The sequence below is a fragment of the Leptodactylus fuscus genome, chromosome 1 (genome assembly GCF_031893055.1).
Source record: "Leptodactylus fuscus isolate aLepFus1 chromosome 1, aLepFus1.hap2, whole genome shotgun sequence".
Classification (NCBI taxonomy): Eukaryota; Metazoa; Chordata; class Amphibia; order Anura; family Leptodactylidae; genus Leptodactylus; species Leptodactylus fuscus.
Window position 1 is genome coordinate 220,079,532 of NC_134265.1, and position 246,017 is coordinate 220,325,548.

Here is a 246,017-nt window from a genome sequence, read left to right on the forward strand (position 1 = left end):
GAAGTGAAGCCAGCCAAAGAAAGCGGGCCCTAGAAGAATGAACAAAAAGGTTATCCAAATCCATTATAGGTAGAGATGAGTGAACGGCGTTCGATCGAATTGATATTCGATCGAATATCAGGCCATTTCCAATCGAACACCAGGTGGCAAACTCACTAAAAATTTGATTCCCCTCCCACCTTCCCTGGCGCGTTTTTTGCACCAATAACTGCGCAGGGGAGGTGAGACAGGAACTACGACAATGTAGGCAGTGAAAAAAAATCGGAAAAAGGAATTGGCGGCCGGAAACAGATAACCTCCAATTTAGACGAATGGTGGATTTACCATTCGACTAATTTGGGACTGTGAACTGTATGAATGTGAGACAGGGACAGATCTACAGACAGGGTTAGCTAGGGATAACCTTTATTTAGGGGGGAATGTCACTCATCTAGCTCTTTGGGGCTCTATATTGTCGGGATCCTTGTCAGCTTGCGATATGCGTGAGCTGACTTTTTCCCATAGGAATGCATTGGCCAGCATTGATTGGCCGAATGCCCGTACACTGGCCAATCAACTCTGGTCAATGCATTTCTATAGTGAGATATAGCAGAGCCCGTGCGGTTAGACTGGCTACTCCAGACACCAGAGATGAAAGAGCTATGCTCTACACCCAACCGTCCCTCCAGCTACTCCTCCTGTACTAACACGACTAGCTCAGTTTGGCAATTCCTTAGTACTACTAACACGCTCAGCTCGGCTATTCCTTAGTGTAATAGCCCAGCTGAGCATGTTAGTAGTGCTAAGGTATAGCCAAGCTGAGCGTGTTAGTCTGCTGCATATCTGCCAGCTCTCCTACATCTCCTACACACTCAGCTGGGCTATTCCTTAGTACTACTAATACGCTCAGCTCGGCTATTCCTTAGTGTAATAGCCCAGCTGAGTGTGTTAGTAGTACTAAGGAATAGCCCAGCTGAGCGTGTTAGTACTCAACCCCCCCAACCACCCCAACCCCAAACCCCCCCGATGTCCGCTTACCTGCAGCTCCCTGTTCCTGGTCCACTTCAGTCCATGGTCCGGGTTTCAGAGCGCCCTGCCCCCTCTCCCCGACTAGTATTATAGAGAAGGTGGGGCTTATGAGACTGTGGGCGGGTAATGGGCAGGGAGACTACCCACCCACACTCTCCTAAACCCCACCCCTCTCCCGACTAGTATTATAGAGAAGGTGGGGCTTAGGAGAGTGTGGGCGGAAGTCCTCCCGCCCATTACCCGCCCACACTCTCCTAAGCCCCGCCTTCTCTATAATACTAGTCGGGGAGAGGGGGGCAGGGCGCTCTAAAACCCGGACGATGGACCGAAGTGGACTAAGAACAGGGAGCTGCAGGTAAGCGGACACCGGGGGGGGGTTGGGGTTGGGGGGGTTGGGGTTTGTAGTACTAACACGCTCAGCTGGGCTATTCCTTAGTACTACTAACACACTCAGCTGGGCTATTACACTAAGGAATAGCCGAGCCGAGTGTGTCAGGTCAACTTGGCTATTCCTTAGTACTACTAACACGCTCAGATCGGCTATTACACTAAGGAATAGCCAAGCTGAACGTGTTAGTAGTACTAAGGAATAGTCAAGCTGAGCTAGTCGTGTTTGTACAGGAGGAGTAGCTGGAGGGATGGTTGGGTGTAGTGCAGAGCTCTTTCATCTGTCCGGAGTAGCCGGGCTAACCGCACGGCCAGCGCTGCTATATCTCACTATAGAAATGCATTGACCAGCGTTGATTGGCCAGTCTACGGGATTTGGCCAATCAACACTGGTTCTGCCTGAGGAGGCGGAGTCTAAAATCAGACCAGAATGGAAACTGCTGTGGACCGATTTTACACTCCGCCTCCTCAGGCAGAACCAGCGTTGATTGGCTGAATCCCGTAGACTGGCCAATCAACGCTGGTCAATGCATTCCTGACAGGGGATCCCCACATAATAAAGGTACTTGATGCCCCCAGACATGCTTCCCCTGCTGTCCCAGTTGCTTTCCAGGGTGTTGGCATCATTTTCTGGGGTGTGATAGTGGACTTGGTGACCCTCCTGAGTCGAATGGTAGGATCCCCTGTAGCATTTTCTCCCATAGACTATAATGGGGTTTGATATTCGATCGAATAGTCGAATATTGAGCGGCTAATCAAAACGAATATCGAATCTCGAACATTTTACTGTTCGCTCATCTCTAGTTATAGGCAATGGGGCTAACTCCTTAAGACATCACAAATTAGTTGCAAACAGAATAAGCACCTGGTCCAGACAGAATAGTGAAAAGGGTGCTCCAAGCTGCTGCCACCCAACTGAATGGGATCCTCAATGTTCTGTTCAACAGAAATCTGAGCTAGGTAATTGTGCCATACTTTGGAAAACATCATGTATAGTCTCGGTGCCAAAAAAAATCAAAAACTAGAGAACTAATGCATTTTTCGCCTGATCGCACTTACTTCATCAGTGATGAAGTTATTGGAACAGCTCATACTCTGGCGGTTACTGCAAGCTAATGACTCCTTGGACCCACTACAAATTGGATATCAGCCCAAAATTGGTGCAGAATATGCGGTGATGTACCTGCTGCACAGAATATACTTCTTAGGAGCACTGGCAATGATTAGGATGACCTTCTTTGACTTTTCAATTACATTCAACTTGGAGGTGATGAAGCAGAAACCAATAAAAATGTGGGTGGCCCATGTTTTGAGAGAGTGCTCTATGGACTATCTAGTAGACAGGCCACAGTTCATTAATATGGAAAATGTCACATCTGACTTAGTGACAAGCTGCATATGAACACCACAAGTGACTATACTGTCCTGATTCCTGTTTGCAATCTACATGTCGAACTTTAGGCACAACACAGGAATCTGTCATCTACAGAAGCTCTTGGACTACTCACTATTGGTAGGATGGAAGTATGATGATAAGTAGTATCCAAGTTTGTTGAATTGAGTGAGAATAATGGGTTCTTACTGGAGATAGGTATTTGATCGAATATCAGGCCATTCAAGTTATTAGTTTCCATTTGAATACCACGCAGCATACGCAGTAAAAATTCATATCCCCTCCCACCTTCCCTGGCGTGTTTTTTGCACCAATAACTGTGCAGGGGAGGTGGGACAGGAACTACAACAACGGAGGCATTGAAAAAAATTTAAAAAACTCATTGGCTGCCGAAAACATGTGACCTCCCATTTATAAGAATAGCCAGCGCCATCTTCGTGACATTTGCGGTGAGAGATAGGGAGAGAGACACATCTGCTGAGGGCTAGAGAAGATTAGCTTCTAGTAGGCAGGGAAAAACTGAAGAAAAACTACAGCTCTTTTCAGAGCTATATACTGCAGGGAGAGGAGTCGAGCTTTCCATGGGGGGTCCCCCCAAAACAGGAATACAGAGTCCAGTTCTATACGCTCAACCCAGCTTTGCAGGTGGTGTCCCCCTAAAACAGGAAAACAGAGCAATTCCGTCCAGTTCTATACACTCAACCCAGCTTTCCACGGGGTGTCCCCCGAAACGCCTAACAGGGATACAGAGTAATTCAGTCCAGTTCTATACACTCAACCCAGCTTTCCATGGAGTGTCCCCCCAAAACACGAATACAGAGCAATTCAGTCCAGTTCTATATGCTCAACCCAGCTTTCCACGGGGTGTCCCCCCAAAACAGGAATACAGAGCAATTCAGTCCAGTTCTATATGCTCAACCCAGTTTTCCACGGAGTGTCCCCCCAAACACCTAACAGGGATACAGAGCAATTCAGTCCAGTTCTATACGCTCAACCCAGCTTTCCAGGTGGTGTCCCCCCAAAACAGGAATACAGAACAATTCAGTCCAGTTCTATACGCTCAACCCAGCTTTCCACGGGGTGTCCCCTCAAAACAGGAATACAGAGCAATTCAGTCCAGTTCTATACGCTCAACCCAGCTCTCCACGGGGTGTCCCCCCAAACATCTACAGGGATACAGAAAAATTCAGTCCAGTTCTATACGCTCAACCCAGTTTTCCACGGAGTGTCCCCCCAAACACCTAAAAGGGATACAGAGCAATTCAGTCCAGTTCTATACGCTCAACTCAGCTTTCCACGGGGTGTCCCCTCAAAATAGGAATACAGAGCAATTCAGTCCAGTTCTATACGCTCAACCCAGCTCTCCACGGGGTGTCCCCCCACATAATCTACAGGGATACAGAAAAATTCAGTCCAGTTCTATACGCTCAACCCAGTTTTCCACGGAGTGTCCCCCCAAACACCTAAAAGGGATACAGAGCAAGTCAGTCCAGTTCTATACGCTCAACCCAGCTTTCCACAGGGAGTCCCCCCAAAACAGGAATACAGAGCAATTCAGTCCAATTCTATATGCTCAACCCAGCTTTCCTCGGTGTATAGACCATTAAAATGCATAAGGCTAGCGCAAATGGATGGGAACGAGGACAGGGACAAGGATGGGGGCGTGGAAATGCAGATGGGGAGCAAGGTTGCGCTAAACCAACAGCATCTACCGTGCATTGCGCTTGCCCACAGTCCCCGGCTTGATGGCCACATTAAGTAGGGTGCAGGGTACAAGACTAACCAGGCACGAGCACCAGGAACAGGTGTTACAATGGCTGGCGGATAATGCTTCCAGCACATTCTCCACCAGCCAGTCAGCCTCTCCCTCAACTCCTCCTCCTACCCAACAGTCTGGTCCTCCTTCCTCACAACATGCCCTATCTTCCCACCAAAAGTAATCCCACCTTTCCCACCTCCCAGGAGCTGTTTTCGGGTCCATTCACTGTCCCTCTCTCTGTCTCACCACGTCCCGAATCACTGGAGGTAACAGATGAGTTTCTGTGTCCTGATGCCCAAACACTGGAGCATCCACCATCTCCTGTTGTTGTTGTTGACCAGCAATTGGCCCTTAGTGAGGGCGATGATGAGACTCAGTTGCCATCAGGGCAGCCTGTTGCCATGGTCGGTGTGCAGGAGGAGGAGGAGCATAAAGAGGAATTGGAAGAGGAGGTGGGCACTGACCCGACCTAGATAGGGGGGATGTCAAGCGGGGAAAGCAGTGTAGATGTGGAGGGTAGTGCAGCACCAAAGAGGGTGGTTAGAGGCAGAGGCATGTCCAGAGGCAGAGGACAGCTGCTTCCCCGAAGACAGGCCACAGCCAGCAGGGCCCAAAACGTTCCCTTTTCTAGCCAGCCTAGAAAAACTCCCACATCGAGGCCACGGTCTTCAGTGGTGTGGAAAGTTTTTTAATGTATGTGTGGAGGACAAATATAGTGCGGTTTGCACACTTTGCAATGCAAAACTGAGTAGGGGCTCTGAAAAGAGCAACCTTACGACCACTGCCATGCGCCGTCATTTGGACAATAGTCATCCGGCGTTGCCACCACTGCCGCTCCCACTGTTGCCAGTGCTGGCGCTGCAGTCCAGACCAGCAGCCAGGACACCTCCACAACTGTCTCTGCGAATTTGGAGACTTCTCCCTCATCCTCCCCTTTTCCTGCCTCAGCTACTTCTGCTGCCTCAGCTCCTTCTCCTGCATCATCATACACCTCTTCCCACCAACCCACCATCTCCCAGACGTTTGAGCGCAGGCAAAAATACAGCACTACCCACCCACATGCACATGCACGGCAGATGTTGCCATTCCGGCTAGTGGAAACTCAGGCCTTCCGTGACCTGATGGCAAGTGCGGCACTTCGCTATGCCGTCCCTAGCCATCACTACTTCTCCCACTGTGCCGTCCCTGCCTTGCACCAGAATGTGTCACGCAAGATCAGGCGGGCCCTTAGGTCCGCGCTTTGCACAAAAGGTCCACTTGACCACCGACGCGTGGACAAGTGCATGCGGACAGGGACGCTACATTTCACTGACGGCACACTGGGTGAATGTAGTTGAGGCTGGGACCCGATCACAAACTGGGGCAGTGTACCTCATTTCCCTGCTCAACATTCCTGGCAGGGGCTCTGAACCACCACCTTCCTCCTCCTCCTCCTCCGCCTCCACCATCACATCGACCCCAGCTACCTGCTGGAAACGCTGCAGCACTGGCGTGGGGAGACGTCAGCAGGCCGTGCTGAAGCTCATCAACTTGGGGGACAGACAGCACACTGCCTCCGAGGTGAGGGATGCCCTCCTCGATGAGACGTCAACATGGTTTTCGCCGCTGCACCTGGGCCCAGGCATGGTCGTGTGTGATAACGGCCAAAACCTGGTAGCTTGCCAACCTCCAACACGTTCCATGCCTGTATACAACCAACGTGACATCAAAGGAACCTGAAAAGTACCAGAACATAGCATATTCCCTCTGTATGGGTCACATCGTGAATAGGGGCGGATCCAGGGCCGGGCGAGCCGAGCCCCCACCAACAGGGGGCCCCGATCATTATACTCGGGGGTCCGAAAAGACCTCCGAGAATAATGATAGCAGCAATAGCAGCTGTCACTGGGCCCCTAATGTCCCGGGCCCTGTGGCAGCTGCCTCTGCTGCTATGGAGGTAGTTACGCCACTGCCCCCAAACACTGCTGGTTAGAGTCTCAATCCACCCTGATTCCCCAAACTCTGCTGGTTAGAATCTCAATCCACCCTGATTCCCCCAAACTCTGCTGGTTAGATACTCAATACACCCGGATTCCCCCAAACTCTGCTGGTTAGAGGCTCAACTCACTCCAAGGGCCAAAAACACTGCTGCTGCAAGGCTCAAATAACCTCAAGGGCCAAAAACACTGCTGGTGCAAGGCTCAACTAACGACAAGGGCCAAAAACACTGCTGGTGCAAGGCTGAACTAAGTTAAAGGGCCTAAAACTCTGCTGATAAGAGGCTGAAGTCACCTAAAGGGTCTCAATCTTTGCTGGTAGCTCAGCTTAAGGGCCTCTAACTTAATTTGGAAGGGCTCACGTTAAGGGCCAGAAAAGTGAATTTTGGAAGGTCTTAGCACATCACACACACATACACACACACATCCACAATGACAGTTAAGGGTGGGTACTGTTGGATTTCTCATTGCCTATTCCATCTGTGGTTGTCATGGGCAACGTGATTTAAAGGGGTGCTTGTTAAGTTTTCATTAGAGTAAAATTTGGGTTTCTGTCCATACAATTGGGGAGGAAAGAAGGTTTCCAGGTATTTTTCCTTTTTCCATAGAGGTTTTTTTGAGTGTGGAAAGTGTGTAGTTGATAGGCTGTGATAGTGGGATAAAACAGTGACTTGGGCTTGTTAGATGCCCCCAGACATGCTTCCCCTGCTGTCCCAGTTGCATTCCAGAGGTGTTGGCATCATTTGCTGAGGTGTGATAGTGGACTAGGTGACCCTCCTGAGTCGAATGGTAGGATCCCCTGAAACAAAGCATTTTTCCCCATAGACTATAATGGGGTTCGATATTCGTTCGAATAGTCGAATATTGAGCGGCTATTCGAAACAAATAACGAATATCTAATATTTTACTGTTCGTTCATCTCTAGTTCTTATGAAAAACTACTAAAACAAAGGGGGCGATCATAAGATTCAACAGAAGGCACCTGGACACACAGCCACTGCCAATTGAAGGTCAGGTGGTTAAGATAGTTACCTAGGGATTCATATTGAACAAGTTAGATTGGCAGATGCAAGTGGACATGTGTAAATGGCTATCTGTACTTTCCTGAGGAAGTTGCACTCCTTTAATATATGCATCAAAATGCTAGAGGTCTTCTACCATATTGTGCTACCATGTAACAACAAGTACAATCTTGTTTGCTGTCACTATCTGGGAATGTGCAATAAAGGAAAGGGACAGAAATAGAAAAATTGGTAAAAAAGAGCTGGCTCTGTAACTGGCACCTCCACTAACTCACTTCTTGCAAATTATAGAGAAAATAATTTGGGAGAGCTGGATTCTATGTTACATCCACTACACAACACAATAATGTCACAGTAGAAATATTGGCAGCCTAATTAAACTATGGTGTAGCTCCAAGAGGTTTTGCAGATCGTTCATTCCATCTGCCATAAGGATATTCAATACTGTGTCCAGCAGGAAAAATAGGGGGATGGGTAAAACATCAAGGAGTGATTTCACCTTCAGAGGGTGGAGGGAAAGATTGCTACAAGGCAAGCAAAGTGGGTATTGCGCAGCAATCTACAGCCTGCTGTGTTTTCTTTCTGAACTCTCTGTATTGTACTGTTCCCTTTCTGCTGCATTGTGTGTACTATACTATAGCAATGTTTTTATATTGTACTGTATTGTATTGTACTCTGCTGCTATTACAGCATACCAATTTCTCCCTTGAGTACAATTAAATAATCTCTTCTACTCTAAAAATATGTCAGGTCAAAAGTCGTATGTAGACATCATTAAAGGTTTATTCACATGTCAGCCAGTCATGCCTGAGATGGGAATCTGAGACTTGATATCCTGACCACCAGTTCTGGATCTTAAGAAACAAACTCGATGTTTTTGCAATCCCCATAGAGGTAAACAGGAGTTATGGAAATAGCTTAGCACACCAAGCCCCTTTAACATAATATTTAATTATATGGTGGACACTTTTTTTGAAGTCAGCACATTATAGACATTGGCAGAACCTCAAAATTATTCAAGTAAGGCTTTAGACTGAAATGTTGATATTTTACTGTTCGGAATATCAGCCAACTATATATACAGTAATTTGCCATACATAAGGGAGTAACAAACAGAGCTGTTATTATGGATGTAAACCTAACATGGTAAGTGCATATGGAAACTTATGTGGATCCCCAAGAGCTGCTGAAATTATCTTATATCTTAAAGGAAAACTGTCACTGAAAATACTGCCCAAACTGGAAACTAAATTTTATAGGACAGGAGTACCTTTCTTCTGGACTCCTTCCCACCTCTTTCAAACATGCTGTCATAACTCCACTGCTGAACAAAAATCCTCCTTTGACCCATCCCGTGCTGCCAACTATCAACCTGTCTGTAATCTCCCCTTCTTTTCTAAACTCCTGGAATGCTTGGTTTATACTTCCCTAATCTGTCATCTCTATGCCATATTCTGGACCCATTACTATCTGGTTTTCACACTCTGTAGTCCTCTGGAACAACTCTTACATAAGTCTCCAATGACCTCCTAACACCTAAACCTAATGGTATCTATTCTGTTATTATTCTTCTGGGGCCCTTACAGGTATTTGACACCCTTACCAGTTATATGTCATCGGTTTGCAGATTTCCCTTGTTATATCCCCCCCTCACTGTTCAAACCCTTGCCTTGTTTTAGCTCTGACCAATCACAAGCCATTGGGCGGGGTTGTAGGAGACTCTAGTCTCCACAGCGACCATTGGTCTTCAGTCTAGAGTTTAGCGTCAGTTCAATACAGTGTTCAGAGGTTTTTCTACAGCCAGATTTTGGACTAAGACCCAACGGCCAGCCTTACAGCCTCTTCTGCCCCAGGCTCAAAAAGAGACAGCCCTGAGAAGAGAGTTGCTGCTGTCTGAAGTATTGGACTTTATATGTGCCATGCCAGGAGGAAGAGGAAAGGATCCTGACAGGAGGCAGTTCAGGCCTAGTATACAGGTAACCGGATCCCTGTCAGGTCTCTCTGAACCACTACTCCCAGCATCAGGGAGAGGCATGAGAAGAGGAGTAGTGGTGGACTACATCATAGAGCCTGTAACATCCCCGGGCACCCTCCTATAACAAAGGCTGGGAGATTGGACAGCGTACTACTATCCCCATTTGGAAGCTGCCGTTTACTTCTGTTCCAGTTGTATAATAAACTGTTACCTGTTTCACAGCATTTCTTGACTCCTGAGTCATATCGGCTCAGAGAGGGGAGGTCCCCTCTCCAGCAGGAAGCAACCCAGGGGAAAATACCACCAACATGTAGTGTTGCAGGACCCACCTTTATGGTGTCCGGCCCAGGAGTGGGTCTGGAGTGCTTGGTGGAGTGTACTCGACCTAGCAGGTGGCATCCACCGCAACAACTCCCATCCTCCAGTCTCCTCCATATGGGTTGCGGTAGATGGATAACTCCTCAGCATTCCCAACTCTATTGGCGCAAAGAACGCTGCATTCTTTTGGTTCTCCTCTTATCTCTCTAACCATATTTTGATTGTGTCATTTGCAGGCTCTGTTTCTTTTTCTTGCTGTTAGGGTTTGTTGGGCCTCAGTTCTAGGTTGCCTCCTCTTCCAATAATTTGGAATAGGCAGTTCAAACCTGGCTCAGTACAAGTTGGTTCACCCATCTCTGTCCAAGACTTCTCTCAAGTGGCACCCACCAGTTCTCTGGAATGTGCTATGCAGACAGATTGACAGTAAACTTCCACATTTTATGGTGCATCCTAAAAATATGCTTATGTAGGCAGGCTGATAACGTTTCCTAATCTACCACTTCTGCAGATGAGCTCCCCAAACTATACCCACCAGTCACCCTTGCCCCCCATTAGACTCGATGCTTTTAAAGTATTACCCTGTATGCCCATGCACTTTAAATCTGAACATAAAAGAATACAGGCTGGTCACTGGCCTTATTAGAAAAAAAAACTTATTACACAGCCTTCTGTGTGTAACTGTGCATGGCCATATTCAGACAACCGAGTTTTGTCTGGAAATTTTGTTCCTGTTTGGACTGTATTTGAACAAAGCTGTGTGAATGGAACTTACTGCATCATACTGAGTTATAATGCAATGAACTCCCAAATGTCTGGATTATTACTGTACTGAACTGACATCAAGCTATCCACTATCATGCAGTGAGTTCGATTTATTACACAGCTATGTTCAGTCCAGGAAATATGGCCCACATACAGACAATGTTAGGATGCATCTTTTCCCAGTAAACTGCATTTTTACCTAAATGAGGTCCAATTCATGTGACAGAGTAGTGTAGGAACTGATCTGATAAAAGTCACAGTAAAACAGAAATTAGAGAGTGATGAGAGAATCGAAGCTAATGAAGTGAAATTCGCTCCAAATTTCAGGAAATACTTGAGAGGTATCAAATCCAGATTTCCTCATACTACTTGGTAACGAATTGTACTTTTTCCTAAAATGGCTGCTGCACGTGTTAGGACATGGGGCAAGGAACTCTGGGAACTTGGGATCAACCACAGGGCTTTAGTCTTTTGAAACTGTTTTTTTGGAAAACAAACCAAAAAAAAAAGGCATACACATAGTGTCAGAATTGTTGCCAATCACTGTTATATAAGTAGTGTGCAGCAAAATGACTGGAAAAAAAAAACTGAGTAAAGCTAAGCGTAGTGTCCTGCAGCAAAAAAGCGCTGCAGGAAAAACAATGGCGGCAACATATCAGTTTTTCCCATGTCGCTTTTCACCAAAAGTCTGCAAGGTTTCCTGAAATTATTCTGTGATGATTTTCACACACCTCTTGTTGATGCTATCAAATAGATCTGCCACTGTCTCCATGTATCATTTATTGTGCTGCCTGCTCCCGTGTCCATACTGTGCTGTCACTCATGTTGCCAAAGCTACCACCACTGCCATCACTCACCCAGACATGTCCGGTGGCTTGGTCTATCACATTATACTATACCACACTGTGCACACTGGTTTCCCAGTGTTGGCAAAAATATATAGCATCATCATATGCCACAGTCCTTTACAATCACGGTCTCATATAGGCTCACAATCTACATTCACTATCAGTATATCTTTGGAAATATATGAAACTTTTTGCAGTATTGCAGCATTTCTATTCCAAAAGGAACCGAATCCCAGCTGTGGACAGCACTGTTTCGATCTGTTGGATCTCATCAGCACAACGTAGGGATACTAGTTTGGCTGGGTGAGAGACTATAGACCATAGTCAGGGGGTAAATAATAATAATAATATAATAACAAATGTTATTTATACAGCGCCAATATATTCCACAGCACTGTACAATTTGTAGGGTTCAAATACAGACAGAAAGATACATTACAAAGAAAGTCATTTCACAGAATGGGACTAAGGGTCCTGCTCGCAAGAGCTTACAATCAATGAGGTAGAGGGGGTGACACAAGAGGTAGCAGGGGCGGCATTGCTTATACAGTGATCAGACTATTTTGTAATAGAGGTTACTGACATTACACAAACATAAAACTTTATGAGCCATCACTAGTCATGTCCTTTAACATGTGGATGGTGCTTGGACATATAGAGTTAGCCTGAAATGGCATCATATCATGTGGGGTAATGTGGGAACTGGAACACAGGAGGGTTAGATTTTGGGGATTCTAATGACGGTACGGAAGGGTTTACATTAGGAATTGGGATAGGCCTGTCTGAAAAGATGTGTCTTTAGTTTGTGCTTGAAGCTGTAGAAATTGGGAGTTAATCTGATTGTCCGGGTTAGAGAATTCCAGAGAAATGGTGCAACTCGGGAGAAGTCTTGTATACGAGCGTGGGAGGTTCTGATAATAGAGGATGTAAGGGTTAGGTCATTGAGTGAACACGGGTTGGGCGGTAAACAGAGATGAGGGAGGAAATGTAGGGAGGTGCAGCATTATGGAGAGACTTGTGGATGAGGGTGATAACTTTATATTTTATTCTATAATGAATAGGCAGCCAGTGTAGTGACTGGCACAGACCAGAGGCATCGCTGTAATGTCTAGCCTGATAGATGAGCCTGGCTGCTGTGTTCATAATAGATTGTAGAGGGGAGAGTTTAGTAAGGGGAAGACCGATTAGTAAGGAGTTACAGTAGTCAAGGCGAGAATGAATCAGAGCGACAATAAGTGTCTTTAATGTATCTCTGGTAAGGAAAGGGTGTATTCTGGAGATGTTTTTGAGGTGGAGGTGACATGAGCGTGCAAGTGATTTAATATGAAGGGTGACGGAAAGGTCTGCGTCAAACATGACCCAGAGGCAGCGGGCATGCTGCCTAGGAGTTATAGTAAGGCCTGAGACTGCAATGGATATATCAGGGACTGATCGATTAGATAGTGGAAACAGTAGTAGTTCAGTCTTAGAGAGATTTAGTTTCAGATAGAGCGAAGACATGATATTTGAGACAGCAGAAAGACAGTCGCTGGTGTTCTGTATTAGTGCAGGGGTAACGTCACGGGAAGATGTGTATAATTGGGTGTCATCAGCATAAAGATGGTACCGGAAGCCAAATCTGATGATAGTTTGTCCAATGGGGGCTGTGTAGAGAGAAAAGAGCAGAGGGCCTAGGACCAAGCCCTGAGGAACCCCAACAGGAATGAAAAGAGGGGAAGAAACAGAGCCTGCAAATGATACGCTGAAAGTGCGGTCTGAGAGATAAGAGGAGAACCAGGAGAGCGCAGTGTCCTTGAGGCCGACTGAGCTGAGCATAATGAGGAAGAGTTGATAGTCAACAGTGTCAAAAGCTGCAGAGAGGTCCAGAAGAATAAGAAAAGAGAAGTCACCATTAGATTTAGCCATAAGGAGATCATTGGAGACTTTTGTGAGGGCCGTTTCAGTAGAGTGCAGAGCGCGGAAACCAGATTGTAAGTGGTCAAGCAAAGAGTTAGCAGAGAGATAGCGGATTAAACGAGAATAAACCAGGCGTTCCAAGATTTTAGAGATGAAGGGGAGGTTAGAGACGGGTCGATAGTTAGCAGCACAGGACGGGTCCAGGGTTTTTTTTTTTCAATAGCGGGGTTATAACAGCATGCTTGAAAGAGGATGGGAAAATTCCAGAAGAGAGAGAGAGGTTAAATATTTTAGTAAGGTAAGTCATGACAGCAGGTGACAGAGATTGGAGAAGGTGTGAGGGGAAGGGGTCATTACTACAGGTTGTAGGGTGAGATGAAGAAAGTAGCTGGGATACTTCCTCTTCTGTAACAGGTTGAAAAGATAATAACACTCCTTAGGGAGTGGACACCTTTGCAGGTGTATGGAGACTTACAAGCCATTTTCGCTCTACTGGGGGATTATGGGAAATATATGCAAATCTGATTTCCATGATGTAATAAGGAAAACAGTGCCTCTGTGTGCTGCCTGTTAGGACAGCCCCCTTAGCATCATGCATCTTTGGAGTGTAGGAGGAAACCCATACAAACACAGAGACAACATACAAATTCCTTGCAGTTGTTGACTTTGGACAGATTTGAATCCAGGACTTCAGCCCTGCAAGGATTCAGTGCTAACCACTGAGCTATCTTGCCACCCATAGTAGTAAAGGTCCCCATGTCGTTGCATCTTTCAATGCCATTTTAATTTCTCATGAAGGGATAATTTTAGACAAACTTTTGTTTTGGAAAGACACTTCTTCATTAGAGATGAGCGAACACTATTTGAAACAGCCGTTACGAATCGCATGCTCCCATAGAAATTAATGGACGTAGCCGGCATGCGGGGGTTAAGTGGCCAGCCGCCGGGAAAGTGCCGGCCGCTACCATTCATTTCTATGGGAGCATACTATTCGAAACGGCTGTTTTGAATAGCGTTCTCTCATCTCTATTCTTCATCTCTTTCCAATGAGGGACACTGCCACAACTATTTCTCCAAAATAAGAATCCTGCAGCACTTGCAAGTTTTCAAAATGGACTAATTTTTATATAAAGTCCATTTCTTTTTGCAATATGATTCCCATGAGTTAAATGTGGCAAGAGGCAGTGCAGTTTGCTTCTACTACTTACCATCTGTTTTTACATAGACATACATGTCACTTTCACTTGACATAACTTCGGCTGTGTTTCCCTTAGAGAATTAGAAATAGGCTAGACAGAGTCCCAGGAGCCCTGACAGTGACATATACTGCTTTAAACCAATTTAAACTATGGTTTGTACTAAACGTTATTAGATCTGAAACTAATCTTTGGACCATATCTTCAGACTCACCCATCAAATTACCCCACAGTTACTAAACTATTTACATTATATTGATGGCCTGGGAAGATCTATGCTGATATTATTTAATACCATACTTTTTTTTTTTTTTTTTCATTCTGTACAACTCTAATATATCAGCTTGGGGGTAAACTTCTCTTAGGTTGCCATTAATAGTTATAGTTTTCCCTGCAACAGCATGAGGTAATGTCTTTGGACGTATACAAAGGAACATTGTTTATTGAGACTGGATACACATATGTTAACCCTTTTCATACAACTTTGTGACCAGAAGCATTTAACTGTTTGTTTCTACAGATGTAAATCCTTTTAAATACTCAGGAAATTGAAGTTTGCTTACTTTGCACAATGCATTTTCCTTCCTGTATAGTGTACTTTGTAACATGAAAGCTAGAGAGTGTTGTAAATGGATTTTGAGATTTTTGTTGAATTCAAGTCAACTCAATAAAATGACAGGTCATTTCATAACTAGAGATTAGCGATCCAGTTTGCAATCAGTCCTGAAATTTCCAAAAGTTTATGGTTTTGTGTTTTTGTTTTTTTTTTAAACTTTTGCGATTTATTTCAGATAAACTAAAATGGTCACCAGCATAGGAAACTAAAAATTGTACCTCATGAGAATCACAAACTTCACAAACCAGAACTACTATTATTATACACTAAGGTAATAAGTGGAGGGCAAGGGGTGGTAAGTAAAAGTAATACATTTTCATCACCTCTCCTGAGTATCCTTGAGGAATCTGGTGATCCTCTTTGCTTGGTCACAGTGTCAACAGTTCACCATGCCTTACATGTCCGAGGCACGTGACATCAAACAGATGCTAGAAGAGAACTTAAGAGCACACTAGAGCACCATCAGATTCCAAAAGGATGCCCTAGAGAGGTGATGCAAGGAGAGTATAAGGGAGGGTTCACACGATGTCTTTTGGCTTGTAATCTGGCACGTCTACGCCAAAATCACGGCCGCAAAATAGCGCCGTGTATACGATCCCGGCTCCCATTGAAATCAATGGGAGCGTATACGGCCCGCAAAAGCTCCTGCGGCATAGACGTGCCAGATTACGAGCCAAAAGACATCGTGTGAACCCTCCCTAATTGTTATTTTTACTCCCTTATTATACTCTTGGGTCTGAGGAGACCTCAGAATATAATATTGTGTTTTGTGGGTGTCGAACCCCAAATGTTTCAGGTTTAGGTCGCACCCAAAACTTTTGGAAAACTCACAATGAATCTGGTTCTATTGAAACAATTTCCTCATCCCTAAATATAACGCAAGGTAGAAGAGCAGAACAGATTAATCTAATTTGAAGGGGTTTTTTTGCAGTAGAGTTATTTTTTTAAATACAGTGTCAGATGTACCATTATTGTTGCACTTTAATTTATGACTGTCCTCAAAGATATTAACTGACTAATTCACACTTTCAGAGCAAAATCTCATTTTGTTAGAGGTTTTTTTGCAATTGATTTTTTTTAACAAAATATATTAACACTCTAAATATAAAGAGAAGCTCCAATTTTCACTCCAAAAATCCAAGGTTACTGTCACACAATATGTCCTACTTTATTAGTTACTGGCCAGGTCAGTGCTAAATCTTATTTTTTGTAAAAAAAAAAATAAGAAACCAAAGAAAACCAACCCGATGAACTACAATGACTACCGACCTGTAGCACTGACATCCTACCTGATGAAGGTCCTAGAGAGACTGGTCCTGACACACCTACGCACCCTAGTGAGCTCCGCTCTGCACCCCCTCCAGTTTGCCTATCGGCCGGGCATTGGGGTAGATGACGCCATCATCCACCTTCTTCATAGAGCTCTCTCTCTCACCTAGAGAAACCCGGGACCACTGTGAGAATAATGTTCTTCGACTTCTCCAGTGCTTTCAACACCATTCAGCCAAGGCTACTGAGGGAGAAGCTGAACCTTGGTGGTGTGGACCATCACCTGTCCAACTGGATCCTAGACTACCTGACAAACCGTCCTCAGAATGTGAGAGCCCAGGACTGTGTGTCTCACACTTTGATCTGTAGTATGGGGACACCACAAGGCACAGTTCTTGCCCCATTTCTCTTCACACTGTACACTGCTGACTTTAGGCACAACTCATCCAGCTGTTACTTACAGAAGTACTCCGATGACTCTGCTATAGTAGGCCTTATCACTGATGGCGACAATAGGGAATACAGAGACTTAAACCAGGATTTTGTTGAATGGTGCCAGCAGAACCACCTCAGGATTAATGCTGGGAAGACCGAGGAGATGTTGGTGGACTTTAGTAAACGGAGAAGTGCTCCGACCCCGGTGGAGATCCAAGGGACATGTATTGAGATATTCAGGACTTATAAGTATCTGGGTGTGCTCCTCAACAATAAACTAGACTGGGCTGATCACCTGGAGGCGCTACACAGAAAGGGCCACAGCAGGCTCTACCTGCTCAGGAGGCTGAGGGCCTTCAGAGTCCAGGGGACACTTCTTAGGGCCTTCTTCAACTCTGTGGTTGCTTCAGCCATCTTTTTTGGTGTGGCCTGCTGGGGGAGCAGTATATCAACCAGGGACAGAAATAGACTTGACAGGCTGATCAGAAGGGCCAGCTCTGTCCTGGGGAGCCCCCTGGACCCAGTACAGGTGGTGGGTGACAGAAGGATACTGTCCATGGTGACCTCCATGTGGGAGAACAAATCCCACCCCATGTATGGGACCTTGATGGGACTTGGCAGCACTGTAAGTGACCGTCTGCTTCACCCCAAATGTGAGAAGGAGCGCTATTGCAGGTCTTTCCTTCCAACCGCGACCAAGCTGTATAATCTACATCAGTCCAAGCGAAGAACACTCCACACAGAAAACTAATGATTATGATTATGAAGTCTTCCTTCTCTCTTCTGTTCCTTAGCTGCTATGGACTCCTAGTATATCTTCTCTTCTCAGCATATGTGTGTCTACTTCTGTAATATATTACTGTGTATTATCCTGTATCTGTATTACTACACTGCTGTAACATGCTGAAATTTCCCCACTGTGGGACTATTAAATGATTATCTTATTTTATCTTAATAGTTTTGTAAAAAAAAAAAAAAAAAAAAAAAACAATATTGAAAAACTACCCTTGTAACAAAACCACAAAAATACAAGCTGACTGGTTCTTCAAATAAAGTTTTTGAGCAAAAAAATAAATAATAATACAAAAAGTGTTGTATCTGCTGTTGATCAATATTATATAAGCGGTGCAGTAAAATCACTAAAACAACTGGGCAGGGGACAGGCTAAATTAGGAGAAGGAGGAAACACTAATACCACTTCTACGCTGTCTACTACTGCAAGTACTAACAATACAAATATAGGTGGCAATAACAACCATTACTTCTGTCCTTGGCAACACCTCCAATACTACCTGAGCATAAAGATGACATTTTTGATTATTTTTCTCACTCATCCCAGTCACAGGATATAACATCTGACAGTGAAACACAAATGCTCAATCAGAGTTCTCTTCTACTGCTAAGTAATTTAGTGCAAAGACTTATAGTGCTGTCAACAATATCTTCATTATCTTCACTGACAAATATCCCATTCCTTAGTAATGATGTTGCATCTACTGAGAGATATTCTTCCTAGCCCAAGTCGTCCTCTTTTTCCTCGTCCTGTTGAGTTCGATGAGAAGAGGGAGCAGTTTTTTATGTATAAGAGTGAGAGGTAGAAGACATGAATGTTGGTAGTAGTGGAGGTAGTAGTGGAAAGGGGTGTGATACTGTAAGTAGTGTCAGGGTCTGGGGTTGCTAGGTGGGGTGGCATAGACACACAAGTCCAGTTTCTTTAGTCCAAAACAAAGGTAGAGTTTTCTTTTCACTCAAAAAGGTAGTGCAGCAACAATAGGCAACAACACAAAATAAATACCTGCCCGACTAGGCCAAGTCCATACCAATCCTTTCAAAAGGAACTTCAATGATGGGCAGGGGAACCAAGGGACTACAGAAATGTGGGGCTGGGACATGTACCTGACACGTAGGACAGGACGCACAGTAGTCCTTCACTTCTCTGTACACGCCTGGCCAATAAAATTTTTGGAGAATCCTCTCCTGTGTTTTATTATTCATAGCAAAATGTGGGAATTGGTGGTCAGCATCAGGTTCCTGAGGCACATTGTTAACAACTGTCACATTATCACAAGCATTAGCAAGAGTGGGATCTTTCAGTTGTGCAGTACCAAAATTATCCCGTGAGACCTCTAATTCAGGTATACTAGGTTCAGGGGCTGGGGAAGAGGCATCATCTTCCTCTCCAGCTAGGAACTGTAACGGAAAGGTGTCACCCTCCTCATGCACTTTGGGCATAGGCGGGGTTTCCACCTTTGGCTGTGCGGTTGTACCTTTTCCCCATAAATCCCAGAAGAAAGGGAAATCACATCCCAAAATCACATTATGTATAAGGTTTTTTATAACACCCACTTCATAATAAACAGATCCTACTATAGTCTCTATTGTGACCTTGGACATGGGGTAGTCCTTGACATCCCCATGGATGCAACAAATACTCATATGTTTGTCTGGGATAAAGTCCCCATCTATCAAGCTGGCATGCACCAGAGTGACCAGGCTACCAGAGTCCAACAATGCCTGGACAGAATGACCATTCACCACAATTTGGCAGACCTGAGGCCCAGTCTCTAGTCCCGGTGCCACAGCACACACAGGTCTGGCAAATAATGATCGACACCCACCAGCATCACAGTCCATTGGCTCATAGATGAATGGGCACTGGGCAGCAATATGTCCACGCTCATGGCATCTCCAACACTGTACCAATCCTGGTTTCTCCAGCAGAGAGTCCCTTATTGGGCTGGTGGACTGCCTAGAAAACACATCTCGAGCTCTTTTCCCTCCGCTCTCAAATAACGGAATAGTCTTACTGGAAGGTGCCCTCCTCCGGGTGTTCCTGGGTGATGGTCGCGCTGTAGGGTCATCACGGAGTTCCGCCTCAGTCGCCAGGTACCTCTTCAGAAGGCTGAGGAGCTGGTTGGCATTTTTGGGGTCGCCATGTCCAACCCAGTGCTGCAACGCAGGAGGAAGAGCTCTGGTGAACCGGTCTAGGACCACCATCTCCACCATCTTTGCAGGTGTACAGGTGTCTGGTTCCAGCCACTTTTTCACCAGGTGAATCAGGTCATATATCTGGGATCTGGCAGGCTTGTCCATTTGGTAGTTCCAGGTATTTACCCGCCGGGCATGTCTGCCCAGTCAGCAGCTGGCAGTTTCTCCCGTTTGGCCACTCTCTAAAACACAGTCAGTAAGGCCTCCACGTCATCATCTGGGGTCATCTTTTGCAAAACTCTTTGCACAGCCCGCTTCTCATCTCTGTGCTCCACAGGTCTCTGCAGGCCACTGACACCAGTCTCTTTAAGGAGAGTAATCTGCTCCAACATCAAACGGTTGGTCTCCTGTTGCTGCACATTGGACTGCACGAGATGCTTCAGTATCTCCTCCATAGTCCAGGTTTGTATAGCGGCAGCAGCCTTTCCCCAAGACATAAAAATTTATTTCTCCAGCTAGGAGTCGACGTGTCGTTGCCCCTAGCAACCGCTGTATGCCCGCATCCTCCACCAATTGTCAGGGTCTAGGGTTGCTAGGTGGGGTAGCATAGACACACAAGTCCAGTTTCTTTAGTCCAAAACATAGGTAGAGTTTATTTATTTTCACTCAAAAAGGTAGTGCAACAACAAAAGGAAACAATACAAAAATAAATCCCTGCCCAGTTAGGCTCTAACTAAACATAAGAATAGGTTACCTCACCTAGAATCACAGAAATCTAAAGCCAGTAGAACACTCAGGACACAGCTCCAAAAATATGACCTCTCTGTTCTTCAGCCAAGCTCTGCCAGTGTTGCTGCTACAGAAACGTCTTAAGCCTCCTTGACGAGGAGACTCTCTACAGCTGAGTCGCTACCGGAACATCCCCAAAGTGTGGACTGGAGGGCGGTGGAATGATCCAGCCCAGTAACTGAACTTTGAAATAACCCTCAGCAGACAATAGTTATCTGGTGTGAAATGTTCTTTCTGGAGTTTTCTCATCTCACCCACCTTAGTCGTCTGAGTGAGATGTACACCCCCTCCATTACCTGACCAGCCATCGGCTTACAGTAGTAATAGTAGCTAGTAGTGGCACTACAGGCAAATCCAGAAGTTGGAATTATAAGGGTATTCAACAATCCCAACTGGGTAAGGATACATTCCCACGACTAGTTTCAGTCATGAAATTCAGTCCGTCTGTTTTTAGGATTTATAGGACAGCACTTTATGTTGGAAGAGGGACTCCTAGTAGTTATCTATTCTACTAGGAGTCCCAGTCTCCCAGTGACATACTGTTCCATACTATAATCAGTAAACCTACCAGGGTAGGTCTTAGGTAAGCTCAAGTGGTGGTGGTGGTGATGGTGGCACTGATAGAACTGGCAGACATTGCTGGTGTTGGCGAGAGTAGCTACATACGGTCAACTCCTATTTGGGAATTTTTTTTTACATTATCAAACAACAAATCCATGGAACTGGCCAAAATCTGCAAGCTAAAAATAAACCATGACATGAAATGTACAAATGTTGAAACTGGATGTCTCCGTACTTACATGAAATGGCATCACCAGCTCATTTTGAGAAATATAATTAGCAGTGGCACTGGCAGGCAAAGTGGGCATGACCATCTTTCTCTTTATCCCCATGATCTTCTTTGCAGGCAGGCCACAGCAACACCTAGCACAAAATCATTATTATTATCATCATCATTTTTGTCTGTTTCTCCTCCTCTATGCCAGCGTCCGTCATCCATAAGAAAGTGTGAGTCCAACTTGCACCTGTACAAACTGCTGGTGGTACAGTTGAGGCCACTGCATTTTATCTACTGATCACTTGCACTCAGCCTAAAACAAGGATACCTAGTGACTATTATTTCTCTAGGTCAGGTATCCTGGTGTTGACAGGGAAGGGGGGCAACTGGGCAATTGCCCAGGGCCCTTTTCCCTAAAGATCCAGAGTCAGGATGGCCATATTGATATAGAAAGGGACTCAGCATCATATGCTGTAGGGTCCCTTTCCAGGGTCAGTAAAATGATCAAATATTTTTACTCACCTCTTCTAGTCGTCATCTTCTGGCCTTAGGGTGACAATCACAGGCCTCAGCGGTGACATCCAGAACGCATGACATCAGCCACAGAAAAGATGAAGCTGTCAGGAAGAGCGGAGCAGTGCGAGGAGGCCCAGGAAAAGGAAGGGAAGGGAAGCATAACCGTTTATTTCCCCTTACCTCCCCTGGGCCTCCGATTATTATACTCTGGGATCTGCAGTTTGTATACAATCCCTACTATATGTTTTCCCATATCATACATGTCACTGTCACTGTGACATAATTTTGGCTATGTTTACCTAGACTTAGCTAGAACTGGGTTAGGCAGAGTCCTTGGAGCCATGTTGGTGTCAAACACTATGTTTTAAGCCAATTTAAACTCTGTTTCATGGTGAATTTATTCAACCAGAAACAAATCTTTGGATCTATTTTGATTGCCCAAAATGTTAAGTGCCAAAAAAAAGAGTATATCTTACATGACACTACTATAATGCTACTGTAAGCATGTAATACATAAATGTATATCCTACTAATATTATAAATGTGAAAGTTTGTGTGTTTGGATGTTTGTGAGTTTGGATGTTTGTTCCTCAATCACGCTAAAACGCCTGGACGGATTTGCGTGCAATTTTCCACAAACATAGTTTTCCCTTAGGCTTGAGTCACAGGCTACTTTTGGTGCCACTAAACAACATGGCTTCCTAGCAGGAGACTCACAAAAGCAGGACTCCTAGCCCTAGCTATAGACTCACACACACTGCCTGGCATTTCCTGCCTCAACCTGCCTGCACACTCCTTACTGTCACCTCAGGAGTAGCCCTCACTCTACTCACTCACATTTACATATAGCTTTCCACTATATAACACATTACATTGTCTGTATCACTACAACAACAATACAACACATCACATTGTCTGTATCACTACATACACAATACAACACATCACATTGTCTGTATCACGACATACACAATACAACACATCACATTGTCTGTATCAAGACATACACAATACAACACATCACATTGTCTGACACAATACAACACATCACATTGTCTGACACAATACAACACATCACATTGTCTGACACAATACAACACATCACATTGTCTGACACAATACAACACATCACATTGTCTGACACAATACAACACATCACATTGTCTGACACAATACAACACATCACATTGTCTGACACAATACAACACATCACATTGTCTGTATCACGACATACACAATACAACACAACACTGTCTGTATCACGACATACACAATACAACACATCACATTGTCTGTATCACGACATACACAATACAACACATCACATTGTCTGTATCATGACATACACAATACAACACATCACATTGTATCACGACATACACAATACAACACATCACATTGTCTGACACAATACAACACATCACATTGTCAGTATCACGACATACACAATACAACACATCACATTGTCTGTATCACGACATACACAATACAACACATCACATCACATTTGCTAGGCCACCAAACTTTTTACAGCACTTTTACAGTTTCACACATCTGTGTCCGCCCAATTCTCAAATCACCGCAGACAAAGTCGCAGGTAAAAGCTAGTACATATATATGACTGGCTGCAGCTTCCCTGATAGTGACAGCTGGCTTCAATCTGGAATGTATTCCACGAGATAACCTCATAAGTGTACATGCATCTGTTTCAGGAAATTCTGTAGATTTCTTAGAAAATAATATTAGTAGGTGAATATAATTTTAAAAATGTAGAAATTTACTGTTTTAGTGTAGATTCCTCTTTACAAGCAGATTTAATTATTGTCTTAAGTTGTCAGGCTCTCTCTAGTAGAAGCATGGACATAGTTTTGCTGAGAATGCACTCATACATTTCAGATACCAGACCAAAGCAAACATCTATAAACTGAACACATACTCGGCTTTTTAAACATTTGCTTCTATGAATAATGATATAGTATAGTCTGTAAAATATAAACTTGAAGTGTTATGAAATCAACTTGGTGAATCAGAGGGATGGAATTAATGATACTGAAATTTCCTAGAAAGTAATCCCTTATATATATACAAGGTGTTTCACATTCTGAAGCCCAGTTGTGACTTCCTCCTTATGTAATAAATTAGATCAGTATGGAGGCAAACCGATTATATTTCGCCAAAAAGAGTTGTGTGAGATCTCCATAGATGTCTCTATAGATGTCTGGCAATTGATCAATTATATAATGATCTACTGTAAATCTAAATAACCAATATATTGCATCTAGAATACATATGTAAAGTTCAGGGGATATCGTCACTCCATAGGGAGAGACCACCATATAGGTGTGTGGAGTCTTATTAAGCCATGAGCGCTCCACTACAAAGGAACATGGGAAGAATATGCAAATCTGACTTCCATGATGTAATTAGGATGCCAGTGCCTCAAGTATGCACACCAATAGAGGGCACTGACTGACAATGTGCAAGTCTATCTTCTATGATGTAATTAGGAAGACAGAGTCTCAGTCAAGCAAAACTATAGAGGGCGCTCCCTTTAACATCATGCCGACCTTCTCTAGTCCTCTCTGCGCCAAGCTGATGAGATGCAAGTACATCGAAACAGCTGTCCTTGGCTGAGAAGACTGTATCTGGTCAAATCCCAACATCATTGCAAACAAAGGCCTCTGAGAAGGTCAGCATGATGTTAAAGGGAGCGCCCTCTATAGGTTTTGCTTGACTGAGACTCTGTCTTCTAATTACATCATGGAAGATAGACTTGTCAGTGCCCTCTATTGGTGTGCATACTTGAGGCACTGACATCCTAATTACATCACTAAGAAACTTTCTATGGTCTGGGACTTGTCAGGAACCCAGCTATGATTTTCTTATTGTTTCTGGGTTATCAGACAGGGACACTACATGTCTCAGAAGATATCCCGGCCACAATAAATTATGGCGGATATTCTGACCTTAGAAAGTTTCTGCATTAGTGGTCGTATCCATGGCAACCAATCAAGATCACAGACTGTCACCACTAAGAAAGTTAGAGAAAATTTTTAAAACTCTGCAGAATTTTTAATTACTTATATTTGCAAAAATGTTTAACTTTTAATTATCTACAAATTTAAAAATAATTATGTAGATGGGAATACCCCTTTAACCCCTTCAGAGGCCAAGACACACCAAGCACCGATCCACAAGGCTACTCACCACGTGATCCACGCCTGAGTGCCACAGCAGAAACAGCATGCCCAGTGTGAACATTCCCCTGCCGTGCATCAGATGATTCACGTGCCGAATGCCGTCCAGACACTCTGCACCTGAACCCAACAGGTTCAGGGTTCATCCCATGTAGGCATTCCCTTTGTGAATGCTGATGATCTATGAAAGCTGATCTGGACACCTGAAGCTGGAAGGATTATACAAAATGACGCTAGGATTTAAGTGAATAAGGTTTCATTTGTTGGAGAAATTTTTGCAGCTGAGAATATATTCCATACAACTACATAGAGTGGTAAAAACTAAGTATTTGATACACTGGAAATTTTGCTAATTTTCCCATCTACAAAAATTGAGAGGTCTGTAATTTTTATCATACATACACTTCAAATGTGAGAGACAGAATCTAAAAAAAAAAATACAGAAAATCACAAGGAGGTTGAACAAAATCTCGCAATACATGGTCCCATTCATTCTCTCTTCAGTATAGTGCAGTCATCTTGTCACTTTTTTAGAAACTCACCCCCAAAATATGATGTTTTCACTCCCATGCTTCAGGCTTGGGATGGTTTTCTTAGGGTTGTACTTATCCTTCTTCTTTCTCCAAACACAGTGAATGGATTTGATACCAAAAAGTTCTATTTTGGTCTCATCTGATTACATGATGTTCTCCCATGCCTCCTCTTGATCATCCTAATGGTCATTGATGAACAAATGGGCCTGGATATGTGCGGGCTTGAGCAGGGGGACTTGCAGCATTTTAATCCATGACGGCCTAGAATGTTACTAACAGTAATCTAGGAGACTGTGGTTTCAGCTCTATCCAGGTCATTGATCAGGTCTTCCCATGTAGTTCTGGGTTGATTCCTGACCTTTCTCAGAATCATTCTTACCACACGAGGCGTGATCTTGCATGGAGCCCAAAACTGAGGAAGATTGAAAGTCATCTTGTGTTTCTTGCATTTTCTAATAATTGCACCAACAGTTGTTGCTTTCTAATCAAGCGGCTTGTCTATTGTCCTGTAGCCCATCCCAGCCTTATCCCTGGTGTCCCTAGACAGCTCTCTGGTCTTGGCCATGGTGGAAAGGTTGGAATGTGATTCAGTGAGTGGACAGGTGTCTTTAGATAGGTAATGAGTGCAAACACTAAGGCTGAGTTCACACAGAGTTTTCTGACCAAAAAGATGGTCAGGTCTTTTTTCTGTGAGCCGTTTGTTGCAGCTCCCAGAAAAAAAGAACGTACATTCTCATTCTTCAGGCTGATTCGCCTCGTGAATCCACCTGAAGACATTCCCTCCTCCCGACTAGGCCCATTCATTGGGCCTAATCTGGAGGTGAGTGTGCGACTGGATGGCACTGCACCGGCATCCAGTCGTGGCTACCCATGTTTTGGTCACCTCAATTTCCGGCCCAAAAAACCCTGTGTGCACTCAGCCTAAGGGTCAGTGCACACAGTGTTTTTTGGAGCTGATTTTGACGCTAAATCTGCCTTAAAATCAGCCTCCAAAAAAAGCCACCCAATAGAACTCTGAGGCTGATTTTGAGGTGGATTCAGCGCCAAAAAACTCAGTGTGCATGGACCCTTACAGGTCTGAGACAGACAGAATTCTTACTGCTAGGTGGGTGATGCAATACTTATTTCATGCAATAAAATGCAAATAAATTGTTCAAGAATTATATAGAAAATTACAGACATCTCCAGTCTTTGTAGGTGGGAAAACTTCGCCAGTGTATCAAACCCTTATTCTCCCCACTGTAGGGTTGCTTTTGCACCACATGCAAGGATGGACCCAAGAACATGTCCTTATACATTACCTTATGCAAAATTTATTTATTTCCTTTAATTACTTTTTTTAAAATCCCTTAATTCTATGTATCTATGCTCATTTCTAAATATTAGATTCTTTTCATTTCTATTGTACTTTGGAAGAAGTATAACATGTACCTTACTTTCAATCCCATTTCCAGACAGATTAAATGAAATGCAATCCTGTTTCTGATACAAGATGTCTTTGACAGGATTAATACTTGGTTTCATCATCTTATTATACTTTTCCACAGGAATTTATATGACATTGATTTTTGCAGCATGTGTCTTAATTCATTAAAAATGATGTTTTGTCCTTACTATTTTGCATTTTAAAATTATTTTAGCATTTTAAGTCACTATTTGTCTGAAGTATAAGGGGAAGACATTTGTAGCATAGTCAGCTAAGTGTATATTTATGTGGTAGATCAAAAACTGTTTTGTATGTACAAAATATTTGGGATGCAAAGGAAAACATTAGTGGATTTTCCATTTTTTTTAAAATCTAGAAAAGTATTGTGAATGTACCATGAGATATGGGTAAGATTTCTGGAAAAATAAATACTATATTAGGGTCCATTCACACGGAGTGACGTGCCGTGTGAAGCTGGCACGTATACGGCGTGTGAGATTTTGAGAGCCGTAAAAGCTCCCATTGATTTCAATGGGAGCTTGGATCGTATACGCCGCGTTATTTTGCGGCCGTGATTTTGCGGTTGCAAAATAACGCAGCATATACGATCCAAGCTCCCATTGAAATCAATGGAAGCTTTTACGGTGCTCAAAATCTCACATGCCATATATGTGCCAGGTCACGCGGCACGTTACTCCATGTGAATGGACCCTTAACTAACATAGTTGTCTATAGACAGCCCCTTGTTATATTTGGTGTAAGCTCTTATAAGGCACTCAATGCAGGTTATTTATAAATTGCTGAATTTTTTTCACTTTTTTTCACTTTCACTTTTTTTTTTATACACTTGCATCATAAATCTTGCACATTATTCAGTGCCTGGAATTGTGATTCCAAGGCCGTCTGAAATGACAGACCTTTTTATACTAGTCATATACTGGATAACATTTGTGCCTATTTTACGCTTTTTTAACATAGGTGCACTTTGTAAATGTGTTGAAAAAAGTGACTCCATATAGACCATATATATAGATATATATACATATATATATATATATATATATATATATATACAGAGGGATACAGCTGTTGCTCCAAGTGGTGGAGTTAGGGTCCCAACCCGTCTTAGAATATAAAGATGAACTCCACGCTGTTTAAGTGTTTAATCAGTCACCATGTATTTGTAAAGCCAAGTGAACGTTTTCGGTCTCTACCCTGTTTCCCCGAAAATAAGACCCCCCCCCCCCTTCACCTTCTGGATCACATACAACCGGCAGTCATGCCGGCACTCCGCTAATTGTTCCCCGCTTTGTTTGCCGATTGTTCCCCGCTCCAGCCGCTGCATAAAACATCCCCCAAAAATAAGAAAGGTCATATATTTCGTTAGATAATTAATTATAAGAACATGTCTTATTTTTGGGGAAACAGGGTAAGACCTTCATCAGACATACAAAAATCGTAGTGTAAAACAAAAAGTCACAAAATAACAATATTATCATGCGTGCGATGGACCATTCATAGCGGTCCGTCGCCATTCTATACTGCAGCCGGACACCGTATTTTCGTGCTATTCATTTGCCATAGGCATTTCACTACGCGAATACGGACATTCTCATACTCCTATTTTGCTTCATCCATTTGCGGGCTTGGTCGAGTCTCCGGTAGGTAAGTTCCCTTAGGCAACAAGCTGTACTGTCATTGTCTGTGAGCATACACACTCACGTCTATTTAATTTTATGATGTTAACTGTGGCAATCCATTGATTTTAGGCTGACCAGAGCTTATTCAGCTAGAGCCATTGACTGGCTTAACTTACCTTCTGTATACCAAGTGATGCATTCTCTCTATTTGTTTATGATTTTGTCAGCTTCCATCTGATACTTACCTTAACTATGCCACAGTTATCCTTACAATTATTCAGAAGACCTTTTCCTTGTCACGTCCATTGTTAAACATGTTTGGAACTCCAGTATTTGTACCTACTGCAGACCCTAGTTTATATCATGGCTATATTGTATTATATGTATATAATTAATCACCACCCACGTGTATTGGAACATTATTTGCACTATTATGTCACTCTTCACATGCATGCATAATGATATTGTTATTTTGTGACTTTTTGTTTTACACTACGATTTTTGTATCTCATATGTAGAGTCTGATGAAGGTCATAAAGGGTGCGTTCACATGTAGTAAAGTGGAGCGCAATACACGTATACATGTGTCAGCAGATTGCGCGCTCAAAAAGATTTGCGCCCGTGATTTTGCTGCCGCGTATATGCCACTTTTCTTATAGGAAGAAAATGGCCTGTGTTGCAGCGGTTTACAATTGGAACTGAGACCTCCAATATAATCATTGACCACAAAATGAAAAGACCATGAGGTATGGCAGGTCACTGTTCTCCTTCTTGACTAAAGCTTTTGCCTGTTTTTGAATTTTGCAGAAATTCTTGCAAATATAATAAAAACTTTTGGGATCATGCAGAATCAAGTGATAAGATAATTGAATAAAGCTTTAGGCCTGTGATTCGCCTACATTTCCCCCTCCCTTGTTTTATTCATTGCTCCATGTACTTTTATTAGAATGATGGTGTGGTGCAAGAGTGTAATGTATATTGTAAAATCTGTGCCTTTACTGTATGTTGTGTTTCTGTACTACTTACCATATACATGCAATATTTATTGTGTTACAATGCAGTTTTTACTGGTCAATTTCCCATATACTATATATTTGCAATTTGATAACTGACTGTAAATAAAACTATTCAACCGTCCCAAAACAGCTGCAAATGGGCCTCTCTTACTTTTGGAGTAAATATTCTGATTTGGCTTTCTGCCCAGACCATGTCATCTAGATTTCTTGGAAACCAGGCATTGATCTATGGGGACCCACCTTGAAAAGATGGCACTATAGCAAGTTTTGTTTTTTGTTTTTTTTGTTTTTTTAATCAAGAAGAATTTATTTCCATATTCTTTCTCTATATAACCTACACATAACATGATATAAAGCAGGAGAAGTCAAGCAGATTAATATATAGATTTTTTTTTTTTTTTTAGAAAATATTCAATTGAAATCTCTGTTCATTCTTATCCTAGTAGTCATAGGGGCAGTCATAATCCGTAATTGACAGCTACGAGGTATTTCTGTATATGTACAATGTTTATACAGGGAAGGCAGTCATTGAGTTGGACTGTTCATCAGACTACTAAGCCCAGAATGAGACAAGATCTAAATTAATAAAAGACAAGTTAAACTGAATCTTTTCTAACAAATATATGGTGGTGTGCAGAAGTTTTAGGCATGAGTGAAAAAATGCTGTGAAGTAAAAATGCTGTCAGAAATCGAATTTTTAATAGTTTATTTCTGCCAGTTAACAGAATGAAATAATGAAGTGAATGAACAGAAAAGAAATGTAAAGAAAATCAATAATTGATCCCAAACCACGAACATCAATTTGCTGATCAATTTGATGCAATCCAAGTGTGAAATCTAAGTGTGGTTATCAGAATTAGGCCAGAATTGGAACAGAAGGGAACAGAAGGGAACAAAAACTAACTGCTACAAACTGATCACTTGTCACTGCAATGCTTCTCACTTTAATCACTGTTGTTCTCCCAATCCTTGTAAAAAACCACTTTTCCACCCCAAACCAGCCTTGTCAGTAAATAAATCCTCATCTCTCCCTCTCTCCTACCCCACCATATAACTTTCTCTGCACAGCTACTCACAAACCTACAGGCTTTCTGCCCCAGACACATACAAACCCCCTGCACCCTCTCCTACCTACACCTGCTGTCCCTTTCCCTGCTCCTCCTTACTTCTGGTGACATATCTCCTAATCCTGGACCTCCCCAGCAAATCTCCACTGTTGGCCTTTTCCCCACATATGGCACTCCCCCTCCCCCTGTCCTCTCCGGTGCACTATGGAATGCCCGCTCCATACGTAATAAACTTGCCTACATCCACGACCTTTTCATTCTTAATGAATTTTCATTTCTTGGTCTCACAGAAACATGGCTGACACCCTCAGACACTGCCTCCCCCGCCGCCCTCTCCTATGGAGGTCTACAATTCTCACATACTCCCCACCCCAACAATAAACCTGGTGGAAGTGTAGGCATCCCCATGTCAGACAATTGCTCATTCGCCCCTATCCAAGCGCTACCTGCCCTCACCCCCCCCCATCCTTTGAAGTGCACCCTGTTCATATCTACTCACCCTCCAACCTCCAACTGGCCGTCATATAGCAACTTACTGCTGCCTTCATCGACCACTTCACCACCTGGCTCACACACTTCCTATCCACAGACACCCCCACTATCATCATGGGTCATTTCAACATCCTCATTAACGCAGACCCCCCCCCCGCTTCCAGTCTCCTGTCCCTCACTGCCTCCTTTGGCCTCTCCCAATGGTCCTCCTCTGCCACCCATATAAAGGCCTCATATTCACCCGCCTCTGCTCCATACGCAGCCTCTCTAACTCTCCATCCACGCTATCTGACCACAACCTGCTGACATTCTCTGCCATCTCCTCTCCAATAGACACCCCAACCTCTAAACCAACATGCCCCCGCAGGAACCTCAACTGCCATGACACCTGCACCCTCTCTGACTCTCTCCTACCACTCGCCGACATATCCTCACTCTAGGACACAGATGCCGCTGCTGCCTTCTATAACACCACCATTACCTCAGCCCTTGACTTTGTAGCCCACTACACAAATACCAGAGCCCGACCAATCAATAGGCAACCCTGGCACACCGACTTGACTAAAAAACTGAGATGTGCCTCGCGGGATACAGAATGCCTCTGGAAGAAAATCCACTCCCAGGAAGACTTCCTCAGTTACAAAGAGGCAGTTCTCACATTTAAGAACACACTCACCTCTGCGAAGCAGGTCTACTTCACCACACTCATATCTGCGCTCTCTCGCAATCCCAAACAGCTATTCACAACCTCTAACTCCCTCCTCCGTCCTCCTGCTCTCCCTCCGACATCACTTATCTCAGCTGACGACTTTGCCTCTTACTTCAAAACTAAAATTGACACCATCAGAGACAGTCTCACCCTACTCCCCCAACAACCCCTCCACCCAACTGCTCATTGCTCATCATCCTTGACCTGTTTCTCCACCATCACTGATAAAAAAAAAAACTTTCCTCCCTAATCTCCAAATCCCACCTCACCTCCTGCACGCTTGACCCGATCCAGTAACATCTCTTTCCCAAACTCACTGAAGTCATTACTCTGGCCCTAACCCATCTCTTCAACCTATCTCTAGCCAATGGATCCTTCTCCTCTGCCTTCAAACATGCCACAGTCACACCTACTGTATACTTAAGAAACTGTCCCTTGACCCGTCATCTCCAGCCAACTATCGCCCCATCTCACTGCTCCCGTACGCCTCAAAACTGCTTGAGCAACACGTCCACTCAGAACTCTCCTCCTATCTCTCGTCCAACCTGCTCTTTGACAGACTTCAGTCAGGCTTCAGACCCCGTCACTCCACTGAAACTGCCCTAATAAAAGTCACCAATGACCTTCTAACCACCAAAGCCAAGCGCCATTACTCTGTCCTCCTCCTCCTTGACCTCTCCTCTGCCTTTGACACAGTTTACCACTCCCTCCTGTTAGAAATTCTTTCATCACTTGTTATCTCAGACCTTTCCTGGATCTCCTCATACCTCACTAACCGCACATTCAGCATCTCCCACTCGCACACCACCCTCCTCACTACGCCCTCTCTCTGTAGGTGTCCCCCAAGGCTCCGTCCTAGGACCCCTCCTGTTCTCCATCTACACCCTTGGCCTGGGTCAACTCATAGAATCTCATGGTTTTCAATACCATTGTTATGCTGATGACACCCAAATATACATCTCTGGACCAGACATTACCTCCTGCTGGCCAGAGTTCCAGATTGTTTAGAAGCTGTAGCCTCCTTCCTCTCCTCTCAACATGGAGAAAACGGAGTTCATAATCTTCACCCCACCCCGTATGGCCCCTCAACCTGACCCATCTATCAAAGTTAATGGAACCACACTTACCCCTGTCCCACAGGCTCGATGCCTTGGGGTAACTTTGGACTCCGATCTATACTTAAAGCCACATGTTCAAACCCTCAACACTTCCTGCCGCCTCCAACTCAAGAACATCCACCAAATCCACTCCTTCCTCACCCCTGAAACCACTAAGATGCTCGTCCAGGCCCTCATAATCTCCTGGATTTAAAAGAATTGCTTCTCTTCAAGAGGGATTCCAACAAACATAACCATTTTTATATATGTAGATAATTAAAAGTTAAACATTTTTGTAAATTAAACATTTTGCAGAATTTTAAAGAGGTTTTCATAATATCTTGTGGTCACTGTCTGTTGTCTTGACAGTTTGCCAGTGAATCATGAATGCAGGAACTTTCTAAGGTCAGAAAATCAACCATCAACCTTTCCTTATTGTGGCTGGGATATCTTCTGATACATGTAATATATTACATGATAACTCAGTTACAATAAGAAAATCTTAGCTGGGTTCCTGACAAGTCTCAGACCATAGAAAGTTTCTGAATTTGTGGTCGTAACCATTGGCAACCGATCAAGACAACAGACTGTCACCACTAATATGGTTAGAGGAAATCTTTAAAACTTTGTGGAATTTTTAATTACTTATATTTGCAAAAATGTTTAGATTTTAATTATCTAGAAATATAGATATGATTATGTACATGGGAATGCATTAATGCAGCTGACAAATGCACTTCACTTATCTATTGTTATGTTTGTATAGTTTGCTTGGTAAATGATGGAGTTAGATTTTGCCTAGTTGGGGGGGGGGGGGGGAATTCTGCCTGTAGATTTTATTGTGAAAAGCTGTCACTGTGTCTCTCACCTTACTCATTGCCTTAAAAAGAAGTTGTCACTATGACAGACCTCTTTAAGTTAGCGCATTAGTGTGATTTATCACAAAACAGCCTCCCATAGTGTCAAACAGCAGGCATTGCAAAGTATACACTTGTTTCTGTATGTTTCCGTGGTTTATTACATGATCCTATCCAGTGTCCTACTTTCTTATGTTCCCATGTATTATTACCATTTGCCATTTTGACATTATGTACATTAGTATAACTGAATCAGAATCTAATACCAATGTATTTATTTTAGTAGCTATCTCACAAATAAGGGGCACATGTCTTGTATAACGGGAACCCCAAAACACATTGTATGTTTGACCACTGATGCATTAAAGCTTACATCCACTTTTTGCTATATGTACTTTAATAGGCTTGTCATTCAGACAAGTTCCTTTATAACTTTGCCTACTATGCCAGAATGCAAAGAAGAGTCTTGGAAAAAAGGGTAGATCTATTAGACTATCTATAGGTCTTAACATCCAAACCACTGCTGCTAATAAAGTTTTGTGCATCCACATCTATACAACATGATATGGGTTTTCTTCTGCTTTAGCTTTATCAAACATATCAAAAATACATATTGTATGACACCATTTGTAGATCATAGTCCAGGTCAAAGGTATCCTTTTAGTTGGTAGTGAATCTATGCCATGCCTCTCCATATTCACATAAAAAAAAATCCCCAACAGTATATTATCCCCTTTAGTGACCCTCCTCACAGTATAACACCGCCTTTACTGGCTGTAGTGTTGTAGTGAGGATGCAGGTCTTCTGGAATAACTCCACTATGAGATGGTTACTCTTGTAGATCAGAACACTTTATTCCATGCTCCATCATGGCTCCCTGTCTAACAATTCCTCCCCCTAAGCTCAGCTCCTCCTCCATTACTACCTCACTGTTGCTAGGCAGACAAAGCAGAATAAGTAAGCAGAACAGAACATACAGAACATACTTATAACAACATCACACTGGCCCCACACAGTATAACACCCCCTTTACTGGCCCCACACACAGCGCCGCACCTCAGGTGGCCCTCCAGAGAGGGGCAGCAGCACGGGTGATTTTTTTTTTTTATTTTTTTTTTTTACTTTTTTTTCACTAAACTAACGCTACCGCTCTCCCACGTTGGTTCAGCTGTCTGAGTCTCAGCACAGGTGGCGTCATCACGACACCTACGCTAAGACACAGACATCTTACTTTGCCGGCTGAACAGAAAGCGGCGGCAACAGGAGTGGGAGCAGCAGCAGCGCTCAGATCGTGAGTAAAATAACTTTTTTTTTTGTTTTACAATAGGCTGCTACCTGCTGGAGTATCCCCAGCAGCTAGCGGCCTATTTACCAACTTCCCCAGACCTGTTCACTACCGCCCCCGCTTGGCCTTGTACTATAGGCCGTGGTGGGCAGTAGTGAATAGGCCCGGGCCAGGCTGCGATCCCACTATCGCTATTATTATACTCGGGGGTCTTTTCAGACCCTCTAGTATAATAATCGGGGCCCCAGGGGAGATGAGGGAACATAATATACAATGTTAATTACCTCTCCAGGATCCAATGTTAATCCTAGCGGGCTTCGGGCCTATATGGTAATGTCCCAGACGTCACATGGTCTGGGATATTACCATATAGGCCCGAAGCCTGTGCTAGTAGTAATAGCCTGTTACTGCTAGCACAGGCTTTGGGCCTATATGGTAATATCCCAGACCATGTGACGTCTGACACATTGCCATACAGGCCCAAAGCCTGCTATGATTAACATCGGATCCCGGAGAGGTGAGTAACAGTGTTCATTATGTTCCCTCATCTCCCCTGGGGCTCCGTTTATTATACTAGGGGGTCTGAAAAGACCCCAAGTATAATAATAGCGGTAGTGAGATCGCGGCCTGGCCCGGGCCTATTCACTACCGCCCGCCGCGGCCCATAGTACAAGGGCAACTTTGCAACTGGGTCCCCTGTAACCTATGTTATGCCCCACAGCGGCCCCCCTGCAACCTCTATTATGTCCCACAGTCTATTGTGCCACTGTGGGGCATAATATAAGCTGCAGGGGCCACTGGGTGCGTAAGGAGTCAAAGATGTCTGTTTCAAACTTTACAGAGTCAAGTCACAGCTGGAAGAAGTGGTCATGGCGGCTCAAAGGGAAGAGACGGGAAATGTGGGAAGACGTCTCCTGTGAGTATTACTGCACAAAATATTACTGCATTGTATTTATAGTTATGTTACCGACAGCATCCTCAAGCCCCTCTCTGTCTGAGGCAGACAATCAAAAGATGAACAACACCCCCCCTCTCCCAGACTCAATACTGAGGGGGTCTTTTTGATCGTCCACCTCAGGCAGCGGAGAGGCTAGGTTCACCACTGCCCACACAGTATAACACCCTCTTTACTGGCCCCCACAGTATATTATCCCCTTTGTTTAGTAGCATAACTACCGGGGTAGCAGGGGTAGCGGCTGCCACAGGGCCCGGGACATTAGGAGCCCGGCGACAGCCGCTATCGCTGCATTTTTTTTTCTTAATAGGCTGTTACCGGCTGGAGTAACTCCAGCCGGTAACAGGCCCTATTTACTGATTGATCCTGGCAGGGGCTGGGATTGGTAACTGACGCCACGGGCCCCACAAACCCTATTATTATGCTTGCTAGGGGGTCTTTTGAGATCCCCGAGTATGATATTCGGAGGCCCGGGAGAGATAAGGGAACATAAAAAACACAGTTACTTACCTCTCCGCGCTCCGGGCAGGCATCAGGCCTTGTTGTGTGACGTCCCTGATGTCACTTAACCGGAACCTGCTTCCCGGGTCATTTGACTTCCTGACATCATTGAAGATGGCCGATACCACCGAGGACTTCAGCGGAGATTGGGATAGGTAAGTGACAGTATTTTTTATGTTTGTCTCAGCCCTCAGTCTCCGATTAATACACTCTGGGGTCAGAGTATAATTGTTCATGGGTATGCAACTGTGGGACATAATAGTTGTGTGGGCAACTGTGGGGCATAATAGAGCTTGAAGGGTCCGCTGTGGCCCCTGTAACCTCTTTAATTCCCCACAGTGGCCCCCCTGCAACCTCTATTATGCCCCAGTCTATTGTGAGGCATAATAGAGGCTGCAGGGGCCGCTGTGGGATATATATATATATATATATACTAGAGGGAGGACCCGGCTTGGCACGGGTATATTACATTTTATGTTTGTGTAGTGGCCCCATAAGAAATGTCCAATTTTGCACTGGTGTATTTTGTATGTGGTTTGTGTGTATGTCCATAAGCGTCATGTGATTATGTGTATCTCATTTTGGATACCAGTGAAAAACGTGTGATCAGTTGTTATGGATACCTGCAGTAAAGCTGTATCTAATCCTTCCCCGTGTAGTACTGTGTTTAGATGCAAGTATCTAATTCTTGTTGATGTGGTACTGTGTGCAGATGCACATATCTAATCCTCCGGCGTGTGGTACTGTGTGCAGATGTGTGTATCTAATCCTCCCCCGTGTGGCATTGTGTGAAGAGGCACGTATCTAATCCTCCGGTAAGTGAAACTGTGTGCAGATGTGCATATCTAATCTTACGGCATGTGGTACTATGTGCAGACGCGCGTATCTAATCCTCTGGTGTGTGGTACTGTGTGCAGACAGGTGTATCTAATCCTCTGGCGTGAGGTACTGTGTGCAGATGCGCGTATCTAATCCTCCCCCGTGTGGTACTGTGTGCAGAGACGCGTATCTAATTATATGGCATGTGGTACTGTGTGCAGAGGCATGTATCTAATCCTCCAAAGTGTGGTACTGTGTTCAGACGCACGTATCTAATCCTCCCCTGTGTGGTATTGTGTGATGAGGCGTGTATCTAATCCTATGGCGTGTGGAACTGTGCGTAGACGCACATATCTAATCCTACAGCATGTGGTACTGTATGCAGACGCATGTATCTAATCCTATGGCGTGTACAACTGTGTGCAGATGTGTGTATCTAATCGTCTGGCATGTGGAACTGTAAGCAGATGCGCGTATCTAATCCTACGGCATGTGGTACTGTGTGCAGACGTGCTTATCTAATCCTCCAAAGTGTGGAACTGTGTGCAGATGCGCGTATCTAATCCTCTGGCGTGTGGTACTGTGTGCAGACAGGTGTATCTAATCCTCTGGCGTGAGGTACTGTGTGCATATGCGCGTATCTAATCCTCCCTCGTGTGGTACTGTGTGCTGAGACGCGTATCTAATTATCTGGCATGTGGTACTGTGTGCAGAGGCATGTATCTAATCCTCCAAAGTGTGGTACTGTGTTCAGACGCACGTATCTAATCCTCCCCTGTGTGGTATTGTGTGATGAGGCGCGTATCTAATCCTACGGCGTGTGGAGCTGTGTGTAGACGCGCGTATCTAATCCTACGGCATGTGGTACTGTGTACAGATACGCGTATCTAATCCTCTGGCGTGTGGTACTGTGTGCTGAGACACGTATCTAATTCTCTGGATTGTGGTACTGTGTATAGAGGCATGTATCTAATCCTCCAAAGTGTGGTACTGTGTGCAGAGACACGTATCTAATCCTCCCCTGTGTGGTATTATGTGAAGAGGCGTGTATCTAATCCTACGGCATGTGGAACTGTGTGTAGACGTGCGTATCTAATTCTCTGGTGTGTTGTACTGTGTGCAGATGCGCATATCTAATTCTCCCCTGTGTGGTACTGTGTGCTGAGACGCATATCTAATTCTCTGGCTTGTGGTACTGTGTGCAGAGGCATGTATCTAATCCTCCATGGTGTGGTACTGTATGCAGACACACGTATCTAATCTTCCCTTGTGTGGTATTGTGTGAAGAGGTGCATATCTAATCCTACGGCATGTGGTACTGTGTGCAGACACATGTATCTAATCCTCCAGCGTGTGGTACTGTGTGCAGACGCACGTATCTAATCCTCCCTGTGTGGTACTGTGTGCTGAGACACGTATCTAATTCTCTGGCTTGTGGTACTGTGTGCAGAGGCATGTATCTAATCCTCCAAAGTGTGGTACTGTATGCAGACACACGAATCTAATCCTCCCCTGTGTGGTATTGTGTGAAGAGGCACGTATCTAATCCTATGGCGTGTGGAACTGTGGATAGACGCGTGTATCTAATCCTACGGCATGTGGTACTGTGTGCAGACGCGCATATCTAATCCTCTGGTGTGTGGTACTGTGTGCAGATGCGCGTATCTAATCCTCTGGCATGTGGTACTGTGTGCAGATGCGAGTATCTAATCCTCCCCTGTGTGGTACTATGTGCAGATGCACATATCTAATCCTCTGGTATTTGGTACTGTGTGCAGATGTGCGTATCTAATCCTCCCCTGTGTGGTACTGTGTGCTGAGACGCGTATCTAATTCTCTGGCTTGTGGTACTGTGTGCAGAGGCATGTATCTAATCCTCCAAAGTGTGGTACTGTGTGCCGACACACGTATCTAATCCTCCCCTGTGTGGTATTGTGTGAAGAGGTGCGTATCTAATCCTACGGCATGTGGAACTGTGTGTAGATGCACGTATCTAATCCTACGGCATGTGGTACTGTGTGCAGATGTGCATATCTTATGCTCTGATGTGTGGAACTGTCTGCAGATATGTGTATCCAATCCCTTGGCATGTGGTACTGTGTGCAGACGCATGTATCCAATCCCCTGGCGTGTGGTACTTTGTGCAGATGTGTGTATCTAATCCTCTGGCGTGTGATACTGTGTGCTGATCTGTGTATCTAATCCTCTGATGCGTGTATCTCAGTTTAGATATCAGTGTTGGTATGTTTTTGTATGTGGAGTGACCGTGTGTATTGGAGTTGGAATATGAGTGAAAGACTTGCAGGTTTGTATTGGCTAAGGGGGGGCATTGTGTTTGGAATGCTGTATCTCAGCAACGGTACATCCGAGCGAGTTGGAGTCTTGTCTTAAACCTTCCCGGATACCTGAAGTATCTCTGTACCAAATTTGGTGAAGATCGTTACAGTCGTTTGGTTCGCTTTAGAGAACAGACAGACAGACAGAAATTAATTTTTATAATATAGAGATATATATATATGCTAGAGGGAGGACCCAGCTTCGCATGGGTATATTACATTTTACGTTTGTGTAGTGGCCCCATAAGAATTGTCCAATTTTGCACTGGTGTATTTTGTATGTGGTTTGTGTGTGTGTCCATAAGCGTTATGTGATTATGTGTATCTCATTTTGAATGTCAGTGAAAAACGTGTGATCAGTTGTTATGGATACCTGGAGTAAAGCTGTATCTAATCCTTCCCCGTGTAGTACTGTGTTTAGATGCAAGTATCCAATCCTTGTTGGTGTGGTACTTTGTGCAGATGCACATATCTAATCCTCCCCGTGTGGTATTGTGGGAAGAGGCGCGTATCTAATCCTCCAGTAAGTGAAACTGTATGCAGACGCGCGTATCTAATGACTCTGACGTGTGGTACTGTGTGCAGATGCGCGTATCTAATCCTCCCCCATGTGGAACGGTGTGCTGAGACGCGTATCTAATTCTCTGGCATGTGGTACTGTGTGCAGAGGCCTGTATCTAATCCTCCAAAGTGTGGTACTGTGTTCAGATGTGCGTATCTAATCCTCCCCTGTGTGGTATTGTGTGAAGAGGAGTGCATCTAATCCTATGGCGTGTGGAACTGTGTGTAGACGCGTGTATCTAATCCTACAGCATGTGGATCTGTAAGCAGACGCACGTATCTAATCCTACGGCATGTGGTACTGTGTGCAGACCTGCTTATCTAATCCTCTGGTGTGTGGAACTGTGTGCAGATGCACATATCCAATCCTCTGGCATGTGGTATTGTGTGCAGACGCATGTATCCAATTCCCCGGCGTATGGTACTGTGTGCAGACGCGCGGATCTAATCCTCCGGCATGTGAAACTGTGTGAAGACGCACGTATCTAATACTATGGCATGTGGTACAGTGTGCAGACATGCGTTTCTAATCCTCCGGCGTATGGAACTGTGTGCAGATGTGCATATCCAATCCTCTGGCTTGTGGTACTGTGTGCAGATGCGCATATCTAATCCTTCCCCGTATGATACTGTGTGTAGAAACGCGTATCTAATCCTCTGGCGGTGGTACTATGTGAAGACATGCGTATCTAATCCTCCAGCGTGTTGAACTGTGTGTTTATGTGCGTATCTAATCCTCCCCCGTGTGGTACTTAAAGCAGACACACGTATCTAATCCTTCAGCGTGTGTAACTGTGTGCAGACGCGCACATCTAACCCTCGGTCGTGTGGTACTGTGTGCAGATGCACGTATCTAATTATCTAATCCTCCCCTGTGTGGTATTGTGTGAGGAGGCGCGTATCTAATCCTACGGCATGTGGAACTGTGTGTAGACGCGTGTATCTAATCTTACGGCATGTGGTACTCTGTGCAGACGTGTGTATCTAATCCTATGGCATGTACAAATGTGTGCAGACGCGCGTATCTAATCCTCTGGAGTGTGGAACTGTGTGTAGACGCGTGTATCTAATCCTACGGCATGTGGTACTGTGTGCAGACACGTGTATCTAATCCTACGGCATGTGGTACTGTGTGTAGACGTGCGTATCTAACCCTACGGCATGTGGTACTGTGTGCAGACACGCGTATCTAATCCTACGGCATGTGGTACTGTGTGTAGACGCGCATATCTAATCCTCCAAAGTGTGGTACTGTGTGCAGACGCGCGTATCTAATCCTCCCCCGTGTGATACTGTGTGCAGAGACGTGTATCTAATTCTCTGGCTTGTGGTACTGTGTGCAGAGGCATGTATCTAATCCTCCAAAGTGTGGTACTGTGTGCACACACATGTATCTAATCCTCCCCTGTGTGGTATTGTGTGAAGAGGCGCGTATCTAATCCTTCGGCGTGTGGAACTATGTGTAGACGTGCATATCTAATCCTACTGCATGTGGTACTGTATGCAGACACGTGTATCTAATCCTATGGCGTGTACAACTGTGTGCAGATGCGCGTATCTAATCCTCTGATGTGTGTATCTCAGTTTGGATATCAGTGTTGTATTGTGCATGTGGAGTGACCATGTGTATTGCAGTTGGAATATGAGTGAAACTCTTGCAGGTTTGTATTGGCTAAGGGGGGGGGACACTGTGTTTGGAATGCTGTATCTCAGCAACGGTACGTCCCAGCGAGTTGGAGTCTCATCTTAAACCTTCCCGGATATCTGAAGTATCTCTGTACCAAATTTAGTGAAGATCGGTCCAGATGTTTGGTTCGCATTAGAGAACAGACAGACAGACAGACAGACAGACAGACGGACAGACAGACAGACAGACAAGAATTCATTTTTATAATATAGAGAGATATATATTGTAAGCCAATGGCTGGTCAGGTAATGGAGGGGGTGTACATCTCACCCAGACTACTCAGGTGGGTGAGATGAGAATACTCCAGAAATGTTTGTTCTCAGCAGACAACTTTCGTCTGCTGAGCATTTTGGTAAATGCTCAGTATTGGGCTGGATTTTTAGGAATGGCAGGTAGGTTGGTGTTGGGACCTGTTATTCCACCCCCCTCCTGTCCACACTTTGGGGATGTTCCAGCAGCGACTCAGCTGCAGAGAGTCTCCTCGTCAAGGAGGCTTAAGAAGTTGCTCCAGCAGCAACACTTTAGCAGAGCTTGGCTGGAGTGCCAAATAGAGAGGTTGTTTTTTGGAGCTGTGTCCTGAATTGTTCAACTGGTTTTGGATTTCTGTTATTATGTTTAGTTAGCGCCTAGCCGGGCAGGCATTTATTTTTGTATTGTTTCCTTTTGTTGCTGCACTACCTTTTTTTGAGTGAAAATAAAACTCTACTATTGTTTTGGTCTAAAGAAACTGGACTTCGCTATGGGGCCCCACCATTCGTAGTTACGCCACTGACTTTATTGACAGCCTACATAGTAACATCCCCTTTATTGGCCCACACACAGTACAACACCCCCTTTACTGACCCTCATACAGTATATCGTCCCCTTTACAGGTTACCATCCAGTATATTGGACACTTTAGTGGCTCCCGCACGGTATATAGTTCCTATTAGGCCTCCAGATAATATTGTTCTCTTCTTATTGGCTCTCACACAGTATACAGGCCATTTTGGTCCCCACACAATGTTATGTTAGTATTGGATTCGACCCAAATTTTCCACAAGTTTCAGGTATGTCAAAAACTTTTTGGGGTCTCCTCATACACAAAAGTATAATAAGGTGAGGCCCGGGGAATGAGGAGAAATAGGAAACAGTTATACTCACCTTGCCTCGCCTCTCTTGGTCATATTTACAGCATCCCCCAGCATCTCATGGCCTCTTCAGGCTTGTCTGATGTTCGGTGCTCCCCCATATAACCACTGATGCGAAATCACAAGCCTCAGCAGTGACCTTGGGGCGCATGATGTCAGACACAGGTCAAAAGTTTGCTGTTTACTCACCTTCTCTGGTGCTGCATAAGTTCAGCCACTACTTATTCGATTATTCCAACAGGTAGCAGCCCATAATTTACTTACAATCCCCATGTATGGCCTTTGCTTCTGCCTCTAGAGTGCAGAAGCTGAAGAACATTGAAGCACCCTTTGAAGAAAGAAGCGTAGGGGAGACTAAATTAACAGGTAGTGGCTTAAAAAATGCTGCCTCTCAGTTTGTGCCAGGTGACGCCACCAGAACCTGTTGCCTTAAGGTGCCTCATGGGAGAATCAGCCCCATATATGGCAGCATAGAGGTTCCATCAGTTCTTACTATGCAATTTTTCTTATGAAAATAAGTTGAAAAGGGCTCTAAGGACGTTTCTTCTTTTACTGGGGCTTCACTCTCCACTGTACATGACTGCCCCAACTCTACAGCTCTTCCGCACCCGAAAGAGTAAGAGGCCAGCTTCAGAGGCAGCTGCAGACAAAGTGGGAGATGTCACTCAAGCATTGGGGGGTGGGGGGGGGCTACCTGGGTGGCCATTAGGTGCATTTATCTAAAGAAGTAAAAATCCCTTATGCCCTTTTTTAGGTTATTTGCATAAGAATAAAATGCAGCTTATTATGAAAATTAAGCTGTAATGGAGAATAACAAGGGCATCTTTGGAAAGCGTAGAAGCCGCCTCACAAGGTACTGTCAGTAGTCTGAAAAATCGGTATTTTCCCTTTAATCATAGCTAATAACATTTCCGGGAACTAACAATTAGCGTAAACATCAATGTTACACATTACATATTGTTAAATCCATGCAAAACAATAATAATATAGCAAGTATTGTGTGGGTATAACCTTCATGTATATCGCTGAAATAACTTGAAGAGATGATTCAGTTTAAAGTACTTTCTAAAGCTATAGCAGCAGTTCAGAAATATCTCCCTATCTTATAAAAATGAATTCTTGTCTGTCTGTCTGTCTGTCTGTCCGTCTGTCTGTCTGTACTCTAATGCGAACCAAACGACTGGACCGATCTTCACCAAATTTGGTACAGAGATACTTCAGGTATCCGGGAAGGTTTAAGATGAGACTCCAACTCGCTCGGACGTACCGTTGCTGAGATACAGCATTCCAAACACAGTGCCCCCCCCCCCCCTCCTTAGCCAATACAAACCTGCAAGTTTTTCACTCATATTCCAACTGCAATACACACGGTCACTCCACATGCACAACAAAACACTGATATCCAAACTGAGATACACGCATCAGAGGATTAGATACACAGATCAGCACACAGTATCACATGCCAGAGGATTAGATACACGGGTCTGCACACAGTCCCACACACCAGAGGATTAAATACACATTTCTGCACACAGTTCCACACACTGAAGGATTTGATACGTGCATTTGCACACGGTTTCACATGCCGAAGGATTAGATACAGGCGTCTACACACAGTTCCACACTCCAGAGGATTAGATACGTGCGTCTGCACACATTTGTACACGCCATAGGATTAGATACACGCGTCTGCACACAGTTCCACATTCCAGAGGATTAGATATGCGCGTCTGCACACAGTTCCACATTCCAGAGGATTAGATACGCGCATCTGCACACAGTTGTACATGCCATAGGATTAGATACACGCGTCTGCACACAGTACCACATGCAGTAGGATTAGATACGCACGTCTACACATAGTTCCACACGCCAAAGGATTAGATATGCACGTCTGCACACAGTACCACATGGGGGAGGATTAGATACGCGCATCTACACACAGTACCACATGCCATAGGATTAGATACGCGCATCTGCACACAGTACCACATGCCGGGGGATTGGATACACTCGTCTACACACAGTTCCACACGCCGTAGGATTAGATACGCGCCTCTTCACACAATACCAAACAGGGGAGGATTAGATACACGTGTCTTCACACAGTTGTACACGCCATAGGATTAGATACACGGGTCTGCACACAGTCCCACACACCAGAGGATTAAATACGCACTTCTGCACACAGTACCACATGCCATAGGATTAGATACGTGCGCCTGCACACGGTTCCACATGCCGAAGCATTAGATACAGGCGTCTACACACAGTTCCACACTCCAGAGGATTAGATACACAGATCAGCACACAGTATCACACGCCAGAGGATTAGATACTCGGGTCTCCACACAGTCCCACACACCAGAGGATTAAATACGCATTTTTGCACACAGTTCCACAGACTGAAGGATTTGATACACGCGTCTGCACACGGTTCCACATGCCGAAGGATTAGATACAGGCGTCTACACACAGTTCCACACTCCAGAGCATTAGATACGTGCGTCTGCACACATTTGTACACGCCATAGGATTAGATACACGCGTCTGCACAGAGTACCACATGCCGTAGGATTAGATACACGCGTCTACACACAGTTCCACATTCCAGAGGATTAGATATGCGCGTCTGCACACAGTTGTACACGCCATAGGATTAGATACACGTGTCTGCAGACAGTACCACATGCAGTAGGATTAGATACGCACGTCTACACATAGTTCCACACGCCAAAGGATTAGATACGCGCCTCTTCACACAATACCACAAGCCAGAGAATTAGATACGCGTCTCAGCACACAGTATCACACAGGGGAGGATTAGATACGCGTGTTTACACACAGTACCACACGGGGGAGGATTAGATACGCGCATCTACACACAGTACCACATGCCATAGGATTAGATATGCGCATCTGCACACAGTACCACATGCCAGGGGATTGGATACACGCCTCTACACACAGTTCCACACGCCGTAGGATTACATACGCGCCTCTTCACACAATACCACACGGGAGGATTCGATACACGTGTCTTCACACAGTTGTACACGCCATAGGATTAGATACATGCGTCTGCACACAGTACCACATGCCGTAGGATTAGATACGTGCGTCTACACACAGTACCACATGCCTTAGGATTAGATACACGCGTCTGCACGCAGTACCACATGCCGTAGGATTAGATACGTGCGTCTACACACAATACCACATGCCGTAGGATTAGATACACGTGTCTACACACAGTTCCAGACGCCGTAGGATTAGATACGCGCCTCTTCAGACAATAACACACAGGGGAGGATGAAATACGTGCATCTGCACACAGTACCACACGCCAGAGGATAAGATAAGTGCGTCTGCACACAGTACCAAATTCCGTAGGATTAGATACGCACATCTGCACACAGTACCACATGCCGTAGGATTAGATACCCACATCTACACACAGTTCCACATGCCGTAGGATTAGATACGCGCCTCTTCACACAATACCACACAGAGGAGGATTAGATACGTGCATCTGCACACAGTACCACATGCCAGAGTATTAGATACGCGCATCTGCACACAGTACCGCACGCCAGAGTCATTAGATATGCGCGTCTGTACACAGTTTCACTTACTGGAGGATTAGATACGCGCCTCTTCACACAATACCGCACGGGGAGGATTAGATATGTGCATCTGCACACAGTACCACACCAACAAGGATTGGATACTTGCATCTAAACACAGTACTACACGGGGAAGGATTAGATACAGCTTTACTCCAGGTATCCATAACAACTGATCACAGGTTTTTCACTGACATCCAAAATGAGATACACATAATCACATGACGCTTATGGACATACACACAAACAGCATACAAAATACACCAGTGCAAAATTGGACAATTCTTATGGGGCCACTACACAAACATAAAATGTAATATACCCGTGCCAAGCCGGGTCCTCCCTCTAGTACTTTATATTTTCAACTTGCATGTGGGACACCCAATATAGTGTTCATCATGGTATAAGCAAGATGTCATGTATGTAACGCTAGGTTCACACTAACGTTCGGGTTTCCATTCTTCTGGTCCGCTTGGGGACTCGAAAAATGGAAACCCTGTCTGCTTCAAAAGAGGTTACCCGCAGAAACCTGCGGACCTCATAGACTATAATGGGGCCCGCTTTCTGCCGAAAATCGGCTGAGAGAAACGTCCTGCTTACATATTTTAAGCAGAATGAGGGATGGAATCCCTGAACAGTCACACAACGCTAGTGTGACTGTAGCCTAATGTGTGTAGAGTTACATTTACTATAGGGCCTAATAGGGTATTTGGTTTTTTTCTTGCTGTTGTAAAATGCAGCCCATCGTACCCTGTTCTGTGCTTTCAAAAAACTCACACTTCTGCAGGTCTGTGTTATCACCAATATTTTACTGACTTTACTGAGGTATACTAGGTTAACAGTAGCGTTGTGTTTTCATTCCTCAGGTCTGTTTGCCAGACCCAAACAAATGAGAGGCGGACTTTTAAAATAGCGCTTACATACAGAGAACCCAGCGGACCCCATTGACTGTAATGGGGTCTGTCGTTTGTCTGTCTTCTTTCATCTGAAATTTGTGTCAGAGTCATTCATGCTGATGTGAACATAGCCTTAGTTACTAGTTTTTTCAAAGGTGGTTAACAATAGTTGCTCAGTCACAGCAGACACATGTTAAGGTTAACTACACTAACTTTCTGGCAAAGTGAGAGCTCCTATCCCAAACTGACAGGGAAATACAGAGCACTGACAGGTGGATCCAGACGGCATGGGAAACCCCTCTTTTAATAGAAATACTTTGCTGCCTACAAGAAAGCATTAGGTCATAGCATGCAAAGGCTACACAGAGCACAGCCAAATGGTACAACTAGCTTCCGTCTGTTCAGGACAATCAGGAGATATATTCACTTCATATTCACATTATACAATAAAGAACATGTACAGAACAGAGCAGAAAACGTACACAGTCCATCATGGGGCAGATTCAGCATAAGTCACTTACATAAGACTATATCTATGGAAATGGGCGGCTTATAACCATACAATTCTCATCTGGGCATGCTATATCTACTGTATAACATTCACATTCTTGTGCAATTTAGGAAGTTCATAGATGGGTCTGAGTTAAGGTTTGCTGTCAGTATTTTTTAAGGAGTTTAGCCTTGGGTCTATGTCTATTTGCTTTAGGATCTAGTTGAGGGGTCCTGTTCTGGGGCCTCTATTTGTTCAAGGTGTCTGCTCTGAAGTCAGTTCAGTCTGTGGTCTGTACTCATTTACATGCAGTAACTTTTTGGTAAGGTTTTAATTATTAATTATTATTAATTTTTAGTCATGGGAATCCATGTATTTGTTCTCATCATAACTGTTTTGAATTCATTTTAATGTCCTGTAAAAAAAAAAAATGAGGAATTCTTTAGGTCATTCTTTTTTGATCCAGCCCACTGATCCATTTTTAATAAACATAACTCGGATATCAACATGTTTTACACATTCGTTAAAAACGGATCCATTGATATCTATTGGACTTGTGTGTCTGTCAAAATAGACCTATATACAGTAGATTGCAATGGACATGTGAAAACACCCGTTTACTCTCATTGTTTTTAAAATGGCCATCACACTGTTGTGTCGATAAGACCTTAGCCTTATGTCTTGTGTGGTTGTCACATAATGAAAACCCAAGTTTAGGTTATGATGTTTCCATGTTCAGTTTTTTTTCATACAGTTTTTTAGCCAAAAATCAGGTGTGGATCATAAAGGGAAAAAAGTGTAATAAATTTATTTGTTTGTTAGTCTTGCTCCAGAATCTCTGTGGTAATGTCCATCTCCAACAGTCCAGAACAATGGACAGGCAATGGTAGTGTGAACCTAACATTAATGATGACATATAAGCAATGTAGAGTGATAACTGGTTGTCCTTACCTAAAGTAGTTGTATCTAATATAAGGATTTATGTACAGACACCAGATTCTGTCACAGAGATTCAAATGGAGTAAAAATTTGTGCAACAAAATCCCATACTTTAGTCATTATATAAGTGGTCTCCTAATCTACCCAGGGAGGATTAGAGCAGCAGATACAGTATGTAACAACAGTAGCCATTATGGCAAGACAATACAGCTGTTACTATATCCTTAAGTGATGTTTATAAAGGGAAATGTGTCAACACTGATAACCGCAGGTATCAATCAGGCGCATACATAAACTGTTAACTCTCACATAGACATGGCACATTCAGGGGAAAACAGTAGCCAAACACTAAATCAACAAGCAAATTCCTAGCCTCAAACTGCTGCATCCAAACAATTCATAAATGAATACACATACTTTAACTATTGAACTATTTATTGCCCACCACCAACACATATTAAACAATATTTTGCCTTCAGATTACCACTGAACATTTTTTATGCATTGGGTCATAGACCATTAACCAAGTGTTAAGCTCACCTTACTCGAAGGAGACTGGGATGGTTACTCATAGTCATCCATTATGTACAGTTTAGATGTGAGGGTGGAGGAAATGGGCCCTTTGTCAGATGTTTTCTTTAATGTGTGCAAATTGGGGATTTTATTGGTCCTCTGGAAAGTAATATGTTGTGTTGTTCAGGATTCCTGCTTGAAAGGATATTCAGGGATTTTTTCTTCATATTCAAAGCTGGGAACTGATCACGTTTTCAATGAACTAGCTAGGCGAAATGTTGAACATCACAAGCATACCTCACTTGGGGAAGTTCGTGGGTAAGGATAAAGATGTGTCAAGGCTAGGTGACACTCAGTACAGGCCAAACAGTCAAAACGCTGCATTTTTGCAATGTGGGGCTCCGACCTCAAGCTTAGGTCCCACATTGCAGAAAAGCTACTTTTTTTGTTGCAGATTTTGCTGCGTTTTTTTTTTTTTTTTGAGCCAAAGTCAGGAGTGTGTTGAGCCAAGGGTAGAAGTGTAAGAACTTCCTATATATTTCCCATTCCTTTTGTAGTCACTCCTTGGTTTTGCTCAAAAAATGCAGCAAAATCTGCAACAAAAAAGCAGCTTTTCCGCAATGTGGGGCTTCAGCCTAAAGCCTATGTCTGGCTTTGTGTATACTTAACACATTGTTACATTTTTCCAAATGTTGTCTCACCTCTTTAAACACATATTTTTGCTTTTTCAATAAACAAAAAAAATAACATTAAATGAGCTGATGAATCCTGGCCAAAATATGATTTATAAGGTTTATGTTGGAATGGATTAAGTGGAAAGCATTCTGGAATGATCTGAAACGAACATAGACTGGATCTTTTAGGTGATAATGTCTACAACTCAGTATCCCTACCCCCTCCCTTCCCTCTCTGCCTCCCCCCACTCTCTACTTCAAGTTAGAAACTTTTGGATGAAGAATGTGGGAGGTTTGTACTTCTTTCTGCACCCACCAGAAGACACTCCCCCTGCCCAATTTGGGTGAAGCTCTACCTTTTTCTCGCTCTTGTCCCAGGGAACACAACTTTACTCCTTTCTTTTCTGTCCAGTCTCCACTAAACAAAAGAACCTCTGGACACTTTACCACTCTCCAGGACCTGAAGGTATATACATACATATGTGTGTCTCTGCTTCTGGCTCTGTCTGTCTGATGGGAAGAGAACATCAGTCTTCTATCATTTAAGGCATCTTGGTGTTACAATCTGAGGATGCTTTTTTCTTAGGTTAACTGATATGAAGACACATTTTAGAATAGTATGCTTCTGCTGATTGAGGTTTGGGACTTAAGCTATTATTGAGATTTCAAGAGTAACTTTATCATATCTAAAAAGAGCTGTTGTTCATACCCAGATGTGAGAAGTTAGCTGCAGAAAGAAGGGGAAAGATGGTTGCTATCTGTAGCATGCTTAGAATTTGTCACACTTCATCTATCTGCATATCTGAAACATCTGGCTTTGCTCTATCTCCAATATTCGATTGCTGGGCTAACTTGTGACATATAGTGTCCTGAGCCTGCAGACTTCCACGAGTAGCTCTTAGTGATACTATTGACCAGGGCACAATTCTAATATACGCTAAGGACGCTTTGTTAGTAAGTCTAGATTTCTTCCAAGCAGCTTTTGTAAGATCCTGTCTTGCCGGCATATGTATACTGCCAAGGGGAGACAGAGGTTTTGAATTATATTTCTGCATTTTTTACTTTCTCTGATGTCTCTTTTACATTTGTCACTTTTTGAGCTTTAGATGATTTATATTGATACTTCTAAGATATTTAATCAGATATAATGTTGTCAGTCAAGTAAATGAGCAAATATTTGGCCATCAATATACGTTGTTGTTTTATAGTAAAACGTATAGACGAGTAGTTTAATACCTTTTTTTTAAATCTGTGTAAATGGATGTATCTATGCTCCTTTGTAATATCTGGTTTCTTGCCTAAGTACTGATGACTTCTTGTATGTTCCTATATAGTATAATACTTACCATTATACAGTTTATCATTCTTTAGTTTCACAGGGGGATAACATTATTGTTCACCCTGCTATCTCCACCACCTCAAGCTGTTTTCTATTCTTAGAGGAATAGTTTCATGTTTTTACTGCAGTCGATGCAGTTGACATTGATGCAGTGTAGCCAATACTCTATGGGTTGTTACATTACTAAAAACCCATCTAACAATGCCAAACCATGCTAATAACCCGTGTTTCATTCCAGGCAAGAATTCATATTATCTTTGCCAGTTTGAATGAGAGGATTTTTCTTTTCAAAAAGGGCGCGTTGCGTGTGATGGTAGTAAAGTTGAGATATTGTTGCCGTTAGCAAGTGGAAAACAGAGCTGTCCTGCATCTGGGAATTGTCTGAGAGCCATCCGGTTGGCTTCAAATGAATTTTGGCTGGGAGCAGATAGATATTCAGATATGAAAATTACATTTTAAGTGAATTATTTGATATTAGATTAGATTTTCGCATAGAATTGCTATGCAATATCACACCATTTCTGAGGTTGTATTCTGCCATTTTATAGCAATGTTTGCACATTCAGCCCCTTCGCGAATTGAAATACGTACTGTAGGATTAATAACTCAAGCTTCTATACACAGATGAGTACGTTATCTATCCTGTGTAATACATGTTGTAAATGAGATTTATACCAGTGTATGATATGCATGTTCTGTTCCCTACTGTGAGATTTTTCTAGTCTGTAGGAGTTAATGTGGAACATATTTGCCTTCCATGGTATTACAGTTACAGGGGATAGAGTTGGAGCTTTGTCTATCTTTGTAACTGTGCAACTATGGCTTTGTATTCAGAACAATACAAAATATTCAAAGCAACACATTTCTGGATGGGAGGATTTTTTAGTTGAGCAACATATTAATTGTAGTTTGACTACAATCTAGAATTGGAGCATTTTTCAGTGGACCACTTGCCATGTCATTGGTTTACAAGATAATCTACTCCTAATACTATGGGTGGGGACTGTCCTGTGGATTACACAGAAATTGCAGACTGATGGATGGCGGAAAATAGTCATTATGTATGTCTAGAAAAATTGCACTTCTCTATACAGTGCAAGCTTGGGCAGTGTCCTAAATAGTCTGCTCAATATTCAAGATGGCATGCAAGTGAATAGTATTCACTAAAATCCACAATGAAGAACTCCCATACTATAAAGAATATATACAGTATGAATATGTATATTTATATATAGCCAAATTCTGTTCACACTATTGTCATAATGCTTACTCTACACATTTATATAAGGTTTCTTCAGCAAGTCATAGCCTGCTCTATGGAGTCCATTCACAGACTATAGACTGCCATTAACAGCAGATTGCGGTTTACCAACTAATTCATTTAGGAGCCTATTCTTACAGCCTTACAAGTTGGATTGCTTGTGCTAAGTATTATTTTGTACACAACGCATTTGTGTTTGTTGCATTTTTCATGTGGTTTTGTAGCTTTTTTAATAGTAATAGGGTCTGGGTGTGGCGCTTTTCTTCCATAGCCCCCCTTCTTTTCATGCATTTGCAAGACTGGCTTCTTTCATAGTATTTTTGTAGGTATGGTTTATTCTAGTTTTTATAGTACGGTTTAGAAATTCCCAAAAAGCTTGCAGTTAAGAATAGAAGCAGAAAAAATAGAGATCATACAATGTCAAAAAAGGTTACTACAACAGTTTAAAGGACTAGAAGGACAATTCAGTGGTATAAAATGTATTCTAGGTCAATTACAAATATCAGTCGCCACTTAATGAAATCCTTTTTCTTGAGGTGGAGAAAGAACAGCAGAATGAATGACCTTGCCATAGTGCAATTCCTTTTAGGGAAATACGCCTCCTCTTTGTATAAGCAAACAGACATCAATCAATCTAAATGTGTACAGAAAAACAGGACCACTTGTCACACATCATTCTCACTGGATGAACAAAGGTCCCCTTTCCTCTGTGTAGTCAACACTTTGTGTACCATGGAAAACATTACAAGGACTTGAAATGGCTTCTTAAATGTTTTCTAAGAACTTTAGGGTTTTCTACATGTATGGGAAAAGTCACAAAATTACACGTCCTAAGGACTCAAGTAATATAAGGGACATTACATTAAGACAGGGCACATAACCCACTCATACTGGGATTTCTAAGTGCCATTGTGCTCCATTTAAAGGATTTATCTGGGATTTGAAAAACATGGCTTCTTTTTTGTATCAAAAATAGTGCCACTACTATCCATAGGCTGTGTTTGGTATTGCAACACGCAACGTATGAAAGCAGCCATGTTCTTCTAATCCTATAATACTTCCGCACTCCCTTTTGATTTAATGGGAGCACTGGAAATAGTCGTAGTACAGCTCTCAGTTATCTCTGGCACTCCCATTGAAGTGAATGGGAGGGCAAATGCGGCCTACATGTAGCATGGCTGTGGTCAGGCTGAATTAACAATGAGAAGAAAACAACCTCCATTCTCAGGATCAGTGGTCTCTCAACAGTCAGACCAATACTGATCAACTATTTATCCTTTAAATTGTGAAATAATATATATATATATATATATATATATATATATATATATATGTACACACACTGTTGAACTCCTTACCAAGACACATAAGACTGACCCCCACAATTACAGGCTTCAAGAAGGCCCTATTCAGTCTCTCCACTCACCTTCTGTCTCTATCCCTCTTCCCTCATAGATTGTAAACTCTTGCGGGCAGGGCCCTCCACCCTCTATCCCACTGTGCCAGTTGGCCACTGTTAGTATTATAATTGTTTTGTATCCTTTGTGTACCATATGTAAACCCTCAAATGTAAAGCACCATAGAGTTAATAGTGCTATACACATAAATAATAATAATAACCCAAATACTTATCTCCTACTAATTCTAAGTTATATGTCCTACTAGTCCAGAGTTGTATTCACAATTCTATTCACAAACTTATTGTCAGCCTTGTCCCTTATTTGAGGCCCTAAAATGCAGTCTTATTGTATATTAGCCAACTATACTACATAGTTTTAACATGACAATTGCCTCTGTATAGATACCAAAGGGGTAACTTGAAAATCATGGGCCCCTATGCAAAATATTTAACAGGGCCACCACTTGTCATGTGTTATCTATAAAAAGGGAGTTTTCTTAGGCTGCAGGAGGCCTTTGAGCTCCTTGAGGGGCGGTTGCTAGTATTATCAGACCGAGCACTGTGACTGGCATTGTAGCAGGAGTGGTTAAAAGAAGCATATTGAAGCGTGGATCATATGAAAAAACATTTCCTTAAGATTATACTATGGAAAATATATATGCATGGTTGGACATAATTATTTTTGCAAATGTTCTTCACATACAAATTGGTTATAACTATGCTTAGTTGCACCATTTCACATATGCCTAACATACCCACAATGGGAATTGCAAATATTACAATTTCATACCCTTCAATTTCATAATTGTACAGGTTCATATCATAACTCATGATGTATAGATGTCAATGTATCATAAGCCACAACCTCAGACTCTTTGATCCCTAGGGTACTGTACACATCAGACTCAATCCATTCACACACAACCAAGATGGATACAATACATATATCACATCAAACAGATGCATGTTACATATATCATACAAAATGCACAGTAAACAACTCAGTTCATGTCTCTGATATATTCAATCATGCTGCTATGACCACATCCTTGTGCTGTTTTGAAGGAAACCATATCTCAAAAATTGGACTCCCAACAGCATCAGTTAAATCAGTTTTATTGTCTAAAAATATTAACTACCTATCCTAAAGATAATTCACTAATTTCAGACCCGCATTAGATGTTCTCAGCAGCTGAAACTCAGAGAATAGAGCAGGAAGCAGACAGCTCTGTTCTCTATGTAGTGGCAGAACTGAGACACTGCAGCTTACCTGGTATAAATTACATGTTAAATATGATCATTTGTCCAAAGCTAGATAGGGTGTAGTCAAAATAGGCAAGTTTGTGCTGAAAAAGTGGGTCAGCCAAGATGCTGAAAAAGTGGTCAGATGTATTGCATAATCTATAATGGCATGTGTAGGTTGCTGTTGGGATGTCCAGTCATTGGTTATCTAGTTCATCCAGTAATGTTTGTCAGAAAGTGTAGTAGTAATGGCCCAAGCCGGCTTCTGGGCATATTTTTGGTGCCAATCATTTTTTCAAACAAATTGTATTAGATTACATCAGTCTGTTCCATGTGGCGTGAATATCTTATTGAGGTAAAACCTTGTCTTTTTGCACCCTCAAATTAATGACCATGCCTCTTAAAATCAATGTGTCCAACATATTGATTGGTTTCTGGAGGTTTTTAAAAATAATACTCATGTTAACTACTATGTACACTCTTATGGTGTGCTTGGGCTTTGAACAGTTATACAATGGGGAATATTCCTGAATACGTCACAGACATGATTCAAACAGAGCCTAAGGCAATTTTTTTTATTAATACAATGCTGCTAGTTTTTGTTATTTAAATATTATCTGTATTAAGATTTAGGTCCATCTTTGCATCATTGTGATCTTAATAAAACCATTAAATGTAATTTTCTATTGCAGCCTCTGCAGGAGTGCATCAGGACTGGAGATCTCTATGCTCAGGAACACAGTCAAACCTCTTTCACCTAAATAACGGCAACAAGATATCAAGACAAGTAATTAGGGAGATTGGACAACATCTTCAACCCCTATCATCATGGGGGTAATATGGCTGGCCAAATTTATGCTGGGATGTACAGCACTGTGGTATGTGGAGCAAGCTCAGGGCCAGCTGGAACTTGGCGACCAGCAAGTGGACAGGTTTGCTGGCTATGAAGACAGGCAAGCACTCAGGGTGAGAAGAAGAGGACAAGACACTTTAAGAGGGTATGTATTTTATATTTAAGCCATTTGAATTACAATAATAAATTATTGGTTATATAACAATTCAACCAAATAGTTACTGCTGTTGTCCTTATTGAGATATTACATTATTATTTGCTCATTCTGTGTGAATTCAATTTCTGATTTAAATTTCCCAAACTCATTAGACTACTATTTTCCATATAGTCAGTTGTGAACCCTGGGGTCCATTTGAAGATCCCTAGGGGTGGTTGCGTGCTAATCATTGGCCTCAGTGCTCACAGGCATTGACCTAGCAGGTTACATATTCATTAATTTTACACCTACATGTAACACAATAAAAATGCATTGCCAGAGGTTATGTGATAGACTAATGGAGACAAAGTATAAGAAGCCTAAGCAGGGGTAGATAAGATAAGATAGATTGGGGTAGATAAAATAAGTTTTGTCTTTGGGTATTCAAGATCATTGGTTCTTCTGAAAACTTTAATCATGTTGTTACTGAATAAACTCATGGATCCCATGTGAATAAACCAGGAACTGGACAATTGTTTTACACATTGACTCACATTCCCCAATTTGTCTATAGTTCACATTTTTAGAGAATTTACATTTGATTACAGGTTTACTGAGCACTGTGTCCAAAAGATTGTTAATAAAATATGTTACAATCTCAATTTTATCCTTCAAAAGCATGAAATCTCAATAAATCCCACAAGGACTTGGGCTTCTATGACATCAGAGACCAAAGAAAGCAGTCGGGTTACACCTTTCTGAAGCCATGTCTGTTCTATGCAGACTACTAACCTAAAATCTTAAAAATGCATCAAACTTTTCCAGCAAGGGTGCCAAAAGATTTCTACTGCATAAGCATGGCGATCCCCAGCGAGGCTGTTAAAACAGAACTGGTGTATGCAGTCATTACACCTGGAAACATTTACATGTGTAGAAAATGTATCTGCTAAACATCAGGCAAGGGTGGAGCAGAGGGATAAAATCATCGATTTCTTTCAGTTCTTTGTAACATAAAGCAGTTTTTTTTGGATTGTTTTGCGGTTTCAAAGATTAATTTGTACTTAGTGAAAATGTTGTCTCCATCAGTCTCACTCTACAGGATGCCTGTCTGCATTGCAGTTACAAAGAAGGTATTGTTGAATATACAATGTCACTCCCATAAGTATAATATCAATGCTTTTATTGTACTTGAGCTTAGCATTGGTCTGGCCACTCTCTTTCCAGAGGCATCCGTTGAACATGGCATCACTCTGGTACCTGACATAAGATAGCACATTAGTAGACTATGTGGAATGAAAGATCACATATTATCAATACAAAGATTTAACAACTGCTACAAAAACTACATTTGATCATATTTTTACAGAGAGGCATAGACTAGAGATGAGCAAACACTATTCGAAACTGCCGTTTCGAATAGCACACTCCCATAGGAGTGAATAGAAGCGGCCATTCATTGCTATGGGTGCGTGCTATTTGAAATGGCAGTTTCGAATAGTGTTCGCTCATCTCTAGTACAGACATTATAAAAAAATGTAAATTTTTTGAACAAGACCCAAGTCTATTTAGCCTAGACCACATTTATCTCTTTGATATGTAAATCCCCAAAAAGCACTCAGTAAGTCTTTGTTGTCTACCAATATGTTTTGTCTGCTTCTATAATACAAAATTTAATTTATATAGCGCCAATATATTCCGCAGCGCTGTATAATTTGTGGGGTTCAACTACAGACAAAAAGATACATTACAAAGAAGTAGTCACTTCACACAATGGGACTGAGGGCCCTGCTCGCAAGAGCTTACAATATATTGGGTAGAGGGTTGACACAAGAGGTAACAGGGGCGGTATCAGAGGTAGCATTGGTTGTACAGAGGTCAGACAATTTTTTAATAGAGGTTACTGTCATTACACAGACATAAAGCTGTATGAGCCATCACCAGTCATGTCCTTTAATGTGTAGATGGTGCCTGGACATATAAAGTTAGCCCGAAAAGGCATCATATCGCGTGGGGTAATGTGGGAGCGGGAATAGAGGAGGGTTTGTTTTAGGGATTCTAATTATGGTACAGAAGGTTTTACATTAGGAATTGTGATAGGCCTGTCTGAAAAGATGCGTCTTTAGTTTGCGCTTGAAGCTGTAGAAATTGGAAGTTAATCTAATTCTCCAGGATATAGCATTCCAGAGAAGTGGTGCAACTCAGGAGAAGTCTTGTATACAACCGTCTTTAGTGAGATATTCTAGTAGGCCTTGTCATAGATCACAGAACTAAAGACACATTATTTACACATAATCATTTTCACTGATGCTTTCCAAAAATCTAATATGTTCAACTTGAAAAGGTGTCTCTAGATACAATCTGTGTAAAATCTAAATTAGGTATAAGCACAATACATAGTACTTGGCTATACATATCCTGTATCGATCCCGAGTAGTAGCATGTTTTATAACCTTTTTTCATTCACAACACCATTTCTGCAGTTAGTGTGAAGGATTGGCACTTGTGGTTTGTATCCTTGAAAGTACAGTATTGTCTTTACACTAGACAGTTATCGTGTTTGAGATATACACTGAAAGCTAAAATTTTGAGGGACCATAGAGATGAAGCATACATCACTTAATCCCTGCTCTGTCTATACACCATAAATGTAACAAAGTGTGACCAAAAGCAAGGACCTCCAGACTGCTAATATTTTTCTACTTGAGGTTTCTGCTGGTGCTGTGAGGCATGACCAGATGATCCTATCTCTGATCTCGTGAAATACCTGAGGGCTTTCAAATTCCTGCCCCTATAATGTGAGAGTATAATTGTGTCTTGCCAATAGTCTTTCTTCTTAGAATGTTTAGTTTTGACTAAATTAAATGTGTTCAGACTGATCTTATGGGTTCAAGAATCCTAGATATGAAAAGATTATTTACATTCCGATCATGTAATTATGACAGTTCAATACAAGGTGCTGTAAAAGGAATTACCAATATTTGGGGGGAAAAAGTTTCAAAACTGAATTTATTCTGAGTGTCCAAAAAAAAATAAATCAGGGGGTGATGCAGTAGAGAGGTTATGCATATAAGGCAAGGAGGCAATGAAAGTTTTGTGCCTAGTGGCGCTTTTTCAAGCCTCACATTTGAGGCGTTGAAGCTTCTATCTTGCTTTGGCATTTATTCCTTGATTGTCATCTAGGCAATCTTATTTGTGAAGGCCCTTTTCTAGTATAGACCATTCATGCTCAGACCTTAATAAAATTGAATCCTGAGGTAAGAACAGTAAAGGGGGTCCTTATAGTGCATTCAGGGTATTAGCCTTAGAACATCTCATTAGTAAGCCCCTTACATGTAGTGTAGTCTAAAAGACACTACTATTGTAAGTAGCAATGTTAACCCTGTAACTGTGTAGCTATATATAGTATACAGTGGGGGCTAGGATCTACTCATGTTCAACCAGTCATATGTAATCAAATAATATTTTCTTAAGACGAAAAAAAATTGTATGTGTCTGTGTATTCCCACTATTCCATTGAGTATTGCTACCATTTTGTAACAACCAGAGTTGAAGTTTGTGGACGCTAAAGCAAAATTTGTAAAGGAGCCTCTATCTACCTTGTGCCATTTAGAATACTGCTATATTTTATGTTACATGGGGACCATTAGGCCCATTCAGGGTCCAGTGCCTGGTAGCAACTGCTACCAATGCTCCCCTTGTAGCTACTCTCCTGGTAGCAACAGAATAATCTCAATGGCTGTTCCATGAAGATATTTTGTATTTTTTGAGTACTTTGACAAAGTTGTTATAGAATGTTCACCATATACATATATATCTTTGAATTTCATTTTTCTGCAGTCACTTTACAAAGAAACCATCTCTCCAATTGTGCCTTGAAGAATGAACAAAATTTCTAAGTAAATGTAATTTATAAAACAACTTGATGTTAAATGAGATGTCCAATTATATGAAAAATTGTATGATGAAAAATCGTGCAATTTATTTTGTGTATCAATTCCTCACAGTTTCTAGATCTCTGCTTGCTGTCATTCATTCTGCTTACCTCTAGTGGATAAAAATCAGTCCACAGTCATGTGATATAAAGTCCACGATCATGTGATATACAGTCCACGGTCATGTGATATACAGTCCACGGTCATGTGATGAGCACACAGGTGCACAACTCGTTACCAGGCAGTTGTCTAATTATTGTGGCTATAACGAGCTTTGCACCTGTGTATCGATCACATGACCATGGACTGTATATCACATGACCATGGACTGATTTTTATCCACTGAGAATAAGAAGAATGAATGACAGCAAGCAGAGATCTAGAAAATTGTAATTGGTACAGAAAGTATATTGGAAAATTGTAGAACTTTTCATTATACAAACAGACATTTATGCCTCAATATTAATCTGACCCTGGACTACCCCTTTCATTGAGATTTGATTCCATTCAGCAATAGCTATAAAAGTATTGAAAGTAACGTTGGGCACTCTATAATTATAGACTGTCTACAAAGGTTGTTATATTCGACCCTGACACAAGTGTAGCAAATTAGGTATTTTCATGATACAATAATGTTCTCCCAAGCAATGACCAAGTAACTCAATGGAATGTGACCCTTTCACGTAAGACTCAAGCGGAGGCACAAAGCAAATATCTGGGAATATTACAACACTACTGATCAGCCCTGTACAACATATACTGTATAATAATAGTGAGATAATAATTGAAGTGATAATTTCAACCAAAAATTCCATATATTGTATTGTTGTGTTATTATCGATATCAATTCTGACTTCAACTGTAATTCCTAAAGGTTTTGTCAAATATAATGTATATTTTTCCCTAAAAATAAAATCACTTTCTCAGCGCTTTCAAATTCAGCTGACAATGTGTATATTATTCCACAAAGCTTCTAAAAATTTCCAAAACACATCCTTTCTGCACATAAATGGTTTACAAGCGTCACACAGCCATAGTATGGAGGCCATTTATCTTTATGTGACCTAACTGTACACCATATACAGATAGAGGACACTGGAATATATATTTTATGCTCTTGGTATCAAAATCATTCACAACTTTAATACCAATATTTTGTTCCCATGATGGAACTGAAAAACGGAATTCACAATTGATATGTAAACTTAGCCTTACTTCGTACGATTACTGTCAGTGTTTGACTGTCCCACCAAAGATGTACGTTCTAGATGTTGATGGAAGGTGGTCTTCAAGAATCATCTTTTCTGTAGGACTGAGGAACTCCTGCCCAATATTGATTAATGTACACTAAAATTATTTCATATTAATGTCAATTACTGTTTCCAATGAAAGTTTTAATTGATTGACTTTGATGTAGATATTGGCTGTCTGATCAAAGCAGGGTATAAAATATTGCATAACCACCATACTACAGATAGTTTTGGCTACAATGAAGGACTCAAGTCTACGATTCAGTGACCATTAACTATGAAATTTTTTTACTCCATGAGAAAAATAGGCATAGTTTAGCATGTTACTCATTAAAGCCATAGGAAAATTAGACTGCAATCTGCAATAGGACGCTGACTCATGCAATAGACGCTCAGCTCTATATACATAATATTAAGAGTAGCCAAGATAAAGCATTTTAGCAATGTATGAAAAGTGAGGACAATGTAGACTAGCGTCTAGTTCTCACATTCACAACCTCAAACTGTTTCCAAGACTTCCTTGTCAGGTTTTATTTTATTAAATGTGCCATTGGACAGTGTTTACATTGTACTGCTCCCAGGCCTGTTCTTACTAGAATCTGCACATTCAGTAAATTATCAGAAATACCTTGTTTTACTTGGGTGTAGAGATCAAAAGCTTCCAAGGAATAGTGCAAAGAGCTGGAGAAGTTTTCTTGAATTTATGTATTTATTTTAAGTTCCAACCTACTACATGAAACCCTTTCTGTCTGAATTGTCTTTCTGATGTGGTTGATCCTTCTGGTGCATTTTAGTGTTCCTGGCATTTTAGTCTGACCAATCCTTATGGTATTAGTCCAGATACATTTGTAATAAAGCCTTGAAGTTTTAAAGTATGAGTTTCTAAAAGCAATATATCATAGAAAAATACACAGATTTACATTACTTCCTAAAAGACAGCCAATCATTTTTTCTATGAAAAAAACTGCGTTAGTCTATGGCCCCACATAGCAAAATGCAGCTAAAAACAATTGAAAAAAACACAAACTGTTTTTTTTCTGCAGCCTTTTTCATTGAGGTTTTGCTGCGTTTTTCAGCCTCTATTAAAGTTAAGGCCCCACGTTGCGGAAACGCAGCTTTTTTTTGTTGCAGATTTTGTTGCGCTTTTTTGAGCCAAAGCCAAGAATGGCTACAAAAAGAATGGGAAATATATAGGAAGTATTTACTTCCTATATACTTCTCCCTTCTACTTAATTTACTCCTGGCTTTGCCTCAAAAAACGCAGCAGAATTTGCAACAAAAACGTCTGCTTTTCTGCATTGTAGGGCCTTAGCCTGAATCTACAGGAGAAACCCCATCAATAATGTAAAAATACACCTCATTGTTACTGTATGTGATGAAAATATGAGCCAATGGCAAAACTGAAAATTTGAAATATAGTCAAGGCTATAAGTGTTGGCACCCCTGAAAATGAAGTATTTCTCCCAGAAAATTATTGCAGTTACACACGGTTTGTTATCCTCATGTTTATTTCCTTTGTGTGTATTGGAACAACACAAAAATCTGATATAATTTCATGCAAAACTCATGCACATGTGGATTTTCACTGTGCTGTGTATGGGGTTATGAGCCATTGGCAGAATTCAGGACAGATCCTAGTCCTGCTTGGTTTGCGGCTCATGGTCACTGACCTCAGTAAATGAGCCTGTGGAGGCATGGGTGGACACGGATGTCATCCATGTGCCGTCTGTGCCTTTTAATCACACAAGTCTACATGTACACAGTTGTGCGCATGTCGCCTAAAGGAATGATTAAAAATAATACAAGAAGCTATAACTTACTGTCCTCTTGGCCATCTCTTCTAGTAATGGGCTCCGGTTCTCAGTGTCATTATTTGTTTCCATTCCTGTATTATGGTGTGGCTGTATAATCAGATCATCAACAATCACTGGCCTCAATGAGGCCGGAGTTTGGTTGCACTGGTATACAGTAGATCCCTGCTGCAGCCATGTAAACCCATCCCAGCACTGAAGACTGTAGGTCACACTTGGAAGCAGGGGGCAGGAAGAAGTGTAAGAATACCTTTTATTGTTATTTATGCCATTCCTTGTACTTTCCCTCAGACTGATCTAACTTTAACCAGCTGGATATACATAATGGAAGACAAAAGTTGAAGAACTGAAGTGAAAGATGTAGCCAGTCAACGTCTAAGCCTTTTCCTGTCTGCCCATTATTTGCTCTGTTCACTCTGTTCTCCATTTTACTGCGAATGTTGTGCAAACATAAGAGCAGCCATTTGGAGCTTAGATCCCTTTAGCACACCACAATCCCACAAACAATTGTGGTTATTGAGAAGCAGCCCCATAAAGATTACGCACATATCATTTCTAGCAATTGGCAATTCTTTTGTGACTAAGGACTTTCCGAGCAGATATGAATATCAGCACACGTACAGTCCTGAAAATGGAAATTACAGGTCTGTCTAAAACAGCTGTGTCTGGCTCTCTTCTCCGATAGCTTGTGGGCATGGATGTCAAGCTCGTCCAGGCTTGCTCACTAACTTCAAAGCACATGGAAGCTTTCAGGACATGATTAACAAAACATTTCTGAGAACAATGGATGTCAATATCATACTTCTATGCTGGCTTTACCCAGTTACTTTACCTTCTAACTATTTGAGAATTCAGAAAATTATGGAATATTTTCAATGACATCTTAATTATCCTGAATATTCTGTACTATCATTTTCTACAGTTGTCACTGGTTTAATTAGGTTGTGTGAATGGCAGTGAATATGTGAATACCCATCATTTAAATAGCTAGATACATTAGATGCATGTCAAAATTATATGTTACTAGCTGGTACCCGCGACTTCGTCTGCAGTGATTGTAGCAGTGGGTATATACAGGCATGGGTAAGGTTTTCGTACTGTGTATAAGGTATGGGATATGAAATGTAACTTTGTATCTTGTTTTTGCTGTAATTCAGAGAATCCGTGAGACTTTTGTGTTGAAGTTACTTTGTATTTGAGCTGCTATATATACGGTGTTGTGAGAAACTTTACATAGTGACTTTAAGACAGAGGGATTTGAAGTTAACCCTTTCCCGCCAATGGCATTTTTTGATTTTCGTTTTTCATTCTTGACTCCTCTCTTTTTAAACCCCATAACTTTTTTATTTCTCCGCTCCCAGAGCCATATGAGGTCTTAATTTTTGTGGGACAAATTTTTCTTCATGATGCTTCCATTATTTAGTCTATATAATGTACTGGGAAGCAGGGAAAAAATTCAGAATGGGGTGGATTTGAAGAAAAAATGCATTTCTGCGACATTCTTACGGGCTTTGGTTTTACGGCGTTCACTGTGCAACCAAAATGACATGTCTCCTGTATTCTGTGTTTCGTTACGATGCTGGGGATACCAAATTTATATGGTTTTATTTACATTTTGACCCCTTTAAAAAAATCCAAAACTGTGTTAAAATTTTTTTTTTTTTTTTTGAAAAGTCGCCATATTCCGACAGCCGTAACTTTTTTATACGTGCGTGTACGGGGATGTATAGGGCGTCTTTTTTTTGCGGGGCCGGGTGTACTTTGTAGTTCTACCATTTTTGGGAAATGTTATTGCTTTGATCACTTTTTTATTCAAATTTTTATCAGAATCAAAACAGTGAAAAAACGGCGGTTTGGCACTTTTGACCATTTTTCCCGCTACGGCGTTTACCGAACAGGAAAAATATTTGTATAGCTTTGTAGAGCGGGCGATTTCGGACGCGGGGATACCTAACATGTATGTGTTTCACAGTTTTTAACTACTTTTATATGTGTTCTAGGGAAAGGGGGGTGATTTGAATTTTTAATCCTTTTTGTTTTTATATATTTTTTTACTTTTTTTAAACTTTTTTTTTTGCATTTATTAGACCGCCTAGGGGTATTGACATGGGTGGGCGGTGTCGCGGATTGTCAGATCGGTGGGGGTCGGCAAACATGGCTGCTCCGGAGCGTTAAAGAGAGCCTCCTGGAGTATCGTTAAGGTGAGGGGCAAAGTGGTAAAGTCTATGTATATGAGATTGTGTGGGGTTAGGGGTGAGGCTGCAGAGGGCAATATGAATTTTGGGGCTTGCTATGGTCCAAATTGTGTGAGATTGCAGAGATGGTGGTGTGAGTTTGGGTTTTGTGGGGGTCCTGGCACAAACGTATGTGCGCTATTGTGACGAAAAGTAGCCTATTGCGCAATCGGGTGTAGTGACTATGTTTGTGGAAAATTTCAGCCAAATCTGTCGAGCGGGTTTTGCGTGATTGAGGAACAAACATCCGAACATCCAAACTCACAAACCCACAAACATTCACATTTATAATATTAATAGGATTTTTGGTGCTACAATTGTAAGCCTATATTTTGCTTACTTGTATAGCACCATTATAATCCACAGTGCATTACAGAGCTATAGAATAGAAATGCAAAACGGCTGTGAAAGACGTCCATCTTTCAAGGCTGTTTTGCATCCGGGGAGGGGGGGGGGGGCATTTTCATGGATCCACAGGATGTCAATTTCTGTTACAGATTTTCACTGTGCTTTTTCACACTGTGCAAAGTATAATACATGTGGATGTACTCTAAGGATGGGGCCCAACGTTGCGCAAATGCCACGGTTTACCCCTGGCGTTTTACAGTCACATTAAAATGAGCCCCAGTCACACTTTGTGGTAAAATATGAGCAGTGGACACGCTGCAATTTTCAAATTTTTAGTAGTTTTGGAAATTACAGCATGTCAATTATACCTACCGAACTGCCAGTGGTTTCCCTATAGGTATGATTGAAGCAGAAAGTCCACAGAGGAAACTTCTGCAACTTTCTGTGCAAAGCACTGAGGGAAGAACCATGATGCATTGCCGCTGTGTTTTTAACCTCAGAGCTTTTATGCTGCGGGACGCCACATGGGGCCTTAGCCTAAAGACATTTTATATGAGAAGGGGCCTATGCTGCTGTGAGTTCAGTTTGGCCAGACTTGTAAGTTCCTGCAAAATCCCAGATGTTTTAGCCTCACCGACATACCCCTAGTAACTCTCCATTTGGAACCAAAAAACAGTGTACACACTTTTGGGTATATTTGCTGAAACCCCATCCCTTTCTGCCCACGCTAAAACTGTTGGCAACTACAGAGAGACCATACATGGACGTATCATAGTTTAATACAATACAGAGTGTAAATTGTGCACCCATAGACTTTTATGAGGCCCTAATGCACTTTAGACAAGGTTTTTTTTTGTTTTTTGTTTTTTAAAAAAACATGCTATGGTCTATGAGTTAATATCTTCAAAAAGCAAGGCTATACAATTTGGCAGCAAATTACGCAGGGCCTCCATATGGCACCATACAGATTCCTGCCATGAATTTGCCTTAAGTCAAACTTTATTTGTAAACACTAGCAAAGACAAACTGTGTGTACATTCTACTGTGGGCAGAGTTAAAGGGGGTGGCCCAAGTTTTAACATTATCCTCTATACTAATGTTGATCAGTGGATGGATCCATTGAAACCCACACTGATTATGAGAACAGGGTCCAATTTTCCCATCTGAATGGACAAACAAATACATTGCCTCTATTCACTGTCTACACAAGTGCCAGAGAAAGCCAAGTACAGAGCTCCACTATCTCTGTCAGGGCGCAGAGAATAAATAGGGCTAATGTGCACATGCTCATCCTGTCTCTCCATTCAGAGTAAGAATGAAACCCCAGTCTCATAAGTGGTAGGAAGTCCTAGTGTTTAGACCCCCACTGATCAGCATGTGATCCCATAACCTGTAAATAGGGAATAATATCAAAATTTTGGCCATTTAAGTGTATACATTAGGGCTACTAATCCCTTTCAGATTATCCATTTATTAGCCTATCCTTTCTTCCATCAACCACTATATGTAAAGTAAATTATTTCATCGTCAGATGTGGAAGAGAAACCTATGGATACCATCAATGAGACAAATGGCTAATTTGAGCAGCAGGATGTTTGCAATGAAAATACGTAAACTTCACAGAAGTCAGAGGGTGGTTTATCTTCAGTGTGGGTTGTATGGATGTTGGTACACAGATGTGCGGCTTAGTCTGTGATATTATCAGTGTTACAAAAGAGATGTGGGTGAGAGATCAGCACCCTGTGAGTCTTTGAAGCCCAGTGTTATGTCCTCTTCCCTGCATCTAGAATGTTTAGCCATAATTACTTCAAAGTGGAAAGACGCAGCAAATATTTTTCATAGAACGACTTCTAAATAGTCAGTAAATACATCCATTGTTAAGAAAATAGAAAAAAAGTTAGATCTGTATAAAATTAAAGTAACGTCATTGTAATGACCACACACCGAGTCAACAGATAGCATTTAAAGCTTCTATTTTAAAGTTCGTAATATAGTTGTCACTGTTTTTGAAGCATAAACATTATTCTTCTTGGGTACTTTAGTGCATGTTAGTAAATCATATCCTTTATTATTTAACATATGTGCCATCATTAGTAATAACCACTTGGAAGTGAATAAGTCTAAAGCATTGGTTTGTGTCTCAATGAGTCTAAGGGTTAGTACTGCAATGAGAGCTCTTACCAGTCAGATTCATTGTAGATTTGTGTAATGTAACATTCAACCAATCAGCTACTAAATCATGTATTGTGTTTAAAGAGGGCAGAAAAGGGGATGCATATAATAGATACTTCAATGTTAAGTAAAAAAAAAAAAACCACCATCTAGGTGCCACACTTTTTAACAACTTGCAATCTTAGGGCTCGTTCACACGTGAATAAAGGGGCGGATTTTGACAGCGGATTTCGCTTCAAAATCCGCCCCTTTACAATGGTGGTCTATGCAGACCGCCGGGCTTCATTTTTCCGCTAGCGGCGGGCTGCTGCTAGCGGAGAAAAGAAGCAACATGTCCTATCTTCAGGCGGAAACCGCGGTGCGCTGGACTGCGGCTTCCGCCTAGTGGCAGCACCCTCCTATGTCGGCTCATTCATTTGAGCCGACATAGGAGGGGAAAGCCGCGACAGTGATGGTCGCGGCAGGCGGGTTTTGACCAGAGAGAGACGCGGCTTGCCGCGGCTCTCTCTGCGTCAAAACCCGCGCGGACCTCACAACTTGTGAACTAGCCCTTATTGCCATCCATTGTCACTTCTAAAAGCACAGTTTAAAAATAGCTCTAGTGCCATCTATTGGAGGTAGTATTCTCTAGGTCAATGACTCTCCAAGCCTTGGAAAATGGCTCAGTATAGTAGCAAGTCACAGATCCAATGTGTCTCATCAGTGCATAGTAGGATTTGACTGGCTGAGTGAGATGCCTTTGATACGTGAACCTAGCAATATAGTTCCCTCTCCTTGTGAGAGAGCTACTTGTATACACTTTGTTGTCCCTATACCAACTGGTCTTCTCAAGCACGTCTCTAAAACAGAGCAGAAAAAAAACTACTTAATACTGCGATTTGCAACGCCGTTGTGATTTTGGAAATTACAGTATGGCAATTATACTTACAGAAATGTTGGTGGCTTCCCTGGTGAAGCTAAAAAACTAAGAGGAAAACTCTGCAGACTTTCTGTGCAAAGCGTTTCTGCCACGTTTTTTTCCTGCAACACTTTTTTGATGTGGCACGCTATGTGGGGTCTTAGCCTTAATGTTGTAGATAATTTGAGGTAACGTTTAAGAAATTTGGCATAGACTACTACCAGTGGTGAAGCTTTTAGTAGAAAACTACGGTAAGTTATGACTGCTAAGGCCCCAATAGGAAAACTTTAGGATGCTGTGAAGGCATCATATATAAAGATATGCGCCTGTCAGCTGGAGAAAACCTCTGAGGAGTGTACAAAACTTGACAATCTTATGAAAAGGGTACACGTCCAAGGGTGGGATATTTTAGCTGTCAGTTCCTAAAGCTTGATGTGTGTTGGCAGCAGGAAAAACTGGCAAGTTTCAATGTGATAGCTAGATGACTAGAGCAGAGGTTGGACTGGGTGCATAAATACATTCATATGCAGTTTTCAAAGTGGCACCATTTTTACAGCCCCCTTTAAAATACATTTTTTTAGGCATGTTTACCTTATAGAGAGGCCCCTTTCCCAGGAAAACGCTGATGTTCATCAATCACAATTGGTGCCTTTGTATAGTTTTCTTCAGTGGTTTCCAGGAAAAATAAGAGTAGCCAATCCCCTTTACAAACATTGATCAGGAGATTCCCAAATTTCCAGGAAAACACATGTAAAATGTAATTTCCCCTTTATCAAACCCTATATTCACACAACAGTGAACGCTGACTGTGGTGGCAGTTTTTTTTTGTTGTTTTTTTTTTCTAAAACAGTTGTCACATATCTCTAAATAGGGATTAGCCGCATGATTAATATTTGATTATTAATATAAGTCATGCTTTATTTTTATCTGTTTTCACAGATCCTTCCATACACTGCAATATATGAGGGATCTGTGAAAACAGATACCCCTCAGGAAAATCCAGTTATAAGCTTTTAAACCTTTAGTCATGGAAGGGGGGGGGGCAGGAAGTAGCATCATCTAATCATATAGTCATCACACCCTGCGAACAGCAGTTAGGTAGGGTATCAGACTGATGTCAGACAGTGAGGGATGACTGCAGGACTAGATGAAGCTGCTCTGCCCCCATGACTAGGTAAAGGGAGCACTGCATTACAGAGCACATTACTGTGTTAAACAATATACCAATGTTATGTATGCCACTTTAGTAGATTTGGAAAGAAAAAAACAACTTTGAAGTCTTATGTAAATTAGGTAATTGGTGCACTGGGACAGGCTTTCCGTCCGGGGAGCACTGTTCTTGATAATCAAGTTGAATGCATGATGTCATAGCAAAGGACCAACTCTTGCTGTGTTGGCACAGGCAGGAGATAATAGTAGCCTGTGGGCAGGTTCACATCTGCGCCTCGGTCTCTGCTTTGAGGTTTCCGTCTTCTGCCTAAGAAACTGGACAGAAGACAGAAACTGGCAGTCACTTTTCAAACCCATTCATTTGAATGGGTTTGTAAAGTGTCCGCCCGTGAGCGTTTTGTGGTGTCCACGGCGAAACCGGACTTTGGGTCTGGTTAAAAAAAAAAAAAAAGGTTTTGCCACTGAGACCACAAGGCGCTCACGGGCAGATGCTGTCTGCCGGGCTTCCAGCTCCTGTCGCCAGACCTGAAGGCGGAGACCGGGGCGCAGATATGAACCCACCCTGAGCACTACTAGCAGTGCTCAAGGGAGCTGAAGGCACGTCTCCAGTGCACCAAACGCCTAATTTGTATAAGACTTCAAAGTTGTTTTTCTGCAAATTCACAAAAGTGACATATATGTGTATGCTTCGTGGAGGTGGTAGAATCTCTTTAAGATAAATTTGCATATGCCAACCTAAGGTTTTAAAAGTCTATAACATGACTTTTAAGCAACAGAAACCTTAAGGTGCAGCAAAGAAGAGGTCATTACTTAATTCTGGGGTGAGTTTCGGGTAAAAAAAAATTACCTGACAGATTGATTCCATTTAACAAACGTTACTTTACAAATATACAGGAAGCCCTACAGGTCAAAGGTAAGTATGAAAACAGTGACATTTGCAGGTCAGAAGTCTACAAGGATATTCTGTGCCCTCTGCCATAGCACTGTAACAGGTTATGACTTTTATTAGCCCCTGTATGGCCCTAATGGTGCCATATTACAGAGATATTACATCAGATGGAGATTGTACGCGATGCGACTCATATACAATCTGACTGTGTGTGTGTGTGGATACGGTAGGGCCTTATGGAAACACAAATCAGAATATATATTCAGCTTTACAGAGATCTACTTGTTTTTTGTCATGTAAAATTTTATTCACCCTATTCTGTTTTAAACAAGATCACGTTCAGCAGAGGAATACTTCTACTCTTTACTTGACCCTATTATGCTTATGTGATTTCATGTTAATGGATTTCAGTTCTACATTCACCTCATAGATTGGACACCTTCAAAGCAAAAAAAATAAAATCACTAAGCTCTTCATTTCCATAATAGCTTCCAGATGTGACATTATCCAGCTAATATTAAAAATAGATCTATTAAAAGCTATACAACTATTTGTGTAACCCCATAGTCCATTCTGCAGTTTTGTGGTAATGAAAGCCGCTTACTTCCAATTTTCAACAGAAAATGTTAAAATTCTGGTTGAATTGATTTTTTTTATACTGTATAGGAATTAACGATGTATATCAATGTAAATATGACTATTGTATAGAAATGTACGAGACTAGGAAATTTTGCATCTTGCCTGTATCTTAGTGTTAATTATGTTGCTCAGAAAAGTAACAATTGTTTCAAATATCATTGTGTAAGTAAAGGAAATCAAAATTAAAGGAAAAGCACAGGAAACAAATTAAGCTTAGGCACTAGAACTGAGCGAGTAGTATTCGATCGAGTAGGTATTCGATCGAATACTACGGTATTCGAAATTCTCGTACTCGATCGAGTACTACTAGCTGTTCGTAGTTAAGATTCGATGCAGAACCAGTGTTGATTAGCAGAATGCTATACATTTCCAATCAACGCTAGTTCTTCTCTTACCTTTAGAAGTCTTCTCCCTGCGCAGCGCTCCCGCGTCCTCTTCTGGCTCTGCATTCACTCTGCTTAGGCATCGGGCCTGGGTAGAGCCGACTGCGCATGTCCGCGCTGCAAGAAAATGGCCGCTTACACTGTAAGCGGCCATTTTCTTGTAGCGCGGGCATGCGCAGTCGGCTCTGCCTAGGCCCGATGCCTAGCAGAGTGAATTCAAGGCCGGAAGAGGATGCGGAGACGCTGTGCAGGGAGAAGAATCCACCCCGACCCTCACTCATGCACTTAGTAAGTAGAATTTGATCGAATGTTGCGTACCCCTGAAACGAGCATTTCCCCCCATAGACTATAATGGGGTTCGAAACCCGTTCGAAAAGTCGAACAGTGTGCGGCTGTTCAAATCGGATTTCGAACCTCGAACATTTTAGTGTTCGCTCATCTCTATTAGGCACCATGTAGCGGGTCGCAAGCAAAAAGAGGTGCAGAAAACACGCGTCAGAAAAGCATAACAGTTTTTCCCGCAGGACTTTTCACAGTAAGTTTGCAGAGTTTTCCTCAGCTGACTTTCTACTTCTGTTATATCTGCAGGGAAACTGCAAACATTACCGTAGGTATAATTGACATGCTGCAATTTCCAAAAATTTTTGGAAAGGTTTTGGAAATCACCGCATTTCTGCTGAGGGTATTTTCCTGCAGTGTGTGGATGATATTGGCCATGTGGGTCTCCAGCCTTAAAGTGTTTAATGGGTACGCATATGTCCTATCTAAATACTTCCAGCTTACATAAAGGAGGACTTCACCCTAAAGTTATGCTCTGGAACGTCAATGACACATTTAGAATATTTAGTGAGAAGATTAAACTTGTGTAAATTATGAGTTATCAGAGTTATCAGACATCTACCATAGACATGTTGGCTAGACAATTTTGCCGTTTAAGATAAAAAGAAAAAAAAAGGATAACATGGATTATTTGAAAAAGAAAAAAATGGTTTTAAAATAGCGCAGAAATAATTTGTCATGGAAGACTAAAATTTATAGACAAATTGGGAAAACAAAATTATTCATGAAGATTATTCCTCTAGCGCCAACATATTCCACAGTGTTTTTACAAACATTCTCAGGCACTGCTCCATATAGGGATCACAATCTGCATTCCCTATCAGTGTGTCTTTGGAGTTTGGGACGAAACCCACGCAACACAGGGAGAACATACAAACACCTTGCAGACGTTATTCTTGGTCATATTCACACCTATAACTCTAGTGCTGCATGTTCTCTTATTAATGAGTCACACAAGACAGTATTTGATGCATTTTTGTAACCCTAAACAAGGGGTAGATACAAAAAAGAGCACAGTCTACAATATAACAATGTCCTGTGTGACCCTAGTCTTACAGAGTGCAAACTTCAGTTATACGTTTTAATACAATATTAAACAAATATTTAATAATTATAGTAAAACCCATGCACAACTTTTATTTGTCATAAACTCTGGTAGACTTCAAGTTATAGACAGTAGTTGAGTGGACATACCTAGAACTATTAGAATACATTTCTGCAACATATGTGACATGTATGAATTCAGTCTGAAGCCTGGTTCACATCTGCGATCGGTAATATGTTCGGGGAGTCAACATGGGGACCGAATGTATTGACAAGCGGTGAACAGTGAAAGCACATGGTTCCCATAGACTATAATGGGGTCTGTGTGCTTTCTGCGTGGTGTCCGCATGGAATATGCGGACAGAAAAGTACTTCATGAACTACTTTCCTGTCCGCATAACTTGTGCAGAGACTGCGTGGAAAGCACACGGACCCCATTACAGACTATAGAGTCTCTGCGCTTTCACTGCTCGCCACTTGTCAATGCGTTCGGTATTCCGTTTGGGGGGTCCCCATGCGGACTCCCCGAATGGACTACCAAATGCAGATGTGAACCAAGCTTTAAATAAACACTGAGAAATGATAGAGACACCTGGAGGTTGGCAGCAGAATGATGATACCCTGTGGGATAAAACATTACATAGCTGCTGCTTTTTTGTTCGTATTATGAGACAAATGTGTTTTTGTATTGATAACCTTATCTAGTGAAGAATGTGCATTTTGTGTACAAAATTCCACTTTCTGCCAGTTAGTCTAGCCTAAATGGACCATGAACAAGCGTCATATGTTGACTTTAATCTTATGAAGTCATTACACTGGCAGGATCTTTGCTTCACCCTTTAAGCACTGCACAACATTGAAATAATATAACACCCAAGAACATTATTTTATTCCTGGCATGGAGAGTTCTGTGGCAGAATACCAATAACACTAAGTTGTAAGAGTCTTTGTATTAGCACTTCTTTTGGAGTATACAAAGAGTTAAATGTATTTTTCGTTAAACTCTACTGATTTATTTATTTTTTTTATTTTTTTTTTGTTTATAGACCAAATGTTTGTGGATCTCGGTTTCACTCATATTGTTGCCCAGGCTGGAAAACACTACCAGGCGGAAACCAGTGTATTGTTCGTAAGTATGGATTTCCTACCCTCTCATTATTATGGAACCTGTTGCAAAGATCCTAAAACTGGCAATAAATATTAGGAAACACTAACATGTGTATCATTCTATTTAGAATTGGTAGCCAACATTCCACTGCAGTGGATCTTGAGCAGGGGACCAAATAATACTGACCAAAAACAAAATTATAGTCCAACATCCAAAGAAAGACATAAGCGACATTTTTTTTTTATAGATTCTCATTATTATGTTTTACCTAATAAAGTCCTTTTCTTTGGATGCTGGACTACATTTTGGTTTTTGTCAATGAATATTAGGACTATAAGTCATTTTAGTCAGTGTTGTATTTAAGTCTAGTTTTCATACCACCAACCCAGCTTTATATTTAAAATGTACTTACTAGACCAATCCAGACTTCACACCCACACACCTCTTCTTCACAAACTTGATGTACTGTCCAGATTTCACAGGTTCACTCTTATTTACATAGGAAGGCAGCGCTTACTTGACTGTTGTTCTTAATTGTAATAAGTTGGGCCAGCTGATTTTTGTGTAATGACCTCACTCAGACGATGGTTCCTAATCCTAGGGTAGTGTAGTCACTACTTTGAAAAGCATGGTGGTCCTTCAAAGATTTTTATTAGTATAGTAGAAATTTCACTAATTTGCTGTTTGTGCTGTAAAAGACAAAGGTTGCACTGTTGATTCATGTAATACTGTGGTTTCTGAGGTCAGCAACACTGAAGACTTCCCTATGTTTTCCCCCAGAGGTGTTACAAATATGCCATATGTACGTATTTATCTAGACAAAGGCCTTATATGGGAATTTTTCAGCTCTGGGCCTTGAAGATGATTTCCTGTTCTTTGCTTTTGCAGGTGGTAAGATACTTCTTTCACAGGAGGTTAGATCAACATATGTATCCACTTTAGAGATACATCCACTTCAAGCAGAATGATTAGATTGCAGACTCACCAAAGACACCCCCTGTCTGACCTGTCTGTTCCTTAATGTACATCCAAGAATTGCATTCTTAAAGTTCTAAATTGGCCATATTTTTTTTAAAACAACCTTCAGCGATATGCAAAGTATGACAATATGCTAGTAAAACCTTTTTAAACCTAACTTAGAATCCAAAATGTATTTAGAATGAGTATGTATAAACTTATTCTGTAAAGATGAAAAGGAAAGACTTTACAACCGATATAAACGATAGAAAGCAGTCTACAGTTAAAAAAACAACACAAGTATGACATATATAAAAGTAGCAATCACAAATAAGTGACACAATACAACTGTTTTAATAGAACATTAATGAGTAAAACAACATAATGACAAACTTCTCCACACATTTCTTAAAAGCCATTATATCTAACTTTTTACAGCTCCTCCATTCCGATCAACAATGCTGCCTTTGCTTGACATCACGGTAGAAAGGATGATGGCCAACAATCAAACTCATCCATTAAAATCAAAAAAGCATATTACAATAAAAACAGGGGATGCTGTACGTGCATACAAAATATCTGGCTGACGCGTTTCGGAGAAACTCGTCTCCATAGTCATAGCCTGGCTTGTGACTTCCCGATTCCACTCCAGTCATTGCTGTAGGCAATCATGAGCCTGAACAAAAATAGGATATTAAACAGGCCGAGGCTAAAGAGCCAGTAATGGATAACAAGTCATGAAGAGGACCAGAGTACTTGAGGCTGTTTGCTGGTAAATCTGCTTAGGAGCTTTTTTGGTCCTGACAGACCCATTTTAAAACTGCATGACACAATCTTTAAATGCAAAAAAAGTGAATTGCTAAAGTCAAAGACTGAAGCTATGTAAATGCATGAACTTCAAGAGAAATGATATCTCTATATCAAACATGGTCTCTAGTTGAGATGTGATGTGTGCTTTACTTACTATATACTTACTATATGATAATAACTAGATAAAAAACCAGGTGACATTATAATCGTAAATTTACAATCAGCCAAATCTTTTTTTTTTAAATGCATTGGAAGTGACTGCTGACAAGTTCTCTACTAACTTATATCCCAATCACTAGTAAATAGCCAAAACTAAAATAGAAATCATATAAAAATCTGTATAATACAGGACCCCTGTAACATTATAGCTCTCTGTGCACTGCATGCATATTAATGTGTAACCCGTTTTTATTAAAAAAAAATTTGTATAGTTACAAACAGTATACGAAGCAGACACGTCTTCACAATAGCACTGCATACATTATTGAAAATGGTCATTCAGGGTTTCCTACAGGGGCCTTTCTCATAAGGTATAGAAGTGTGACATGCAATCTCCTGTACCCAACCAGTTATTTTAATATTTCTTTAATATTGCATGCCTTAAGGAGGACCTATCACCACTTCCACCAATTCCAGTTCTTACAAGTTCTTAATGGCCCCACTGATTCCAGTGCAGTTGTATTTTTTTCTCTAGCCCCCGGGATTCCCAAACAATCACTGCTGTTCATTTTGGTTCCTGATATGATAATTCATCTCTGTTATGTCAGATGGGTGCTGAAGGAGGGCTGACCTGTCTGCCTCTGATTGGTCAATACACGATGAACAAAAGGGTAATAATGTTTCGAACCTTTGAATTTCATGCTCCATATCTCACCATCCACAACAACTTCGAATGAGAGACTACCATCATTTTATCGATATTCATCTTGGCTATCTCATACATACATTTAACTTGTAACTATTTAGCATATGATTAGTTATGCAGATTCTTGTCATGTAACTGCAGTGTTATTGTTTTGCTCCTAAAAATAAAATAAAAAACATATTTAGTATTTTGTAAATCCACCTTTGGCTTTCAACACATCAGGAATCCTTATGGTCATGCCCAAAAGTATTCAATTGAGTTGAGGTCTGGTGATTTTGGGGGCCAATCCAGCACCTCTACTTCATTGTTATTCAACTGTTACTTTGCTAATCTCAACATATGCTTCAAGCCATTGTCCTGATGGAACGCTATGTTGTTCTTTTCATAACCATAGTACTTGATTGTATGAAGTAACTCATCTTGTAGGATACTCACATACAGTATAGCTCAGCAAAAACTCCATATCATCAGTCTTCCTCCCCCAAACTTGACAGTACCTTTAATTTTTTGATCCGTTAGCCTCCTTTTTCCTTGTTTCTCCAGACCCATTTGCACCCATTAGAGTCCGATCTATTGACTTTCATCTCATCGCTCCAAATCACCCATTTCCAATCCTCTACTGTCGTCTACTTTTTGTGCTTTTTTGTGAATTTGAGCCAACGCTTCTTATGACAATATTACAGTCAAGGTTTCTTGACATTTTTTTGGGCCACCATTCCAGACTTGTGTAACGCACAGTACTTGCATAGACATCTGTGATCTCACTATTGCAAAACATGTGAGCCACTTCCTCTTCCATGTTTGTCACGCCAGAACTGATAGACCTTGTGATGAGTTGACTCCATTATGCCTGAACGTTCACCTCTTGACTTTTGAAGTCAAGGATGGATGGACTTCATTTCATATTTTGGCACTGACTTTTGGCAATTTTCTTGAACGAGAACTCTCTATCAAAGAGCTGGTTGATGTTATTTCTCTTTTATGAGAAATCCTCTTCATGGCTGATCCTCGATCTGAACCAGTGACTTTCTAGCTTGGCAATCAACCTAATAACACACTGAGCTGTTACAGAATGTGAGGACAGGATTTCATTTGTAGTATACAAGAAGAAAAAGATTTTTCCACCACCAGAAGCAAAACAGTAACAATGCAGTTACATGACAAGAATCTACATAACGAATCATATGCTAAACAGGTGTAAGTAAAATTTATATATGAGATAGCCAAGATGATTGTCTATAAAATGATGGTAGTCTCACATTTGAAGCTGTAGTGGATGGTGAGATATGGAGACTGAAAGTCAAAAGTTTAAAACATTGTTACCCTTTTGTTTTTCAGTGTATGAGAACACAGAATCACACCCTTCACCTAATCCTGCCTGACAACACCCAACTGACAATACAGAGTCTAAATAGTGTAGCAGGCACCAAAACTAAAAACACCTATTGCTCAAGAATGGTGGGGGTTATGCAGCATTATTTTTTTTCATGAAGCCTTTAAGAATTCACAAAAGAATATGATTAGCATAAAAATGGAATAGTAGGTTTTGTCTGTGCTATTAACATACAGTTGCTAATCTAAACTGTATCCTCCAAAGAGCTCCATAACTATAAGAAGTACACAAAGTCTTGGAAGATGTCTTGGAATATATAAATGGCTAAATGTAATTTAAAAATTAGCAGATGAAAGTCATTAAATGCTAATGAAGTGCTGAAAACTTTGTGAGTTGTACAAACACATGCCCACAATACAAATATCGCCCATAAGTCTATTAGTCTACACAGTCCCATACACAACAGATCATGGTAGACAGATAGCAGAAAATAGCAACACAACAAATTTTGGTTCTGATCAACTTTACTTGATGGTTGTATGGTGTGAACTATCGTAGGTGTATGTATGACCAACCCACAGCAGACAGCTATTCAACTATTCATTTTCAGCTGTGTTTCATTATGTGGAGAACCCTTTCAACATTAAGACATATTTTTTGTAGTATATATTAGTTTACTTTACTCAGTATCCCATTATTTTAATATCCCAGAATTTATAAAGAGGCTAGATTTTAATTCAGGCCCATTGTGGAAAACCCCTTTGCCAGAAGTGAACCCTATGCCAGTTGGGGACTAGTGTAGGTTTCATTGATAACTCACAACCATTTCCTGGCTTAGGTTAATACATTTACTTTCATCAGGGCAGTAAAGTGAACAAAAGTTGCAATTTTTCAGCAGAAACCATTGCGTGCGAAGGAAGGAAACCTATTGTTGACCCCTTCACATCACAAGAACAACATAAGCAGTAACTCTTGAGGATCTTGAAAACAAAGCATCATGTCTGGGCTTCTTAAATTCCTGTGTGTCTGACATGAAGAGTAGTGATACTGAGTTATCTGCAGTGACATAGTCAAAGATATTCCTGTAGCCTTAGTGTATGAAATGAAAATGAAGTGATAACATTTATATAACAGCATATCTGCTACAACGTGAGGCCATATGCTTTAGGTCTCTACAATGCTGGCGGTCTAGAGAGATAGGCGATGTACAGGGGCATCAAGTATTAAGGGTGACCGCCAAGGTTTTGATGTTCTTCCTATAAGAAAACTTAGGTCCCACTCTGAAGTTACTGTAGTGCCCTCCCACTTATATCTACACCCTTTCATAAGTTATAACAAAAGCAACTAAGAAATTCAAGATTGGAAAGATTCATTGTCCTTTGTTTCTGTTCAGCAATTTGCCGGAACTCATGTGGAGATGGATTTTGCTCACGGCCAAACATGTGTACATGCTCTAATGGACAACTTTCTCCAACATGCGGAGCTGGTGCAGGTGAGTGAAATAAGAATATACTGTTGTAGAATTGTTTATACTGTATATAGACTTATGTAAGTCATTTTCTTTTATTTGAAATGTTTTTACTTCATTCCAAACATATATGCAAAGCTAGCATGCATAATTTATTACTCTAAATATTTCAGCCATAATGTTAGGGAAATACCTTTTGAGCAGTTCCCCAGTGGCTGCTGCTGAGACCTGATAGGAAGGGAATGAGAGAGACAGTGAGTTCTAAACTCGACCCAGCCCCTGCCCCTACCTACTTGCCTCAGCTACCCTAGGCGGTAGAAGACAACTGGGCTAGAGTCCCTTTTCTGTCTTACACAAAACAGGACAAGACAAAACAACACAGAAGAGGAGTCAGCAAACCAAGGTCAAACCAGAGACTCAAACAGTACCAAATTGTAATCCAAAAGAGAAGTCAAAAGCCAAATAGCAGAGGTCAGTAATACAAAACAAGAGCAAGAACAAACATTTAGCAAGGTCAGGGACACAATAGGCAGCAACCAAGTGTGGTCTGATGGCTAGTTTAAGGAAGTCCAGCATCTGCCCCAGACTTGATAAGCTGTCAATCACAGTGCACAAAAGTTAACCCTAACAGTGCCAATAAGAATGACAATTGTCTGGTGGCGTACAATGCGGCCAGAGGCTTGTACACAGGGGTTCTGAAACCATCACTGCCACTATAAATATGAGGCTATTATGACATTCATCAGCATTCATAGGAAGCTTTAGCTTAATAAATTGTAGAGTGCATGGCAAGGTCAGAACGCCTGATCAATGTTCCTTGAGACAATCTTAATAAGGAAATGTACATAATATTCAATGATTATTCAATGATTAGTAAGTTTATTGCAGAAAATTATCATCATATATTGCTTCATATGTTTATTTTCTTCTAAAAGGATACAGATGATCTAAGCATTTACATTAATTGCATTTCAATGAAGAAAATAAGAAGTTTCCTCTGTTCTTTAATGGTTCCAATTAATAATGTAGTAACCAGATACCTCACTGATTAGAAGCAATTACATGAATTGACACTGAATTACTTGTTATATTATATGACGCCTAATGCCAGAATCTTCTTTAGCACTTAGAACTTCTTAGAGGATAAACAAACTACACACATTAGTAAACCGCACTTTACCATAGCTTTTACATAATCCTCCCGAAATACAAAGTACAGTACAACTAAGAAAATGAATGAATGTCTACTATGTTAAGAGAATCATTCTTTTCTATCATATCTATTCTAATGTCCAGAACTGTTGCTAGACACAGCCATATACTGTATTTATTTGACTCTGCTTATCAAACTTAAGCTATATTCACACAATAGTGAATAATATCTGTTTCTTTTATCTACATCACATGACAGCATTAAATTCAAGTGAATGGGGGCTATGGAGGTTATTTCGACAGTGCATTGTAATGAACCGTCAAAATACAGATCATGTTGCATTTTACAGTTCCTGTGAAGTAAATGGGATTCTAGCGAATCCCATCCACACATTTCCAAAACCATCACTGTAGTCCTGCCTGTGATAATAATGAGTTAACCACTTAGGGCCGGGGCCCAACAAGGTGTAATGCTGCAGTTTGGCCGTGTCATAAACACAGCAGCAAAAACCATTGCATTCACAGTCACTGTAAAGTAGATGGGATTCTAGCAAAACTGTTACGTTTTTTTGTCCATCATCCTGCACTGTCATGTGCATGTAGCCTCAGGCCTACAGTAAAAAAATGTCTGTGACAGCTCTTTTTGGAGCAGCAGTTACACTGTTGTCTTTAACACTGTGACTGTCTGTCAGTCTACTCATGTGTCTATCTTAAGTCTAGAGGCAAAAAAATGCCGAAAAATTGCTGTGGTTTAGGAAATCACACGTCAATTAAATGTACAGTAAGGCTGACAGTTTCCCTATAGTTATAAAGGAAGTAGAAAGTCTGCAGAGGAGACCTCTGTGGACGTTCTGTAAAACTGTGGGGAAAACTGATGCGTTGCTGGTGCAGCTTTTCCTGCAGTGATTTTTTGCTGCTGCCCTCTACGTGGGGCTATAGCCTTAACCAGTCCTGTGAGGGCTGGCCTTACATGGTCATCAGTCACTGTCACGTAAATAAGTCCCTTCAACAGGCTTCAAAGAACCCAGCACATGTGAATAAGGCTTTTAGAATTTATCCATTAAGGAGACTGAAGGCTCACTATTGAATAATTTCATTGAGTAACCTGGTTTTATGTAAAATGGCACGTGTATTGGGGTTTCCCTTTAAAAGAGTCTAGCTTTCAACTGCAGGCAAAAATGGTTTATCAGTGTGTATACGATGTGAAACAGGAAACTGCTCTACTTTACACCCTGCAGAAAAAAAGATTATTATAAACAGATGACAGATTTCACTTAAATAGTCAAATAATTCAGTCATTTTCATAAATGCCATTGCTGTCCTCTGCAATAACTTCATTTTCAGATATTTTCTTCCCTTGAGAACAAAATGCTTTTTTTAACAGTATCTCAAGGCTGAAAATTGAATCTTGTTTATTGAAACCTGCCTTTAGTCTGGGAGTCTCAGGCCAATCTCCAGGCTGCACTAATTAAATGAATGTTTCTTTTGGCATATGGCAATAGAAGCCTCCAGGAAACAGAAAGCGTGCCTTTAGGCAGAATTCAGAGAAAACGCTCCCCCATGTACTATCAGGAATGTTAGAAAGCAAAGCAGGAGGGATTTAGCTAATTTGTATTTCTTGGATATCGGTAGAAATCACTAACTTCTTAGTCTGGAAGAACTTACTCTACACAAAGGCTAAATAGTTAGTCCTTCATCTTGAAACTGCATTTTTCAATCTTTGGACATCTATTTAGGAGGATACTTGTATAAAACTAGTGAAGGATTGACCAGACTGGACTAGAAACCCTTGGTGTACTGGAATTAGCTGTAAAAGTTGTTTTGGTATTTCTTGTTACATTATAACACATGGTTATAGTCTTATCAGTAGCTGAAAGTAACAGCACTATTATTGCTACATTGGGGAAGATACCAACAAATCTGCAGTAATGTAATGGTATAAAACATGCCCTATTTTATAGGACATGTAAGGCCCTCTTTAAGAAAAATATAAAATATTACAAAATGCTTGCAGTTTTGACAGTGGAGTTCTTGTTCTCCTAATTAACTTAAATGGAGGAATATTTCTCCACACCAAAAAACGCAGCTAGAATGGGTGAAATAATGTGATGTACAAGGAGAACTTACAGAATATCTGGCTGATGGATCAAGGTGAGAAGGCATGGCACCACATATGACCACTACTACTTTATTCTCCCAGGGATCTCAGAGATTATCATTTTTGTGATTGTTGGAGGTTCCACCAGTTGCACCTCTAGAAATCAGACATGTATCCCCTCTTCTAGTGATTCTAGTGGGAAAGTCCGGCATGGCCCGCCTTTTGAAGAATTGTTCTCTCCAATATGCAAGCTTTAATATATGGTGTCTACTATTCTAACCTAAAGTTAAGCAGGCTCTTGTTAAATGGTATAAGAAAAATAATAGTTATGACTTGAGTAAAAAAGAGTGGGCAGTAACAATCTGTACCCTAGCATTCAATAATTTCAGTAGGTGTTCCAGAGAGTTTTGCCACGTACAGCCATAGTAACTCAGTATTTATGTAAGAACATAGCAACCTGGTATTGGGTTACTAACATTGTTTAGAGAATGAAAAGGACTCAGAGGTAGGGTTATAGTAATAACCTTGTTTCTGCATATGAAATAAATTAGCCACAAAGGAATATATGTCAACTTTTATTAGTTTTCTGCATCGCTTCAATCTAAAAGCATCATCTAGCTTCCAGTGTTTGGGCAAAGATCTGTGGCCTGGAGAAGGGAATATTTTATGTATAATAATTGTTGACACTTCAAAGAGATATACTGGATTGACAGCTAGCTAGATTTTACTGTTCTCACCCCTAATTTAATTATGAGGGGCATTGTGTTTAGTATATGGCTAGGTTCACATCTTTAGGTTTCTGTTTGGGGGTACTGTTTGGGGACCCTCCGAATGGAAACCTAATCCGCATAAAAAAAAAGCAATTACCTTAGGAAACCTATGGACCCCATAGACTCTAATGAGTCTGTGTGGCTTCCGCTCAGCTCCGCCCAAAAAGGGCGAAAAAGGCGGAGAGAAAATCACTGCTTGCAGTGCTTTTCTCTCCACATTTTTCATGCGGAGAGGGGAACGGAATCTCTGAAAGTAGTGCAAGCGCTGGTGTGAACTCAATGTAAGACATACATTTTCCAATTGGTAATATGTATGATATTTATATATGGTTGTATATGTGTTATTCTGTGATAGTCTTTATGCATGCTTGTATAAGATGATGTGTAATTATCTGTGCATTATGTTATTAACGGTACCTACGAGTATATGCAGCATTTTGTACAGCCTTCATCTGAAGGTCTAACAGTAGGAAACCAAACTGAATGTGATGCAGCCATTTGTCCCTCAGGCTGTTCTTTTCAATCTTTGCAGTCTCAGCAGCTCCCTTTGTGCCATCATTGAGCAGCTGTTTATCATATAATGGCCATCTAGGATTTGGGAAGATCTTTATCAGACATATATGTGGTTTTAGCAATAGAGCATTTTCCATAGTCAGGCAGTTATTTTACTCAAGGGTATAAAGTAAAACTTCTGGAACCATTGCAAAATCTGTAGCAAGAGCCCCTTTCATTTATAAAATTGGTGCCTGGTGCCTATCTATGTAATGGAGAGGTCTTGAAAGGCTCCAGAACCTAGGCACAGGCATTACTTGTTATACTGTTCACAAGGAGGCCTGATCAAGATCACAACTACAGTCATAGTGATCTTCTTGCCTTTGTTTGCACTATAAGGAGGACAATGTTCCTATAGATGCATTTGGGATCTCTGTCTATTTTTGGACATCTCTGCCAAACCAGTTTTTACTACGCTGTGCTGATGAGATCTAACAGATCGAAACAGCGCTGTCCAGAGCTGGGATTCTGTTCCTTTTGTAATAGATTTACTAAATTTGGCTAAACCTTGCATCATAGCATAAGGCTTGTTGAAAAAGTCATGCATATGTTTAAGGGGGCTACCCCTAGAGGGCTGCAAACAGAGGCATTGTTTTCCTAATTACATCCTGGAAAACAGATTTGCATATTTCCCATATTTTTGGCCAAGAAGAGAAAAAGGAATGCTTTGAATAAGCACACATTATTGTAGTGAAAATGTCAAATGAAATGATCCTAACAATAATAAAGTGTACCAAAATGTATTACTCTCCAGCTCTATGTATAGAATAAAGTATACAGTAAAAAGTATTTTGTGCTAAACCTTATTGAAAGAAAGTCTCCGTTATCAATTTGTTCTTCAGATGTGCGCCAACATACCAAAATCATGTGACTAATTTAGTCTATATTTAGAAGCCAACCACTACAATTCCACTTAAATTATAACTTAAATATATAAATTAATCATTAGAGATGAGCGAACAGTGTTCTATCGAACACATGTTCGATCGGATATCAGGGTGTTCGCCATGTTCGAATCGAATCGAACACCGCGTGGTAAAGTGCGCCAAAATTCGATTCCCCTCCCACCTTCCCTGGCGCCTTTTTTGCACCAATAACAGCGCAGGGGAGGTGGGACAGGAACTACGACACCGGGGGCATTGAAAAAAATTGGAAAAAGTCATTGGCTGCCGAAATCAGGTGACCTCCATTTTAAACGAATAGTGGATTTCAAATCCGGGTCATATGAGAATGTGAACTTTGTGACTATGAGACAGGGATAGCTGTACAGGCAGGGATAGCTAGGGAGAACCTTTATTTATGTGGGAATGTTATTAAAAATAACTTTTTGGGGCTCTATCGGGTGTGTAATTGTGATTTTTGTGAGATAAACTTTTTCCCATGGTGCATGCTTAGCACACACATTCAGCTCTACTTCATCGGGCTAATAGAATGCATTGGCCAATCAGCGCTGGCCAATGCATTCTATTAGCGTGAACTGAGTTTGCACAGTGGTCCTAGTGCACCCTCGGCTCTGCTACATCAGATGTGTAGTTGAGCAGAACTGGCTCAGCACTGCTAAGTCTCTGCATTCGCATAGGAATGCATTGGCCAGCCTTCGGCCAATCAGCGCTGGCTCTGCCGGAGGAAGCGGAGTCTAAGGTCGGACCTGAATGGAGACTGGTGTGAAGCGATCTTAGACTCCGCCTCCTCCAACAGAGCCAGCGCTGATTGGTCGAGTTCCTTACTCTGGCCAATCAGCACTGGCCAATGCATTTCTATGGGGAAAAGTTAGCTTGCGAAAATCGCAAACTGACAGGGATTTCCATGAAATAAAGTGACTTTTATGCCCCCAGACATGCTTCCCCTGCTGTCCCAGTGTCATTCCAGGGTGTTGGTATCATTTCCTGGGGTGTCATAGTGGACTTGGTGACCCTCCAGACACGGATTTGGGTTTCCCCCTTAACGAGTATATGTTCCCCATAGACTATAATGGGGTTCGAAACCCGTTCAAACACTCAAACAGTGAGCGGCTGTTCGAATCGAATTTCGAACCTCGAACATTTTAGTGTTCGCTCATCTCTATTAAAAATCAGAAATCGATCTGACACATCTCAATGTTAGAAAATAGAGATTAAACATACTACATAAACCTATATTTGTCAAAGGCCCTTATTTATCAAAAGTCTTGTCACTTTTTGATCAGTTTTTGCCAAATTAAAGGTTGACTACTTTATTGATATATGTTGTAACACATTTATGACCAGTTCCCTTTTTTGACAAATACACACAACATACATCACACTTTTAGGCCAGGGCATAAACCACGGAGTTTTACAGTCCCTGCAAAGTAGATGCGATTCTAGAGATTCCACATATTGCAGAAAAAAATAGCAGCATGTCAATTATACCTGCGGAAATGTTGGCGGTTTCCCTGTAGGTATAATGTAAGCAGAAAGTTTCACTTTCTATAAAAAGCGCTTCAGGAAGAAGAATGCATTTCCATCGCAGTCTTTCCTGTATTGCCTTTTCACAACGTGAGGCCTTATTCTTACGATGTCACTTTTCTTTACACCATTATCTATGTACTAATGTAACTTGTTAAAGAGGACCTTTCACCATTTTTCCCAAAGGCAGTGTTATATACTGCCGGAAAGCTGACAGTGCGCTGAATTCAGCGCACTGTCGGCTTTCCCGATCTGTGCCCGGTGTGAAGAGCTTACGGTCCCGGTACCGTAGCTCTTCTATGGTCAGAAGGGCGTTTCTGACTGTTAGCCAGAGACGTCCTTCTGCCTCGCGGCGCCTATCGCGCTGTAGAGTGTGAGCGGGGAGGAACGCCCCCTCCCTCCCTGATAATACTCGTCTATGGACGAGCTGTGTGAGCAGAGGGAGAGGGGAGTTCCTCCCCGCTCACACTCTACAGCGCGATAGGCGCCGCGAGACAGAAGGACGTCTCTGGCTAACAGTCAGAAACGCCCTTCTGACCATAGAAGAGCTACGGTACCGGGACCGTAAGCTGTTCACACCGGGCACAGATCGGGAAAGCCGACAGTGCGCTGAATTCAGCACACTGTCAGCTTTCCGGCAGTATATAACACTGCCTTTGGGAAAAATGGTGAAAGGTCCTCTTTAATGATGTGTGTATTTTTTCATAGATCTGTCCAAATCCTAGCCAAATATCAAGCGACACTGCTTTTTTATTCACTTTTACTTACATGCATAGAGAACATTTCTTCCGCAAATAGTTAAAACGGTTATTACGGGAAGAATGAAGAGTAACAATGCATTGCCAACAGTGGATATGCTTACTAATATGTAGTCATCCATCACCCCACTTCATAGTTTGCAGAGTACAGTGGGGGGGATCCTGTGCCCAACCCCTCCCTGCTGTTGCTTTGGCTCTCTGTGACATCACCAACTTAACTCTACTCTTGGTGTATGTACACAGGATAGAGTGGAGTTGGTCATGTGACTAAGAGTTGGACTATCAGGAGGTAGGCAAAAAGAATAAGACTTCTAGCCGGTCGCTCTGCAAATCTAATCATCAGGGCTCCAGGAGCCCTCTATATATATCTTAGTGAGACAGCTTATCTGGTGCAGGGTATGCACTGGCAAGCTTTATTTCTCCTTAATAAATGTGTCCAACAGCAGATAATACACTGGGGCAGATTTACTTAGATTGGTGTTTTATGCCCCAGTCTACATCAAAGAGAGTGAGATTGATGAGTGTGCACCTCAATCTAAATTTGGCACAACCTCTAGCAGTCTATGACCAGAAAATCATATCTACTATAGCTGTCAGCTGTCTCGCTGGCATAAATGATAGGAAATCTACCAGATTGTGGTTGGCCCTAAGCAACAACCACATTTTTTTTTTTCTAAAACTGGTGTAAGTGGTGTAAAATAGGAACAATTTACAATTTGTTCTTCAAAATACAACTTGCACAAAAATGATAAAGAGCTAGATAAATTTCATTCAGAACTTTATAAATTGTCACAAAATGCACCATAAAAAAATGTGCAAATCAATTGATAAATGTGGGCAGATTTATTCCCTCTGCAGTAGTCGATAAATAATACCATAGGTGTAAGTGAACAAAAGAGTTTAAAGACTTACAACAGAAAAATCTAAATCCATTCAATTTACTTATAGTAACTTTCAGCTCTTTCTACTATTGTATTTATCTGCGGTTGGCATGAGATGGGTTAAAGCAGCGCATTGCCTGGATTTATTCACAATGATTCAAGAAATGTTTGTCTCAGAATGTTTCCACCTACACCATCCAACTTTTTTTAATATATATGTATTTTTTGGAACATATAAAAAGAAAGAGATTATTTTAGTCCTAGAGAAAGTATTGAGCTGCAGCTGAAGCAACAACCTGTTCTGAAACCCCAGGGATCTTTTTTTTTTATCCTTACAGACCTTCTGTGCTTTTTCCACTGACAATTGACCCTGGGAGTTCCTAGTTGTGAAGTTCTCCACTTCTTCACATTTTGTCCTCATCTATTATAAACCGAGGGTCCAAACAAGATGTTTTGGGTATTATGGTGCTGGGACTCTACCTCCAATATAAGATTCTGTCTGTTTCATATGTTATAGATTTCTTTTCACCAGGTTGCCTCTTCTCCGTCCCAAAAATTAATTGTAAGGCTCCATTCAGATCAGGTTTTTTACATCTATTTAGCACACCGAATTAATGCAGATGGAACACATGGATGCTAAGGATGAGTATACCATACTTTTGTGTCTGTCCTAAAAAAGGGACAGAAAGGGATCCATATTCTTTTAACCATTGATGTCTATGTAAATGGATGGCCATCAGATTGCATTCAATCACCCTCATTTCATAAGACATAACACTATATTGTCAGAATATCCCTCTATCTATGAATTTACCCATATAGGATGGGTTTACACTGCACTTTTTGCTGAAGAACTGCAAGCAGTTACATAGTTACATAGTAGATGAGGTTGGATAAAGACATCAGTCCATCAAGTCCAACCTATAACCCTACAATCCCTACAGTGTTGATCCAGAAAAAGGCAAAAAAAAAACAAAAAACCATGAGGCTTATGCCAATTGCCCCATTTCAGTGGGAAATAATTCCTTCCCGACTCCAATGTGGCAGTCAGTATAAAACCCTGGCTCAACGTGTCCTTAGCAATTGCAATGTTATTATACATTTCATTTGTATAAATTATCATTAAAGGGATTCTATCATTAAAATCACATTTTAGCTCAATCACACATAGGAATAGCCTTAAGAAAGGCTATCCTTCTCCTATCTTTAGATGTCTTCTCCACGCTGCCGTTCGGTAGAAATCCCATTTTTTGTCTGTATGCATATTAGTTCTCTCGCAACACTGAGGGCGTCCCCAATGCTGCGAGAGAAATCTCCAGGGCTGACTCCATCTTCTTCAGGAACGGCCTCTCTGTGCGTCTTCTTTCGCAGCTGGATTCAAACTTCTACGCATGCGCAGTCAGCTCTGCCGTTGAGTCTCAGGCAGAGCCGACTGCGCATGCGTAGAAGTTTGAATCCAGCTCCAGAAGAAGACGCGCAGAGAGGCCATTCCTGAAGAAGAAAGAGGCGTCGCTGGAGATTTCTCTCGCAGCATTGCGGACGCCCTTAGAGCTGTTTGAGCACTGGCAACTGCCCCAGTGCTGCGAGAGAACTCATTTGCATACAGACAAAAACCGGGCTTTCTACCGAACGGCAGCGTGGAGAAGACATCTAAAGGTAGGAGAAGGATAGCCTTTCTTAAGGCTATTCCTATGTGTGATTGAGAAAAAAATGTGATTTTAATAATAAAATCCCTTTAAATTGTAAACCATTACATTGGTATACTGGCTGTTAACATTCAGGTGACATGTATAGTAACATATGCTAGGCATTAATGAAATTAATACCCAGTTCTTTTGTGCCCTGGTGTTCTTATAAGAGGTCCAGTATAGAAAGGTTTTAGAAAAGGACAATACAGAGTAGAGAAAACAGGAACTAGTGACAAGAAAAATAATACAATAATGGAGTTAGACATAGGTCTAACAGAACAAGAAACCCTGAAATTTACAATTTATTATCTGTGAAGAGACATGCATATGTGAAGCATCTGTGCACCCAGGTAGTCATATGGCAGATACTGCTGGGAGACACATGTGTCCTTTAACTGCTCCTCTTATTGGCATGGCATCTTGAATTCCCTGGACTCTTTGGGGTAAAGCTTCAGGAATGGCAAATACACAGCCTGTGAATAGAAGCATTATGTGCACCCAAGAGCATATCCTCTGCTGGGGGCCACAAAAAATCTTTACAGCTCTCCCAGAGAATTTCTGGGATTGTGGATTAATGGTATAGCTTCTTAGGTAACTGACACGATAATGGAAATCAGATGTCTTTACCCCGTGTGCTGCCTCTCTGGCCCTCAGAAAACTAACATGTCCATCTAAAATCAGCAGTTTACATCAAGTGGACTGACATATGCCTTATGTAAGATAGTATATTGTGACAAAAATAGCAATAAAAATACAATAATAAATCATTTATAACATGTTACAAAGTGGAAACAGAGCATTACAATGTCATCCCTAAAATTCATGAGCTACCTGTGTAATGCATGGATGTGCTGGGCTCTCCAGAGAAAAGAAAACCTTTTAGGGCTACTATAACATAAGGTCTAATAAAACATTTGAATTTTAGGTTGCGAAAACACATCGTTTTTTTGCCGTGGTGGAAAAGCCACTGAAAAAAACATTGCATTTTACAGTACCTGCAAAGTGGATGGGATTCTAATTAATCCGATCCATATACTGCAAAAAAAAAAAATCTGCAGCGGAAAAGCTGCTTTTTTTCGAACAATTGCAACATGCCAATTATACCTACAGAAATGTTGGCGTTTTCTCTATACTGTAGGTATATTAGGGGCAGAAAGTCCACAGAGGAAGACTGTAAAGTCGCAATGAAAAATGCTGCGGAAAAGAAAACGTGTATATTATTATTATTATTGCTTATTTATATAGCACCATTAATTCCATGGTGCTTTACATTTGAGGGTTTACATACCGTACACAAAATATACAAACACATATAAGTATAACATTTCTCCCCCACAGTACATCCAAGCACCCCATATCTCTTCCCCCCACAGAAAACCCATGCACCCCACATCTCTCCCCCCTGTACACCCATGCACCCCACATTTCCTCCCATACACACAGTTCACCCTACACCCCATGTCTCCCCTCCACAGTCCACCCTGCACCCCACATCTCCCCCAACACAGTCCACCCTGCACCTCACCACTCCCTCCCCCCACACACACAGTCCACCCTGCACTACCATCTCCCCATCACAATCCATCCTGCATCCCACTTCTCTCCCCTACACATTACACCCAATGCACCCCACATCTTCCCCTCCCCCACACACAGTCCACCCTGCAGTCCACATCTCTCCCCCCTAGTATCTTACATCCCACCTCTCTCCCTCCCCAGTATCTTCCATCCCACATCTCTCCCCACCATAGTACCTTACACCATCTTCCTCCATTGCATGGGATACAACTTTTCTTCTTGCAAGCAAAGGCACACCTACTCAGTCACGTGATGTCAGACAGGTCCTTCTGAGTACAGTATTTAGTTTTTTAACTGGGATAAGAACCAGTGGTGATTGGGGAAAAGTTTTTTAACAAGCAAAACATTTCAGGGTCATTGCGGGACAAGTGGTAAGCCATCTGGGACTTCAAATCCCAGATATTATACCCACTCATTTTTATTTCATGACCTCTCCTAAGGAAAGGTGGGATAGCAGCACCTTCTCTGAAGAGGTGTCCACGGTTATTATTACAAATCTGTGGCAAAACAATGTTGCCCAGATGTGAGCAATGAAGTTGAAGTATGAAGTTCCTGATGGAGATGAACATCTCTTTTACCTAAGAATGTTCTGATAGGGTTTCCTAAACCAGACAACCTCATAAATCTTTTTTACTGTCCGGCTATAATTTTCATAGAGTAGAAAGAGATCCTACCAGCATAATGTTTACAGTTATGTCTTCATGTTACATGTAAATGTAAAAGACACTGACATTTGTTGCTTGTTCACTCCTAACCTATTCCACTAATGCCACTATATAATACTGTTCTTATTTTACCTAGTTATGAACTGCAATGTGCGCTGCATGAATGGCGGAACCTGCAATGAGGACTCATGCGCCTGTCAGAAGGGATATACTGGGACCCACTGCGGACAACGTATGTATTATTTACATTGGTTTCAGTCTTCTCTTCAAAAGCTCTATATTCATAGAGTCCACAGTTTTCCTTATTATCTACTATTATACTTTATAACATAGATTCAAGTGAAAAGTTTCTAGTGCTAGGTTCTTTGTATATTCATTCATGTTTTACGCATTGTTATACTACCCATACATATTAGGTTACATAGTTACATAAGTAATATGGTTGAAAAATGACATATGTCCATCAAGTATAACTAAGGGATGGGAAAGGGCATGACATGAAGGGTCAAATGAAGGAAATAATCATTGTAAATATTTCCACAAGCATCAATAGGATTTTGATATAAAATGACATCTAATCCTTTTTTGTAGCAGTCGGCTGTGACCAGCTCCAAGGGTAGGCTATTCCACAGATTCAGTCCTTATAGTAAAGATTCTCCAGATGAAAGGAGTGCCTCCTTGTCTTATGAGTGAATTTTAAATTCACCATATTTCTTGTATGGTCAATTTATGTTTTTATAAAAGTTTATCACGTCTCTCCTTAAACGGCTCTTCCCAAGACTAAACAAATTTAACTCTGTTAATCTCTCTAAGCTATTCCATGCTCCTTATCGGTTTTTTGACCTTACATTGGACCTTTTTCAACTCTAGGACATTTCTAACCTTTCTATGAACTGGTACGCAGAACTGAACTGCATATTTCAGATATTCCAGGCTACACCAATGACTTATAAAGTGGAAATATTACATCCCTGTCCCGTGAGTCCATACTCCTTTTAATACATGACAGGATCCTGCTGATTGACATTGGATACTGTAATTTAACTTAGGATCTACAAGTACTCCCTGGTCCTTCTCTACCAGTGACTCTCCCAGTACATAAATTACCTTCAGATTATTTCTACCCACATGCATAACTTGACATTTATCCACATTAAGGGTCCACTCACACGGAGGAAAATTGGTTTGGAATTTCAGCACTGAAAAAAAGTCTCCCTTTAACTTCAATGGGTTCCTTTTTCTGGAGCATGCTAGCAGAAAAAGGAACCCATTGAAGTCAATGGGAGGCTTTATTTTCAGTGCTGAAATTCCAAACCAAATTCCTCACCATTTTCCTCCATGTGAATGGACCCGTAACCTAATTTTTACATTTATCCACATTGAACCTCATTTGCCATGTGGGTGCTAAAATATTTAGTCTGTTTATGTCTGCTTGTAACCTATCTACATCCTCCATAGACTGTACAGTACTACATAGCTTGGTTTCATCTGCAAAAATAGAGACAGTGCTATTAATCCCATCTTCTATATTCATTCATTAATAAATAAGTTAAATAACAGTGGACACAGCACTGAGCCTTGGGGTACACCATGTTTTATTTATAGATATTAAAAGTTATGTTTTACGGTAGCCCAATATAGTGCTTTCATTGTGGGTACCAGATGAGCGCCTTGAAGTGGCATGATATTTTTGTGGCTGATGACACCTCCGTTTTTCCCACAAAAGGTTAAACCTGGGAAAAATGTATTATTTTGCTGCTAATCTAATAGGTATGAGGTAACCTGTGAGTCCCCCAAAGTCTCTCAAGCAGAAAGAAGTTTTGGGTATATTGGATTTCAACATGCCTGATACTTTGTCTTCACAAGAGTTAAGCCACTGTCAGAGTTGTTTGGCAACAGCATATAAGAGGGTCAGTTCTGCATGTGGCCCTTCACCCTAATACAGGACCCCACTTAAGCACTGCACAGTGTGGAGGCAGATATGTAAACTTGAAAGAAACTTTATTTCAACAGGGAGCAATGTCTGACTGTTCCAGTACAAGTTATGTCTTGTCATGATGACAGTCACAAATAGGTACAAGTCCCTTAGGCATAGAACCTACCCAGTGGCGTAACTACTGCCATAGCAGCGGAGGCAGCTGCCACAGGGCCCGGGACATTAGGGGCCTGGTGACAGCCACTACCGCTGCTATCATTATACTCGGTGGTCTTTTCAGACCCTCAAGTATAATGATTGGCGGACCGGGAGAGGTAAGAAACATAAAAAACACTGTTACTTACCTCTCCACGATCCGTACAGGCTTTGACCTAGTCGTCCGACGTCACATGAACCGGGCCTGCGTCCCAGGTCATGTGACGTCTGACGTCATTGAAGAGCAACTACTTTGGAGGCCGACAGCGTAGGAGACGGGAGATAGGTGAGTAACAGATTTTTTTTTATGTTTTTCTCCCCCTGGTTCTCCGATTATTATACTCTGGGGCCTGAAAAGACCCCAGAGTATAATAATTGTTTATGGGTGTTCATTATGGGGCATAATGCTGTGGGTAGGCTACTATGGGGGATAATACTGTGTGCAGGAGCCACTATGGGGCATAATACTGTGTGCAGGGGCCACTATGGGGGATAATACTGTGTGTAGGGGCTACTATGGGGGATAATACTGTGTGCAGGGGCCACTATTGGGGATAATACTGTGTGCAGGGGCCACTATGGGGATAATACCAGCTTGCAAAATAAGACATGTAATGCAAACAAATAGTTAACTGGCAAGGGCCCCCTTTTTCCTCATTGCTGGGGGGTTCATGTGGATAAGAAATAAGCGAGAGAACACAACAAAACATGTTGCTTGCATAACAACTTTCCTCAGTTAACCTCAGTGAAACCACAATGGTCCATTGCACAGTAATGTAGTTCAGTTCACACACAGTTCAGGGATGTTTTCCTGAAAGGCAAATATCTAAATGTATTCATTATTAATGAAGTATTGTGCAGAATGTAAGCACCTGGCAATATAACTATATGTGGTAAGAAATGTCTACCTCATGTGCACCTGTCCTAGCCCCTTGTATCACTGCACATTCCACACAACTATTATGTATAGCTCACATTTCCATAGCACAAGAGCTTCAATAAATGACATTTTTGTGTAGCATAATTAAATGAGCGTTCATGCCTAAATAATTTTACAGCCTGCCCTTGGCTAGACATATGAGTCTGTGGGGGACTGAACCTGGTCCTAGTGGCTCTGGATGCCAGCCAGTTTCATCCAACATCCAATTAGTCTACATCCTCATGCGACCATGCTATCCAAGTCTGTCTCTTTCACAGCACTTTGCTAGGTTCATCTTGGCATTTATCTGGGGTGTTGTCAAGCCTGGAATCCTTATAGAAAGGAAACCATTTGTTAAAAACTACCACAAAATAATAGGAAAGACTGTAGATTCTCATGACCAGAGACGGGAAGGGCTGGGAACATTTCCATACCAATTTCCCATGGCCAGAAACTCTCAAAATGTTTCATTTCCCACATTTAGAGAGATCAGTACAATTCCTAGTGTTGTTTGACATGGTGGCTATGTGATAAGTCTTACACATGTGTAGTTGTAATGCTGATTTCACAGAGCACTTTATAAATCATCAGTGAACTCTATTTTATCATATAATTATATTTTATTTTAGCTGCTTTGTTGATTTGATTAATATTGTATTATTCTGTATTACTTTAGAGAGATATCAAGCATTTTAATATACTATATTTTTGCATATGTCTTATGATGTAACAATTTTCTGCAGAGCTTTTTTGTGCTTCACATGTTTCAAATATTTTTAGAGAAATTTTCCAATAATGTATACACAGAAATTTACTACAGTAACAGCATTACAATAATAGTGGGTGTAAATTGTTAGAAACTGGACTTTTACCTTTATCTGGAGGGCAATTTCGGTTATGGATTGTATCATTCCAAAAATCATTGACCTTTAGTTTGACTCAATAATTTTCCATGTCTTTGTCTATATTTGAAATTCCTGAAGTTTATGCATTGGGCGGGAACCTGCACTTAATTTCCTGTTCACTTTAAGGCTAAGGCCCCACGTAGCGTACCGCAGCAAAAAAAAAAAAACGCTGCAAGAAAATCCGTAGCAGAAATGCTGACATTTCTGCAGGTATAATTGACATGCTGCAATTTCCAAAAAGGCAACGGTTTTTCTAGAATCACATCCACTTTGCAGGGACTGTAAAATGTCATGGTTTTTGCTGCTGTGTTTCTGATGCAATCAAAAGCATAAGTGGTTAATTTGTTACTGTCACAGGCCAGATTACAATAAAAGATGACTCCTCTATTATGGGATCCAAGTTCCCTCCCCTCCCCCCAACCTTCATAATGATTTCTGTAAAGGTCACAGAGTATGAGAACTCTCCCATAGACATCAATAACTCATGCTGCCTATGCATACTATATTACAATCTAGTTTATGCATGTGAAACTTCTATTTCACTAATTCACTAGCCGCTGTATTCATCTAATGTGTCTAACCTGGCACTGATTCCAAGACTGCCCAGTGCCAAAAGGGTAACATCTGTTTTTAGAAGTGATGGAAAATGATAAATATATATTCTACGTTAGGCACTTTTAACCACTTAGGTACTGCCATACTGTATATAACCTAATGATTAGACAAGCCTCTCAGGATTTGTTTCATTTTAGGTCCAAAGGACTCAGGTCTAAGTCACTTCAAAGCCATCTTAAGGTTGAAGCCCCACATTACAGAATTGCTGAATTTTTTTATTGCAGATTTTGCTGCAATTTTTTGAGCCAAAGTCAGGAGTGTCGCTGAAAGGAGGCATAAAAGAACTTTCATTATATTTACCATCATTTTTATTCACTCCTGGGTTTGGCTTAAAAGAACACAGCAAAATCTGGGGGGGGAAAAGCTGTGTTTCCGTAATGTGATGCCTCAGCCTAAAATGGCTTAAAGAGGACCTTTCACCATTTTGCCCACAGGCAGTTCTATATACTGCCAGAAAGCAGACAGTACGCTGAGTTCAGCGCACTGTCGGCTTTCCCGATCTGTGCCCAGTGTGAAGAGCTTACGGTCCGGTACCGTAGCTCTTCTATGGTCAGAAAGGCGTTTCTAACAGCCAGAGACGTCCTTCTTCACAGCACAGCCAATCGCGCTGTGCTGTAAGAGCCGGGAGGAACTCCCCCCTCCCTCCCTGATAATGCTCGTCTATGGACGAGTACTGCGAGCAGAGGGAGGGGGCGTTCCTCCCGGCTCTCACAGCACATAGCGCGATTGGCTGTGCTGTGAAGAAGGACGTCTCTGGCTAACTGTCAGAAACGCCGTTCTGACCATAGAAGAGCTACGGTACCGGACCGTAAGCTCTTCACACCGGGCCCAGATCGGGGAAGCCGACTGTGCGCTGAACTCAGCGCACTGTCTGCTTTCCGGCAGTATATAGAACTGCCTGTGGGCAAAATGGTGAAACGTCCTCTTTAAAACATAGTGTAGAACACTCTTAGGGCTCCTAGAAACCTATCTATCTATCTATCTATCTATCTATCTATCTATCTATCTCCTATCTATCTATCTATCTCCTATCTATCTAGTTATGTCGAAGTGAAAGTAATATTATTATACTCTGGGGTCTCTTCAGACCTCAAAGTATAATAGGTGAAGGCCCAGGGGAGGTGTAAAAAAATGAAAAAAACATTCATACTGACCTTCCATTTCCTCTTTTGGGGCTCTTTCTGGCTCTCTGTCTCCTCTTTCTCAATGTCTGAAACTCTCCTATGATTCCATGGGCCCAGGGTCACTGATGAGGCCTGTGATGGTGGAGGCCCAAAAGAGGTAAAAGGAGGTGAGTATGAATGGGCCTTCAACTATTATACTCTCGGGTCTGATGAGACCCCAGAGTATAATGCAGCTGCCATTGAGTTCGCCCAAGAGAAATCTCCATTTGTTCGGTTTCATTTAAAAAAAAAAAGAAAGAACAATTTAGAATATGTTGGTTGAATCTGGCTTGGTATGAGTCAGTTCGCCATCTCTAATAATCTGTTGGCCAGACTGTTCACAACATACCAAGTCAAGATGATGAATATTTGACCAAGACCGTAATATAAAGTGATGAGTGATAAGTTTTGCCCCATCATTATTATGCTTACATACTGTATATAACTCCATCGTTTTCCACAGTACTTTACAGACATTGTCAATCACTGTCCCATATAAGGACTCACAATCTACATTCCAGAATATCTTTGGAGTGGGAGAGGAAACCAGGAAGAACATACAAACTCCTTGCAGATGTTGTCTATGGTCAGATTCAAGCTAGGACTTGAGCACTGCAATGCTGTAATGCTAACCACTGAGCCACCATGCTACCCGTGTTGTAGGACTGCAGCCACAACCAACACCAATATTTAAATTTTTTAGACTGATGGTAGAAAGGCTAGACGTTCACCGGATAGCAGTAAAGTGATGTAACAAGTATATCTAGAATACTTGAAATGTCCATAGATGTAACAATAATGTAAAATTTCTTTCTTTCTTATTCTTCTTATTATTACGTTCTAAATTTTGTTCATACTCAGACTTAAAATTTTCCTTTAGGCCAGGACACCACTTTGAGAATACATAGTGTTACAAAATACTGAAGATACAGTACCTGCTAAGTGGATGGCATTCTTGTTAATCCCATCCACACATTGCTGAAAATTTGCCGTGAAATGCTTCCATTTGGGCTTTAGTAAATCGCAGCAAGTCAATTGTACCCACGGAACACTGGCGTCTTTCATATGCGTATAAACTCTCTGGACTTTCTGTGAAAACGGCTCAGAAAAAAAACGCAATGCATTTCTACCGCAGTCTTCTCCGCAGCGTTTTTCGGCTGTGGTTTGCTACTTGGGGCCTTTGCCTTAGAAAGTAATTTTTGCAGAATTCGACTTTCCCTAACAGCATCTGTTGAATGCTTTGTTTATTGCAAATGTCATTGTGCAAAATGAATCACACATTGTTTTCCTTTTTTTTTTTTTTCTCTTAAAGCTGTATGTGAAAACGGTTGTCAGAATGGAGGACGTTGTATCGGGCCCAACAGATGTGCTTGTGTTTATGGATTCACTGGACCTCAGTGTGAAAGAGGTACATATGTCATTTTCTACATACAGTTATATCATACATGTCAGGGCTCGTTCACATCTGCATTGCCCTCTCCGTACTTGAGGTTTCCGTTTCCTGCCTAAAACAGAGGCAGGAGACGGAAACCTGCAGGAGTCTCTCTCACCCATTCATTTGAATGGGTGAGAAAGCTGTCCGGCCGTGAGCGGCGGTGAGCGTTTTGCGCTCTCCGCCGCGAAACTGGGTTTTATAATCCGGACACAGAGTCGGACATGCAGTACTCTGTGTCCGGATAAAAAAATCCGGTTTCGCGGCGGAGAGCCTAAAACGCTCGCCGCCGCTCACGGCAGGACCCGGTCTATGGTTCCCGTCTTCTGGCATGCAGAAGACGGAAACCATAGAACGGAGACCCTGAACGCAGGTGTGAACCTAGCGTCACATATACTGTACTGTGCAAACGTTTATGCCAATGTGAAACAATACTGCAAAGTAAGAATTGTTCATAGTTTATTATCAATTATTAACAAAATGTAAAGTGAATGAAAAAATCAAGATCTAAAACATTAATATTCGGTGTGACCACCCATTGTCTTTGAAGCAGCATCAATTCTTCTAGGTACACTTACAGACAGTTTTTGAAGGAACTTGACTCAATAATGAATACTTGTAGGGGCCATATCTTATCACATCTAAGACTCCCCAACAAATTGTGGTTAGTTACCAATATTAATTAGATATAGATTTCATTTTTGTTTATTCACTTAATGTTGTTAATTGAGAAAAGTAAACTTTTACCACTCCTATTTTTTGTACACTCTTTATGAACCCATCTTTACTTGCCTTGCAAGTGATGTTTGCACAAGGAAAGGATTATATGATGTTTAAACCAGCTTAGGGTATGTTCACAGAGTTTATTAGCAGCGGATTTTGATGCAGAATCCGCCTCAAAATCCGCATGCCAAAATGGCTCCCATTGACTTCAATGGGAGTCTCTCGCTTTTTTTTCCGCTAGCAAGTAGCAGAAAAAAGAAGCGACATGCCCTATCTTGCCACGGATGTATCAGCTGGATCAAGACACACTCGGTGTAGGCCCATTCATTCGGGTCTACACAGGAGCGGGATTCCGCAACAGAATGTTCGCACGTCGGAAAAGGTTTCCGTGACCTTTTCCTCCGTGTCAACATACCCTTACAATTCACTGCAATGTGACTGCTGCAAAATGTCCCAGCCACACTGGGCAACAAATATTGTCCAACCCAACACAAACCTATATAGGCAACTGACACTGGTATGTCCTAAAAGTGTGCAGGGGGAATTAATTTCCCAATGTAAAAATAGCTGGTCTTTTGGGGATTAAAGGGGCTCTATCAGCAAAATCAAGGCTATTCAGGCACCGTAAAAGTTATATTAAACTACCCCCCCCCCCCCCGTTTTAAAGTAATACCCTAAAAAAGAATGTGCTCTACTTACGCATCGTGCATGCTAGGCGGGCATTCAGGGTGCGCCGTCTTCTTCATTCACGCCTCCTCTTCCTCCGATGTCCTCGGGTCCCGTCCTCCTCCGGCGCTCACGAGCTTACAATGATAAAAAAAAATGGCTTGGGTGCATGCGCAGTAGCATGCGGCTTCTACTACGGCTACTGCGCATGCGCCCAGGCCATTTTTTTTTATCAATGTCAGTTAGCGAGCGCCGGAGGAAGACGGGACCCGAGGACATCGGAGGAAGAGGAGGCGTGGATGAAGTAGAAGACACACCCTGAATGCCCGCCCAGTGTGCTCGATGCGTAAGTAGATCATTCTTTTTTAGGTTTTGCTGATAGAGCCCCTTTAAAGAAACAGGGCCTTTGTTCTAAGAAGAGTGTGTTCGTGAAGGATCCTCTAGACTGGTTTTCTAGCCTAAAAGGTTAAAAAGAGAAAAAAAAGTATGAGGCTCACCAAAATATAATTGACCTTTATTAGTACCTAGATGTAGTTTTGTGCGGGTCACATAATTTATATAGCACTTACAAACATAATGTAACTTTGCCTTTAATAACTCATTCCCATTCTAGATATTGCAGTCACTTTGCCCTTATAATTCCTTAAATATTGCAGGCGGATTGGCAGAACTCTTCACTGATATTTGCTCCTTTATCCTAATGCTTTATTTTATAACTTTGTGTCCTCTGTTTGACCCTGCTTTTAATTTGATCATGTTGCTCATTGCTCTCTAGCATTAACTGCTGTGTCCACAAATATTTAACCTACTGAGATCTTCAAGAAACATTTCCCGTTCAATTTAGACAGTTTGCAGAAATTATATATATTATAATGCTCAAATAGCATTTTGACCCCGCAAGATTTCTTTGGGCTACATTCAAACAAAAACTATTACACAAAAAAATGTATTTAGAATCAGTTAAAATGTACTTGCACTTTTGTGAATTATGCGGCAGCTTGTTATGAGTCTTGGTATGAATTCTGTTTTTCCTCTTTTTTTAGTTTCAAATTTAAATCTAAATATAACACTAAATATAGAAAGTACGCCGAACACCAGAAGACTTCAGCAATTGATTCATTGATATCATCTTTTGATTACTGGATGGGCCATTTATATGGATACACCTAAATAAAATGGGAATGGTTGCTGATATCAACTTCCTGTTTGTGGCACATTAGCATATGGGAGGGGGAAAACCTTTCAAGATGGGTGGTGACCATGACGGCCATTTTGAAATCGGCCATTTTGGATCCAACTTTAGTTTTTTCAATGGGAAGAGGGTCATGTGACACATCAAACTTGTTGAGAATTTCACAAAAAAAAAACAATGGTGTGCTTGGTTTTAACGTAACTTTATTCTTTAATGAGTTATTTACAAATTTCTGACCACTTATAAAATGTGTTCTAAGTTCTGCCCATTGAGTTGGATTGTCAATGCAACCTCTTCTCCCACTCTTGACACTCTGATAGCAACACCGCAGAAGAAATGTTAGCACAGGTTTCCAGTATCCGTTGTTTCAGATGCTGCACATCTCGTATTTTCACAGCATAGACAACCCCTTTAGATAACCCCAAAGATAAAAGTCTAAGGGGGTCAAATCAGGAGACCTTGGTAGCCATTCAACTGGCCCACGACGACCAATCCACTTTCCAGGAAACTGTTCTAGGAATGTTTGGACCTGACTCCCATAATGTGGTGGTACACGATCTTGCTGGAAAAAGTCAGGGAACATGCCTGCTTCAGTGCATAAAGAGGGAAACACATCATCATGTAGCAATTTCAGATATCCAGTGGTATTGAGGTTTCCATTGATGAAGAATGGCCCCACTATCTTTGTACCCATATACCACACCATACCATCAATTTTCGTGTTGGAGGGATCCAAGTGTGGGTTAGTGTCACAGCAATAGCGGTGGTTTTGTTTGTTAATTTCACCAATGTAGGATTTTGCTGTCCGCTTGAATTATCGGACATGATTGTAAACGGAGACTTAAGGACACACACTGACACTAAATGACACAACATAATATCCTATTTAAAATAATGGAAAGGGTAAATGGACACAGCTAGTGTCTGTTGCTAAAATCTTGCATGGACATTAGCTACAGACACTTGCTGCTGGACACCTACGGTAGTGTGAACCCAGCCTTACACTGTAATTGCAGGTATGAAAGCATGAGAATATGCATTTTTAGCTAGCTGAAATACTGTACTCGTACAGAAAGTCTACACAATGCCTATTGAGAACTATGACCTCACTGACATGTACAGACCATTAACTTCCCAGGGTGTGAATGGAGAGAATTGCAGATGTGAGGCCACCACTCTGGTTATAGAGCCCACAAGATGGGAGTCAGGAGAACTCTACTCCAACAAAGGAGCAGTTCTCAGGGGTGAGACATTAATTGACATTCATATTGTTTTATACGCTATGGTAGTCCAGTGAGCACCTTTTCTGCTTCACAGGCCACTGGTGTCACATTAATTTCTCATATGGCCTGTTGGCAACAGAGTGAAAAAGCGCTAAACTGAAAATACAAGGAATGTACGGTACTTGGTATTCAACAAAGAGGCTACAGCACTCCCCCTGTTTCAACCAGCTAAATTGTGGGGGTCCGAGGTGTCAGACTCCTACTGATCTGTTACTGATAGCCTATCCTAAGGATGAGTCATCAATATTACAATCCCAATAATCCCCTTTAACTTTACTGATGTCTTCCTTTGGCAGTGAAAGGGTTTGCAGTCCCATTTATTCACTATTAAGAAGCGGAACTCAGCAGAGTAGGGGAAGAGAGATACAGGCAGATGTCAAGATATAGCAATTCATTAAAACAAAAGGGCTGTCTGAAAAAGAGCCAAGGACAGCTATGTACATATGTCTGCAGATTAAACAATGTGTGTTTTTGTAGTGTTTTCACAAACACGGCTGTTAAAAATTTCGGTCCCCTCCTTCCACAACCACAACCCCTACGCAGAGTAGAAGTTGTAATGTGGTTTTGTCATCAAGCCGGGTGAGAAAGAAGCCTGTTTATAAGAAACCCCCATAGGAAGGCATGTGGACACCACAGCTGACCTTCTAACTGTAATTCCGGCTCGCAGGAAATTGATTAGTCAGTGGTCTGAAGTGTGTCTTTCTCATTTCACTAAGAAATCTTCTCCCCAGGCTTGTGGTAAACCCCTGCTGCTGTTTGTTACATTAGCCAAAGCGTATTGACCCGCACAAACCAAAGTTTGACCGGAGGCATTTCATTTGCACCCTGATAAAAACTTCCTCATTTTATTTTTTAAAAAGTTTACTCTTAAACACATATAGAGTCATGAAGAATGGTTACAGGAGGAAAGATCTCTGGCTTAGCTGTGATCGCAGCCAGTTCTACGCTTTGGTGATACACATTCCCTTATGCTGACATCATATCTTGGGGCACAGAAAGGGGGAACACTGTTGCACACATATACATATCAAGGCACACTTTTAGCCAAGAGGAGGAGAACAGGCTTTGTGTCATCTAGCTCAAGTTCTGAGAGTCTGATAGATTAAATAAGACACGCAATTCATTAATACGCACAACATTTATTATACATATGCGTATTGTCCTGTATATTTGCACTATTACACATATGGTATATATTTATCGCTGAATGTGATGTCAGTGGTTGCTAGCATTGAGGGTTTCTTTTTTCTTTTTCTTTTTTTTTTTTGTTAATTGCCTAAACCCTGAAGAATGTCTTACAGCCTGGTCTTGTTTAAGGAGACAAAACAAGATCCCCAGCTGTGTATATACAAGGAATGCTGGCCCAAGCAAAACAAGTCAAAATAGAGAACTGGACATGAGGTGGCATCACTTACACTGGGTTCAAACTAGCGCCAGGCTTTTTGTTGTTTGGATCCTTCAAGGGACCCAAAAGACAGAGAGCTGGACCGCTACAACAGCGGTTACACACAGTCACCGGCAGATCCCATTAAATATAATGGGGTCAGCCAGATGCCCACCGATTGAAAACTGAACACAGCAGAAAAAAAGTCCTGTCTATCAAGATGGACAGGGTAGTAAACAAAGTTGTATGTGTATGGACAGTACTACATTGCATCCCCTCACCCCACCCCACTCCCAATTCTGAGAAGTGCAGACAGCAAATACTATTTATGCTCTTTTTTTAGAATTCCTAAAACACCAAGTAAACCACTTCAATCATTTGTCTTTCATGATCCTTTTGCAACCTTTGAAGTGGGTGTCTGATGATAGACACTTACCCCGCTCCAATTTGTGTCACAAGTACATTTTAAAAAGCCACAAACGTGAGTTGTTCTGCCTTCTTACACCCCCAAGAGTGGTATAAAGTAGTATAAAGCTCCTCCACTGATTTTCTAGGCAGCCACTGGACATATCAGTTTGCTTCAGCCTATACTTATATCACGACTATAACAATCTGTACTGAATACACACAATGGAAGCTTATACTGTAAAAGATTACATTTAATGATAATGGATTAGAATTATATGAACAGATATTAAAACATAGCTTAAACTGCTGCATATTGCATGAAGGATTGTGTGTGAATAGCATTCAATGATTCAAAACTGTTTAGACTGCTCCATAGTAGAAATGTATGTGTATATAGTAAATGATAGATTGTATGTAAATGATTATATTGGCCAATATCCTGTACACATTACTGCATGCTAATCCTTTATTACTGTGATAGACATACACAGTACAATGAAATACAAGACAGTGACCATGGAAATGCTCCATACATGTCGTATCACTTCGACATCTACCATATACAATCATAGCACTAACAGAATGTTTATCACTATAGGCTCACAATAGTTTGTGTCTGGAGTTCATTCAACTTCTGTTTCACATCATATTAAAGTGCTATTAAAAGAAAACATAAATGGCTTTTTATAAAGATGCCATGAATAACGTTGACTTATTATTGTCATAAGTTCCCATACTTTGACAAAGTGTACTATGATTTGTAGATATACAATATGTTTCTCTTCCCGGGAAATTCCATTTTCCTGGCAACTCTGGCGCTGTGCAAAAGTAGCATGGCATCCAAAAACCAGTCGCTCAATGGACAGCCCAAAACTCAAAAGGCACAGCTCTCCTCCAGCACAGTCCAAATGTATGCCCATCATAAACTTGGAACATATTTCTTTCCTCAGGAGAAATTGCAACAAATTGCAGCTTGCATTTTCTCCTTTAATCCCTTGTGAAAATTAACAATTTTTGGCTAAAGCACCATTATATATATATATATATATATATATATATATATATATATATATATATATATACAGTTAGGGCTAGAAATATTTGGACAGTGACACAAGTTTTGTTATTTTAGCTGTTTACTAAAACATGTTCAGAAATACAATTATATATAATATGGGCTGAAAGTGCACACTCCCAGCTGCAATATGAGAGTTTCCACATCCAAATCGGAGAAAGGGTTTAGGAATCATAGCTCTGTAATGCATAGCCTCCTCTTTTTCAAGGGACCAAAAGTAATTGGACAATGGACTCTAAGGGCTGCAATTAACTCTGAAGGCGTCTCCCTCATAAATCTGTAATCAATGAAGTAGTTAAAAGGTCTGGGGTTGATTCCAGGTGTGTGGTTTTGCATTTGGAAGCTGTTGCTGTGACCAGACAACATGCGCTCAAAGGAACTCTCAATTGAGGTGAAGCAGAACATCCTGAGGCTGAAAAAAAAGAAAAAATCCATCAGAAAGATAGCAGACATGCTTGGAGTAGCAAAATCAACAGTCGGGTACATTCTAAGAAAAAAAGGAATTGACTGGTGAGCTTGGGAACTCAAAAAGGCCTGGGCGTCCACGGATGACAACAGTGGTGGATGATCGCCGCATACTTTCTTTGGTCAAGAAGAACCCGTTCACAACATCAACTGAAGTCCAGAACACTCTCAGTGAAATAGGTGTATCTGTCTCTAAGTCAACAGTAAAGAGAAGACTCCATGAAAGTAAATACAAAGGGTTCACATCTAGATGCAAACCATTCATCAATTCCAAAAATAGACAGGCCAGAGTTAAATTTGCTGAAAAACACCTCAAGAAGCCAGCTCAGTTCTGGAAAAGTATTCTATGGACAGATGAGACAAAGATCAACCTGTACCAGAATGATGGGAAGAAAAAAGTTTGGAGAAGAAAGGGAACGGCACATGATCCAAGGCACACCACATCCTCTGTAAAACATGGTGGAGGCAACGTGATGGCATGGGCATGCATGGCTTTCAATGGCACTGGGTCACTTGTGTTTATTGATGACATAACAGCAGACAAGAGTAGCCGGATGAATTCTGAAGTGTACCGGGATATACTTTCAGCCCAGATTCAGCCAAATGCTGCCAAGTTGATCGGACGGCGCTTCATAGTACAGATGGACAATGACCCCAAGCATACAGCCAAAGCTACCCAGGAGTTCATGAGTGCAAAACAGTGGAACATTCTGCAATGGCCAAGTCAATCACCAGATCTTAACCCAATTGAGCATGCATTTCACTTGCTGAAATCTAGACTTAAGACGGAAAGACCCACAAACAAGCAAGACCTGAAGGCTGCGGCTGTAAAGGCCTGGCAAAGCATTAAGAAGGAGGAAACCCAGCGTTTGGTGATGTCCATGGGTTCCAGACTTAAGGCAGTGATTGCCTCCAAAGGATTCGCAACAAAATATTGAAAAAAAAAATATTTTGTTTGGGTTATGTTTATTTGTCCAATTACTTTTGAGCTCCTAAAATGTGGAGTGTTTGTAAAGAAATGTGTACAATTCCTACATTTTCTATCAGATATTTTTGTTCAACCCTTCAAATTAAACGTTACAATCTGCACTTGAATTCTGTTGTAGAGGTTTCATTTCAAAACCAATGTGGTGGCAATGTGAAAATTGTGTCACTGTCCAAATATTTCTGGCCCTAACTGTATATATATATATATATATATATATATATACACTCACCGGCCACTTTATTAGGTACACCATGCTAGTAACGGGTTGGACCCCCTTTTGCCTTCAGAACTGCCTCAATTCTTCATGGCATAGATTCAACAAGGTGCTGGAAGCATTCCTCAGAGATTTTGGTCCATATTGACATGATGGCATCACACAGTTGCTGCAGATTTGTCGGCTGCACATCCATGATGCGAATCTCCCGTTCCACCACATCCAAAAGATGCTCTATTGGATTGAGATCTGGTGACTGTGGAGGCCATTGGAGTACAGTGAACTCATTGTCATGTTCAAGAAACCAGTCTGAGATGATTCCAGCTTTATGACATGGCGCATTATCCTGCTGAAAGTAGCCATCAGATGTTGGGTACATTGTGGTCATAAAGGGATGGACATGGTCAGCAACAATACTCAGGTAGGCTTTGGCGTTGCAACGATGCTCAATTGGTACCAAGAGGCCCAAAGAGTGCCAAGAAAATATTCCCCACACCATGACACCACCACCACCAGCCTGAACCGTTGATACAAGGCAGGATGGATCCATGCTTTCATGTTGTTGACGCCAAATTCCGACCCTACCATCCGAATGTCGCAGCAGAAATTGAGACTCATCAGACCAGGCAACGTTTTTCCAATCTTCAATTGTCCAATTTCGATGAGCTTGTGCAAATTGTAGCCTCAGTTTCCTGTTCTTAGCTGAAAGGAGTGGCACCCGGTGTGGTCTTCTGCTGCTGTAGCCCATCTGCCTCAAAGTTCGACGTACTGTGCGTTCAGAGATGCTCTTCTGACTACCTTGGTTGTAACGGGTGGCTATTTGAGTCACTGTTGCCTTTCTATCAGCTCGAACCAGTCTGGCCATTCTCCTCTGACCTCTGGCATCAACAACGCATTTCCGCCCACAGAACTGCCGCTCACTGGATGTTTTTTCTTTTTCGGACCATTCTCTGTAAACCCTAGAGATGGTTGTGCGTGAAAATCCCAGTAGATCAGCAGTTTCTGAAATACTCAGACCAGCCCTTCTGGCACCAACAACCATGCCACGTTCAAAGGCACTCAAATCACCTTTCTTCCCCATACTGATGCTCGGTTTGAACTGCAGGAGATTGTCTTGACCATGTCTACATGCCTAAATGCACTGAGTTGCCGCCATGTGATTGGCTGATTAGAAATTAAGTGTTAACGAGCAGTTGGACAGGTGTACCTAATAAAGTGGCCGGTGAGTGTATATATATATATATATATATATATATATATATATATATATATATATATATTATCTTTACTGTCCAAAGTTAATAAAATCTATGAAACACATGTGGTCCAAGATGCTCACTATTGCCTTTGATAAATTCCATAAGGGATGTAGTTTACAAAATTAGGTCACTTCCATTGTATTGGTTCTTTAGGGGCTCTAAAAATGAGACTTGGAATCAAAAATCTATTCCAGCAAGATCTGCACTCGAAAAGCCAAATACAAAACTACCAGATTAAATAGCTCTTTCTACAGAATCATAGTAACAGCAATAATATAGAAACACCTCTCTTACAATAATATAGGGTTTTCTGAACCCATATACCAATCCAACTGATAAAAACAGCCTCTCCAGATTTGTCACTCACCTGTTAGGGTGAGTTCATACTGAGTATACGCCAGCTTATTCTGAATGTAAAACATGTATGAAGCAGTTCCATTCATTTCTATGGGAGCCGGCATACAAGCGCTCCCCATAGAAATGAATGGGCTGCTTTTTTCCCTATGAGTACTCCCATTGAAGTGAATGGGATGTGCTCGCGTGTACGGCTAGCTCTGCTCATGCCGAGTCGTACACACGAGCACTTCCCATTCACTTCAATGGGAGTGCTCATAGGGAAAAAAGCAGCCCATTCATTTCTATGGGGAGCGCTTGTATGCCGGCTCCCATAGAAATGAATGGAACTGCTTTATACGCCGCTGATTCTGAACGTGTTTTACGTTCAGAATAAGCTGGCGTATACTCAGTGTGAATGCACCCTAAGAAGACTTATTTAGACATGATTTACATAATATGGTTTTATATAAAGTATTTGATTTCATATTGCAATTTGGAGTTTTTTCGTGTACATTTATAGACAGTATCCACCAGGGTATGGGAACCTAGCATGCCTTAAAGAGAACCTTTCATGCCCCTGACATGGGCAGTATTATATAACGCTAGAAAGCTGACAGTTCGCCGAATTCAGTGCTCTGTCAGCTTGTGCATTATCATTATTGATTCTGCTACTTCTGCTGTATCACGACAGACATCTTGCTGACTGCTAAATGATCAGACACATTTATAAAGCAGTAGGTTTATTTAGTCCAAATACTTACTGAAATGTTTGTGCACATTGAAAAATGTCTGAAAGATCAGTAACAGATGATTGTATTCCCCCGTTGTTGCCGAGGGCCCATATATGCTGAGTGATCTGCCCCTGCATAATGTAAATAGCCCTTAGTGTATTTATTTTACACTCTACAACAAAGACTTGGATAATTGCTCTTATGTCATAGAGAGCTCATATAACTCCAGCTCTGATTCCCATCTCTAACAGGCCACACTTACTTCATAGTGTCCTTTCAAGTTGTCTAAGAGTGTGTTTGAAGCTATGGAGACGCCATTATTATACATACAGAAAGTAAAGACTGGAATCACTGGATCATACAGTGCAGTGTATTGTGTCTTTCAGTTCCAATCCATATCTCTGTCCATTGAATGTAGTCCTGTTGCAGTGAGTGTCTTAATCTATCTGCAATCATACAGAGTAACACCCCAATGGAAAATCTAATCAGATTTTTATTCTTTACTTCATTATACACGGTATTTTTAACTGTAGAAAGAGATCCACAGGATATATCTAATCCATGATCATTACAAAAATAACAAAAATAGGAATTATATATAAATGCATTCACAAACGTAGCACCACAGACCCATCATTGCATCCTACTGAGAATAAACTTATATACTCCCCCTCCCTGCACAGAGCAAGACTTCCATAGACCTCAGTCATTTGTTTCCAGTCTGTTACTGCCAAAGACTGCTGTAAAGCATATCACTAAATGCTGTTAAAGGAAGTCTGCCATGAGAACCCAGCATATCAACCGAGCCCTGCTGATACATTAGAGTCACCTTTGTAAATTGGCGCCTCAATTGCTGACATACCGTCTTTTTATCAATATACAAATGAGCTCTTTGGAGTAATAAAGGCATTTCTACTTAAAAAGGCAATATCCCGGCAACTGAGTCACTGATTCACAAGGGAAGACACTGTTTGATTCGGGTGACCCTAACATTTTCATCTGTTTGCTGAGACACCCTTTACGGAGAAGGAGAAGGTCAGGCAAGAGGGCAGTACCAATAATCATGTACAAGATGTAGAATAAAAAATCTACAAACTGAACATAAAATCAGATTTAAGAAAAAATGATATATTTCTCTGGTTTTAATGAATAAACAAATAAAAATCAAATAAAAATCGGTGATACATTCCCTTTAAATTCGTTTCAATTTACAAATAAGAGATACTTTACAGGCATTGGTCCAAGTGTTAAAGGAAGTCTGTCAGCAGTGAATGGGTTATAATCCTAGTCACAATACCTGGCAAAGGTCTCAGCTCTAGATTCCCAGGCAAAGCGTATAAATACAATAGTGATTTAAATGACAATGAAGCTCCAAAGCTGAATAACAGAGACATATTTGGAAACTGTAGGAGCACCTCTATAAGGTAGTGTGGTGAGGTTTATAACAAATTTACTGCTGACAGACTTCAATTAATGATGGTAACATGCTATTTGTTTGGAGTTTGAGCACTGGGACCCCCAATGATCACAAGAAGAGGGATCCAGATCCCCTGTCCAAGTGAAGCAGTAGACTGTGCATCCACCCTATTCATTCTCTAGAGCGTTGACGGACAGAGCCTGCAGCCTCATCTAGATGGTGGGGTCCCAGCAGTCAGACCACTACAAATCAGGATGTTAACCCTTATGCTGTGGATAGGGGATAACATTAAAACTTTGGCAAACCCCTTTAAGAAATATTTTTCAAGTCTGGCATGAAACTTAACTACTAATGAGACCCAGGCATCACTATGCTGTAGCTTGAGGGGCCCCAATAAAATAGATTGGAGAAACTCTACTCTAGAATTCAATGTTTTCCAGTGAACCATTGCTAAACATTGATCTGGGAATAGACAATAGACTTTGTGGTAGAATGAGCTATCAATCTTCTGGGGGCCAAAAATCCACTTCTTCATGCGTTCCTGATGATGTTTTAGTGTTATACTGCTTGAAGGATCCCAGATGTGCTAGTCCACTGTGTGCCATAGGAGCCTAGACACAGCTACAGATTCCTATACCTTCATTTCTGAATGGCATTAGCTGAAGGGGGAGGGAAACTGTGACGGACTCGACTTCTACATCTGGGATATTTTACTACCCAATTAATACAGCCCTGGGAATTGCTACCATGGTGAACTGATAGCAGGAAAACGTAACAGCCAGCCCCCCACCCCACCCCACACACACAGTTTTCTCAAAGGCTTTTCTTGCTTAGACTAACTCCTTTCCGTGAAGTTCTTAGAAGACAAGAGGAACTGCATTACTAGACATACGACAAATTCAATGTGTAACAACCACTTAAAATTCCTTTCTCTTGATTAAGGAAAATAAAATATATACGAGACATAGCAGTTACTCAACTTATACATTTTCCTATTCATTAAAATACCAATGTTTTTGTTGGAAGGCGTCCATGAGCTTTAGAAAGTGCTGGTATTAAAGATGCAGTAACATGTATCAGTTAGGAGATAAAACGTATATATACCATACACTGTAAGGAAACGGTTTTTTTAATTTAAGGCCAATTTCATGTATTGTTGGCGCAATACAAATGAAGATTATGTTTTTACCATTTTCCAAAACTTTCAACAAAATCTAATTTTTCTTCTTTAAATTTTCTATAATTCTTATATTTTCTGTAAAGTTTAGTTACACTAGGAGTATCCCTGATACCCATATGGATGTTGGATCATCTTGCTGGTTGTAAAGCTAATTTTATTTTTCACATTGAGGCTTCTAGATATCTTTTAATTGTTATATATATATATATATATATATATATATATATATATATATAATTTTTTTTTTTTTATTATTTATTTTTTTTCTTGATTTAGACTTTAGGTGACTTCATTCAAAAATCATTACCCACAATGTATGGCCCAGTTTCTGAAGCTCATTGTTGTGAATGTAGACTTTTGAGTATGACTATCTGTCATCACCAAGTCAATGTTGGACCAAATATCAATGTTGCTATCTTTTGTTTTCCAGATTACCGGACTGGACCATGTTTTACACAGATCAACAATCAAATGTGTCAAGGACAGCTTAGCGGTATTGTGTGCACAAAGACATTGTGCTGTGCTACTATTGGCCGTGCATGGGGTCACCCCTGCGAAATGTGTCCTGCTCAACCACACCCATGCCGTAGGGGATTCATTCCAAATATCCGCACTGGAGCCTGCCAAGGTACAGTTCTCTAAAAATCACACAAGCAAATTTACAAATCCACACAATCCTTTTTCTCCATTTTGGAGCTATTTTTTTTTCTTCTTTCAACCTGTCTGATGTGTTCCAGACACATTTGACCTTTGACCATAGTCTACAGAGACTACATGATCTTTAAGGCATTGTCAATGTGGATGGTTTTAAGACCTTATTCATATGACAGTGATGTTTTGGATTGACCTAATGGCCAATAAAAACTGCTGTAACCATCTGTTTTTGATTGCTGTTTTCCATCAAGTTTGCAATGACCGAGTGTCACCCATTTTGCATCTGCTTTTAATGGTCTGTTAAAAAAATGGATGAGTTAGGGGGAGTTCACATGGAGTTACGTGCCGCATGATGTGGCACGTAGACGCCGCGGGACCCTTTGCGGGCCGTACACTCTCCCATTGATTTCAGTTGCGCTGCGCTAGTTTGTGGTCGTGCATTTATACACGGCCGCAAACTAGCGCGGCGCATACGATCCCCGCTCCCATTGAAATCAATGGGAGCGTGTACGGCCCGCAAAGAGTCCCGCGGCGTCTACATGCCACATCACGCGGCACGTAACTCCATGTGAACTCCCCCTTACATTGGTCTTTCTTTTTGCCCCAACTCACTGATCTATAACTAATCAGAAAAACTGTTAAAAAATGTTCTATTCATTTCTATTGGGTCTCTGTGTCTGTCATAATCGACAGAGCTTGTCAGTTTGTTTGGTGGCCATGAAAAACAGTCCATCATAAAAACAGACATGTGACTAGACATACTGAAATCAATGTGTTCTCAAAACGGCCGTGTGTTGGCCAAGGAGAATTTTATTTTGTCAAGTTTTTAATTAAAAAATAACTTTGTATAAATAAAAAGGGAAGAAAGATCAAAAGCAAAGATTATTCCAAGAAGAATACAGACAGTCTAAAAGTTACAAACACAAGCCACACTCTGCAATCTAAGGGCTCGTTCACATCTGCTCCCGGTCTCCGTTCTGCAGGTTTCCGTTTCCTGAACAAAACTGAGCAGGAGACGGAAACCTGCAGGACTCTTTCATACCCATTCATTTGAATGGGTTTGAAAGATGTCCGGCTGTGAGCGCCGGTGAGCGTTTTATGCTCTTCGCCGCGAAACTGATTTTTTTAAAATCAGACACAGAGTCGGACATGCAGTACTCCATGTGTCCAATTTTAAAAAAACGGTTTTGCGGCGGAGAGCATGCAGAAGACGGAAAGCTGAGAACAGAGACCGGGTGCTAGTGTGAACCTAGTGTAAGACAGTGAAGTCAAACATCTCATACACGTAGCTATTTGGTGTTTTGCTGCTGTAAATATATGGTGGAACAGCCTGGCATTTATTTTTCCCAAACTTTTAGGTGGTGCATCTGAAAGGTAGGTGACTTTGTTCAAATCCAAAGATATTTAGAACCAAGGTACCCACTTCTCTCCAAAAAAAACATTATCAACAGCAATAGATATGATACAATAAAACATACTTCCTCTTCTCTGCCCAATAACATCACAGGCATTCGTCACCCGGCCATGTTAACTCTCATCCGAAAGAATGGGAATGGGCTGCAGTACCAAGCACCGTCACTATGAAGAGGCCATGACAATCAATATCATAGTCTTGGACATCCCCAATAATGTGACATGTTTCAGCTATTTTTAAATGGATCCCAGCACATTTATGACATTGACTTGTAAAAGCAAAGCAAGGGAAACCCAAAAGAACAGTACACATCAGCAGTGTGACCGGAGTCTTTATTTAAAACAGACAAGGCAAGGAGAGTTGAAGGTGTTTTCTCATGAATATAGCCATATTTAAATCTGTGGACAATTAAAAGTTAAACAATTTTGCAAATGTAAATAATTAAAATTTTGCTGAGATTTAAAGATTTTTTGTAACCATGTTAGTGGTTACACTCTGTTGTTATGATCGGTTGTTCTGGCACTTGTTAGAAACCCAGCTACGATTTCCTTATTGTGGTTGGCTTATGTTTCCATGCATGTAGTGACCATTCCTGTCCACAATACGGAAATGATGGCAGGGTTTCTGACAAGTCCCAGACCCTAGAAAGTTCCTGCATTCATATCCATTGGCAATTGATCAAGACAATAGACTGCCACCACTAAGATGGTTAGGGAAAAAAAAGATTGAACTGCAAACTGTTTACAAATTTAAATATATTTATGTCCATGGGAATACCACCTTTATATAAGTAATACATATGTATGTAATGATGTTATTCCCCAAACAGAAAAGGAAAGTTTCCGATTTATTGCAGTTTTAAGCAATTCCACGTGAAACCACAAAGTTTTGGGATGTCTTAGAAAAACATGCAGTTAATTGCTCTGCTAATCAAAGTAAATTGACTGTTGTTTAGCCTTCTCCTTCCCCCACCTACTGAGCAGCAGGAACCGGCCAATAATCACATGCCTGGAATAGATGTTTGACTCTGTGGGACTGCACCTGAAAGCATTTGCTTATTCCACTTAACTCACACACTTGCCACACCATGCTTTATTTTAGGTATATATAGATAGACGTTACATATAGAAGACAAGGCTAGTGCAGTTAGTGCCATTTTCTTTACAATTCCGAGCTCTCTTCCTGTTTCTAAAGACGATTATAACAGGAACTTTTATCACAGTATGACTTATTTTAAAGAATTTTAATGGAAAGTATTGTTCTCTACAGAGAAAATGTTCTTAGACTATAATGACTGAATGACAACTGTACTGCAGGATACGGCTGCAGAACTCCATCACTGACCTGCTACTTTCTGGTCTTGTGGATAGAAAAGCACAGTACGCATCATCTTCCAGGCGAATCAATAAGGCTATGAGAGTTTTTATGTAACATTAGTAAACACATTGGTGTGGTATTAGCAGTATTGCCGATTATTGGCCACAGAGGTTGTGGTGGCTCACTTACGTGCAAAAACATCATAGTGTCTTTTTGTACATGTTGGTAGTTTAATGCCATTGCCGCAACCACAGTTTCCATTGTAATGGCTGTTACCGGACTTGGGATGAGGGATGCCCAGAGTAAGATGGTGGTATGGTACCTTTCTCCACTCCAAATAACATATAATGTCTCTGCCTCTCCCATTGTGGTTACGGGTGCTGAGTTCTATGAAGTCCCTGGGCTCAGATACCTGGATGTGAAGGGGTCCTGGCTGGTGGGTTCTGTGAACCATGACTTCCTCCAAACTATTGGCACACTTCTCCTCCTATGAGGCAGACAGCAAGGTTTAAAGTGAAATAAGAGTGACCCTTTATTCTGACCTGTCATTATGTAGTGCGGCTATTCTCATTTTGGGACCATATCAATTCTATTTATTTCCTTGAGTTCTATGCAGACAAGCTTTGATGATAGCTAGTTAAAGGGGTTGTACAGGACTTTGAAAACATGGTTTGTTTCCTCTTCTCAGAAAGTGACATCATGTCTGTTGGTCAGAAGACCATTCTGCTGTTCAGTCCCATTCATTTTAATGGGATGGAGATGTGACATTGCCATGTGACCTACAGACTTGATATCTCTTCCTGAGGAGAGACAAACAACTATATTTTTGAGTCCTGCATAACCGCCTTAAACGTAAAAGCAGAAAATTAACACATTAAAAATCATCCATTTTTTTAGATTAAATTCATGTTTCCCTTTAAACGACTTTGCCATGTGGTGTGGCAAAACAGCTTCTATTTCCCCTGCAGAGGAATCTTTTCCTTACAATCGCTTGGAGGTGCCAAAAATCACACCTGAACCTATAATGTCAATGTCGTGGCTTTTGCATCTTTTAGACTCAATTTATAGAGGAAAGGACACTTCTAGGCACAGTCTGACAATTAAAAAAACATTCCAACTACACAGTTAATACATATGGGTCTATTGTTCCCACATTTTCATGGTACAGTTACAGTTGAAGAGAAAGTAGACTTGATATTTTATATATCATTAAATTAGATAATGCATGAAAAATATGAGAACATAGGATACTGAAGGATTACTGGACGTAGAGAGGTGACACTGTCACCAAATTCTTTGGCATCAAGTTATGTTAGTTGATGTGTACTCATCTAAAACCTGGAAGTGAATGAGGTATTTATGGAGGAAACCCTCAAAGGAATTGGGCTTATGATGCATTGGAAGATGTCGCTAGGCCAACTGCTAAAGTCTAGGTGGATGGCAACCTTTTAGAGGAATTTGAGATTTGGAATGGTGTCAGACAGAGTAAAGGGCACATTGCCCTAAAACACGTAAGCTACTTGTTTTTTCTTTATATGAATCCTTGTCATTTTGGATTTTTGAAAACTAAGGATTATAAGTACATTTTTATGAAATTTCATTGGATGCTGGAATTTTCTTTGGCATTTTTTTTCAGAGTAGTCTTTCTCTCTTGATTTTTATACTTTACATTAGAACCCTTTCTACGCTATATTCAGGCAAATTTACACATTAAGGGTATTTTAGCCAGAGGCTGTTTATGTAGAGAATCAGCTTTTATGTCAGATTCCCCGGTGTAGACCTTTCAGATATGATGGAAGAATTTCAAAGATTTTTAAGATAAACGTTTCCTGATTTATTCCACCAAAATGCATCTCTTGGAGACATCATATAGTTTTGTGGATATGTACTTCCCTTAAATATCTTGGGTTAATAGGGGATGTATACCTTCTGAAGTCTATTCAAACTGATTGTGATAGGTGTAATAGATGGAAGCAAGGCACTTTTACATGGATGAGCAGATGCATGATGTGTAAAATGGACATGTTATTTAGTCTAATTGTTTCAAACATTGGCAATTTCTGCCCCAACCCCTTTTGTAAAATAGATAAATAAATAATCAATTTGCTATAGATAAAGTTTGTTTGGGCTGGAAGGAAGCAACATTGAAACGGACATTGCTATGCTGCGTTAAGGACCAGGAAGGCCTTACCTTCCCTGAGATCAAATTATATCATATAATGTTGCCTCTCACCTTTCTAAAATTGGATTGGTGTAGATATTATGAGACTAAACCATTGGTGCAAATTGAACAGACCACCTCATGTATATCAATGGTGGTTGCAATCCAGTGTTCTGGGCTTGTAATACAGCTGGCGGGTCATGAGCCATAAGTGTTCTTTAAGGAAATAACCGACTTCCTGTAGAAGCTCTTCTTGACTATCTTCATTTGTCCCATTTTGGGCCCATGGAGGTCACTACAGCTGAGAAATTTTCACTATCTAATCTGTCTGCAGGGTGTGAAAAGGCTCTTCTGATTTTAGAAGACATGCTAACCTTAGTTATCCTTTTAACCAACAAAACCCACTGGAGATGGATTAGATGCCACTGGGGTCGGACACTTGGGAGTTATTTTTTTTCTGGGGTGCTTTTTCTTCTTTTCCCCAGAAGACATAGGTGGGTGGTAGTAAAATGGTGACATTTTGTATGGGAGGGGGGCATCTTGTTAACTGGTTGTTAATTTAGCTTTTTCTACTCTATTTGGATGGTATCTTTTTTGTTTTTTTGTTTCTACTTTTCTTTTTATATGCAATTTCCATTTCTTATTTGTGATTGTCATTACACAGGCCATAACAACTCTAACTGCTGAAACTATTATGAAAATTGGGCACAATAGACCATGAGGCCATCTCTATGCATCTTTATATCTGTAGTTCAAAATGTGAAAAGAGCATAAATGGTGTAATTGAATTTTTCATGGTCTAGACATGTGAATTCCTACTGTATCTTACTGACTATTTCCAGTGAATTCTTAGTCACTATTGCTAGGCAGTTTATCAGTAGATGATATGCTAGCCCAGGGGTCAGCAACAGCAGCATTTTTAGTATTGTGTGTCGATTTTTTTTTTTAAGTCAATGATGAGGTAGTCAGTGTGCCCTGCAATAATTCTAAGGTTGTCAACTCCTACATGAAAGTTATATAACACACCATAACAGCAACCAATTAACTGGTTGACTAAACTTCCATGTCAATGTGATCCTTGACCAGGACTTTTATGGGTAAAGATGATTTATCTCCAGTAGAACCAACGATTGGCTAAACACAGTAGTCAGACTGATCTGCAGTAAGCCAGGAGACAGAGAATTTCCCTCACATAACCAGTCTTTTTTGTTGTATAGACCTATAGCTATCTGTCCAGCTTTGTTAAATGAACAAACTCCTACTTTAGCATGTTCAGCTACCATATCATACTTTACTTTGCAATGGCTTCAAAGTACAAGAATAAATTGCACAGGCAATTGCTTCCCTCTGCATAGACTAGCTCACAGCCTGGACACTGGGACGCCATGCCTCATGCTTCCCCCTTAATGCCTCCTCCCCTCCGACTGTGTTTACATGGTCCATGAGAGCGTGGGATTACCTGGAGCAGCAGAGTTTTAGACATTAGAGACAACACTGTGCCAAGTAAATATGCCTGAAGTGCCGACCTTAGCACAGGGCCGGAAGTTGCTGACCACTTTGGTAGTCATTTTGCTTAAATATGACTGCAATTCCTGTTACACCTAAAGCATATTTTCTTAAGCAATATATATAATTTGTTTTAATTATTTTTTTTAGTTGGGATTATTTTCATGGAATTTCTTTTGCGGCCATCTGTGTTCTATTGAGTCATGCAATTCAAGCAAAGAGCATTTTGGTCTTGATTTTTCATTCCGAAACATTGTCACAGACAATTGTGGCTTATAGGCCCCTTTATGTTTATGTTATGGGATGAATTGCTGCCAAAATTCTTTTACAAGTTTACATATTTTCAATTCACGAATGTGCATAGCAGTCAGAGAGGGTTAGACACCCTCTCAATCACAATGGAAACAACCAGTTGTTAGCAATTATGTTTTCTGGCATTTATGGGACTTTTTTTTTTTTTTTTTTTTACTGAACTGAATTTTTTTCAATTCATTGTACTTTGATTTGGAAATGCTGAGAATTGCAAAGTGATTTGGTTCAGTAACACACTTAAACATAGTGGCTATTAAGTTTGGCAAAGGCAGAAAGATTTGTAATCTGAAAAAGCAAAGGCGGAAGTGCTCATAGGGAACTCAATGCACTAGTACAGCAAACCTAGGCAGTAGTTTGAGGTCAGGGCTCCAATAAAGTTTTCAGGTACTTTAGTAAGGTTTTGCACAGTTAGCTACAGCAATCTTGTCACATAGCTACAGCATTTTCTTTGTAAATTTAGCAGCCATTGCACATTTTACTCTTGAGGAATCGTGATAGTGTCTAATAAAAGTCAAACACAATAGGAAATCACTCTTAATGCCTAATATTATCCACACGTTACTGTTATATTTACAATAACTGGTACCAATAGTAAAAAAAAAGTATTTTTTTCATTTTAGTAATAATGTGATAGAGACACTTTGAAAGGAACCCTGGGACAATGAGAATCCCACATAGTACAGAAAGTCTTGAACCTCACCAAACCATGTTAATTTTGTAGTTAATGAGTACACACTGCCTTAATTTTCTAGCGGAAGGTTATAAACAGAGAAACCTTTGTGTAAAAAGCAGCCAAGACTTGGCTGAGGCTGTAATCCAAAACTTAATCCTGCTGGTGTTCTCCACATCTGGTTATATTCAACGGTTCCAAGTGCACTGCTCCTCAGATCCTGTATAGAACCAAGTTTAACAATTGCATCTTTGGACGAAAAAGTCTGATTTCTCTATTTACTTTTACTTTATTCTTTCTATTCCCTCCAACAAACAGATTTTGGCTGCAGAGACAAACTCGATCTAGTTGTGACTTTAGTGTAGTAAATTCTAAAGCATATTTACAGCTACAAATTACAACTCCAAAATCCGGACACGCTATCCACAAACTAAACCTAAAACGGTATTTAATAGGCTCGTAATGCTATGTGTATTTGTGATTTAGAATACTCATATAATATATAATTGTATAATACAGGATATGTCTAGGAATATGATTTTTAAAAATCCTAGGGAACTAGTAGTGAATGCGCAGGTCTCTCATCTGCAAAGAACAGCTACAAAAGACTAATTTGATCTGGAAATCCCAGCACTTTGAACACTTTACGCAATTCCATTAATTTTATTGGAAACCATGTAAGCCTTAGGCCCCACAAAAAGAAAACACTGCAGGAAAAACTGAGGCGGCAGTGCATCACGTTTTTTTAAGAAGCGCTTTTCACAGAAGGTCCGCAGAGCAGACTTTCTGCTTCAATTATACCTATAGGGAAACCGCCGACATTTCCGTAGGTAGAATTGACATGCTGGATTTCCAGAACCACTATGATTTTGGAAATTGCAGTGTATGTATTTTCCCACAATGTGTGCATGGTACTCTTTAGGACTTTGCAGGGACTGCAAAACGCTGCTGCTTTTTCTGCAGTATTTGTGCACTTGAGACCCCGGCCTAAAGCTTCAATTTGTCTGTGGTAGCACCGCAGCGTCGTTACACATTTAGTGGTGGACAGATTCCCTGACAGATTTCAGCAGATTCCAGCGGCAGGGTTCAATAAATTCTTCTAATAACAACAATATTGTACAAAAGACACAACCCTTTAACGCCGGGGCCCTACAGGATGGAAACGCTGCATTTTGCATGCGGCGGAAACGCTGCGGGAAAAATCGTGGCATTTTACAGTTAGATTCTAGCGTTGCCGCCCCGGGTTTTCCCTCAGCGCTTTTTGGCTGCAGGACGTCCAGTGGGGCCTTAGCCTAAAAGTACTGTTTTCAATTCATGTAATTTCTTTTAATAATACGATGCCATATTGTCATTTTAATTAAAACCAAGACAGCCTAGCATAAGAGGGGAATTGGTGGATCTATTTCAACAAGACATATTTCTTTTTTTGCAGATGTGGATGAATGTCAAGCCATACCTGGTTTGTGCCAAGGTGGTAACTGTATCAACACAGTGGGATCCTATGAGTGTAAATGCCCAGCTGGACACAAGCAGAGTGAGACCTCACAGAAGTGTGAAGGTAACACATTTTCAGTTGAAGTTGTTCTGCACTCACACGTAGCAGAGAAATGTGCTTATTTTGCAATAACAACACTCTGCATGTATGACAACTGTGCCAGTTCTCCATGGTTATAAACACAAACACAAATAAATACATGTGAAATAGGTTACTTAGAGGAGTAAAGTCAAAGGGATGAAGTCATCCAAACACATACCACATGCTCACACCATGGTGCCCTCATGTATTCATCTGCACAGTATTCCTGAGGGAACGGCTTTACTACCGTAGTTGGATTATAAATCATTCTTACACTGGTGCCGCACCATGTCATGGTATTATATGTACAATCTAGTGGACATATTGTAGAAAGATTTGCCCTTCCCTTCAGCTTAGAAAGCTCATGCTCATAGTAGAAATCCATAGCATACACTTTGATATGGTGAAAATGAAATAAAGAGTTCTTATTGATGCAGTATACAACTTCTGCAAAGAAAATCATGTATCTATGAAATGAATGTGTATTCATCTGCAAGTGTCAATGCAGAATATACAAAATCCACACCATTCTGTGTCTTTCTGTCAATCCATAGACATTTTTCAAGCCACTTCCATGTCTGTGCTATCAGGAATACCATATGATGTTACTTTATCCATAAGTAGAGAGGAGGATTATTACATGCTTTCACTTAGGCCCAGTTCACATCTGCGTTCAGTATTCCGTTTTGGGAGTCCGCTTGACAGAGTATAATGGGGCCCATGTGTTTTCCGCGTGGTGTCTGGAGAGGAAAGCACTTCATGAAGTACTTTCCTCTCCACATGACTTGTGCGGACAGCACATGGAAAACACACAGACCCCATTATAGTCTATGGGGTCTGTGTGCTTCATAAGCTCACTGCTTGTCAATGTGTTCGGTATTCCATTCAGGGGGTCCCCATGCGGAATCCCTGAATGGAGTACCGAACGCAGATGTGAACCAGGCCTTGGACATATTTGTATCATATTCTTTTTTTATTACGTGTAGACTGGATTGGAGAATCTTTCGCACAGAGATCCATACCCCTGAAGTGTGTAAGGACCACGGTATTTAGCAAATAAATAGCTGATGCTGACATGGGATGTGAACTTTGCCTATCACTGTATTTCAGTATTTATGAATGCAATCACTTACATTGAACAATAGCTTGTTTTTCAGATGCTTTGTAAGGCATTTATAAGGAATGCACACACCCTATCTAAAATAATCTGACATATGCTATGCTTCCTACTACTGATAGATATAACTACAGGTCCTGGCTACTAAAAAAAACTGCTTTTCCCATTCGATGGGAAGAAGCTATGAACAACTTAATGACTTGGCTGCTATTCAGAGCCTGGTTGATCTAGGAAACAGAAAATGGTATCCATGCTAGACGACCATAAAACACGTCTGCCTCACACACAAAGATTTGTCTGAATGTCTGATCTCACTACTAACTCTTTTGCTGCCAATAGGGACTTACTGAATATGCCGCTAATATACTGTGACTTATTCAGATATCCTCGAGCTGGCTTCATACCTATAGACTGCAGGGATCTTTGAGACTAGCATTTGATCCATGTTCCTTCTTCATAAATAATAGGCTGAGATTAAAACTATTGGAATACAATTTCTGTACTCGTTCATTAAATCTTCTTTTTCCAGATATTGATGAATGCAGCACAACCCCTAATGTGTGTGATGGAGGAGAATGTACCAACACCGCTGGCAGTTATGTCTGCATATGTCCTAGAGGATTTACAACTAGCCTGGATGGGTCACGCTGCATTGGTAAGCTAAATAGAAAATACCTTGGCTCATAATACAAATAATCCTTTACAAGGGTCCTCCATGGCTTCTTACCATGAGAGAAAATTATTGGACATGCTGAGATCCACCATGCCCACTTCTTTATCCTGACATCTGCCTTTCTAAGAGAGTTGTGAGCCCCTAACGCTCATTAGATGGTTGACCAAGCCCACCAAAGTAGTAGTTCCATTGACTTTCATAGATTAGAGAACCAATATTATAAAATATGTAACATAATGGTAGTATATAACATGTGGTGTAGCATGACCTTGGCCTGATGAAGAGGTTTCAGAAGAGTCTTAGTAGTCATTGGTATCAGTAAAATATTTTACCCTGTATGAATAGCATTAGCAATAATATGTTTTGATATTTTTCCTTTTCATGGCACACCAATGCACACAACCCTGTTTTCTTTTGTATAAGACTTAAGTAGCCAAAGTGAAATGTGTCAACATGCTATTGTTCCCGAAAACACTAGAGGCTAGAGATCTGACGTGTGGAATATGAAAGCAGATGTTGACAGGGGATTTTCTTCTCGTGAACGGACACGTTTTGCTTAGATGGGTTCTTTTATTGTGTTGATTATCTGAAAGTAAAAGACTAGCCTAGTGATAAATTTACTTTGGGTACGTGACCAATTAGACATTTTTTATGGAATTTCTACTCAGAATGCAGCACACACCACAAGAAGATAGTGTTGTAGTTTTGAAAATAAAATAGATATTCTTTTACCTTGAGTTAAAGTGAATGTATACATATTCATTATATTTCCTTTTGTGGTTGCAATGCAACTAAAATGAATATTGAAGCAAATTTGCTTTAGTCTTAATTTAAAATCTCGCCTCCTCTTGTGTCTACAGCTCCTGTGCAGACCTAATGGTCTATATGGTCACAACTGCAAACAAACTTTGTGTAACCTCGTGTTGGATCCTGTAGTCATATGCCATTCCTTGTGTCTATTACTTACTTGCAGACAATGAAACTATTGCAATATATATACTGAAATAAGTTATTAGGGATCTGCTAATTGACAAGTTTGTTAATTGTTTCCAATGACACTGAGTAAAAGCTGGGATTTCAGCTCCTGGACCATAATATAGGCTGTAGCTTAGGGGCAGTAAGATAAGTAAGAAAGGCACATGGAGCCCCTATGTAATACACAGAACAAGTACAATACTAAGAGTGAACAACTGGTACAGTGGGCCCTACCCACAAGGGTTTACAATCTATGACAGAATAGGATAGCGGCAGTAGGTGAGGGTAGAAGCTGTTCAGCTGGTGGTAGTATGGTGTCAGTAGTATTATTGAAGGTTGTAGGCCTTCCCAAAGAGATGCATATTCAAGGTGTTCTTGAAGCTTGTGTTTGTGAAGGACAGTATTATGTGTCATTGTAGTGAGTTCCAGAGTCTGGGGGATTCATAGAAAAAGTCTTGGCGCTGGTCATAAGAGCAGATAAGAGAAGAGCAGAGTAGGAGGTCAGAGATATATGGAGGGGACAGGTTGTGGACAGCTTTGTATGTCAGCGTTAACATTTTAAACTCTATTCGAAGGGGTGACGGGTAGCCAGTGAAGGGATTAGCAAATGGCATAGGCTGATGAAAAAAAGTGGGAAGAGGTGGAATAAGAGGTTAAGGTGGACTGGAGGAGGGCAAGAGAATTTGCTGGGAGGCCAAGGAGAAGGCTGTTACAGTAGTCTAAGTAGGAGATTATAAAGGCATAGACTAGCATTTTTATAGTTTCAGGGGTGAGGATTTAGTGGATTTGATGAATGTTCATGAGTTGGAGGCAACAGGAGGTGTTGAGGGCTGGGATGTGAGGCTTGAAGGATAGGGTAGAATCAAGGGTTACCCCCAGGCAACAGACTTGTGGGACTGAGGTAAATGGGGTACTGCTAACTTTGACAGATGGGTCTGATAAGGGGACCATATGAAGTAAGTGGGGCAGATGAGCACTGGTTTGTCCATGTTGAGTTTAAGAAAGCAGGAGGAAAGGAATGAGGCTATGATTGCTAGACACTCTTGAACTCTGGACAAAAGAAGAGTGTACCAAATATTTGGGTCAGATTGATATTTTTTAATGTCATCAGTGTAACAGTGGTATTGAAAATCATGGGATTCATGGGATTCTAGAAGTTGGCCAAGGGCAAGGTTTTAGAGGAAAAAAGGGAGGGGTCCCAGGACAGAGCTTTGAGGGACCCCTACAGTAAGAGAGTGTGATAAGGATGTGGTGTGTGACTGGGAGATGCTGCATGTGCAGTTGGTGAGGAGATGCAGGAGAGGGCCAAGTCGGTGATGCCAAGGGATGAGAGAGTTTGCAACAGCAGGGGGCGATTGACTGTGTGGAAGGTGGAGGAAAGGTCAAGGAGGAGGAGAACAGAGTAATGACTAATATGGCAACAGAATATGGGATGTGCAATGAAAAACACACATATCTAAAGAAAGGAATCCCTGGGAAGTAAAGCAGGAGCCAGTCAGCTTAGACATTAAAGCAATGCGTATGTTTGACTGTCTGCTTATAATTATCAGAAAAATACAATAGTCACTTGTTCAATGCAGATTTATGGTTTGCAAGTTTATTAACTGTTTCTGTTGTGTTGGCTGTGCTGTAAATGTTTCAGAGATGAGCATTTATTGCAACCATGCAGATATGCATGAAGTATTTACTTTGGTTGCAGATTTAGAAGAGCTGCAAAGCTTTCGCTTGATACAATGTTTTGTGATAATAAGGTTTTATTTATGGCTTTCTATAGGATTCCATAAGACTAAAGTACTAGATGATGTATATAATGCTTTAGAAAAGACATTAACAAATTTATTTATGCCAACAAATATAGAAAATAAACCTGTACAATAAACAATTAGAAATAATTAGTATATTTGGCTTGAGTATGGGGCAATCGAAAATTCCCATTGCAATTATTTCCAATTACACTTAAAACATGTCACTGCTCTGGCAGTTCACGATGCTCTGAGCAGTTGGGAACAGGATTAGTCCTGACCTTTAGCCATAATAATTTATTGTTAAAGTACAAGAAGGAAAGAGCAATGCTTACTGTGAATTACTTTCTGCAAATGTGAGCACAAAGCTCCATGATGTCTCCAGGTTAATACAAGGACAAGGCCAGCTGGATGTGGCCTCACAACTGATTATGTGCAAAAATAGATTTTCCTTTTTGTAACTGGATATAAAGAAATAAAAAGAACTTACTAAGTATAGAACATGTGGATATATTAGCATTCAGATATACCTAGCCATAGCCATCAACTAAAAGTTATTAAAGGGAGTCTCTTATTGGGAAAAGTGCTTTTGAGCTAAACACATGTCTGAATAGCCTTTTTAAAAGCTCTTCTACTCGTATCTTTACTTATCCTGTTGTCCCTGCCGTTTCCTTTTAAACCGCTTTATTTCTTTATGAAAATTAACCCTATTGCCCAGAGCACCTCCGAGCACCCCTCACGTCTTACCTTTAATACCGCCCCTGCACTGCTTGTGTTCCGTCTGTCCTCCTCCTCCTCCTCCCTTGATATTGTGCCACACTGTTCTAGTTCAAATCTCAGTTCTCAGTTCAAAGCTCAGTTCTCCAGAGAACTGCACCAGAATGGCCACTTGGACATGTGTAGTACTGCGGACATTTTGCGGAGTTTTAAATATTTTTTTTCTAACCATGCTAATGATAAAAATCTGTTGTCTTGATCAGTTGCCAGTGGATATGACCATGATTACAAACCCTTTCTATGATTTGGCATTTGTCAGAAACAAAGCCATGAGAAATGGCGCAACATTTCGTGCACCGATGAAATCAAAATTGTTATTTTGCGTCTGGTGGCTGCAGACAGTTTTTAGGATGGGCCCCAAGAATTGAATTCAAGCTAGAGTGAAAACAATAAAGCATGGCGGTGCAAAAATCATGATATGAGAAGCTTTGTCATATAAGGGTACTGAATATATCAAAATACTTGAAGAGATCATGATGCCCTATGATGTAGAAAAAAAGCTCTTGAAATGCGGGTCTTAATATGACAGTGACCCACATAAATGTTATAATGATTTTGTGTTTTATTTGCTTTTTTATACTATTTTTTAGACTTTAGGCTGGTGTGATATGAGAACTGAACTGAGCTGAAAATACCTTCAATTACAGAGCTAGCTAGATACCTTCAATTACAGAGCTAGCTAGCTGGATGGATGGATGGATGGATGGATGGACGGATGGAACATTTAATAAGGGATATTTAGACTTTAGAGATTAAAAGTAAAATTCTTTCATCAGGTCCATGTTAATGAATTTCATAGGGACCTTTGGCCACTTTTATGACAACAGAAATATGCTTGAGTAAATAGCAGAACTTTCAGGGCACTAAAAGTTTGACATTCTCATGAATCTTCCGAGAGTACAAGGTTTGATTTAAGGATTATTGTAAAGTGTGGCAATAGAAATGTGTTAAAATTCTTTCCAGGGACAAGTAAAATATGTTTTATTTGGCTGTCTTGATGAATGTCAGCACAGTCGCATAACCATTTAGAGAATATTTTTGCTGTAGTCATAACTGACAGCACCGATGAGAACAGTACAGTGCAATTGCTTGGTCTTGCTCTATCCAGTGACAAAGAAGTCATTTAGGAAGAAGGAATAAACAGTGGCCCTTCAAATCACATTACAATGGACTCAGGTCACATTATTTTCATTTTACAATGGTGGTCATGATTTGAAATAACATTCAACATACTAAACAATAATATCTGTGGAGTGGGAGAATTCCTAGAAGATCCTGCCAATTCCTGTAGCATTCCATTTTCTTTTATTTGTTTTGCATTGAAAGGTGTAAATCTCCATATCTTCTTTACCAGATCAGAGGACTGGGAGCTGTTTCTCTGCATTAATTGGTGGCCGATGTGCTGGAGAACTTCAGGGCCAATATACAAAAGGACAATGTTGCTGTGATACTGGACGGTGCTGGGCCTTAGGTCAAATCCCTGAGATGTGTCCAGTCAGAGGCAGTGGTGAGTCAAGTAGTTTTCCAAACTTTTGAAATGTCAGATGGCTGTACCACTATGTGATGCTAAAACACTGAGATGCTTAGAGAAAGTCTGACCTATGGCAAAGATGAAACCTATCCTGCTATGGGCTAGGGGTAAACTACGAAATGTCAAATTTACAATTCTAGCCCACATTCTTCCTTTGTATAAGTTCAAAGGATGAGAATTCATTGACTGTAAAAGAGCAGTTAAAAATATTTATTCATCATGTCTATAAAAATAGAAGAATTAAAAAAATGTTTTTATATTAGATGTACTTGCCTAAACACTAGCAAACTCTATGCATTCTTTGTACAGATGAATATCGAAGACTTTGCATTGAAAGCCTACCTCTAGGCCCTGCCTACCCAGGAATTTATCCTATTGGTCCTGGAGGTGTTGGACCAGGTGGAATTGGGCCAGGAGGTATTGGACCTGGTGGAACTGGACCAGGAGGAATTGGCCCTGGTGGATATGGACCAATTGGACCTAATGGACAAGGAACAATATCAGGATTGCCTAGTGTGGGCACAGAAATTGGTAAGATAAATGTTTAGGAGAAAATATTAGTTGTCCAATAGAAAATCTGTTGTCTGAACATAAAGCTCAGACAGCAGCGGGCCATTCACTAGGAACAATGTCGAATTCTAAGAAACAGGTTTATGCAATTCCATATTTAATACGTAATCTCATATTTAAGTTATATGCATTATTGACAATAGACCTTCATACCTACATTATTAAGTAGACACTAATATACTTGCTTTTGTGTATTCTCATTGACTAAATTAGGAACAGCAACACTAAACCAAACTGGAGATATTTGCAAGCACTTTACCAACTTGTGCCAGAATGGGCGTTGTATCCCGACACCAAACAGTTATCGATGTGAATGCAATATGGGATACAAACAGGACAGTCGACTGGAATGTATTGGTAAGTTAAAAATGAAAATATTTTAGTACAGCTTACACAACCATTGTTGAACATATTTTTCATATAATTTTGAACTCTAAAATACTCCTTATATTTATTAAATATTTCCTGTCTGCAGATGTAGATGAGTGCGCCAGCAGTCCATGCGTTCATGGAGACTGTGTGAACACTCAAGGATCATACCATTGTAGGTGTCATGAAGGATTCCAGAGCAATCCCACCAAACAAGCGTGCATTGGTAGGTGATGTTTCATAGAATTTGGTATGAATTTTAATAAACCCTTTGGGCTGTTAGGTAAAGCCTCTTATGCAAATTGAACAACTTTCTGAATACCAAGTACAGGTAGCTGTATATCCAGCGATCACATTACTTCTTTACGTACTCTACATGCAGTCATAGCATTAATAAATATGAGTAATATATTATTATTTATATAGATGAATTTATACCTTACATCTAAACCTGATATCTTTTCAGATATTGATGAATGCATCATGAATGGAGTAATGTGCCGAAATGGCCGTTGTGTGAACACGGAGGGCAGTTTCCAGTGTATCTGTAATGCTGGGTTTGAGACTACTCCAGATGGAAAGAATTGTGTGGGTGAGTTGGCCAATGTTAAAAGGTGTTGGCAACTTTCATGCCAATATTGAGAGACAAATGTTTCTATTAGAAAAAGTTGTACAATTTCCAATATACTTTCTGTATCAATTCCGTATTCTGCTTGCAGAATGAATGACAGCAAGCAGAGATGTAGAAACTGTGAGGAATTGATACAGAAAATGTAATTGTACAACTTTTTATTTTACAAACAATGTCATTGGTTTTTCAATATTGGTCTGAAAGTGGCCAACCCCTTTAAGTCCTTGTAATATGTAATATAATCTAAATCGTAATCATTTTAATAAGCCTATTGAATATGTTGCATATGGAAATCCTGCAGTGACAGATTTGTCTTAGCCTAGGAAATGATGTTTTGAATAATATACAGAAATATTTATACAAAATATGAACTCCGCCCAGGGTGACCATCAGAATAGGGACTCTTTCACACTAACTTCTTTGCTGCTATCCATGATAAAATTGAACAGCACACACACAGCACACAGACTCATTATAGTCAATGGGGCCTTTCACACATTTATTGCTTTCCACAGATGTAGAGACATTGAGAAAGAAATTAGTGACATGCGCTATTTTTTTTTCTCATTTCTCTATTCATCTCTGCCATTCATGTCAGTTGAGCTGTGAAAAACAATGCGGAGAACATAGACACCATCCATGAGCTGTCCATTCTTCTCATATATACATCACTACAGATGTGGACGACGCAGGTGCGAGGTGCAATATAAATTCAGAGGCCACCCATCAATTCATATGACTAGCTTCCCCCATCCCTCCACCCTATCTACACTTCAATGTGATCAGCTTACTCACAGTCATATTGATAGTAGGTCACATTTTAGGAGTCCCTTCACTAGCTCATTCTGGTGCATGGACCTTTGGAATATGACAGAATTCTGTGACACAGATGACACAAGATGCAGCTCATCTCCAGGTCTCCTGTGTCAGAAGCAATTACAAAGAAGATAGCAGTTTCTTTTTTTTTTTTTTTTTGTCTTTTATGTTATTCTAGATCACTTAGATTATTTTTTAAATGTATTTATTTTCTTAAAAAACATGTCATGAGGTCTCCCCCAACTTTTTATAAACTGTGGAGAATCGCTCAGGTAGATGCTTGTAGCAGTGCAGGAAACAGGGACACAGACACTGGATTGCACACAAATTCAGGCTTTATTCACATGTAGCACATACACTGCTTTTGCAAAGCCACAGGATGGCTGAGAAAACTAACTTAAACGTAAGGAAACTTTTCCCTGACTATACAGGAGACTGGCTACCAGTCTCCCACCTTGGCAACAACAACGGGTGGCACAGTATCAGCTTTGGAGGTCCGGTCTGGACAGGTCAGCTCTGTCAGTGTGGTGCCACCCTGCTAGTCTTCACACTCAGACTGTTATTAGGGCCTGATTACCCAGCTGACCTCCCTGGTGTGAATCTTTACCAAACACCCTTTAGCTGCCTGGCTGGGACATACCTGTCTTCCCAGACCACACCCTTCACTCTCTCACAAAGCAGACAGATATAACAAAAAGTAGTAGCCTAATATTACCAGGGTGTGAAGGGTCACAATTTTTTGCCCTTTCCCTTCTAATATCACAAGCCTGTAGCCACCCAGTGGCCAACCATCTATTGGACAATACCAGTTCTTCTCTGAACCCTTGATGATGTTGAGTGTTGGGGTAATAATTGGTAGAGGTTAGTGCTAGCCTTTTCACCAGCTAACACTAAGCCCCACCTTAGTGGCCATTACTAAGGCAGCAATAAAGCATTAAAAAACACTGAGGCACAAAGAAAAGCATTCTATTGAAATAAAAACTCCAAACAACCCACTTCATTTTATTAAAAATAAAAGATGATCATTAAGGAATCAAATGTAAACCAAATGATCCATCACAACTTAAAAACTAAAAAAGAAACAGTATGAAAAAAAAATAAACTCACCTGTCTTCTGTCATTTTTTTTTTGTCCCCTGTTGTAAATCATAGACTCCTATGATACAGCCACACTAGCTATCTAACCAGGGTTACTCCTGCCACTGAAGTGACCTACTGTAAATGTGAAGTATAATAATATTGATCCAGCAAAGAGGCAGCAAACAAAGTATATACTGTCTTAGTACCTTAGAAAGATGTGTTTTACATCTGTACTACCCATCTCTCTGAGTTACTGACATAATACAACTCATCAACTGCCTTCACTCCGGATTAATGTTATTAAACACTTCATTGTGGTAGGGCTGAATAGTGGTGAGGGGCAGGAGCTACTGGCTATTCATATGAATTGCTATTCAGCTTCTGACCTGCAAATAAACATGAAGTGCCTGGCAACTCAATTGAATTGTAGGCAGCATCGCAGGCACATTGCACAAAGTAAAATCATTTCTATCATAGTTCAATTTATTTCACATACACTAAGTGTATATGCGTCAACTAGTTTTCATTTTCTTCTCCCTCATGCACCTCCTAAAGAAATAAAGACAGCCTTGAAGGCTGGGCATCATATTATTTCCCTTATTAAAACTCAGTGGGGCAGTGTCTGTGCTTGACAAGTATAAGAGCCTTCCTCAGGTGTCAAGTACATATGTAATAGGCTATACAATGGCAGTTGATGGACATAACGGAGAGTTCATTGGCCCATACCATTTGCCTCTATGGGTGGCCGGCCTATTCTGTGAGTCTGTGAAATCGTATGTGTTTGTCTCATCTTTGACTTCTAAAATGCGATTGATATGAGTGCTCTCATGCTACACCTTACACAAGCATTACGCTTAAATCCATGAGATATTTCGTCCAATTACACAGACCGTTGTTTTGTTGTTGTAAGCTTATATTACACATCTATTAGGGCCTCTGAGGTTGCCAATAAAACAAGCATAAATTGATATCTTTACAGTGAACTGGGTTCAGGGTCATTTTCCATTACACTGTCTTGCTAATGAAATTCCTGGGTCATATGTCAGCTTATTTGGCTGATGCTGGCCAGATAAAATAAATATACAACACTAAGACAAATAAAAGGGAAAATAATTAAGCTTTTGTGTGGTCCATCAGCTAACACAATCTTTCCCACAGATCACGATGAGTGCGCAACCACAAATATGTGCTTGAACGGGATGTGTATCAATGAGGATGGCAGCTTTAAGTGCATCTGTAAGCCCGGCTTTATATTGGCACCAAATGGACGCTACTGTGTTGGTAAGAAGTGCTGATATACTTAGTATGTAACTACTTAAAAATATGTTATATTAATCTGTACAGTTTAATCAGTCTATTTATAAGCTGCTTGACAGCAAACTGAACTGTAATAATCTGAACTGTAGTAAAACTACTATTACTTAAACAGCCACTAAAGGATGTTCAACTTCCTCATATGTTAGATCTTCAGCACTTTTGCACAAGAAGATCCTAAAAAACCTTGCACCCAAGGGGCACCCATTTTCACAAATCCCCCATACATTTCAGTGTATAGAGGGATCTATGAAAATGGGCAAAAATAGGACATGATCTATATTTTGACGGTCTGTGACAAGAGGCCATCAAAATAACAGTCATGTGAATAGCTCCCATTCAATAACATTAAAATTAATGCTGTTGTGTAAATTTTTTTGGTTTATTTTTGGTTCTGCGTTCTGAACATGCACATAAAATAATGGAAAGAAGTAACAGAAAGTATAACTGACGACTATCTGTTATTTTCTGTCATATGTCCGTTAGCTATATACGTTAATGTTACAAAAATAACGGACAGTTCACATCCATCATAATCCCATTATTTTGAATGGAGCCAAAAGTCCTGCAAAATCAAACCAGTTTCACAGCAATTTATTCTAATTAATTAATTAATTAATTAATTAATTAAACTAACTGGGTAGATTTACCATGGTAAGACTAGATGAATCTAGTCTTACCGTGGTAAATCTTCCCAGTTAGTTGAACCCTTGCCCAGTCAGGTGAACCCCTGCGCCCGATCTTTGCCAGGGGATTCCATTCCCCATTCTGCTTTAAAATTGAAGAGAGAAAAGTCCTGCAAGCAGTGCTTTTCTCTCCCCATTTTCTGTTCCATTACAGTCTATGGGATCTGCGGGTTTCCAAAGTTAACTGCTTTTTTAAGCGGTTTAGGTTTCCATTTGGGGAATCCCCAAGCAGACCCCCCAAATGGAAACCCAAACGTAGGTGTGAACCTAGCGTAAATGTAATAGGACTGAAACACTGCCATTCTCAGGATCAGGTGTGTTGTGGCTTAAACCTGTTAACTGTCCCTCTTTTTGATGAACCTATTATGTAACATGTATTTTGTAAGTTCAGCACCTAAACTTGTATATATTTCATTCGAATACATGACAATAATCCTGTATGTTTTTAGATGTGGATGAATGTCAGACACCAGGAATCTGCATGAATGGCCGTTGCATTAACACAGAGGGTTCCTTCCGATGTGAGTGCCTGGGTGGACTGACCATTGGCATTGATGGACGAGTTTGTGTAGACACACACATGCGCAGCACTTGTTATGGAGGTATTAAAAAGGGAACTTGTGCCCGTCCCTTCCCTGGTGCTGTTACCAAATCTGAGTGTTGCTGTGCTAATCCTGACCATGGATTTGGAGAACCCTGTCAGCCGTGCCCTGCCAAGAACTCTGGTGAGTACAGTATTTCAGATGGTACTTCCTATCAAAAATTGTTAGTTGGAGTCAGTTCTAGTCATTGTCTCCAAATATGAGATCAGAAGGAAATATGCTAGACAGGCTTAGTTGTACTATTCTGTAAATAATGAGAATGCACCATGTTAATGATATTCGCAATCTCAGTACTTCAATAAACAATGAAGATATCATAGGATTCTAAAGAATGTTATCTCTAATATTGTCAATCATATCTTGCAGCTGAATTTCAGGCTCTTTGCAGCAGTGGTATTGGTATAACTGCAGATGGCAGAGGTAAGAATATACTGTGAGATTATGTCTGATATAGCTATTTGTTTAATGACTCTATATTCATGTTATTATATTCCTCTTCTTATTAATGCAGATATTAATGAATGTGCCTTAAACTCTGAAATCTGTCCCAATGGCATCTGTGAAAACCTGCGTGGCAGCTATCGTTGCATCTGTAATGTTGGCTATGAATCAGATGCAAGTGGAAAGAACTGCGTGGGTATGTTTGCTGTACTCTATTCCAAGATTTACTTTTTCTAATACAGCACATATAGTATTGTTTGATGTACTCCAAGAGTAGGCATTGAGTTTATACTCTCAATTTCAGATGTTGATGAATGTGCCGTGAACCCCCTGCTCTGTGACAATGGCTTGTGTCGAAACACTCCTGGAAGTTACACCTGTACATGTCCCAAGGGTTATGTCTTTAAGCCTGAGTCTGAGACTTGTGAAGGTAGGAATATATTTTCAATGATTTTTCACTTACTACAGTGTTTGACCTATATACTTTACAAGGCAACTTTCTTAATAACTAAACATCAATTACAGTGTTCCAGGGCTCTTCTTTACACTGAATGATTTCATTATTGGCCATTTAGAGGTTGATGGGGTCATTCCTAGACAACTTGTCCAACCATCACTTGGTATCACTTTTTTATTTTCAGATATTAATGAATGTGCGTCCGAACCCTGTGTTAATGGTGTCTGCAGGAACAATGCCGGCTCTTTTGTGTGCGAGTGCTCATTCGGAAGCAAACTGGATTCCACGGGAACTATTTGTGTGGGTGAGTGTTATTAACAGTCCAATGGCTTCAGGGAGGTCACTCCTGAAGAAATAAATGGCACATTGGCTTGTGTGATATAATATTCAGGTGTTCCTTTATTTTACTCAAGCATATATATTGTATTCACCGAGAAAACGCTTAGATTTCATATTACAAAAACGAATATGAGAAAGATTTCTGTCCTATGTAAAAACGCTTAGATTTCATATTACAAAAACGAATATGAGAAAGATTTCTGTCCTATGTATCATTCAATATACACTATGTCATGCAATAAATGCAGAAATGGCAGTAGTTTGTCTTACATTTCTCGCTTTCTTTTTTTCCACATTGCAGATAGCATGAAAGGAACTTGTTGGTTGAACCTCCAAGATGGTCGATGTGAAGTCAATATCAATGGAGCCACTTTGAAATCTGAATGTTGTGCAACATTAGGAGCTGCCTGGGGAAGCCCTTGTGAGCGATGTGAAATTGGTAGGCGTCATATTATAAAATCTAAGTATTTTCTGTAAATATCTGGAAACTTTCTTATCTATTATACTAATGGCAATCTCCATTGTTATTTAGACACTGCATGTCCTAGAGGTTACTCCAGGAAGAAGGGGGTGGCATGTGAAGGTAAAATCTATGTGTTGTATAATTTGATAAAATTGTTCTAAATCTAAATTTATCACCATGCCTTGTCTGCAAGACACTCATTTGATGTATATTATAATACTAGGTGTAATAAGTTAAGCCATCAACTTTATAGAAATCAATACCCTCCTTTATGGTTGAACAATAGCTTTGATCCAGGGTTGTACTAGGGTTTCTTGGAACCCTTTTTCTGCACAGAACATGTACATGCCCACTTTTATTTCCATGATAATCTTGGTTCACTCATTCCTTTGCTTACAAAAAAAACACTTGCTAATAAACCCAGAAAAAAATGACCCTAGTATCAAGTAATTGGTAAAAATCATGTGTGATTGGGGTTGTCCTACAGCGTCCATTATTGTGCTAGAGGTTGGGTCTATTGGAGAATCCTCTCTGGTACCCTAATGGGTTAGTCTACCCTGCTAGTATCAGATAAAATTTCTATACGTTTGTGTTTATTTTAAATTCTTAATTACTTATTTCTAGACGTAAATGAGTGCGAAGTATTCCCGGGTGTATGTCCTAATGGGCGTTGTGTGAATTCTGCTGGTTCATTCAAGTGCGAGTGTCCTGAAGGCCTAATCCTGGACGGTTCAGGCAGAAACTGTGTTGGTAAGAAGAAACTTGACATCTGATGTTAATGCCTAAATATCTTTTTAATTTAGTCATTGTAATGTATTACCAATTTTCCTCTCAGATATACGTGTGGAACAGTGCTACATGAAGTGGGATGAGGATGAGTGCACTGCTCCCTTGCCTGGAAAATACAGAATTGATATGTGCTGCTGCACTGTGGGTGCTGCTTGGGGTATTGACTGTGAAGAGTGCCCAAAACCTGGAAGTGATGAGCACAAAACCATCTGTCCAAGAGGACCTGGCTTTGCTAATAGAGGCGACATTCTTTCTGGTCGCCCATTCTACAAAGGTATCATATCTCACTCTTTCAGCTCTTCACCCTTTCTGTTGCCTATTGTGATTTAGCAAAATATGAATCTATTTTAAGTTGCCATTTCTATCTTTGGTTGAATAAATAATAACTAGATAATTTTACATTTTTCCTATAAACAGACATAGCAAATTGTATTCCATTGTTCAAAACCTTTCCATGTTTGTCTTTGCCTAAGCATTTAAAAGCACCATTTCTGGTCTTCAAATCGCCTTTACTATCTTTACCTTAGCCTTAATTCGACTTCTCCTTCACGTGTCATATTCTGTTTTTTTCACTGTTTACAGATGTGAACGAATGTAAAGTATTCAACAGTCTGTGCAACCACGGTACATGCCGCAACAGTATCGGAAGCTTCAGGTGTGTCTGTGAGAGCGGCTTTGCTCTGGATGCTGAAGAAAGGAACTGTACAGGTAAGAAATGTTTGAGATGTCTCATTAGCATATGGTACAAAAACAGATAACCCCCCTCAGTGCCAATGGAAGTATTTACATTGTTTCATTTACTATGATTACTACAGATATAGATGAATGCCGGATTTCTCCTGACCTCTGTGGCCATGGAACATGTGTCAATACTCCTGGAAGCTTTGAGTGCGAATGCTTTGACGGTTATGAGAGTGGATTCATGATGATGAAGAATTGCATGGGTAACTATAAAACTGGACTTATGCATGTAACAAATTCCTTAGCAATGTAATGATCTATGTATGGATATGAATATTGTATATATTGTAAGGACAGAACTCAAAGGTGGCAGGACTGCCTGAATAACTAGGGCTACCTTTAAACTATGGGGGTGGGGGATTATTGGATAGAATAGGCATATGTACCAAAGAGAATGTCCATGGAAATAAAAGGGCCCATTCCCTGAGCAGGATTCTATTCTCGCTTTCAACTTAAAGTAAAACAATTCATTTTTCAGGCATGAGTGTTTCACGTATCCACATGTATGTATTTTGTATCACATTATAACTGATAACTGTTCTGTTCTATTCTTTGTTCTAAGACATTGATGAATGTGAAAGAGACCCTCTGCTGTGTAGAGGAGGCACCTGCATCAACACTGACGGCAGTTTTGAATGTATTTGCCCCCCGGGCCATGAGCTAACTCCTGAAGGCAACATCTGTGTTGGTATGAAAATATTCTGTATACTTTTTACATAGTCAATTTATAAAAAAACACATACCCAAATCCATAGAGAAGCTACATATATTTCAGAACATTCATGTCATTTTTGTTTTTTCCCCAGACATAAATGAGTGTTCATTGAGTGATAACCTCTGCAGGAATGGCCGTTGCGTCAACATGATTGGAACTTACCAGTGCTCTTGTGATTCTGGCTTCCAGTCAACTCCTGATCGTCAGGGTTGTATGGGTGAGTAACTCACTCCGCTCAATCTATGTTCATGGAATCTACATGTCTCAAGAGAAATCTCAAACAATATTGTTATTCTAATCTGTTGGTTTGCATTTCTCGAAGATTGAGGAAAGTTAGCAGAATTCCATTCTTATGAAGTAAGGCAATACCTTGCAACAAGTCCTAAGTAATTCCCTGAAAAAAGGGTTTGGTGGTCAACACTGATGTAAGAGAAATGTAATGGGAAAGGGTATGACTGAAGGAACAAAAAAAGGAATAAAGCATTCTATATATCTCCATATGCATCAATACTATTTTGCTGTGAAAAGACATCTAAGAAGTTTTTAAACAGCTGCGGGGGTAGGCTATTCCACAGATTCACAGTTCTTACATTGAAGAAGCCTTGTCGCCTCTCTGGAGAATAAAACCTTTTTTTTCTTCAGACGAAGGGAATGGCCTTTGTCTTTACAAGGAACAGCTTTTCCACGTATTGATTGTATATGAAATGTATATATTTATACAGGTTTATCACGTCTCCCCTTAAACCCTTCTTCTCAAAACTAAACAAATTTCTCTTTTAAACAGGACCTTTCATTGATTTAGGCAGCACTGTCGGCTTTCCCGATCTGTGCCCTGGGTAAAGACCTAATGGTCCTGGTACCGTAGCTCTTTACAGTCAGAAGGACGTTCCTGACAGTCTGTCAGGAACGTCCTTCTGCCCAGCAGCGCCTATCACGTTGTACTGTGTGAGCGGGGAGGAACGCCCCCTCCCCTCCTGATAATACTTGTCTATGGACGAGCACTGTGAGCAGAGGGAGGGGGCGTTCCTCCCCGCTCACACTGTACAGCGCGATAGGCGCTGCTGTGGAGAAGGATGTTCCTGACAGACTGTCAGAAATGCCCTTCTGACTGTAAAGGGCTACGGTACCAGCACCGCTAGCTCTGGGGCACAGATCGGGAGAGCCGACAGTGCGCTGAATTCAGTGCACTGTCGGCTTTCCAGCAGAATATAGAACTGCCTGTGCCCAAATCAATGAAAGGTCCTCTTTAACTCCATGCCCCATTTTGTGGCCCTCTGTTGAACCTTTTCCAAGTATAGATTATCTTTTCTATGAACTGCTGCCCAGTAGTGAACTGCATAATCCAGATGGGGCTGCTCCAATAACTTGAAGTGACAATATTAGATCCCTGTCCCATGAGTCCATACTCCTTTTAATACGTGACAGGATCCTACTGGCTTTAGAAGCAGTGGATTGACATTGCATGCTGTAATTTAATGTGTTGCATGTAGATTATTTTTACTCAAATGCATAACTTTATATTTATCCACATTGACCATCATTAGCGATGTGAATGCCCAAACACTCAGTGGGCCACATCTGTTCATAACCTATCCTCTGTAGACTGTACTAGATAGCTTGGCGTCATTTGCAAAAATAGAGATAGCGTTATTATTCCCATCTTCTATAGTGTTAACTGTGTTACGGCGGATGTTAGGTATTTAAATATGGTGGCTGCCATAGCTGCTAGGTCTCTGCTGTATTACATAGCAGAGACACAGCACTAATGCCCATGATTGGTGCCCGCACTGATTGTGGTTATTAGTGCCGTGTCTCACACAATTAAGGCCCCTGACTTGCCTTTCTAGGTAGGATCAGTGGCTCCCAGAATGAGATCCTATCTATTCTTTGTATCAAATAATCTTTTCTTACACGAATGTGAAATGAACATACCAGGATAAACAGATGTCTACTAGAAACTCTGCACCTGAAAGGCCCATTAACCAGGATATATTTATGTAACTAAGAATAACACAGTTTTTGAGACATCACAAAGAATCTTGTAACATTAGTTAAGTTCATTATATCGACAATCCTCTATTTTTAGCATTGGTGGTGGTGTAGGAAGATGTCTGCTATGTTTTCATTTCTTCGTACCAAGGTTAACTTGTACATACAATATTCTGTTGCAGATATTGATGAATGCACAATCATGAATGGTGGATGTGACACCCAATGTACCAACTCAGAAGGCAGCTATGAATGCAGCTGTAGTGAGGGATATGCACTAATGCCTGACAAGAGATCCTGTGCTGGTAAGAAATGGCATAAACTAGTGTATCTAATGTAGAATGGTATGGAGAATACAGATGTAACACTCTTTAACTTGAATTTGATAACTTGAAATCAGTTAATGATGCTTTTTGTTAATAAACATTATATATTATGATTCTTTATTAATATATTTATTAAATCTTAGATATTGATGAATGTGAGGACAACCCAGATATTTGTGATGGTGGGCAATGTACAAACATTCCTGGAGAATATCGTTGCTTGTGCTTTGATGGTTTCATGGCTTCTCTGGATATGAAGACATGTATAGGTAAAGTAGCTCACAATGGTTATCTTATGGTTATCTTATATAACGTATATAGATTGTGTTATTGGCACGAACTGCTATTTTTTCTTTTTTTTCTTTTAAATAGATGTCAATGAATGTGACCTTAACCCTAATATCTGCCTTCACGGAGAGTGTGAAAACACTAAAGGCTCCTTCATCTGTCACTGTCAGTTGGGTTACTTTGTGAAGAAGGGAACCACTGGATGTACAGGTACACCATTATACAGGCATACCACTTATACCGAAATCTAATGTATTACAGATACTAATAAACTGCTTGTTTTCGTAGATATTGATGAATGTGAAATAGGTGCCCATAACTGCGATGTCCATGCCTCATGCATCAACGTACCTGGCAGCTTTAAATGCAAATGCCAAACAGGTTGGGTTGGAGATGGCCTTAAATGTGTTGGTAAGTAAGACTGTAACTTATAGCAAATACTTTTATAGACTGAGCTCTAGGCAGGGAGCTAAGGATTCATTTACGCTTGTCACATTTATTTCATCTTCAGGAGGAGAGAGCTGTTTTATACATTCTGTATGAAAAGCAAGAGAGACTGCCATATAGTCTGTCTTTCACTGCTTGTATAAATGCGCCTGGCACATTCTATTATGTTTACAGTGATGTCTACACTATATAAAAGTATAAGAAATTGTGCCATTCTCTTCCATGATAAGATAGCACATAAAGGGCATAATTGGTGGAACTATAAAACATAGGACATATTTAATGGTTTAGTAATAAAACATCCCAGCAGTGTCACATAACAAACTAAGAATTAGCTATTTCACTATTTAACTTGTAAATATAAATTACTATAAGTTACATCAAATGGGTTAGGTGTAACTTGCCTATTTGACTTCGTATGGGGGTCTAGCGATGGCAAGAATGGGGTCCCACATCTGAATGGAACAGTAGGTCCAGCACACAAGATGCCGCATTCACTCTTCATGGAACTGTTAGAGATAGTCAAGTACAATATTACTGCTATCTCAGGCAGTCACATACAAGTGAATGGAGCAGCTGCCCATGTGTGACAGAAAAGTCCATTCATTTAAGGGGTCAAGAGATCCCATTTTTGTGATCAGTGGGGTCCCAGTGACTGGACCCCACCAATCAGCAATTATTCCCAATGCTGTGCGTGGAAGGTAACCTGAAACTAGAATAACCCTTTAAGGTTATTGCTGGTCCCCTTAGCTCAGCTGGTTGTTTCTTACTTGTGAGTTACAGTATGTAGCACATCAAAGTAAAATTCGTTATTACTAATTACATTTCGTCTCACTTTTCTTTAACCATTTACCTTCTATTTTTAGATCTCGATGAATGCTCCACAGAAGACCATAACTGCAATGTAAATGCCAATTGTGTTAATACTCCTGGATCGTACCGGTGCACATGCAATGAGGGATTCAATGGGGATGGATTCTCTTGCTCAGGTACAGTCTATGAATTTTAAAAAGAGAAACTATTCTGTTACCTTCTTAATGTGACAGCAGTTTTTGTAGCTTCTGTAGATGTTCAGTCCCATTATCAATTATTAAGGGGAGTCTTCAGTTATTCCATGTAAAATCCACAGAAATAAACAGTATGCTACTGAATTCTGCTACAGAAAAAAATCTGGAATGAAATTGTCTGTAACTTGTGAATAGATTTCCAAAAAAAAAACTTTTAGATTCATGAGACTTCTACTTGATACTAAGTTCAGTGTGGAAACCATGTTGAAATGTATGTGAAGACACATATGGACTATGTAACAAGTATGGGGACCTACTAATAAGTGAACCCTAACTATAGATCTGACATATGTTATAGAACCACATTACTCCCATTGTACTAAGATATCTATGTTTGTTTCCTATAGATGTTGATGAGTGCGCTGACAATGTGAACCTGTGTGAAAATGGTCACTGCTTAAATGCCCCTGGAGGTTACCGCTGTGAATGCGAGATGGGTTTTACGCCAACAGAGGACAGCAAGGCTTGCCAAGGTAAGTGGTACTGACAATAATTGTGTGATATATAGACTTAAATGTCTCTTTACTACTAACATATAAACACCATACCTCTACAAATGTTCATTTCCCTTATCTATAAAATCACCAGCTATTGAACATGATGCTATTTTTGATGTGACTATTACTTTTCAGATATCGATGAGTGTACATTCCAGAATATTTGCGTCTTCGGAACTTGCCAGAATCTGCCTGGAATGTTCCGCTGTGTCTGCGATGACGGATATGAACTGGACAGAAGTGGAGGAAATTGTACTGGTAAGAAGATCATTTTAAAAAGATAAGTTTCAGTCATTCTCAATTTGGTTGTGTAGTGAAGAGTGAGGATAGGTAAATGTCAGCAGAGTTTGGTGCCACATATTTTGATCACATTACTATTATGGTTCTGGTTCTTTAGGCTTCCAGTGCCCCGATGGGTAGAATATAGGTTTACTGTGCTATTATGCCAGGCAGGAAATGTGGCTGACACATTATACTGCAATGTGATCTATTACAAAACAGATGAGAAAGGGTTTTGCTTGAATTATGTGATAACCAGTATATACATGCTATGCATCTTAATTTCATTTTTCTGTAGATGTGAATGAGTGTGCCGATCCAGTGAACTGTATCAATGGATTGTGTGTGAACACACCAGGAAGCTACTTGTGCAACTGTCCACAGGACTTTGAGTTGAACCCCACTGGTGTCGGCTGTGTTGGTAAGTAAATGTATCCAATGACCCAATAAAGATTTCTGTTTCAGCACAGTGTATAAATGTCACACTGGACTGTATCATTCTCTATTATACAGATACTCGAGTTGGAAACTGCTACTTGGAAACCCTGACCAGAGGTGATGCAGGCCTTGCCTGTAGCGCAGAGATTGGAGTTGGGGTCACAAGAGCATCTTGCTGCTGCTCCTTGGGACGTGCTTGGGGCAACCCATGTGAAAGCTGCCCTCTGGCCAACTCCAGTAAGAGAAGACATTTTCTTTTGAAGTACACTATATTATAGCTTTTCAGAAGATCAGAAGTAGATTATAAAAGGATATAAATATATGTTTACATTTCAGCTGAATACAAGACTCTGTGTCCTGGAGGAGAGGGATTTAGACCAAACCCAATTACAGTTATTTTGGAAGGTAAGAAAGATGAGTGCCACTAGATTTTCTGTTGACATAGCCATTTGGCTGTAACAAAATGATTTTTTCAGGCTAAGTCCCAAGGTTGAGGAAAAGCTGCTTTTGTTGCTGCATGTTTTGCTGCAGTTTCTTGAGCCAAATCCAAGAGTGGCTACTAAAGGAATGGGAAATACAAAGGGAACTGTTATACCTCAGCCTTATCTTCAATCCACACCTGGCTTTGGCTCAAAAAACCACAGCAAAATCTGCAACAAATAAAGCTACATTTAGCTTCAGATTGTGAATGTTTAGTGTGCTAACCGCATATTTTATCTGTAATACAGATATTGATGAATGTCAAGAACTACCAGGTCTATGCCAGGGTGGAAACTGTGTGAACACCTTTGGAAGCTTCCAATGCGAGTGCCCACTCGGCTACTATCTGAATGAAGAGACCCGTATTTGTGAAGGTAGATAGAAAAACGAATAATCTTTTTTCTATATGACAGTATATCGTTCACATCAAAAATTATTTTATTTTAGCAATATATAAAATCATTATAAAAAAAATAATTCTAAGCATGATATGGAGATAGTTACACTGTCATCATATAATGATATAATAATAACAATATATCAGAACATCTGCTATTACACTGTGAGATATAATGCAGCTGAAATCTGTTTTCTGTTTCAAGATATTGATGAGTGCTCTGCCCACATTGGTATCTGTGGCCCTGGTACCTGCTATAATACTCTAGGGAACTATACGTGTGTGTGCCCACCAGAGTACATGCAAGTCAATGGAGGAAACAATTGTATGGGTACGTATCATTTAAAACCAGCATGTTCTCTGTGCTTCAAGCTTTACTGAAAAAGCATTAACACAAATGGTAGGAATCTAAATGCTGACAGATTATTGCTTATCTATTGCATATTTTATTCTTGTATTCAGACATGAGAAAGAGTGTGTGTTACCGCAACTACAATGACACGTGTGAAAATGAGCTCTCAACCAATATGACAAAGAAAATGTGCTGCTGCTCGTATAATATTGGCAAAGCCTGGAACAAGCCATGTGAACCATGTCCTGTCCCTGCTAGTCGTAAGTATCTCAAGCTAGACAGAATCTTGTGCCAATGTTGATACTAGGAGTCTTACAAGTTTGTAACTAAAGATGGGTGAAACAATTCATGATGAACCGGGGTTCGACTTGTATAGTCCAAATTGTTTGGCTTTTACCGAAACAGAAGAAATGGCGATTCCTCTCTGATGAACAAAAAATTTTCCTAAAAATTCTATAGTTGGCAGTGCCAATTGCTACTTCCACTTTGTTGGCATAAAAAAAATAAAACAAACAAGCCCACATTGCTGCTTCTAATACCAATGCTGGAGTTGAGTTCTGCCCCCAATAACGGGCTACTTTTGGTGATTTTTTTTTTTTCTAACTAAAGCCAATTCCTTACACTTTTCAGCAAGGCTCACAGCCACAAATTTATCTCCCAAATATTTACAAGCCTATAGCACTTACAAGTCAAAACAAGCTAATTTTTCTACAAATCCATTGCTTTTTGCAATTTAAACACCATGTATATCTAACAAACCACAGGATAGCATGTTTTCACCCAAAAAGGGTAATTTTTTAAATATTAAAATGCACAAAGGCGAATGACAGCACAGTATACGGTTACTTGGAGTCTGTATCCTTATTATCGTCTGTTTTTCCATAGACATACATATGTTTGGCTTAGAAAGCTAGAAATTGGACAGATAGGTTCCTATGAAGCCTGGCAGTGCTGTACACTATATTTTAAGTTGTGGTTCGCACCAATGAATCTGGGACCCAAGCCAGAAACTAAACCTTGAGAATCTTGAGTGGTTCACCCATCTCTATTTGTAACATTATCTATCTGTACATCGAGTAAAGTATCTGAATTTTGTCTCAGTTATGTTATCTTTCACAATGATAATTTTGGTTTATTAGAAATATATTTTTTTCATCTGGGGTGTTTACAAAGTCTTTAATAACAAGATCATAATTTAATATGACTTCATGTTTGTATTCTGTGGCTTCATAGTTCATAAACTGAATATTATTTATTTATCCAGCCGAATATCAAGTCCTCTGTGGAAACCAAGCACCTGGATTTATAATCGACATCCGCACTGGCAAACCTATGGGTATGAGTTCAGATTTCCAGAAGTCGTAAAAAAATCTCATGCCTTTTTGTTGGTAAAATGATAGGCTATTTACATACGTATGTGTTATATACACAGATATTGATGAGTGCAGTGAAATCCCAGCCATTTGCACCAATGGAGTATGCATCAACCAGATTGGAAGTTTCCGCTGTGAATGTCCAATGGGATTCAGCTACAACAACATTCTCCTCATCTGTGAAGGTTGGCTGAAACGCTTTCTAAACTCTTTATTTTTTGCTTTTTTTTTAAAAAAAAAAAAAATACAAACAATCTTCAATGCAAATAGTGTCATAAAAATGTTTCTTGATGTCTATTATGTATATAAATGTTTGCATTGTCTTTGATTTGTCGATAGATATCGATGAGTGCAGCAGTGGAGAGAACCTGTGCCAGATAAATGCAGATTGTATTAACATCCCAGGCTCATATCGCTGCGAATGTTCCAGTGGATACAAGCTGTCTCCCAGTGGTGCCTGTGTTGGTTAGTAATTCATATTCAGAAATAATTACAGTGTAGATATGTGTTCATATGTTCTACAGCATATAACTAAAAATGAGCTTTTTTTGTAGGTCGCAATGAATGTAATGAAATTCCCAATGTCTGTAGCCATGGAACATGTGTGGACACAACTGGAAGCTACATCTGTATCTGTCACAATGGCTTCAAAGCAAGTGCAGACCAAACCATGTGCATGGGTGAGTGGTCTCTCTCTAGTCAAGAACTTACAAGTGAAATGATGTCTTCCACCTGGGTTGATGCTGATCATTATGTGTTATTTCTAAATTTTAGATATTGATGAATGTGATCGTCAACCTTGTGGCAACGGTACCTGCAAGAACACTGTTGGATCTTATAACTGTCTTTGCTTCCCTGGCTTTGAACTAACTCACAACAATGATTGCATGGGTAAGGCAATGCCTGTATTATATATACATACTCAACATACTGAAAAGTTACAAGAATTAAGAGAAATAAATCACATCCCTTAAAATCTTTATAATGTTGATGGGAAAAATGAGTCCATGAAGAACAAGCCTATGCTAATAATAAAAACACCTTTAAAGGCTTATACTGATCATGTGATCATATATTGCTAAATGTTAATTTGAATATTGGATTTATCATACACAGTCACTGATGTGCAAATTCTCCAGCAGATGGCAGCAGAGACCATAGGTTGTGTAATACTGACCCACTAATGTAATGCCTTTTGTCCTTGCAGACATAGACGAGTGCTCCTCCCTCGTGGGACAAGTTTGTAGAAATGGCCAGTGCATCAACAACATAGGTTCCTTCCAATGTCTGTGCCAGGAAGGCTATGAAATCACTCCTGATGGAAAGAACTGTGTGGGTAAGTGTGGGCAATCCGTACTAGTATCCAAACCTATTAGGAAAAAAAGCGCGAGTATTCTAATACTCGCTAGAGGATTTTACTTCAATTTCCTTTAGAACTTCCACATGTCATACAATAGGCTATAAACATGAGACAACTGATTACACGTGTGGGGTCCGTGTGGTTTCTGCTCGGTTTCTGCACGAAACATGCAGAGAGAAAAGTGCTGCTTACAGTATTTTTTCTCTACATGTTTCATGCAGAAGCTGAGCGGAAACCACACGTACCTCATTACAGTATGGGGTCCGTGTGGTTTCTTAGGTAACTGCTTTTTTTTTTTTTTTATTTAAATGTAGATTGTGAGCCCCACATAGAGCTCACAATGTACATTTTTCCCTATCAGTATGTCTTTGGAATATGGGATGGAAATTCACACAAACACGGTGAGAACATACAAACTCCTTGCAGATGGTTTTTTGCCCTTGGTGGGATTTAAACACCAGGACTCCAGCGCTGCAAGGCTGCAGTGCTGACCACTGAGCCACCGTGTGGCCCCTAGGTAACCGCTTTTTAATACATATAGGTTTACGTTCAGCGGGTCCCCAAGCGGACTCCCCAAACAGAATACTGAAAGCTGATGTGAACCAGACCTAATAGAAGCACAGCCATCATGAAAGCATCTGACATCTCACATGGAATCTGCCAATACAATTCAATGATGAACATTTTGACAACATAAAAATATAGCAATAATTTACAATCCAAAAACCCAATAGTAATCCAGCAACCAATTTGGCATTCAATTAAAAGCAGTTTGTTTTTATTAGTCCATTTTAAAATTTCTTTTGTAAACAGAAAACCAGTGAAAAAATATGAAAAAGACACAGCACTTACATGAAAAAACTTGTTTCGGACTACATGGGACAATAGACACACGATGCTTTAACCGCCTACGCGTTTCACCCTGTCCCATGTAGTCCGAAACAAGTTTTTTCATGTAAGTGCTGTGTCTTTTTCATATTTTTTCACTGGTTTTCTGTTTACAAAAGAAATTTTAAAATGGACTAATAAAAACAAACTGCTTTTAATTTAATGCCAAATTGGTTGCTGGATTACTATTGGGTTTTTGGATTTCGTATTGGCACCTGTACCGGCAGGATTCTATGGTTATCCGTGCACTAAGAACAGCATATGGAAAGAATTTTTTGCACTAAGACCACTGAAAATAAAAGGGCTGTGGAACACTTTTTCCTATATAATAATTTACAATGTCAAGCTAAAAATTCATGGATTTGTAAAGTTTTACCATATTTTATAAAATTCCACCTTATCAACACTAAAATGTCAGATGAAGAGTTTCTACTTAGACCTATTGTTTACGTTGCAGATAGTAAGCCGTTGTGGGTGGGTCTCCCTGTAGTCTGTCACTCATTTGGTTCACATTTATTGTACTTGTTATATGTTTTATGTCACATGAAATAAAAGGTACTTTAAAAAAAAAAAATAATAGCAAAATAAAAATAATAATACAGTAACATTGCTGAATGATGTTGGTAGAACGGTACAAGTGTCTGAATTATTTTACAGATATTAATGAGTGCATTAGTCTGCCTGGAACTTGTTCTCCTGGTACTTGCCAAAATTTGGAAGGATCTTTCCGTTGCATCTGCCCTCCAGGATATGCTGTTCAGAATGACAACTGTATTGGTAAGTATAGTGCTAGATACACAATGTAAACATATAGCATGGCCTGTGTGTTCTTAGAGAATATGTTATAATTTAATAAGAATTCTTTCATCTCCAGATATTAATGAATGTCTTGATGAGCCAAATATCTGTCTATTTGGAACTTGCACTAACACCCCTGGAAGCTTCCAGTGTGTATGTCCTCAAGGGTTTGTTCTATCAGATAATGGACGTCGTTGCTTTGGTGAGTGTTGTTCGTTGTTTTGCAGTCAATATTCTATCGATAGGATATGCCGCAAGATATCATATGGGCAGTCTTTTTTATTCCAAACAAATGTCTACGTTTTTGTCACTTATAAGTGTAAATTTCTTAATGTATCTTTATAGCAGTGAAAGTTACATTTCTATGGTATAGTGTGCCAAATTCCCTTCATAGTTTAAAAGATAGCATACTGGCTATAGTGGCATACTATAGGGAACTGATAAGGTTACTATAAATAATCGATTATTGAGTTGAATGTATAAACCAGCAGACAGTAAGCTCCTATGATCACTCTAGTAGTGGTTCAAGGGAGTTTCTATTACCTACACCAGTCTTGACTCCCTGTGCATCAGGTTTGGTTCATTGTATTTTATTTATCTGTGGAGTTCCAAAAAAGTAATTGAAGTCCCAGTAATTTTTGTACTATATTGAACATTACATGTACATTTTATATATGCAATATTCACATTACGTCTTTCCATGGATTTTCCTAACAAAACAATTCCTTATCTATATGTGTATTTCTCACCAGACACCCGCCAAAGTTTCTGCTTTACTCGGTTTGATAACGGAAAGTGCTCTGTTCCTAAGGCCTTCAACACCACAAAAGCCAGGTGCTGCTGTAGCACAATGCCTGGTGAAGGCTGGGGAGATCCTTGTGAGCTGTGCCCAAATGAATTCAGTGGTAAGACCCCGAGAATTAATACTGCTTTAAAGTATGTTGATTTCTGTAAGCAGAATGTATTAGCACATTTAGTATTGTGGGGTTCCTTGGTTGGGAGAACAATGACTAACTAAAATGACAGCAACAGGTGTACAGAGGTAACCGTCTGTATGGGTGGATGGTTTCTAGTGGTCCATTCTGTATTGTAAGTTAATTTGGACATTGCATCCGAAGCCTAGGGTGGAATATCAGAAGGTGTATACACAACTATATGCCATGAGCTCAACTTCCAGATACAGGTCTTCCATTGACCCCATGCCACTACTCTCCAAAGTTATCATAATGCACAACAAGATGGCAACGTAGGCTGGAATGGAGGTCTCTCCTCTTCAGTCCTGTTGTTGACTTGAATACAATGCAGAATGGTACTGAGATCACATGAGCAATAAAATGAAGAGGGCTTCACATAGGGAATGCCACATCGGTCTTACTCCCAGGGTTATGGTGTGTGGTGGCATAATGAACCCCAATAGTCTTCATTTCAGGTACAACAGTTCCACATTACTTTGATTTGGTCATGGAAACAGGGGTACAAAAATTTCTCCAAAGTATTTGAGAAACCAATTTTTAAGAGGACAGTGCCACACCGCATGTTGTATGTGTGGCAGTTTGCATGGCTTAAACATGTAACCATGTAACCATGTCCTGCACTGTCTCCGGATTTGTTTCCCTTCAAGCACATTTGGAAAATAATTGGTAGGCAATCGCAGAGGGAGTTGACGATTCGCATGTCCAAGTGCCTTTAACATGGCAAAACGTAAATAATTATTGAGATATATATATTGACAGCGAGATTTCTGAGAGTGGCACTCATACTTAATTTGGAATAGATTGAGATTTTTTAAATATAGTTATAGTTGGAGATGGACAATACAATATCACACTTTCCCATAGAACTAAATAGGTGATATTCTGATGAAGACATCTTATGTCTAATGGATGCTGTATAGAAAATCTCTCAACCGTTGTTCATGGCTCAGAACAGAATGACAAAAATAATGGGCTAGGAGAAAAGAATATTGTATCAATGTATAAATTAGTAAAACTATAGAGGTGATCCATTCTTTTTAACAGTGGTAAATGTAATATTAGTTGTATTTCTTGATGTTAATAACCGTTCTCCTTGTTTTTCACCTTGCAGAGGCTTTCCGAGAACTTTGTCCTTTTGGTCATGGTACTGTTCAAGACAGAGGAGACACCAGGGAAGGTAATAAATTACTGCAAGCATTTTCTTATATAATGTAGGCGAATGACAGCCTTGTTTTTTGGCAGTAAGCGTGAGACAGATCACATTAGACAGTACTTATGTATGTAACTTCTGTTGGAGCATGCCCTAACTTAGTGTAGCATATATAACACAGTTTATACATGCTTCAATATTTGCTTGACTTCCATTATATTTGTGATCATAATTTCTTTTTTATCGCTATTAGCTTTAAATTATGTCACACTGGGTTTTATTTGTTGTAGACAAGCCCATATGTATATACATTATCTAGGTCTGCTGCTTCTCTATACGTTGCATTGTCTGTACAACTACCTATAGTGTAATATTTGGTGATTTGGCAAGCACCTTATATATTTCTAAAGAAATTAATTTGGCTTTTCGCATTATTTAGCCTTGTGTTATTGAGATATTCATTTACTCGACATTGTTACTGTTTGTAACCCCTGTACACTTATGTTTTATAAGTTTCAGTTTTGATGACCTGGCAATTTAACATCTGCCCTGCTGTATCATTTTAGACTATATACAGTCCTATGAAAAAGTTTGGGCACCCCTATTAATCTTAATCATTTTTAGTTCTAAATATTTTGGTGTTTGCAACAGCCATTTCAGTTTGATATATCTAATAACTGATGGACACAGTAATATTTCAGGATTGAAATGAGGTTTATTGTACTAACAGAAAATGCGCAATATGCATTAAACCAAAATTTGACCGGTGCAAAAGTATGGGCACCTCAACAGAAAAGCGACATTAATATTTAGTAGATCCTCCTTTTGCAAAGATAACAGCCTCTAGTCGCTTCCTGTAGCTTTTAATCAGTTTCTGGATCCTGGATAAAGGTATTTTGGACAAACAATTCAAGTTCAGTTAAGTTAGATGGTCGCCGAGCATGGACAGCCCGCTTCAAATCATCCCACAGATGTTCAATGATATTCAGGTCTGGGGACTGGGATGGCCATTCCAGAACATTGTAATTGTTCCTCTGCATGAATGCCTGAGGATTTGGAGCGGTGTTTTGGATCATTGTCTTGCTGAAATATCCATCCCCGGCGTAACTTCAACTTCGTCACTGATTCTTGAACATTATTCTCAAGAATCTGCTGATACTGAGTGGAATCCATGCGACCCTCAACTTTAACAAGATTCCCGATGCCGGCATTGGCCACACAGCCCCAAAGCATGATGGAACCTCCACCAAATTTTACAGTGGGTAGCATGTGTTTTTCTTGGAATGCTGTTTCTTTTTGGACGCCATGCATAACGCCTTTTTTTATAACCAAACAACTCAATTTTTGTTTCCAAAATGAAGCTGCCTTGTCCAAATGTGCTTTTTCATACCTCAGGCAACTCTATTTGTGGCGTACGTGCAGAAACGGCTTCTTTCTCATCACTCTCCCATACAGCTTCTATTTGTGCAAAGTGCGCTGTATAGTTGACCGATGCACAGTGACACCATCTGCAGCAAGATGATGCTGCAGCTCTTTGGAGGTGGTCTGTGGATTGTCCTTGACTGTTCTCACCATTCTTCTTCTCTGCCTTTCTGATATTTTTCTTGGCCTGCCACTTCTGGGCTTAACAAGAACTGTCCCTGTGGTCTTCCATTTCCTTACTATGTTCCTCACAGTGGAAATTGACAGGTTAAATCTCTGAGACAGCTTTTTGTATCCTTCCCCTGAACAACTATGTTGAACAATCTTTGTTTTCAGATCATTTGAGAGTTGTTTTGAGTAGCCCATGATGCCACTCTTCAGAGGAGATTCAAATAGTAGAACAACTTGCAATTGGCCACCTTAAATACCTTTTCTCATGATTGGATACACCTGGCTATGAAGTTCAAAGCTCACTGAGGTTACAAAACCAATTTTGTGCTTCAGTAAGTCAGTAAAAAGTAGTTAGGAGTATTCAAATCAATAAAATGATAAGGGTGCCCATACTTTTGCACCGGTCAAATTTTGGTTTAATGCATATTGCGCATTTTCTGTTAGTACAATAAACCTCATTTCAATCCTGAAATATTACTGTGTCCATCAGTTATTAGATATATCAAACTGAAATGGCTGCTGCAAACACCAAAATATTTAGAACTAAAAATGATTAAGATTAATAGGGGTGCCCAAACTTTTTCATAGGACTGTATGTGTAATTATTATACTTTATGATTCATCTTTTCTATGATGAAATATTATATTTTATAGATGTGTGATGTTAGTTTTTTTTACCACATCACCCCATTTTTGAAGAGTCATGTAACTGGTTTATTGTGGTCTAGTATATTGGAAGGAGATTTACATGCTGTATATAATATATCTTTGGGTCAAACAGCCAAAGCGAGAGCTTCTCTTTACAGGGCTCATTCACACGGAGTAAACGCTAGCTTATTCTGAACGTAAAAGACGTTCAGACTAAGCGGCGTATAAAGCAGTTCCATTCATTTCTATGGGAGCCGGCATGCGAGCGCTCTCCATAGAAATGAATGGGCTGCTTCTTTCACTACGAGCACTCCCATTGAAATGAATGGGAAGTGCCCGCGTATACAGCTAGCTCTGCTCATGCCGAGCCGTACACGCAGCGCTTCCCATTCACTTCAATGGGACTGCTTGTAGTGGAAAAAGCAGCCCATTCATTTCTATGGGGAGTGCTCGTATGCCGGCTCCCATAGAAATGAATGGAACTGCTTTATACGCCGCTTATTCTGAACGTCTTTTACGTTCAGAATAAGCTAGCGTTTACTCCGTGTGAATGAGCCCACTCTGCTTTTTTATTAGTGGCTGTCCACTCTGGTTCAGTAGATTCATCAGTTGCTATCATCTGAGAGGGCTAGTCCAAGACCTAAGTATTGATGACTTATCCTTAGTAAAGGTCATCATTAATATGACACCAAGCACCTCTACCGATCAGCTGTTCAAAGCAGTAGCAGTGCTTGGTTAAGCCCCTCTTCCTTGTTTCAGATCAGTGACATCACATTTGCTTTTCTGTTGCCTTCAAGTAAATGGGTTTGTTATGGCTCTGTGCTTAGTATGCAATGAAGCCTCTGGATTCTTGATCTTCAATCAGCTATCAGTCAGTGAGGGTTTCGAGTGTCAGACCCCAACACCAATATGATGACCTGTCCTAAAGTTGTTGTTTTTTGTAAAGATGATGGAACATAAAAAAAAACAGGGGCAAACTATAGAAAATAAAATATGTAATGTACACTGTCTTGGGTTTGTTTTTCTGTATTTTAAAACATAAATTATGAACCTTTTTTTCTGTCTTTCTGTTTAGATGTCAATGAATGTGCTGAGAGTCCTGGAATTTGTGTCAATGGGATCTGTATTAATACCGATAGCTCCTTCCGCTGTGAATGCCCGTTTGGTTATAACCTTGACTTCACAGGAGTCAACTGCGTAGGTAAGTACATTAATAAGCATATACATTTGTGAACTTACAGTGGTCCTGCTACAAAAGCTTGCATAAAAGTCCCACACACTATGCAGACCTTTATTTTATGCTTTACCAAAGCCATTTGAATTGTGTGAAGGTGGATGCTTGACAAGGCAGAGGTGGCATAGCTAAATGCCCCTGTGTATATGTGCACTTAGGGACGGAAATACATTTGCTGAATGTATAGTGCCTATTATATATACAACCTAATTAACAGACACAATATAATGTCTGATTCTAGATTCTAAAGTCCAAATTTGATAAGATTTAATTAATTAGTAAATAAATCAGTGATAAAAAAGTACAATATTAGAAAAAAAGAAAAACTGTATAATTGAAAGGAGGCTCCTGTACCCTGTTATGCTGCATCAAGCATGGATACCAAATGAGATATAGTTAGGTATGGAGCCATACAGTCTCTATATGGTATCCTTTGCCCACAGATGTTGCAGCTGGGCCTGTAGATCCTGCACATCGCAGGTTACTGAAGAGTTGGTTTCATAAATGCTCAATTGGTGAGAAGTGCGGCAAAAAAGTTTTGCAATTGCTGTTTGTGGACAGGTGTTGTCCTGGAGAAAATGGCATTTGGAAACCCTTCCATGACAGGCAACACATGTCCTGCACATACTGCTGAGCGGTTAGTATCCCTCGTATCACTACTAGGGGTGACCAAAAGTCATATGCGATGGCTCCCCAGGTCATCACACCAGTAGTTGGCGCAATGTGTTGCTCCACAGAAGGCAGGCTTTAAGAGCTTATCACAAGGCCTCCATACTCAAATCTGACCATTGTCAAACAGCGGACAAGGAAACTGTGAAAGCTGCTGATGCTTGCTGGTGTATTAAACAGTTCCCTGACCGAGGAGTGGTCTGGTTGGGCCTTCTGGAAGCTGTTCTCTGTATGGGCGTGACCTCACGTAAACACTGCTCCCAACACTTCTGAATAGTTAACTAAGAATGGCCTAAACGGCCTTTGTTGAAATGACCACCCTGATATGCTTTTGCAGATCCTAAGACAAAGATTGCATGTAGTGGTTTCCATATTTTGCTTTATTTACCTCTCTCAAAAGAGTTGTCTCCCATAGATAATAACTTTTAAAATGGAAGTACTATATCCTTTTGCTACAGTTCTGGCTTCTGTATTCCATTGCCATTAATGTGATATTAAGGTGTATTAGATGTCAGCCAAAAATTGATTAAATTGCATTAGTCAGTGATGCCACTGTTTCTAAACCACTTTTGGAGATGTTAGGTCTCCAGACTCCAGTCTTGTGAGAATCATGACATATAAATGAAAGACTAATGTCTTTGTAACTTATTTTGCAGACACGGATGAGTGCTCAATCGGAAACCCTTGCGGCAATGGAACTTGCACTAATGTGGTTGGAGGATTTGAATGTGCCTGTGATGAAGGCTTTGAGCCTGGACCTATGATAACCTGTGAAGGTGACAATAACAAAAATACAGTATTAAGACTATTAGCACAGGACATTTAGAACAGAACTAAGTGGAGCAATTGGAACAATTCAGGTTTACAAAATACAGTTAATGGTGTTAGCAAAATTCTCTGGAGTTTATGCTGGTCATGAAATCTGGAAATAGATAAATGGGATTTCCATATGACACTTACATACATTGTATTGTCTACCCACACAAGTTACTTACTTATTTTTTTAACTGTTTTTCAGACATCAATGAGTGCACAAACCCTTTGCTGTGTGCTTTCCGTTGTATAAACACGTATGGATCATATGAGTGCACATGTCCTTCTGGCTATACTCTAAGAGAGGATCGTCGAATGTGCAAAGGTATTACAATGTCTTGACTAACATTTGCACCACATTTTATATTTCTTCATTTCCCCAGGACGTTCGGTGTTATATGCAGTTACGAAGTTTGTAGTAGTTAAAAGATGTCTGGGAACAAAACATTTTTAAATATGGTACTAAATCAGTAACAGAAGAGAACTCCCCATACATCAGCCAGAGTAGAGCATCTCAGTGTGGGTGACCTATTATTACATATAACATTATTAACATATTTAGGTTTTACAGATACGCTATTTATTCTTGTGGGCACGGTGTAATGCTTCATTTCCACTGTTTGGTGCTCTACGTTTGCTAATAAACATTAATGATGATTGATGGAGATCCCTGCAGCAAGACACCCAGTGATCGGCTTGTCAGAGCACCCTGCTAATATTTTCTTTACAATGTCCTACACAAACATTCATAAACTGCACATTCAGAAAACTTGTTAATATTGTTTCCAAGAGAAAATGAATTTGTGGGCACTGTTAGCTGCTTGTTTAGTCCAGACTCAAGAAATACATGTTCTTTGCAGATTTGGATGAATGTGCAGAAGGCCTACATGATTGTGAATCCAAAGGCATGATGTGCAAGAACCTCATTGGCACATTTATGTGTATTTGCCCACCTGGCATGCAGCGGCGCCCTGATGGTGAAGGATGCATGGGTGAGTCTTATCTTTTAAGCAATTTTACATTGAGTTGTGAGGTGTATCTACCACTTAGCATGTCTACGTGCATCAAAAAGACTGTGGTTACAGTTTTTATTCTTTCTAGACTTTGTTGATATACTTGTTGACATCCTGATGATGAGTTTAATATTTATTTTATAGTATTTTACTTCCTTATTCATGTCAGGCCTTGTTCACATCTGCATTCGGTATTCGGAATACTAAACACATTAAAAAGCGGTGAGCAATTAAAGTACACGGACTCCATAGACTATAATGGGGTCCATCTGGTTTCTGCTCGGTGTCCGCACAAGTAATGGGGAGAGAAAAGTACTTCAAGCACTACTTTTCTCTCCGCATGATTAATGTGGACACCACGCGGAAAACACACGGACCCCATTATAGTCTATGGAGTCCATGTGCTTTCATTGCTAACCACTTTTTAATGTGTTCGGTATTACCAAATACAGATATCAGCCAGGCCTTATCCATATGAAGTACTGCCAAGTCATATGTTTATTCTTCTTTCATAGAAATGTTTATTAAATAATATTCTGCAATCATGTATCAAACTAGATGAAAATGAATGTCGCACGAAGCCTGGTATTTGCTCCAATGGACGCTGTGTGAATACCATTGGAAGTTACAGATGTGACTGTAATGACGGGTTCCAGGTCAGTGCCTCTGGAACAGAATGTATTGGTGAGTAAGATTAACTATTATTATTATTATTATTATTATTATTATTATTACATATTAGGCTGTTTTTAATCGTTATTATGTTTTTCAATGGTACATATTACTTTGCATAGTTTACAGCAGATTTTGTTTATCGTCACCAATAAAATGTTCCTAGCCATATCCATGCTTACAAAATCATGCACTTGTATATTCATTCTACTTTTCCAGCTCACAATGATGTTATTGCAGATAAATAATGGTTCATTTTCATCTTCAGACACCCGTCAAGGATCTTGTTTCACTGAAGTTCTACAGACAATGTGTCAGCTGTCATCTACTAACCGAAACATGGTTACCAAATCTGATTGCTGCTGTAATGGAGGTCGAGGCTGGGGCAACCAGTGTGAATTGTGCCCCCTTCCTGGAACAGCAGCTTACAAAAAGATGTGCCCACATGGTCCAGGTTTCACCACTGATGGAAGAGGTAGAGACTGTGACATTTGGAAACTGTATATTATAGACCATTTGATTATGACCTTTCATATTCATTTTTCCTTTTTTTCCCTTAGATATTGATGAATGCAGAGTTCTGCCAAACCTATGCAAAAATGGCCAGTGTATAAATACTATTGGCTCTTTCCGCTGTCATTGCAATTTGGGCTATACAACAGACTTTACAGGGACCACATGTGTTGGTAAGATATAAATCTGTTGAATACCTGGACCTCCCCCTCTCCTGTTGATGTTTTCCCTTGTCTCCTCCACCCTTGTTTTCTCCTGTCCTGTCTTACCCTTATTTGTCGTCGATTGTTTTGTGAGCTGTTTTTTCTTTGTTTTTTTATTACTCAATATTATTTTATCTGGGTATTTTACCGTTATCCCCTTTGTACAACTTTTGGTTCGGATACGGTTTGTTCTTGTATTTCTTTATTGAAAAAAACCTTTAAATAAACAGTTAAACAAAAAGATATAAATCCATTGTAGTAAGAAAAATGTCTATACTGCATTTGTAGGAACAAAGCAAGGAATGCCTGTATAGAATACATACATCACTTGTAATTATTTGTCTTTCTTTGTAGATTTGGATGAATGTTCTCAGTCTCCCAAACCCTGCAACTTTATATGTAAGAATACGGAGGGTAGCTACCAGTGTTCATGTCCTAGAGGATACATTCTACAAGAAGATGGCAAGACATGTAAAGGTAATGTAAAACTGCTACCTATTTATGTAGGGTTTACAACTTCAAAATGAAGGTTGACGCAAAATAATAGTTATAGAATGTATGTTGTAAGCTCATGTTACCACGGTTGTCCAGGCTAGCACATCAATCATGGAAAGTCACAGCTGCGGCAGCGGGTGGTCCAGTTGCTAGAGCATGCAAAAGTTGGGGCCATATCATGTACTTTCATTGTAACCAAGGAGTTGCAAGGAGTCTCTGACGGAACAATGTATTACCTGGCGTCTTTGGACAGGTTAATGTAGATATAGTTTAATGAAATAGAGATATTTTATGGAAACAGTAAAAAACAAACACTGCTTGAGATTTATTGGGATATATGGTAAACAGTAAAGATAATAAGTTGTTATAACTTTACAGACTTGGATGAGTGTTCAACCAAACAGCACAACTGCCAGTTCCTATGTGTTAACACTATTGGAAGCTTTAACTGCAAGTGCCCGCCTGGGTTTACCCAGCACCAGTCTTCATGCATTGGTAAGATAAACTCATATGCTGTGTATTGTAGAGAATTGTATAAAAATAATAGAAAATAGTGAATACTGGTAGAGTGACTGAATAAAAAAAATAGTATATAGTATGGAATGTTATTATTTTGTTACTGTAAAATAGAATTATACTAAAACTGTAATAATTTGCTATATATGTATTTATTTATGCGGTAAATATATAAGTGTATATAACCAGTGGGGTAACTATAGTCTTGTGGGCCCCGGTGCAGTCTTTTGTCCAGGGCCCTCTACCTCATCCCTACCACAAAATTTTTATAGTGATGGTTCCGGGTGCGAAGGAGTTTAATCATCCTTAGTATGGTTAGGGTAATCTGTGGATACTCCTTGGTTTATGGGACAGATGGAAGCTGCAATCTCAATACTGATGCCAGTGCTTATGGACCCCCTAAGGCTCCCGGGCCCTGGTGCACTCTCTGCACCCCCTCATGTTACACTCTTGTATATAACTAAGAACATGCTTTTTCTATTCACAGATAACAATGAATGCAGTGCTCAGCCAACCTTGTGTGGAGCTCGTGGCGTCTGCCAAAACAACCCTGGCAGCTTCACTTGTGATTGCCAAAAAGGCTTCTCCCTGGACAACACAGGAAGCAACTGTGAAGGTTAGGATTCTTTATAGGATCATAGTGAGGGAAAGTGGATTCCATCGCTTAGGCTCTGTTTTATATCTGACAGAACAAAGAGCAGCTGCTGATCATATATCATGTGACTGTCTTATATTTGTATGTATAGATCTGAAACACATACAGTACAATATCAGACAATGCATACATAATAAAATATTTATGTATATGCTTTTTCTGTGACACTGTTCCAATACCTGTTTAAAGAGAAGTTTCTTACTTTCTTTTATGATTATACTGTAATACTCTTAACTTTTGATGCTGCTTATAGTTATTTAATAAATTCTACAAATATAATATTAATATTGGGAAATGTTCTCTTTTATAACAAGTACATATTTGTCAGTGCAGAGAAAGATCATGCTTTATTTTTATCTTGTAGATGTTGATGAGTGTGATGGTAACCATCGCTGTCAACATGGCTGTCAAAATGTCCTTGGTGGGTATCGCTGTGGCTGCCCACAGGGCTATGTGCAACATTACCAGTGGAATCAGTGTGTGGGTAAGTAGTGGAAAGAAAAAGAGAAATCTCAAAAAATTTGATTAATAGATATAAGTTTTATATTCGAATTAATTAATATTTATATATTAGATAATAATTGCATTTATCGCAACTCCATTATATGTAGCTATTGCTATACCCCTCCCTTTACTTGCTTAAGTGGTAAAGACCAAGGCAGGGAAGGTGTTGGCAAGTCAGATTACAGAGCTTGTTAGGCATCATAAGGCTGGGTGACAAGACTGTGGTGACATGCTGATGTCCCTGTAGCTGCTTTATAGTGACACTAGACCCTGAAAACCAATACTGAAATCAATGCTTGCAGGATTTAGCATACATCTAACACAGACAGTGTTTTTTTGCCTTTCATGCTAGGTTCACAACTTCGGTCGGCTTTCTGTTCTTCAGGTCCGCTTGGGGACCTGAGAAACAGGAACCTAATCCGCTTAAAAAACAGTCTGTGCCCAAAAAATGCAGGACATTTCTCTCCCCATTTTTAAAGCGGAATGGGGAACAGAATCCCAGAGCGCTCACCGTGCGTAGATTGAACATCCCCTTATTACTGACTGGAGACTAGCATGACAACACAAGAAGTCTGGGACGGTGGGACTTGACACTAAGGGGCCAGAGCTTAGCTGTCATTAAGTCTAATGATGTAATGGTGAGTAAAGAAGACAGTGCAGCTGCAGAGTGTCAATTACACTAGGGAGAAAGGAGGATTACATGTGAGTGGTTTTCTTCTACTACCAAATCACCCAACTTTCTAAAAGGCAAAACTAATAGAGATGAGCGAGTAGTATTCAATCGAATACCTCCCCGCCATAGGTATCCGTGTAAGCGGACAAACACCAAGGGGTTAAACGCATTGAATATTCAGCCGCTTACACGGATACCTATGGTGGGGAGGTATTCGATTGAATACTACTCGCTTATCTCTAAAAACTAAAATCTGTGTCATAACTTAGAAAGAGGATTACATACATAGATTTTACTTCAGCAACAGTCTGTATTACAGCATTGGGACACTAAAACATACATCTGTCAAGTGAAGGAACAGTTATTGAGCAAGGAGGATGATTTAGGCTAAGGCCCCATGTTGCGGAAACAGCGTTTTTTGTTGCAGATTTTGCAGTGTTTTTTTGCGCCAAAGTCAGAAGTGGATTTAATAGAAGGGAAACGCCTGAGTCCTAGTGTCTATACAGCATTTGTTGTTCCACACACATGAGATACTATGATATATTTTGTTGTGTTAATGCTGTTCCTTTCTTCTGTCAGATGAAAATGAGTGTTCCAGCCAGTCAGCGTGCGGCTCTGCCTCCTGTTATAACACCTTGGGAAGCTACAAATGCATCTGCCCCTCAGGCTTTGACTTTGACTCCTCTTTTGGTGGCTGTCAGGATGTAGATGAATGTTCAGGCTCTGGTGGAAATCCTTGCAGCTATGGCTGTTCCAATACTGATGGTGGTTACCTTTGTGGATGTCCAGGAGGATATTTCCGAGCTGGACAGGGGTAAGAAATTATTGCTTAATAGGAAGATGGTTGTATAGTATATAGTGAAATTGCATCATTACCCTGTGCATATATTACTTTAGTCCCAGAGTAATCTTTACCAAACAAAAAAGGATCATGTGTGTCTGAAGATCTTTATTAAAGGCTAAAATGAAATGAGAAATAGATCACAAGTTGCTGCTTTCTATACCTATTCATTTTACTTTTGACAGCATTTAGCCAGATAATCTGCATTTGTATCTAATTTCGATTTTTCTGCCCCTGTAGGCATTGCGTGTCAGGCCTTGGATTTGGCAAAGGTGGTTATATCCCAGCTCCAATTGAAGAAGATGAGGAGAACATCCTGTCCCCAGAGAACTGTTATGAATGCAAGATCAATGGATATCCAAAAAGAGGAAGGCAGCGCCGTAGTGCTAATGAAACCTCTGGACATGAGGTAATAAATAAAATCTTCTTTATATGTAATGTTATTTCATTGAGAGTAAAAAAAATAATAAATAAATTGCTAGACGTAGTATACTATAATAAAACAGGAACTATTAAATTGAAAATCTCTAGAAGTTTAACCACTTCCGGACCGCCCGTAGACTATATACGTCTGGGAAGTGGTTGCCTAGTTCTGACAGGACGTGCCAGTACGTCCAGTCAGAACACAGCAGCTGCATGGAGATCGTGCAGCTACTGAAGCTGGGAGCCGTCTGTAACTTCAGCCGGAGCTCCCAGAGAGATGGCAGGGAAGGTTTATTCCCTTCCCTGCCTTCTTGATCACTGTGTATACAGCACTCAATGAGCTCTGTATACACGGCTATGGCCGCCGCCATAATGCGGCCGCACTCTGACCCGGCAGTCACGTGATCCGCCAGCTCAGTGTCTTACAAGAGCTGCTGGGTCCTACAGGACCCAGATCAGTACTGTAAGTGTAAAGAACAATGTGCAGGAGGCTGGATTCCTCCTGCAACTGAGGCTAAATGTACCAGCCCCAGTTACAGGGGAAATCAGCTTCCTTAACAAACAAAAAAGTGATCAGATGTCCCCAAAGAGGTCTCTTATGACCTTATGGGGACACAATCTTAAAATATATATATATATATATATATATATATATATATATAAAGTAAAAAAAAAAAAAATGAAAATAAAATAATTAAAAAAAATAAATAAAATACTATGCTAATAAAACGCCATTATTACAGGTTATAGCCCCACCCCCGACAACACCATACAAAATAAAAATTACCGTGACGGAGAGGAAAAACTATTTTATAAATTTTTTTCAGTAGCACTTTGTGTTATTAAATTTAAAAAAAAAAAAAAAAATGAAAACCAGACACAATTTCCCTCCTATTGTGTTTATATTTTCCTGGATATAAAAAATTTAACACATTCGAAAATAAAACGCAAAAATTAGTTGAATAAGACATACAAGAAAAATGTTACAGCTTTCTAAACCGCACATACAAAAAAAACCGAAAATGTGTCTGGTCCTGGACCACAAATTGGCCCGGTACTGAAGTGGTTAAGGACAAAATTTATTGACTTAAAAAAAACACAGTCTGTGATACAGAATTGTAAAAACAAACTGGTCCTGACCAATTTCACCATCATTCATTTTCACTTCTGGAATATTTCTACTTAAAACACTATATTGTGCCATTCTTGTGTTATGTAATTAAAATGAATGGCTACCCTGACATTCAGATGTTAGCAGACCACTTGTCAATGTGGGTTTTCCCTACATGATCAGACATTGTGTCATTAAATCTCTCACATCTCATAACTTTGGTTGTAAAAAAAAAAAAAAAAGTAAATGTATAAAATACAAAAAGAAGAAAGGTGATCCACATAATTCAAAGGGCATATTACAACTGCAGGTAGCAGCACAACAAAATATTTATTTCTTGTAAAGAAAACATAATGTTATACTCACTTTCCAAAGATGCCATTCTTATCTCTGCATTGTAGCTTTATTTTCATGGATATCAGGATTTTTATTCTTATGCAAATTAGCTGAAAATGGCTTTAGGGACATTTTGTCTTCTGCTGGGGCTTCACTCCATGCTCTTAAGAACCTCCCTTACCTGCCCAGATATGCCCGACTACCCATTGCGTCAGTGACGTCTTCTACTTTGTCATAATTTGTCTGCAGTTATCTATGGCAGACAGAAAAGCCCTTTCAAGTGAAGAAATCAAAGTTTCTATAGAATATTATAGAAAACTATAAATAGGCAGGAAGTCAAGAATGCAAAGTGTATACAGGTATTCCTCGACTTACGACGTTGGATCAACGGATCAACGGAACGGATCAACGTGATTTAGTGTGCCGCGGCTCGGAACCGAGGAAGACTGTACCATATACAGTACAGTCTTCCTCAGTTCCGAGCCGCTGCACACTAAATCACGTACTGTACAGGGAGAGCTGGCAGCTTGCGTTTATGCTGGAGCTGACTTTTTCTCATAGGAATGCATTGGCCAGCGTTGATTGGCCAGTGTACAGCATTCGGCCAATCAACGCTGGCCAGGAGGCGGAGTCTAATATCAGACCACAATGGAGACTGCTGAGGGCCGATCTTAGACCCTCCTCAAAGACGAGCCTCCGGCAGAACCAGCGTTGATTGGCCGAATGCTGTATACTGGCCAATCAACGCTGGTCAATTCATTCCTATGAGAAAAAGTAAGCTCTCTTGTAACAGCAAACTGCCAGCTCTCTTCCAACGAGCAAGGACAAGCCTGCTGCAGAACCAGCATTGATTTGCCGCAGGCTCGTCCTTGATAGTCGGGAGTGCTGGCAGTTTTCTGTTAGGGAGCTTTACTTTTTTAGCTCATCTCGTTGTCGTAACCACGAAACGTCGTAACCCGAGACTGTCGTAACCCGAGGACTACCTGTATATAAGCACCTCTAGAAGAATTTAACTATTACTTTTTGTTTTGCTGCAGAATCATATCAGCCTGGCTAGCGTTGACATAGACGCCCCACTGAAGATGAGCTTGAACATTTCTGACTTGATAAATAAAGAACATATTATGGAGCTCTTGCCAGCCTTGGTGCCACTGGAGAACCATGTACGCTACATTATCTCTCAGGGCAATGAGGATGGCTTCTTCCGCATTCACCAAAAGGACGGCTTAAGTTTTCTCTACCTTGGACGCAAGAAGGTGGTTCCAGGCTACTATAACTTAGAGATCGCCAGCATGCCCCTATACCGTAAGAAGGAACTGCAGAAATTAGAGGATGAGAAGGACTTCAACTACCTCATTGGTGAAATAGGCCAAGCACTCAAGATGAAAGTTCAGATTCATCTTTATTAATAACATAACATTCCTCATGTGGCCTTCACAAAACCCGAACTTTACATTTATAGAGAAAGTCTTCTTCTGTCTTGTGTTTAACTAGCAAGCTTTTGTGTCAGAACCTCAGCACTAAGGCGAAAATTGATGGGAAATGTGGAATATGATTTCAGCAGTGAACAACGTCCGTATATGTATTTTGGAATATTTTTATATTCATAGTATTTTTGTTGTATAAATTTGGGTGGGGAGTGAGATTTAAAAATGAAAGTAGACAGGGTGAGAAAATAGTACAATGGATATGATGCATTGGATGTCCAGATTGAATCCAGAGGATGTACACAAAGATGGAGCGTGTGTAATTCAGTTGTCTCCTATTTCAACTCTATGGCCAGAATGTTGACAGGAGAATAAAATTAGTACCTTATGAGAGCAATGGTTGTGGTTTTACCAGAAATGTTGCAGAGTCCATTCTATTTCGAATATGCATACGATACCGTACGTTATAATATCTGAAGATTTTTGATGACTGGTTAGGTAGTCAGTATAATAACAGAAATATGGCTACTGCAAATCCAAAAAGTTATTTGTCCTTTGTTTAGAAGAACTGTTGACTTGTACTTTTGCCATTTTAATGTCACTGTTACATGATGGAGGCCTATAGGATATATATATTTTAATTGGTTTACTGCCACAGTTCACTTTGTTCCATAATGTCAGAATTTTTCAGGTATCCCCTCAAAGAATTTAGGTTATTCTGGATAATAGAGTACAGATATTGTCCCACTAGGAACCAAGCAAAATGTGAACAAAAGTCATAAGCTCGAAAATAGTATTTCAAGCATAAGTAAGAAGAAAATATTAAAATTAATATTTAAGATAGTTTAATGTGTCACCAGCTAAATGTTTGAAACTAGCTCATGTGATGGTGACGGAAAGGTGCACTTTGTTTTCTATGTTTATTTTTTTATCTAAAAAAAGCTATTAAAATCCCATCATTTGTGGTATTAAATTACACCAAGAGCTAGAAACATTGTATTTTTATTTATAAAACAAAAAAATATTGAAAATCGTTGAGGAGAAGGGTACCTTGACACTTCCAGGTGTTCCATGATACCACAATTTCTTATAGGGGGAAAATCTTAGATTCATGTTTAAACCTTTGGGAAGTTATTACCTCCATTGTTCCTATTACTGTAGTCTCCTAGCCTCAAGCGGCAGAGGGTATGTTTATACAGCATATTTTATAGGTTGAAAAATTTCTGCCAAATCATCTTCTGAAATCCAGGCACTTATAATAAGTATCATGTCTTTTCTTTTTTTCAGCTGTGTAAAATATAGATTGTATTAAACCAATGGAAAGCGATTTACAGACAATATTTGATGCATAGCTCGGTACGTAATACAAGCGTTTTACGCACCAAAATCTACCTGAAAAATGCTCTGTAAACATACCCTAAGGATCATAATAAAGTATCATGATAGTACAGATGCCTGAATAGAACTGACGTGCCAAGTATGGTAAATATGCATTGAAAAGCATATGATAGCCATTCCAAAATGGCAGAAGATGTATCTCAGTCTTGGTTCTTCCTTCTACTTGACTGCTTGAAAAAAACAGGAGGGAGAAAAATAGAGACAAGATGGTGCTACTTTAGATTATGGTATGAAATACACACAATACTACCTGACACTGTGCTGTATCCATCCCAAAATGGTGCTTTATCCACCCATCCAATGCAAAGAATGGCTCGGTTACTGCACTGTACATCCTTTTTTAATTTTTTTTTGTTTAGAAAAATATTTATGTATAACCACAACTGTTAACTGTTGCTCATTTTGTAAGTTCATATTCCTGTAGTATATATATATATATATTATTTTTTTTTTATTTGATACATGTTTTTGTTTGTTTTTTTATTACTTATTTCTAACTCCCAAGGGCAGCCACTTTTCTTTAATATGTGTGAATACTGTATTGTTGCCTAAATAAAATCATAAACTTGAAAAAGACATTAGCTCTGGAAAATACGAGACGTTGTGAATTACTGTGTTACTAGACGGTGCTACAACTAATAATTTCATTGTAAAAATCATTTTTTTCCAGTCTTGTGTTGAGCCAAAAGTGTTATTTCTGGAAGAGGGAAAATAAGTTTTTTTTTTCTTTCTGTCCAATGTGGTCTGATGCATTGATATATTACATTTCAAACAGTGTGCTGTATTTTTTGTTCTGTTCATTGTTAGGCACATATGATAATTTTGTTAAACTTTTCATAATTGTGTTTTTGTATCAGAAGCAACAGCGACAATAAAATTATTTTGGGTAAAAATATCATTTTTGTCTTCAATAACCAGAAATCTCAAATCCCATAACACATATAAAAAAATTACATTTAACAGTCATATTTCAAAAGAGGGCAACAGCTTATCAGGTAAAAAGGCTGGATCGGTAAAGACATTCATGATGTGGTGAACCATTGACTTCAGTGGGGTAAATTTCGCCATAGCAGCCATAGCAATGGCTTTGGGCAGCTATGGAAAAAGCTATGGAACATTTTGCTTGTGTGCAGAGGCCACTATGTCACATAATACTGTAGGGAGGGTCCACTATGGAACATTTTACTGTGTGTAGGGACCACTATGTGACATTATTCTGAGTGGAGGGGTCACTATGTGAAATTATACGATGAGGGGGGGGTCAACTATGTGACATTATACTGTGTGAATGGACGCTATGTTACATAGTTACATAGTAGGTTGGATAAAGACACCAGTCCATCAAGTCCAACCTATAACCCTATGGTGTTGATCCAGAGGAAGACAAAAAAAAAACATGAGTCTTATGACAATTACCCCTTGTCAGGGGAAAAAAATTCCCAACTCCAATCTGGCAATCAATATAAAACCTTGGATCAACTTGTTCTGAACAAAATCTAAAATCCATATCAAGTAATATTTTTCTGTTCGAACTAATGAATCCGCCATCACCACTTCCTGGGGCAGAGAGTTCCATAACCTCTCAGTTCTTACTGTGAAGAATCCCCTTCTATGTTGCTGGTGAAACTTTCTCTCCTCCAGACGTAGAGGATGCCCCTTGTCACTGTCACTGGCCTAGGAGTAATAAGTTAGAAAGTTCTTTGTGTTGTCCCTTCATATATTTGTACATTATTAGGTCTCCCCATTTTTTCTAAACTGAGCAACCCCAAGTCTGTTAATCTATCATTGTACCCCAGTCCACCTATTCCCCTAATCATTTTGGTCGCCCTTCTCTTTAGTCTCTCTAGTTCAGTTATGACCTTCTTGTAAACTGGGGCCCAAAATTGCCGCAATAGTCTATGTGTAGCCATACCAGTGATTTGTACAGAATTCACTGAGAAAATCAAACTATAAATTCATAGAAGGCGAAAAAATTAAAACTAAAGATACTAAAACTTCACTTTTATTAGGGTATATCCTGATAAAAATCTGGTGATTGGACACCAAAAATACAAAAACTACATGTGAATACACACTAGACGAAAAACCTCCGGTAGCAGCTTATAGTGCAAAGCACATGCTGACCTCTGACATGCTTCTAAGATGCAATAAGTACTAACTAAAATCACTCCGTACTTTGCAAGGGGGAACTGAACAGGGACCCTATATATCAATTGTTGTCCCTGATATATTAATAAACCTCAACTTCCTTGTACCAGAAACATGTCACCAAACCTACTGAAGTGGAAAAAATACATTTAATAGCTGCCTAGAAAAACAAAATGGGAAGTATGCATGAAGTGCTACCTTGAGGCTACTGGCGTAACGCCATACCAACAGGGATCACACTGAATGCATACTCCCTCAGGCAGACTACAACCACTTCAATAAGATTACTACTTTGTTTTAGTACTTTAAATGTTTCCTTTTTATCCCTCTTTGCACTCCTTACTGCTTTAATTAGCCATATTGGTTTTCTAGGATTTCTGGCCCGCTTATTCCCATAAGGTATATGTTTTTTAGTGTTCCTATTTAGAAGGCTTTTGAAAATGTTCTATTTGGTTTGTGTTCCTGTCACTTTGAGAACATTGTCCTATTTTAAGTCCCAACTTAAAATTGGCCTTCCTGAAGTTTAGTGTTTTTGTACCCCCTCTACTGAACATCTTCTTAATGTGTACAAGAAAACAGTTATGGTCAATATTACCCAGATGTCCCCCCAACTTCTATTTTTGAAAGTGTGTCAGGTTCATTTGTTAAAATTAAATCTAAAAGTACCTCTCCTAGTCCTGCACTAGTTGTGATAGGTAATTGTCTTTTATTACTGACAAGAACCTGTTCCCTTTGTTGGATCTGCAGGTTTCTGCCTCCCAGTTGATATCAGGGTAGTTGAAATCCCCCATAATAATGACTTTATTATGCTTTGCGGCATCATGTATTTGTTTTATTAGTATATTTGCAGCTTCTTCCATTATATTTGGAGATTTATATCAAAGCCCTATTAGTATTTTATTTTTCTTTGTCCCCCTTTAATTTCCACCCATAAGGACTCCATATTTTAATTTTCCTCCCAGATGTCCTCACGCAGGACTGGCTTAAAGCAGGGTTTTACGTATAAGCAAACGCCTCTCCTTTTACTATTGCTACTTTCCTTCCTAAACATACTGTACCCCTGCGTATTTCCAGCCCAGTCATAGCTAGAGTCCTGCCATGTCTTATCCCCACTATGTCCCCACCATTATTCCCACTATGTCATATTTCTTTTTCCCGTTGAGACTTCTGGCATTAGTATACATACATTTAAAGGGGCTCTATCATTGGGAAAAGTCATTTTTAACTATTCACATCCTTGCATAGCCTTTAGAAAGTCTATTCCACACCTACCTTTAGTATGTAGATTGCCTCAGTGATTTCTGAATGTCAGTTTTTATTCATATGCTAATTAAACTGGTGCACGATGCATCGTGCACCCTTTGCTATTGTTTCCTATGCGTGTATTCAGCACAGGCTGCTGCTGATGATGATGATGATGATGACGATTCAGCTTCCTGTTTGCACACACACACATAGGAGATAATAGCAGGGACGAGTGCTGCTGGGAACTTCCTGTGCTCGCTGGAAGCTCATTAGCATATGAATAAAAACGGACTTATTCAGAAACCACTGAGGCAATCTACATACTATAGGTAGGTGTGGAATAGCCTTTCTAAAGGCTATGCAAGGATGTGATTAGTTCAAAATGACTTTTCCCAGTGACAGAGCCCCTTTAATGTGTTTGTCTGTATCCCTTCTCTTTCACTGCCTACTGACTGTTCCAACCCCAGTTACAGTATTTATCCCACTTTTCATGTCTACACTATCATGCCCCCATCATCTGTTACCCTCCCTCCCCCAGTTCTCCGCCAACCATCTAGCCATCTTCTCCCCCAGCACAGCTGCACCCTTCCCATTGAGGTGCAACCCATCCCTATGGAGAATCCCAGAGTGAGCTGCTAAACGTCTTTGTGTTTGTCATTGGTACCTGCAGGTTGTTTTGTTTGTGTTGTCTTTTATATGTCTATGGTAAATGCAATATGTCTGCCAAAGAGTTATTTGGTTTACCCTGCACCCCTGAGTCTTTGCCTGCATCAACATCAGGGCAGCTCCTGTACAACACCACACCGGCTCAGTATTCAGAGGTCTCCTCTCCAACAAGGAATGCCACGGGGGAAAACAAGGACTCTACCACATCCAACAGGTAGAACTGCAGGACCCCCTTGTCTGCGCACAGCCCTGGGGAGGGATTGAAGTGTGTGAGCAGCGGCACAGCCCGTGTCGTCTTTACACGCCCTCTCTGATCCCCTCCACTGGGTTGCTGAACCTACCATAGATCCTGTATCCAATAGCAAAGTCGGCTCAGTTCTCCAAGAACCCAAACCCCTCCTTCCTCCACTAACTTTTGTGCCACATGTTTGCCTCCCTGATCTGTTGCTGCCTCTCCTATTTGCCCCACATTACAGGTAGTATTTCTCAAAATATTACCTTTGAGGTCCTTGCCTTCAGCTTCCTTCCTAGATCCCTAAAATCATTTTGATGTAAATCCGTCTACCACTAACTTTGTCATTTGTACTAATGTGACATTATAATTTTGTGGAGGGTCGACTATGTGACATTATACTGTGTGGAGGGGCTGTTATGGAATATTACATTCTGTGGAGGGACCGCTATGGGACATTATGCTGTGTGTAGATGCCGCTATGGGAAATTACACTGAGTGCAGGGGCTATTGTGTGACATTATACTGTGTTGAGTGATCACTATAGGACTTTATACTGTGTGGAGGAGGCACTGTGAGATATTATACTGTGTGGAGGAGCCACTATGGGACATTATACTGTGTGCAGGGGCCACTATGTTACATTATACTGTGTGGAGGAGCCACTATGGGACATTATACTGTATGCAGGGGCCACTATGTTACATTATACTGTGTGGAGGAGCCACTATGGGACATTATACTGTATGCAGGGGCCACTATGTTACATTATACTGTGTGGAGGGGTCACTGTGGGACATTATACTTTGTGGAGGGGCCACTAGGTGACATTATACAGTATGGAATCCACTTTGTGACATTGTAGTGTGTGTAAATAGGGCCTTATACTGCATAGGGGCCAAGGGGACATTATACTTTGTGCAAGGCCCAATATGTGACATTATACTGTGTGTAAATAGGGTGTAATACCATGTATGGGCCAAAGGGGACACTATGTGTGGGTTCCCCTAGCTCAAAAGTTTGCTATGGGGTCCAGTCTTTGATACTTGCGTCCCTGCTTTATAATGGCCCATCCATGTAGTCACTGAGAAATGTCATGTGTTGTTAACAAGAAACAAAGTGGCACTGTGCTTTCCAGCGTTTACACATTTGAAAAATGTAATAGCCCATTTATATATAACAGTCTTCCCACTATACCAATCCACATTATATATAATAGCTCCTCTCCTACAATAGCCCCCTTATATATAATAGTTCCTTTCCTATAATACCCTCCCTTATATATAACAGTCCCCACCTTGTATAAAATAGTCCGCCATTATATATAATATGTCATCTCTTATAATAGCTCCCTTATATATAACAGTTTCCCCTTATGTATAGTAGCCCCTTTATACATAACAGTTACACCTTATAAATAATACTTCACCCTTACAATAACCCCCTAGTTAATAGTTCTCCCACCATAAGGATTAGCCCCCCCGCCCCTATAAATAATAGTTTGCCCTCTTAGCAGGTAATCCCTTTCCATTACCAGAAAACAATAAAACTTGTACTCACCTTACCATACTCCCATGATGAGTGGAGCAGCCGAAGATTCTCCCTGTAGTATTGGCTCAGGTGAAGCGATGCAGTGATGTCATCACACCACCTGTGCCACGACGTCCCATGTGTCTCTATAGGTCTTCTATGGCAGAGCAGGGACTTTTCAGCTCCCTGCTCTGTCATAGGAATAAGCTGTATCGACGTGCACAGCACAGCACGCGGATACAGCAGTGGAACTCCTGGGCTCTAATGTGATGTTAGTGGCTTAGAGAAGAGGTTCCAGAGTTCATGAGCCCTGCAGCCTCTTCAAACAACTTATCGACAGGTGTCTTGGGTATCGAACCCCTATTAATGACATATTTTGAAATATTTATTACCTATACTAGGGATATGTAAGTCCTGGAAAACCCATTTAAACTTTTACCGCATAGCCAGTTTTGGCTTTTTATGGCCAGGTAATAGCTAAGGACTTGCAGGACAAGTTTTATTTCTCATTGGCACCATTTTAGTACACATGTACATACAACTTACTGTAACTTCTATTATCTCTTTCTAGAGGGCAATGTAATGGAAATAAACAGCAAATCTGGAAATTGCAGATTTGTTTGTTGCAATTGCACCATGCAGTGTTAAATTTTGGATGCATATGATAACAGTGATATCAATTTTGCACAGTATGGTTTTTTTTGTTTTGTTTTACCTATGTCAAGGTATGAACTTGCCAAGGAGAATGTGCCATACAATGTACTGTGTGTGGTTTAAGAACTATTTTTCAGATGACAGACTCCATTTGATCATTTTTAGAAATTCATGCATTGACATAGACTTCTTTTAGAAAATATGTTTATTTAGTTATTTATTATTGAGGGATTAAACACGATTAATCCTTTTTCCTTTTTTAGCATCTCTACAAGAGACTGTACTGTATTACATAAATACCTTACTGTCAATCACAGCGTTGTTTCTGTCATTAAATACCTGTCCAGCCAATCACTTTCTCTTTTAAGGTTATGGTGGAATCTGCTTGAAAATAGCAGCATATAAGGATTCTGTTAAGTCTAATAAATATAATGCAACCTTTTACGGTGAATTTAAAACATGAAACTGCAATAAGAAGGAATAATATTATTGCTAAGATGCTGCGTGAACAAGAAGAATACAGAAGGAAGCTAGGAAAAAAGCAGCATTTCAAGAACCAAAAAGTCAATAAGGTTTTTATCAATGTTAATAGTGGCCACTAGATGGCTCTGTAGCACTAAGGACTATAAATAAGCACTGTGGCAGAGATCAGGAGTGGCGAAAGTACCTAGTGCCAGGGGTGGATCCAGGGCCGGGCGAGCCGGGCAACCGCCCAGGGCCCGGCGCCCAGCGGGGCCCCGCGGCACAGCCCGGACCCAGCGCCGCACCTCTAACGGGGGCGGTAGCCCGGGCGATTTTTTTTTTTTTTTTTTTTTTACTTTTTCTTTCTTTTTTTCTTGGAACCAACGCAGGAGAGCTGCCGCTCTCTGTGCGCTGGTTCAGACATGTACGTATCAGCGTAGGTGGCGTCATCACGCCACCTACGCTGATACGTAGACGTCTGACGTCTACCGAGAGAAGAGGATCACAGAGGCAGCGGGAGCAGCAGCAGTGCGATCAGTAAGTATAATAACATTGTTTTGTTTTATTTACCAACCTTGCCGGACCTGATCACTGCCGCCCCTGCTTCCCCTTGTACTATAGGCCGCAGAGGCCGGCAGTGAATAGGCTCGGGCCAGGCCGTGATAGCACTGCATACCTCCCAACCGTCCCGATTTCCGCGGGACAGTCACGATTTGGGTGACATGTCCCGCGGTCCCGGTTGGAGGGAGGTATGTTCCGATTTCAACTCAGATCTGCTTCCAGAGGACGCAGATCTGAGTTGAACACATGCGGCTGAAGGAAGGAACTGACACAGGTCAGCTCCTCGCTTCGCCGCTGCGTGTCTCTCTCGCTGACACATATGCGGCTGAAGCCAGGAGCTGACCTGTGTCAGCTCCTCGCTTCGCTGCTGCCGCCGGCTCCTGGCTTGTCACATCGCGTCTACAAGCCGCATATGTGTCAGCGAGAGAGACACGCAGCGGCGAAGCGAGGAGCTGACCTGTGTCAGCTCCTTCCTTCAGCCGCATGTGTCAGCGAGAGAGGCGGCGAGGGAGCGGAGGAGAAGGTAAGTTTAATGTGGAGGTGGAACGTGAATCTGGGGGCAGATGAAGGAGAGGACGGCATGACACTGGGGGCAGAGATGGAGAGGACGGCATGACACTGGGGGCAGAGATGGAGAGGACGGCATGACACTGGAGGCAGAGATGGAGAGGACGGCATGACACTGGGGGCAGAGATGGAGAGGACGGCATGACACTAGGGGCAGAGATGGAGAGGACGGCATGACACTGGGGGCAGAGATGGAGAGGACGGCATGACACTGGGGGCAGATGAAGGAGGGGATGGCATGACACTGGGGGCAGAGATGTGGGGACATGAATCTGGGGGCAGAGATGGAGAGGACATGAATCTGGGGGCAGAGATGGGGGGACATGAATCTGGGGGGCAGAGATGGGGGGACATGAATCTGGGGGCAGAGATGGGGGGACATGAATCTGGGGGCAGAGATGGAGGGGACATGAATCTGGGGGCAGAGATGGGGGGACATGAATCTGGGGGCAGAGATGGAGGGGACATGAATCTGGGGGCAGAAATGGAGGGGACATGAATCTGGGGGCAGAGATGGGGGGACATGAATCTGGGGGCAGAGATGGAGGGGACATGAATCTGGGGGCAGAGATGGAGGGGGGACATGAATCTGGGGGCAGAGATGGGGGGACATGAATCTGGGGGCAGAGATGGGGAGACATGAATCTGGGGGCAGAGATGGAGGGGATATGTGTAAGGATTGGAGTCAGGGTCAGGCAGTGCAAAGTGACACAGCTGGGAAAGCAACACTGTGCAGCTAAGGACAAAAGGGGTCGTAGGCCCTGCGGCTATGACTATGCTGTAGTATCTGAGATGAGGCAGACCAATGCACTTCCTAATTGAAGTGCGCCTACCACAACTCCTTACGCTTCTATCCCGGCGGCTAGGATAAGGGAAGAGGAGGCCCTGAAAGTCCTAGGGACTGGAGTCACAGGGGTCACACCTAAACAGAAAGCACAGTGTAACTGCAATGCAAACAAAAGACTAAACAGCATGGAACCAGGGAGGACCACAAGTCCCAGCAAGACACAGAAGAGAAGGCGAGGTCAGACGAGCAAGAGGTCGAGCCAGGAGATATAATAAAGGTACCAAATCAAAAGACAAGGGATAGTCAAAAATACAAGCCGGGTCAAAAAAAAACAAGAAACATATGGAATACAAACAGACAGGGAAGAAGACTGAGCAGGGGGACCAGGAAACCCAAAGTGAATGGCTGGCAAGTATCCATGCCTGGGTGGGGTTTAAATAGCAACAGAGAACACACCTGATGGCTAATGACATGGAGACTGAAGGCAAGGAAAAGATTAACCCTTAATGACCTAAGCACACCCAATAGAACTCCTAACACGTCTCCCAGGGAGACGCCGCGCAGCAAGGAGACCGCGGCGACTCCATATCCTGACAATATGAATCTGGGGGCAGAGATGGAGGGGACATGAATCTGGGGGCAGAGATGGGGGACATGAATCTGGGGGCAGAGATGGAGGGGACATGAATCTGGGGGCAGAGATGGAGGGGGGACATGAATCTGGGGGCAGAGATGGGGGGACATGAATCTGGGGGCAGAGATGGGGGACATGAATCTGGGGGCAGAGATGGAGGGGACATGAAACTGGGGGCAGAGATGTGGGGACATGAATCTGGGGGCAGAGATGGAGGGACATGAATCTGGGGGCAGAGATGGAAGGGACATGAAACTGGGGGCAGAGATGTGGGGACATGAATCTGGGGGCAGAGATGGGGGACATGAATCTGGGGGCAGAGATGGGGGGACATGAATCTGGGGGCAGAGATGGGGGACATGAATCTGGGGGCAGAGATGGAGGGGACATGAAACTGGGGGCAGAGATGTGGGGACATGAATCTGGGGGCAGAGATGGAGGGACATGAATCTGGGGGCAGAGATGGAAGGGACATGAAACTGGGGGCAGAGATGTGGGGACATGAATCTGGGGGCAGAGATGGAAGGGGGGCATGAAACTGGGGGCAGATGAAGGGTGTATATGAAACTGGGGGAGAGATAGAGGGGGGACATATAATTTACGGGTAACTGTAGGAGGATTATATTGTGTGCGGGCACATGAAAAATTAACGAGTAGGCGGAGACAACACAAAAGTGGACAGGGCTAAATTTGCCGCACATTTTGTCCCTCTTTCAGTTCTTCAAAAGTTGGGAGGTATGGCACTGCCGCTATTATACTCGGGTGTCTCCCCTGGGGAGGTGAGGGAACATAATAAACAATGTTACTTCTGCGGGATCTGATGTTAATCCTAGCAGGCTTCAGACCAATATATAAGACCACGTGACGTTTGGGCATTACCATATAGGCCCAAAGCCTGTGCTAGCAGTACCATATAGGCCCGAAGCCTGCTAGGATTAAAGGGATTCTACCACTAAAGCAACATTTTTTCTAATTACCACGTCGGAATAGCCTTAAGAAAGGCTATTCGTCTCTTACCTTTAGACGTGGTCTCCGCTGCGCCGTTACTTAGAAATACTGGTTTTAAGTGGTATGCAAATGAGTTCTCCGCAGCAATGGGGGTGGGCCCCAGTGCTCAAATGGCGATGGGAGCGTCACCACTGCTGCCCGAGAGCTCCCTCCAGCGCCGCCTCCATCTTCAGCTACAACCCCGCCTCTTCTATCTTCCGTTTCAGTCCAACTTCCGACGCCTGCGCAATACGCATCAGGTACATGCCCCAGCCCCACATTTCCGTAGTCCCTTGGTTCCCCTGCCCATCATTGAAGTGCCTTTTGAAAGAATTGGTATGGACTTGGTTGGTCCAATAGTCAAGTCAGCTAGAGGTCACCAATATATTCTGGTTGTCTTAGATTACGCTACTCGCTATCCTGAGGTGGTTCCCTTGTGTAATACGACATAAAAGAGTATTGCCCGTGAGTTGTTCTACATGTTCTCAAGAACGGGCATACCTAAAAAGATACTGACTGACCAAGGCACGCCCTTCATGTCAAAGGTGATGAAAGAGCTATGTAAGCTGTTTAAAATTACCCACATACGGACCTCTGTGTATCACCCCCAGACAGATGGATTAGTGGAGCGTTTTAATAAGACTCTCAAGCATATGCTTAAAAATGTGGTAGAAAAAGATGGTCATGACTAGGATTGCATGTTGCCATACCTGATGTTCTCTATTAGAGAAGTTCCACAAGCATCTACAGGTTTTTCCCCTTTTGAATTAGTCTATGGTAGACACCCCAAGGGCTTACTAGATATAGCCAAAGAAACATGGGAAACGGAGGCTTCCCCACACCGTAGTGTCATAGAGCATGTAGCTCAAATGCAGGATCGCATTTCAACAGTCATGCCAATTGTAAAAGAGCATCTGCAAAGAGCACAAGAGGTCCAAAGCAGAATTTACAATCGTTCTGCCAGAGTCCGAGTATTTATCCCAGGGGACAGAGTCTTTATTTTGGTGCCTACTGTGGAGAGCAAGTTCTTAGCGAAATGGCAAGGCCCATATGAAATTGTGGAAAAAGTAGGGCCAGTCAACTATAAGGTTCACCAACCAGGGAAAAGGAAGCAATTTCAAATCTATCATGTGAATTTGACTATGCCCTGGAACCAGAGGGAATCCTTGGTGACCTCAAATACAGAGGTGGGTGATTCATTGCTCCCAGACCCTGACACTGTATATAAGGGGGCTGCTATAAGGGGGGCTATTAAATATAAGTGGGCTATTATAAGAGGGACAATTATATATAAGGGGGCTGTTATAAGGGAAGACATATATAAGGAGGCCATTATTTATAATGGAGGAACTGTTTTATATAAGGAGCGCTATTATAAGAGAGGAATTATTATATATAAAGAGCAATATTATAAGGTGAGACCATTATAGATAAGGCGTGTAACTTTTGGGAGGAAGGCTGATCAGAATGTTGTGTAGGGGGAGGAGTTGAGGTAGAGGCTGACTGGCTGGTGGATAATGTGGTGGAAGCATATACGCCAGCCATTGTAACACATGTTCCTGGTGCTCGGGCCTACTTAGGTTTGTGCCCTGCACCCTACTTAATGTGGCCAGCAAGCCGGGGACTGTGGAGAAGCGCAATGCTTGCTGCCCCTGAGGAGTAGGCACGGAATGCGCTGTGGCTTCACCACGACCTTGCTCCCCAGCAGCATTCCCACGCCCCCGTCCTCGTCCCTTACCGTTAGCCTTGCGCATTTTTAGATGGTTTTGATGGTTTGGTGGGTACACACCATGACAACCTGGATGAAGCGTCTATAGCCTGATAATTAGAATGTATATCCCACTGCTTTTTGGGGGGTACATAACGTGACAACCTGGATGTAGCGTATATAACCTGATGATTAGAATGTATATCCCACTGCTTTTTTGTGGGTACACAACGTGACTACCTGGATGAAGCATATATAGCCTGAGAATTAGAATGTATATCCCACTGCTTTTTGGGGGGTACACACCGTGACAACCTGGATGAAGCGTATATAGTGTATATGAGCTGAGAATTTCAGTGCATACCCCCTAGTTTCGGGGGGGGACACACTGTTGAACCCTGGATTAAGCATATATAGGGTATATGGGGATACAATTTCAGTGTATCCCACTTAGCTTAATCCCCACCGCGGAAAGCTGGGTTGCGCAGATACAGCCTGGCTTAATTGCTGTGAATCCCACTTTAGCGTTTGTGGGTAGACACTGTGCCAAGCTTGTTTGAGCTTCTCCATTTAGTGTAGCTCTTACAAGAGCTGTTGTGGTTCTTCTTCTTTGCTATTCCTGCCTAGTAGAATCTAAAACCTAACTAGCCCTCAGCTGATGTCTCTCTCTAACTAAGTGCAAGCACAAATGAATTGGAGATGATGCCGCCTGTTCGTTTGAATCTGAGGTCACATGTCCTCGGTAGCCAATAGCTTTTTCCTAGTTTTTCCAACGCCTCCGTTGTCATAGTTCCTGTCCCACCTCCCCTGCGCTGTTATTGGTGCAGAAAAAGCGCCAGGGAAGTTGGGACGGGAATCGAACTTTAAGTGCATTTTCAACGCGATGTTCGTATGGAACCGAACATTGCGAACAGCGTGATGTCCGTTCAAATATGTACTCGATCGAACGCTGTTCACTCATCTCCCATTACTTTTTGCAACCTGATACAACAGGTCATTATTCATAGCAAAATGTGGGAATTGGTGGTCAGCATCAGGTTCCTGAGGCACATTGTTAACAACTGTCACATTATCACGAGCATTAGCAAAAGTGGAATCTCTCAACTGTGCAGTACCAAAATTATCCGGTGAGATTTCTAATTCAGGCATATTAGGCTCAGGGGATGGGGAAGAGGCATCATCCTCCTCTCCAGCTAGAACCTGTAACGGAAAGGTGTCGTCCTCCTCATGCACTTCAGGCGTAGGCGGGCTTTACACATTTGGCTGTGTGACTTTACCTTTTCCCCACAAAACCCAGAACAAACGGAAATCACGTCCCAAAATCACATCATGCATAAGGTTTTTTACAACACCCACTTCATAATAAACAGATCCTAATATAGTCTCTATTTTGAGATTGGACATGGGGTAGTCCTTGAAATCCCCATGGATGCAACAAACACTCATATGTTTATCTGAGATAAAGTCCCCATCTATCAAGCTGGCATACACCAGAATGACCAGGCTACCAGAGTCCAACAACACCTGGACAGAATGGCTATTAACCACAATTTGGCAGACCTGAGGTCTTGCAAATAATGACTGAGGCTTACTAAAGTCACAATCCATAGGCTCAGAGGAGAATGGGCACTGGGCAGCAATATGTCCCCGCTCATAATAGGCCTTCTGGGGTTCACCAGTCAGATAGGGAGCAGTGACGTCTGCCCAGTCAGCAGCTGGCAGTTTCTCCCGTTCGGCCACTCTCTCAAACATTCAGGAAGGCCTCCGCATCATTATCTGGGGTCATCTTTTGCAAAGCTCTTTGCACAGCTTGCTTCTCATCTTTGCGGGCTAGTGACACCAGTCTCTATGAGGAGCACAATTTGCTCCATCAGGAAACGATTTGTTTGTTGTTGCTGCACATTGGACTGTACAAGATGCTTCAGTATCTCCTCCATAGTCTGGGTCTCTATACTGTAGCTGCAGCAGCCTTCACCAGGACATAAAAATAAAAAATTCTCCAGCAAGGAGTGGACGTGTCGTTGCCCCTAGCAACCGCTGTATGCCGGCATCCTCCACCAATTGTCAGGGTCTGGGGTTGCTTGGTGGGGTGGCATAGACACAAAACTCCAGTTTCTTTTAGTCCAAAACAAAGGTAGAGTTTATTTTCACTCAAGAAGGTAGTGCAACAACAAAAGGAAACAATACAAAAATAAATACCTGCCCGGCTAGGCTCTAACTAAACATAGAATAGGTTACCTCACCTAGAATAACAGAAATCCAAAAGCCAGTTGAATTACTCAGGACACAGCTCCAAAAATATGACCTCTTTCTTTGGCTCTCCAGCCAAACTCTGCCCAAAGTCTGCTGCTGGAGCTGGCTTCTTAAGCCTCCTTGATGAGCAGACTCTCTGCATCTGAGTCGCTGCCGGAACATCCCCAAAGTGTGGACTGGAGGGGGGTGGAATGACAGGTCCCACTACCAACCTACCTGCCATTCCTAAAAATCCAGCTCATTACTGAGCATTTACCAAAATGCTCAGCAGACGAAAGTTATCTGCTGAGAACAAACATTCCTTCTGGAGTTTTCTCATCTAACCCACCTTACTAGTCTGGGTGAGATGTACACCCCCTCCATTACCTGACCAGCCATCAGCTTACAACAGTATAATAGTTCCTTTGTAGTAACCTCCTTTATAATAGTGGCTTTATATATAACAGTCTCCCTCTTATAATAGCTCCCCTTGTATAATAGTTCCTCTTATAACAACTCCATTATATATTACATTATCTCTTATAATAAACCCTTATACAAAATAGTCCCCCTTATAATATCCCCTTATGTAAAATCGACCCCCTTATAATAGCCTCCCTTATATAAAATAGTCCCCATTATAATAGCCCCCTTACAAATAATAGTTCCTTCCTTATTATAATAGTTTCAACCTTATAATAGACCCACTTATTTGTAATATTTCTCCCCTTTAAGAGGGGCTATTATAATGGGGTACAATTACCGTATATACTCGAGTATAAGCCGACTTTTTCAGCACATTTTTCATACTGAAAAAGCTCTCCTCGGCTTATACACGAGTCAGGGTCCACGGACCACAGAAAACTGGAAGGACCTGGAAAGGGGAGGTCCTTTAGTGCTACTGTTCTGCGATTGGCTTGTCATGTAGGTTTTTCTGTCCGCTTGAAAAGTCGGACATCTTTACATGCGGACAGTGAAGGAAGGGCACAGAGTGCAAAAGAACGCACCCGATCGCCATTTAAATAAATGACAGGTGCCACGGACACAGCTAGTGTCCGCTCCTAATGTCCGTGACAGATTTTGAATGGACACTAGGAGCGGACATTACCTGTTGGACACTGACGGTAGTGTGAACGCCCCCTTATCTATAGTAGCCCCCTTATATATAACAGTTACACTTTATGCCCTGTTCACATCTGCATCCGGCCATTCCGTCGGTAATCAGTTTTTGAAAGCCTCAAAAACTGATTACATGCGCATACCTCCCAACTTTTGAAGAACAGAAAGAGGGACAAAATGTGCGGCGCATAGCGCGCCGCGGCAAATTTAGCTCTGCCCACTTTTACGTTGACTCCACCCATTCTCATTCATTTTTCTTGTGCCCCCACACAGTATAATCCTACAGTCACCTGTATGTTATATGTCCCCACAATATAATGTTACCTTCCAACTGCCCCACAGTATTCAGTCCCTCTCCTGGTGCCCCATTTATACTTAAACGGGTTTTATTAAAGATTTTTCAATAAAATACAAAACGAGTAACAGAAATGAAGTCGAGCAACAATGAAGAAGCATATAAGTCAGCAGACTGGGAGGCCAAAAAGACCCCCCTCCGCATAAACCAAATACAGCCCAACAAGAAAAGGAAAAGGGGACAAGGAATAGACATGAAACAAACAAACAAACACAAGACAGAGATGAAAAAACCACAAATAAAACGAAAGAAGCAAGGAAGAAAGGGAGAAGAAAACAGACGGCCATGCTACACTCATGCGAAGGCAGTAGAGAAGGCAGACGATTCCTGGAACATAACCCAGGGATGCCAATGAAGTTCAAACTTGGAATAAGCAGGAGAGTCTTCCGCCACCAAGGTCTCCATCCGCTGAATAAGAAGGAACTCCTGGAGGAACTCAAGCAGGGAGGGAGGGGTAGGGCTGCGCCAGTGTCTTGGAATAACGGCCCTGGCGGCCGTGAGAAAGTGCCCCAGGAGGTCCTTCTTAATCTCCGACAGCTTGCCAGGGATGACCGACAGAAGTGCCAGCTGAGGAGAGACAGCCACCAAGCGCCCACTGACCCTGGAATACAAAGAAAACACCGCGTCCCAGAAGGGGCGCAGAACGTCACAATCCCACCATATGTGCAACATAGTACCCCTAGCGGAGCCACAGCTCCAACATAAGTCCGAAACAGCAGGAAAAATCCTATGGAGAAGCACTGGACACCTATACCACCGGGACAGAATCTTATAATTCCTCTCCTGAGCGCTACACGGGAGGGCCATCTTGTGAGAAAGCAAGAAGGACCTGTCCCAATCCGCAGATGACAGACTCACAGGAAGGTCGGCATTCCAGGCGGCGACGTAGGGGGGGGAGTTCCGCGGTGACATCCGAGAGGAGAACATCATACAATAGCGAAAAGGCACTAGGGAGGGGGGTCTGACGCCCAATACAGGATTCTAGAGCTAATGGTGGAGAAGAGAGGCGAGAAGTGAGCGAAAACTGCTTCAGAAAGGACTGAAGTTGGGCATACTCCAACCACGAGAGGCGCAGGTCAGGATGAGAGCTACATAGCTGGGCAAAAGGAAGGAGCGGAGAATCACCCACCACCTCCTGAAGACGGGTACAATCCACTCGGTCCCAACAGAGGAACCGGTCAACCGAACAACCAGGGGGGAACATAGGGTTGTCGAAGAGGGGAGTCAAAGGGCCCGGGACACGGGCCAAGCGGCCAGAAGAACAAACCAGATCCCATACTTTCAGGAAATGCGAAGGGAGAACGTAAAGGCCAGGGGATTTAGGACGAAAGTGCGGTGGGATCCATGGCCAAGAGGATAGCGAAGACGATATCAGATCGAATTCGATGGAAACCCACTGCTTATCATGGCGACGGAATTGCCAATCAAACAGACGAAGCAAAACCGAGGCACGATAGTAAAGGCGCACATCTGGGAGACCAACGCCACCCCTGTATTTACGCCGGACAAGAGTACTGAACCCAAGTCTGCTCCGAGAGGAGCCCCACACAAACCTCCCAAATAATGACTGTACCCTGGCTAAAAAAACGCGTGGGAGAGGGATGGGCAGGGCCTGGAATAAGTACAGGAACCGAGGGAGGACATCCATCTTAAGGGCATGAATGCGGCTAAACCAAGAGGGAAGACAAGCACCATAAGAACGTAGATCAGTAGCAATGGTATCCAAAAGCGGGAGATAATTAAGTTGGAACAGAGAAGCAGGATCAGGGGAAATGCGGATTCCCAAGTATTTGAAAGAGGAAGGTTGCCACCTAAAAGGAAAAGACCGTGCCAGGAATTCAGCCTCGGAAGGGGGAAGCGAGACATTAAGGGCCTCACTCTTAGATAAATTGACCTTAAAATTGCTAAGGGCACCAAAGCGGGAAAATTCGCGTAAGACAGCCGGAAACGAAACCCGCGGTTCAGAGACATACAGCAGAAGATCGTCCGCATATAGCGCCGCTTTAACCATACGGGATCCTAACTGTATACCGTGGACATCGGGGCAACAGCGTAGCGCCACCGCCAGATGCTCCATCACCAAAGCAAAGAGCAACGGCGAGAGGGGGCAACCTTGGCGGGTACCGTTGCGGACCGGAAAGGAATCCGAAATCACTCCGTTCGCCCGAACCCACGCCGACGCATTCCCATAGAGAGCCAAAATCTCGCCCAAAAATCCAGAGCCAACCCCGATCTGTGCAAGGGTCTCCCGAAGAAATCCCCAATGGACGCGATCGAACGCCTTTTCGGCATCAATAGAAAGCAAACAAAGAGGAACCCTAGAGGAGCGGGCTACAGAGACGGCCAGAACAGTTTTGCAAACATTATCACGCGCTTCCCGACCCGGGATAAAGCCGACCTGATCACTATGAACCAAAGCGGGCATGAAGGGAGAAAGACGATTCGCCAACAATTTCGCATATAATTTCACATCAATATTAATTAAGGAAATAGGCCGGTAACTCCCCGGGCACACAGGATCCTTACCAGGCTTAGGTAGCACAGTGATCAGAGCAGACAAGGATTGCGCAGAGAACGGAGACGAATCCCCCACACTATTAAACACCCGCGCCAGATCCGGGGAAAGGAGGGAACTGAAACATTTATAAAAACGAGCAGAGAACCCCTCTGGTCCCGGCGCCTTACCCGCAGGTGTAGACTGGATTACCGCGGCGACTTCCTCCAACGAGAATGGCATCTCAAGGGCTTCCGCGTCAGAACAAGAAAGGGAGGGAAGAGCAGTGTCAGATACATACTGACGGATCTTGTCTCTAAGCACCGACGGATCCAAATCCGCGTAATGTCTGTGAATATCGTACAAGTTTGAATAAAATGAGCGGAACTCCGCAGCGATGTCAGTGGGATTATGAACAAGACCACCCGACCCAGTACGCAGACGCGGAACGTACGCAGGGGAATCTCGCGGATGGAGACGACGAGCCAGCGAACGACCACATTTATCAGCAAACTCGTAGTAATGTTTTTTAACGCGGTCCCTAAAGCGCAGATATTTCCCGTCCAAGAGGGCGCGAAGTTCCTCCCTAGCATTAATAAGCTCCATAAAGGTTGAGTGGGAGCCGGTCTGTTTGTGAGACAGCTCCAGGTCATGGATTCGGTCCAAAAGGGCAGTAACCCCAACGGCTCTCTCTCTCTTAAGACGAGCGCCATGTTGGATAAGAACCCCCCTCACCACGCACTTCATAGCCTCCCATTGCATAGGGAGGGAAGTAGGATCAAGAGCATGATCAAGCCAAAAATTCCGGATGGTCTCCCCGACAGCCTCCTTACAAGGGATGTCCTTCAAAAGGCCCTCGTTCAAGCGCCAGTTAAAAGGGCACCGCAACAAGCCAGGAATGTCCAGGGACAAATGGACAGGAGCATGGTCCGACCAAAGAGCCGAGTCAATACGAACTACCGGGGACCATGACAGGGCGTGGTGGCTGGTCAGGAAAAAGTCAATGCGACTATGCGAGTTATGAGCCGGGGAGAAATAAGTATAATCTCGACCCTGAGGGTTTAGAATGTGCCAAACATCAACCAATTGGGAATTGTGAAGGGCTGACAACAAACGGCGCAATTGCGAGGGAGCGTGGGAGGGGCGCGGGGGGGAGGAGTCAACCTGAGGGTCCAGGACGAAGTTAAAATCACCACCCAAAACCACAACCCCCTCACTAAAGTCTGCCAATCTGCGGATAAGGGACCTACAATACGCCAACTGACCCTGATTCGGGAGGTAGCAACCAGCCACGGTGAGAACCGTACCACCCGTGCGCAATTTCAAGAAGAGGAACCTACCCTCGGGGTCGATACAGGTGTCCAGAACCTCATGCTGCAAAGAACGGTGGATAGCAATCGAGACTCCCTTGGACTTAGCGACTGGGTTGACGCTGTGGAACCACTTAGGGAAGTGACGACTGCGGATATCCGGGACGTGGTCCTTCTTAAAATGGGTTTCCTGCAAAACAAGGACATGTGAGCGCTGTTTATGCAACTGATACAAAATCTGGTTACGCTTTTGGGGGACATTTAGACCCCTAGCATTGAGGGTACAAAAGTTAACAGAGGACATGGCCAAGGGAAAAAAGAAGAGAGAAGAAAAGGACGAAACAACTAGGAGACAAACAGAGAACAATCAAGGGGGACAAACGAGAGAAGGAAAAGGAGAAGAAAAACAGACGGAAGAGAGACACCAAAGACGGGAAAACAAGACAAACAAGACCAACTAAGTGGGGTGGAGGGAAGAACTCCACACAAAAAGGTGGGGAAACGTCAAAGAAAAGAGTTGCCAAAGACCACGCAAACAGAAAGCGTGGAGACCCCGGTGGGAAACGGGCTTTTCCAAACAAAGAAGCCGGCACCCCGCCCCAGGCCCCCAGGCGAAAACACCAAAACCATGAATAATCTAACACAATATAAAACGCTGACCAACAAATTAGAACATCAGGGGTCCGCACGACGCCACCTAGGGCGTCTCCGCCCAAACAGAAGGAATGAGGAGGGCGGACCAAACAAAAGGACTATTCCGTAGAGAGGGTGGGAACCCCCCCTTGGGAACCCCCCCCCAAAAAAAGAAAAAGACATAAGCCAAACACGTCCCGGAACCCTCCCACAAATGCCCCAAAAATAGGTAGAGAGTCCACTTCGAATGAACAGGAACGACAGCAGCCACTACAGCAATCAGGTGGAAGCGCCAGAAGCAGCCAGAGACAGATCCGCCCCCTCCGGGGAGCGGGTCTTACGACGCCTCCTAGAGCGCCTCTGAGGACGAGCAGGAGGAGCCGACAGGAGATCACCAGGGAACGGAGGCCAGGAGAGGGCAGGAACTGACGGGAGACCCAAGGCAGAAGCAAAATTGTAGAGTTCATCCAGATGGGACATGGAGATAACACGACCACCATGATGGACCTGTAGGCGGAAAGGGAAGCCCCATGTATACGGAACTTGGTGCTGGCTGAGAACTTCCAAGAGGGGTTTCAGTGCCCTCCGTTTAGCAAGGGTGAGGCGAGACAAATCTGGCAGCAGCTGCAACTCAGTGTCCTGAAACAGAACCTTCGGGGCTTCCCGGACTTTGCGCATAATCGCCTCCTTCAGCTGATAGCGATGAACCCTGCAAATGATATCTCGAGGCCTATTGTCACCAGGAGGGCGCGCACCCAGAGAGCGGTGCGCGCGGTCAAGTTCAATGGGCGAATCCAAGGGGGCCCCAGAATGGAATTGAAGATGGTGCGCAAGGTAGCATCCAAATGTTGTGACTCAACGGATTCAGGAAGACCCCGCACTCTAATGTTATTACGCCGATTGCGATTCTCCAGGTCATCCAACATATCGGACAGAAACCGCAGCTGTTGAGTGTGAGAAGCAATGGTAGCCTCATGGGAGGAAAGCTGAGATTCGTGGGAAGCAGAGGCCGCCTCAAGGGAATCCACCTTGGTTTCTAGTTGTTGTACAGAGGAACGGACAGCGGAGAGTTCCGATTTGTAAGACTGCTCAAGCCGCACCACATAGTCCTCCATATCAGACTTGGTGGGGACTGCCGCCAAGTGGGCGCTAAGGCGGCGTAACTCCACAAGAGTATCAGCAATGGAGGCAGGGGAAGCGCCAGAACCAGCAGTGTCATTAGCAATACAAAAACGAGGCCCACAATCCACAGCAGCTGAAGACAATCCAGGAGGGACCGGCAGGGAAGCAGTAAAAGCTGGACGGCCCTGGGGAGGCCGGGAGGGAGCAACAGGGAGGGAGCCAGAACCCCTGGGAGCAGCAGACAAGGGGGATAGGCCACAGTCCTCAGGCTGGTCACAGTCCGGGGCCAGTTGACTCAAGGGCACTGTCCTAGGAGCCAGGGACACATCAGTGGGGCCCGGAGGGGATGCAAGGGCCGGCTGTGAGGGGGAAGACACAGCATGGAGCCAGGCAGGCCTGTCCTCACCCCAGGCAAGGGCCGTGGGGGCAACAGACAGAGGTTCCAGAGCAGGGGACAACAGAGGGGCTGCAGGAGAGGGCGGCAGAGACGGCCAGGAGCTGTCTGGACCAAGAGCAGGCAGAAGGGAGGGCAGAGGAGAGTCCTGGCCTACCTGACCAGCGGCACCCACACCAGGAGAGAGGAGCGCAGGGCTGCAGGGGAGCTGCGTTGGTGGACGGGAGTCACAGGACGGCAGAGCATCCAGGCCATCGCTGGAGACCGGAGAGCAGCCACCCGCATCATCGGAGACAGCCGGGGAGCGGCTGCAGTTGCGGGCGCCATCTTGGATCCGGCCGGTGAGGAGACCTCTTCACTGCGCGGCACCCGGAGGAAGCGGACAATAGATGAAGGTCCCGGAGGGGTGGAAGAGGATCGCTGGGAAGGCCTTCGGTTCTTCCCCATCTCCAGGTAGGTAAAAGCTGTGCCGGTCAGCGGGAAATCAGCGTTTCACCAAGGGCCAGAGACGGAGCAGAGGCGACAAGCGTCCTCACTCCTCCATGGCCAAGCCACGCCCCCTGGTGCCCCATTTAAACATGAAACTGGAGCAGCTGGAAGGGACATTAGCAATGGGGGTAGTTGGAGGGGGCAATAAATAAATGGCAACTGATGTGGGACATTAAACTCGGGCAGCTGGAAGCAGACATTAAACCTTAGGTGTAGCTGGAAGGAGACATTAAACTGGGGGAAACTAGAGGCAGACAGGTCTCCCTCCAGCTGTTCCCAGTTTAATGTCACCCCAGTTTAAGTTCCCCCTTCATCTGCCCCATTTCATGTCCCCTCCTCCATCTCTGCCTCCAGTTTCATCTCCCCCTCTCCATTTCTCCCCTAGTTTCATATCCCCTTTCATCTGCCCCCAGTTTCATGTCCTCCTCTCCATCTCTGCCCCCAGTATAATGCAACACACACTCACACTCTCTCCATCCTGTATCTCACCCCCTCTCCCCCCTGTCAGTACCTTACACATGTCTCTTCATCTCTTCACTGCACGGGACACTGACACGCCCACCTAGTCACATGACCGTGCGATGTCACACAAAGGTCCTTCTACAATAGTGAAACGTAGAGGCTACCAGAGGCTTTTATCTGTTGATCAGAGGAACGATTGTTTATTAAAACATTAAAGGGACAGAGCGGGACATGCAGGGGGCTGCGCGGGACCGCAGGACAGGAGTAGGAAAGCGTGAGTGTCCCGCCAAATGCGGGACACTTGGGAGGTATGCATGCGGTTTGCATGAAAACCCATTGATTTCCACCCATTTCATGGGTGCGGAATGGCAAGCTGAAGGCCTCCGCTTGAGGTAATTCCGTGTGTAGGCCGCATATCCATGCAGAGTAAAAGTTGATTTTGCTGAACTTCTACTCTGAACGTTGCATCCGGCCTACAGACGGAACCGTCCGTTTTTTTCATTGATTGTTATGGCATGTGGTGCACAAACGAATTGCATTTTGTTTGTAAACCGCTTGCCAAGCTTTTTTTTTTTCCTTCCTCTTGGGCTCCTGGAAGCAGAAAGCGGAGGCGGCAGTTTCATTTTGGGCCTGCAGAGACTACCCATCAGGTAAATATCACCGGGTTTCTGTTTTGGCGGTGGGTGGGGTTTTAGAATAGTATTTTAAGGGTGTGGGATTATAGTTAAAGTTTAGGGGTTAATTTTTTTAAACTATATGTGTGTTTTTAATGTGTTTTCACCATTTGTAGGCCAAACACCAAACACATTTAATGTAATGTGTTTGGTGTTTGACCTGGATGAGGTTAAATTGTTTGTTTGATGACTCCAATAGTTTACCGGGTCCAGATTGAAGTGTTTTGGGTGGTTTAATGTGTTTTTCAGAATCAAAAATTTAATAGCATAGATTATATGTACCCGTATATACTCAAGTATAAGTCGACCCGAATATAAGCTGACCCCCCCTAATTTTACAAAAAAAAAAAATGGGGAAAACTTATTGACTCGAGTATAAGCCGAGGGGGGAAAATGCATGACATTCTGTTTGTGCTCATGTTAATACTTTGGGCCTATATGGTAATATCCCAGACGTCACATGGTCTGGGATATTACCGTATAGGCCCAAAGCCTGTGTTAGCAGTACCATACAGGCCCAAAGCCTGTGGTAGTAGTAATAACCTGTTACTGCTAGCACAGGCTTTGGGCCTGTATGGAAACAGGCTGTTACTGCTACTATAAGGCTTTGGGCCTGTATGATAATGCCCCAGACGTCTGGGATATTATGCCCCAGACGTCTGTTATATTGATCGGTTGCCAATGGTTACGACCACTAATGCAGAAACTTTCTATGGTCTGGGATTTGTCAGGAACCCAGCCATGATTTTCTTATTGTAGCTGGGTTATCATGCATGGACACTACATGTATCAGACAATATCCTGTCCACAATAAAGAAATCATGGCTGATTTTCTGACCATAGAAAGTTCCTGTATTCATGGTCGTATCCACTGGCAACTGATCAAGACAACAGACTGCGACCACAAGATATTTAGAGAAAATCTTTAAAACTCTGCAAAATGCTTCATTACTTATATTTGCAAAAATGTTTAACTATGTACATGGGAATACCCCTTTAAGATGTTTCCAAGGCAGAGAAGACACTCTGGAAACATCTTGGGGCAGTCCTGGAGACAGCGCTGCATCACCACTAACCTATCGGCAGCATTATAGTCCATGGGGATCTGTGTGCTTTTACTGCACAGTGCTTGCAATTGCGTTTGCTATTCAGTTCGGGGAGTCCTCATACTTCAACTGCTGTACACACGTTCACTCCATATGTGCAATCAAACACTGATATCCAAACTGAGATACACGCATCAAAGGATTAAATACACAGATCACCACACAGTATCACATGCCAGAGGATTAGATACGTGTGTCTGCACACAGTTCCACATGTTGAGGGATTAGGTACGCGCCTCTCCACATAATACCACACGGGGGAGGATTAGATACGAGCCTCTGCACACTGTACCACATGCCGGAGGATTAGATATGTGGCTGTGCACAGAGTACCACACATTAGAGTTTTACTCCAGGTGTCCATAACAACCCAGCCATTTTTCTCCACTGCTGTAAGTCAGCTTTAAAGGGACAGGGCACTGTGGATGACACTGTTACACAAGGTCACATTCACACAGCTTTATTCCAGGTATCCATAACAACTAATCACAGGTTTTTCAATGATAACCAAAATGAGATACACATGATCATATTGTTAATTATGGGGCGTAACTACCGTGGTAGCAGTGGTAGCGACAGCCGCTACCCCTGCAGGTTTTTTTTTTGCTTAACAGGCCGTTAACGGCTACAGTTACCCCAAACAGGAATGGCATAGCTCCCTGCATGTCCCGCATTTATACTGCTGTCATGCAGCAGCTCCTTGTAGTGTTTTACTTATTAAAAAACTTTCCCCTGCTCTTATAACAGACAAAATGTTGTAACTGCGATAAGAGCAGGGGAAAGCTTGTGCTGAAGGACCTGTGTGTGACGTCAGCCGTCACATGACTAGGTGGGAGTGTCTTTATAGCCCGTGCAGTCCTGGAAGAGATAAAGAGAAAGAGAGATGTGGTGCTACGTACTGAAGGGGAGGGGGGTTGTGAGATGCAGGATGGAGAGTGTGTGTCTGTGTGTGAGTGTGTATGTATGTGTGGTGTGGAGCGATTGAGGAGCAACAGTAACCTAGGGGCAGAGATGGAGGGGAAACATTATACTGGTGGCAGAGATGGAGGGGAGGACATGAAAATAGGGATAGAGATGAGGGGTGCATGAAACTGGGGGCAGATGGAGGGAGGACATGAAATGTCATGTGACATCCGTGCGTTATTAAAGATGGCCAACCCCACCAATGACTGCAGCAGAGCCGGAGACAGGTAAGTAACTTTTTTTTATGTTTGTATCTCCCTAGGGTCTCCGATTATTATACTCTGGGGTCTGAAAAGACCCCAGAGTATAATAATTGCTCATGGGTGTTCATTATGGGGCATAATCCCGTATGCAGAGGCCACAATGGGGCATAATACTGTAAGCAGGGGCGGGAGATAGAGGGTTTAGAGGCTTTCAAGCCTCTGAACCTCACAGCAAAGTTCACCAGAAGGTTTTCCGACCTTCTAAATGTCTCCGTGTGCTCCAAATAGATCCGCAGGCATCAGACCAAATCCAGCATGTGGAGCCTCTCCTCCTCCGGAGAGGAGGGAGTAGGAAAAAAGACCAGCAATGAAATTAGTTGATTTAAGTTTGGGACAGAAGGCACCTTGGGTCTAAACTCCGGTAAAAACTGTAATTGTACCCTGTCCTCAAAGAAAGAGGTGTAAGGTTCCTCTGATGACAGGGCCTGGAGCTCACCAACTCATTTGGCCAAGGTAATTGCCAACAGAAAAGTTGTTTTATACGTCAGGAATTTTCAATCAACATCCCCTAACGGCTCGAATGGAGAGTCGCAGAGGGCAGAAAGGACTGTTCCAAGATCCCACTGTTGTACAGAGGCTGACACCGAGGGTTTGATTCTCATGGCTCCCTTTAGGAATGCAGATACCAAAGAGTGTTGAGATAGATGCCTCCTCAGATAGGTGGACAAAGCGGTCACATGCACCTTCAGGGTGGAAGGAGATAGCCCTTTGTCTAGACCGTTCTGCAAAAAGGGATACATCCTGTCCACTACACCAAGATTTGAAAATCGCCCAGATCCTTTGGTAGTTCCTGTTTGTGGACTAAGGCAAGAGTGTTCAGAATGGCCTCTGACAGTCCGCTATTTAGGAATAGGAACTGGTCAACCTCCAGGTTGAATCTCACCAGATCCTGGCATCTCAGGCCTCCTTGAGTGACCAGGTCTGGGAGAGGGGAAAGAAAGAAGATGATGAAGAGGCTGGGACGGAATCAGGAACGGGGAAAGGGTAAGGGAAATCCCTATAGCCTTGACCCCGGCCCCAGGTCCTCCCCACCTGTCGTCAGTCTCAGGACAGAAAAAAACACGCGGGGGGGGGGGGGGGGGGAGGTCTCTGTGCCCTCTTATAGGGCCTAGCCAAGCATGTATAATTAATTGCTAATTAAAAATTCCGCCTGTCCTACCAGCACACAGGGGCAGAAATACCCCATATTGTGCTGCTGGTATGCCGACAGGGAATGACGCTTATGGACACACCCACAAACGACATACAAAATACAACAATGCAAAACTGGACAATTCTTATGGGGCCACTACACAAACAAAAAATGAAATATATCCGTGTGAAGCCGGATCCTCCGGCTAGTACTATATAAATTTGGGATCGTCGTGTTCGTACTGACACAAAGAATACAGGTAACATGTCATTTTTACAAAGCAATGAACGCTGTAAAAATTATACCCATATGAAATTGGCGCAAATGCATTTTTTCTCAAATTGCACCTCATTCAGAATTTTTTGCCAGCTTCCCAGTACATTGCACAGCACATTGAATGGTGCCATTACAAAGTACAATTTCTCCTGCAAACAATAAGCCATCATGTGACTCTGTGAACTGAAAAATTAAAAAGTTATGGCTCTTGAAATGTGAGGAGGAAAAAATTGAAATTGCCAAACCGAAAAATGTAAGCGGTTAAATCCCCTTATGTCTACTCTATTCAAGTCCTCTCCTTTATTATATGTCCTTATCTCTACCGTTTACAATTTTCTACTTTTAGTCCCCTTATCTCTACTCTAGTCAAGTCTTTTCCTAGATTAAAAGAAAAAAAAATATCTAAAGTAAACTGACTTCAAAAGGAACAAATATGCAAATATGTTTCCCAGAATGTAAATAGGGAAACACTGCCTCTGTATGCTGCCCTCTATGGGAAGCTCCCTTGAACATCATGCCCAACTTATACTCAAGTCAATAAGTTTTCCCAGTTTTTTGTGGTAAAATTAGGGGCCTCAGCTTATATTCGGGTGGGCTTATACTCGAGTATATACGGTAGCCCTCACAGATGGTGAATAAGACACTAAATACCTACCACTAAGGATCCAGGAACTGTGGTTTTTACTGCAATTACATCATTTCTTCTCTTACCTGATGCTAGGTGTAGCTAGGTAGACGTTCTCCTGGTGAACTCAGCACAACTCCTGAGCGAAATGTGTAGAGAAGGACCAATTGTTGGAGTTTTGTAGGACATAGTTATCAGTGTCCTATTTTCTGCAGCAGATGCATAGCGATCCTAATAGTAGGGGGTGTGGGCATTGGTGTATTGGGAGTTAGAGTACAAGTCCACTGACGCATTGTATAGGAAATCTTGTCCACTCCTATGAATTCCGCTATTTTCATTAGCTAACATGCCACTACCGCCTAATAGGATTTTATTATCACACCTATAACGCTGCTATATTTAATTATATTTAGTCTATGTGTATCAGTGCAAGAGAGCTTTTCCATTGAATATTTACTATGGGGATCAGCCTTTTTAAATAGACTTCCCTTAGATATTGTTTTCATAAGTATTTATTAATAAAAGTTATATTTCATTTTTCTTTGAAAACTTTGTGGGTACCCAATCTGTGAAAGCAAGAAAATATAGTGCAAAAAAATAGAAAAAAATCAGGGCACTCACCAGCCAGTAGTAAAATTCACCAAACTTTAATAATCTTCCATAAAAATAGGTACTTGAACAGCATTTACAGACGGGGGTAGGGTAGATGGAATGTAGAAGAAATGAAGCGACGACCGTTTCGTGCTAAATGCACTTCATCAGGCTTCCCAAAATTCAGGTGTCACCAGCCGACATATATACCAGCCGTGGGGCACACCCATATCACCACAAAAATAAATACAATTTAAATACCACAAAAAGCATTTAAAACATGTTAAAACAACTTAACAATACATTACATCATTATTAGAGATGAGCGAACACTAAAATGTTCGAGGTTCGAAATTCGAATCGAACAGCCGCTCACTGTTCGTGTGTTCGAACGGGTTTCGAACCCCATTATAGTCTATGGGGAACATATACTCGTTAAGGGGGAAACCCAAATCCGTGTCTGGAGGGTCACCAAGTCCACTATGACACCCCAGGAAATGATGCCAACACCTCTGGAATGACACTGGGACAGCAGGGGAAGCATGTCTGGGGGCATCTAACACACCAAAGACCCTCTATTACCCCAACATCACAGCCTAACAACTACACACTTTACACACTCAATACCACCTCTCTGACAGTAGGAAAACACCTTGAAACATGTGTATTTGGCACTTGCAGTGAGGAGAGCTTGTCACCAGCAGTGAATTTGGCCCTTGTAGTAAGTTGAGGTTGGCACCAACATTTGTTTTGAAAATCAGGGTGGATTGAGCCTCTAACCAGCAGAGTTTGGGCAAATTCATGGTGGAGGGAGCCTCTAAACACCCCAGTTTGGGCAAATTCATGGTGGAGGGAGCCTCTAAAAACCCCAGTTTGGACCAATTCATGGTGGAGGGAGCCTCTAAAAAACCCAGTTTGGACCAATTCATGGTGGAGGGAGCCTCTAAACAGCCCAGTTTGGGCAAATTCATGGTGGAGGGAGCCTCTAACCAGCCCAGTTTGGGCAAATTCATGGTGGAGGGAGCCTCTAAAAACCCCAGTTTGGACCAATTCATGGTGGAGGGAGCCTCTAAAAACCCCAATTTGGACCAATTCATGGTGGAGGGAGCCTCTAAACAGCCCAGTTTGGGCAAATTCATGGTGGAGGGAGCCTCTAAAAACCCCAGTTTGGACCAATTCATGGTGGAGGGAGCCTCTAAAAACCCCAGTTTGGACCAATTCATGGTGGAGGGAGCCTCTAAAAAACCCAGTTTGGACCAATTCATGGTGGAGGGAGCCTCTAAACAGCCCAGTTTGGGCAAATTCATGGTGGAGGGAGCCTCTAAAAACCCCAGTTTGGACCAATTCATGGTGGAGGGAGCCTCTAAAAACCCCAGTTTGGACCAATTCATGGTGGAGGGAGCCTCTAAAAACCCCAGTTTGGACCAATTCATGGTGGAGGGAGCCTCTAAAAAACCCAGTTTGGACCAATTCATGGTGGAGGGAGCCTCTAACCAGCCCAGTTTGGACCAATTCATGGTGGAGGGAGCCTCTAAAAACCCCAGTTTGGACCAATTCATGGTGGAGGGAGCCTCTAAACAGCCCAGTTTGGACCAATTCATGGTGGAGGGAGCCTCTAAAAACCCCAATTTGGACCAATTCATGGTGGAGGGAGCCTCTAACCAGCCCAGTTTGGACCAATTCATGGTGGAGGGAGCCTCTAACCAGCCCAGTTTGGGCAAATTCATGGTGGAGGGAGCCTCTAAAAACCCCAATTTGGACCAATTCATGGTGGAGGGAGCCTCTAAACAGCCCAGTTTGGGCAAATTCATGGTGGAGGGAGCCTCTAAAAACCCCAGTTTGGACCAATTCATGGTGGAGGGAGCCTCTAAAAAACCCAGTTTGGACCAATTCATGGTGGAGGGAGCCTCTAACCAGCCCAGTTTGGACCAATTCATGGTGGAGGGAGCCTCTAAAAACCCCAGTTTGGACCAATTCATGGTGGAGGGAGCCTCTAAACAGCCCAGTTTGGACCAATTCATGGTGGAGGGAGCCTCTAAAAACCCCAATTTGGACCAATTCATGGTGGAGGGAGCCTCTAACCAGCCCAGTTTGGACCAATTCATGGTGGAGGGAGCCTCTAACCAGCCCAGTTTGGGCAAATTCATGGTGGAGGGAGCCTCTAAAAACCCCAATTTGGACCAATTCATGGTGAAGGGAGCCTCTAAACAGCCCAGTTTGGGCAAATTCATGGTGGAGGGAGCCTCTAAAAACCCCAGTTTGGACCAATTCATGGTGGAGGGAGCCTCTAAAAAACCCAGTTTGGACCAATTCATGGTGGAGGGAGCCTCTAAAAAACCCAGTTTGGACCAATTCATGGTGGAGGGAGCCTCTAAACAGCCCAGTTTGGGCAAATTCATGGTGGAGGGAGCCTCTAAAAACCCCAGTTTGGACCAATTCATGGTGGAGGGAGCCTCTAAAAACCCCAGTTTGGACCAATTCATGGTGGAGGGAGCCTCTAAAAACCCCAGTTTGGACCAATTCATGGTGGAGGGAGCCTCTAAAAACCCCAGTTTGGACCAATTCATGGTGGAGGGAGCCTCTAAAAAACCCAGTTTGGACCAATTCATGGTGGAGGGAGCCTCTAAACAGCCCAGTTTGGGCAAATTCATGGTGGAGGGAGCCTCTAAAAACCCCAGTTTGGACCAATTCATGGTGGAGGGAGCCTCTAAAAACCCCAGTTTGGACCAATTCATGGTGGAGGGAGCCTCTAAAAACCCCAGTTTGGACCAATTCATGGTGGAGCGAGCCTCTAAAAAACCCAGTTTGGACCAATTCATGGTGGAGGGAGCCTCTAACCAGCCCAGTTTGGACCAATTCATGGTGGAGGGAGCCTCTAAAAACCCCAGTTTGGACCAATTCATGGTGGAGGGAGCCTCTAAACAGCCCAGTTTGGACCAATTCATGGTGGAGGGAGCCTCTAAAAACCCCAATTTGGACCAATTCATGGTGGAGGGAGCCTCTAACCAGCCCAGTTTGGACCAATTCATGGTGGAGGGAGCCTCTAACCAGCCCAGTTTGGGCAAATTCATGGTGGAGGGAGCCTCTAAAAACCCCAATTTGGACCAATTCATGGTGAAGGGAGCCTCTAAACAGCCCAGTTTGGGCAAATTCATGGTGGAGGGAGCCTCTAAAAACCCCAGTTTGGACCAATTCATGGTGGAGGGAGCCTCTAAAAAACCCAGTTTGGACCAATTCATGGTGGAGGGAGCCTCTAAAAAACCCAGTTTGGACCAATTCATGGTGGAGGGAGCCTCTAAACAGCCCAGTTTGGGCAAATTCATGGTGGAGGGAGCCTCTAAAAACCCCAGTTTGGACCAATTCATGGTGGAGGGAGCCTCTAAAAACCCCAGTTTGGACCAATTCATGGTGGAGGGAGCCTCTAAAAACCCCAGTTTGGACCAATTCATGGTGGAGGGAGCCTCTAAAAACCCCAGTTTGGACCAATTCATGCTGGAGGGAGCCTCTAACCAGCCCAGTTTGGGCAAATTCATGGTGGAGGGAGCCTCTAAAAACCCCAGTTTGGACCAATTCATGGTGGAGGGAGCCTCTAAAAACCCCAATTTGGACCAATTCATGGTGGAGGGAGCCTCTAAACAGCCCAGTTTGGGCAAATTCATGGTGGAGGGAGCCTCTAAAAACCCCAGTTTGGACCAATTCATGGTGGAGGGAGCCTCTAAAAACCCCAGTTTGGACCAATTCATGGTGGAAGGAGCCTCTAAAAAACCCAGTTTGGACCAATTCATGGTGGAGGGAGCCTCTAAACAGCCCAGTTTGGGCAAATTCATGGTGGAGGGAGCCTCTAAAAACCCCAGTTTGGACCAATTCATGGTGGAGGGAGCCTCTAAAAACCCCAGTTTGGACCAATTCATGGTGGAGGGAGCCTCTAAAAAACCCAGTTTGGACCAATTCATGGTGGAGGGAGCCTCTAACCAGCCCAGTTTGGACCAATTCATGGTGGAGGGAGCCTCTAAAAACCCCAGTTTGGACCAATTCATGGTGGAGGGAGCCTCTAAACAGCCCAGTTTGGACCAATTCATGGTGGAGGGAGCCTCTAAAAACCCCAATTTGGACCAATTCATGGTGGAGGGAGCCTCTAACCAGCCCAGTTTGGACCAATTCATGGTGGAGGGAGCCTCTAACCAGCCCAGTTTGGGCAAATTCATGGTGGAGGGAGCCTCTAAAAACCCCAATTTGGACCAATTCATGGTGGAGGGAGCCTCTAAACAGCCCAGTTTTGGCAAATTCATGGTGGAGGGAGCCTCTAAAAACCCCAGTTTGGACCAATTCATGGTGGAGGGAGCCTCTAACCAGCCCAGTTTGGGCAAATTCATGGTGGAGGGAGCCTCTAACCAGCAGAGTTGTGGGAAAGCAGGGTGGAGGGAGCCTCTAACCAGCAGAGTTGGTGGAAATCAGGGTGGAGGGAGCCTCTAACCAGCAGAGTTGGGGGAAATCATGTTGGAGGGAGCCTAGTATTAGCAGAATTGTGCAACGCTTATGGTGGATGAGTATGAGGATGCGGAGGAATTGGAGAGGTTGAGTACAGACATGGAGTTTCATGTTGGGGTGCTTTACACAGGTGGGCACAAAAATGAAGGCTCTATCCAGTGGTGGTTCATTTTTATCAAAGTGAGCCGGTCGGCACTCTCAGCTGACAGACGGGTGCGCTTGTCAGTGATGATGCCACCGGCTGCACTGAACACCCTCTCAGATAGGACGCTGGCGGCAGGACAGGACAGCACCTCCAAGGCATATAGGGCAAGTTCAAGCCACAGGTCCAACTTCAACACCCAATACGTGTAGGGCGCAGAGGGGTCGGAGAGGACAGGGCTGTGGTCGGAAAGGTATTCCCGCAACATGCGCCTATACTTCTCACGCCTGGTGACACTAGGACCCTCTGTGGCGGCACTTTGGCGAGGGGGTGCCATCAAGGTGTCCCAGACCTTAGACAGTGTGCCCCTCGTTTGTGTGGACCGGTGAGAACTTGGTCGCCTACTGGAGGAACTGTCCTCCCTGCCGCCAACGTCACATGCTGGAAACATCTCCATCATATTCTGCACCAATTGCCTGTGGCAAGCATTGATGCGATTGGCCCTCCCCTCTACCGGAATAAAAGACGAGATGTTGTTTTTATACCGGGGGTCAAGGATAGCAAAGATCCAGTACTGGTTGTCCTCCATGATTTTGACAATACGCTTGTCGGTTGTAAAGCACCCCAACATGAACTCAGCCATGTCTGCCACAGTGTTAGTTGGCATGACTCCTCTGGCCCCACCGGAAAGTTCAATCTCCATTTCCTCCTCATCCTCCATGTCTACCCATCCGCGCTGCAACAATGGGACGATTCGAAGTTGCTCGGAAGCCTCCTGTATCACCATCACATCATCGGACAACTCTTCTTCCTCCTCCTCCTCCTCCTCCTCCTCCATTAAACGCAATGAAGCGGACAGATGTGTGGACCTACTCTCCAGCTGTGACGGATCGGATGCTATCCCTGACTCCTCTGTGTGATCTGAGTTATCCCTGATGTCAATCAGGGATTCTCTCAGAACACACAAGAGCGGGATTGTAAGGCTCACCATCGCATCCTCAGAGCTCACCCTCCTTGTGGACTCCTCAAACACCCGTAGGATGTCACAAAGGTCTCTCATCCATGGCCACTCATGGATGAGAAACTGAGGCAGCTGACTTTGTGGCACCCTAGGGTTTTGTAGCTGGTATTCCATCAAAGGTCTCTGCTGCTCAACCACTCTATTCAACATCTGAAACGTTGAGTTCCAGCGTGTGGGGACGTCGCACAAAAGCCGGTGTTGTGGCACATGCAGGCGTTGCTGGAGAGATTTTAAGCTAGCAGCGGCTACTGTCGACTTGCGAAAGTGGGCGCACATGCGCCGCACTTTCACCAGTAGCTCTGGAACATTGGGGTAGCTCTTTAGGAAACGTTGCACCACTAGGTTGAAGACGTGGGCCAGGCATGGAACATGTTGGAGTCCGGCAAGCTCCAGAGCTGCTACCAGGTTCCGGCCGTTATCACAAACGACCATGCCTGGGCCCAGGTGCAGCGGCTCAAACCATATTGCCGTCTCATCGAGGAGGGCATCCCTCACCTCGGAGGCAGTGTGCTGTCTGTCCCCCAAGCTGATCAGCTTCAGCACAGCCTGCTGACGTCTACCAACGCCAGTGCTGCAACGTTTCCAACTCGTAGCTGGGGTCAATCTAACAGCGGAGGAGGAGGCGGTGGCGGAGGAGGAGGCGGTGGCGGAGGAGGAGGCGGTAGAGGAGGAGGAGGAGGGGGGTGTTCTTCTCGTGTCCCTGCCAGGAATGTTAGGCGGGGAGACGAGGTACACTGGGCCAGTTTGGGAAGCAGTCCCAGCCTCAACTACATTCACCCAGTGTGCCGTCAGTGAAATGTAGCGTCCCTGTCCGCATGCACTTGTCCACGCGTCGGTGGTCAAGTGGACCTTTGTGCAAAGCGCGGAACTAAGGGCCCGCCTGATGTTGAGTGACACGTGCTGGTGCAAGGCGGGGACGGCACACCGGGAGAAGTAGTGACGGCTAGGGACGGCATAGCGAGGTGCCGCAGTTGCCATCAGGTCCAGGAAGGCGGGAGTTTCAACAAGCCGGAACGCCAACATCTCCTGGGCCAGCAGTTTAGCGATGTTGGCGTTCAAGGCTTGCGCGTGTGGGTGGTTAGCAGTGTATTTCTGCCGCCGCTCCAATGTCTGAGAGATGGTGGGTTGTTGTAAAGAAGCGCCTGATGGTGCCTTTGATGGTGCAGGAGAAGGAGATAAGACAGGAACAGGGGAGGATGAGGAAGAAGTCAACAAAGTGGCGGAGGCAGATGAAGTGGTGTCCTGGCTCGTCCTCTGGAGTGCATCGCCAGCACAGTCAGCAGTGGCAGTGGCAGAGGCAGTGGCAGAGGCAGTGGCAGTGGCGTGAACGGCAGGTGGCCTTTTTCCTGCCGTTGCTGCCTGCCACTGATTCCAGTGCTTGGATTCCAAATGACGGCGCATTGAAGTGGTGGACAGGTTGCTCTTCTCAGAGCCCCTAATCAATTTCGAGAGGCAAATTGTGCAGACAACACTATATCTGTCCTCGGCGCATTCCTTGAAAAAACTCCACACCTTCGAGAAACGTGCCCTCGAGGTGGGAGTTTTTCGGGGCTGGGTACGAACTGGAACATCTTGGGATATTCCGGGTGTGGCCTGGCTTCGCCTAAGCTGCTGACCTCTGCCTTTGCCTCTAGCTACCCTTTTTGGTGCTGCACTTGCCTCAACATCCACACTACTTTCCCCGCTTGACATCCCCCCTGTCCAGGTCGGGTCAGTGTCCTCATCATCCACCACTTCCTCTTCCAACTCCTGTCTCATCTCCTCCTCCCGCACAATGCGCCGGTCAACTGGATGCCCTGACGGCAACTGCGTCACATCATCGTCGATGAGGGTGGGTTGCTGGTCATCCACCACCAAATCGAACGGAGATGGAGGAGACTCTAGTGTTTGAGCATCTGGACACAGATGCTCCTCTGTTAGGTTCGTGGAATCGTGACGTGGAGAGGCAGGTTGAGGGACAATGAAAGGAGCAGAGAACAGCTCTGGGGAGCAGGGACAGTTGGGGTTATTGTTCTGTGAAGCTTGGGAATTTTGGGAGGAAGGAGGACAAGACTGTTGGGTAATAGGAGGAGAGGAGGCAGAGTCTGACTGGCTGCTGGACAATGTGCTGTAAGCGTTCTCTGACAGCCATTGCAAGACCTGTTCCTGGTTCTCGGGCCTACTAAGGTTTGTACCCTGCAGTTTAGTTAATGTGGCAAGCAACCCTGGCACTGTGGAGTGGCGCAATGCTTGCTGCCCCACAGGAGTAGGCACGGGACGCCCTGTGGCTTCACTGCTACCTTGCTCCCCAGAACCATTCCCCCGACCTCGCCCACGGCCTCGTCCACGTCCCTTTCCGGGAGCCTTGCGCATTTTGAATTCCCAGTTAGAAATTGGCACTATATACCAGTAGCAAAAATTGTGGGTGCACGTAACCCCAATATATTCTTTGAATTCCCAGTCAGACAATGGCACTATATACCAGTAGCAAGAAATGAGGGTATTTATAACCCCAATATATTCTTTGAATTCCCAGTCAGAAACTGGCACTATATGGCAGTAGCAAGAAATGAGGGTATTTATAACCCCAATATATTCTTTGAATTCCCAGTCAGACAATGGCACTGTATACCAGTAGTAAAAATTGTGGGTGCACGTAACCCCAATATATTCTTTGAATTACCAGTCAGAAACTGGCACTATATGGCAGTAGCAAGAAATGAGGGTATTTGTAACCCCAATATATTCTTTGAATTCCCAGTCAGAAACTGGCACTGTATACCAGTAGTAAAAATTGTGGGTGCACGTAACCCCAATATATTCTTTGAATTACCAGTCAGAAACTGGCACTATATGGCAGTAGCAAGAAATGAGGGTATTTGTAACCCCAATATATTCTTTGAATTCCCAGTCAGAAACTGGCACTGTATACCAGTAGTAAAAATTGTGGGTGCACGTAACCCCAATATATTCTTTGAATTACCAGTCAGAAACTGGCACTATATGGCAGTAGCAAGAAATGAGGGTATTTGTAACCCCAATATATTCTTTGAATTCCCAGTCAGAAACTGGCACTGTATACCAGTAGTAAAAATTGTGGGTGCACGTAACCCCAATATATTCTTTGAATTCCCAGTCAGACAATGGCACTATATACCAGTAGCAAGAAATGAGGGTATTTATAACCCCAATATATTCTTTGAATTCCCAGTCAGACAATGGCACTGTATACCAGTAGTAAAAATTGTGGGTGCACGTAACCCCAATATATTCTTTGAATTACCAGTCAGAAACTGGCACTATATGGCAGTAGCAAGAAATGAGGGTATTTATAACCCCAATATATTCTTTGAATTCCCAGTCAGACAATGGCACTGTATACCAGTAGTAAAAATTGTGGGTGCACGTAACCCCAATATATTCTTTGAATTACCAGTCAGAAACTGGCACTATATGGCAGTAGCAAGAAATGAGGGTATTTGTAACCCCAATATATTCTTTGAATTCCCAGTCAGAAACTGGCACTGTATACCAGTAGTAAAAATTGTGGGTGCACGTAACCCCAATATATTCTTTGAATTCCCAGTCAGAAACTGGCACTATATGGCAGTAGCAAGAAATGAGGGTATTTATAACCCCAATATATTCTTTGAATTCCCAGTCAGACAATGGCACTGTATACCAGTAGTAAAAATTGTGGGTGCACGTAACCCCAATATATTCTTTGAATTACCAGTCAGAAACTGGCACTATATGGCAGTAGCAAGAAATGAGGGTATTTGTAACCCCAATATATTCTTTGAATTCCCAGTCAGAAACTGGCACTGTATACCAGTAGTAAAAATTGTGGGTGCACGTAACCCCAATATATTCTTTGAATTCCCAGTCAGACAATGGCACTATATACCAGTAGCAAGAAATGAGGGTATTTATAACCCCAATATATTCTTTGAATTACCAGTCAGAAACTCGCACTATATGGCAGTAGCAAGAAATGAGGGTATTTATAACCCCAATATATTCTTTGAATTCCCAGTCAGACAATGGCACTGTATACCAGTAGTAAAAATTGTGGGTGCACGTAACCCCAATATATTCTTTGAATTCCCAGTCAGACAATGGCACTATATGGCAGTAGCAAGAAATGAGGGTATTTGTAACCCCAATATATTCTTTGAATTCCCAGTCAGAAACTGGCACTATATGGCAGTAGCAAGAAATGAGGGTATTTGTAACCCCAATATATTCTTTGAATTCCCAGTCAGACAATGGCACTGTATACCAGTAGTAAAAATTGTGGGTGCACGTAACACCAATATATTCTTTGAATTCCCAGTCAGACAATGGCACTGTATACCAGTAGTAAAAATTGTGGGTGCACGTAACCAAAATATATTCTTTGAATTCCCAGTCAGAAACTGGCACTATATGGCAGTAGCAAGAAATGAGGGTATTTATAACCCCAATATATTCTTTGAATTACCAGTCAGAAACTGGCACTATATGGCAGTAGCAAGAAATGAGGGTATTTGTAACCCCAATATATTCTTTGAATTCCCAGTCAGAAACTGGCACTGTATACCAGTAGTAAAAATTGTGGGTGCACGTAACCCCAATATATTCTTTGAATTCCCAGTCAGACAATGGCACTATATGGCAGTAGCAAAAATAGTGGGTGTATATAGCCCCAATTCTATTGCTAGGGGACTTGCAGGGTATTTCTGGGGTGAAGGTGGGGGGGCACACCGTTGGAACAGGTATCGGGGGTATATATCGGGTATACGGGAATACACTGACAGTGTATTCCATTCAGGATCCTGGGAAAGCTGGGTTGCGGCGATTGAGCCCGTCAGTGCCACGTTACACTGACAAGCTTCTCCCTGGAATTTAGCTCTTACAAGAGCTGTTGTGGTTGTCTTCTCCTTCCTATCCTAGCCTGTCCCTGCCTACCCAGAATCTAAGCCCTAGCTAGCTGGACGGAAACCTCCGTCCTCGGTGAATTGCAAGCTCAGAATGACGCGAAGCTGGGCGGCGCTGTTCTTTTAAATTAGAGGTCACATGTTTTCGGCAGCCAATGGGTTTTTCCTACTTTTTTCAACGTCACCGGTGTCGTAGTTCCTGTCCCACCTACCCTGCGCTGTTATTGGAGCAAAAAAGGCGCCAGGGAAGGTGGGAGGGGAATCGAGTAATGGCGCACTTTACCACGCGGTGTTCGATTCGATTCGAACATGCCGAACAGCCTAATATCCGATCGAACATGAGTTCGATAGAACACTGTTCGCTCATCTCTAATCATTATACATTAACATTTCTTACTGATTTCTAACTTTATTTCAAACTTTGAAACTTTTTAAACTTTATTAAGCTTTTCATAACCTCTAACAGGCTAAAAGAACCTTTTGCTCTGCTCCTAATAATAGGCGGACTTAAAGGAGAACCGCACTTCTAACACAGACACACAAATGAACACACTACTATGTTCATTCAAAAAACCCGCCAGCATAGTCCATTGAAAACATACTGACTTGACAGCTAATCAAAATGGGAGCTACTTATTCCCATTATAGGTATAGGCATCAAACCAACATCCATATAAATCGTGGACCAGAATGAGAACTGTATCCAACTATGAAACTACACCCCTAACCTGTTTAAACCGATGGCCAACAGAGCTCAAAAGAGCTACTTTGACCATTATAAAACCCTAGCTAATCACAAACCAATCACCAAAGGAGCCATTTTACCTATTGTCCAAATATAGATATTATTATATAGACTTATTACGGCGAACAAGAAAAAGTCCCCACCCATACTAATGTGAGCCAATCACGAAGTAAGCTACAATAACAACATTCTTAGCATGAGGAATATAGTGTATACGTACATGCGCTACCTCCTTTGCCACTGAATCGTAATTCAAAGGAATTACCGTTTAAGATCTTACTAATAAATGGCAATAGACAAATACAAAACTGGCTACATTTACAGAAATACGCTCATGTCCATACAATCATTCAATCCAAGCGGCCCCATAGCTCCTGTACGTAGTATAATTCTACCTTCTTCTTGTAGAAGTTTTTTACCTCTGTCTCCTCCTCTTGGTAATGGAGCTACATGTTTCAGACCGCAAAACAACAAACAGTTTGGGTTACCATTATGTGATTCTCTGACAATCTGGGTGATCCCTTACCACTGTCTACAGATCTAAAATGCTCTCTTATCCCTATATAGAATCTTTTACAGGGACATTGGATACAATACACAACATACGTAGTCTGACATGTAAAGAACTGTTTAATCTTAAACTCAATCCCTCCTAGGTTAAGATATTTAGCTCAACTATTAAACTTGCAAAATGAACAGTGTCCACACTGGTGATTACCCTCTGGTTTGACTACATCTAACCATGTGCTCTTCTGAGTCACATAATTACTCCGTACTATCTGATCCTTTATAGTACCACATTTCTTAAATGTAATTAAGGGCCGATTATTTGCCTTTTTTGCCAAAAGAGGATCATTTTCTAATAAATGCCAATTATTGTACAGAGCGCTCCTAATACGACTTGCCAATGGGCTATACCTAAAAGAGAACACAAACCTATTTTGTTCTTTAACTCTATTATTCTGAAATAAGCTATCCCTTTCTATAGTACTAGCTCTTTTATATGCCTTTTCCACAATCGCCCTAGGGTAGCCTCTTTCCTTTAAACGATCTTTCAATTCTTTTGATTGTCTTTCATATTGATCACTCCGATTATTGATTCTTTTTAATCTAACAAACTGACTATATGGCAGTGCCTCCTTTACGTGGCTAGGGTGGAAACTATCAAAGTGTAGCAAAGAATTAGTCGCTGTATTTTTTCGATACACTTGAGTATTAAGTTCACCATTTACTACGTTCAATTGTACATCCAGAAATTCTAAAGATGTTCCCCCAATTTTATACGTGAAATTCATATTGAACTCATTTTCGTTCAAATACTCAACAAATCGAACAAACTCATCATCAGATGACGTCCAAATGATGAAAATATCATCGATTTTTTCTGACTCAAACATCCCTAAAAAAATATTTGCATAAGTGCAAGAAACAGGGGTCCCCATGGCTGTACCTGTCTGCTGACTGTACCATACATTATCAAAAATGAAACAATTATTATTGAGAACTAGTTTCAAACCGTCTCGGATGAATTCAGTTCTTTTCTTATCTTCACCCGCTAATTCTAATAGATTCACCACTGCATCAATACCTTTTTGGTGAGGGATGCGAGAGTATAAACTCTCTACATCAATTGACATAAGTTTATAATTTGATACCCAATCGATAGAATTAATTATATTCAAAAAATCTTTGGTATCCTGGATAAATGCAGGAATGTTCTTCAAAGTCGGGCGTAACATCCAATCAATAAATTGTGATAATGGCTCAGTGACTGACCCGGTACTAGCCACTATGGGGCGCCCTGGGGTCTTGGTCAACGACTTGTGTATCTTGGGCAAAAAATACCAACACGGTTTTACTGGTTGGTCGATTAACAATTTTTCACCCGTTTTCCTGGAGATAACTCCCTCTTTCACATATGTACGCAAAAAACTAATTACTTTATTTTTAATTTTTTCTGTTGGGTTCCCCTGTAATCTAGAATATGTCTTTGAATCTGATAACTGTCTTGCAGCTTCACTCAAATAATAATTCTTGCTCATAACTACAGTGTTCCCACCTTTATCGGCCTTTTTATATATCAAATGATCTTGATTTTTTAACCATGTTAAAGCTTTTTTTTCTTTTATAGTCAAATTCGGGCGGGGTTTGTTATAAATCAAAGCTTTGACTTCCTTCATGACTGAAGCATGAAACAAGTCAAGACTGCTGCCGGGCGCTATGGGGGGGTCAAATGATGATGTTACACCTCCTTTAAACAATTCTTCACCGTTACTATTATCTTGAATAACTCCCTCATTCTGTAATAAATGGAGGCTAATTAACCGGTTAAGGACCAGGCCCAAAAGTATGTTAAAGACCAGGCCTCTTTTTTCAAAACTGACATGTGTCACTTTAAATGGCAATAACTTTGAGACGCTTTAACTTACACAAATGAATTTGAGATGGTTTTCTCGTAACACATTATACTTCATGTTAGTGGTAAACACTAATCAATATTTTTGCATTTATTTATAAAAAAACTAGGAAATTTGATGGAAATTTGAAAAAAATTGCAATTTTCAAAATGTGAAATTCTCTGCTTTTCAGGCGGATAGTCATACCATCCAAATACATGAATAAATATTATCTCCCATATCTCTGCTTTATATTGGCATCATCTTTTGATTGTCTTTTAATTTATTTTGGACGTCACAAGGCTTACAAGTGTAACAGCAATTTTCCAGATTTACAAGAAAATTCTCCAAACCAATTTTTTAGGGACCACTTCAGTTCTGAAAGTAATTATAAAGGCCTGTATAATAGAAACCCCCATAAATTACCCCATTTTCAAAACTGCACCCCTCATATTATTCAAAACAGCATTTGGGATGTTTGTTAACCCTTTAAGCATTTCATAAGAATAAAAATAATATGGCAGTGAAATTTCGACATTTCATTTTTTTTCACTAATACATTCATTTAGACCCAAAATTAACACATTCACAAAGGGTTGAAGGAGAAAATGCATCTGACAGTTTATTGTGCAATTTCTCCCGTGCACAGAAATACCCCACATGTGGGTGTAAACTGATTTTTGGGCACACGGCAGTGCATGGAAGGGAAGGAGCGACACTGGGTGTTTGAACAGCAGATTTTGCTGGAATAATTTTCAGCGCCATGCCTTATTTGCAGAGACCCTAGAGTACCAAAACAATGGAAACCCCCCAAAAGTGACCCCATTTTAGAATCCACACCCCTCACAGAATTCATCAAGGGGTATAGTCAGCATTTAGACCCTACAGTTGTTTCACAGATTTTACTAACATTGGGATGTGTAAATGAAAAATTACTAAAATGTCACTTTATCTCCAAAGTTTTCATTTTCACAAGGGGTTAAAGGAGTAAAAGCCCCCCACAGTTTGTTAAACAATTTCTCCTGAACACGGCAATACCCCATATGTGGCTATAATCTGCTGTATGGGAACATGGCGGGGCTCAGAATGGAAGGAGCGCTATTTGGCTTTTGGATGGCAGATTTTGCTGGAATAATTTTAGGTGCCATGTCGCATTAGCAGAGCCCCTAGAGTACCAATACAGTGGAAACCCCCTAAAAGTGACCCCATTTGGGAAACTATACCCCCCACAGAACATATTAAAGGGTAGAGTGAGCATTTTGACCCTACAGCTGTTTCACAGATTTTATTAACATTGGGCCATGAAAATGAAAAATTACTTTTTTTCCAACAAACTGTCAATTTAGCCCCAAATTTTTAATTTTCACAAGAGGATAAAGGAGAAAAAGCTCCATAAAGTTCGTTACACAAATTCTGCTGAACACAGAAATGCCCCATATGTGGTCATAATCTGCTGTATGGGAACATGGCGGGGCTCAGAATGGAAAGAGGGCTATTTGGCTTTTGGAGGGCAGATTTTGCTGGAATATTTTTCAGGTCCCATGTCGCATTTGCAGAGCCCCTAAAGTACCAATACAGTGGAAACCCCCTATAAGTGACCCCATTTTGGAAACTACACCCCTCATAGAATTTGTCTAGGGGTAGAGTGAGTATTTTGGCCTCACAGGTGTTTCACAGATTTTATTAACATTGGGACGTGAAAATGAAAAATTACTTTTTTTCCCAATAAATCGTCCATTTAGCGCCATAGTTTTAATTTTGCAAATAGTTTAAGAATTAAAAGCCCCCCACAGTTTGTTACACAATTTCTTCTGAACACGGCAATACCCCATATGTGGCCAAAATCTGCTGTATGGGTACATGCTGGGGCTCAGAATGGAAAGAGCGCTATTTGGATTTTGGAGGGCAGATGTTGCTGGAATAGTTTTCAGGTGCCATGTCGCATTTGCAGAGCCCCTAAAGTATCAATACAATGGAAACCCCTCAAAAGTGACCCCATTTTAGAAACTACACCTGTCAAGGAATGTATCAAGGGGTATTATCATTTTGAGCCTAAAATGCTTCCCAAAAATTAATGTACAAAATGAAAATTGAAATTTTTAAAAATATGCCATTTCGGTGCCCAATACGTTGCACCCACTTTGTGTTGTCAGAGACCTGCACTCCTAAAACTATTAAGTGGGCCATCCCGGGGGTCAAAAAATTATATATGTGGGTGTAAACTGCTGCTTGGGCACACAGCAGGGCTCAGAAGGGAAGGACCACTGTGCGTTTTAGCTTTTGGGATACAGATTTAGAGGGACCCTCTGGGCGCCATGATGTTTTTGCAGAGCCCTGGAGGTTCCAGTAAACTGGAATTCACCAAGAAGTGACCCCATTTTGTAGGGGCAATTTTAGGGTCTCTGCAAATGTGACGTGGTGTCCAAAAACGAAGAATCTAAATCTGCACTCCAAAAGCACATATTGCTCCTTCACATCTGCACCCTGCTGGGTACCCAAATAGCAGTGTATGCCCACATGTATGACACTGGTGTACCCCGGATAACGTACTTAATGCCATATGTGGGTAGAATCGGCTGTTTGGGCACAACCGGGGACAGAAGGGAAGGAGCGCTATTTTGGTTTTTGGAGCACAGTTTGGTTTTTTTTGCCACTTTTGCAAAGCCCCTGAATTGCCAATAAAGTGGAATCCGCAGACATGTCACCCTATTTTGGACACTACCCCACTGATGGGATTTATCAAGTGGTGTAGCGAGAATTTTTAACCCTTGAGTGTTGCATTTATTTAGTTTCCAGAAATGAAATCGCAACTGATAGAGAAGTTAAAAATGAAAATTTTACAGATTTGCCATTTCAGTGTGCAACATGTTGTGCCCGACTTATGTCAGCAGAGACACTCCAAAAACTGTTAAACGGGTATCCCAGGCACAACAGCTTTTAGAGCGTTCATCTCTGATACAAGGTGGGCACAACATATTACGCACTGAAAGGACGTATTCCTGGAAAAATGGTCATTTTCACCTCTCACAATCCACTACAGTTATAGTTATATATATAAAGTTATAGCAACACTTGGGGGTTAAAAATGCTGTCTGTACCCCTGGATAAATCCTTCAGGGGTGTAGTTTCCAAAATAAGGTAATTTATCAGGGGATTCCAAATTACTGGCGTTTCAGCTCTACAAAAGTGTCATGGCATCCAAAAACCAAACCGTCTGTGCTCCAAAAACCAAATGACCCTTCTTCCCTTCTGTGTCCGGCTGTGCCCTAGTATCAGTTTATACCCACATATGACATTATGTCCGTTATCCGGGGGTACACCAGTGTCATACATGTGTCATACATGTGTCATAAACTGCAGTTTGGACGTACAGCAGGGTGCAGAAGGGAAGGAGCGCTATGCGGCTTTTGGAGTACAGATTCAGATGTTTGGTATCTGGACGCCATGTCATGTTTGTAGAGCCTGTAAGGTACCAGAAAAGTGGATTCCATGGGGTACCAGGAGTGACCCCATTTTGAAAACTGCACCCCTCAAAGAATGTATCAGGGGGTGTAGTGAGTATTAGTATCCCGGACGTGACTGCACAGCGGATGGCGAAGAGGGAATGTATAAGCTGTGCGGAGCACATTGCAAACACCAAATTCCCTACTATGTCCCCGTAGCTCCTATGATTGGGGGAGTCACTCTGGGGGTCACTTTAGGGGTCACTTCTGGTGTCTGTTCCCTCATAAGCTGTAAATCTGGGGTGTCCCCTGATATCCGCTCACACAGCTTATATATTCCCTACATGACGCACCCAGTTGTGTTCTAATAATTTGGCGATTTTTGAGGGTTTTTGTCTTCACATTGTGAGATGCTATATTTTCTTTATGTTTCTGGTGACGCGGCCATATAAGGGCTTATTCTTTGCGGGATGAGATGCATTTCGTAATGACACCATTTTTGGGTGTCTACATCTTATTGAATACATTTTATTAACCCTTTTTTGCTGGATTTAAAAAAAAAAAATCAATCCTGGCATTGAGTTTTACTTTTTTAATTTTGCGCCATGCAGCGTACAGTATAAGTAACATGTTCCCTTTATTCTGCGGGTCGGTACGGTTACGGCGATACCTCATTTATAGTATTTTTTTATGTGTTACTAGTTCTGCAGAGGAAAAACACATTTGGGGACATAAATCAATGTTTTTTGCATCGCATCTTCTAAGAGGCGTAACATTTTTATTTTTCGGTTGACAGAGTTGGTTGAGGGCTTATTTTTTGCGGGACAACCTGCGCTTTTTATTGGTACTGTTGTCGGATGCATATGACTTTTTGATCACTTTTTATAGCATATTTTGTATGGTGAGATGGCGAAAAATCATTACTTCCGGTGAGTTTTTTCCGTTTTTTTTTTCCGGCGTTCGCCGTGTACATTAAATATTATTTCAGTTTTATTGTACAGATTGTTACGGACGCGACAATACCAAATATGCATTGTTTTTATTACTTTTGAGTTCTTTTTTTATATAATTCATTTTCTATTGAGAAAAAGGGATTTTTGGGCTTTATAACTTTATTAATTTTTTTCATACACTTCATTTTATTTTTTTTACATTTTTTTTTACTTTTTCATGTGTCCATTTAGGACACTTCAATCAGCAATACTTTGCTGATATAGAATGCCATGTGAGACACAGCATGCAGGTGTCCCACATGGCATTCCGTAGCAGGATGTCAGGCTGTGTAGACGCACAGCCTGACATCAGAAGGTCCTGGCAGGATCACCAGGTATGTGGGGGCTCCGGGCAGTCTGGGGTCACTGGCCAGACCCCAGACTACCTTTTACTGCTATCGGCACCCTCCGATCTCGCCGCGGGGGGTGCCGATCAGCTTCAATTGTCGGCGGATGCCTTTCGATCGCGCCGTGATGTTTCACAGCGCGATCGAAAGGGTTAAAACGTCCAGTCGGACTCAGTTCCGACTGGACGTTATTGAGGAAGGGGTTAGGTGTTAGTAACACCTAACCCCCGTCCTCCCCGCACCCCTCCCCCCGCGAAATAGGTACCTAAAGACAGGACGTATTTTTACAATAGTCCGGTCTTTAGGTACCTGGACCGCAGGCCGTAAATTTACGTACGGCGGTCCTTAACCGGTTAAAGCTTCTTACTCCTGTTCAGACCATTCATCGGTCCGCCTATTATTAGGAGCAGAGCAAAAGGTTCTTTTAGCCTGTTAGAGATTATGAAAAGCTTAATAAAGTTTAAAAAGTTTCAAAGTTTGAAATAAAGTTAGAAATCAGTAAGAAATGTTAATGTATAATGATGTAATGTATTGTTAAGTTGTTTTAACATGTTTTAAATGCTTTTTGTGGTATTTAAATTGTATTTATTTTTGTGGTGATATGGGTGTGCCCCACGGCTGGTATATATGTCGGCTGGTGACACCTGAATTTTGGGAAGCCTGATGAAGTGCATTTAGCACGAAACGGTCGTCGCTTCATTTCTTCTACATTCCATCTACCCTACCCCCGTCTGTAAATGCTGTTCAAGTACCTATTTTTATGGAAGATTATTAAAGTTTGGTGAATTTTACTACTGGCTGGTGAGTGCCCTGATTTTTTTCTATTTTTTTGCACTATATTGGACTATTTGTTTAACAGTGAGCACCACCTGAATGCCAGATCATCTAGTTTGAGATCCAGTGATTTGGTGTATGTTCACGCCCACAGAACGGTGCCGCTGCTTTTGAACTTTTTTGCATTTTGCAACAAAATATAGTACACTAAAATCTAACTTTTATTAATTAACATAACTAAAAAGATACATCTAAATTAATCACATGCATATAACATTTTTTGATAGATTTTTAATATATGGGGGTTTGGTGTATTGCCCCACATATATCATAGTTACCAAACTGGTATAAGGTTAACTTGTGTTAACACCCGCCACACTCATCCAGACATAATTCCATCATATAGACCATAGATCCTATAGTACCCAATTTCCCTGGTCTCATCCACTCCAACATGGAGGATGGCCACTTGATAAAGGTAAATTGGTCTATAGGAAACCTCTAGAGACCACTGTATTATTCCAGTCTTTCATTTATGTAGGTGAAAAAGCTACAGTAATCTCATCATGGCTAAAGATTCTACAGAGGTTCTGTGTACTAATTTCGACCCTCTTTTCAGAGCAGTTTTGCAAACAGCTAAGATCCGTAGTAGCACCCCACTAGAAAGACGCTGTTGATCTCTAACAGAGTGTTAACTAACTTATCCTGGGTGGCTCAGTGTAGTTTAGTGGCAGTGGTGAACCTAGCCTCTGTGCTGCCTGAGGCAGACGATCGCCCCTGAAACTTCTATTAAATCCCATAGTAGCACACCCATGAACTATTATTATACTCTGGAGTCTTTTCAACCCCCCGGAGCATAATAATCGGAGTCTCAGAGGAGGTCAAGAAACATAATAAACACTATCACTAACTCACCTCTCCTGGATCCAGTGTTACTCCTAGCACAGACTTCAGGACTTTATGGTAATGTTCCAGACATCACGTGGACCATCCATGTGACGTTTGAGACATTACCATAAAGGCCTGAAGCCTGCTAGGAGTAACATCAGATCCAGGAGAGGTGAGTAACAGTGTTTTTATGTTTCTTCACCTCCCCTGAGTCTCCGATTATTATACTCGGGGATCTGAAAAGACCCCCGAGTATAATAGTATTAGTTGTCAGGGTTTGCGGGCCCAGCAGGGGGCGGCCATGAGCAGGGGATAGGTAGGGAAATAGGCCGCTACCTCCTGGGAATACTCCAGAAGGTAACAGCCTATGACAAAAAAAAAAAAGGTATTCTAACCTATCTGCGATCTCGTGCTGGAGCTGCTGTCTCCTGTTCTTCTTCACCCAGCCGTGCAGGAGACGTGGTGGCATCTTTTCATCGCCACCTGCACTGAGAAACAGAGCAGTCTGTCTTGGGCTAGTTTAGAAAAAAAAGTTTAAAAAAAAGGTAAAATCGCCACCTCACCACGCCTCATTAGCGGTGCGCCCCTGTTTAGCGGACAGAAAGGTGACTATATTTTGCTGGAGCCAACCTCTCAAAACCCTGATTCACAAGTCATATCCAATATCCACAGTAGAGTAGGTATAAAGAAAACACCATGCACTAAGTAGAGCTTACGTTACACTTTTCTCCTCCATATATTAAAACAAAACAAAGTCCCTCCACCTGGTGCGTTTCTGCTGGTATACATAGATACAAGCTCATAAAACTATTGATTAAGAGTTGTCATGTGTGACAGCATTCCTGCCCCTTGGCCATGATAACTTTCATCAGTGACTTTGGCATGGAGGTTTGGGCCCCAGGGTTTCAGCAAACTTGTTTTTGTTAGGGTAAAGTCCCTAGGGTCAGAGCTAACATTTTTCATGTCTGCACAATAAATTAAGTTTTCCGAGCTGTTGGCTGTGACGGAGGGAGTGAAAGAGAAAAAAAAAGTGGGTATGTTTTTAAAAAATCTATAGCTTCAAGGAGCATTTCTGTTGAATTGGATTTGAAATCTCAATTGTGGCCCACAGTATGAAAATGATGTGGTAAGAGTAAAGGCAGTTTATTGCACTGGATATTTGACATTTGTTGCGATATGCAATCTTGTATAGGTTGAGTGGCTTCTCCAATATATAAGAGACCGCACGGGCATTTAATCAAATAAATCACATACATAGAGTCATCAATAGCAGCTATTGATTGGAAACTGCTGGGATGGCAAAAGTGGTCACTTTTAATGATGGTAGTACACGGTATACAGCGAAGACACGGATATGTACTGTGTTTGGTGTTGTCAGGAAAGTTTGACATGGAAGTAAATTGAAAGTACTGTAACCAGGTGGTCACAAATATTTTTGTCTCTCTTATGACATATGAGAGGAGGGACGCTATATTCCTCAATAGTAAAATAGGCACGATGACGCAGAAACCAATGTTTCCTAATAATATGAGTAATTTGGGGATGAATGAATGGATGAAATTTATGCACAAATGGAAGTTTGTACAGTGGATACGATTATCTTGTGGACTGGATTATCTTGTGGACTAGATTTTACGGGGCACAGTTTTTCCTCTGGATACCGTTTTTCCTTAAAGCGCTCTGCCATCTCAGAGAGTCTAGTCTCACAATTGAAGGAATTGGTGACTATTCTGTTGATTCTGCTATATTGAGAGATGGGTAGTGATTTTTTGCTAGTGCTAGGATGACAGCTCATGTAGTGCAGTAGGCAATTCCTGGCTGTCAGCGTAGAATACAGGTCAGCGGTAGAAATGAGCGAACACTGTTTGGATCAGCTGATCCGAACAGCACGCTCCCATAGAAATGAATGGAAGCACCTGAGACGCCGGCCAGCTGCCGGCAAAGTCAGCGTCACAGGTGCTTCCATTCATTTCTATGGGAGCGTGCTGTTCGGATCGGCTGATCCAAACAGTGTTCGCTCATCTCTAGTCAGCGGTTAAGGTGTTGTCCAAGTTTATTGTGATTAATGTGTCCAAAAATTCATGCTCCAGTTGTCAGCAGGTATAGTGAATTGAATTCTGGGAATATGGAGTTAAGATGGTTGTGGGACACATCACTGGAGTCTAGGCCCTCCTCTAATATATAAAATATATCATCAATATATTTATGGCAGCTTGTGGCCCATTTAAAAAAGTTTGGGTTATGATAGATGTATTCTTCTTGGAACAAGGAAATAAAGATGTTTGCACATGGGGCCACATTCGACCCCAATACGGTACTCTGTTTTTGTAGGTATAGTTGGTCCCCTAAAAGGACAACCTCCAATAGTTACAACATGAGGGATTTGATTACTGTAGCGTCAGGGTGTATGTCATATGACATTCAGTAATTGTGAAGTGTCAAGAACAAAGGACTTGATTGTTTTAACTAAGGGTGTAAGTATTTTCTTTAGGAACTATGAGACAGGTGAGAAAATGGAATCTGTAGAGGCCACAATGGGCCTCCCGTGGGGTTTTATTTATGGCTCTTGAGAAGAACCTAAAACACCAGGGATATGGAATGTTGGTTGATGAGGATTTTCCAAGAATACCCAGACTTGTTGATTTCATTAAGGTCCTAGATGGCAAGTTTTTCCAAGAGTGTTACATTACTATGATAACGCAATTCTTTTTTCTGTTTCCTCAGTTCCAGGATGTCTCTTTACACAAGGGAAACTTATGTTTCCACTAGGTGGTAGCTACGTGGAGGATTGTAATTAGTTTTATTGCGTAAGTCTAAGTTCTTAATGGAAAATATAGGTACAGCAGTGTCTGATGAAGTGTAGATAGTGTGGAAAAAAGTCCCCCCCTACCTGTCTATAGAAACTTTGTAGGTCCTCTTCTAGACTGAATGTGTCCAGGGTGGGAGTTGAATAAAATGAAAGGCCATTAGTAACTGGTGGTTATACAACCTGGCAGTGCTGTTTGCTTCCTTCCAAACATATTCATGACCACCTGGTAAAAGCCAGCATTGGTACTTTCAATAAATTTCCATGTCAGACTTTCTTGGCAACAAAGAAACGCGGTACGTATTCATGTCTCCACTGTATACAATATACTGCCATCATTAAAAGTGACCACGTTTACCATCCTTGTACTGGAAGAAAGTTTCCAATTAATGGTTTCTATATCTGTGACTCTACCAATGTGATTTATTTGATTAAATGCCTAAGTGGTCTCTTATATTTTGGGGAAACCATCCAACATATACAAGACCACATATCGCAATAGGTATCGAATATCCGGTGCAAAAGAATGTTTTTTACCCTTACCACACCATTTTCATACTGTAGGCCACAACTAAGATTTCAAATCAAGTATGTACAGCAACCTAGAAGGGTTGGAAATTGAGTGGCTCTCCTTAAAAAGCAAGATACAAGCAAGCAAGATATTGGATACAATCCTTGAACTCATGAGAGAATATGAATGTCATTATAATTGGTAATTTCTCTGCAATATCAGTCCCTTAGGCCGGGTTCATACCTGCGCCCCGGCCTCCGTTATGCAGGTTTCCATTTCCTGCCCGAAACTGGGAAGGAAACGGAAACCTGCAGTCAGTTTTAAAACCCATTCATTTGAATGGGTTTGGAAACTGTCCGGCCTTGAGCGCCAGTGAGCGTTTTGTGCTCTCTGCGGCGAAGTTTTTTCTAACTGGACACAAAGTCAGACATGCAGGACTTTGCGTCCGGTTAAAAAAAAAACGGTTTTGTCGCAGAGAGCACAAAACGCTCACTGGCGCTCAAGGCCAGACAGTTTCCAAACCCATTCAAATGAATGGGTTTTAAAACTGACTCACGGCCGAATACTGTCTGTCTGCAGAAGACGGAAACCCGACAGACGGAGATCGGGTGCAGATGTGAACAAGCCCTAAGAATTAATTACCTGACCTTATTTTTCCTTTCCAGTCAAGATGATTACACCATGTTGGATTTTATTGCTGTGATTTTCTCATCCCTACACATCCTATCTCTTTCCTTTTTGTTGAGTTTCTATTTATTTCCTAGTTTTGTCTGCTAACTTTTCTCATGCACTACATCTGTATCCCAGTATAGACCTATTTCTATGCATTGTCTGCATCAGGTATCTTCCTCTATCACCTTTAATTTATTCCTTATATTACATCCTCTGCTCACAATTATTCCCATTCATTGTCCCCTTCAGATTACCATATTCATGTTTCCTTATTACATTTACATCCTCGGCATACGCCTATTCCCATCCTTTGCCTTATGTAGATCACTTCCAATATCATGTTAGGGGCAAGGTCACTGTTTTATTTTACATATATAGACCCCTTTCAGATATGGGCACACATGGGCTTTCATAAGAGGAGCTCACGGGGTCTTGAACCCTTGACTTCCAGCCATGTTCTGCAGCCTTGACCATTGTGCCATTGAGAAACCTGTTTGCGTGGTGCCTTGCATAGTCTGGTCTTTTCCATTGGAGTAATTGGCTTATGGATATCACCTGTTCTATGACCAATCAAAGTTCAGCTAGTCCCATATAAACCCACAGCACACTTCACTTTGTACATGATTATTCTGGCTGACTGTTCCTTGTTTACCCTGTGCCTCTCCACCACTTTACGGTTCTTGTGTACCGAACTCTGCAAACATCTGACTATGACTGATCCACTGCTCCTGTTTACCGATCACTGCAAAAATCTAACAATGGTTTCTTCTACTCCTGAGGTCCTTATCTGCATTTATTACTATGGACTCCAGATCTGATAACTAGCATTGTTACATAATAATCAGGCCATACATGGAGACGGGAGGGACGGAGTCTGCTTTGTCACAGCATGCATTCCAGATCTCAGAATTACATAACCTTGTTTACAACCTTCAAGGACAATTAAATAAAGTGAAAATTTAAGTCACTGAATTAGTACAAGTACATGAATTGCATGCATATTCTGCTGCTGTCAGCGCCACTTCTGAAGTTTATCAGATTCCACTGCCTGAAAAATGTTGTGGAAAGAGACATTTGTACCAAGGAATTATTAATTGTTGCCGGATGATTTTTTTTTTCTGTGCATTCCTCTCAGTTCCCTATTGATTTTGGATGATTTGAAGGACTTTATTGCAGCAATGAACCTAGTATTTGATGACCCCAACTGTTGCACCACTGCTGAGGGGGCTTTGTGTGATTTTCTTCAGGGAAGATGCTCTGTTGTGGAGTATGCTGCAGAGTTTTGGCGCTTTCTGATGTTTCCTGGAGCACCTCCACACTTAAATTACGGTTCTTTGGTGTACTTTCTGAATCAGTTAAAGATAAACTCGTTAAAATAGAAATTCCAACAGACTCTGAGGAGTATATATGATTATACGTCTATATTGACCAAGGACTCTGGGAAAGGAAGCAAGAAACATGGGGTTATTACGATCCAGGCACCTTCTCCCATTTACCAGAGGGTCGTTTTTTTCCCAAAGATACAGATACCTGCTCAAACAAGTTCTGCCCCAGAACATATGCAAGTAGATGGCATCCGGGGACCAATTCTGGACATTATGTTCTTGACTGCCCTAATAAACCTCAATGGGCAGTTGCTGCAACTGAAATTAGACCAAATTCAGACTTTTTTTTTTTTTAATGTAGATTGTGAGCCCCATATAGGGATCACAATGTACACGTTTTTTTCCTATCAGTATGTCTTTGTAGAATGGGAGGAAATCCACGCAATGACAGGGAGAACATACAAATTCCTTGCAGATTCACACTCAGAATTCCAGCGCTGCAAGGCTGCAGTGCTAACCACTGAGCCACGGTGTTGCCCCCTAAATTCGGACTCTTGACCACACTGTGCTTTACTTAGTCTGGTGACACAGCCTCTGTTTTCCACCACACCATGTCCTGATAATATGACTACTAATTGACCTCATTTCAATTTACCAGTTCAGCCTTCTTATGGATCTTACAAATTGTCCACTACAGTACTGTTAGATTCTGGTGCAGCTGGAAATTTTGTGGACATTAAGTTTGCATTTGATAATCATATTGAGCACAGTCCAAGATCTTCACCTGTTGATGGGTCACCTTTAAATTCTGGTCCTGTTACTCATGAAACTACCAAACTGGAAGTATTAATTGATCCTGGTGATCAGGAGAGGATTTGTTTCCAGTTAATCTCTTCACCAAAATTGGGTATATTGGGCATATTTTGGACATGCTGGAGTAAACGCTTTTTTTCTCTGCATATTGGGCATAATACATAATCCTTCAGTAGACTGGAAGTCAGGAAATGTATATTTCACTTCTTAATATCGTTAAAAAAAATTGTCAACTGAAGCAGTCAATTCTCTCCCAGGTGGGAGCTACTGAAAGATTTATTACTAACTCTGTAAAATTCACTGAACCATATGAGGAATTTAAAGATGTTTGTGACAAAAGGAATGCTGACCAGCTACCTCCTCATCACACGTACTGTATGATTGTCCTCTTGAACTTTTACCAGGAGCATCCATATCTTATGGACGCATCTATCCATTTGCAGAGATGCAACTGAAGGTCCTGGATGAGTACATCAAATAAAATCTGGCAAAGGGATTTATACGGCATTTCACTTCTCCAGCAGGATCCCCTATAGTCTTTGTACCAAAAAAAAGATGGTACATTACGTCCTTGTGTTGACTATAGGGAACTAAATCAACTAACCCTAAAAAATCATTACCCTCTTCCGCTTATTCCAGAGTTAGTGGGGTTACAGTCAGCCAAAATCTTTAAATTGTATCTACGAGAGGCATACAATCTTGTTCGTATAAGACCCGGGAACGAGTGGAAGACATCATTTCGAACATGCTAAGGGCATTTTGAATCCTTTGTCATTCCATTTGGACTTTGTAATGCCCCAGCAACATTTCAACATTTTTTCAATGATGTTTTCCGAGATCTGCTGGATCAATTTGTGGTGGCGTACTTGGATGACATATTAATGTACTCTGAAGATCTTGAAGAACATCAGAAGTAGGTTACCATGGTTTTGAGAGAGAACCAACTATATATTAAACTGGAAAAAAAAAAGTTAATTTGAAAAGACAGAGATTCAGTTTTTGGAGTACACAATTTCTACAGAAAGATTGTGCATGGACCCCAGTAAGATCCAAGCTATTTTAGACTGACCTTCTCCCAAGAATGTCATGGAGGTCCAAATATTTGTGGGTTTTGCAAATTTCTACTGCAAGTTTATTAGGAATTTTTTAAAAGTTATTAGTCCAATAACACAATTAACCCAGAAAGGAATTCCTTTTAACCCTTAGGTGCACCAGGATGTACTGTTACATCCTGCAGTGTTGAAAACCCATATTGGCCGCTCTGAAGCAGAGCAGTTGCACTAGCTGCCGGGTCTGTCGGGTTAGCACTTTTTTTTCTCAATTCTACCTCATCCTGCATTTTTTTCCTACTTCCCAGTACATTGTACAAAATAATAAATGGTACCATTTTGAAGTACAACTTGTGACGAAAAAATCAAACCCTCATCGGACTACATAGACAGAAAAATTAGAAAGTTATGGCTTTTGGAAGGTAAGGAGTAAAAAGCAAAAACACAAAAATGAAAAATATCTGCATCTCCTAAGTGTTACAGGGATGCTATCATTAAAAGTCTTTTTTTTTGTCCCTAACACATAGGAATAGCCTTTAGATGTCTTCTCCATGCCGCCGTTCCATAGAAATCCCGTATGCAAATGAGTTCTTTCGCAGCATTGGGGGCGGCCCTCAGCACTCAAACAGCACTGGAGGAGTCCTTAATGCTACGAGAGAAATCTCCAGCGCCGCCTCCATCTTCTTCAGGAACTGGTCTTCGTGTTTTCTTCCGGGGGTTGGCTTCAAACTTCTAGGTCTCGGGCCTAGGTCACAGCCAACTGCACATGCCCGCTGGCCACAAGAAAATGGCCGTTTGCACAGTATTGTAAGCGGCCACTCTTTTGTGGCCGGCAGGCATGCGCAGTCGGATTTGCCCTAGGCCTGAGGCCTAGAAGTTTGAATCCACGTGAAGATCCCGTTCCTGAAGAAGATGGAGTCGGCGCTGGAGAGAACTAATTTGCATACCGACAAAAACCAGATTATATACCGAACGGCGGCGCGGAGAAGACATCTAAAGTTAGAAGAAGAATAGCCTTTCTTAAGGCTATTCCTACGTGTTAGGGACAAAAAAAGACTTTTAATGATAGGATCCCCTTTAAGTGGTCTTTAAGTGCTGACAAAGTATTTACCCAATTAAAGACACTTTTTACTTCGGATACTATTTTAGTTCATCCTGCCCATTTATAGTTGAAGTGGAGAAGTTAGAGATTAAAACAGGGGAAGCAAAAATGGGTCGTATAATCTACCTTAAAAATGATAGATTAGCATCCTTGGTAATGGAATAAGCAGGGGATGTAGCCTACTTGAGTTGTCACATGTGGGATTACAAAAAAACTAGGTATGAGGCAGTTAAGTCCTTTCATGAGGACTATGTAAGGTTTTTTGAAAAGTATTCAATTAATGACTCCTATGCAAGGGAACAATTGGATAGAAGGTATTTGGATGAGGATTTAATGGATGTATTATTTAAAATGGCACTAGAGGGTGGGTACCCGGTGTGCATAGACAAATCCTCTGAAAAGGGAAAATATAATGAAAATACAAGGTTGTATAAAAAAAAGTTAAAAGAAGCAAAGGATAGTTTAATCCCGAATTTATGTGTTTGTTAGTGTCTAATAAGTTGAAATATAATGAATTATATAAAATGCAATAAGTTGAAACTGTGTGTGTTATTATGTGTGTTGATATGTATGTTATATGTGAATGTTTACTAAAATACCAGCATTTGGCTGGTTTCAACTTAAAATATATATATATATATATATATATATATATATATATATATATATATATATATATATATATAGTTGAAGTGGATGCTTCAGATTTGACAGTAGGAGCAGTATTGTCCCAAAGAGTTGGGGATAAACAGTTGCTTCATCCTTGTGCTTTTTTCTAATGTGCCTTAAAGAAACTATGACATTGGGAATAAAGAATTACAGGCAATTAGAGATGAGTGATTTTTTCAAAAATTTGATTTGCTGCTTTGTGAATTTTCACAAACTATTCAATTTGATCCAAATGAATTTGCAGCGAATAGCGTTAAAAACAGCTATTATGGCTGCAGAGGGACTATATTGTGGTGTAAAACAATGTGCCTTGCAGTAACAAGCATAGGGAGTCTGCTGTGTTAGTGAAACAATACAGTGCGTAAGTATGACTCGCACATGACAGGCGTCGCTCTTAGAACCACTGCACACTTCACTTATTTGGCCAGTTACGGGACCAAAACTGACCAACTAACTAAAGTGTGAACCCATTTACCCATTGAAGGTCCATTTAGGGAGTAGGGGTGGAGACGTATGAAAAGCACTATTACGTAAGGAAACACAGTGGATTGTGGAGTTAGATACCTCTGCCCCGACAGGTCCTTTTTATAATTTCCATCTAGCGCGACTTTTTATTTATGTGTTTTTTGTTTTGTTAGTTGTTGTTGTCATTTTTGTAGGTTTCACCATGTTTGAGGTTATATGTGCCTGGACTACTTTTGTGTATCGCTGCCTATCGTTAGATCGCTGGGTGTTGAATTTTGAGATAAGATTGGGTGGATGAATGAAGGCTGAGGAAAGATATTTGGATTATACGCACTTATGCAAGTCCTGATGACATACGATTTTTAATGAGTCATATGTATAATGTGTGCATTTGTATTGCACAATAGGGTATTAGTTATATTACACTTATTGCACATTAGGATGCTATATGTATATTGCATCCACCTATATTGCACATTGGGTTGTTATACTTATTTTAAGTACCTTAATTGCACTATGGGATGTTATTTCATCTATCCAATATTATTGATGTATTTTGTATGATACATCCACTTATAGTACATATTGGGTTATTATTACACTTATTTTAAATGTTTCAATTACACTATAGGATGTTTTTTGTTTTTTTATTTTGTATTATTTTTTTTCAATTTAATATTAAAGATGCACTTTTGCACAAATATAATTGTATGTCTATCTTTATTGTACTTTTGTATAGTTTTGTACCTGTATGGAATGCATGTGTGCGTATATATATATATATATATATATATATATATATATAATTTTTTTTAAATTTATTATTTCTATTTGCATATATATATATTATTATTATTATTTTTGATATGAGTGTACTTATTGTTGATATTGTATGTCTTTTGTTCCCAATTCCTGGAGACTATTTGTTTATTTATGTACATCCTTCTATCTGCTCTTGTAGTTTCTGTGCATCTGTGCTAGTTTTTGCATTTATCTATAGCCTATAGAGATGAGTGAACACTGTTCGGATCAGCCGATCCAAACAGCACACACCCATAGAAATGAATGGAAGCACCTGTGACGCTGACTTTGCCGGCGGCCGGCCAGCGTCACAGGTGTTTCCATTCACTTCTATGGGTACGTGCTGTTCGGATCGGCTGATCCGAACAGTGTTCGCTCATCTCTAATAGCCTATAATTGGTGATGCAGTGCTTTGTTCCTGTGGCCGCATTTGTTTTCTTGCCGATACTATGGGGCCGGCGCATGTGCGCGCTTGGCCCAACTTTATTGATACTTGTGAATGAGCACTGTGACAACGCCACGTTACACGTGCGTGGTGACGTCACTAGTGACTCGCGGCCATGCGCAGGAGCAGAGGGCTGTATCGAGTACATGTTAGGACCTCATGACAGGTGAACTTAGTTATTGCTTATTATACTTTTGGCTATATATACCGCGCTTTGGGCTCCTTTATGTTGCCTCCTGACGAAGCCAAGTGTAGGCAAAATGCGCGTCAGGCGTTTTTCATCTGTCTCACTGGAGATGTATTGAGTGCCCCCATATTTCTATTGTTGTATTCTATGAATGGGAAGTATGTCTGCAACGACAGGTATTTATTAGTGTTACTGGTGTTCTTATTGGGACATTTTCCTCAATAGTATGTCATCTGTTTGATTATTAGATATGCAATGGTAGGATTAGCCAGTATTTGGGCTGTTCCTGGATTGCCACTTATTACCCATTTACTGCTTATGTAGTATCTGTATGGTGACTTTACATATAGAGTTCTATTTTCTAGTCTTCCTATTCTGATAAATTTATTATTTGGGGTCTACTCAGTCTTCATCCATGGGAGGGTTGCGGTTATCAACTGTCACATTGTGGGAGATTCACCTCTCCTGTTTGTCTTCCCGTCTTTTGTATATGTTTCTGTTATTTTTTGGATATTTATTAATAAACTATAATTATTTTTTAGTATACTTTTGTGCTCTGGGTTATACTTTGGTAGATAAAGTGTGAACCCAGCCTTACAAGTCAGTGTTAGTGCCAGGTATAAAGAACCATGAAGAGGCCCAAGATCCTACTGTAGCGCACTCCTTTTACGGCTAGTTCACACAGAGTTTTTTGGCACAGAATCCGCCTCAAAACCACTGTCAAAAATGGCTCCCACTGACTTCAATGGGAGCCGCTCACTTCTTTTTTCCTTGTATTTTTATCGCTAGCGGAAAAAAGAAGCGAGGTGCCCTATCTTGCCACAGATTCTGCAGCTGACTCAGCTGCGGCGTCCGCAGTGCAAGACTCGCTCCCGACTAGGCCCATTCATTTAGGTCTAATCCAGAGCGGAATGCCGTGCCGGAATGCCAATGCACTGCATCGGTATCCCGTGACGCGGCTAGCCATGTGGAATGTTCACACGCGGAATGCAAATTGTTAAACAGCCAAGCTAGGTCAAAAATTTATTGGACCATTTGAAATTGTGTCTCAAATTAATCTGATAGCATTTCCTTTAAAGCTCGCAGACTCAGGGTGAATTCACACTGAGTAAACGCTAGCTTATTCTGAACGTAAAACACGTTCAGAATAAGCGGCGTCTAAAGCAGCTCCATTCATTTCTATGGGAGCGGGGATACGAGCGCTCCCCATAGAAATGAATGGGCTGCTTCTTTCACTCCGTGCAGTCCCATTGAAGTGAATGGGGAGTGCCGGCGTGTACGCTCCGGCATGAGCAGAGCTTGCCGTATACGCCGGCACTCCCCATTCACTTCAATGGGACTGCACGGAGTGAAAGAAGCAGCCCATTCATTTCTATGGGGAGCGCTCGTATCCCCGCTCCCATAGAAATGAATGGAGCTGCTTTAGACGCCGCTTATTCTGAACGTGTTTTATGTTCAGAATAAGCTAGCGTTTACTCAGTGTGAATGCACCCTCAGGGTGCATTCACACTGAGTAAATGCTAGCTTATTTTGTAGAGTAAAATTACACTTGTAAATTTTGCTATCCCATTGACTTCAATGACATTTTACAGGCGTATTTTTACAGGCGTATTTTTTACAGGCGTATTTTTTACAGGCGTATTTTTACACTTGTAAAAAAATATCATTGAAGTCAATGGGATAGCAAAATTTACAAGTGTAATTTTACTCTACAAAATAAGCTAGCGTTTACTCAGTGTGAATGCACCCTCACTCTGTTTTTTACTCTTCCCTTCTTTTTGTGGAAAATCCATTCCAGGAACATAACTTGCTTTCACCTGACCCAGTTATTGTTAAAGGAGAAGAGGAATATGTTGTTGAAAACATTTTGGATTTTAGAACTTCTCAGAATCAGTTACAGTACTTGATAAAGTGGCAAGGATATGGTCCTGAAGATAATTCATGAGAATCAGCACTATCCAGGCAAGCCAAATCAAGTACCGTCCAGAGGACGCTCCTGGAGAAGGGCGAATAATGTCAGGAACAAGGCTCACTGGTTCTTGAACCCTTGACTTCCTGACTACGTTCTGCAGTCTTGAACACTGTGCCATTGAGAAGACTGTTTGTTTTTGCCTTGCTTAGTCTTGTCTTTTTTATTGCAGTTATTTCTTTAAGGATATCACATGCTCTGTGGCCAATCATAGTATAGCTAGTCCTATATAAACCCACAATATACTCCATTTTGTACCTGATTATTCTGGCTGTCTGTTCCTTGTTTACCCTGAGCCTCTCCACCACTTTACTGTTCCTGTGTACTGAACTGTACAAACGTCTGACTACGGCTGATCCACTGCTCATGTGTACTGAACCCTGCAAATGTCTGACCATTCTACTCCTGAGGTACTATTCCTGAATCTTTCACTATTTAAGTACTGTACCGTTTGCCTCACCAATTGGACTCCAAATCTGATAATTAGTTTCGTTACATAGTATTTCCTCATTTGGTTTGTGATTCTCTTCATACTTAACTTCTACTATCTCGTATCGATACTTTGTCCTTGCCTATTTTGATCATTTCACTCACCTAACTTTTGCCTTTACTATCCATTATCTCTATTTACTTACCTTGACTCCTATAACCTAGCCTTATAGTGACTGTACTAGAGAATATGTATAAATGTATCTCTTTATGATCATTTTTAGGTGACTTGGCTCTGATATACATTTATTCCTTGGCATGCATATGGCTATGGTCTTAGGTACCTCTCCTAACCTGGTCTCACCTCAAACTCCACCTACCATCTATCTGCCATACCATAGGTTTATGTCACCACTGTTGTTATATATTATTCTACTAGTTGTGCGTATTAGTTCACTGTCCTTCATGTACTAAATTTATATTCTCTCATCTGTATCCATGGGATATTTATCGCTAATTTTTCAGTGTCTCAGAAATATCTTGACAAAGGCATATACCTGAAACGTAAAATATTCTGGTTGTGAAAAAACCTGTATCCTGTCACCTGTATCCTGGATACAACTAATGTAATTTTTTTTAAAAAAAAGCATTTGTTTCATCATACCCATTTGGAGCGGCATGATTCTTACCTATAGATGTATGGGGAGTGAAGAATCCTTTCACTGGCAACCAAAAATAAAAGTGGTGTGCAGTACCACCATTATTATCAACAGTTATATCTTCCTGGACTAGCACCCTCATTGCACAACTGATGTCTGCTAATACATTTTCCTACAACATGGATGATACTAATACAATCACACAAGTCTCCTTTTTAGCCAGTTTTCTGCAAACCTCGCTTTTTTTCAACATTTTGAGAGTACACTCACTAAATGCTCAGTTGATTTACTGCTTTTGACCATACAGAGTATACAGAAAAATTTTGCTGAGATTAGATCCAACGTCACTGCATCTGAACAACAATTGCAGATTACTTTATCCAATGAAAATGGATCCTCTCTGAAGGAAAGAGTGTCAAACACCTCATGGACTTTAGGAAACATAATGAAAAGAGAAAAAAGTATAAAATTCCAATGAGATACGATTAACTGGAAAATAGAGTCTACAGGTAGCAAGAATGTGACTAATTAAATTTCTATTCCCCACAAAGATCGTCAAGGGACCAATCGTCAGGTTCCAGCAGCAACCATTCAACTATAGGAAGGAGAGAACATTTTTTTAGACACACGATACCATCAGAAAAGGACCACCGCAAGCGAAAACCAACAAGGGAGGAAGGAAACAGGTTGCACTAATAGGTCGCATAACCACCTGATCCAAAGTAGGTCTAACCTGCTCGTGAATATTTCTTCCTACAACTTGACATCCACACAAATGGATCTGCTCAGCAAAGGCCTTTCATTTTGCCCAACTTCTCCCTGGACACAATCAGTCCAGAACAGGACCTACAAAGATTCTATAGACAGACAAGACATAAGACTAATGTTTTTCCACACCACCTACATTTCATTGGACACTTTGATACCTAAATTTTCCATTAAGATCTAATACTTACGCAACAAAAGAGTCATTACAGTCCTCCACGTAGCTGCCACCCAGTGTAAACATATATTTCCCTTGTGGAAAAAGACATCCTGGAACTGAGGAACCAGACACAGAGAAAAGAATTACGTTATCATAGTAACGTAATACACTCAGATAGGATTGTCATCCAGTCCCTTAAAGAAAACAACAATCTGGGTATCAAGCCACCAGATAAGGGTGAGTCAATTGTCGTAATGCAAAATAATTTCCTCAAGATTTTATTCAATTATCAGATATCATGACATGCAGCCTAGAACAGAATCCCACTCCTCGCATTACACAAAAATTGCGGTACATTACTGAATGCTATATTATTTATTTAACATTCAGTATTTAGTGAATTTTTTACAGGGACGCACCCAGATCAGTTACATAGGTATCAAAAGGAAGTCAATATACAGCAAAGTATGGCATAGATATAGAGCTTAATAAAGAGAGGGGGCTCTAACCTATTGAGATGATGGAGAAACCAAAACAAGAAACAAAAAAGAGAAAAAAGATAAATAGAAGGGGAGAGGGTAAAGAAGAGGGGGGAAGCTAGGAGGAAAGCAAAGGGAGGCATGATGGGGGAGGGAAGGTGGGGGAAATGAACCACCACTGCAGCCACCTTCCACATTATGGATTAAAAAACCTGCAAATTCCTCAACCAACATGTCATTACCTCCACTGCTTCATAAAACTAATGCTTGCTGCACACCTTGATAAATTCTTTGAAGGGTGCAAGTTTTCAAACTAATGTCACCTTCTGGCGGATTCCACTTTACTGCCACCTTAGGAACTTTACAAACGTGACAAGGCATCCAAAAACCAAACCATCTACTGTAAATCTGTGCTCTGAAAAATAAACAGCACTATTTCCCTTCTGTGCCCTGCTGTTTGCCCAAAGAGCAGTTTATGCCAACATACACAGTCCAGTCATATAAAGAAGACCACCGCCTACTTTTGACGTAAATGTTAAATAACCAATCGCAGAAGGCACGTGTCATCAGCCATCTGGGTGCACTCATCATTGTGGAAAGCACAATGGATCAACACAAGTATGCATCTATCCTTGCGGACCATGTTCACCCCTACATACAAATTGTTTTTCCTCAGGATGATGGCATCTACCAGCAGGACAATGCAACATGTCATAAAGCTCGCAGTGTACGTGTGTGGTTTAAGGAGCACCAGGGTGAGTTTACCATACTCCCTTGGCCAGCAAATTCCCTGGACTTGAACCCAATCGAGAATCTGTGGGACCACCTCAAACGATTTGTTCGCGCCATGGATGCTCATCGGCGTAACCTAGCGCAGCTGGCCATGGCACTGGAGTCGGCATGGCTCAACATCCCAGTGAACATCATCACAACATCCCCTCTCTTCCTGCACGTCTCGCAGTGGTCCACTCTGCGAAAGGTGATTATTCTGGATTTTGACAGGTTAACGTGACTGCACTGTGTATATGACATTGTTGTATCCGGGTGGTCAGGAGAAAAATGTTAGTTGTTTTTTTCTCCATTAACCCTTTGTGAAGATGAAAAATTTGGGGCTAAATTGACATTTTATTGAAAAAAGGTCATTTTTAATTTTAACATACCAAGGGTAAAAAATACTGTGAAAAACCTATACGGGCAAGTATACCCCTTGGTAAATTCCTTGAGGGATCTAGTTTTCACAATGGGTATCACTTTCCACTGTTTTGGCACCTGAGGGGCCTTTCAAATGGGCCATGGTGCCTGAAACTGATCCCAGCAAAATCTGCCCTTCAAAACCTCATTGGGGCTCATTCCCTTGTGCGTGTTCCTGTGTGCCCATGTATCAGTTTACATTCACATGTAGGGTACTATGGTAATCAGGAGAATTACATAACAAATTCTGTGTTGTATTTTCAGCTTTAACCTCTTGTGAATGTGTAAATTTAAGGGCTAACTGAACCTAGTAAAAGAAAATGAAATATGTAAATTTTACCTTCATTTTGTCTTAATTCCTGTTAAGTCTTATAGGATTAAGATACTTCGTATATGCTGTTTTGGCATATTTAAGGGATGCAGTTTTGAGAATGGAGTGATTTATGGGGGTTTCCAATATAGAATCCCTTCATAACTGGATTATTCCCTTGAAAAAAGGGTTTTAGAAATATTCTTGTTTGACTTGTAAACCTTATAATGTCCATAAAAATAAAAGATTAATTAAAACTGGATACCATCATAAAGCAGAGATGTGGTACATTACATTTATGAAGTAATTTGGGTGATAAGACTATCTGTATGAAAAGCAGATCATTTCAAAAAATTTTACATTGCATATTTTTCAAAATTTGCACTAAAAAAAAAAAAAAACAATCTCAAAATTACTTTCATGAGTTAAAACTGTTCCAAAGTTATGACTGAATAAGGCTGTCAGGAAGTAAAAAACTGGCTATGGTGGAAAGGGGTTAAAAGGATTCTACCATTAAAAACTTTTTTTTTTTTCTCATTGACCCGTCGGAATAGTCTTAAGAAAGGCTATTCTTCTCCTAGATGTCTTCTTCGCCCCGCCATTCGGTTAAAATTCAGTTTTTCGTTGGCATGCAAATGAGATCTCTCGCAGCAATGGGGGTGGGCCTCAGCGCTCAAACAGCACTGGGGGCATCCCCAATGCTGCGAGAGAACTCTCTCCAGCGCCGCCTCCATCTTCTTCTGGAACGTCCTCTTCATGCGTGTTCTTCTAGCGCTGGGGTCACACTCGTACGCCTGCGCAGTCGGCTCTGCCACCGGCCCGCAGGCAGAGCCAAATGCACATGCCGGTGGCCATGTTTTGTGGCCGCTTACGCGAGCATGCGCAGTGCGCTCTTTACTCTGATGAACTACAGGAGCATACTGTGCATGCTCGCATAAGTGGCCACAAAAACATGACCTTGACCTTATTCCAATGAAGAAACCTGTCTGTTCATTGCCTTTCTTAGACTGGACTTTTCTATTGGAATAATTAGTTTACAGATTACACCTGCTCTGTGGCCAATCACAGGGTAGCTATCACTATATAATCCCACAGCGTCATTTTATGCCTGATTATTCTGGCTGTTTATTCCCTGCTGACTCTGAGACTCACCACTACTCTACTGCTCCTGTATACCGAACTCTGCACATGTCTGACTACAACTGATCCACTGCTTCTGTATACCGAACTCTGCTCATGTCTGACTACAACTGATCCACTGCTTCTGTATACCGAACTCCGCAAACTACTTGAGAAAAAAGTAAAAAAAACTTCCAGTACTCCGGTGTTCCAAAATGTAGAATTAAAACATAACTTTTATTCTGGAGTCACAGTATGACACTTTAAAATTCATGAAAAAATGAACAGAATTTTCATGATGTGCAAGGAGAGGTGTTATACAAATCCTACTCGTTTCGGGGCTATTAAACTTCCCTTAGTCATGGCTTGGAAATACACAGCCACTGCACTATATAAAGGTGTAAAAACAATGAGCCTCGCCCGTCTGCACAATCACAATTAGCAACTGATCTAATTACCATCTGAAGACTAGAAACTGAGACTAAACAGATCACGAAGTATATAAATAAATAAATAATAACAGAAACCAAAGTCTATTTATACAGTATATAACAATTAAACTTCATATACAATGTTAAAATCAGTAAGTATACATTTTATTACCTCTTATAACTTGGAAAAACGGCAAACCACATTAAGATAGTAATATCTGTTCTCCGTGCCGATCTATGCCCTCAATAAAGATGACTAATAGTGAGTAAACGCATGAGCACTCTGTACTTTCCTTGCCAAAGATGGCAAACAATTTTTTGGATGTGTGCTTGACAGGAGATCCGTTTAACAATAAGGTGATAACCAAGCTTCATCCCAAGAAACAATCAGGTATCACCATCCTCCATGCCACTACTGCACACCCACAACACACTCTTAAATCAATCATGGTGAGAACTCACCCGTATCAAAAGAATCCATTCAGATGACACTGATTATAACCAACATGCAGAACTAACATGTAAAAGGTTATCTCAGCGAGCTTATCCTAGGTGGAGCCTTGACAGAGCCAAGAAAATAGTAAAAAACAAGAACTAATTTCCTTACAACTAAGAGTACTGATAATAACAAAATGACATCTAGTAGCAGAGCTGTATTTTTCCACTCCTTTTAGCTCAAACCACAAGGAGATTATTGATATTATTAGGAGCAATATGGCCATCGTACTCCAGGACGAAATATTGAAAAACATTCTAGAAGGGGGATGTATATTTGTAGCCAAGAGGGGCAGGACTTTAGGCAATTGGCTTTCACTAAGTAATTTTTACACTAATTCAGGAACAAAATTGGACACATGGCTCAATGTAAAAGGGTTTCACAAATGTGGACAACCCAGATGTTAGTTATGCAAGTTTGCTAGAAAAACTAACACATACCTCCCAACTGTCCTGATTTCCGCGGGACATTCATGATTTCGCTGACGTTGGAGGGAGGTATGTCCCGATTTCAACTCAGATCTGCATCCAGAGGACGCAGATCTGAGTTGAATATATACATGGCTAAATCAAGGAGCTGTCACAGTTCAGCTCCTTGCTTCACCGCTGCATGCCGGCTACTGGCTGTGTAGACGCGATGTGATGACGTCACATCGCGCCTACAACTGTGTGCGAGAGAGAGAGTGGTGGGGTTGCAAGGAGAAGGTAAGTGTAATGTGTACACTGAGGTGGAACGTGAAACTGGGGGCAGATGAAGGAGAGGACGGCATGACACTGGGGGCAGAGATGTGGGGACATGAATCTGGGGGCATAGATGGAGAGGACATGAATCTGGGGCAGAGATGGGGGGACATGAATCTGAGGGCAGAGACTGGGGGACATGAATCTGGGGGTAGAGATGTAGGGAACATGAATCTGGGGGTAGAGATGGGGAACATGAATCTGGGGGCAGAGATGTGGAGACATGAATCTGGGGGCAGATGAAGGGTGTATATGAAACTGGGGGAGAGATAGAGGGGGGACGTATAATTTACGGGTGACTGTAGGAGGATTATACTGTATTTGGGCACATGAAAAATTAATGAGAATGGGCGGAGTCAACACAAAAGTGGGTGGGGCTAAATTTGCAGTGCCGCACATTTTGACCCTCTTTCGGTTCTTCAAAAGTTGGGACGTATGCTTACATATTTACACGTAAATCCAACAGTAAGATCTATAACATCAATTCCTTCATCAACTGTAAAACTGATCATGTTGTCTACATGATAACTTGTGAGAAATGTAACCTACAATATATAGGACATAAACTCACTGTCATGAAAAAATGTAGGGAATTCCTATAATATATATTTCACTGAAGGGGGTTAGACAGACCCACCCATAGAAATTTAAAACATACCTTTTATTGATAACCTTTTAAAAACATGAAAAAAAGTAAAATCACGTTTCACCAGTAATAATTATCTTAAGGTGAGAGGAGGGAGCGTGCTGTGCCGTATGTCCTAAACAAGCGCCACTAACTCCCTACATAGTAGGCGGTCATTGTTCCCCGTACTAGTCTGTAACAGGACCTTTTCTATTAACAAAGGCTCAGCGGCAATACCTCTCCCCCCCTCTGAGGTCACTGGCCTAACGCCAAACCAACAGAGCGACGAAGGGGCCAGTGGCCAGGTTCCTGTTCAGACTGACAGATGGGCGAACAAAAGCTTACTGGAATTAGACCCTACGTATTTTGTATATGTAATAATACACTCATCAGGGGTCAGACATACAAATTCTCAACCTGCAGCAGCAGTAATAACTGCTTTTTTTTAGGTTTAAGCGGTAGGTGGGCTGACCGCCGGCAGGACCGCCGCTCCAACATTCAGCAGTCAAATTTTAATTTTGGGGGGAAGAATTAACAACAAGTGGGACACAATTGTGAAGTGGAATGAAATTTATTGTATACTTTAAACTTTTTAACAAAGAAAAAAATGAAAAGTGGGGTGTGCAAAATTATTCGGCCCCTTTACTTTCAGTGCAGTAAACTGACTCCGTTCAGTTCAGTGAGGATCTCTGAATGATCCAATGTTGTCCTAAATGACTGATGATGATAAATACAAACCACCTGTGTGTAATAAAGTCACTGTATAAATACACCTGCTCTGTGATAGGCTCAGGGTTCTGTTTAAAGCGCAGAGAGCATCATGAAGACCAAGGAACACACCAGGCAGGTCTGAGATACAGTTATGGAGAAGTTTAACGCCGGATTTGGATACAAAAAGATTTCCCAAGCTTTAAACATCCCAAGGAGCATTGTGCAAGCAATCATTTTGAAATGGAAGGAGTATCAGACCACTGCAAATCTACCAAGACCCGGCCGTCCCTCTAAAGTTTCATCTCAAACAAGGAGAAGACTGATCAGAGATACAGCCAAGAGTACCATGATCACTCTGGATGAATTGCAGAGATCTACAGCTGAGGTGGGAGAGTCTGTCCATAGGACAACAATCAGTCATAGGGGGCATTCACACAGAATAACGCCGGGCGTGTATTACAGCCGTACACGCCGGCGCTACGGCAGGCTGCAGAACACTTCCCATTCACTTCAATGGGAGCGCTCGTAACAGCGGCGTTTAAATAATTTTAAAAATGTGTTAAATAATTTTGCCCCACTTTTCAGTTTTTTACTTGTTAAAAAAGTTTAAAATATCCAATAAATTTCTTCCACTTCACAATTGTCCCACTTGTTGATTCTTTTGAAAAAAAAAAATTAAAACTTGATATCTTTATTTTTAAAGCCTGAAATGTAGCAAAACGTTGAAAAGTTCAAGGGGGCCGAATATTTTCACAAGGCACTGTCAGAGCTAATAGAATGTATACTTACTGATTTTAACATTGTATATGAAGTTTAATTGTTATATATAAATAGACTTTGGTTTCTGTTATTTATTTATACTTTGTGATCTCTTTAGTCTCAGTTTCTAGTCTTCAGATGGTAATTAGATCAGTTGCTAATTGTAATTTCCGTCTGCGTGCAGAATTAATGTCTGTGTGCAGACAAGCGAGGCTCATTGTTTTTAAACCTTTATACAGTGTATATGAAAATTTGTGTTCATTTTTTCATGAATTTTAAAGTGTCATACTGTGACTCCAGAATAAAAGTTATGTTTTAATTCTACATTTTGGAATACCGGAGTGTTGGAAGTTTTTTACCTTTTTCTCAAGTTGCATCGTTTCTACCATGGGAAATAAATCCGTGCGCCTGATGCCAAAGAACAACTACGTGAACTAAGGCTCCATTAGGGCTAGTTCACACGTGTGCACATTCCATCATGGCTTTCCGCTCCGGATTAGGCCCAAATGAATGGGCCTAGTCATGAGGGAGGTGTCGTGAGGCGGAAGTCCATGGCTGAGTCAGCCGCAGAATCCACCTGAAGAAAGGGCAGCTCACTTCTTTTTTCCGCGAGCGGGAACAAACCGCTATCCGAAAAACGAACGCTAACGGCCCCACACGGGGCAAGAGGGAGCGGATTTTGGCGCGAAATCCACCTCAAAATCCGCCCCCTCTTGCTCTGTGTGAACTAGCCCTTACAGGGATCTCCAGCACTGTAAATGAATTTTTTGACTGGACTCAGTGGCGTAACTAGGAATGGTGGGGCCTCGTGGCGAACTTTTGACATGGGGCCTCTCCCCCCAACTGACACCGATGCCGAAGACCTCGTTCGACCCCCCTCCTCCGCACTCTATTATGTCCCTTAGTAAGCCCTGCACACGGTATTATATCCATTAGTGGCCCCTGCACACAGTATTATGTCCCTTAGTGGCCCCTGCACACAGTATTATGTCCTTTAGTGGCCCCTGCACACAGTATTATGTCCTTTAGTGGCCCCTGCACACAGTATTATCCCCCATAGTGGCTCCTGCACACAGTATTATCCCCCATAGTGGCCCCTACACACAGTATTATAGCCCATAGTGGACACTCATAAACAATTATTATACTCTGGGGTCTTTTCAGACAAGACAAGTAGGAAGGAGGCCTGGCAGGATTGTGGAGAGGTAAGTAACAGTGTTTTTTACGTTCCCTTACCTCCCCTGGTCCGCCGATCATTATACTCGGGGGTCTGCAAAGACCCCCGAGTATAATGATAGCAGCGGTAGCAGCTGTCACCGGGTCCCTAATGTCCCGGGCCCTGTGGCAGCTGCCTCCGTTGCTATGGCAGTAGTTACACCCCTGACTTGACTTATATACATATAAACTGGGCTGTTTTCTATATTGTGCTTTTTTGATTCTACAAACAACTGACCACCATTTCTTCTACTTCTAAGTACTAATCCTATATCTCCTAGTGTTAAAGTACTGTACTGTTTTGCCTCACCAATTCGACTCCAGATCTGACAACTAGCATCATTACATAGGGGCAACATGGTGGCTCAGTGGTTAGCACTTCAGCCTTACAGTGCTGGAGTCCTGGATTCGAATCCTGCCAAGGGAAACATCTGCAAGGAGTTTGTATGTTCTTCCCGTGTTTGCATTGATTTCCTCCCATATTCCAAAGACATACTGATAGGAAAATTTTTTATAAATTTACATTTATAATAAAAAAAAAAACATAATCAGGCTCAACATAGAGGCCGGAGGGACAGGCCTAGTCACAGCATGTGTCCCAGATCTCAGAATTACAGGAGGAGGAGGAGGAGTGTTTTTGCTAGAACTTCAACTGACTAGGAAGTGGTGTGAGTGTTGCTTTGTGTGTGAGTTTGGTTTGTTCCTCCACACTTCTACTCTGCCCTGTCCTTCAGTTCTGTTTGCCTGGCACTATCTGGTTGTTTGAGGTTTGGGTTCCAGTTTGTTTTGCCCCAGTCCTGTGTTAACCCTTTCCTCACCTCTCCACTTCCCCTCTCCTCATTCTCTTGTTGTGTATTGTGTTGTGTGTCTGTTGTCCAGCACATCCCATCCTGTTCGTTTTGTCTGCAGCTGCACCTTGGTTTCTGTAGGGGTGACCTTAGTATCCCCAGCCCCTAACTCTCTTGTAGCTCTTGTCCTATCTGTCGGCTAGGCCTTCGTGTTAGAGAGCCAGGAGTTGTCAGGGCCAAGGCTAGCTTCGGTACAGCTGAGCACCACCCGCAGGCAGGGCCTAGCTAGCTGCCGTAGAGTTAGGGAAAGTCTCTCTCCCTTGTTTCCTTAGCGGTGCAGTCTGCAGTCCGGATTCTGGTCTGGACATAGACAGCAACGTGACAGCTAGTCGGGAGACCTGGCAGCTTGCGGTTATGCGGGAGCTGACTTTTCTCATAGGAATGCATTGACCAGCGTTGATTAGCCGAATGCTATAAAGTGTACAGCATTCGGCCAATCAACACTGGTTCTGCCGGAGGCTCATCTGTGAGAAGGCGGAGTCTAAGATCGGACCACAATGGAGACTGCTGTGGTCCGATCTTAGACTCTGCCTCCTCACAGACGAGCCTCCGGCAGAACCAGCGTTAATTGGCCGAATGCTGTACACTGGCCAATCAACGCTGGTCAATGCATTCCTATGAGAAAAAGTCAGCTCCCGCATAAACGCAAGCTGCCAGCTCTCCCGACTAGCAAGGAAGAGCCTGTTGCAGAACCAGCATTGATTTGCTGAATGCTATACAGTGTATGGCATTCGGTCAATCAATGCTGGTTCTGCAGGACGAGTAAGGGCCGGTTCACATTAGCGCTTGCCTCCCGTCCACAAGGAGTCCGCAGGAGGACCCCCCTGAAAGGAATATCAGCGCAACTGCAAGTGCTGTGCGGTTAAAGCGCATGGACCCCATAGACTAGAATGAGGTCCGTGCGCTTTAACTGCACAGCGCTCCTCCTAAACACGCTCTTCCTGCTACTTGTGGACTTGGTGACTCTCCTTTAGTCAAATAGTGGTTTCCCCTGAAATGAGCATTTTTTCCCATAGACTGTAATGAGATTCGATATTTGATCAAGTAGTCAAATATTGAGGCTCTACTCGAAATGAATATCGAATCTCGAATATTTCACTACTCGCTCATCTCTAATAATGAGCATGTTGTTGGCTTCAATGATCCCTGTCAGCTCTACTTGATGAGAACTCTGTTGACCTCTGGCTACCTTCATAGCTGTCATTGTTTTAGAATTATGCAACAAATTAGATTTTCTTTTTCCCAGCAAAAGTAGCAAACTGCCAATTTGGATTAAAGGTGTATTCCCATCCACTGTGTCAGCATGTTGCCTGGAGCAGATAAGATAATATGCAAATGAATGTACAGAATGGACTGAGGGTTAGCTGAATGCTTATATAGAGAGATAACAGCCCTGGGACCTGAGATAAGCTGCTGCAAGAGCAGTTTAATATAGTATGTGAACATGAATTCATAACAGTCATGAAGCCATGTCATTTACCAGAATAAAAAGTAGCCTATGTTTTAATTGAGGTTACAAATGCGCCAAATTTCATTCAAATCCATTCAGCCATTTTTGCTTGATTGAGGAACAAACATCCAAACACACAAACTTTCACATTTATAATATTAGTAGGATTCCACTTCTCCAGCAGGAGCGCCTATAGTCTTTGTACCAAAGAAAGATGGCATTTTATATCCTTGTATTGACTATAGGGAACTAAACCAAATAACTGTAAGAAAAAATTGTTACCCTCTTCCATTTAATCCAGAATTACTCAAGAGATTACTGTCAAAAAAGATCTGTACCAAGTTGGATCTACGAGGGGCATACAATCTTGTCTGTATATGACCCTGGGAATGAGTGGAAGACATCATTTAGAACACACTGTGGGCATTTTCAATCCCTTGTCATGCCATTTGGACATTGCAATGCCCCAGCAACATTTCAATATTTTATCCATAATGTCTTCCGAGATCTGCTGGATCAGTTTGTGGTGACGTATTTGGATGACATATTAATATATTCTGAGAACCTTGAAGCACATCATAAGCAGGTTAACATGGTTTTGAGCAATCTAAGAGAAAACCAACTATATATTAAACTGGTAAAGTGTGAATTTGAAAAGGCAGAAATTCAGTTTTTGGGGTACATCATTTCTACCGAAGGAGTGCGAATGGACCCCAGTAAGATCCAAGCACTTACCCATTTAAAGACACTTTTTACTTCTGCTCCTATCTTAGTTCATTCTAATCCAGACCTCCTATTTATAGTTGAAGTGGATGCTTCAGATTTGGCAGTAGGAGCAGTTGGAGATAAACAGTTGCTTCATCCTTGTGCGGTCTTTATTTTTTACTAGATTTAATTTCATCATAAAGGGAGTATGGCAGCAGTTTTACCCACTCAAAACTGCTGACAGTGCTAGAAAATTGACATTAACCCTGTTTAAAAATGCCAATGTTGAGGGTTATAGTCACAGCATGACATATAAAAGAAGTGTTTCTCATATCACATTGCAAAGTGTCCACTGTTTGTTCATAAAGGGTGCATTCACACGGAGTAACGTGCCACGTGACCTGGCACGTATACGCCGTGTGAGATTTTGAACGCCGTATACGCTCCCATTGATTTCAATGGGAGCCTGGATCGTATACGCCGCGTTATTTTGCGGCCGCAAAATAACGCGGCGTATACAAGACTAACTACAAAAAATTGCCCACTGGAGTTTGGAGGTAGCATACCAATTACCCCATTGCCCCACATTCACACAACTGAGTTTCACTCATGAAACTCAGCCTGTGTCTTGGCTGTATTTACCAGTTTGAACAGTGTGCCAGGAGAGGGAGTCCTGTCATAGTTATCTATGATGCTAGAAGTCCTTGCCTCCCAGCAAAATACTGTCCTGTGCTGATTACAGCATAATAAGTATTTCTGGCAGCATAGATAACTGAATTGTGAAGAATCCCTCTCAAGGCATAATGTAGAGGCTGGTAAATACATTGCTTGCATCCGTTATAAGATGACAGCAAGGACATTAAAAGTTGCATAATAACCGCTCCCGCCGTCTGTGTCCGGTACCATTGACTTCAATGTAAACAACATTATGAACAATGTCTTCCATCTTTCTTCTGTCTTTCAGCATGAAGAAACTACTTGAGGAAGGAGGGTAAATGTAACCCCACCACCCTTTAATTCTTCCCAAGATGTTGCTGTATGTAGAGCATGAAATGAGTCTGAAACTGCTCTTCTAAAGCACCTGAAGTGAAATGTTCTGCCCAGCCTTTTCTAGGCAGTCCATTGATTTATTGTTCTTAATTTCTGCTTTCTAACCTGTCGCTCATATGTATAAATAATCAAAAGAAATCGCAGGGTGTGGATGATAACTGAGAACAGTAGAACTAGCTGTTTAAATCCTATACAGTGCTGAGAGACAGTCCTAGAAACCCAAAAGCCTTTGCTTTGCTGAATTTGGGGTCCAAGATATCATCACAGAAACTGTACAAGAAATAAATGCTCCATTATCAGAAATCATACCAGAACCCATGATGAACTGATGAGGTTGATTAAAATCAGGAGGACAAGGCAGGAGAGCAAACGTCTAGGCCAGTATTCTGTTCAGGGGGAAATATCTCAACTGGAGTCAGGAGACAAGTGTTTTTCAAGTATCTAGCCAAGGGCCAGTTCCTAGAGACCACGTCAGAGTCAGAATTGTGTACAAAAGCCAAACTAGGTAAACCCATTGCAGGCACCTGGCTGAAGAGGAAGTGAGTTTATACCTCCTCAGCTGCTAATTGGCTAAGCCTAAGAGAACTCTAACACTACAGAAGCTTCCCAGGTAGCCATGATAATCTTAAAGCAACTGCAGCAAAACTGAGATCCCTAACAGAAATATTAACCTATTGGTAAGCTGTCTATGGATGAACAGGAAATGTTTATTTTTATCAATACAGTTGTATGAGGGCTTGTTTTCTAGGGGTGATTTTTTTTTTTTTTTGTATTGGCACCATTTAGGGTACATCTAAGTTATTGATAGATTTTATAATAATTGGTAAGGGAAAAGAAAAAAACCCAGTAAGTTTGCAATATTGTAAATAGTTAGATTGGTTATTCAGCGTCCAAAAATTAACTGTAAATGCTTTCACAGCAGTGCTAAATACGCACTATTCCCTTTTGTACCCTTTGCTTGACTTTATTTTACTTGTTGCACGTGTATTACTGTTATTTTCATGCAGTGAATCTGTAGACAAACTACAATTCATCTGTCTGTTCTCATTCTGTGTACTCCTCCTGTCTCCACTCGGGAGGGGTACACAGAGTGAGGGGGAAGGGGTACACAGGGGGAGAAGAGGAGGAGTGGATAGTAAGATTACAAACAAAGCATCACTCTGAGGTTAACCCACTAACTGTTGATTTTTATTTTATTTTTTCAATAATATGGGAACTGCACTATAAAAATGACCTTGTGTGCACAAGGCAATGCATGAACGTGATCAGTTTAGGTTTCCTATCACGGATGACATCCTACTGGAGCACATGAATGTCCTGTTTCTATTCCTCAATGACGGATGGCATTCGTAGGCAGGTTAAAGTACCTGATCCCCAATTGGATGCCATTGCAGTTAATGGGTTAATTACCTGAAAATAAATCAGTTAAATGGGGCTGAATTTAATTTAAATAGTATATATATTTTAAAAACTGGAAAACACCTTTAACTTTATTCTATAGTTTTTTTATTCAAGGGTTTTTTTCTGGATGGGTAGGGCTTTTTTCCTGAAACTTATTTAGGTCTAAACACAGACATTGCAATTCACACAAGGCGTCATTCTAGCACCAGAGCTTCCACAATACGGCAAAGTTAGTATCTGCCCTGTTAGCCAAGCAGTGTTTTGTATGTTGGACATCTTTACATGCGGACAGGGAAGGACGGGCACGGAGTGCAAAAGAATGCACCCGATCGCCATTTAAATAAATGACAGGTGTCACGGACACAGCTAGTGTCCGCTCCTAATGTCCGTGCCAGATTTTGAGCAGACACTAGGAGCGGACACTACCTGTCGGACACTGACGGTACTGTGAACGCCCCCTTACAGTAATTTTCTACTTTTATATGTATTCTAGGGAAAGGAGGTGATTTATAACTTTTATTTATTTTATTTTTTTATTATATATTTTTAAAGCTATTTTTTTTTTAAACTATTTTAT

At 41.6% G+C, this 246,017-nt stretch overlaps 1 protein-coding gene across 1 annotated transcript; it reads left to right on the forward strand.

The window, feature by feature from the left end:
- The first annotated feature begins 50,659 nt into the window (after nt 1-50,659).
- On the forward strand, nt 50,660-167,581 carry LOC142215467 (fibrillin-2-like). The gene is made up of 65 exons (XM_075283698.1): nt 50,660-50,783; nt 56,251-56,556; nt 74,703-74,785; nt 80,123-80,221; nt 92,902-92,997; nt 99,811-99,906; nt 113,682-113,879; nt 122,718-122,843; nt 124,508-124,633; nt 129,500-129,652; nt 129,986-130,207; nt 130,460-130,603; nt 130,722-130,841; nt 131,082-131,207; nt 134,300-134,422; nt 135,591-135,866; nt 136,110-136,163; nt 136,255-136,380; nt 136,489-136,614; nt 136,826-136,945; nt 137,282-137,419; nt 137,513-137,563; nt 138,068-138,193; nt 138,279-138,506; nt 138,815-138,940; nt 139,048-139,176; nt 139,536-139,661; nt 139,780-139,905; nt 141,860-141,982; nt 142,147-142,272; nt 142,376-142,501; nt 142,580-142,702; nt 143,605-143,727; nt 144,153-144,278; nt 144,438-144,560; nt 144,880-145,002; nt 145,095-145,256; nt 145,356-145,424; nt 145,748-145,873; nt 146,102-146,227; nt 146,359-146,508; nt 147,513-147,584; nt 147,681-147,806; nt 147,961-148,086; nt 148,176-148,301; nt 148,396-148,512; nt 148,829-148,957; nt 150,527-150,646; nt 150,744-150,869; nt 151,420-151,572; nt 152,753-152,818; nt 156,108-156,233; nt 157,592-157,711; nt 157,954-158,073; nt 158,609-158,740; nt 159,320-159,445; nt 159,702-159,908; nt 159,994-160,119; nt 160,504-160,626; nt 161,023-161,139; nt 161,648-161,776; nt 162,180-162,299; nt 163,572-163,806; nt 164,074-164,242; nt 166,741-167,581. The coding sequence occupies exons 2-65, from the start codon at nt 56,387-56,389 to the stop codon at nt 167,110-167,112; spliced, it is 8,643 nt and encodes a 2,880-aa protein (XP_075139799.1). The 5' UTR covers nt 50,660-50,783; nt 56,251-56,386; the 3' UTR covers nt 167,113-167,581.
- Nucleotides 167,582-246,017: the final 78,436 nt, after the last annotated feature.

Coding starts and splice junctions, on each gene's coding strand:
- LOC142215467 (XM_075283698.1), top strand. CDS start 56,387: ATGGGGGTAATATGGCTGGCCAAATTTATGCTGGGATGTACAGCACTG. Junction 136,164..136,254: donor TATAACTGCAGATGGCAGAG/GTAAGAATATAC, acceptor TTATTAATGCAG/ATATTAATGAATGTGCCTTA. Junction 144,279..144,437: donor GGACAGCAAGGCTTGCCAAG/GTAAGTGGTACT, acceptor ATTACTTTTCAG/ATATCGATGAGTGTACATTC.